At 43.3% G+C, this 235,908-nt stretch overlaps 2 protein-coding genes and 1 long non-coding RNA gene across 4 annotated transcripts in view; 2 read left to right on the top strand and 1 right to left on the bottom strand.

The window, feature by feature from the left end:
• The window catches only part of EPCAM (epithelial cell adhesion molecule), a 10,162-nt gene extending 3,714 nt beyond the window's left edge, over window positions 1-6,448 (top strand). For both annotated transcript variants that reach the window (XM_056563404.1, XM_056563405.1), the window contains exons 2-9: window positions 1,313-1,429; window positions 1,671-1,917; window positions 2,298-2,360; window positions 3,151-3,214; window positions 4,521-4,622; window positions 4,773-4,970; window positions 5,172-5,213; window positions 6,142-6,448. In XM_056563404.1, the coding sequence (XP_056419379.1) occupies window positions 1,313-1,429; window positions 1,671-1,917; window positions 2,298-2,360; window positions 3,151-3,214; window positions 4,521-4,622; window positions 4,773-4,970; window positions 5,172-5,213; window positions 6,142-6,183 (875 nt within the window). In that variant the 3' untranslated portion in view covers window positions 6,184-6,448. The remainder of the gene's footprint in view (window positions 1-1,312; window positions 1,430-1,670; window positions 1,918-2,297; window positions 2,361-3,150; window positions 3,215-4,520; window positions 4,623-4,772; window positions 4,971-5,171; window positions 5,214-6,141) is intronic.
• A 20,090-nt stretch (window positions 6,449-26,538) lies between these two features.
• Window positions 26,539-171,872, top strand: MSH2 (mutS homolog 2). Its single transcript, XM_056568081.1, has 16 exons — window positions 26,539-26,830; window positions 28,623-28,777; window positions 30,810-31,088; window positions 31,234-31,380; window positions 34,939-35,088; window positions 53,676-53,809; window positions 79,914-80,113; window positions 101,024-101,133; window positions 130,085-130,208; window positions 132,442-132,592; window positions 149,783-149,880; window positions 154,254-154,499; window positions 156,779-156,983; window positions 162,148-162,395; window positions 171,134-171,306; window positions 171,566-171,872. The coding sequence occupies exons 1-16, from the start codon at window positions 26,623-26,625 to the stop codon at window positions 171,734-171,736; spliced, it is 2,799 nt and encodes a 932-aa protein (XP_056424056.1). The 5' UTR covers window positions 26,539-26,622; the 3' UTR covers window positions 171,737-171,872.
• On the bottom strand, window positions 66,187-78,047 carry LOC130362922 (uncharacterized). The gene is made up of 3 exons (XR_008891631.1): window positions 77,966-78,047; window positions 73,821-73,964; window positions 66,187-66,363 (listed from the first exon to the last, which is right to left on the bottom strand). It is a non-coding gene; the product is annotated as an uncharacterized LOC130362922 (long non-coding RNA).
• Window positions 171,873-235,908: the final 64,036 nt, after the last annotated feature.

Below are 235,908 nucleotides of genomic sequence, written 5' to 3'. Positions count from 1 at the left end.
TATCCCCATTTCGGTTCCGTTCTGTAAGGCTGTAAACATGTTAAACTATTTTTAAAATCCCATTCAGGTCAGTGGGATTTTTAATCTTTTTATTTTTTTACTTATTTTTTTTACATCCGTCTGTACCCTTCGGCACTCAATTCCGTTTTTTTTTTTTTTATGGCAGAAAAAAACGGCACATGCAGTGTTTTTTATTTTATTTTTTTTCGTCAAAGGAAGAAAAGAGACAGTAAATTTAACATTGAAGTCTATGGAAAACAAATGAGCCTTTAATGTCTGTTTTTTGATCCCTCTCTACTAGAGATGAGCGAACTTGCAGTAAATTCGATTCGTCACGAACTTCTCGGCTCGGCTGTTGATGACTTTTCCTGCATGAATTAGTTCAGCTTTCAAGTGCTCCGGTGGGCTGGAAAAGGTGGATACAGTCCTAGGAAAGAGTCTCCTAGGACTGTATCCACCTTTTCCAGCCCACGGAAGCACCTGAAAGCTGAACTAATTCATGCAGGATAAGTCATCAACTGCCGAGCCGAGAAGTTTGTGACGAATCGAATTTACTTTAAGTTTGCTCATCTCTAGTCTCTACTTCTGAGCATGCTCAGAACAAAATTGTTTTGGTTTATTAACTGATCCAAATGGATAACATCCATTGTCATTTATTTATTTTTTTGGATGGGAGAAGAACGGAACTGGTCTAGACGGCCGTGTGAACGCAGCCTGAGATTATTGCTATAAATATGTTCTTAAAGAAAGTTCTTAACAGTGGTCTCAAACTGTGGCCCTCCAGAGGTTGCCAAACTTCAACTCCCAGCATGCCCGGACAGCCAACGGCTGTCCGGGCATGCTGGGAGTTGAAGTTTGGCAACCTCTGGAGGGCCACAGTTTGAGACCACTGTCTTAGAAGATGGTATGACATAGAAGTATATAGGAGAGGAAGGCTGGGTTCAACACTACTGAATCAGTCGGCACTAGGACCGCACAGGCACTGCATTCTCCAATAGACTGCAATGTGTTCCGCGAGTATTTCCGCATGAAGAATGAGTAACTCCATTATTCACGCGGATATTTTCAAGCAGAAATTCCGCATCACAAATTCCGCTGTGTGAATTTGTGAACAGAAACCCATTCACTACACTACGCATTTTAGTAAGCAGGATTTCTGCCAGCAATCTCAAAGCAGAATTGCAGGCGGAAATTCCGTAGTGTGAACCTAGCCTAAAAAAGCTGTTTTGACTGGATACATTGGCTTGATATATCTGCGTTGATTTATTTATTTTTTTTAAGTTAAAATAATACAATGTATTTCCTCCTACAGGCTGTGAATCATGCATGACATTCAAAGGTGCCCAATGTGAGGCTTCTGGTGGAGCTGGCTGTGCGTGCACTCTTTCTATGGGTACAGGATCTAAGCTGAATGTGAACTGTAGTAAATGTAAGTATTCTTCCTTTCATGTATAACCAAACCTCCTACAAGGGGCCCCATTCACATCTAGCTTTTGCTTACCCTTGTGTGTTTTGCCAAAATCCTACTTTCTGGCCCCAGATGATTTTGAGAAATTTCCACAGGAGTTTCTGTATGAAAACCAAAGCTATTGGTGTCGCAGCACTCACAGTCAGTGATGGTCAAAACAATGAAGCAAAATGCTGATTTGTGTCTAAAATATATTTTGCAGTGTTTCCAAAATGCTTCTTGATGAAGAAAGAAAGTTATCCTGGAAAAGGCGGGAGGAGGATTAAACCTGAAGGTGCCCTGGTTGACAACGATGGTCTCTACAATCCCGATTGTGAAAATGATGGTAACTTTAAAGCCAAGCAATGCAATGAAACGGAGATTTGCTGGTGTGTCAACTCGGCTGGTGTAAGAAGAACCGAAAAGGGAGACAAGCAAACCAAGACTTGTTCGGAGCTCGTTAGGACTTAGTAAGTGTTCGCCTGTCGACAAAATGTGTGTGGGTTATAACTGTGTGCTTGGCTTGGTGGCAGAGTTGCCAGTCTGTGAATCATATATATCCGTGGTCTCAAACTGTGGCCCTCCAGATGTTGCAAAACTTCAACTCCAAGCGTGCCCGGACAGCCGTTGGCTGTCCGGGCACGCTTGGAGTTGAAGTTTTGCAACATCTGGAGGGCCACAGTTTGAGACCACGGATATAAATAGAACACGTTTGATAAAGGGACATAAAAAAACTAAAGTTAGAATGGTCTGTAAGTGAATGCAAAAGGTTACCCTAAGTACTATTGATGGCCTAATAGCATATTTAAGTTAATTACCAAATGTATTTAAATTTTTTTTTTTCTTCCAGTTGGGTGATTGTTCAGATGAAGCGTGCCAACACAGACACTGTGTCCGATGAAGATTTAAAAGCGTAAGTTTATATATTTTTTCTCTCACAGTTTAAAGGGGTACTCCGCCCCTAGACATCTTATCCCCTATCCAAAGGATAGGGGATAAGATGTCAGATCGCCGGGGTCCCGCTGCTGGGGACCCCGGGGATCGCTGCTGCAGCACCCCGCTATCATTACTGCGCAGAGCAAGATCGCTCTGCACGTAATGACGGGGCAATACAGGGGCCGGAGCATCGTTACGTCACGGCTCCGCCCCTCGTGATGTCACGGCCCGCCCCCGTCAATACAAGTCTATGGGAGGGGGCGTGGCGGTCGTCAAGCCCCCTGCCGTAGACTTGCATTAAGGGGACGGGCCGTGATGTCATGAGGGGCGGAGCCATGACGTCACGCTGCTCCGGCCCCTGTATCGCCCGTCATTACGCACAGAGCGAACTCGCTCTGTGCAGTAATGATGGCGGGGTGCCCAGCAGCGGGACTGCGGCGATCTAACATCTTATCCCCTATCCTTTGGATAGGGGATAAGATGCCAGGGGCGGAGTACCCCTTTAAAAAATCTGGGCCAAAAAATTGAGTAGTTTTTTATTTATTTCCCCCCCCCCCAGCAACCAATCACAGCTCAGCTAACAAGCTCTGGTAAAAGTAAAACCTGAGCTGTGATTGGTTGCTGGGGGAAAATCACTTCATTTTTTTTCTCACAGTTTGATAAATCTGGGCCTATGTCTCGATTACAAATCAGTGGAGTTTTTTTTTTGTTCTTGCTTTTAAAAGCTCTAACAATAACAAATTTTTTTTTTTTTTCCATATACACAGAGCACTGACAAAGTTGATTACTGAAAGGTATCAGCTGCCGGCTGCATTCATTCAGAACATTGAGGTAAGGATTTCCCCTTTGGGTTTCAAACATGGCTCATTTGTTCCCAGGAGATATGAGTACCCCTTTTTTAAATTGGGTAATCCGGTGGATTTCTGTGTTTTTTATTTTTATTTTTTTTTTACATTAACTGGTGCCAGAAAGTTAAACAGATTTGTAAATTATATCTATTAAAAAAAAATCTTAATCATTCCAGTACTTATGAGCTGCTGTATACTACAGAGGAAATGATTTTCTTTTTGGATTTCTATTGTCTTGACCACAGTGCTCTCTGCTGACACCTCTGTCCATTTTAGGAACTGTCCAGAGCAGCATATGTTTGCTATGGGGATTTTCTCTGGCTCTGGACTGTTTCTAAAATGGACAGATGTCAGCAGAGAGCACTGTGGTCATGACAGAAGAGAAATAAAAAAAAATAATTTTTTTTCCTCTGTAGTATACAGCCGCTAATAAGTACTGGAAGATTTAAGGTTTTTTCATGGAAGTCACTTACAAATCTGTACAAAACTTTCTGGCACAAGTTGTCCTGTTCCGTGCAGGGAATCTCTGGTAATCTCCTGTTAACTTCAGCTCTGGCCTGGCTTGGGGCACAGGTGGAGCTTGGTGATTTTACCGCTGTTCTCCAGCAGCAGCAGCTTGGGGCATGGGCGGAGCTTAGTGACATCACCTCTGCTGGGTCCTGCTGCTAGAGAACAGCAGCAGTGACGTCACTAAGATCTGCCCGGGCCGGATCTGAAGTTAAAGGGGTTATCCAGGCAAAAACTTTTTTTTTTTTTTTATATCAACTGGCTCCGGAAAGTTAAACAGATTTGTAAATTACTTCTATTAAAAAATCTTAATCCTTCCAATAGTTATTAGCTTCTGAAGTTTTCTGTCTAACTGCTCAATGATGTCACGGGAGCTGTGCATGATGGGAGAATATCCCTTGCATGATGGGAAAATATCCCCATAGGAGCTGGACAGCTCCCGGGACGTGAGTCATCAAAAAGCAGTTAGACAGAAAACAGCAACTCAACTTCAGAAGCTAATAACTATTGGAAGGATTAAGATTTTTTTAATAGAAGTAATTTACAAATCTGTTTAACTCTCCGGAGCCAGTTGAGATGTGTATGTGTTTTTGCCTGGATAACCCCTTTAATTGAGATTACGGAGATCCCCCTGCATGGAATGGGACATGGTTGGTATTGTTGTCGTCAGGGTCACCTGCACTACCTGTCAGTACCGACATTAGTGCAGGTGACACTGGTTTCCTCTTAAGGTTATTAGGCTGACTATGTAAACCTGCATTAAAACTGTCTCTCTCCTACAGTTTGAAGGACCATATATCTACATTGACTTGAAGCAGAACTCCACACAGAAGGTACCAGGTGCCGTAGACATTGCAGATGTTGGTTACTACATGGAAAAAGATGTAAGTGCCTTGTTCTATATCAAATACAGTACTTAATTTTTTTTATTTTTAAGTAATGGTTCTGAATGCATATCCACTGTCGGGGCAATGTCCTATTTTATCCAGTTTGTGGCTTGAGATGCGCTAAACGTAGTCTACTACTTTCTGCAGATCAAGGGAGACTCGCTCATGAGTCCTGATAAGAAGTTTGAAATCCCAATCAATGGCAAGAACTTCTTGGTTCAGGAGCCTCTGATCATGTATATAGATGAGAAGCCTCACGAATTGTCCATGAAACGCCTGACTGCTGGTGTCATTGCTGTCATCGTGGTGGTCGTCGTTGCGATTGTTGCCGGAATTGTGGTCTTGGTGAGTGCTGCCTATTTACCAGTGGAAAAATTCTCCTTTTATTTTAGAACCATATGATCAACCTAAGGCTCCTATATTTCTAGCCTGCCTTAGTGAATTGACCTACACCTCTAGTACCATAGCTATAATGCGTCTGATTGGACAGGAAAACTGTTGCTGGTTTCTTCTTAAATAAAATGACCATCTATTTCTCTTTAACAGGTCATCACACGAAGAAAGAGGGGCAGATATGAAAAGGCTGAGGTAAGAATTCATGGACACCTCTATTCTCCATCCAGTTATTTTACAATAAATTATGGAAAAGGGGTAATACAAGAAGTCCTATATTTTTACCAGGGTGGGTGTTTGGGTTAGTCACTGCAGTGAGGTTAAATTGTATCAATTGTCTCTTAACCACATTCTACCATGTACTGTACATTTTTGTGAGCCAGCTGTCAGTATTATGGCACCTTTCATGTGGGTAAAGGGGTTTCTATTAAAGAGGTAATACCCTTCTCTAATAGCTGACATTATAGAGAACTGGCTTAAGATGGCCTCTTTTATATGGCTTAAATAGCTGCTGTGGCACCCGAATAGTTAATATTAGGGGTCTCACTTTGAAAGACCATAGACATCCCTTTTGGTGCGACCTGTTCTGGAGACATTAATCTGGAACTTGTCCCCTATCCTCTGAATAGGGGATACGCTAGTTTAACTCTTAAAGGGGTACTCCAGTGGAATTTTTTTTCTTTTTTTCTGACCACAGTGCTCTCTGCTGACATCTCTGTCCATGTCAGGAACTGTCCAGAGCAGGACAGGTTTGCTATGGGGATTTGTTCCTACTCTGGACAGTTCCTGACATGGACAGAGATGTCAGCAGAGAGCACTGTGGTCAGACCGAAAACTACACAACTTCCTCTAGAGCATACAGCAGCTAAGTACTGGAAGGATTAAGATTTTTTTTAATAGCAGTAATTAACAAATCTGTTTAACTTTCTGGAACAAATTGATTTGAGAGTTTTTTTTTTTTCCCCCACCAGAGTACTTCTTTTAATATCCCTTTTTAATGGGGTGAAAAACGCCATACAATCCTTTCTTGTGCTTTGGTTAGTCTATGAAGTCTAGATAAAAATGTCCTACTCTTAAGTTTGACTTCTAACTTTTTTTTTATTTATTGATTTTTTTTCTCCAGATGAAGGAGATGAATGAAATGCAGAAAGAACTGAACTCATAAACGTGATGCCAAGAAGTGGAGAAAGATGGCAGAGGCCCCAGTGGCTGCCAGTGTCAAATACTAATGTGCTCGATCCATCATGAAGTTGTCCCTTCCATATCACCGGAGTTATGTTCTGTGAATTATGCTGCGCAATGATATTCATCTTGGGGAATCCTACACAGAACATTGTACCTGACACTTACTTTTTTTGTGATCTTTGAGCCTTTGAGTTAGTGGATGTTTTGTTTTTAACTTTAGGTCTTTAAGTGCCCTTAGAATGGGGAGGGGGGAGGTGGGTGGGAGGGCATTTAAGATGGACTCAGGTTTTATTTTCAAGCCACTTGCTATGGATGCTCCGGCCCATGTTTTTGTAAATGGAAAGGGTGGGTTAGGGAGGGTTTTTGGCTTTGCCTAGAAATTTTTTTTTTTTTTTAATGTAAATATCCTATTTGAAGAGTGACCTTTTTTATGTAAACTGGATTAAATAAACAATGGAAAAGACTGGTTTACTTTATGGTTTGTCTGCGATCTTATGAGGACATGGACCAACATGCAAAACGAAACTACAATTCAGAACTTATATAAAGATAGATGCTCAGTATAGGCTGATCTGCTGTGGGGGGGATACAAAGTACATGTAATATACTAGTACACTGTACATTTTAATGTCCTTACATTTGAGGGGTAGTCTTCAGCAGATGCTGTAAAACGGATATGCTTTTTGAGTTAGGATCCCACTATGGTTTCTCCCATACGGAAGCGCATACAGCAGGGGAGAGCTAAAACCTTGCGCTCCTGTATGCCTTTCTATGCGCTCCCGTGTGTAATTCATTTATATGAGCCGACCACAATGAAACGTTCGGTCCAGTGGGCTCATTTTTGCGCCGTATGAGTTCTTACAACCGGACCTAAAACCGTGGTTGACCACGGTTTTAGGTGCAGGGAAAAAGCTCATACGGCGCAAAAAATGAGCTAACCGAATGTTTCACTGCGGTCGGCTCATTGAAATTAATTACATACGGGACAATCAGTTACAATTTTTCCATGATATGTTCACTCCCTGATTATGGGAGGTGACTCTAATTTGGCACTAGACCACGTTATGGATAAATCGTCTCTAGGGTCTCCTACCCTCAGGGCACCTTCTCCCCAGGGACTCCTTTTGGCCAAATTATTGTTTGCCCACAACCTTACCGGTGCATGGAGAAATATTAATCCTTCAGCAAGAGACTACACCTACTATTCTGCTCCACACTGCACTTATTCCCGTATTGACCATATTTTTCTTCCTGCCGTTGGTCACCTATGCGAAAATTCTCCTTGTTCTTGGTCGGATCACAATATCGTTTGCATAGGACTAAGCGATTGGTGGGCAAAACCGGAGTCATTCCGTTGGCACCTGAATGATTCCATACTGTCTGACCCAATTAGTGTTGAACTAACTGAGGAAATTAAATTATTTTTCTCTGTTAATAAGACGGAAGAGGTTCCCCAACCTATAGTCTGGGCGGCCCATAAGGCCACTATTAGAGGGAAATTAATCCAAAATGTGACTCGCCTGAAGGCTTATATGTCCGATCTGAAAGCCGAAGAAAGGGCTTATGCTGACCTTTTGGTGGAGCATAAGACTTTCCCTGAACGTGATCTCAGGACCAAAGTTGAGGATGCTCGAGCAGCTCTCAACATGGGTCTGACAGTGTGTGCGGAGAAAAGCTTACGTTGGTCTAGATATCATTTTTCTTTTTTTTTTTTTCTCTCCCCAAGGTAATAAACCAGGTACACTTTTGGTAAGAAAATTAGCTCAAAGGCGATCCTTGGGAGCAGTTCCCAGGCTTCACCTGCGAGGTGGTACGCTCTGAGTCCCAAATTAGTTCTAGGGGAATTTGCTAAATACTTCCAGACATTATATGGGCGCCCCCCCCCCCCCCATCTAAATAGTGAGAGCTTCGGCTAACCTACCCACCCTTTCCCCAGAACATAGAGAGATTATGGAGAAACCGATTACCACGGTCGTGGTCTCCTTGGCAATCAAGACTTCTAAGTTATCTAGGACCCCTGGTCCGGATGGCTTTGTTGCTCTTTATTATAAAAAAATTCTCCCCTGTCCTCCTTCCACATTTAACTGACCTATTTAACGCTATCCATCAGGGTGCTCCCTTAGGCCCTGAATACTCAATGGCGGTCATTAAAGCAATACCTAAACCAAACCACTAAGACCACTCTTTGTGATAACGATCGTCCCATTTCCTTAATTAATAATGACATGAAATTGCTAACTAAAATTATGGCCATGCGTTTAAATAAGTTTATTGCATCCTATGTCCATCTGGACCAGGTGGGCTTTATGCCGGGTAGACAGGCTCCAGATCAAACTCGCAGTTTTATAGACTTAATTTCTCTACTGCACTCACCTTGGGATGGTAGAACTAGCCCCCGCACAGGATTTTTGCATTCTATGGAATTACTGAAGCCCTTCGACTCATTACTAGAGATGAGCGAATTTACAGTAAATTTGATTCGTCGTGAACTTCTCGGCTCGGCAGTTGATGGCTTATCCTGCATGAATGAGTTCAGCTTTCAGGTGCTCCCGTGGGCTGGAAAAGGTGGATACAGTCCTAGGAGACTCCTTCCTAGGACTGTATCCACCTTTTCCAGCCCACCGGAGCACCTGAAAGCTGAACTAATTTATCCAGGATAAGTCCTCAACTGCCGAGCCGAGAAGTTCGTGACGAATCTAATTTACTGTAAATTCGCTCATCTCTACTCATTACATTGGGAGTACTTATTTTTAACTTTGGAACACTGGGGCTTTGGCCCAGAATTTCTTACCTTGTTGCGCACATTATATGCTGCCCCCTGGGCTTCAGTTAATGTTAGAGGTTATGCCTCGGAGGCCTTCCGGGTTGAGAGAGGTACTAGACGGGGCTTGTCCCCTCTCCCCCGCCCTATTTGCTTTTGCAATGGAACCCCTAGCGGCCGTTATTCGTAACTCTTCCTCAATCGGGCATCGGGGTGGGGATGGGGGAACATAAACTGGCGCTTTTTGCAGACTATCTTCTACTGACTCTCTTGTCCCTTAACTTTGCTCCCCAACTTATTTCAGGTCTTACAACATTTTTTCAGAGGTTTCAGGTTTAGAATTGAATTCATCCAAATCTGTAGCTTTGAACATTAATCTGCCAGATAGGGCTGCTTAAGTTTGATTTTCAATGGGCCACACATAGTTTGCCCTACTTGGGTATTCAATTGACCCCTTTGACCTCTGCCCTTTTTTCCGCTAATTACCACTCTTTTATTTTGCGAGATAAGGAACGATCTGCGTACCTGGTCTAGTTGCTTTGTTATGGTTAGGCAGGATTGCCTCCGTTAAAATGAATTTATTGCCTAGATTGCTTTAAGCTTTCCGTTCCCTCCCGATCTCTCTTCCCTCTTCAGCATTGGATCGTCTGCAATCAGATCTACTGCGCTTTATCTGGGGATCTAGGGGGTAGTAGAGTGGGACGTAAGACACTATGGGTCTCGGGGGGCCTAGGGGTACCTATTCTCAAAAAATATTACCAAGCGACTAGACTAGCTCAATTAGCTCAGATTCACGCTAGACATTCCTGCCCCCAATGGGTTACTATTGAACAATTAGCCACCCCCACTATCCCTCTTTCGCTCCTGCAATGGCTCTTAACCAAGGAGCGACCTCCGATCCTTTCCCCAATCATTAGCACTATGAGATGGCCTTCGCAATCGATTCCCTCTACAATCAACCCAATCCCCGGCAGCCCCACTATTACGCAATCCTAAATTTCCTCTGGGCATGGTCTCCTTGGCATTCACCTGGTGGTCTGAAAGGGGTCTATTTCGCATAGGTGACTTTATCGACCGGCTTGGCATTAAATCAGTGGCTTACCTTCATTCTCTATAAATTACCCGACTCAGAATTATTTCGCTATAATCAAATTGTCCATTTTTTGTCGGGTCTGAAAAAACAAGGGCTGGATATCACTTGTCACACCCCATACGAATCCTTGCGCTTTATGGCCGCAGATAGTAAAGGTTCAATGTCTGCTGTCTATAACACTCTATTAGGTTCCTCCATCAAACTCCTGTATATGTTGGTCTGGGAGGGGGACCTGGGGAGAACATTTGAGTTACAAGATTGGGCCCTTAGCGCTGCTACTACTTCCAAACTCTCGATCAATACGTCCTTGCAGGAAGCGGGCTGGAAAGTCCTCCTGAGATGGTACTTGGTTCAGTCTAGGATAGCGAAGATGTACCCCTCAGCTTCCCCCCTTTGTTTTCGCAACTGTCAACAGAGGGGCACTATGATTCACATTTGGTGGGACTGCCCTCGTGTTAAACGTTTATGGATACGGGTATACCACTTTATCCTTTCTGTAACGGGTGTTAATCTCCGGAAAACTAGAACAAGCTTTACTCAATGCCCCGATTCCTAGCATTTCCAAAGGCTCACGTAAACTGATTTATTATATTTTTTTGGTCGCTAAGATTGCTATTGCAACTAGTTGTAAATCGTCTTCTGTCCCTTTCCAGCTGATTCGTTCCAAGTTAAATTGGATTATGACTAATGACAAATTGACTAGCCTGCTGTGTGATTCTCAAAAGTCATTTGATGCTACCTGGCAACCGTGGGTGGAGTATTTGGATAATCCCTCTTGATTCTGTTAGGTCACGCAGATCACTCTCTCTTTCTTCTTTATCTTTTCCCCATTCCCTTTCCTCTTTTTCTCTCCCACTTTCTTTGTTCTCCTATTTTGTCTGGTTTGTCTTCCCTCGTGTGTCTGTCTTTGTAGTATGTATCCTCCGCCATCAGAACCTTTATTCACGTAACATGTAGTAGAAATATGGCTGTAGCGTGGATTCCTCCTCTTTGCTTATATATATATATATATATATATATATATATATATATATATATATATATATATATAGAATGTCTATTTGGAGTTACCCCCAATAGCAGCTTGGCGGACCGCTGCCGCAACTGGGTTGTGGCCTTGCTAAGGAAGTAAGCTGTTGATCTGATATATATTAAGCCTCGCTCAATGAACCCGTTGTAATTATGAGCATCCTGTATAACAATTGATCTGTATTTTCTTATGCTGTTATTTTTGATAATTCTATTGTTCATATTTTTCAAAATTTAATTAAGCCTTTTGAAAAGAAATTAATTACATACGGGAGCACGAGGTTTTAGCTCTCCCCCTGCTGTATGCGCTCCCGTATGGGAGAAATTCCAGGTCACCTGGAAAGTAAACTAATCGAATTTACTGTAAGTTCGCTCATCTCTAGTTTTGATAAATCTGGGCCTATATATCCTGGGACGTAGAGGTAGTGGAGCCCTGGGGAATATCCAGGCGGTATTATGACTGCACTGCTGTCCCCATAGACGGTAATGCATTTCTGAGCACCTCTTATCAAATCTTTTCAGAAATGTAGTGCTGTCTTTAAAGGGGTACTCCGGTGAAAACCTTTTTTTCTTTTAAATCAACTGGCGGCAGGAAGTTAAACATATTTGTAAATTACTTCTTTTAAAAAAAAAATCTTAATCCTTCCTGTAGTTATTAGCTGCTGAATACTACAGAGGAAATTCTTTTCTTTTTGGAATGGTCTCTGATGACATCACGAGCACAGTTCTCTCTGCTGACGTTATTATAATAATAATAACGCTTTATTTATTGTTGTCCTTAGTGGGATTTGAACCCAAGTCTCCAGCACTGCAGGGCAGCAGTGCTAACCACCAAGCCACCATGCTGCCCTTAGCATACATCTGCTATGCATGGTTGCTAAAATGGACAGAGATGTCAGCAGAGAGCACTGTGCTCATGATGTCATCAGTGTTCCAAAAAGAAAGGAATTTCCTCTGTAGCATTCAGCAGCTAATAAGTACTGGAAGGATTAAGATTTTTTAATAGAAGTAATTTACAAATATGTTTAACTTTCTGCCACCAGTTGATTTAAAAGAAAAAAGGTTTTCACTGGAGTACCCCTTTTAAACTCCGTGCAGTGAATTTCTTCCATTACAAGCTATTGGAAACTGACGTGAGTTACAAACTGCAATGCAACACAACTTGATTGCCTTCAACCTAGGGCAGTGTTTCCCCAACCAGGGTGCCTCCTGCTGTTGCAAAACTACAACTCCCAGCAGGCCCAGGCAGCCGATGGCTGTCTGGGCATGCTGGGAGTTGAGGTTTTGCAACAGCTGGAGGCAGACTGCCTGGAACACTCTTCCGCCTACCCACAATCCTGAGCCCCCCTCCCACTTTTCCCACAATGAAGACAGACACATCAAATTCTTTTACTGGGCTGGGTGGTGGTCACAGCTCAATTTATTTAAATAACAATAAGGCTGGGTTCACATCACGTTTTCTCCCATACAGGAGCGCATACGGCGGGGGGAGCTAAAACCTTGCGCTCCCGTATGTAATTCATTTCAATGAGCCGGCGTGAAACGTCCGGTCGGCTCATTTTTGCACCATATGCGCTTCTACAACCGGACCTAAAACCGTGGTTGACCAGTTTTAGGTCCGGGGGGGGGGGGAAAAAGCGCATACAGTGCAAAAATGAGCCGACCGAACGTTTCACTCCGGCTCATTGAAATGAATTACATACGGGAGCCTATAGAAAGGCATACGGGAGCACGAGGTTTTAGCTGCCGCCTGCGCTCCCATATGGGAGAAAACGTGATGTGAACCCAGCCTTAAGTTAACTTTCCAACCGCTGCATTGCAGAAACCTTAAACTCTACCAGCTTCAGCCGAAGCGGTTTGCCAGCCGCCGGTCTCCCGGCGGGCAACTGTGCCCTCGGCCCTTCCAATACACCTCTTCACTTACTAGGCCAGCTGTGACTTATGTATTACAAAAGTAAGCTCCAGACAAAAAGACAGCAAAAAACACCAGCAGAGATTACAGTGACAGGAAAACAAAATGAGAATTCAGTATAAATTATTTTATATATATTTTTTTTTTTACAAAAGGGGTAACAAAAAACTAGCAAACGCCACAATGAGGTTCGAGGCCAAATAACAGGAATACAAAGCAGTACAAAAAACCAGGGCGGGCAGGAGGGAAGCTACCTTCCTGGAGCACTGGGCAGTCCAAAAGGAAGCACCAGGGGAGGGAATGACCCTAATATATCCTGGGCGTATCCTCCTCCCTTTTTTCCCCTCCTACCACCCGGGAAAACAAGGAGGGGGGAACTATCTCAGGCTCTCTTAACCCCTGCCATTTCATACAGTCAGGGTTACCTATCCCTAAACAGGCAGGTAACATCAATCCTGGTTGGGGAAACAATGTCCTAAGGGCTTGCTCACACTACAGATGTTTTAAAGGGGTACTCCGCTGCTCAGCGTTTGGAACAAACTGTTCCGAACCCTGGCGCCGGGGGCTTGTGACGTCATAGCCCCACCCCCTCATGATGTGACTCCCCGCCCCCTCAATGCAAGTATATGGGGGCTATGATGACTTCACGAGCTACCGGCTCCAGTGTTCGGAACGGTTTGTTCCAAATGCTGAGCAGCAGAGTACCCCTTTAAGGCTAAATTTGTAAAATGTAATTGGAGTTCCACTTCACAGCACACAACTATTGACTACAGTAGGTTTTCACCTGCTGTGTACACAGAAGTGTAATGGAACTTCCAATGAGGATTTGAATTCTGGAAGGATTGTGTTAAATCTAAGTCAAAGGGACTTGGTGCTTTTTATTTTTGTAGCAAATTCACAGAAAATAAGCTCCAATCCGGCCTCACTTTTGCCAGAAAGCAGAAAGAGCAGTGGAATTTGCAGAGAACTACTCACTGAATTTATAGTGTGAACATGTCCTAAAACGACATGTGATTCCACCAATAAAGCGTGCTCACTGTGCAATGAAAAGCTGTAGGTCTGTGATCCTCGTGTGTCCAGGACAGATCTCCAGTCTTTGGAAGTAGAAAAGGAGTTCCCAGTTAGGACACATTTACACTAAGAAATTAAGCAGCAGCCTTCTTTTTGGGATATATCAAAATGTGTGCAGAAAAGTTGACCACTTGCCCATAGCAACAAATTAGTTTAAATCTAAAAAAAAAATAAAAAAAAAAAACAGATGGAATCTGGTTGCTATGGGCAAATGGTCAACGTTTCCTCTGCACAGGTCTTCATCTTCCCAGTTGTCTTTACAATGAGTCTGCTGCACTGTGCTCACTGCTGAATTTCTGCAGTGCAACTTCAAGTTTCAGATTCCACTCCTTGGCAGTAAAATGATCATCATAGTAGGGCTGGGCAGTATGGCCAAATATATGTATTGCGGTATTTTTTTGTAAATTACAGCAGTTCCACATTACATAATGGTATTCCCCCCCCCCCCCCCCCAAAAAAAAATTTTTTAATTAGCCCAGCGCTGTGCTGTCCCCATTGGGGTACTACTCGCGTCACCCGCAAGCGCTGCCCTCCTCGTCCTTTTGTTTGTTGCGGCCGCCGGTGCTGACATTCTATAGCTGTATCCCTATGCCCGGGGCTGCAAAAGATAAACAAAAATAAACTTTAACGCATGTTCCTACGTTGGCCTTACGCTCTTCCTGGGGACGTGAACATCGGACAGCCGTCAGCCTATCACCGGCCGCAGCGATGTTCGGCCTCGGCCGGTGATAGGCTGAGCCCACTATCATGTAAGAAGCCGGGAGTTGTAGTTTTGCAACATCTGGAGGTTGAAGACCACTAGTATAGAGTGTCAGCACCGGCAGCCACAACAAACAGGAGGACGAGGAGGGCAGCGCTTGCGGGTGACGTTCATTCCCGACGGGGAGGGGCCAAACCGGTATTGAGGTATGGGTTAAAATTCATATCGTGCAGCACAAAAATTTCGGTATTCGGTATGACCCGGTATACCGCCTAGCCCTACATCATAGGTAGTCTCATTCCTGTGGTTTAGAAAAACTTAATCTTTTACAAAAGTGGTGTCCTGTTTAGGGGTAAACCAAATCCAAGCCCCATATGAAATTACTTGCCTCTTTTAAGGAGTAGTCCAGTCCTGAAAAACGATCTCCTAGCCTAAGGTTAGGGGATAAGTTTCAGATAGAGGGGGCAGTGGCAGTGGCGTCTCCAGCATCCATATTTAGGGGGGGCACATGGGGGGCCAGTGACAAAAGTGGGGGGGCAATTTTAAAACGTGTGTGTATATATATATATATATATATATATATATACATACATACACACACACACACAATGTGCAGAACATGTTTAATTTAAAAAAATAAATCAGATTTTTGCAGACTCCCTCTGCAAACTGCACTCTCAGGTAGGTAAAGTAGCCGCACTGCTCGCTCCACTCATTCCCTCTGCAAACTGCTTTCTCGGGTAGATGATGTGTAGCCGTACTGTTCGCCCCACTGGCTCCCTCTGCAAATTGCAATTTCAGAATAGTGAGTACAGCTCTGGGGTATAATACAGGATATAACTCAGGATCAGTACAGGATAAGTAATGTAATGTATGTACACAGTGATTCCATCAGCAGAATAGTGAGTGCAGCTCTGGAGTATAATACAGGATATAACTCAGGATCAGTACAGGATAAGTAATGTAATGTATGTACACAGTGACCTCACCAGCAGAATAGTGAGTACAGCTCTGGAGTATTATAGGGTATAACTCAGTATCCTGTCAAGCTAAGAGTTAAACTTGGTGAATCAAACCTTACTGACAAGAAAAGTGCTGTCAGGAAAGGGATGAATTCACCTCATAGCCACAACTACTTAGAGATCCCCTCCATACAGAAAGAAAGATAAGAAACCTGACTGTGATACTTCCTCAGCGGTGGGCTCTGTGGCTTTTCAGTGCTGACAAGGGAGAAGATGAATGGCCTCTCTCCCTCACTCTGCGCGGCAGGCAACTTGCTAGCAACGGCAGCAGGTTCTTGAGTAATCAGGCAGGCAGAGGAGCTGCCCAGCCCCAAGGCCCCTTTATCAACACACAGCATCACAGACTGGGAAAGGCCCAGAGGAGACGCAGTAGCAGTGGTGAGGTGTTTTCTTCCCTCTCCTCTAGTGTGGGAGGGTAGAGGACGCAGGAGACGTGCCTGCGCGCAGTGAGTCCTGACAGCAGTGCCGGTGTGAGGTGAGATTTCCGAACCCATCTGAATGGGTTCGGAAATCTCACCTCACAGTGATGCGGCCAGCCCCTATGGCCGCATCACCCTACCATGCATAACTTTTACAAGTGAATGTCGGCAGCCCCCCGCATGCCATGAGTGGGGTACGAGTGCCCTGAGTTGCCGACCCCTGACTTAGTTTATGTTAAATTGGGGGGGCCTGATCAAGGTGGGGCCATGGCCCCCTCTGGGCCCCCTCCTAGTGATGCCACTGAGTGGGGGGTCCGACCGCAGGGATCCCCTGCAATCTCCCGTACAGGGCCCTGGCAGCCCGCAGGAAGGGGGCACGTCGACCACCGCACAAAGCAGGGCTGACACGCCCCTCAATACAACCCTATGATAGAGCAAGAGCGCTTCCTTTGGCAATCTCTGGCTCTGCCATATCACTAAATTGAGGGGGCGTGTCGACCGCCGCTTCGTGCGGTGGTCGACACACACTATTGGGCCGGAGAGCCGGGGCCCCGTACGAGAGATTGCAGGGGGTCCCAGCAGTCGGACCCCTGCGATCTGAAACTTATCCTCTATCTTTTATGATAGAGGATACGTTTTTCAGGACTGGACTACTCCTTTTAAACCTCTTAAAGTAGCAATGATTTAGTTTCCCTGTCTTCTAATAGCCATAATGCTTTCAATTTCCCAACCTACAGACCCATTTGAAGGCTTTTTTTTATTTTTGTGCCACCAATTGTACTTTGTAATCACATCACTCATTTTACCACGATGTATGGTAAAACAAACGTGGGGCAAAATGAATGACTCCAAATTTTGGGGGCTTCAGTTTCTGCATAGTGGACTTTTCAGTTAAAATTACATCTTTATACAGTAGGTTACAGGTTTTTATTCTTAGTACTTTAGTAAAATAAAACCTTTCCCTTTTTTAATGCTTTTATTTTTACATATACATTGCTGTATGGGACTTTTTGATCACTTTTTTTGTATATGAAGGGACTAAAAATCTGCATTTCTGGACTTCGTTTTTTTTTTTTTCCTGTATAGTCTATTGACCTCGTGGTTTGTTTTAATATTTCATGCACTTGCGCATGTGGCTATGTATGTTTTTATTTTATTTGAAAAAAGGGAAAAGGGGGTTTCATTACATTTCATTGCATACACTGAAACACTGATCGGCGACCCTGAACTACCTGCAAAAAAAAATGTTGGCACTTTTAGATGCCATGATCAACTTTGATCGTGGTATCTAAAGGGTTAATTCCAGGTAAGTGATGTCCAGCATTAACTGTTATCAGCTCCTGAGTGCACCACATTGGTATATTCACACCCTGCGTCCTCTAGGAGTTAATCCAGTCCCTGTTGCATGTGTCCACTGCAGAGAATTGGAAGACTTATTAGTCAGCTATAAAGCTGAGTTGGGGGTATTAACATCTTGAACCTATCAACCTGGCTATCTAGCTACTTACCTGATCACCTAGCTTTCTACCTACCTGGCTAGCTGGCCACCTTCCTACGTATATGGCTACATACCATCCAACGCATTTACCTATTGGGGGTGGTGGGGGGAATAGACTATACTTATCTAAGGATGTATATACCTACTGGGGAGCTACTAACCTGAAGACATACCTGCCTATTGGAGGGGGGGGGGGGGTACCTAATAAGGGTACTGTGGTACACACATACCTGATGGGGAAAAAATATCAGCCTACTGTGGGGAGATATACGTACTTAATGGGGGACCTGCTACTCTACCCACTTTTACTGTGCAGGACACCAAAGGCGGCATTAATACAGTTTGGGGCCTATGTATGGCCAGATTGTGGAGAGGAGGGAAGAGGACTGGAAAAATGCAGGGTCTAAGATCTTGGTTCTGCTTGAGTAGGTAAACAGGTCCCTTCAGGTAGATTCTTCCATTACGAAGAAGGTTCCCCCTAAGGCCCCTTTTCACACTACAGGTATCCAGCTTTTTTTTTTTTTTACTGCCGTTATTTTACAATAACTGATGAAAAAAAATCGGATGCAATGACTGATAACTGATGACCATCATCCGTTATTTTTAAAGGGTTTTATCTAATAAAATGATGTTGTTCATCCGTTATCACCAGGTACATCTGTTTCTTTTTAAATTAGGTTTTTAACCCTTTTTTTGTAAAGCTGTACTGAGCATGATCAGTTAAAAAAAAAACGGATGTACAATAACGGATGAACAATAACGGATGAACAATAACGGATGTTTGTTTTTGTTTTTTTAGCATCCGTTTTCCATAGACTTCAATGTTAAATTTTAACGGCTGTTTTTTTTTCTCTATTTTTGCCGGACCAAAAATTAGTGCATGCACCGTCTTTTGTGCCGGCAAAAATAATGGACAATACTAAGGACGGACATACCTGATGCAAAAGGATGGTCAAAAAATCCCTTGAGATGAATGGGGTTTTTTGACGGTCATTTTCAGGACTTTTTGCCGGGAGTAATGACGTAGGTTTTTACAGGATGACACCCAGGGCCGGATTAAGAACATCATGGGCTTGGTGCTGAGAATTTTGAGTTGCCTACAAGTGGCCACGACCCGACTGCTGGGTTGAGGATATTTCTCCTGGCACAACTATTTGGCTATTTTGGTTTTCCAGTTTATATCCAAAAGATTGAAGTCTCCCATGATGATAACTTCTCCTTTTATTGTCATTTTAGCTATTTCCTCAACTAGTAGATCATGTAGGCCAGGTGGTCTATATATCACACCTACACGAGTTACTGTCAGGTTACCAAACTGCATCGTAACCCAAACTGACTCTATGGTTGCCTCACTAACTTGTATTAGGTTAGATTTTATGCTATTTTTCACATACAGGGCCCCTCCTCCTCCTTTCTTGCCTTCTCTGTCTCTTCTGTATAAAGAGTATCCTGGTATGGATATGTCCCAGTCATTCCTTTCATTAAACCATGTCTCAGTAACAGCCACTAAATATACATTCTCAGATGCCATTATTGACCCAAGTTCATTGATTTTATTACCTAAAATTACTGAGCATTTGTAGACAGGACTCAGAGCTTGTCATTTCTTAACCTCTGGGCTACTGACATGTTCTGGCAGTGTTTCGGGGGGCAATACAAGGAGGAATATTATGACCATACATATCACCATCATAGTGTTACCGACCAAATCCTGTATACTGAGACCAATAATACCAGAATACAAGGAGGAATAATATCACCATACATAACACCATCATACTGTTAGTGACCAAATCCTAAATACCAGGGCCAATATTACTAATAATACCAGTATACATGAAACCAATTATACCACTACACAAAGACTGAATAATATCACAATACTGAGTAAAAACCCCTATACACAGACTAACAATACCAATAATAGCAGTAAACAAATAATACAAGGGTCAAATTATACTGGGGCATCAGGAACACAGTATACATCAGTGACTGACTAATGCACTGTACTGTTACCAAATAAAGCCACTGTACACAGACCAGTATTCCCCATGCCCATATAGAAGTAGATACCAACTGTACCCAGGATCTGTATACAATATAAATGATCATATACAGGACTATATAGAGGTATATACCAGCTGTACACAGATCTGTATACTATGTAAGTGATTAAAGTTGCATCCAGGGACTCACAGGAGACATCTTTTCTGATCAAACATGACAAACATTTCTGACAAACATGTTAGACTCTGTATTTTTACAGTACCCTCCTAATCTCTACACAATGGGGAAGATTTATCAAAACCTGTCCAGAGGAAAAGTTGCCCATAGCAACCAATCAGATCACTTCTTTCATTTTTCAGAGGCCTTTAAAAAAATGAAAGAAACAATCTGATTGGTTGCTATGGACAACTCAGCAACTTTTCCTCTGGACAGGTTTTGATAAATCTCCCCCAATATCCCCATCTATTGGTCAGGTAGGTAACTAGCAAGGTGGTAGCATTGGTCAGGTAGGTAACTAGCACTAGTAGGTAGTCATCCAGGTGGTTAGGTAGGTAAGGAGACAACTAGATAGGTATGTGGGTGGTTAGTTAGGCAGAAAGCCAGGAAGGTAGGAAGGTAGCTAGCTAGACAGGTAGCTAGTCAGGTACGTAGCTAGCTGGGTAAGTGAACAGCCAAGCAGGTAGGTACGTATAAAGAAAGGTGGGTAGGTAGGCAGATAGCCAGATGTGTGGGCAGTCAGATAGTTAGACAGCCAGGTGGGTCAGTGGACAGCTAGGTAGTTAGACAGTCAGTTGGGTGGGCCGGTAGGTAGTTAGGCAGGTAGTTAGACAGGCAGGTGGGTGAGCGGACAGGTAGTCTGACATCCAGGTGTGGTATCCCGGTACCATACCTTGTGTGCTAAGTCCCCAAAGTCAGAGTTCCTGCACACCGGTAGGATCCTCCTAGTGGGATAACCCCTTGTCACCTCTTCCATCTTTAATTTTATATGTTTGGTGTGTATAATTGTATATATTTATATATATATGTATAGTACTTCCAGGACCTTAGGTCACCTGACTACTAAGCCTGCTGTTAGGTTAAGCTTAAGGACCTTCCAGGTCACGTGAGTGGGTCACATGTGTACCACAATGCTTTGTGAAAGGACTGACAGTTGGTGGGAACCAATAAGCTATGAGCCTGCCCCTTTCCATACAAGGGCGCTGTTACCCAATCATCGCTCTCTTTCCCCCGGGATATGACAGTGAGTGGAGCTCTGCGCAAATCTAAAGACGAACTTACGCCTGAAGCCTGCTAACTTCAGCCGAATACAAAACCGTGAGTTCATCTAAACTCAATCCTAAATCTACGTGACTACTGAACCTAAACTAAACCCTAAATTCAGTGGAACAGCATAAAGCAAGCCTCAGAGCTAATTCCCTACAAGGTCCCAACCAACTGTGAGGAACCTAAAGTCCGGTCCTCTGTAAAGACTGTTACTACTGTTAACCTGCATAAAAGTTGCAGTAAAGTTATTTCCAGGTTACTAAAGCTCCGGTTGTGGACAATCCTTTATTCCTCCCTATCACCTATCATTCCTGGGACTGGTGGCAGTAGGATATATATATACAGACAGGGCCGGATTAAGAGCATCATGGGCCTGGTGCTGAGGATTTTGATGGGCCTACCAGTGTCCGTGACCCAACAGCTGGGTTGCGGCCATTTGTGGGTTGCAGTGCAACTCCATTAACTTACATTATGTGCGACACGTACGACAGACATATGACATAGGTAGGTAGCCAGGTAAGTAGCTTGTTAATTGGATTGTTGGCTAACTAGGTAGATAGCCAGATAGCTAAGTAGAAGCAAGGTACAGCAGCACATCCAAACAGCGTCAAGGTGATGTGGGTGCAAGCTGGCCCAATCACAGCCCTGGTCGCTGGCGGCAGTAATCGACACAAATAGAAAGCGTCCCACAGCCTCCAATATAAGGTGAAAAGCAGTGTAGTTTATTTTCTCATATGTGGCAAGCAAAGTTTCCACTGTCTGTACAGTCTTTATCAAGCATACAGAAGTGACCAGAGTACTAGTATTTATGTGTGAACACACACAAAATCAATTACAGGGTAATTGTAGCAAATCAAAGGTTTAAAAACAAAAAACAAAAAAAAAAAGCAATGATCCACTGCTAAAAAATCAAATACACATACAGTGATCCCTCAACTTACAATGGCCTCAACATACAATAGTCTTTTCTGGACCATTGTAACTTGAAACCAGACTCAACATACAATGTACAGACAGTCTAGATCTGTGAAACGTGTCTATAGCTGGAAGAACTGACCAATCAGAATGGGCATTTACTGGTAAAACCCCTGTATTACTGAAGTGCATGTACTGACTGGCTGTCTGGTAGCTCCCCCTACAGTACAGGAAGGTACTACATGTTCTGTACAACTCTTTACCTGTACCAGTCAAAGCTGTCTATAATAGCTGAACTATGATAAGCAAATATGGCATTCAGGAGTATGAAAAAGCTAGGTGAGAAATTGTCACCTAGCTTTTCTGTGCACCTGAATGGCAAGTCAGTTCATGCCTGGTGGACTAGTGATACCTTTGGGGGAACTCCTGGGGCAGAGGCAGAGTGTAATGTGCGCCGGCAACAGGACCTCAGGCAGGTGGCAGCTACAGCACACACAGTAGTTTTTTAAACTTGGCGGGTGCTGGCCGAACGGGGGGAGGAGTCACATACGCTACCCTGATGTCATGTGGGGCACACGTCAGCAGGTTACGCAGTCACATCACCAGGGCTGCCCCTTACACACTGTGGCACACGCTAGATTTTATAAACATAAAATAATATCGCCACTCCATATTATTTCTGCAGTGACTAAATAATACCACCATACTGTAAGGAAATAAAAGCCACTATATACAGACCAGTATCACTAATAACACCACAATACAAGGGACATATACAGTAATTCTGCCGCACCAAGACCACTATCATTACCACTAACACTGCTATATTGTTATTGAATAAAAACCAGTACAGTATACAAAAGATCAATAACCCTACACAGGAATAGATTTGAGCTGTACACAGGGGCTGCAGACCATATAAGTGATTATAGTTATATACTCCCAGGGGCATCTACTCTGTTCGGAGTCGTTCACTTTTCTCTTTCTTCTCCATCTGTCCTGGGTCATCATGAAGATTTCTCCCGATCACAACTCGTCTTCACCGAATCTGCCAGACAAACATTTTAGGCTTCTCGCTACAGCAAAGTCCTCAACTCTATACAAACTCCCTATATGTATTACACTGCCCCATATAGTAGTCCCTTCTGTGCCCTATATAGTATTAGGCCCCAACATTGTCCTCATACATTATAATGCCCCCTCTCATTGCCCCATATAATATAATGCCCCTGTACATTGCCCTCATATATAGTAGTGACCTCTCACATTGCCCCCATATATAGTAACGTCCCTGTACACATCCCCCATACATAATGCCCCCTTACATTGACCCCATATATATATATTAATGCCTCCTTACATTACCCCCATAGATTATAGTGTCCCCTCATATGGTCCCCATATAAGTAATGCCCCCTCACATGACCCCCCCATGTATAGTAATGCCCCCTCACATTGCCCCCATATAGAGTAATGCCCTCTCACATTGCCCCATATATAGTAATGCCCTCTCACACTGCCCCCATATATAGTAATGCCCCCTCACATTGACCCATATATAGTAATGCCCTCTCACATGCCCCCCACACATAATAATGCCCCCCTCACATGGCCCCCACATGTAATAATGCCCTTTCACATGCCCCCCACACATAATAATGCCCCGTCACATGGCCCCCACACAATAATGCCCCCCTCACATGTCCCCCATATATAATAATGCCCCCTCACATGGCCCCCTACACATATTAATGCCCCCTCACATGGCCCCCTCACATATTAATGCCCCTTCACATGGCCCCCACACATATTAATGCCTCCACACATATTAATGCCCCCTCACATGGCCCCCACACATATTAATGCCCCCTCACACGGCCCCCACACATATTAGTTAGGTAGTCTGACAGCCATGGGGGTGGGCGGGCGGACAGGTAGTCTGACAGCCAGGGGGGTGGGCAGGCAAGTAGCCTAAGAGCCAGGGTGGTGGGCGGGCGGTCAGGTAGTCTGACAGCCAGGGGGTGGGCAGGTAGTCTAACAGCCAGGGGTTGGGCGGGTATGCAGATAGTCTGAGAGCCAGGGGGGAGGGTGGGCAGGTAGTCTGACAGCCAGGGGGGAGGGGGGTGGCCGGGCAGGTAGTCTGACAGCCAGGGAGGGGGGGTGGGCAGGTAGGTAGGGGGTGGGCGGGAAGGCAGGTAGTCTGACAGCCAGGGGATTGGTGGCCGGTCAGGTAAATAAGTCTCCAAGTCACCCCCCTCTCCCACAGATACATTAAAAATAACAAAAAATATATACTCACTTAGTCCCGCAGTTCAGTCTGGTTGCATACTCCTGCCTCTGCAGGGCCGCGACCTCTGTACTCCACAGTTCAGGCACCGATGAGTGACGTCATCGGCACCTGCGTCAGGGCAGAGGTCACGGCAGGCTGTGACTCACAGGCATGTTCTAACTGTATGTGCACGGGTGCATACAGTTTAAAGCGGTGCTCTTCGCTTGGGGATCCGGGGCAAGTGTCCTGGATCCCAAAGCGTGGGCGACAAAAAATAAATACATTTTTTTTTCTACAGTTTTGCTGGGCCCATTTTAAGATAGGGGCCTGGAGCGGCTGCTCCATCCGGCCCTGATGACACCTGTAGTGTAAAAGGGGCCTAAGTAGGTAGGTCCCTCCCTGGAGATGGTAGACCCCTCATATAGCTGCCCTTGTAGGTAGACCCCCCAGATATCTGTCCCCCTGTAGGAAGAGCTCCTCTAGACAGCAACCCCCTGAAGTTAGACTAACCCCCAGATCGCTGCCCCCTGTAGGTAGACCCCCACTAGATATCTGCCCCCCATGGCTGCCATCAGGGGGGTACAGCCAGTACCGCTGTAAGGGGCCCGTACCCCCAGGGGGGCCCAGCCAGGCTGACACTTTTTTTTTAAACTTCTTGTCAGTCAGTGAGTGACAAGAAGTTAAGAAGAGCCGGAGCAGAGGAGCAGCCAGAAAGAAGCGTGACTAACTGGCTGACAGGCAAGGTAACTGCAGCAGGCTGCCTTCAATGCTCTGACCACTGCTCCTCGGGGGCTACTGTTCTGACCCATAGGCCCCGGACCAAAGGAGCAGTGATTGGAGCACAGATGTACTGCCTCCAGCCATATACTGTGTATGGCTGGAGGCAGTATGTCTGTGTGGGCACAGGGGGCCTATAACTACCTCTGGGGGCACAGGGAGTCTATAACTACCTCTGGGGGCACAGGGGGCATATAACTACTTCTGTAGGCACAAAGGGGGCCTATAACTACCTATGGGGGCGCGACACTGCGGGGGGGGGGGGGAGGACTGAGCTGTGTAAGGAGCCCCGGAATTTATGATGGCAGCCTTGTTCCCCCCTGTAGGTAGACCCCCCTAGATAGCTAGCCCATGCAGGTAGAACCCCTGAGATAGCTGCCACCCGTAGGTAGACCCCCACTAGATATCTGCCCCCTGTAGGTAGACCCCCCAGATAGCTAGCCCATGCAGGTAACATAGTCCATTAGGTTGAAAAAAGACCAGAGTCCATCAGGTTCAACCTATTACCCTAATGAGTCCCTACTGAGTTGATCCAGAGGAAGGCAAAAACCCCTCATACTAGGTAAAAATTCCTTCCTGACTCCATGCAGTCAGAATAAATCCCTGGATCAACTTTCTGTCCCTATAAATCTAGTATACATAACCAGCGATGTTATTACTCTCCAGAAATACATCCAAGCCCCTTTTGAATTATTTTACAGAGTTCACCATGTGTGATTTATCAAATCTTGTGTACGAGAACATCAGTGCAGTTGCCTGTATCAACCAATCAGACGTCAGCTTTCATTTCGCCAAAGCCTTTTTTTTAATGAAAGAAGCGATCTGATTGGTTGCTATGGTTGACTGCTCCTTTGCACAAGGTTGGATAAATCATTTCTCTTAGGCCCCTTTCACACAACAAAATTACTGCATTTTAAAGATCGGTACGAAGTTCTGTCTGAAAACCGGCCGTAAACGTCAGTTACAAAATCCTATACGGCCCTTAGAAAATCTCATTATAGTTTATGGGACTTTTCTAACAGCCATTTTAACCCATTATAGACTATTATTAACGGACGTTATTTTGTGACGGAAGATAGTAACGGGAAAAATAGTTCATGCACTATTTCTTCCGTTCATTCGCCCGTCACAAAATAACGGCCATTATTAATAATAGGCTATAATGGGTTAAAACGGCTATTAGAAAAGTCCCATAGACTATAATGAGATTTTCTAATGGCCGTATAGGATTTTGTAACTGACGATTTCAGCTGATTTTCAGACGGAACTTTAAAACGGAGTAATTTTGTAAGCAAAAGGTAAAGCCATCATAACCTGTCCAGAAGAAAAGTTGCTGAGTGGCCCATAGCAACCAATCAGATCGTTTCTTTCATTTTTCAGAGGCCTTTTCATAAATGAAAGCAGCGATCTGATTGGTTGCTATGGGAAACTTAGCAACTTTTCCTCTGTACGGGTTTTGATAAATCTCCCCCCATTGTATCTGTCTGATTGACACTTATTTCCTCTTATGTAGAAATTTTACTTCTTACGCCTCAACCAAGATGGCGCTCGGAGCTGTACCATGTGACGTCCTGTGAGCCGTAGGTCACCTGATCACGTAATGACGCCGTTGCTGGGCGACGCGGCTCTTCCTGCCTGTCATTTTGTGTTGCTGTTGTGCAGAGTTTGGCGGGAGATTCCAGCATGGCCGTGCAGCCGAAGGATAAGCTATGTATGGACAGCGAGGCGGAGAGCGGCTTCATCAGCTTCTACCGCTCCATGCCGGACAAGCCGGACACCACGGTGCGAGTGTTCGACCGGAGCGATTACTACACGGTGCACGGCAGCGATGCCTTGTTTGCCGCCAAGGAAGTGTTCAAGACCAACGGGGTCATCAAGTACCTGGGATCAGGTGCAGAGTATTGTTCTCTCCACACACACAGGGGGGGGCGCTCTACAGACCTTTATAATAACCGCATCTCTCTGTAATCATCCCTGGGTGCGGTTAGTGTATCTATCCCTATATATATAGATCAGTCCTATCCAAACTGGACCCCTGGCTGTTGCAAAAACTACAACTCCCAGCATGCCCGGACAGCCAACGGCTGTCCGGGCATGCTGTGAGTTGTAGTTTTTTGCAACAGCTGGATGCCCATGGCTATCCAGGCATGCTGGGAGTTGTAGTTTTTTGCAACAGCTGGATGCCCATGGCTGTCCAGGAATGCTGGGAGTTGTAGTTTTTGTAACAGCCGGATGCCCATGGCTATCCAGGCATGCTGGGAGTTGTAGTTTTTTGCAACAGCTGGATGCCCATGGCTATCCAGGCATGCTGGGAGTTGTAGTTTTTTTTGCAACAGAGTTGTAGTATTTACAACAGCCAGATGCCCATGGCTGTCCAGGCATGCTGGGAGTTGTAGTTTTTTGCAACAGCTGGATGCCCATGGCTGTCCAGGAATGCTGGGAGTTGTACTTTTTGTAACAGCTGGATGCCCATGGCTATCCAGGCATGCTGGGAGTTGTAGTATTTACAACAGCCAGATGCCCATGGCTGTCCAGGCATGCTGGGAGTTGTAGTTTTTGCAACAGCTGGATGCCATGGCTATCCAGGCATGCTGGAAGTTGTAGTTTTTGTAACAGCCGGATGCCCATGGCTATCCAGGCATGCTGGGAGTTGTAGTATTTACAACAGCCAGATGCCCATGGCTATCCAGGCATGCTGGGAGTTGTAGTATTTACAACAGCTGGATGCCTGTGGCTATCCAGGCATGCTGGGAGTAGTAGTATTTACAACAGCATGATGCCCATGGCTATCCAGGCATGCTGGGAGTTGTAGTATTTACAACAGCTGGATGCCTGTGGCTATCCAGGCATGCTGGGAGTTGTAGTATTTACAACAGCTGGATGCCTGTGGCTATCCAGGCATGCTGGGAGTTGTAGTTTTTGCAATAGCCGGATTCCCATGGCTATCCAGGCATGCTGGGAGTTGTAGTTTTTGCTGTCCGGGCATGCTGTGGATTTTCTGTGGACCCGGTGAAGTCGTTGGTAGCAAAATCTGCAGCAAATATGCTTGGATGGACGTACCTTTAGGGGAGGGTCGCACGTGTCATATTTTGCTGCGTATTTTCTGCATCTGAATTTTCTACCCATCGACTTCAACTGGAGCCCAGTGCCGCTGTGCAGCAATTCCTGGTGTCAGTATAGAGCAGTGGTCTTCAACCTGCGGACCTCCAGATGTTCCAAAACTACAACTCCCAGCATGCCCGGACAGCCATCGGCTGTCCGGGCATGCTGGGAGTTGTAGTTTTGAAACATCTGGAGGTCCGCAGGTTGAAGACCACTGGTATAGAGCAATAGATGCTCAGCCAGTGTCCCGCCTTAACCAATGTTTGAGTGGACAGTTCCCTCTGCCAACACCAGAAATACTGCACAATGGGACCAGAGCAGAATTCTGCATAACTAATACTTCCTGTAATATCTCTTTAAAAAGTCCTTCTTTATTAAAAATTCTATTCTACAAAAAAAATGGTATAGTATGGATCCATAGTTACATGTCGAGCTGCACATAGAGATCTTGTACATAGCATTACGTTTTTAAAAAACTGTTGAAACAAAGACAAATTTTTGCTCTGTTTGCTGCTGCCTGAAGTAGATATTTATTACAATATTTATTAAAAAACTATGTTACGATTTTTTTCAAATTTTAGGCAGCAAGAAGTTGGAGAGCGTGGTCCTCAGTAAGATGAACTTTGAGTCGGTGGTGCGGGATCTTCTTCTTGTTCGTCAGTATCGAGTTGAAGTTTATAAGAACAAGTCTGGAAGCAAATCCTCCAAGGACAAAGACTGGCATCTGGCATTTAAGGTACCAACTAGAGATGAGCGAACTTACAGTAAATTCGATTTGTCACAAACTTCTCGGCTCGGCAGTTGATGACTTTTCCTGCATAAATTAGTTCAGCTTTCAGGTGCTCCCGTGGGCTGGAAAAGGTGGATACAGTCCTAGGAGACTCTTTCCTAGGACTGTATCCACCTTTTCCAGGCCACCTGAGCACCTGAAGGCTGAACTAATTTACGCAGGATAAGTCATCAACTGCCGAGCCGAGAAGTTTGTGACGAATCGAATTTACTGTAAGTTCGCTCATCTCTAGTACCAACTTCAGGTTTTAACATGAGTGGGGTCTGTGTAGGTTACCGGATAATTCTTCTTACACTAGAGCAGTTATGTAACTAATGTATCGGTGCTCGTTGATAGTATTTAAAGGAGTAGTCCAGTCCTGAAAAACGTATCCCCTATCATAAGTTTCAGATCGCGGGAGTCCGACCGCTGGGACCCCCCCCCCCGCAATCTCCCATATGGGGCCCTGGCAGTCTGCAAAAAGGGGGTGTGTCAACCACCGCACGAAGCGGCGGCTGACATGCCCCCTCAATACAACTCTATGGCAAAGCCGGAGCGCTGCCTTTGGCAATCTCCGGCTCTTCCATGGCGCTGTATTGAGGAGGCGTGTTGGCCGCCGCTTCCTGGCGTGGTCAACACGCGCTCTCTGGCCAGTGGGCCTGGGCCCCATACAGGAAATCGCGGAGGGCCCCAGCGGTCGGACCCACCTCTATCTGAAACTTATCCCCTATCCTTAGGATAGGGGTTAAGTTTTTCAGGACTGGACTACTCCTTTAAAGGAGAACTCCGGAATATAAAAATTGTCCCTCATACTGCCGGCAGTAAAAAAATAAAGATGTACATACCTTCCTCCGCTCCCCCGAGGCCTTCGGTAACAGGCTTCGGTCTCCGCCGCGATCCTCTTCCTGGTTGCCGGTGGTCGGATGAATCATACTGCGCTCAGCCAATCACCAGCCGCAGCGAAGTCAGACTCGGCCGCGATAGGCTGAGCAGCAGTGTGATGACGCTTCAGGACACAAAATGCTGGCGAAAACGTCACTTCCGCTCAGCCTATCGCCGGCCGAGTCTGACTTCGCTGCGGCTGGTGATTGGCTGAGCGCAGTATGATTCATCCGACCGCCGGCAACCAGGAAGTGGATCGCGGCGGAGACCGGAGACGGTTACCGGAGGCCCCAGGGGAGCGGAGGAAGGTATGTACATCTTTATTTTTTTTACTGCCGGCACTATGGGGGACAATTTTTATGTTCTGGAGTTCTCCTTTAAGGGGTACTCAGCCCCTCAGTCCAAAGGATAGGGGATAAGATGTCTGATCGCTGGTGTCCCGCCGCTGGGCCTCCTTGCGATCTCCGTGCAGCACCCAACATTCTAAACAGTTTGTTGGGAACACTGGGTTTGGACGTGCGGAGATGTGACGTTACGCCACGCCCACTCCATTCATGTGTATGGGAGGGGGCAAGACGGACGTCACGTCTCCAGCCACCCAAACCCAGCATTCTAAACATACTATTTGGAATGTCGTGTACTGCACAGAGATGGCGAGGGGTCCCAGCACTGGGACATCTTATCCCCTATCCTCTGGTCCTTTAAAGGGAAGCTGTCACCACTTTCATTCTGCCTAAACCACTAGTTATTGGGGTGGTCCTGGTGGCTTTTTCCTGCCCCACCTGCCTTGATTGATATATTTCTCACTATTGCAATGTAGGGGGAGATCTAACAAACAAGACCAGTGGTGAAACCACCCAAAAGTCCCTTCCATAGAGTTAATTGGGCTGTTTCTGCAGCATGTGCTGGATTTCTGAAACTACATACAGGGAAATGATACAATCGCAGAAATGTCAGCAATGCAAAGGTGGGGGGGGGGGGGGTTGGGTATATATGGTGACCTTCTATCTGACACTTTTAGGTTAGGTTGCCACACAGGTTTTTTCTGGCATTTTTTGGGGGAAAACAGTGAAAGTGGTGAAATTTTATAAATGTATATTCTATCTTTTTTTCTTAGGCCTCCCCAGGAAACCTGACCCAGTTTGAGGAGATTTTATTTGGTAACAACAATATGTCTTCTGCTGTGGGAGTCGTCGGCGTCCGGTTGGTCAGCTCCGAAGGACAGAGATTGGTCGGTGTCGGTTTTGTAGATTCCACATCCAGGAGACTCGGAGTGTGTGAATTTCCAGATAATGATCAGTTCTCAAATCTAGAAGCTTTACTGGTTCAGATTGGACCAAAGGAGTGTGTGATGCCTGGAGGAGATACTGCTGGAGACATGGGGAAAGTAAGACAGGTATGTGCGTGAGCAGCAAGGACCTGCTGACTAGTCTTCTGATAGGCTGCTATTTACACTGTAGTAGAGTTTGATTACTGGCAGAAGTTTTTAGGTTCACATGGTTTTTGGTTCTGATCTTTGTATCTGTTATTGTTGTTCACAGATTGTTCAGCGAGGCGGGATCCTCATCACTGATAGGAAAAAGTCAGAATTTACTACGAAGGATTGTGTTCAAGACCTTAACCGTCTGCTTAAAGCAAAGAAAGGGGAGCAAATCACTAGTGCGGCATTGCCAGAGATGGAGAAGCAGGTATGCCTACACCTTAAAGGTGTACTCTGGTGGAAATTTTATTTTCAAATCAATTAGTGCCAGAAAGTTAAACAGACTTGTAAATTACTTCCATATAAAAATATTAATCCTTCCAGTACTTATCGGCTGTATACTCGCTGAATACTCCACAAGAAGTTGTGTAGGGAAATATTGTCTTTTAGAGCAGTGTTTCCCCACCAGTGTGACTCCAGCTGTTGCAAAACTACAACTCCCAGCATGCCCGGACAGGCAACGGCTGTCCGGGCATGCTGAGAGTTGTATTTGTGCAACAGATGGAGGCACACTAGTTGTTGGGAAACACTTTTCTAGAGGGTTACAGAACATGAAATGACATGTGAATTGGGCCTAAAAGAAGCGAATGAATAAAGATTATATTGGCGCACAGGTGTCATTAGAGGGGTACTCCAGTGGAAAACTTTTTTTTTTCTAATCAACTGGTGCCAGAAAGTAAAAAAAAAAAAATCCTAATCCTTCCAGTAGCTGCTGTATGCTCAACAGGAAGTTGAGTTGTTCTTTCCAATCTGACCACAGTGCTCTCTGCTGACACTTCTGTCCATATCAGGAACTGTCCAGAGCAGGATAGGTTTGCTATGGGGATTTGCTCCTACTCTGGACAGTTCCTGACATGGACAGAGGTGTCAGCAGAGAGCACTGTGATCAGACAGAAAAGAACAACTCAACTTCCTGTGGAACATACAGCAGCTGATAAGTACTGGAAGATTTTTTAATAGAAGTAATTTACAAATCTGTTTAACTTTCTGGAGCCACTTTATATGAAAAAAAATAGTTTTCCCACCAGAGAACCCCTTTAATGCCCCGTAGATATGGCAGAGCCCTGTGGAGGAGGCTTTGTCAACACAAGGAGTCCCTTTTTAGTTCTTTACAATGTAGCTGGAGGGACTTCATGTACAGATGTGGGCAAAATTGTTGGGACTCTTCTATTAAAGACAGAAAAAACAATACTCAATAAAATAACTTGAAACTAATAATAAATAAAAATATACTAAAAATTATCTGATGAACATCAGATGTTGTGGTTTAATAGAATCATGCAAAATAATAGAACTGACCTAGACAAAAAATGATGGTCCCCAAACTTAATACTTTGTTTACTACCTTTTTGAAGTGGTCACTGCTTTCTAGTGATTTCTGTAACTCTGAGTCATCTGCACTTGTCTCCAGTTATCTTGGCCCACTCCTCATAAGAACCTGCTCCAGCTGTCTCAGGTGTCTTCTCCAGACTGCAGGTATCTTGGCCCACTCCTCATAAGATCCTGCTCCAGCTGTCTCAGGTGTAAAGGTGCCTTCCCCAGACTGCAGGTATCTTGGCCCACTCTTCATAAAATACTGCTCCAGCTGTCTCAGGTGTAAAGATGTCTTCTCCAGACTGCAGGTATCTTGGTCCACTCCTCATAGGATCCTGCTCCAGCTGTCCCAGGTGTGAAGGTGTCTTCTCCAGACTGCAGGTATCTTGGCCCACTCCTCATAAGATCCTGCTCCAGCTGTCTAAGGTGTGAAGGTGTCTTCTCCAGACTCCAGGTATCTTGGCCCACTCCTCATAAGATCCTGCTCCAGCTGTCTCAGGTGTGAAGGTGTCTTCTCCAGGCTGCATGTATCTTGGCCCACTCCTCATAAGATCCTGCTCCAGCTGTCTCAGGTGTAAAGGTGTCTTCTCCAGACTGCAGGTATCTTGGCCCACTCCTCATAAGATCCTGCTCCAGCTGTCCCAGGTGTGAAGGTGTCTTCTCCAGACTGCAGGTATCTTGGCCCACTCCTCATAGGATCCTGCTCCAGCTGTCTCAGGTGTAAAGGTGTCTTCTCCAGACTGCAGGTATCTTGGCCCACTCCTCATAAGATCCTGCTCCAGCTGTCCCAGGTGTGAAGGTGTCTTCTCCAGACTGCAGGTATCTTGGCCCACTCCTCATAGGATCCTGCTCCAGCTGTCCCAGGTGTGAAGGTGTCTTCTCCAGACTCCAGGTATCTTGGCCCACTCCTCATAAGATCCTGCTCCAGCTGTCTCAGGTGTGAAGGTGTCTTCCCCAGACTGCAGGTATCTTGTCCCACTCCTCATAAGATCCTGCTCCAGATGTCTCAGGTGTGAAGGTGTCTTCTCCAGACTGCAGGTTTCAGCTCCCTCCACAGATTTTCAATAGGATTCAGATCACGGCTCATAAAGCCACTTCACAAAAGTCCAATGTTTTGCTCTTACCCATTCTTGGGTGTTTTTGAATGTCTGTTTGGATTTATTTTGTTGGAGAACCTGTGACTGAGACCAAGCTTCCTGACACTTAGCAGCACATTTCACTCCAAAATACCTTCAATAGTCTTGAGATTTCATTTTGCCCTGTACAGATTCAAGACACCCTGTGGGAGATGGGTGAAGTCCACCCCAAAACATAACTGAGCCTCCTCCAGACTTCACATTAGGTGCAGTGTTCTTTTCTTTAGTAGCTTCAGTTTTGCATTTGTGAACATAGAACTGATGTGAGTTGCCAAAAAGATCCAGTTTTTCAAAATAATTCTGTTGAACCACAATTCAAAAGCAATGTCTGATTTTCATTGGTTAATTTTGAGTACATTTGTGTTAATTACTTCTGTCAATTTCAAGGTTCAGTATATCAAGGAGCATTGGGGGTTTATCTGTCTTTAGCGGAAGGGTACCATAATTTGTCCATGTCTATAGATACTGTACTGTCTGAATAGGCTTTTTCTATTAAGTGACCCCTTCTGCCAGCAGTCACCCCTAGTGTGAAGTGCACTAATACTAAAAGAAGCTTCTAATATTCACAAGAGGCAGATTTGTATTACGTAATGTGAAAGAGCATAGCTCCTTGTCCATTATGGCAGTTAGCGCGGAGTGACTATTTACTTTTAGCATTTTAGGATACGTTTTTTGTATCCAATGATGTTTGGTACCGTTACTTTGTTCAGTTTTTTTTTAGCAGGTATTAAACCTCGATCTAACAACTAATTCAAAGTCCCACGATCTGTAGTGTCTGGAGAGCTGCTATATTTCTTTTCTGTCTTCTATAGACTGAACACCAGAGCTTTCTCTTAAAGAGGTACTCCGGCCCTAAGACATCTTATCCCCTATCCAAAGGATAGTGGATAAGATGTATGATCGCGCTGCTGGGGACCCCCAAAATCTCTCATGCAGCACCCACCTGTCTCAGCTGCACAAAGCGATGATCGCTCCTTGTCTGAAGACTCACAACCACAGGGCCGGAGTATCTTTACTTCAAGACTCCGCCCCCTTGGGACGTCACACCCTGCCCCCTCAATGCAAGCCTATGGGAAGGGGGTGTGACATCACAAGGGGGTGGAGTCGTGACGTCAACATACTCTGGCCCTGTGGTTGTGAAGCTTCAGACACGGAGTGATCATCGCTTCGTGCAACTGAGACAGGTGGGTGCTGCATGAGAGATTTTGGATAGGGGATAAGATGTCTTAGGGCCAGAGTACCCCTTCAATTTACTAGTCGGCCACCGTATTTTCCTTTCTCCATGTAATACGTTTTTCGTAATAACTGTCTCCTAGGTTGCAATGTCGTCTCTGTCTGCAGTCATGAAGTATCTGGAACTATTATCCGATGAGTCTAATTTCGGGCAGTTTGCGTTGACCAGCTTTGACCTGAATCAATACATGAGATTAGATAACGCTGCAGTTGGTGCATTGAATCTCTTCCCCGTAAGTGTCACCCAAGAGGAGTAAACTATTTTGGAATGTGACTTATTGTAAGGTTCTGTTCACATCTTATTTTTATTTTTTTTCTTTATGTTGGAAGGGTTTTCTGTGTACTTGTGTACTCTGACATATCCATAGGCCCCCATGCAACCAGCAAATATCAAAAGTGCGTGGGGTAGGCTGAGATCAAATGTAGTAATTTGGTAAGGAGCCTTATTGGTCCTAGGCAGAGTTAGACCTTATAAATTGAATTGTCACTGTTTGTGCCACCAGATTGGGCTCCATACACATTAGAAAACGTGTGCCGAACCTGCAGATTTTAGTGGGACTGGCCAACAGTGTAATGTGTATGGGGTCCTCCTGACTCCTCCCTAATAAATTATACATGCGAAAACAGCTGGTGCTGAAAAAACCTAGCAAGGTTTCCACAGTACTCGGGCAAAAAAGTCTGATTTTAGCTAAGAGGCGCACTCCCGAGGATAGTGAACAATTGCGGTCTTTGAGTCATAAAACAGGTAGTTCAGGTAGGACAACGCGTTTCAAAGGTACATACTTCATCAGGTTCATCAGCTATACGGCCGGTACAAAATCACTAACGGCTATTAGAAAAATCCCATAGACTATAATGGGATTTTCTAATAGCCGGTTTAACCCATTATCGCCCGTTATTAATAACGGCCGTTATTTTGTGATGGGCGAAAGAACGGGAGAAATAGTGCATGCACTAATTCTCCCGTTACTATCACCTGTCACAAAATAACGGCCATGTGAACAGAAGCCATTATTCAAATTATATGGAATGGTAGCAATGGCTATTTATACATTAAAGGGGTATTCTGGCTTTATACATCTTATCCTCTATCCAAAGCTTAGGGGATAAGATGTATGATCGCGGGGGGTCCCCAGCGGTGGCATTCTGTGCCGGGCGCTGCCTCCGAGATGGGGACATGATATCACACCATGCCAAGGGCTGCACCGAGATCGCAGGGGTCCCGTGCGGTGGGACCCCTGCAATCATACATCTTATCCCCTTTCCTTTTGGATAGGGGATAAGATGTATAAAGTTGGAATACCCCTTTTAAGTGTGCATTCACACCACATTTTTGCAATACAGTTCCCGTATAGGTTTTCATTTTGAAAACCGTACGGAACCGCATTGAAAACCATATGCATTGACTCCATTGAAAGCCATATGCCAAACGATGCATACGTTTTGCATCTTGTACGGTTTTGTCCATTTTTTTTTTCCACCCCCGTGCACAAAACCGTAGCCTACCACGTTTTTTTTGTCCGGGTGAAAAACCGTATTGAAACCATGTATGTTTTTTTTTTAACCCCTTAAGGATGCCGGACTGAGGGCATATGGGTACGCCCATATTGCGGCTATTCCGGGTCAATCGGGTCTCTGGTGACCCGGAAAAAAATGGTGAATGGGGCTATCACAGCCCCATTAACTCTTACCCAGCAGGAGTGAGGTGGCACGGGTGCCGCATCATGATCACGTGATTGATCGGTCGGAACGATCAACAAATCACGACCCTGCTGGGCGGAAATCGGGACGGCGGCGATCAGCGCCGGCGGGGGTCTCCTACCTTGCCCTGGACCGGTGGGGGTCCCCTCGGGATCGGTGACGGCGACAGGAGCAACAGGATCGGCAGCGGTCCCGGTGGCAGGATACAGCAGGAGGTGAGGACTGTTCACCTCCTGATGTTGTTTAGCAGCATGCACAGCCAAAGGGCATGCTGGGAGTTGTAGTTTTGCAACAGCTGGAGTTCCAACTAGAACTCCCAGCATGCTCTTTGATAGTCTGTGCATGCTGGAGGTTGTAGTTATGCAACAGCTGGAGGCACATTTTTTCTATGAAAAAGTGTGCATACAGCTGTTGCATAACTACAACTCCCAGCATTCACAGACTACCACAGGGCATGCTGGGAGTTGTAGCAGTGTGCCTCCAGCTGTTGCAAAACTACAACTCCCAGCATGCCCTTCGACTGTCAATACATGCTGATTGTTGCAGTTTTGCAACAGCTGGAGACACATTGGTTGTGAAACAGTTTGTTACCTGTTTTGCAACCAGTGTGCCTCCAGCTGTTGCAAAAAATAAAACTCCCAGCATGCACTGAGAGACTGTACATGCTGAGAGTTCTAGTTTTGCAACAGCTGGAGGCACACTGGTTGCGAAACACTGAGTTAAGTAACACTATGTGTTTCGCAACCAATGTGCCTCCAGCTGTTGCATAACTACAACTCCCAGCATGTATGCTCTGTCAGTGCATGCTGGGAGTTGTAGTTTTGCAATAGCTGGTGGTTTGCCCCCCCCCCCCCATATGAATGTACAGGGTTCACTCACACATGCGGGTTTACAGCGAGTTCTGCTGCAAGTTTGAGATGCAGCAACATTTCTGCCACAGCTCAAACTCCCAGCGAGAAACTCATTGTAAACCTCCGCCCGTGTTAATGTACCCGCAAAACACTACACTACACAAAATAAAAAGTAAAACACTACATATACACCAGTACACAGCCCCTCTCCCCCTAAAAAAATAAATAAAATAAAAATTATTGTATGGCAGTGTTTCCAAAACGGAGCCTCCAGCTGTTGAAAAGCAACAACTCACAGTATTTCCGAACAGCCACTGACTCAAGGCATGCTGGGAGTTATGCAATAGCTGGAGACACCCTGTTTGGGAAACACTGCCGTAGGGTATTTTTGTGGCAGATTCAAATCCCCAATTTAGGCCTCAAATGCGCATGGTGCTCTCTCACTTCGGAGCCCTGTCATATTTCAAGGAAACAGTTTAGGGCCACATATGGGGTATCTCCGTACTCGGGAGAAATTGTTATAAATTTTGGGGGCTTTTTCTCCTTTTACCCCTTATGAAAAGGAAAAGTTGGGGTCTACACCAGCATGTTAGTGTAAAAAAAAAATATATTTTTACCCTAACATGCTGGTGTTGCCCCATACTTTTAATTTTCACATGCGGTAAAAGGAAAAAAAAAAAGACCCCCAAAATTTGTAACGCAATTTCTCCTGAGTACAGAAATACCCCATATATGGGCGTAAAGTGCCCTGCGGGCACACAACATGGCTCAGAAGTGAGAGCGTGCCATGTACATTTGAGGTCTAAATTGGTGATTTGCACAGGGGTGGCGGATTTGACAGGGGTTCTGGCATAACCGCAAAACAATAAATACCCAGATGTGACCCCATTTTGGAAACTACACCCCTCACGGAATGTAACAAGTTGTAAAGAGAGCCTTAACACCCCACAGGTGTTTGACAAATTTCCGATAAAGTTGGATGTGAAAATGAAGAAGACATTTTTTTTTTCACTAAAATGCTGGTGTTACCCTACATTTTTCATTTTCACAAGGGAGAATAGGAAAAAGCCCCCCAAAATGTGTAGCTCCATTTCCTCTGAGTAAGAACACACCCCATATGTGTATGTAAAGTGCTCTGCAGGCGAACTACAATGCTCAGAAGAGAAGGAGCACCATTGAGCTTCTGGAGAGAGAATGTGTCTGAAATTGAAGGCCACGTGTGTTTACAAAGCCCCCATAGTGCCAGAACAGTGGACTCCCAAAATCTCCCCCCCCCTCCCCCACATGTGACCCCATTTTGGAGACTACACCCTTCACGTATTGTAATAAGGGGTGCAGTGAGCATTTACGCCCACAGGTGTCTTGACAGATTTTTGGAAGAGTGGTCCGTGAAAATGAAAAATGTAAAGATCTGTCAAACGCCAGTGGGGTATAAATGTTCATTGCACCCCTTATTAAATTCTGTGAGGGGTGTAGTTTCCAAAATATGGTCACATGTGGAGGGGTCCACTGTTCTGGCACCACGGGGGGCTTTGTAAACGCACATGGCCTCCAACTTCTATTCCAACCAAATTCTCTTACCAAAAGCTCAATGGCGCTCCTTCTCTTCTGAGCATTGTAGTTCGTCCGCAGAGCACTTTACATCCACATATGGGGTATTTTCATACTCGGAAGAGAAGGGGTTACAAATTTTGGAGGGCATTTTCTCCTATAAAACCCTTGTAAAAAATGTAAAATTTGGGGGAAAACCAGCATTTTTGTGAAAAAAATATAAATTCATTTACACATCCAACTTTAATGAAGTCGTCAAACACCTGTGGGGTGTTAAGGCTCAGCGGACCCCTTGTTACGTTCCTTGAGGGGTGTGGTTTCCAAAACGGTATGCCATGTTTTTTTTTTGTTTTTTTTTGCTTTTCTGGCACCATAGAGGCTTCCTAAATGTGACATGCCCCCCAAAAAGCCATTTCAGAAAAACTCACTCTCCAAAATCCCATTGTCGCTCCTTCTCTTCTGAGGCCCCTAGTGCACCCACAGAGTGCTTGACATCCACATATGAGGTATTTCCTTACTCGAGAGAAATTGGGTTACAAATTTTGTGGGGCTTTTCCTCCTTTTACCCATTGTAAAAGTTCAAAAACTGGGTCTACAAGAACATGCGAGTGTAAAAAAAAATGAAGATTTTGAATTTTTTCCTTTTACCTTGCTGGTATTCCTGTGAAACACCTAAAGGGTTAACACACTTTCTGAATGTCCTTTTGAATACTTGGGGGTGCAGTTTTTATATTGGAGTCATTTATGGACTATTTCTAATGTCAAGACCCCTCAAATCCACTTCAAAACTTAACTGGTCCCTGAAAAATTCTGATTTTGAAAATTTTGTGAAAAATTGTAAAATTGCTGCTGAACTTTGAAGCCCTCTGGTGTCTTCCAAAAGTAAACACATGTCAACTTTATGATGGAAACACAAAGTAGACATATTGTATATGTGAATCAATATATAATTTATTTGGAATATCCATTTTCCTTTCAAACAGAGAGTTTTCAAAGTTAGAAAAATTTTCATGAAATTTTGGGATTTTTCACCAAGAAAGGATGCAAGTAACAACGAACATTTACCACTGTGTTAAAGTAGAAAATGTCACGAAAAAAACAATCTCTGAATCGGAATAATCGGTAAAAGCATCCCAGAGTTATTAATGCATAAAGTGATAGTGTTCAGAATTGCAAAAAAGGGCTCAGTCCTTAAAGGGGTATTCCAGGCAAAACCTTTTTTTTTATATATATCAACTGGCTCCGTAAAGTTAAACAGATTTGTAAATTACTTCTATTAAAAAAATCTTAATCCTTCCAATAGTTATTAGCTTCTGAAGTTTTCTGTCTAACTGCTCAATGATGATGTCACGTCCAGGGAGCTGTGCATGATGGGAAAATATCCCCATAGGAGCTGCACAGCTCCCGGGATGCGAGTCATCAGAAAGCAGTTAGACAGAAAACAACAACTCAACTTCAGAAGCTAATAACTATTGGAAGGATTAAGATTTTTTTAATAGAAGTAATTTACAAATCTGTTTAACTTTACGGAGCCAGTTGATATATAAAAAAAAAAAAAGTTTTGGGCTGGAATACCCCTTTAAGGTGAAAAAGGCTCAGTCCTTAAGGGGTTAAACATGGGAGTCAGTGAGAACTGTATGGGCGTACAGTTCCATTCGGTTTGCACCATTTTTGACAGTGGTTTTTTATTTCTTGGCATTACAATCAACCAAGTGAAACTTTTATTCATAATGAAGTAAAAAGTTAAAAACGTATACGTTTTTTTCCTTTCTTCTAAAAAAAGACGTATGCAATCGGACATTATTTTTTCAAACCGTATACGGGTTAAAATTTGTACACACGTTAGTCCGCTTTTGAGGAATCCGTTTTTTCGTCAAAAAGCGGATACGGAAACTGTATTGCAAAAACGTGGTGTGAATGCAGCCTAAGATGGTTGTATCCCGCAGACACTGTGTGGGCGTAGGACTCCTGAGCTCTTTCTATAGAGCAGCATCTAGATAAAAAAATGCTTTGATCCTTGCACAAGTTCTAGCAGGCCGCTCCAGTATGTGGGCGGTAGTGAGGCACAGGTAGATTGTTACGTTCAGGAATGCTTCTCACTTCCTTTTATACTTTACAAGAAGCTTTTGTTTTGTCTTGTTTGTATGGTAATGTTGAGGAATACGTGTGTTTTCTTTAGGATAGTTGCTATTGCATCAAGTAAAAAGTGTGCACCGGAAGTAACCATAAATAAATGTTGGAGCCCCACCTTTGTTTGTCAGGTCGAGTATGATATTGTGCGCTTTACTGTGGTGACACAAGTTGGAATCGCGTCAAAACAGGGAATTTAGGGTTCTCCCAAGCATCGGGTGTTGGGGATTGGCTATTACGCAGTTCTGCCACTTCCCCAGTTCTGCAAATTCCCCTTTATAATGGGGGAGATTTATCAAAACCTGTGCCGAGGAAAAGTTGCCCAGTTGCCCATAGCAACCAATCAGCTCGCTTCTTTCATTTTTTTTAAAAAGGCCTCTGCAAAATGAAAGAAGAAATCTGTTTGGTTGCTATGGGCAACTGGGCAACTTTTACTTTGCACAGGTTTTGATAAATCTCCCCCAATATCTGTATCTGTGGTAAATTTTGCTGTACTTGCTAAACCCAATGGGGGAGGTTTATCAATACCTGTCCTGAGGAAAAGTTGCTGAGTTGCCCCTAGCAACCAATCAGATCGCTTCTTTCATTTTTGAAAAGGCCTCTGAAAAATGAAAGCAGCGATCTGATTGGTTGCTATGGGCAACTCAGCAACTTTTCCTCTGGACAGGTTTTGATAAATCTCCCCCAAATATGTCTATGGGGTAGATAGGCAACGGCCAGACTCCTCAAATTGTTTCTGGAGGTCGTCCAGAACTTCTCTTAGTTTTATTTGCTGGAGAAAAGGGACCAGGGAGATAATTTTTCCTGTCGAAAAGCAGAGGGGAAATATTATTATTACTGTCATATCAGATGTGAGTTTGATGCATCTACGTAGATGCGTTTCCCAAACAAGGTGCCTCCAGCTGTTGCAAAACTACAAATCCCAGCATGCCCAGACAGCCAAAGGCTGTCTGGGCATGCTGGGATTTGTAGTTTTGCAACAGCTGGAGGCAGCCTGGTTGGGAAACACTGACGTATAGTCATGCATTTGGGATTTGCAGATGCCAAGGACAGTTTCTATCCACATTTGATAGGGAGATTTTGTGTTTTTTGTTGCTTTCTTTGCTTGTTCCTTATTTCTCTAGTTGCAGACTTGTCCAGACAGGGTTTGAGTTTCCTCCAGGTGAATGGATTTCCTAAGCGATGAGAGAAGGGGAGGGATAATGGTATATAAAAAGTATAACTTATTTTTTTTTTTGTAATTTAACCCATTAAGGACGCAGCCCATTTTCACCTCCAGGACGAAGCCCTTTTTTTGCACATCTGACCACTGTCACTTTAAACATTAATAACTCTGGAATGCTTTTACTTATTCTGATTCTGAGATTTTTTTCGTGACATATTCTACTTTAACATAGTGGTAAATTTTTGTGGTAACTTGCATCCTTTCTTGGTGAAAAATCCCCAAATTTAATGAAAAAATGTAAAATTTTACTTTTTCTAACTTTGAAGCTCTCTGCTTGTAAGGATAATGGATATTCCAAATATATATTTTTTGGATTCACATATACAATATGTCCACTTTATGTTTGCATCATAAAATTGACGTGTTTTTACTTTTGGAAGACATCAGAGGGCTTCAAAGTTCAGCAGCAATTTTCCAATTTTTCACAAAATTTTCAAACTCACTATTTTTCAGGGACCAGTTCAGGTTTGAAGTGGATTTGAAGGGTCTTCATATTGGAAATACCCCACAAATGACCCCATTATTAAAACTGCACCCCCCAAAGTAGACAAAATGACATTCAGTAAGTGTTTTAATTTGAACCCTTTAGGTGTTTCACAGGAATAGCAGCAAAGTGAAGGAGAAAATTCAAAATCTTCATTTTTTACACTCGCATGTTCTTGTAGACCCAATTTTTGAATTTTTACAAGGGGTAAAAGGAGAAAATATATATTTGTATGTGTAACCCAATTTCTCTCGAGTAAGCACATACCTCATATGTCTATGTAAATTGTTCGGCAGGCGCAGTAGAGGGCTCAGAAGCGAAGGAGCGACAAGGGGATTTGGGAGAGTGCATTTTTCTGAAATGGTTTTTGGGGGGCATGTCGCATTTAGGAAGCCCCTATGGTGCCAGGACAGCAAAAAAAATAAAAACCACATGGCATACCATTTTGGAAACTAGACCCCTTGAGGAACGTAACAAGGGATAAAGCCTTAATACCCCACAGGTGTTTCACGATTTTTGCATATGTAAAAAAATAAATTATTTTTTTCACTAAAATGTGGGTTTCCCCCCAAATTTCACATTTTTGCAAGGGTTAATAGCAGAAAAGACCCCCCAAAATTTGCCCCATAAGTGGACCTGAAGTGCACTGCGGGCAAACTTCAATGCTCAGAAGAGAAGGCGTCATATTTGGCTTTTTGAGAGCAAATTTTGCTTGAGGGGCATGTCGCATTTAGGAAGCCCCTATGGTGCCAGAACAGCAAAAAAAAAAAACCCACATGGCATACCATTTTGGAAACTGCACCCCTCACAGAATGTAATGAGGGGTACAGTGAGCATTTACCCCCCCACTGGTGTCTGACAGATCTTTGGAACAATGGGCTGTGCAAAATTTTTCATTTTCACGGACCACTGTTCCAAAGATCCGTCAGACACCTGTGGGGTGTAAACTCTCACTGCACCCCTTATTACATTCCGTGAGGGGTATAGTTTCCAAAATGGGGTCACATGTGGGTGTGTTGTGTTTTTTTTATTTTATTTTTTGAGTTTGTCAGAACCGCTGTAACAATCAGCCACCCCTGTGCAAATCACCTCAAATGTACATGGCGCACTCTCCCTTCTGGGCCTTGTTGTGCGCCCCCAGAGCACTTTGTGCCCACATATGGGGTATCTCCGTACTCGGGAGAAATTGTTACAAATTTTGGGGGGCGTTTTTCCCTTTTACCTCTTGTGAAAATGAAAAGTATAGGGCAACACCAGCATGTTAGTGTAAAAATGTTTATTTTTTTTACACTAACATGCTGTTGTAGACCCCAACTGTTCCTTTTCATAAGGGGTAAAAGGAGAAAAAGCCCCCCAAAATTTGCTAGGCAATTTCTCCCGAGTACGGAGATACCCCATATGTGACCCTATACTGTTGCCTTGAAATACGACAGGGCTCCAAAGTGAGAGCGCCATGTGCATTTGAGGCCTGAATTAGGGACTTGCATAGGGGTGGACATAGGGGTATTCTATGCCAGTGATTCCCAAACAGGGTGCCTCCAGCTGTTGTAAAACTCCCAGCATGCTTGGACAGTCAATTGCTGTCCAGAAATGCTGAGAGTTTTTGTTTTGCAACAGCTGGAGGCTCCATCTTAGAAACACTGCCGTACAATACGTTTTTCATTTTTATTGGGGAAGGGGGGTGGTAGGGGGGGCAGTGTACGTGTGTATATGTAGTGTTTTACTCTTTATTTTATGTTAGTGTAGTGTAGTGTTTTGAGGTTACATTCACACTGACGGCGGATTACACTGAGTCTCCCTGTAGGAGTTTGAGCTGCGGCGAAAAATTTGCCGCAGCTCAAACTTGAAGCGGGGAACTCGCTGTAATCTGCCGCCAGTGTAAATGTAGCCTGTATATTCACATGGGAGGGGGGTCAAAACTACAATTCCCAGCATGCACTGACAGACCATGCTTGCTGGGAGTTGTAGTTTTGCAACAGCTGGAGGCACACTGGTTGGAAAACCTTGAATTAGGTTCTATGACCTAACTCAGTATTTTCCAACCAGTGTGCCTCCAACTGTTGCAAAACTAAATCTCCCAGCATGTACTGATTGCTTAAGGGCATGCAGGGAGATGTAGTTATGCAACGGCTGGAGGCACGCAAGTACAACTCCCAGCATGCGAAGACAGCCTTATGCTGTTCCTGAATGCTGGGAGTTGTAGTTTTGCAAGATTTAGAGGGGTTCAGGTTGTAAATCACTGTCCAGTGGTCTCTAAACTGTGGCCCTCCAGATGTTGCAAAACTACAACTCGCAGCATGCCCAGACAGCAAACTGCTGTCTGGGCATGCTGAGAGTTGTAGTTTTGCAACATCTGGAGGGCTACAGTTTGAGACCATGGCATAGTGATTTACAACCTGAACCCCTCTAAGTATTGCAAAACTACAAGTCCCAGCATGCCCACACAGCAAACAGCTGTCTGGGCATGCTGGGAGTTGTAGTTTTGCAGCATCTGGAGGGCCATGGTTTAGAGACCACTGTAAACTGTGGCCCTCCGGATGTTGCTAGGCAACAACTCACCTGGCAGGACCCGGATGAATTGCTGCCGCCGCTGCACGTGGGGGATCCCCGTATGGAGTATCGCGCTCTGGGATCCAGGTAAGGGACCTTCGGTGCCGATCCCTGGACAGTTCCCCCATTTTGCCCGGACACAGATAGGTGGGCAAAGCGGGGGAACCGAACAGGGATAGGAGGGGTCTTGGACACCCCCGATCCCTCTTATTTTCCAGGTCACCAGTGACCCGTATGACCCGGAATCGCGCAGATCGCAGGTCTGAATTGACCTGCGATTTGCTCCCATCGCGGTCATGGGCGGGGGGGGGGGGGGTGGGGGTCCTCAGGACCCCCCTCGGCGATGTGCCGGGATGCCTGCTGTTAGATAACAGCAGTCATCCCGGCCCGACCACCGCTACCGATGACGCAGTGCTCCCGGAACCCCGCGATGTACATGTACGTCGCCGCGCGCCAAGTGACACTTCGCAGCGCCGTACATGTACGTCACTCGTCGTGAAGAGGTTAATTAATTTTTTTTTTTTTATATTCTGGCATTCAATCTCATCCTTGACGTTGAGCTTTTTGAGAGGAATGACTTCTGTAGGTGTAAACCAAACCCGGCATGTGATGAGATGTTGGCTGCCTGGACCAGTGTTTGCCAACCAGGTTGCCTCCAGCTGTTGCAAAACTACAACTCCCAGCATGCCCAGACAGCCTTCGGCTGTCTGGGCATGCTGGGAGTTGTAGTTTTGCAACAGCTAGAGGCAACCTGGTTGGCAAACACTGGCCTGGACCATGGCTAAAATTTAATGCAGCAGTAAAGTTAAAGGGGTACTCCGGTGGAAATGTTTTTTTTTTTTTTTTTTTTTTTTTTTTTTAAATCAACTGGTGCCAGAAAGTTAGACAGATTTGTAAATTACTTCAATTAAAAAATCCCAATCCTTCCAGTACTACTTAGTGGCTGTTTACACACAGGAAGTTCTTTTCTTTTTGGATTTCTTTTTTCACGACAGTGTTCTCTGCTGACACCCCTGTCCATGTCAGGAACTGTCCAGAGCAGGAGCAAATCCCCATAGCAAACCTATCCTGCTCTGGACAGTTCCTGAAATGGACAGAGGTGTCAGCAGAGAGCACTGGGGTCAGACAGAAAAGAAATCCAAAAAGAAAAGAATTTCCTCTGTAGTATACAGCCACTAATAAGTACTGGAAGGATTAACAATTTTTCATAGAAGTAATTTACAAATCTGTTTAACTTTCTGGCACCAGTTGATTTACAAAAAGAAAAAAAAAGTTTTACACCTGCGTACCCCTTTAAGTTTTTGCTTATAGCAGCCAATCTCCTCCTAGCTGACATTTCGCAAAGGAAAATTTTAAAGTGTGAGTACAGGGTCTCCTGTCCATTATGCAAAGGTTGGTGGGGAGAGAAACAGTTACCGCTGGGCAGGACTTTTTTAAAGGGGTAGTCCAGTGGTGAAAAACTTATCCCCTATCCTAAGGATAGGGGATAAGTTTGAGATCGCGGGGGGTCCGACCGCTGGGGCCCCCTGCAATCTCTCTGTACGGGCGCCAGGCTCTCCGGCCAGATAGCGGGTGTCGACCCCCGCACGAAGCGGTGGCCGACACGCCCCCTCAATACATCTCTATGGCAGAGCCGGAGATTGCCGAAGGCAGCGCTTTGGCTCTGCCATAGAGTTGTATTGAGGGGGCGTGTCGGCCGCCGCTTCGTGCAGAGGTCGACACGCCCCCTTAATACAACTCTATGGCCCCAGCGGTCGGACCCCCCTGCGATCTCAAACTTATCCCCTATCCTTAGGATAGGGGATAAGTTTTCACCATTGGACTACCCCTTTAATGAACAGGACTAGTGCACAGAACTTGCTGGGCATCATGCGGTTGCCCCAGCAGCTGTACCACCCAGCGTGAGCTGCGACTCCCTGCACCGATCTTAGCAGAATGGGCGGAGGCCAACCCTGGACTTACACTATAAGCAGCCTGGTTTGTAGCTATAAGTAAATGGGCACTGTAATAAAAAATAAAAAAAACTTTTTACATAATGTAGATAATATTATATTTATATTTGTAATATAAATCGGTTAAATTATGTGTATATTTTTGGGTGAAAAAATGCTGTCTTATGCCTGCAGCTATTGCCGTGTGTCTCAGCTGACACAAAATACAGTGTGGTTGGGACAATCAGGGCTCTGTGCAGGCTTCTGGCTTGTCAATCAGCCTGCTCTGTGAGCCGGGGGCGTGTCACAGGGCCCTGCTTGTCCTTTTGACCAAAGTATATTACTAATAGAGATGAGCGAAGTTACAGTGATTCGATTCGTCACAAACTTCTCGGCTCAGCGGTTGCTGACTTTAGCCTGCATAAATTAGTTCAGCTTTCAGGTGTCCACCTTTTACAGCCCACCGGAGCACCTGAAAGCTGAACTAATTTATGCAGGATAAAGTCAGCAACCGCTGAGCCGAGAAGTTTGTGACGAATCGAATCACTGTAACTTCGCTCATCTCTAATTAAAAATATACATATAGGGGGGGGATTCATCAATACCTGTGCAGAGGAAAAGTTGCCCATAGCAACCAATCAGATCGCTTGTTTCATTTTGCAGAGGCCTTGTTAAAAATGAAAGAAGTGATCTGATTGGTTGCTATGGACAACTGTGCAACTTTTCCTCTGCACAGGTTTTGATAAATCTCCCCCATAATGTTATTATCTACCTTTTTTATTTAAAGTTTTTGCAAATGACCGTGCCCATTTAAAGTGTAGCTGTCGCTTAAGAAAAACTTTTGACATATTCTGGAGAGGAAAACCGCTGAGCCCTTCTCTCCTTGCTGTCTGTGCACACGACCAAGAAGAACCCCATAGGCTTGCCTTGTACATTGGTCTTGGTCACGTGACACAGCGCTATGTGAATGCGCCATAATGAATGCGCTTAGTGTGGACTTCTGATCGGCGGGGACAGGGGTCTTAACACACACAACGCACACAACTTTTGACATGTTTTTAGGACATGACAAAAGTTCTTCAAAATGACAGTGCCCAATAGTTCTTCAAAATGACAGTGCCCAATAGTTCTTCAAAATGACAGTGCCCAATAGTTCTTCCAAATGACAGTGCCCAATAGTTCTTCCAAATGACAGTGCCCAATAGTTCTTCCAAATGACAGTGCCCAATAGTTCTTCCAAATGACAGTGCCCAATAGTTCTTCCAAATGACAGTGCCCAATAGTTCTTCCAAATGACAGTGCCCAATAGTTCTTCCAAATGACAGTGCCCAATAGTTCTTCCAAATGACAGTGCCCAATAGTTGAAAGGAAAACTGTCCTGAGCGCTTTAGCCGCTGCAGGGAGCTTGTGACGTTACTCCCTGCCCCCTCATGACGTTACTCCCTGCCCCCTCAATGCAAGTCTATGGGAGGGGGCGTCACGCCCCCTCCCATAGACTTGCATTGAGGGGACAGGGCGTGACGTCATGAGGGGGCGGGGCTATTATGTGACAAGTTCCCGACTCCAGCATTCGAAAGTATGTTCCAAACGCTGAGCTAGGAAGTATTTGTTTAAGGGAAGGGTCACCCGAAACGGATCCGCAGGGTATTTTACTCTGTGGATTTGTTCCGTGTGACCATTCCCTTAAGATAGAGTGTGCATGTATGTTGGGTGGGGGATCAGGAGGAATAGCGATCAGCTGAACATTTCTCTGACCGCTATCAAGTCGCTGCCACAAATTCCACATGGATAAGCTGGGACTATCTCCGTTTATTTACAGTTCAGTTTGGCTATGCTATAGGAGACAGTGGAGTTTCTTGTTATGATTTCTGCAGTTTCACAATGGGTCTGTGAGGGGGGGGGGGGGGGTGAACATGGCTTTTTTGCCAGCTTCCTACATTCAAGGAATTAATAGTTGAAAGGAAAAACCTTCTTTAAAATACTTGTATGCGCTCAGTCCCATGTTTGTTCTGGTTTACATAAACGCTTCATAAAGTATTCATGCCCCATGTCTGTTGTACAAGCTCCCGGCACTCACATGACTGCCTCATCCTCCTCTTCTGTTTAATTCTCTTTTTGGATCATTGAGATCCAATACATTGGCCCTCATTTACTATTGCAAACCCGACATGACAGATTCTGTCGCATTACACCAGAAATTCTGTCTGCGCCAGAATTTGCGTCAGAATTGCAAAAACCCCTACTAACCATTTTGCTAAGAAAACACGAAAAAATGACGTGACTGCCAGTAAAAGGGAGCGTGGTCTCCGAAAAGGGGCGTGTTCCCGACATTTTCACAAAAACCCAACATATTTACTAGGGTTTCCACATTAAATGTGATGGATTTGAACTAAAAAATAAATAAATAAATAAAAAAATTTCAATAAATTAAATAAAAAATAGCAAAATGTAGGGAAAGTGGAAAATGTAGGGAAACCTTAGTAAATGCCGCGGAAAATAAATTGTAGGGAATTAAAACCCACAAAGAAAACTACACAACACTCTGTCTGTACTAGACTATAGCAGTTGTACAATTGTGAAACCACCAATATCCCGGTTATTCTTACTGTTTAGACTAGTGGGAAAAGAACGTACTCTGCCTCGGACTTCTCTGCTCACAGTGATGTGCAGGCTCGAGAGCTTGAAAGGATCTTACACAACAAAATTGTTACCAGTGATGGGTATACAGTATGTATATCTGTGTACACATCTAGTAGTTTGAAAGCGTACCTGTCATAGTGCAAAAAAGAGAAATAATAGTGATATGTTACTCAGGACCCAATCCTGATCATGTGCATATAATTTTTATGTGTCTCTGACCTATATATCCAGAGATATAAGCATTTATCCGCTGGTGAGTTACTTTTTCATTGTGCAGGCTGGAGGGGGCGTGTCAGTCTGTCTCCCTCACAGGAGCAAGCCTGGGCAGTCAGCCAATCAGTACTCTCTACTCTGTAACCCTTTCCTCTCTGGTTTTATGCTGTGTCATGTGTCAGAGGAAGATACTTGGAGCTTGCCTGCAGTAATCAGAAGACATTATGGTGAATTCATAACAGGATAAAATGTATAAATATAAGAATAGATCTTTATAAAATTAGTGCAAGGATTTTTTAGATAAAAGTACAGCATTTTTATGAATACATGTTCTATCTGTTTTATCTTCTCCTAGTAAAGCTGGATGCTAATCAGCATAGCTGTCACTATGTGTGTCATTCATCTTTCACAGACTCCTGAATGTCTGATCAACTTCTTTGTCATTCAGGAGTCTGAGAAAGCTTTGACTATTTCAGCATGCTGGGAGTTGTAGTTTAGTAACAACTGAAGCTGCAATGTTTGTAAATAACTGTGTTAGAGCAGTGTTGCCTCCAGCTGTTTTAAAACTACAGCTCCCAGCATGTCCACACATCCTTTATCTGTAGTTTTACATACACTCAATAGAAATCTCTTATACTGGATACCGGTATGCTTTACGGCCAGTATGCTGTAAAATCTAGACTAGTCTGTCTGGCTAAAAGACAGGCGACCCCTAGTGGTGGCTATTTTGAGCTTGAATTTATTTTTTTTTTTAACAGGTGTATATTGTGAAATGTCAGATTAGGAGTCCTGCAATATATGAAAAGTTTTTAACAATGACAGTGCCTCTTTAATTAAAGGGGTTATTCAGGCTTAAAGCGGTACTCCGATGAAAAAAAAAAATGTTTTCAATTCAAGTAAACTACCGTATTTATCGGCGTATAACACGCACTTTTTATGATAACATTTTTAGCCTAAAGTCTATGTGCGTGTTATACGCCGATACCGCCCCAGGAAAGGCAGGGGGAGAGAGGCCGTTGCTGCCCGCTTCTCTCCCCCTGCCTTCCCTGGGGTCTATAGCCCTGCTGCCGGCCCTTGTCACCCCCTGGCTATCGGCGCCGCTGCCCGTTCTGTCCCCCTGACTATCGGTACCGGCGCCGATAGCCAGGGGGAGAGAAGGGGCAGCGGCACCCATCCCCGGTGGCATAATTACCTGGGTCGGGTCCGCGCTGCTGTAGGCCTCCGGCGTGCGTCCCCTTCGTCGTTGCTATGCGCTGCACGGCGCGGCGCATGACGTCAGTGCGCCGCGCCGTGCATAGCAACGACGCAGGGGACGCACGCCGGAGGCCTGGAGCAGCGCGGACCCGACCCAGGTAATTATGCCACCGGGGATGGGGGGAGGCAACGGGGCAGCGGCGCCGGCAATGGGTGCCGCTGCCCCTTCTCTCCCCCTGTCTGTTATAGGCCGGTGCGTGGTATACCCCGATAAATACGGTACTTCTTGAAATTTTTTTTTCTTTAGCCTTCTAGTACTTTCCAGCTGCTGTATGTTCCAGAGAAAGTTGTGTAGTTCTTTCCATTCTGACCACAGTGCTCTCTGTGCCACTTCTGTCCGGAGTAGAAACAAATCCCCATAGCAAACCTCTACCGCTCTGGACAGGTCCTGACATTGACAGAGGGCACTGTGGTAAGACTGGAGAAAACTACACAACTTCCTCTGGAGAATACAGCAGCTGATAAGTACTGGAAGGATTAAGGTTTTTTACTTAGAAGTAATTTGAAAGCACATTTGAAAACATTTGGTTTTTCACCAGAGTACCCCTATAAGTACCCCCTGTGTGTGGTATTGCAGCTCAGTTTCATTGAAGTGACTGGAGCCAAGTTTTATTATCACACACAGTTTGAAGACAGACGTGGTGCTATTTTTGGAAGAAACTAGCTCTGTTTTTCTGTTCCTGTATGTGGACCTGGGTGTGCTTGAATATCAAAATATTTCTTTATATTACCTACTTACTTCACATCACGATTTTGTGATACGGTTTTGAATTAATCAGGTTATTTTTTTTTTGCCAAATAGCGGACACTTATGGGGAATAAAAGTGTCCGCTATTGAGAGATGTCCCCTATTGGGGAAAATGGGCTCAAATATCTTTCTAAATGACCGAATACTGTCCTGTACTCTCTCCACGGTGTAATCTGAATATATAAAACTCAGTGTATGTGTGTGTGTGTGTGTGTGTGTGTGTGTGTGTGTATATGTATGTGTGTATGTTCCAGCATCACGTCCAAACGGCTAAAGATATTAGCAGAAAACTTGGCACATGTTATTTATTTGTCAACAACAAACCTAGGATAGGTAATTTAACCCTTACTCACCCCCATTTGCCAGGGTCAGGGTTTTTGGTTAAAGTCCCAAAGTTGAATGCCGCGTCTAAAGTGAAAGTAAAACCATGCCGGTTAGCTCAGTGGGCTGTTCGGGATAGCTGCGGCGAAATTGCGGCATCCTGAACAGCTTACAGGACAGCCGGAGGATCCCTACCTGCCTCCTCACTGTCCGATCGCCGAATGACTGCTCAGTGTCTGAGATCCAGGCATGAGCAGTCAAGCGGCAGAATCATCGATCAGTGGTTTCCTATGAGAAACCAGTGATCAATTATAAAGATCAGTGTGTGCAGTGTTATAGGTCCCTATGGGAGCTATAACACTGCAAAAAAAAGTGAATAAAGATCATTTAACACCTCCCCTAATAAGTTTGAATCACCCCCCTTTTCCCGTAAAAAAGCAAAACATGTTAATAAAAATAAACATACGTGGTGCGGAAATGTCCGAATTATAAAAATGTATCGTTAGTTAAACCGCACGGTCAATGGCGTACGCGCAATAAAATTCCAAAGTCCAAAATAGTGTATTTTTGGTCACTTTTTATATCATGAAAAAATGAATAAAAAGATCAGTAAGTCCTATCAATGTCAAAAATTGTACCGCTAAAAACTTATAGGGGTCAGAAGATGACTTTTTATTTTTTTATTTTAAATCAACTGGTACCAGAAAGTTAAACAGATTTGTAAATGACTTATATTAAAAAATCTTAATCCTTCTAGTACCAGTACTCATTAGCTGCTGAATACTACAGAGGAAATTCTTTTCTTTTTGGAACCCAGTGCTTCTCTGCTGACATCACGAGCACAGTGCTCTCTGCTGACATCTCTGTCCATTTTAGGATCTGACCAGAGCTGCATATGTTTGCTATGGGGATTTTCTCCTACTCTGGACAGTTCTTAAAATGGACAGAGATGTCAGCAGAGAGCACTGTGGTCATGATGTCAGCAGAGAAGCACTGTGCTCCAAAAAGAAAAGAATTTCATCTGTGGCATTTAGCATCTAATAAGTACTGGAAGGATTAAGATTTTTAAATAGAAGTAATTTACAAATCTGTTTAACTTTCTGGCACCAGTTGATTTAAAAAAAAGTTTTCCGCTGGAGTACCCCTTTAATACTGTGTAACTTTTATTAATGATAATGGTTATAGAGCCTCAGTATTCACATTTTCTTCCTTTTCTCTCAGGGCTCAGCTGAGGACACTAGCGGAACACAGTCACTGGCCGGATTGTTAAACAAGTGTAAAACCCCTCAGGGGCAGAGGTTGGTCAACCAGTGGGTGAAACAGCCCCTGATGGACAAGAACAGGATAGAGGAGAGGTAAATAAGGTCTAATACATGTGTTCTGTTCTTAGTATCGCCCACTTGTATATATTATATACACCATAGTATTAGTGCTGGGCGGTATACCGGTTCATACCGAATAGTGACATTTTTTTCCTGTACGACATGAATTTTTCCCATACCGCAATACCGGTTGGGCCCCCCCCCCCCCTCGAATGAATGAATTATGAGCCGCAGCGTGCTGTCCCCACATCGAGGAACTAAGCATATGTGACCCATGGGCGCTGCTCCCCCCCCCCCCCCCCCCCCCAAAAAGAAAATAAACGAAATAAACTTTCACTCACCTTCCTACGTTCCCCCGTTGCTCCGGTGCCAGCCTTGCAGTCCTCTTGCTGCTTCCTGGGGATGGGAACGTCACAGAGCCGTCAGCGTATCACCCCCGCAGCAATGTCCCGTCTCGGCCGATGATAGGCTGAGCGCACTGTCCTGTGAGGAGCCAGCTGGCTTCTTACATGAGTTGGCTCAGCCTATCACCGGCCAAGACGGGACATTGCTGCGGGGGTGATACGCTGACGGCTCTGTGATGTTCCCATCCCCAGGAAGCAGCAAGAGGACCGCGAGGCCGGTAACGGGGAAACGTAGGAAGGTGAGTGAAAGTTTATTTTTGCAGCCTGGGCACATGATAGTACAGCGCAGCCGCTGATAATTTTTTTGAGGGGGGGGGGTGGAGAAGCAGCGCTCGCGGGTCACATATGAAATTAGGAACATCCTGTAATATTGGAAATATCTTAGGATAGAGCAGTGTTTTCCAAATAGTGTGTCTCCAGCTTTTGCAAAACTTTACCTCCCAGCATGCCAAAGGCTGTCTGGGCATGCTGGGAGTTGTAGTTTTGCATCAACTGAAGGCAGCCTGGTTGGGAAACACTGAGGTATAGTCATGCAGTTGGGATTTGCAGATGTCAAGAACAGTTTCTATCCACATTTGATGGGGAGATTTTGTGTTTTTTGTTGCTTTCTTTGCTTGTTCCTTATTTCTCTAGTTGCAGACTTGGCCAGACAGGGTTGAGTTTCCTCCAGGTGAATGGATTTCCTAAGCGATGAGAGCAGGGGAGGGATAATGGTATATAAAAAGTTTTTATTTATTTTTTTTTTTTTCTATTCTGGCTTTCAATCTCATCCTTGACGTTGAGCTTTTTGTTGCAAAACTACAACTCCCAGGATGCCCGGACAGCCGAAGGCTGTCCGGGCATCCTGGGAGTTGTAGTTTTGCAACAGCTGGAGGCACACTGTTTGCTATGTATATTCCCTCTATCCCAGTGTTTCCCAAACAGTGCATCTCCAGCTGTTGCAAAACTACAACTTCAAGCATCCTGTAATATTGGAAACATGTTGAGATATAGTGGCTGCTGAGTGGTCCTTGTTGTTTTGTATTTGGACGCCCAAATAAAGCCGGGGTGGCTTGCACATCAAGCTGGACTTATCTTTTTTTTTTTCCATTGAAGGCCCAAGATTACGGAGAGTCTGACTGCTGCGATAGGAGATAATTGTTGATGGGGTCTTAGACCACCCATTCCCCATGTGATGCCTATGGAAGGAAGTAGTATTGGTAGTCTACATGTTACAGCAGCATATGTCATTAGGATTATGGTAGCATACAGCCGTGACCTAGGCAAATAAGGATGCCTCGGCCATTAAAATCCATTCATCTTCCACGTCCTGTCTAACCCTACAGTCACCCCGCACTGCATGAGATCGGTTGTATATTTAATGGGAAGGTTAAAGTCCAGGGAGGAGCGGACTTGTTTTGTTTGTGGATTTCTTTGCGCTTGGCATCACACCCAGTTACACGCCGCAGGTTTATGTAGCATTGAGGTTTGCTGAAATTACCTAAAAGTCCTTTTGAGGAAAATATGAAAGCGCTGTGACGCTTCATGGAGCTTTGAAGTCATTGGTTTCCATAATGTTCAGAGAGAGTGTTCACAAGCCCATTATAAAACTTGCTTTGTCAGCACACATTTTGCCTTGCAAATATAATCCTCGTGTAAGGATCACGAGTTGCCGGACAAGTTGTTGTGAATGAGATTTCTCTAGCCGCGTAAAGGGACTTTCGTGTTCTAAATTTAGAATGGGATAATCCTTTCAATCATTTCTACCATTTAGTTGTATTCAGTTACTCATCCTTCAGTCCTACAAAATTCGGAAAAAGGGTTTCTTGGGTTCTGCAGAGCATTGTTTCTTAAAGGGGTACTCCACTGCTCAGCGTTTGGAACAAACTGTTTCAAAAACTGGAGCCGGCGCCGGGAGCTTGTGACGTCATAGCCCCACCCCTCATGATGCCCCGCCCCCTCAATGCCAGTTTATAAGAGGGGGTGTGATAGCTGCCACACCCCCTCCCATAGACTTGCATTGAGGGGGCGGAGCATGACTTCATGAGGGTGCGGGGCTATGACATCACAAGCTCCCTGCTCCAGCGTTCGGAACATTTTGTTCCAAACGCTGAGCAGCGGAGTACCCCATTAAATCTACAACTCCCAGTATGTCCATCCCTATTTACATCAGAGCACAGACAGGACCAGTTAGATCCAGACCCATCAGTAACACTGAAAAAATGTCCAGCTTCATGTGCCAGTGGGGGTAGCTTTATTTAAGCGTTCAAATACAAAACATGGGGACTCTCAGCAGGCGCTATATCCTCTAACCTGTTTCCTAAACAGGACGTCCTTAGTTGTGGGGGGGGGGGGGGGGGGGGGGATTATGAAAATCCTGTAGTATTGGAAACATGTTGGGATATATTGGCGGCTGAGTGGTCCTTGTTGTTTTGTATTTTGATGCCCAAATTAAGCCACCTCCGCTTGCACATTAAGCTGGACTTTTCTTCTTTTCCATTTAACACTTAAAGGGGTACTCCTGTGGAAAACTTTTTATTTTTTATTTTTTTATTTTATTTTTTTTAAATCAACTGATGCCAGAACGTTAAACAGATTTGTAAATCACTTCTATTAAAAAATCTTAATCCTTCCAGTACTTTTTAGGGGCTGTATACTAAAGAGAAATCCAAAAAAAGAAATGCATTTCCTCTGATGTCATGACCACAGTGCTCTCTGCTGACCTCTGCTGTCCATTTTAGGAACTTTCCAGAGCAGCATATGTTTGCTATGGACAGTTCCTAAAATGGACAGCAGAGAGCAAATCATTTCTTTTTTTGGATTTCTCTTTAGTATACAGCCCCTAAAAAGTACTGGAAGGATTAAGATTTTTTAATAGAAGTGATTTACAAATCTGTTTAACGTTCTGGCACCAGTTGATTTAAAAAAATAAATAAAAATAAAATAAAAAAAGTTTTCCGTGAGAGTACCCTTTTAAGATTACTAAGGGCCTGACTGCTACCATAGGAAATAATTGTTGTTGATGGGACAGCCCATGTAAGTCTATCAGCCTCTCGGGCTATATTAAAGGGGTACTCCGGTGTAAAACTTTTTTTTTTTTTTTTTTTTTAATCAACTGGTGCCAGAAAGTTAAACAGATTTGTAAATTATGTGAAAAAGAAATATATTGCCCGGACCTTCCAAGGTAGTGTATTTTAATTATATGAATGATAGAAAACTGGGTCGTACTCCAATAATAATTCAATGGTTATTTATTAAAAATGTATAGTGCATTATTCCTCACAGGCCCTTGTGAGAAAAAGGAAAAAAAGAAAACACTTATAATAGGTATACAAAATTACATATATAAAATTAAAATATAGAAATACTATAAAAATGTGTCACTGGCATATAGAATAGCTCTATGCTGATGGATTCATATATCGTCTTTAGAGTATTGTAAAGGTATAAATGTCCTTTTATATGGTAATTAAAGTGGATACTCTGTTACCGGTCCTGGGTGATGTGGCTGTGTCAGCTCCCGTGTCCGGATGGCGGTCAACGGTCCTAGATAGTGCTGTGGCTTTGTCTTTCAAGATCCAGGTGTTTATGCGGTGTTGGTCGTCCCAGGTTAGTGGCACTGGCGGGTGCCGATGGTGATTCGCCGGGAGGCCGTGCGCTGGCAGGCGCTGTTGGAAATTTGTCAGGAGACCAAGCGCTGGCAGGCGCTGATGGTATCAATCTCCTCACCGCTGGACTTGGAAGCCGGAGACTACACGCTGGGTAGATGGAGCTTGCCTCGTGTAGATGGCGTGTTGACGTCAGCTTGAGCCGGAGCTGACCAGGTGAAATCAGGACCGGACACTAGTCTAGGTCGACTAATGCGTGAGGAATCCACAATGTGATGGATTTGCTCCGTAAACTAGAGCTTGAATTCATAAAGAGCATAAATGCCAGTGTACAAAGTCAATGCATAAGACTAGACGCGTTTCAGGGTTCTCAGATACGACCCTTTCCTCAGTAGTCATAATGGTTAAAAGCAATATTTGTCTATTTATAGGAGTACGAATCCCATAATTCAACAGTGTTCTAAGTGATAACAGAAACATGAAATGGATGATCAAAATAAGGAATTACCTAGAGAGCAAAAGTGAATGTGAATACCGTCAAAGGACGGAAAATAGATAATATGTATGAGTGAAACTAACTGAACTTAGTATCTGATTACAATTTAGTATCTTTCCCACAATAACGATGAAGATAATAATGATGGAATTAAAATGTATATAAAAATAAAGATAAAAATAAGAATAAGAATAAAACAAAGATGAGGGTGTAGTTCCAGATGGAAATAAAAACAAAAATATAATTAAAATCTAATGAAAAAGGTAAAAATGAAAAATGAAAAAATAAAATAAAGAAATATTTTTATTTTTATTTTTATTTTCATTTTCATTTACATTTTTACATTTTTATTTTCATTCTTATTTTGATTTTTATTTATTTTGATTTTTATTTATTTTTATTTTATTTTCCACCACTTTATTCAATTATATATTATTTCCATTTTTACTCTTTTCCTTTTCATGACTATTATTATTATCATTATCTTTATTTTTATTCCACTTTTAATTTTTAATTATTTTATTCATTTCTTTTCATTCACACTTATATTTCTTTCTATTCTTATTTTATTTTTATTTTTATTTACTTTTATTTTTATTTCTATTTTCGTATATCTCTTTTTCCTTTACATTTTGTATCCATTCTACCATTATCGATCTATTTATGCAATCTATCCAATCCCCTTTTTTTATTTACTTATTATCTATTATTCTTTATTTTATTTTTTCATTTTTCATTTTTACCTTTTTCATTAGATTTTAATTATATTTTTGTTTTTATTTTCCATCTGGAACTACACCCTCATCTTTGTTTTATTCTTATTCTTATTTTTATCTTTATTTTTATATACATTTTAATTCCATCATTATTATCTTCATCGTTATTGTGGGAAAGATACTAAATTGTAATCCAGATACTAAGTTCAGTTAGTTTCACTCATACATATTATCTATTTTCCGTCCTTTGACGGTATTCACATTCACTTTTGCTCTCTAGGTAATTCCTTATTTTGATCATCCATTTCATGTTTCTGTTATCACTTAGAACACTGTTGAATTATGGGATTTCGTACTCCTATAAATAGACAAATATTGCTTTTAACCATTATGACTACTGAGGAAAGGGTCGTATCTGAGAACCCTGAAACGCGTCTAGTCTTATGCATTGACTTTGTACACTGGCATTTATGCTCTTTATGAATTCAAGCTCTAGTTTACGGAGCAAATCCATCACATTGTGGGATTCCTCACGCATTAGTCGACCTAGACTAGTGTCCGGTCCTGATTTCACCTGGTCAGCTCCGGCTCAAGCTGACGTCACACGCCATCTACACGAGGCAAGCTCCATCTACCCAGCGTGTAGTCTCCGGCTTCCAAGTCCAGCGGTGAGGAGATCGATACCATCAGCGCCTGCCAGCGCTTGGTCTCCTGACAAATTTCCAACAGCGCCTGCCAGCGCACGGCCTCCCGGCGAATCACCATCGGCACCCGCCAGTGCCGACTAACCTGGGACGACCAACACCGCATAAACACCTGGATCTTGAAAGACAAAGCCACAGCACTATCTAGGACCGTTGACCGCCATCCGGACACGGGAGCTGACACAGCCACATCACCCAGGACCGGTAACAGAGTATCCACTTTAATTACCATATAAAAGGACATTTATACCTTTACAATACTCTAAAGACGATATATGAATCCATCAGCATAGAGCTATTCTATATGCCAGTGACACATTTTTATAGTATTTCTATATTTAATTTTATATATGTAATTTTGTATACCTATTATAAGTGTTTCTTCTCACAAGGGCCCTGTGAGGAATAATGCACTATACATTTTTAATAAATAACCATTGAATTATTATTGGAGTACGACCCAGTTTTCTATCATTCATATAATTAAAATACACTACCTTGGAAGGTCCGGGCAATATATTTCTTTTTCACATATTTTATTATTTTTGCAACTGTGGTATAGTTGCATGCCCTGTTGACCTCAGGTAGTATTTATACACCAATTGTGAGCTGCACTTGCACCCCCCCTTTTTTTCTTTCTTCAGATTTGTAAATTACTTCTATTTAAAAATCTTAATCCTTCCAGTACTTATTAGCTTCTGCATAATATTTTTTTTTTTTTTGTCTGACCACAGTGCTCTCTGCTGACACATCTGTCCATGTCAGGAACTGTCCAGAGCAGGAACAATTCCCTCTAGCAAACCTCTCCTGCTCTGGACATTTCCATAACATGGACAGAGGTGTCAGTAGAGAGCACTGTGGTCAGACTGGGGAGAGAAAAAAAAAAATAATACAGAAGCTGGAAGGATTAAGATTTATATATAGAAGTAATTTACAATCGATATATATAGCTGCTGAAGAAAGGACTGAGACAGTCCTGAAATGCATCCAGCGTCCCCCTGTGACTACTGAGACCACTTTCATATGGAATAAATATAGTTCCATTCTATTTCTAAGCAACCAGACAGTAGCGGAGATACCTGTCAATCAGTTTATCGTCTCTACGCGCGCCTCGCTGCCACGAGGACGCTACCAGCACTGCCACTTACCTGCTGGTGGAAGTGCTGCGGATTCACCATCTGGCAACCACCGCCACCTATTACTATCCTGGCGTAGGAGCTGCAGGACTGCTATCTTGACTCCACTTGCAGGCGCTGCAGGTCCGCGATCCGGCATCCACCGCCACTGATACCACTACTGTGCTGGCACCATAGGATCGCCACCGCAGCAGTAACGTTCTTATCCATGAGATCACCACCATCAAACACCACCACTGCGGGAGACTGCCGAGTCTCCGGTGGTGTTCCCCCACATTGTGAGAGATAGCTGGGGGCCAACTTACTGCGAGGACTGCATCACAGAAGAGATCGCAGAGGTGATCGCAACCGAACATACCCGGGAGTGGTGAGATACAAAATTACCTGTCATAACTGCCAGTATCTCTTGCATAGTTGATAACCATCAAAGATCCTATTGTTACAGTATAAATCTGTTCAACTTGTTACAAAGTGACTGCGCTAGAGACTTGAACTCAAATTATTTGTTGAAACAAAGTACCGTATTTATCGGGGTATACCACGCACCGGCCTATAACACGCACCCTCATTTTACCAAGGATATTTGGGTAAAAAAAGTTTTTTACCCAAATATCCATGAAAAAATGAGGGTGCGTGTGTGCGCGTGTATACCCCGATATACCCCCAGGAAAGGCAGGGGGAGAGAGGCCGTCGCTGCCCGCTTCTCTCCCCCTGCCTTTCCTGGGGTCTAGAGCGCTGCTGTCGGCCCTTTTCACCCCCTGGTTATCGGCGCCGCTGCCCGTTCTGTCCCCCTAACTATCGGTGCCATCGTGCGTCCCCAGCGTCGTTGCTATGCACGGCGCGGCGCTCTGACGTCATGCGCCGCGCCGTTCAGCGCATAGCAATGACGCCGGGGACGCACGACGGAGGCCTGGAGCAGCGGAGCAGCGCGGACCGGACTCAGGTAATTATGCCACCGGGGATGGGGGGAGGCAACGGGGCAGCGGCGCCGGCAATGGGTGCCGCTGCCCCTTCTCTCCCCCTGGCTATCGGTGCCGGCACAGATAGTCAGGGGAACAGAACGGGCAGCGGCGCCGATAGCCAGGGGGTGAGAAGGGCCGACAGCAGCGCTCTAGACCCCAGGGAAGGCAGGGGGAGAGAAGCGGGCAGCGACGGCCTCTCTCCCCCTGCCTTTCCTGGGGGTGTATCGGCGTATAACACGCACACAGACTTTAGGCTAAAAATTTTAGCCTAAAAAGTGCGTGTTATACGCCGATAAATACGGTATTTATGCTGGCCAGCTTTTCTCTATATTTATCATTGATTGAGGACTGAGAATTTATTAGGATTTACTGCTGCCGGCTGACTTTTTCATATATGGTGGCTACTGGTTACTGCTATTGAGTTGCTATTTGTACATATTGCGCCATTCGGAAAGAAAAAACGAGCGCATCAATTAGATGAACTTATCTACCTTTCTATAGTGGTCACATTTTTAATATTTTATTATTTGTATATACCATTTTATTGTTATACTTGTTGGAGTGGTGTCCTCACAAGGGCCCTGTGGGACACCTATCTCCACTAGTTTTTATTTATATATATATATATATATATATATATATAACAGTTATTTTTATATAAATCTATATCCTATGGCCATTTGTTCAAGACCTTGAGCCCCAATTTACTTCTTATTTACATTTTAACTATTTCCATCACCTTGGGTATAGGTGATATAATTGGGTAGCCCAGGTCGTATGGTTATTTGATTGACAAGAGCCTCTCCAAACCCACATTGTAATTTACAAATCTGTTTAACTTTCTGGCACCAGTTGAATTGAAAACATATTTGTTTTCCACTGGAGTACCCCTTCAACCTTGGAGATTTATTGAAGAGTAATGAGTTGTCGATGGTGGTCAACTAGTTTCTTTATAGTCACCCAAACTGAACTACATTATTATACAGTTGATATCTCTGTCTCTCTTGAATGAAATCCAATACTTCGGGGCTATATTAGACTTTCTTTTTGTATTGTCAGTTGTCTGTCTCCCTCTAGTGGTTATTTTTAGTGCAGTGTCCCTCTAGAGGTATTTGAGAGCCGAATCGCAGTGCCTTATCGCAGAGGGTCTGACCTAGTGACGCCCCCTTTTTAAGGAAAAAGTTGCTTTGAGAAAAAAAAATGTAAAAATAAAATTAAAATAATCCTAGTAAAACATGGAAGACTAGCGTAAAAAAAAATAAAAAATAAAAAATACCCTGATCCATCTAGTCTGCCTTTTATTATTTGATTTGTATTTTTATCTTAGAATAGATCAGTGTTTTCGGCTGTCCGGGCATGCTGGGAGTTGTAGTTTTGCAACAGCTGGAGACACACTGTTTGGAAAACACTGATCTATCCTAAGATAAAAATACCAATTGGGAGTTTAGTTTTGCAGCAGATTCAATGCTTGGAGGGAATATGTGAACATACCTCTACTGTCATCATCTTCACTTCCACTGCTATCCTTTTACCATCTCCACTACCGTATATACTCGAATATTAGCCGACCCGAATTTAAGCCAAGGTCCCTACTTTCACCCCCAAAACCTGGGAAAACTTATTGACTGGGGGGAAAATACCTCCCCTGTCATCATCCAGACCTCCCCCTTCCCCCTGTCATCATCCAGACCCCCCCCTCCTGTTATCATCCAGACCTCCCCCTTCTTGTCTACGCACCTCCCCAGTTCTCTCGGTCCTGTTGCTTAGTAGCTGCAGGGACTGTCCGCATTCCGGTGGGGAGAGTGAGCCGGTAAGGGCCGTCCATCTTCACCGGGAGGCCCTCTTCTCCGCTCTGGGCCGGCCCCAGACTAGTGACTCTGCATTGACGCCGCCGCGCTGGGATGTCCGTGCGCAGGGACGCCCCTGACGTTGTGGACGTCCCTGTGCGGCGGTGTCAATGCAGCATCAATAATCGGATGGTCCCTGCAGCGAAGATGGATGGCCCGGCCAACTCCCCTCACCCCCATCCCCCCCCCCCCCCCCCAACGGTATTTTTTCTCTCTCTCGAGTATAAGCCGGTAAACCTTAAAGGAAAACTGTCAGCTTGCTCCCCCCGCACTAACCAGTGGTACTGGCTGGTAGTGCGGGGGACGCTGATCAGTTTGATGCTTACTGTGCCCGGATACGCCCGGCTGTTCTGCCTTTATCTTTGTTTTCCCTATATGCTAATGAAGTGCTAACTGGCATAGGTGGGGTAACTGGCGCTTTGATGTCACCGCCGCCAGCCGCAGCACCGCCCAGCTCATCAATATTCCTCCCCTCCCTCCACCTCTCCCAATTCTCCCCGCTCTGTAATGAAGAGCGAGGGAAGGAATATTAATACAGAGCGGGGAGAATTGGGAGAGGTGGAGGGAGGGGAGGAATATTGATGAGCTGGGCGGTGCTGCGGCTGGCGGTGACGACATCAAAGCTCCAGTTACCCCACCTATGCCAGTTAGCACTTCATTAGCATATAGGGAAAACAAAGATAAAGGCAGAACAGCCGGGCGTATCCGGGCACAGTAAGCATCAAACTGATCAGCGCCCCCCAGTACCACTGGTTAGTGCGGGGGGAGCAAGCTGACAGTTTTCCTTTAGGGTGCGTTCACACGCTATTACCAGCAGCGGGTTTCACGCTGTGAGTTACACTACCATTGATTTGAATGGGTCCACAGACGGTCCGCAATAGTGTCAGATTTGCGGACTGTCCACGGACCCATATAAATCAATGGTAGCTAACTCGCAGCGGGTGGGAAACTCGCTCCTAGCGTGTGAAAAAACGTTCCCTTAAACTGTATATTAATCAATTAAATAATATTTGGTGACTGTAATGTCTATGGTGACCGGGTGCAGCGCTCTTCTGCAGGGAAGTATAAGCGATAACCCCCATCATCTGCCATATGTTATTTTCCAGGTCACTGGTGTCCAGATCCGATGTCATTGTTCCCTCCGGTTAGTTTCTGCTCTCTGGTTTCACCCCTCGCAGTGAATGACATGGGTGCGGCAGTTTCACTGTTCATGTCTCTGGGTAATAAACTTATATTACAGGTGAAGGGGAAACAAATAGCAAATATAAAGCTGTGACTGGAAACGTGCAAGGATCCCACTGCTTATCAGCAGGAGACGGCCGCACTGTTATTATAGGCGCCCCCTGCTTTACCAAGTATCTGCAGTGGGTTTAACCCCTTAAGGACTCAGCCCATTTTGGCCTTAAGGACTCAGACAATTTAATTTTTACGTTTTCATTTTTTCCTCCTCGCCTTCTAAAAATCATAACTCTTTTATATTTTCATCCACAGACTAGTATGAGGACTTGTTTTTTGCGCGACCAGTTGTCCTTTGTAATGACATCACTCATTATATCATAAAATGTATGGCGCAACCAAAAAACACTATTTTTGTGGGGAAATTAAAAAGAAAAACGTAATTTTGCTAATTTTGGAAGGTTTCCTTTTCACGCCGTACAATTTATGGTAAAAATGACGTGTATCCTTTATTCTGAGGGTCAATACGATTAAAATGATACCCATTATTATATACTTTTATATTATTGTTGTGCTTAAAAAAAAAAATCACAAACTTTTTAACCAAATTAGTACGTTTATAATCCCTTTATTTTGATGACCTCTAACTTTTTTATTTTTCCATATAAGCGGCAGTATGAGGGCTCATTTTTTGCGCCATGATCTGTACTTTTTTTGATACCACATTTGCATATAAAAAACTTTTAATACATTTTTTATAATTTTTTTTAAATAAAATGTATTTAAAAAGTAGCAATTTTGGACTTTTTTTTTTTACGTTCACGCCGTTCACCGTACGGGATCATTAACATTTTATTTTAATAGTTCGGACATTTACGCACGCGGCGATACCAAATATGTCTATAAAATTTATTTTTTACGCTTTTTGGGGGTAAAATAGGAAAAAAATGATTTACTTTTTTATTGGGGGAGGGTATTTTTCACTTTTTTTTTTACTTTTACATTTTTTTTTTACACTTGAATAGTCCCCATAGGGGACTATTCATAGCAATACCATGATTGCTAACACTGATCTGTTCTATGTATGCGGTTTCCCGACCGCAGTCAAAAACATGGTCGACCGTGTTTTTGTCTGCGGTCGGGAAACCGCATACGGCCGAAAAAGCAACCGACCGGAGACTGCGGTTCACTCCGGTCGGCTCATAGACATGCATTAAATACGGTTCCCGAATACGGCTGAGTGCGGGTGCCACGATTAAGGCCCCCCTCCTCCCAGCCGTATACGGGAACCGTAGTTTACAAATCGTAGTGTGAACCCAGCCTTACTTCTATATATAAGGATTTGTTTTATCTCTATTTGTTATCTACTTATTTTTCTTTAATCCTCACGTTTTCCTATTTTTGCATGACATTTTGGGGCTTCAGAACCAATTACCAGGTTTCCATAGAGTTAGGGTCTCGGCATACAATGGTTTCAACATACAATGGTTTCAACATACAATGGTCGTCCTGGAACAGATTAATATACTGTATACCGGTGGTCTTCAACCTGTGGAAAGCTGTAAACATAAGGAAAAAAAAAAAGGTTGAAATCCATTGCTATAAACCCTATAATTCCCGCTTCTGTCCTGTACCTCCCGATTACATTTTTTACAGTCTGGAGCCTCATCTCCCGTGTTCAAAATGTCAGCAGTCAGGCTCAGTATTGTTAGCCTCCACCTCTTTGTGCCTGCCAATATCTCTCCTTTAGCCATGGTTAGTTCTTCTGGGACTTCCCTGCCATCTCTTCAAGTTGGGGGCACAGTCATGGGTGCATTGAGTGTGACAACATGTTGCACGTTTGATTGGCAGGACACACGCACATAGGTAGACTCAGTGCTGGGGGGTTGACTAAGTAACGAGAAAGGAGGCAGGGAAGTTATCAAATTAGGTATCCTGGACATTTGCACCAGTACAAGTACTCGTACAATAGTGCAGTATCTGTATCGTCCCTAAAATATTATTTATTTTTCCCTACATTTTACCCCAGAGGACAAGGTTTACACAAAAATCACACATGGTTTGCAGAAAATAGCAGCCCCAGCTAGGGCACCGTACAATTGGCGCTCTCCTTAGGTATCTTACAGACGCCCATGTTTATAGTGCCACTTACTCCCATTAAATAGGGTGCATGAAATAAGAAAAACATGGCCTAAAGGACAGCAACACTTGTTTATTGTCTGTGCATTTCACTGCTCAGCCACAGTCTGCTATATGCTGCAGTAACAGACACAGCCTGTGAACAGGGGTGGTGCTGTTTTTGGAAGAGAGCAGCTGTCTTTCTAAACTCTTCTCAGTATTCCTTGACATATTATCTGGGTAAGCAAGAATAAAGAGGTGGTGCTGAGCTATATACAAGAGGACTAGATTCAATGGTGCGGGATAAGCTGCATTGTGTATTGGTAGATGGTGCAGCAGACTGTAGGGGGCAGCGTCCTCTGTTTTTGTCATTTATGTAACTCCTAAGCAATCAAAAAGTCAAAATAAGATCTGATATCCACACCGCTGAGCTCAGAGGTGACATTTAATATGGTCTTGTTTTCTCACGGGATACTCTATACCGTGTACTATATGACTCCCATCATCTCTGCGGGCATTACATTCATGCTCTGCAGGCTGTCAGGGCATGCTGGCAGTTGTAGTTTTGCCAGAGCTGGTGAACAAGTTGAAAATCTAATACAGCAATAATGATCTACAAAACAAAGATACACAAGAAACCCCTCATACCAAGCACTGCAATGTCAACGTATAAAAGAGTGCGTCCAAGGGCTCTCAGAAGTGATACAAAACTTCACTGAATGAGCTGAGCTGCAATACCAGGTACATCCATTACAACGTATGTGGCAGTGTGTCAGGTAGGAAGTGAGGTGGCAGTAAGCTTGAGTGCATCCTCTACAATCAGCCCATTGGCTGGAAGTCGGACCCTTACCAATTGGATATTAATGGCCCACCTAAATGGGCACTGTCACATTCAAAAACTTTTTATATGTTGTTACTGATGAAAATTAAAGATCTTTTGGATTATGTTTAAAAAATAAATAAAAATAAAAGAATAATTAACTCCTGAAAATCCTACCACTAGGGGTCCCCATACCTACTGGGACACTAACCAGTCCTGCAGCTGCATGAGGCTTGTCCATGTGTTATGGACAAGGCAGCATGAGCAGACACACCAATCACTTCCCACACGCTCCCTTCCCCCGAGAGGCTAGGGGATAACAAGCTGAGATGTAGAAGTTTGTTGGTAGTTCTGTGCCAGAATCTCTCTATTGCACAGAGCTCTGGCACAAGGACTTTGTAGCTCCCTATGTCTGGGTTATGACTCCTACACTACAGCGATCAGTGGGAGGGGGTTTCAGCACCCCTGACCAATCACAACTATTGCCATGTCTGTGTGACAGGTCAGAAGTGTTCTGTTTTCATTTTTTTTTTTTTTTTTTATATAGTAACACTTTTAGTCCTTCTTAAATGCCTCCCATTAAAGTCTACAGGACTTTCAGCAAATCCACCTCCAGATCACGATAATCTCAGGGCAGGTCTTGGACTGGGACCTTTTTAGTATCCTAGGGTGCTGTTTGGAATAAATAGGGTATTTGTGTGGCACATGGATGCCAGTGATCTCCAGATCAGTTTTTTTGTATTCCCATGGATAAGAGTCCCTTAAAGGGGTACTCAGGTGGAAAACAATTTTTTATCCTTTCCTTTCCGTACTTATCAGCTGCTGTATGCTCCACAGAAAGTTTTTTTTTCTTTTTGAATTTATTTCCAGTCTGACCACAGTGCTCTCGGCTGACACCTCTGTACATGTCAGGAACTGTCCAGAGTAGGAGCAAATCCCCATAGCAAACCTATCCTGCTCTGGACAGTTCCTGACATGGACAGATGTGTCAGCAGAGAGCACTGGTCAGACAGGAAAGAACTACACAACTTCCTGTGGAGCATACAGCAGCTAAGTACTGGAAGGATTAAGATTTTTAAATTAGAAGTAATTTACAAATCTGTTGAACTTTATGGCACCAGTTGATTAAAAATAAATAAAAATAGTTTTCCACCGGAGTGCCCCTTTCCTGACATATAGTAAGTAGTAGCTAGTATAGGACTTCTTTTGCAGCTATGTTGGTGTGTGACCACTAGATGTCACTGTAGCATAGAACTTGTAGCGGGAGTCATTCTGTCCAGGTTACAATCAATAGTGAGGCAGATCGTGACCGGGCCTGTCATTTTCTTATGTCGGAGATTTATTTAGTGGTTATTCTTCAGCAACATCAAGCTGATTATAATAATCCATTTGTTCAATATAGACTAAAACATTGTCAGCCGGATAAATGTTTCCCCTTATCTGTGAGTTGCATGGTGACACAGCCTGCAGTCCAGAGTTTGTATCCTAACCAGGCATTTACGTGGAGCTTCTTCACATCTTTAGACATTTGGTACTTGCACCAATGTGAAGAAATGGCATACTGCACCCGCTGTCAGTATAAGGCTGTGTTCACATTGTGCTTATTCTGTATTCAGCAGTGGAATATGTTGGGAGTGTTCCCAGACATATACCCTTGATGTACAGTCAGGTCCATAAATATTGGGACATTGACACAATTCTAACATTTATGGCTCTATACACCACCACAATGGATTTGAAAGGAAACAAACAAGACGTGCTTTACCTGCAGATTATTAGCTTTAATTTGAGGGTATTTACATGCAAATCAGGTGAACGGTGTAGGAATTACAACAGTTTGCTTATGTGCCTCCCACTTGTTAAGGGACCAAAAGTAATGGGACAGAATAATAATCATAAATCAAACTTTCATATTTTAACACTTGGTTGCAAATCCCTTGCAGACAATTAGAGCCTGAAGTCTGGAACGCATAGACATCAGCAGACATTGCTGGGTTTCATCCCTGGTGATGCTCTGCCGCCTCTACTGCAACGGTCTTCAGTTCCTGCTTGTCCTTGGGGCATTTTCCCTTCAGTTTTGTCTTCATCAAGTGAAATGCTGCTCAATCGGATTCAGGTCAGGTGATTGACTTGGCCATTTCATAACATCCCACTTCTTTTCCTTAATAAACTCTTTGGTTGCTTTTGCAGTTTGCTTTGGGTCATTGTCCATCTGCACTGTGAAGCGCCATCCAATGAGTTCTGAAGCATTTTTCTGAATATGAGCAGATAATACTGCCCGAAACACTTCAGAATTCATCCTGCTGCTTTGTCACATCATCAATAAATACAATAGAAGCAGTTCCATTGGCACCATACATGCCCACTATGCCATGACACTACCACCACCATGTTCACTGATGAGGTGTATGCTTAGGATCATGTTCCTTTCCTTCTCCAGACTCTTCTCTTCCCATCACTCTGGTACAAGTTGATCTTGGTCTCATCAGTCCATAGAATGTTGTTCCAGAACTGTGAAGGCTTTTTTAGATGTCGTTTGGAAAACTCTAATCTGGCCTTCCTGTTTTTGAGGCTCCCCAATGGTTTCCATCTTGTGGTGAACCCTCTGTATTCACTCTGGTGAAGTCTTCTCTTGACGACACACATACACCTACCTCCTGGAGAGTGTTCTTCATCTGGCCAATAGTTGTGAAGGGGTTTTCTTCACCAGGGAAAGAATTCTTCGCTCATCCTCCACAGTTATTTTCCTTGGTCTTCTGGGTCTTTTGGTGTTGCTGAGCTCACCGGTGCGTTCCTTCTTTTTAAGAATGTCCCAAACAGTGGTTTTGGCCACGCCTAACATTTTTGCTATCTCTCTGATGGGTTTTTGTTTTTTCAGCCTAATGATGGCTTGCTTCACTGATGGTGACAGCTCTTTGGATCTCATCTTGAGAGTTGACAGAAACAGATTCCAAATGCAAATAGCACACTTGAAATGAACTCTGGACCTTTTATCTGCTCATTGTAATTGGGATAATGAGGGAATAACACACCTGGCCATGGAACAGCTGAGAAGCCAATTGTCCCATTACTTTTGGTCCCTTAACAAGTGGGAGGCACATATGCAAACTGTTGTAGTTCCTACACCATTCACCAGATTTGGATGTAAATACCCTCAAATTAAAGCCGTTAATTTAATTTCAAATCCATTGTGGTGGTGTATAGAGCCAAAAATGTTAGAATTGTATTGAAGTCCCAATATTTATAGACCTGACTGTATCATGCACATGTTGGGCATTGGTTACATTGAATAAAAAATGTGTTTTTATAATAAATATATATATATATATGTGTGTGTGTGTGTGTGTGTGTGTGTGTGTGTGTGTGTGTGTATATATATATATATATATATATATATATATATATATATATATATATAATAATATGTGGAAGGTTGGAACATACCTGAGTTTATGGGAGGAGACTGGAACCTCCGCTATTTAGGGTGGGAGGGGTGGGATAACTGACACGTTGGGCACCCGGGTTTTTCCCACCTACACCACCCTCTTTTTCAAATATTCTATTTGTTTGCTAATACACAGGGGTATGCCCTCTTTTAGGCACACCCCCGACGGCGGCTCGGGCACACCACTAGCCGCAGTTAGGTCAGGTTGGTTACTCTGGTCAGGGGTTAGGTACATGTTCTATTTCAGGTGGAAGGCTCTGACCATAAATATATATACATACATACATCTCAAAATATATAAAAAAAAAAATATACATACATACAAAATTATATATATATATATATATATATATATATATGATATTCACTCCCTACAGATACAGAGCTCCGCTATTTTTAGAAGTCTATAGAGAGTGACTGAAGCAACAGGTGAGCATCACACTTCGCTCCGATCACTCATGGCTAAAATCACCCCCGCTCTCATTAGGTGAGGGTCCCAGTGGAGATATCTGGAAATAACACTTTTTTTTAATAGTTGTCACCTATGGATGGCTCTACTGAGACAGCATTTTGGAAGAGAAAACAGTTGGACCAGTTTTCCCTGTAGTGCATTCTTTCCCAACCACGATGCCTCACGCTGTTGCAAAACTACAACTCCCAGCATGCCCGGACAGCCTTCGGCTGTCCGGGCATGCCGGGAGTTGTAGTTTTGCAGCAGCTGGGGGCACACTGTTTGAGAAACACTGCCGTAGTATATTCACACATGTGCAATCCCAGCAGAAAATAGATTTTTACCTGAGTCCTATGTCCTATCCCTGTTCAGCTTGCTTCTCGAACAGACTGTCAAAGGATTTAGTAACCTCTGCCTTTCAGGACCATTTATAGGGAAATTAGATCCCAAAACTCCTTACGCTGTATAAGCTGAGTCACTACTGTAGGAAGGAAGACATCTTTCCTCATCACTTGTGACTCATCTCTGCAGGATTTTCAGAATGGAGAAAAGATGTACGAGCTACTAAAGCTATAGGAAACCCTGGCGTGTGAACGCTCATGTAGTTTATATACAGTCTGCAATAAGTAATAGATGTACAATGATCCCTCAACTTACAATGGCCTCAACATACTATAGATTCAGCATACAATAGCCTTTCCTTACCATTGTAACTTGAAACCAGACTCAACATACAATACTACAGACAGTCCAGATCTGTGAAACGTGTCAATGGCCGGAAGAACCGACCAATCAGGATGGACATTTTACTGGTAAAACCCCTGTATTACTGAAGCGTATGCACTGACTGGTGTCTGGTAGCGCCCCCTACAGTACAGGGAGGTATTACATGTTCTGTACTACTCTTTTCCTGTGCCAGGGTTAGCTGCTCCTTTGGACACCAGGTGAGGGCGGGGTCCATTTTACTTTTTTAGGACACTGTGTACTGTACAGGACCCTGAAGAAGCTCCTGTCCCCTACACAGACAGTGATTACAGCTCCCAGCAGATCTTTATTACTTTTATATATAAGGATTTGCTTTATCTATATTAGTTTTCTACGTATTTTTCTTTAATTCTCACTTTTTCCTATTTTTGAATGACATTCTGGTGGCTTCAGAGCCAGTAACCAGGTTTCCATAGAGTCATGGTCTCAACATACAATGGTCGTCCTGGAACCAATAAATATTGTACCTTGAGGGGCCACTGTATATACCAATTCACAAGGGATATTGTTATGACTAGTAGAGGCGACTACCGTATTTTTCGCCCTATAGGACGCACCGGCATATAAGACGCACCCAATTTTAAAGGTGCAAAATCTAGAAGAAAAAGATTCTGCACCCAACAGTGATCTTCAACCTGCGGACCTCCAGCTGTTGCAAAACTACAACTCCCAGCATGCACGGACAGCCAACGGCTGTCCGGGCATGCTGGGAGTTGTAGTTTTGCAACATCTTGGAGGTCCGCAGGTTGAAGACCACTGGATAGGAGGTAATACTCACGTGTCCCTGCCACTCCAGACCAATCACCGCTGCCCTGGATGTCGCTCCATCGCTGTCGCCGCGTCCCTGTGGTGTCCCCCGACGCTCCGGACGTCTTCCCCGGGATCCACGCTCTCCGTCGCCGTCATCACGTCGCTACGCACGCCGCTCCTATTGGATGACGGGACGGCGTGCGACGACATGATGATGACGACGGAGAGCGCTGGCCATGCAGGGGATCCCGGCACAGAGCAGACACCGAGGAGGCAGGTAAGGTCCCTCCCGGTGTCCTGTAAGCTGTTTGGAACGCCGCGATTTCACCGCGGCGGTCCCGAACAGCCCGACTGAGCCGCCGGGTTAGTGTTATTTTCGCTTCAGACGCGGCGGTCAGCTTTGATCGCCGCATCTGAAGAGTTAATACAGGGCATCACCGCGATTGGTGATGTCCTGTATTAGCCGCGGGTCCCGTACATTGATGGCCACAGGTATTCGCCTTATAAGACGCACCAACTTTCCCCCCTCCAGTTTTGGGGAAGAAAAAGTGCGTCTTATACAGCGAAAAATACGGTACATTTGTTTACCACAACAAGATAAGATTACTAAAATCTCAGGTATCCTTAAATCCCTTCATATTAGGACAAGATCGTCAGATTTACTCACTGTTTGCTTGTTGGCTTTGATGTGCACCCCTCGTTGTTCACTTCCGACACTATGTGACGATTGTCGCTGAATCGCGCACGTGACGTCATATAAGTCGTGACTTTTTATTTCCCACGTGGGTATTCTGAGCAACTTTCTCAGACTCTGTGGGGAAAAAAGAAACCCCCAATGTTAACATATGATCCATCTTTCTGGAAAATTTAGAAAACGCAAAAGAAAAAAAAAAATAACCAAAAAACCCTACAAAATGTCTGCTTTCTGTTTAGTAAATTTGGGCCATTGTATCCCTTTTTGAGTGTCTTTATTTTTGCAGGAGACTAGGTTTACTCATATCTCTAGTGAGGCCTCAAAGCTCTTTGACTTACAGGGTAGATATCGATAGGTGGCACTAGTTAGACATTTTTCTTCCTTCTGCCTAGGTCTAGAATTCTAAAAAGGAATTTGTCAGCAGTTCTGAGCTCTTCTATATAGAGGACACAGAGGGAAGTAAAAAAGACCCTAAAGTTTCCAGTCATGTATGTTGCATGACCATAAAAAATAATAATTTTGTGGTGTCTTGGACATTGCTGTTGCAGGTGCACATGGGGCAAATCCTTAAATGGTACTCCGCCCCTAGACATCTAATCCCCTAGCCAAAGTATAGGGGATAAGATGTCTGATCGCGGGGGTCCCCTGTGATCTCTGCTGCGGCACCCCAGACATCCGATGCACGGAGCAAACTTCGCTCAGTGCCGGATGACTGGCAATGTGAGGTGGAGGCGCCCACGCCCCACTTGTGATGTCACGGCCACGCCCCCTCAATGCAAGTCTATGGGAGGGGGCGTGACGGCAGTCACGCCCCCTCCCATAGACTTGCATTGAGGGGGTGTGGCAGTGACGTCACGACCAGGGTGCGGTCGTGACATCACAAACCCCGGCGCTGAACCTCTGACGCTCTAAACAAACACCGGATGCAGAATGGAGAGGTGTCCCGCTGCTTTGGATAGGGGCGGTGGACCCTTTTAAAGGGGTACTCCGGTGAAAAAGTATTTTTTTTCTAAATCAACCGGTGCCAGAAAGTTAAACAGATTTGTAAATTATTTCTATTCAAAAATCTTAATCCTTCCTGTACTTATTAGCTGCTAAATACTACAGCGGAAATTCTTTTCCGTTTGAAACACAGAGCTGTCTGCTGACATCATGAGCACAGTGCTCTCTGCTGACATCTCTGTCCATTTTAGGAACTGTCCAGAACAGCATATGTTTGCTATGGGGATTTCCTTTTACCCTGGACAGTTCATAAAATGGACAGAGATGTCAGCAGAGAGCACTGTGCACATGATGTCAGCAGACAGCTCTGTGTTTCAAACGGAAAAGAATTTCCGCTGTAGTATTTAGCAGCTAATAAGTACAGGAAGGATTAAGATTTTTGAATAGAAATAATTTACAAATCTGTTTAACTTTCTGGCACCAGTTGATTTAAAAAAAAAAGTTTTTCACCGGAGTACCCCTTTAATAATAGGTGCCCAGAGCTTTCTGGCGCCTCTTCTCACCTCTAGTGATCTCCTGTTTGGCTGTTGTCACTGGATAGGCTTTCACTATAGCCCCAGCACTATGTAACTTTTGGTATTTTATACTTATTACAGCTTATCTAACTCTCACCATAGCACCCATTAAATAGTCCTTTCTCCACCTTCTGCAGAGAGAGGGTGAAGCACAAGATTCCTTATATAGCACAGATGGCACCAAGCTCTTTATATTACATCACCATAGGGTAACCTGCTTGCATTACCCCTGCCCTCTGTTTGTCTCTTTTAGGAAATGCAGAGTAAAGTAGTTTTATAAATGTAAAATCAGTTTAGTGCCGGATTTTGGTTTCACCATTTTACTAAGAGAAGAAAAAAATAAAAACCAATTCACTAGTCGGCCAGACATAAGGCGAACATTAGAACATTATCAGTGATGGGGGGGGGGGGGGGGTGTGTGTGTAACATTACCGTATTTATCGGCGTATAACACGCACTGGCATTTTAACAGGGAAATTTAAGTAAAATAAATAAAATGTAACATAAATGACTTGGACTAAATGCCACATCATCCCCCCAACTTCGTTTTCTTCTGCACCTCAGTTGGGTTCCGTCCCCTCCAGTCACATCATTCCTTCCCTTTTATCAGTCCCTGTGCCACATTTACCCCTCTCATCGCCACCCCCCATGTCTCATCATTTCCCCCTGTCATAGACCCCCACTAGCCATACAGACATTAAGTATTTAGTGCCTCCCCCCCATCATTCCCCCTGTCTCATCATCCACCCCATCATTCCCCCTGTCTCATCATGCCCCCCATCGTTCCCCCATCATCATTTCCCCTGTCTCATCATGTCCCCCATCGTTCCCCCCCTCATCATTTCCCCTGTCTCATCATCACCCCCACCTCATCATTTCCCCTGTCTCATCATCCCCCCCCATCATTCCCCCCCTCATCATTTCCCCCTGTCTCATCATGCCCCCCATCATTCCCCCCCTCATCATTTCCCCTGTCTCATCATCCCCCCATCATTCCCCCCCTCATCATTTCCCCTGTCTCATCATCCCCCCCATCATTCCCCCCCTCATCATTTCCCCTGTCTCATCATCCCCCCCATCATTTCCCCCTGTCTCATCTTCCCCCCAATCATTCCCCCCTCATCATTTCCCCTGTCTCATCATCCCCCCCCCATCATTCCCCCCCTCATCATTTCCCCTGTCTCATCATCCCCCCCCATCATTTCCCCGTCTCATCATCCCCCCCATCATCCCCCCCCATCATTCCCCCCCATCATTTCCCCCCCTGTCTCCTCATTTCCCCCCCTGTCTCCTCATTTCCCCCTGTCTCCTCATTTCCCCCATCATGTTCCTCCTATGCCAGTGGTCTTCAACCTGCGGACCTCCAGATGTTGCAAAACTACAACTCCCAGCATGCCCGGACAGCCAACGGCTGTCCGGGCATGCTGGGAGTTGTAGTTTTGCAACATCTGGAGGTCCGCAGATTGAAGACCACTCTTCCCCTTTCCTTACCTGATTCCCCTTTCCTCACTGATTTAAAGTGGCTGCGGCCGTGCTGCCTATACTTAACAAGTAGACGCTGCTGCGGCCGCTTTAAATCAGTGACCAGAAGATTTATCGGTGTATAACACGCAGGCAGGCTTTTTGCCTTAAAGTTTTAAAAGTGCGTGTTATACGCCGATAGATACGGTAGTTATGATCGGGAAAGAACATTATGCGTGATGGAGGAAAGAACATTAACAGGAATCAGATAAATGCCCAAATAAAGGCCGATCTTAGAGGAAACTATCAACTACTGTAACACCAACAAGATGGAGCCCAGCTGTAAGCAAACTAACTAAACACTTTGTCCATGCAGCGCCCCCTAAAGACAGAAATGCATATTAAAAATTGCATTCTAAGTGGTTGAATTGTATTTCAGGATTTGCTTGTCTATGGGTGAGACTGGAGAACTTAAAGGGGTTATCCAGGAAAAAACTTTTTTTTTATATATATATGAACTGGCTCCAGAAAGTTAAACAGATTTGTAAATTACTTCTATTAAAAAATCTTAATCCTTTCAGTACTTATGAGCTTCTGAAGTTTAGGTTGTTCTTTTCTGTCTAAGTGCTCTCTGATGACATGCGTTTCGGGAAACGCCCAGTTTAGAAGAGGTTTGCTATGGGGATTTGCTTCTAAACTGGGCGTTTCCCGAGACGCGTGTCATCAGAGAGCACTTAGACAGAAAAGAACAACCTTAACTTCAGAAGCTCATAAATACTGAAAGGATTAAGATTTTTTAATAGAAGTAATTTACAAATCTGTTTAACTTTCTGGAACCAGTTGATGTATAAAAAAAAGTTTTTTCCTGGAATACCCCTTTTAAAGGGGTATTCCGGGTTAATACATCTTATCCCCTATCCAAAGGATACGGGATAAGATTTATGACTGCAGGCGTCCCACCGGACTGATGAGGGTTAATATAAAGCACATAGAGTGCAGGGGAGTATATAAGTCCTATAGGAAATCTACAGCATTGCTATAAGGTTCACCGTGACGGTTATACATGGTCATCTGATTATTAGGGAATTATTCGGGAAGCGTCCGTTCTGTGTGATCTGCAGGATTATACGCGGAGTGAACCTGTGCAGTGTGCGAGACGTGCGGCTCCCATTGGAATCCATTCTGTGTTGTGACTGCAGTCTCTGCTCTTCCTCGGTCTCTGCATTGCAGTGTGTTTCTCATGTAGGAAGAAAGGATTGGATCAGGGCTGTTTACAGGCTTTATTCTCTTAGTGAGAGGCTCGCCCCCCCCCCCCCCCATGTCGTCTTATGACTTGGATCCGCTCTACTGGCCAAACGAAACCCATGTTCTTTCTTGTGGACTTTAAAAGGCTGTGTTATTTTGTAGCTCAGTCTATAGCTTTAGATGAGACTGGAACTTGTTGTTACAGTCTCTGCTATAAATCCAGCACTGTTTAGGTTAAAAGCAGCTGCCTTGTGCTACAGAACCACAAGGATCAGCAAACCATGATCCTTATGGAGGCCTGAATACTCTAAGGGGGCATTTTTTTTTATCATTGTAGGTGTAAGTGAAGCTTTTTTCTAACCAGACTTATTAAATGGTCACAGGTCACATTTTCTGGAATTTTTACTTTTCACATACACCATAAAGCTAAGCTAAGTCCGGGCTGGTGTAGTTTAGAGACTTTTCAGTGGCTTTGCGTCTTTTTTTGTGCCTTTTCACAAAAAGGTGCAGTTCATAAAACCCTTCCATATCATGTGGATTGCCAAAATCAGTGGATTTCAACTCAAAATCAGCAGAAATGTGTAAACCAAAAGGTGCAAAAAAGGGGCAAATAAACCCTGCTTGCGCCTTTTTTGCGCCTTTTATAGACACAAAAAACAGTCTGAAGACAATGTAAAAGCAAAGGTTTCCTCCAACATATCGACGGGATTCAGAGGCGCTGGACACACAAACCGAAAGCATCCCTTCAGCTTGTGTGTCCAGCGCCTCTGAATCCCGTCGATATGTTGGAGGAAACCTTTGCTTTTACATTGTCTTCAGACTGTTTTTTGTGTCTATAAAAGGTGCAAAAAAGGGGCAAATAAACCCTGCTTGCGCCTTTTTTGCGCCTTTTATAGACACAAAAAACAGTCTGAAGACAATGTAAAAGCAAAGGTTTCCTCCAACATATCGACGGGATTCAGAGGCGCTGGACACACAAACCGAAAGCATCCCTTCAGCTTGTGTGTCCAGCGCCTCTGAATCCCGTCGATACGTTGGAGGAAACCTTTGCTTTTACATTGAAGTTGGACGTGGAGTGGCTGCAGGCACCTAAAAACCTTTGCTCTTTTTTTCCCATAGTTACGCTTGGTGGAGTGTAACTTGATGTGGTAAGCATCACTTTTACTACATCTATTCCTGTTCCCCTGTTAATTGACCTCTACACAGGTCACAGAGCATGCTTACAAACCTGTTTCATACAAAGAAGTAGGGTCTGCAGATCATTTTGTCTATGTCCATGGGGTTTGCTGTAAATATCGCTAAATGCTCTTAAAAAAACCCTCAGGTAAGATGGTAGCACCTATAATAATGTACTAAAAATTTTTATATAAAAATTACAATTAAAAAAAAAAAGTTGTTTCAGTATCTGGCTGTAATTAAAAAAAAAAGTTGTTTCAGTATCTGGCTGTAATTAAAAAAAAAAGTTGTTTCAGTATCTGGCTGTAATTAAAAAAAAAAATCCTGGCAAAAGGAATTGATCGCCAATTTTCTTGATAGGCCACAAGTAGCTGTTTGGCAACCCAGAGCTGCAGTGCTCGGATGTCCACATAGGAGCCAGAAGCCATTGCACAATGTATGGAGCTAAGGCTTCTGGCTTTAGTCACTGTATACATCCAAGTGCTGCAGCTCTACAGAACAGTGGGTTGTTTAGGGTGCCGGGTGTTGGCTTCCTGCCAATCAGCTATAGGTGACTTTTGCCTGGAAAACCCTATAATTTTAGTGTAGGTTTTGGGACAGTAATACAGAGAATCTCACACAACACTGATGAATTCACTCACTCATTTAAATATTCATTAATTCTCAGGTTAAACTTGGTGGAAGCTTTTGTGACTGATACAGAACTCAGACAGAGCCTGCAGGAAGATTTACTTCGTCGCTTCCCAGATTTTAACCGCTTGGCCAAAAAGTTCCAAAGACAGAACGCGAACCTGCAAGATTGTTACAGACTCTACCAGGCTGTGAACCACCTGCCCAGTGTCATCCAGGCATTGGAGAAATACGAAGGTAGGTGCCAAAGGGGTTAACTGGCTAAAATATTTAATCTAAAGTGTAAACTAAAGGACACCCCCCAATCTGTGGATAAATGCACACTACAGAATTCCCCAATGGGGGAATTGTAGACCACTGCTGTACGCTGTTTACTTATGCCCGGGCTGCAAAAGATAAAGAAAATGAACTGTAACTCACCTATGTCGACCACACGCTGGGGACGGGGAACGTCGGACAGCTGTCAGCCTATCACCGGCCAGAGCAATGTCCAGCCCCGGCCAGTGATAGGCTGAGCCCACTGTCATGTAAGAAGCTCTGGCCGGCTTCTTACATGACAGTGGGCTCAGCCTATCACTGGCCGGGGCGGGACATCGCTTCGGCCGGTCATAGGCTGATGGCTGTCCGACGTTCCCTGTCCCCAGCGTGTGGTCGACATAGGTGAGTTACAGTTTATTTTCTTTATCTTTTGCAGCCCGGGCATAGGGATACAGCGTAGAGCAGTGGTCTCCAACCTGCGGACCTCCAGCTGTTGCAAAACTACAACTCCCAGCATGCCCGGACAGCTATTGGCTGTCCGGGCATGCTGGGAGTTGTAGTTTTGCAACAACTGGAGGTCCGCAGGTTGGAGACCACTGGCGTACAGTGAGATCCATCGCCGGCTGCCCCCAACAAAGAGGAGAATGGCAGTGCTTGAAGTTGACATGTGAGTAGTACCCCTCTGGGCTGATCATTAATTGGGGGTCGCCGAACACCGCGCGCGGGTTACATGATTGGGGTGGGGTGTGTGTGTGTGAAAATACCGTTATATACCGTGGAACCGCCGTAAGTTAAAAAAAATACCGTGATACACATATTTGGGCATACCGCCCAGCCCTATTACATGGTGGCCATTAAGATGCCAGATTGTTTAGTGGCCATTGAGAAGTCAGTGTTGATGATTTTGATCTTTAAATGTAAATCTTTTATTCATGCTTATTTCCACTGTGTCCTTTATGGAGTGAGGAATTCCAGCCAAAATTAACTTATCCCTTATCCACAGAATAGTTGATAAGCCGCTGATCGCAGGAGGTCCGACTGCTGGGACCCACCTCCTAGCCAAAAACCCCCCTGAAATCTCTGGAACAGGACCCAGCTGTCAGTAAGGAGCACGTGTGTTAGGCGGCACATGCTCCGGGAGTGCTAGAGATGCCTGAGTTACTGTACATGGGTCTCTTCGGAAAGGAGTGCATGCCGTCTACTGCACACGCTCCCCGCTGAGAGCCAGGACCCGTTCCAGAGATTGCAGGGGGTCACAGGTCCTGTTGATAGAGCATTTTGGCTGGAGTTGTACTTTAACCACATTATGACCAAACTGCTTAGGAAAATGACAAGTGTTTTATATAGCTCATCCTATTGTGGGTTTTTAACCTCTTAAGGACCCAGGACGTACGGGGACGTCCCCGCACCCTGGTCTTTAAGGACCCAGGACGTCCCCGTACGTCCTGGCGTTTTCCGGTCTCTGCCGCACGCCGGGCAGAGATCGGAACCGGATGCCTGCTGAAATGCTTCAGCAGGCATCCAGGGCAAACGCCGAGGGGGGCCGTTGACTGTCCAGGCATGCTGGGAGTTTTGCAACAGCTGGAGGCACCCTGTTTGGGAATCACTGGCGTAGAATACCCCTATGTCCACCCCTATGCAAATCCCTAATTCAGGCCTCAAATGCACATGGCGCTTTCACTTTGGAGCCCTGTCGTATTTCAAGGCAACAGTTTAGGGTCACATATTGGGTATCGCCGTACTCTGGAGAAATTGCCTAACAAATCTTGGGGGTCTTTTTCTCCTTTCACCCCTTATGAAAAGGTGAAGTTGGGGTCTACACCAGCATGTTAGTGTAAAAAAATAGACTTTTTACACTAACATGCTGGTGTTGCCCTATACTTTTCATTTTGACAAGAGGTAAAAGGGAAAAAAGCCCCCCAAAATTTGTAATGCAATTTCTCCCGAGTACGGAGATACCCCATATGTGGGCGCAAAGTGCTCTGGGGGCGCACCATAAGGCCCAGAAGGGAGAGTGCGCCATGTACATTTGAGGTGATTTGCACAGGGGTGGCTGATTGTTACAGCGGTTTTGACAAACGCAAAAAAAACAAAACCCCACATGTGACCCCATTTTGGAATCTACACCCCTCACGGAATGTAATGAGGGGTGCAGTGAGAATTTACACCCCACTGGTGTCTGACAGATCTTTGGAAGAGTGGGCTGTGCAAATTAAAAATGTTGTACAGCCCACTGTTCCAAAGATATGACAGACACCAGTGGGGGGTAAATGCTCACTTTACACCTTGTTACATTCCGCAAGGGGTCTAGTTTCCAAAATAGTATGCCATGTGGGGGTTATTTTGCTGTCCTGGCACCATAGGGGCTTCCTAAATGCGACATGCCCCCCGAGCAAAATTTGCTCTCAAAAAGCCAAATATGACTCCTTCTCTTCTGAGCATTGTAGTTCGCCCGTAGTGCACTTCAGGTCAACTTATGGGGTACCTCCATACTCAGAAGAGATGGGGTTACAAATTTTGGGGGGAATTTTCTGCTATTCACCCTTGCAAAAATGGGAAATTTGGGGGGGAAACACACCTTTTAGTGATTTTTTTTTTTTTTTTTTACGTATGCAAAAGTCGTGAAACCCCTGTGGGGTATTAAGGCTCACTTTATTTCTTGTTACGTTCCACAAGGGGTCTAGTTTCCAAAATGGTATGCAATGTGTTTTTTTTTTTTTGCTGTCCTGGCACCATAGGGGCTTCCTAAATGCGACATGCCCCCACGAGCAAAATTTGCTCTCAAAAAGCCAAATATGACTCCTTCTCTTCTGAGCATTGTAGTTCACCCATAGTACACCTCAGGTCAACTTATGGGGTACCTTCATACTCAGAAGAGATGGGGTTACAATGTTTGGGGGGTATTTTCTGCTATTAACCCTTGCAAAAATGTGAAATTTGGGGGGGAACACACATTTTAGTGAAATTTTATTTTTATTTTTTTACATATGCAAAAGTCGTGAAACCCCTGTGGGGTATTAAGGCTCACTTTATTCCTTGTTACGTACCTCAAGGGGTCTAGTTTCCAAAATGGAATGCCATGTGGGGGATTTTTGCTGTTCTGGCACCATAGGGGCTTCCTAAATGCAACATGCCCCCCAAAAACCATTTAAAAAAAACGTACTCTCCAAAATCCCATTGTCACTCCTTCGCTTCTGAGCCCTCTACTGCGTCCGCCGAACACTTTACATAGACATGAGGTATGTGCTTACTCAAGATAAATTAGGCTACAAATTGAAGTATACATTTTCTCCTTTTACCCCTTGTAAGAATTCAAAAATTGGGTCTACAAGAACATGCGAGTGTAAAAAATGGAGATTGTGAATTTTCTCCTTCACTTTGCTGTTATTCCTGTGAAACACCTAAAGGGTTAAAACGCTGACTGAATGTCATTTTGAATACTTTGGGGGGTGCAGTTTTTATAATGGGGTCATTTGTGGGGTATTTCTAATATGAAGACCCTTCAAATCCACTTCAAACCTGAACTGGTCCCTGAAAAATTGTGAGTTTGGAAATTTTGTGAAAAATTTGAAAATTGCTGCTGAACTTTGAAGCCCTCTGGTGTCTTCCAAAAGTAAAAACACGTAAATTTTATGATGCAAACATAAAGTAGACATATTGTATATGTGAATTAAAAAAAAATTATTTGGAATATCCATTTTCTTACAAGCAGAGAGCTTCAAAGTTAGAAAAATGCAAAATTTTCAAATTTTTCATCAAATTTGGGGATTTTTCACCAAGAAAGGATGCAAGATACCACAAAATTTTACCACTATGTTAAAGTAGAATATGTCACGAAAAAACAATCTCGGAATCAGAATGATAACTAAAAGCATTCCAGAGTTATTAATGTTTAAAGTGACAGTGGTCAGATGTGCAAAAAATGGCCGGGTCCTGAGGTGTAAAATGGCTGGGTCCTTAAGGGGTTAAAGTACCCCATTTTTTTTTCTTTATTTTATTTATTACTGTCATGTGATCACCTTCAGAAGATCCATTTTTAATGTGTCCAAGAAAGTGGTCAGCTGACTTCATGTTACCTGCAGGATGATCAAGCTCTTTTGGCTGCTCACAGGCCTCTATGTGCCCAGCTGATCTTATAGAGACAACAGCTGTTCACATGTTGCATTTTTGCTCTGATTGTTCCAAAATTGCAGGAAAATAGCACTATTGTACTGCGATTGCATAAATCAATGTGAAAGTGCATAATTTTTACAGCGATTTTGGGAAAAGCACGGCCAAATTGCAAATGTGAACAAAGGCTGAGGACTTCACGTCTTCATAAAACACTTTGGTTGTGACTATATGTAAAATCCCTCAATCCATAAAGATAATGTTCCAACAGACAGACGTTTAACAGTTTGGGATAGACCAGGAGTCCAGCATGACTATGCTCCAGCGCACAAAGCGAGGTGAAGGCATGGTTGATGATTGTGTAGCCGCAGAGCCCTGACCTCAAACCCATCCAACACCTTTAGGACACAAATTGTGAGCCAGGACTATCATCCAACATCAGTGTCTACCCTCTCAAATGCTTTCATGGCTTAATATGGGAAATTGCTGTAGACACACTCCAAAATCTTGTAGATCCCCTTCTTTGACCATGACACATCATTATTCCTGCCACTAAGGTCAAAACCTTCTTTTAGTTAAAGGGGAACTCTGCCCCTAGACATCTTATCCACCATCCAAAGATTAGGGGATAAGATGTCTGATTGCGGGGGTCCCGCCGCTGGGGACCACCGCTATATCTGCTGCGGCATCCCAGACATCTGATTCACGGAACGAACTGTGCTCCATGCCGGATGACTGGCGATGTTGGGCGGAGGATTGTGATGTCATGGCCATGACCCCTCAATACAAGTCTATAGGAGGGGGCGTGACTCACGAGCCTTCGCTCTAAACGAACGCCGGGTCCGGCAGGGATATCGTGGGGGTCCCCAGCAGCGGGACCTCCGCGATCAGACATCTTATCCCCTATTCTTTGTATAGGGGATAAGATGTCTAGGGGCAGAGTACCCCTTTAAGGGTGGACTTAATCCTCTTTCATTGCTGATAGATGTTGGTGAATTTCCAAGACAATGTTCTTTTGTTTCATATTCTTTACAAGACCGTGAACGCTTTTAGACATCTTGTTAGCAGATCTTACACTTCCATTGATTTAAATGAAAGTTAATGCTCCAGCAGCGATCGCTATGACTGGCATTTTGACAGCTGGCTTGTTTCTCCATTTAGCAGATCATAACAGAATAAGAATGCTAAAGCATTAAAACAGGTCATAAATATTTATGTATTAAGCATCATTTAAGAGAATGCGATATTCCAAAAAAATGTAAATGTTTAATACACTTTGTTTAAAACACACAGTAGTTTTATGGGAAGGAACTAGCAATTAAATTCACTATATAGTATGTAAATGTGTAAGGAGTTTATCGACGATGACTAGAACAAAGCAATTTCAGAACAAATGTTTCTTCTGCTGAGCGGACCGGTTTTACATAAATAAAGCTTTATTGCTGAATATTGGCACATTTTTTTTGGCTATAATATAATCTGTATTTCATTTCTTCACCATTTATAACGGACAACGGATGTGGACCTAATGTGCTACTGAGTTTGGCTTTGGCCCACTCCCAGGAAAGGAGCCTACTTACCATGTAGATTTTAACCCTTCATCTGATCCAGGTTGTGGCATTTGAACTATTGCTGCTAAAGGGTACCAAATCATTCCCTAGTGTGTTTCTGGTGTAGGTAGCAAGCTGGCCCAGTGGACTAGATGTTATCAGAGCCTGGCACCAGGAGCAAACTACCATAGTTGGCAGTCCGGGACCAGCACTGGAGAGTCAGCACTGTACACAGGGGTCAGACACAGGCAGTGTCAGTAGAAGGCAAGAAGGTCGAAGCAGATGGTACAGGTTCATGGTCAGCAACAGAAGACAAAGGGAGAGGTATATGAGGGATCAAGTGGAGAAAGAAACCGGATTGACACTGTTTAATATACATAAAAGCAGGATACGATATCGTACACCTTTGCAAATGGACACTATGAATCATAGCAACGCTCAGGCAAGGCAGAGGAAGAAATTACATCCTTAAATAGCTAAACATTAAAGATGACTGGCTGGGGAAGATTTGTAGAACACTTGTTGGCTCTTTAAAAGTATGGCACCATGCACACCGGCAGAGCAGAAGAAAGAGCGGACAACCTGCGTCAGGGGTCGGAGCACAAAACAGGTTCCTGGCCATGGTTGGAGCTAAACAGAAAACCTCTCCATATCTCTCTCTCTCTGTTACAATGAAGATAAGTCTTGGAGCAGGACCTGGGAGCATTGGTGTCCCCTTTCCACCTGTGATTGGCTGATTGGGCAGGTCCTGCTTCACTAGCTTGTCTCAGAAGCTGGAAGAAGTTGGAACCAGGGATCTTGAAGGAGCTGAACAGGAGCTGGGGGTGGGGGGTGGGGGCTGGTTGGCCATGACCAGGTATGTGTTTTCTTTTTTTTTTTTTTTTTTTCCTCCTATTCCCCAGCAGCATAAGAGAGACTGGGATATCCCTTTGAAGGGAACGAAGCACAACATTTTTACCATATATATACACTTGGCAATGCGTTATATATGGTATAATCTTTATCCTCACCATCCAGGGGGGTTGGTGAGGATATGAAGTAGTTATAAAGTCTCCCCCACCGCTTTGTAATTAGTCCCCTGGGCGGGGAGCTATGCTTACTTGGTCCCGTAGCTCCAGCTGTAGTGACGCCCCATGTCATCGCTCTGCTGCCTAAACAGACGGCAGTCCACTCTGAGGGGACGTCATTATGGCCAGAGCGACGGGACTAGGTAAGTATAGCTTTGTGTACAGGGGACTACTTTATAACTTCATATCCTCACCATCCCTGGGGGCAAAAACGTCCCCCAGGGATGGTAAAGATAAAGATTTTACCATAAATATCATGTTGCCAAGCGTTACATATGGTAAAATCTAGTGCTTGGTTCCTTCATCTGGTTTGTGGCTGTGTTCTGACTCCCCTCTAGCAAAGCAGTTTTTTTTTTTTTTTTTCAAAGCAATGTGTTTGATGCGGACCTTTAATCTTCACCCCTTTCCTTGTTTACCAGTTATGCTTCCTTGGATCACTTTTGGTAGGTTCTATCCTCTACATACCAGAAAGACCCAAAAGACCTGCTTTTGTGGAGCTATTCTTATCCAGTCATCGAGCCATCACAATTTGGCCCTTGTCACATTCTTGGAGATACTTGTGCATTTTTCGTGCGTTCAACCCATCTACTTCAAGAACAGACTATTCACTTGATGTCTACTATATCTCATGGCTTGGCAGAAGCCATTGTCAAGAAATATTCAATGTTATTCATTAGTTTTAATGTTATGACTGACCAGTCTACATATGCGTATTTATACCATAGCTCATAAAGATTACTATAAATAAACCTTCCTGAGGCCAAGAAGCTTTCTTCTTGTCTCTCCTTTGATTATTTGTGAATGTTCTCTGCGGGTCCATTAGTCAGCGAGATGCATTATGTCACCCATTAAGAAGAGTTACAGTCATTGTAAGTGAGAGTGCTGGCCATTTATCAGAATGACGTGGATTGGTCGGGTGTGCCGTCCTCTGAGCCATTGCTAATAAATTGACTTGTTGTACTGGGCAAACATCCAACTAAAATGTGTTTTTTCTGGTTCCGTCCTTGACCTATCAAAGTCTTCCAAAAATATTTTTTTTAAATAATTTTCCACTTGCCATGATTTATATAACCTTGAGGTGCATTTCACTTACACAAATATATGAAAGGATTGCATGAGCAGGCAAGTGGTAAAATTAGCATTCTTTTATAGATTTCATGGCTGATTTCCTACATTCAGGTTTTAATTTATTTCCACTAACCTTTTCAGTCTAACACACTAATATTAGCAATAGTGGTGACTCCCGAATCCCAGAGGTTTACAGGACTTCCTTCTTTCAATTCATTTTTATTTTCTAATTAAGTAAGGCTAAAGGAAAAAGAAAATAGTCGAGATTTCCAACCAAGAAGCTTATCCAGAGATCAGACGTTTAAAAAAGGATAGAACTGAACATCGTTTAATGGACAGGATTAGATGGTAGAAGGCACATACATACATAGTCATGGCCGTAAATGTTGGCAATTTTTTCAAGAAAGTGCAGTATTTCTCACAGAAAAGGATTGCACATGTTTATTCCCTTTGTGTATATTGGAACTAAACCAAAAAAAGAAGGAAAAAAAAGCAAATTGGACATAATATCACACCAAACTCCAAAAATGGGCTGGGCAAAATTATTGGCACCCTTAACTTAATATTTGGTTGCACACCCTTTGAGAAAAATAACTGAAATCACTCGCTTCCTATAACCATCAATAAGCTTCTTACACCTCTCAGCCGGAATGTTGGACCACTCTTCCTTTGCAAACTGCTCCAGATCTCTCTTATTAGAAGAAACCTCTTCCCAACAGAAATTTTAAGATCTCTCCACAGATGTTCAATGGGATTTAGATCTGGACTCATTGCTGCCACTTCAGAATGCTCCACCGCTTTGTTGCCATCCATTTCTGGGTGCTTTTTGACGTATGTTTGGGGTGATTGTCCTGCTGGAAGACCCAAGATCTTGGACACAAACCCAGCTTTCTGACACTGGGCTGTACAGTGCGACACAAAATCCGTTGGTAATCCTCAGATTTCATGATGCCTTGTACACATTCAAGGCACCCAGTGCCAGAGGCAGCAAAACAACCCAAAAACATAATTGAACCTCCACCATATTTCACTGTAGGTACTGTGTTCTTTTCTTTGTAGGCCTCATTCTGTTTTCGGTAAACAGTAGAATGATGTGCTTTACCAAAAAGCTCTATCTTGGTCTCATCTGTCCGCAAGACTTTTTCCCAGAAGGATTTTGGCTTACTCAAGTTAATTTTGGCAAAATGTAGTCTTGCTTTTTTATGTCTCTGTGTCGACAGTTTGCACTGACACTGATGCTCCCTGAGCCTGCAGGACAACTTGAATATATTTGGAACTTTGTTTGGGGCTGCTTATCCACCATCCAAACTATTCTGCGTTGACACCTTTCATCAATTTTTCTCCTCCATCCACCCCCAGGGAGATTAGCTACAGTGCCATGGGTTGCAAATATTTTGATAAAATTGCGCACTGTAAACGAAGGCAAATCTAGATCTATGGAGATGGACTTGTTACCTTGAGATTGTTAATATTTTTCCACAATTTTGGTTCTCAAGTCGTCAGACACTTCTCTTCTCTTTCTGTTGTCCATGCTTAGTGTGGCACACACAGACACACAATGCAAATACTAAGTGAACTTCTCTCCTTTTTGTCTGCTTTCAGGTGTGATTTTTATATTGCCCACACCTGTTACTTGCCCCAGGTGAGTTTAAAGGAGCATCAAATGCTTGAAACAATCTTATTTATCCACAATTTTGAAAGGGTGCCAATTATTTTGTCCAGCCCATTTTTGGAGTTTGGTGTGAGATTATGTCCAATTTGCTTTTTTTCCTCCCTTTTTTTGGTTTAGTTCCAATACACACAAAGGGAATAAACGTGTATAGCAAAACGTGTAACTGCAATCCTTTTCTGTGAGAAATACTTCATTTTCTTGAAAAATTCCAGGGGTGTCAACATTTACGGCCATGACTGTATATGTATGTGTGTATAATACACACACAATGTATAATCTCCAAAATGCTTCCCTGCATGAAAATGATACCAGTGACCCCAGTGCACTACTATAAGGTCAAGTGAGAAAGTCTTTTGGATCAATTTGAGTGAATCTCCATTGGAATGGAAAAACCTACTGATCTGAGGCCCTCAATTGCAGCATGAAAATTGGTGCTGAACTAACTGGGACAGTTTTTCAAAAACTGACAACCTCTTGAACTTTTCTCCTGCAATGGTGCACAGTGTACGGAGAATAGTGTGATCAATCCTGTCTAACAGCAGCCTAGGTGAGTGCTTTATCTAAGGGAAATACAATGGCAAGAGAGCACAAATATTGACCCACTGAGAAGTGTCAAAACCTTGCCTGGTGAGATGAATCCAGATTTCTGTTGCATCATGCCGATGAGAGGGTCAGAATTTGGCGTAAGCACAATGACTCACTAAACCCTTCCTGTTAGGTGTCAGCAGTTTAGACTGATGGAGTTGGTGTAATGGTGTGATACCTGCAGATAGATGGGTGGACAGTAGGGCCTATCAAAGCATTGCAGGCTGTTAAGTTCATTCTTCACCATGTCACTAGCGTTATGTAGTCATGGATTGGCTCCAGAAACCAATTTTCCTCAGTTTCCTGGCATTCTCAGTCCCCAGGTCCCATAGAGCATTTCTGGTCTACAAAACAAAACAACTCAAAAAGCGGTGGCAGAACAGTTACACGTAAGAGACCAAAATACACCATATATAATGTAGGAAATGAATACAATCAAACCAAAGGAATGGACAGCTTACAACAAATTGTACGAGGTTAACTGGGTACCTCAGCCAAAAAAGGATGTACAATATATAGTTGGAAAATATATGTTTTAATATATCATATACATAAAATAACATTTCTTACAGGGCCCATGTGATATACCATAAACATGTACAAAATAGTAAATGACCAATCTGTATAAAAATTATACTTATACTTATATTTAATTTTTTATTTCATTTTATTTATATATTTTTATATTTATTTTTATTTGGGTTTTAAACCGCATAAACGGTAAATTGCATCTTTGTATGTGAATTGTGACTTTTGTTAATTTAATTTTTATATTCAATAAATGTTCTGTTCACTTTATGATTTTATTATTCTTGATACAGCGTGATGATCTTTTCTCTTATGATTCCATCTCGTGGTGATCCATACCATGTTTTGAATGATCAACTATATCCCCCAACTCCCAGCTGAATAATCAGTTTTATATATAAATAACCTGTTATCTGATCAGTTTTATATATAAATAACCTGTTATCTGAGTATATCATTCTTAAGCCACTGAGGAAGAGGTTAGCACACACTTGTCAATACCCCGAAACGCGTTTGGCCTGTTTGTTCTGTCTGAACTAGGTGCTAAGGAAGGACTTTGTATTATGAAGTACTTTTTCCCTGGATTGATATATCCTATATTTGTTCGACCGCTATTGGATTGAACATCTTGCCACTCTGAACACACTGCCGTTCCAGTCATTTTGCCACTCCAGTCATCTCTATCTGTGTAACCTGCCAGGTACTATTTCACAGACCACTGTGTACCACCAGCGCTTCAAAATACCAGTGCCTCGCGGCTGCTCACCACAGCTGAAATAGCTAACTGGGTGATGTCAGACGCTGCTTTTGCTTACCATCTACATGTGCCCATACTGAAACATTGTGGCCGGACACTGTTCCTGCGGAGACGCATTAATACCTACTGTAAACCAGCAGCCTTGTCATTCATAGCGGAGCTTCTGGACGGCGAACTTATAAGGAGTGGTGAGCGGTACTTGGTACCACCAGCTATTTTAGATACAGGATTGTTCAATATAAACTGCTATTGAATGTGAATTGCGGTCATTCATTATTATTGCGGTTCACACCTATTCAGGAATATCCTTCCATGCTTATTGGACCTTTTTTTTTTTACATTTTTTTTTATTACCACCACATATTACAAAAAAAAATACAATATTTTAAACAAAATTTGTTTTTTAAATAGATATGGGAAAATTACAGGGCGGGGAATCCCACTCCATCCTGTCTTTAGATGCCACTAAGGCTTTCGACAGGGTGGAGTGGGAGTTCTTGTGGGCAGTATTAGAAAAATGCGGCTTTGGGAAAACATGTATAGACTTGATCCGACTGTTATACTCCGAACCTAAGGCAAGAGTGTCGATCAATGGGAAATTATCAGAGCAATTTTTGCTCTCAAGAGGCACCAGACAGGGATGCCCTCTCTCCCCCTTGCTGTTTGCTATGAGCATGGAACCTTTGGCTGTTAAGATCAGAGAGGAGAAGGAGATTGGCGGGTTTGGTGCAAGGGGGAGAGAGGACAAAATATCCTTATATGCAGACGATATCCTGCTTTTTTTGGAAAAACAGTCGGATCTGACTGGAGTGATGGAGATTATCAAGGAATATGGGAGTTTCTCAGGGTTAGAAATAAACTGGTCCAAATCAGTACTCCTTCCATTGGGGGAGAATAATATTCATAGAAAACGAAATAAAAATATTTAAAAAAGACGAGCACTTTAAATACTTAGGTATACAAATCTCAGGTAAATTAGAAGATCATTATAAATTAAACCTAGAACCCTTAATAAAGAACATGGAAAAGAAAATTTAAATATGGAGCAACTTCAAAATTTCTAAAGCAGACAGAATGATATTAATTAAAACTATTATGTTGCCGAAAATATTATACGTATTTAGTGCTTCACCCATTTGGTGTGATGACATTTTTTTTTTTTTTTTTTAAAGAATGCTGTCAATCTTCAATGCTTTGATATGGGACCGAAGAAGGGTGAGGATTAAGATAGAATATTTGTTTACCCAGAAGAGAAGGGGGAATGGCGTTTCCGGATGTGAAAAAGTATTTTTTAGCCGCCCAATTATACTTTATTAGGGACTGGAGGAGATCTCATATGATTGAGTATTTGATGGAACGATGTAGAGGATCATATGATGATATTTACCAGTTACTGGATGGAAAAACTGTATAACAATAGCTGCCTTGAAAAGAACGTGGAAAATAATAAAAAGGGAGGTGGGGATAACTGGGATATTGGATATAGCCCTCATTTGGAATAATAAAAACACAGTAGAGGAAATAGATTAGAATTTCGAACACTTGCACAATGGGGGGGGGGGGGTGAATAAAATAGGGGATATATATAAGGAAGGGAAGATTAAAACATGGGAAGAGTTAATAAAGGGTAGAGAAGTTGGGGTTGGGACATGGTTTGAATATATGAGATTAAGAGGTATAGTAAAAGATACGGTAGATAAGGGGAAGAAAGTAGAAATAGTAAAAGGTAGTTTTTTTGATGGTGAATACAGAGATGGGGGAAAAAAAGAGTTGTCAAAGATATATATAGAGCACTTAATAAATTATTGTATATTAAAGAGAAATCATCACAGTAGAAAAATATGGCAAAAAGAATTGGGTGAGATAGAAGAAGCACAGTGGGGAAAAATACACAAAAGAATTAATGTTATTCCATTAAATGCGAATCATAGGGTGATACAGTTTAATATAGTTTATAGGCTGTACTATACACCTCTTTTTTTGCATAAAATAGGTAAAAAGAACTCGAGTGCCTGCTCAAAATGTGGGCAAGAAGAGGCAGGACTGTTGCATATGCTTTGGACATGTCCAGAAATAAAGACATTTTGGGGAGAAGTTATACAATTAGTTGAGAAAAGTTGGAAGATTAGAATAACATTAACACTAATAAATGCGATCCTGGGAGGTGATATTGGGACAGAAATAAAAAGGGATTGGGGAAAAAAAAATTCAAAGGTCACTTTTTTTTATGCCAGATTAATTATAGTAAAACAGTGGATATCTTTAACAGGCCCGAGTGTATCAATGGAGGGAGGGTCTGAGGAGGGGATATAGAATTGAGATATAGAGAACTAAAAAGCTGAGCCGCGGGTCCGATAAGACATTTCTGCTTATTGGACATTAGATTTTTCATATACTATTTTGAAAATGTTTATGGTATATCACATGGGCCCTGTGAGAAATTCTATTTTATGTATAGGATATATTAACACATATATATTTTCCAACTATCCATTGTACATCCTTTTTTGGCTGAGGTAGTTGAGGACTGGAACTTTATTATTTTAGCTTTTATTTTACACCATTGTGAAACAAAGCACCAGCTTCACATCACATTTCAAAATCTTGAAGCGTTTCGAGCATGTGCACGTAACACCTCTAGGTTTCAAATGTGATATGAAGCTGGGGAATCGTTGATTTACGATGGTGTAAAATAAAGCTGTATCAATTGCACGTGCTGCTTTGATTGCATTTATTCTCTACTGGTAAAAACGCACAGAGTGGATCCATGCACAGGAACTTTTGGCAGGTGAGCTGGAGGTTCAAGCTCTCAAGACAAAGCCCCCTCCCATAGCAACAGTTGGCAATTATAATGCCATGTCAAAGTATCCTGCACTCACTGCTGGGAAAGTGACTCGACGTTCCTAAATGGAGGATTCCAGGGGACCAGGACAGCAGACTGGCGTGGGCGCTCAGAGACGACTGCCGGCGGTTTCGCGTAAACTACGCTTCTTCCAGCCTCAAGTGAGTCACATTCCCAACGGTGAGTGCAGGATACTTTTGTATTGGGCGTACATATTACTAAAGTCTATCCTATGGTATTGTCCTAGCACCGCCGGGAGACTCATTTTGTCAGTTGAACTGCTGCCATGCCACCTATCCTAACCCTTAAGATTGATGCATATGTGAGACCTGGTGGTGCAGTCCCATTCTATTTGACACGTACCGTATATAATGCCATGTCAGTTGTTCATATCGTAAAAAAACACACATATGCAAAGAACAAGTAGAGGACTAGCAAAGTAACCAAAACACTATGGGGGAGATTTATCAAAACCTGTGCAAAGGAAAAGTTGCCCAGTTGCCCATAGCAACCAATCAGAGCGCTTTCATTTTTCAGAGGCCTTGTTAAAAATGAAAGAAGCGATTTGATTGGTTGCTATGGGCAACTGGGCAATTTTCCTCTGGACAGGTTTTGATAAATCTCCCCCATAGTTGATTAAGTTTTGCCCTAGTGTAACCCAAAAAGTAATGGAGATAACATTCCATGGAAACCCTGCACCTGACTTTACATTATGTTTCAGTGTTAAATGCTGATATACGTTCCTTTAAGTTGACATTACTGCACAGTTTTAGATTCCATCACAAGACCCCTTCAAGTGTGTCCAGCTTAAATATGCCCTGAAAGGGGTTTTCTGGTCCCAGGTGGAAAAAAAAAATTTTTTTTTTTTACTTCCTGCCCCATCCCTTGCCGTTGTAGTTAGTCCCGATGGTGCCCAGTCCCTGCTGATCAGAAATTCCTGTTTTTGTTTGGACTTGGACATGCAGAAGATGCTTTCTCAGCCAGCCCCTGGGTAAGGTGGTATCTGCTAAGGCCAGTGATTGTACTGGGATTTTTTTTTGCCAGCTGGAGATCATAAAAAAAATAAAAATAAAATAAAAATAAAAAAGTTTGTCTCCAACCTCCTATATAGATTATTTTACAGTTTCCTCACCTTTTTATTGGTATTCTTTGTTCACAAGGACCCTGGCAGATTCATCTACGTCACTCATTATTGTCTGTTTAATAATTCATATATGGAACTTGGAGAGTTTTCGGCCGTATGCGGTTTGCCGACCGTAGGCAAAAACGCGGTCGACCACGTTTTTGCCTGCGGTCGGGAAACCGCATATGGCCGAAAACGAAGCCGACCGGAGGCGGGAGTGCGGGCGCCGCGATTAAGCCCCTCCCCCTCCTCCCAGCCGTATACGGGAACCGTATTTAACAAAACGTGGTGTGAACCCAGCCTTAGATTTCCTGTGCCAGTGCCTTCTGACCTCATGACAACCATGGACTTTGTGAAAACATCCACAAGTGCAATGACTGTGCTCCTGTTAGGGGTGCAAAGGCGATAGCGAAAGATGGTGTCAAAATGTATTATTATTATTTTTTTTAAATAAAAACTTCAACTTTCTATGTCTCTTGGCCTGGATAGGCTCATAATGTATGTCTATGGATTGCTTATGAAAATCTATGTCCCTTGTTCGAATGAGTAGTGTGACAAGTACATGTCCAATCACTGCTCTGTTGACTTGCTATCAGACTGCTGAAGATACCAAGCAAGGTGCTCCGCTATCTTTTTTGCAGTCCCTAAATGAGTGAATGCAGCCCTGGTCAAGCTTGTGTGCCACCTCATTCAATCATGAAGAAAGGGACTTGTTCTGCTTTAGTGATCAGTGAATGATTTAACTGCACCAATCAGATCCTTTCCCCTATCATGTGGTTAGGGGGTATCATATACCTCCTTTTAGAGGAGATCTCGGGGATCGAAGAACGTATTCCCTATCCTGATGGAGGGGGCATGTTGGCCATCACTTTTTGTGGTGGTTGACACCCTCTATTTAGAAGGAGATCTGGAGCCCTGTAGAGGAGATCATGGGGGGTCCCAGCGGTCCAACCCCCCTCCCTCGCCCCCCCACAATCTGATACTTATCCCCTATCCTAAGGATAGTGGATAGGTTTTTCTGTCCCACAGTTCTTCTTTAACTTTTTAAATCTTTAAAGGGGTACTCCACTGGCCAGCATTCGGAACTTTTAGTCCTGAATGCTTTGCGCGCGCTGTGGGGATGGCCCCTTTATCAAGCCCTGCCTCCTCAATGCAAGTCTATGTGAGGGAGCGTGGCGACAGCCACGCCCTCTCCCATAGACGTACATTGAGGGGGCAGGACATCATGAGGGGGCAGGGCAAACCCCCCCTCAGCACACGCACAACATTCCGAACTAAATGTTACAATCGCTGGCCAGTGGAGTCCTACTTTAAAGTGAATTCACTGCACTGTATCAAAAAGAGATCTCAGTTATACCCCCAGTTTCTAATTTTCAGAGGTCTGATCAATGTCCCTTTTTATTCTAGTAATTCATTGGAATTCCTTTGGGGATAGAAGAGCATTGTGCCACGCAATCTCCTGTCGGGTACACTATCCTTACCAGGCACTTTGTACTAGTGATCAGTGGTGGTCACATTGGTCAGACATGCTGGTTGGACATTGGAAGCATTTCCTAGCGATGCATCACGTCCATCCTGAGCCAACCCTTCAATGATATGGTAGCTACAATAATGAAGGATTTTCCAGGAGAATTACAGTGGTGTTTGCAGAGTCTATTCATGTGGCTTCTCCAGGATTACAGTGGAGGTTACCTGTCAATAATGAGCAACAAGCTACAATTAGATGTTGTGGTAACATCAGTTAAGTGGTTTTGTTGGGCAATAACCACCATTGTCTGCTTAAGGCAGAAACAATTGCTGGATCACGCGTCGTCTCCGCTGTATAATTTTCTTCTTTTGCTGTCTGCCAACTCCCATCTTCGCAGTGCGGTCGCCGTGTATATTTCTTGCTTCCTGGCTGATGTGTCTCTCACAGGTATCTGTAAGACACGTCTAAAGCCCTTTACTCTCGACATTACAGAAATGCTTTCTATAGCTAAATGAGCTTCTGAGTAAGTAATAGTTTATAAAGCATTTTATCTGGTAAATGGCATCCCCCACAGTGCAGACTGATGGATGCAGGTTATGGTTGCAGCAGATTAAAGATAAGTAAGCCTGATTGGGTCAGCCCCTCCCGTACCCTTTTGTTGGCTGCAAAAAGCTACCCCGTGGTGTGATTTCCCCTGAGCGGGTATAATCCACCTTATTTGCATACACTACCTTTCTGTTGCTCACTCATTCACCTAACTACCATAATGATATATATCATTGGGCCGCAGTTGTTGTTGAATTGCCAGATAACCTTGCTGCAGTTTTTAGATATAAGTTGTAGGGGAAATGCGATGGATCTTTTATCTTCGCATTTTATGGATGGTTGTGTAGGTATCATGTATATTTCATACCTCTATAATTGATGCAAAGCAATTCTGCTATAATACAGTATATGGTTATTAAATATTGATATTTTGTCTTTCGTTAGGCTTATCCAAAATTTACATCCCACTTTTTTTTTTTTTTTTGTGTAATATTCTTGCTTCATTCAGTCACTGTAGGTGCATTGTCAATCTTATATAGATGGCCTTCATAAGGGATAGGCCATACATTTTGTACGGCTGAATTACCATTCTTAGGTTTGTAATATGCAAATTAGGTTTTCGACAGGATAAAGTCTCTTTGCAGCTCAAATTAGGGCCTGACCCTTATTAGTGCCTTAAATATGACTAAGTATATTAGCCAAACCAGAAGATGCTGTTTTTTGGGGGGTTTTCTGGGCTTTATTACCCTACTGCAAAAAAATAAAGTTCACAAGGATGCACCACCACAAACCTTTACTTCCCCTTTGGGCAAAAGGCCTCCACCTGCAAGGGTCCCAGAGCTCAGGCAGGGCCAACAATGTGCAGCTCCCCTGCTTCACAGTGAATTTGGCACTAGCCACTCATAAGCACAGATACAGTACTATAGTGATCCTTAGACAGCTGTGTAAAGCACACGTGCACATTACAGAATATCCCTCTGGAGAAATCCTGTGTTGTGCCCTTAGGAGGGTCCTTGCCACCTGTCGGTACAGAGCGGGGTACTGGTTGGCTGCATAAGATGCCTTTTGATGCAGCTCTGGCACGTACTGGTTATCATTGAGTGATCCAGCTGTGTATGGAGCCTTTCTAGGCAGTGCTCCATGGGAAAACAAAAGATGGAAAGTAACTCTCCTCCATATAAATGGCAATTTCATCTGTCTTGTTGAGGATTGAAAGGTAAACAACACATCTTATTTCTATATCTCTGTGTAGGTATTGTCGTCTTTGCGACAGTCGTCTTTGTCTTACAGTTTTCTCTTGTTGTCGGCCTGCCAAGGAGTCTCCTTGAGTGGAGTGAAATTAGATTTTTTCAGTGCCAGTCTGACTCGGTGTACACACAAGCCTCTTGTCAGGCTTCTAGTCTATCCTTTCATACTCTTAACACCCTTCTCAACTCTCTTTGTTTCTTCTTGAGAGCATCTTGTTGCTGATGGTTTCATTCACACTTCCTTTTTGCTTTCCTTGCCAGTCTTCACCGTTTCACAGAGGCTGAATGTGCTGCCTATTTATAAATATTTAATAGTCATTTTCTTGGATCGTGCCTGTAAAACTAAAGGCGACTCACAGCCAGAATCTGCGCAATTCTTACTTGAATGGGCACTTCATTATAATGCTACGTGAATGCAGGAAAACATCTGTCTGGCAGACACAAGCCAACCCCATGTTTAGTGGTTTCTCCCATTAGCTTGGCGGGTTCATTGTCTATGGGTACAGAACATTTACAGTCATTAATAAAAGACTTCTCTGAAAGTGACAGTCTTGATCTAAGAAATGACAAAACCAAAAAATGGCTCCAAGGTTGGCTCTGGCAGGAAGTTCCACAACTCCAAATGTTTCTTCAAGGACGATTTATTGCGGTAAAAATCCTTTATTCCAAGCAATAATATGTTTTAAGGTGATATCCCTCTACCTCAGATTGCAGCACCAATCTTGGGGCCGTTTGTTTTGTTTTATTCATTCTGATGGGTTCTGCTTTTGACTCCCGGACCGGCCACCACACAACTAGAAGCTAGTCTTCCGAATTACCTTCATACCCTTTTGCGGGTGACATTCTTACCTACAAAGATAGTACCAGGGGAAAATCCACCACTTATTGGGACATGGACACATGGACCTGTAATCCTAAGAGTTACATGGGGTGCTTTTCATTTTCTGCTCTACGTTCCCGTTCTAAGGTACACAGTCCTGTGCTGGTAGAAAGCTAAACACAGAATGGACATGGACCAACTGCAGGAAATTTGGAGACTTATACGAAGAATCCTTTCTTCCTCTGGCGCTGGCGATCTCTTTTGGATGCCAGACATGAACAATATTAGTTTATGTTCTTAGCCGCAAATCCAGAGTAAAGAAACTGCAGATTATGAACATAATTAGGCACATTTACCAATACTCTTCTACCTCTAAACTGTATGCTAGTATGTTGTTAAAGAAATTCTCCGCTTTGGATAATTTGTACTTGTTGGGGCCCTAGACCATAATCAGATCAGTCTCCTCTTGCTGGCACCCACAGAAATTATGTGTAACCTATGGGGAAACTTGACAGTAAGTGTTCAGTAACCCTTTAGTGGCCATGTTCTGACATTCTCATCACAGCTCTTCATGCATTCTGTCTGATTTCAGCCTTGTCATATGCTCCATTGTGTAGATAATATTAAGAAAATGTATTCATGCAGGAATTTACCAGAATGAAGTTGTTAGTTGACCAAGTTCTGGCCATTAAAGTGTCCCTGTCATTAAAAAAAAAAAAAAAAAAAAAAAATTGACATGCCATGAAGGCATGTCAAAAGTTTTAGACTGTAGAGGTCTCAGTGCAGTGCCCAGCGATCTCCTGACAGCCATATAAGAAGTCTATGGAGCCTCTCTAGTGAAGCTAGATAGAGAAGCCAGGAAGTGAAACACATGCTTCTGCACTCCTGTTCAACTGATCGGTGGGGGCACTGTACTGAGACCCAACTGATCAAAACTTTTGACATTTCGTAAGTTTTTGTTTAACTGACAGGGACACTATAAAAAGTGAATCGGGCTGCTGTCCGTACGCCATGATATGCAGCGACATCTCTTTTTGACCAAATCCTTACATATTAGGTGCATTAACTGCATTAAGAGTGAAAATCTGCAATACTAAATGACTGGTCAATTTCTGTGCACAAAATTTCCAAAACCTTTAGATTTTACCTGCACAAATCTGTGGGTGAGACTGAAGAAACATTGGTTACATAAGGAGGGATGATGAAGCTTTGTGTCTGCAAAGACCTGAGATTTTACCATGGTTTTACGTATTTTCTATTGAAAAAAAGACCCATGGTATAACTAGTCATGTTAACCAGAGTCCTTTATGTTCCATTTTATAGTATTCATTTGTTTGGTTGATAAACTATACAATCTAGATGCCTACCCTTCATAGCTTGTGTGTCGTATTAAACCTAATGTCTTCTTTTGGCATTTCTTTGCCCAGCTGGATGATATTTTGGTCCAGATCCAGCTCAAGATGTAATAAAATCTAGAGTAAAGGACGTGTTGCTTTGTCTTTCCAGGGACTCACCAGATGCTGCTGTTAGCCGTCTTTGTCACTCCCATCACAGATCTGTCTTCAGACTTCTCTAAATTCCAAGAAATGATTGAAACCACCATGGACATGGAGCAGGTATGTTCTGACCTTTGCAAGGTATAACCAATAAAATATCTAACAGAAGTCATGGTCCCGGATGGAATAAATACTGCACAGTCCTTCTAGTAGTAATTATGTAGCTTCAATGTATTTAACAGCACTTTACAATACAGATGGTAAATGTACTGATAAAATCAGAAATTACATAGTAACAAACTACTCAACAAATCAAACAAGGTTATTGAGGAACCTGCTTACAAGAGCTTACAATTTATTTGGAATAGGTGGGGGACAAGGGTACTAAGAGGGTATTTCAAACAGGCCTGTACATGTGATTTCTTCAGCATGGAGACCTTGCGGGCCCTGCAGGATTTCAGTCCTTTGTGGTGTAATATGTTACCAATTGTTTTCTTGGGGACTATGGTCTCAGCCGCCTTGAGATCATTGACCAGATCTTCCTGTGTAGTTCTGGGCTGATTCCTCACCGTTCACATGATCATTGATTCTCTCTACGAGTTGAGGTCTTATATGGAGGCCCTGACCAAGCGAGATTGACAATTATTTTTTTTTTTCCAACTTCTCATCAAGCTGCTTGGCGATGGTCTAGCCTTGTTTAGGTCTACAGTCTAGTCCCTGACATCCTTGGACAGCTCTTTGGTCTTGGCCACGGTGGAGAGTTTGGCGGATTTGCTTCTGTAGAAAAGAGGTACTCTGCCCCTAGACATCTTATCCCCTATCCAAAGTATAGGGGATAAGATATCTGATCCTGGGGCTCCCGCTGCTGGGATTCCCTGCGATCTCTCCTGCAGCACCCCGCTAAAGTAAGCTCCATGACTGGTGATGCAAGGGCCGGAGGCTCATGACTTCACCGCCACGCCCTCTCCCATAGACTTGCATTGAGGGGCAGGGCGGTGACGTCATGAGCCTCCAGCCCTTACATCGCCAGTCATCAGGCTCGGAGCGAAGTTCGCTTTGCGCACCAGACGAATGGGGTGCTGCAGGAGAGATCGCAGGGGTTGGCGGGACCCCCTCGTTCAGACATCTTTCATATAAGATGTCTGGGGACAGAGTACCCCTTTTAAGAGTGCTCCTAATCTCAACTCGTTACCTGTATAAAAGACATCTGGGAGGCAGAAATCTTGCTAATTGATATAGGGTCACTGAGTAAAATAAAAATCAATTTATAACTTATTTGAAATGCGTTTTCTGGAATTTTTTTTGTTTTCTCTCACTGTTAAAATAAACAGCCATCAAAATTATAGACTGATCATTTTAGCGGGATCAAATACTTTTTTCCTTCACTGTATATAACAACCCTTTTAATTTTAAAGGAAAGCACTCACAAAAGTTTAACTGGATGTTGTGAGATAACCATAATTCCGTGGCTAGATTTTTGTGAACTGGTATATCCTGTTTGTTTTCTTCTTTTGCCTACAAATCCCATAATTCCATTTTCCTCCCTCCCACACATCAGCAACCCCAACCATTGAAACATAAATGAGCCGCATACATTCAAAAGACCTGTGGTTTTCAGTCAGGGGGCCTACAGCTGTTGCATTAGTTGCAGATTGATCTCTCTCCCACCAAGCGATCGCTCCACCCATTGAAGCAGACAGGCTCCCTGTCATCAGATGACTAATGAGTCAGTTTTGTATGCTGGTAAAAATAAATATTGGGGTGAAAATCACATAAGATTTATGAGAAACCCCAGAGGTGTGGAAATTTAATTTAAAAAAAAAACTACTAAAACGGAGCAAAATATCATGACGATCCACTTGTCCTGGCAAATTTTCGCTTTTACACTCTCATTTTTTCCTCCTCGCCCTATACTAGCCATAACTACCTACTATAATGATACCTTTTTAATTTTTCAAGAATATTCTCCGAACCAAAAATATACTTTAGGTCACCTGATTACAGCAATGCCAGATTTGTATAGTGGTTTGGGGGGGGGAGGCATGGGGTCAATCCACCCCACTAGCCCACCAGGGAGCATTCACATGTCCCTTTAGACGCCGCTGTCAGCTTTGACAGCGGCGATCTAAAGGGTAATAGCTAGCCACGGCAATCGCCGCATGCTGGCTATTAGCGGCGGCCCCCTGCTACTGAGAACAGCCGGGGGCTGCAGAGTACGGAGCGGGCAAGTCCGGCCCTGCTTGCTTACTCATCTTGTCAGGTCCGGCCCTGCTTGCTCGAAGCTGGGCTAAGGGTCGGAAAAATTCACCATTCTCGAACCTGTCACAGACAGGTACAGACACTATATTATGAACTACACTAACTTTACAGCCCCTGTAGCATAGTCAAATAAAAAAAAATCCTGGAATACCCCTTTAAAGCACCTTGTAATATGTTGCCACTATAGAACGATTATTATTATATAAAGAACATAGAACCATTTTATCTTGTACTTCTTTTTTTTAAGTATCGTTCTAATCTGGACAATGAATATCATTACCTGGTGATGCTGCGGCTTAGTAAAGCGCATCTTCATTACCTTAGGCCAGACTATTTGATAGCAATGTGGAAATCTAAATGATATCTTTTGATTTATTGTGATGAAATTCTGCGGCAGTAATTCTTCTTCTTTTTTTTTTTTTTTTTTACAATATTCAATTAGTTCTGGTGATTGCCTTTATCAGTGGTGAAAGTTTCTGATCAAACACCCAAAGTGACATTCCCTACACACTGACCATATTTCACCACTGAGAATCAGTGTACACGCACATCTACTTAATGGAAATATGTCACCAGAAATCAATTAATGAAGTATATCCAACAAAGAAAAGACAATAGCACTCACTGTTCCTGAAGAATTTAACCAAATGTGCATGTACAAAACTTGTGGCGGGGGTTACAAACTTGATTGCAGGGCGTTCCAGGACAGCTGTTTCGTGCTTGGGCATTAAGGGTCTATTCACACGGCAGAATTTCCACTTGCGGAATCCCCCCTCAAATTAAAGCCCATAGACTTCTATGGTATTCCGCACTCCCATTCACACTTCTGAATTTCCGCTTGCAGAATTCTGCAAGTGGAAATTCTGAAGTGTGAATGGGAGTGCGGAATCCCATAGAAGTTTATGGGCTTCAATTTGAGGCGGAAATTCTGCCGTCTGAATAGACCCTAAGGGTAGGGTCACACTGAATGGATCTGCAGCGTATTTTACGCTGCAGATCTGCGGTTGATGGACCCTACAGTGTGCCTCCAGCTGTGCCTGTTTGTAACGGCAATCCGCTGCTACGAGCAGACACACGGAGATCTGCGAATCACAGCAAGAATGTGCAGTGTACTCATACACATCGCAGCCCTCCTCTGGCTCCCTGAGGCTGAGAGCAGTTGCGATGTGTGCGAGTACCCTGCGCATGGCAACTTGCAGAACACTGTGTATCTACTCGTAGTGGCGGATTGCCGCTATGAGCAGGCACAGCTAGAGGCAAACTGTAGGTTCCATCATCGGTGGATCCGCAGCATAAAATACGCTGCAGATCCATTCTGTGTGATCCTACCCTAAGTGCGCAAGCACGAAACAAATGTCCCGGAACACCCCTGCAATCAAGATCAGGGTTTTCCTCTCCCGGTCTATTTAGTGCAATAAGTCACTATAGAGGTTGTGCCGGATCTATTCTCACTGTGGATAAATCAATGTATTGTCTAAATGAAGTTTTTATGTTAAAGGGGTAGTCCAGTGGTGAAAAAACGTATCCCCTATACTAAGGATAGGGGATAAGTTTCAGATCGCAGGGGGTCCGACCGCGATCTCCTGTACGGGGCCCCGGCTCGCTCGCAATAAAACTCTATGCCAGAGCCCCCTTCCCGCGTGCTGTCGGCGCCCCGTACAGGAGATCACAGGGGCCCCAGCGGTTGGACCCCCTGCGATCTGAAAGTTATCCCCTATCCTTAGGGGATACATTTTTTCACCACTGGATATCTCCTTTAACCCCTACCTGACTCATGATGTACATAGTCTATTTTTACATGGCTGGTGTCGGCTGCTGTTAGCAGCTGACACGCATTGTTAATGAGATCAGTCTGATACTGGTTATTTAACTCTCTAGATGTCGCGCCTGTTAAGGTTCTGATCACGTGCACTCACAGTAAAGAATGCACAATCAATGTGGCACTGAAAAATTGGATAAAGGGGGTGGTCTTTTAGAGAGGTTTCACTGTATGTCTGTAAAATACACACACACACACTCACGCACGCACGCACGCACGCACGCACGCACACACACACACATATATATATATATGAAGTGGTGTCCTCTCCCTGAGGAAAATACTGACCCCGTTTAACTAGTCACAGGCCTCTCACCGCAGGCAAGCCAGATAACCCTGCTCTGTACTGGCGAGGGGCAAGCACCCCGAAACAGCTGTCTGCAGATAGGTCCTCTTTCCTTCTGGAGAGAGAGTTCTGGCTTGGCATAAATCCCAATCAATTCTGAGACTTCTTAAGTGGAGCCTGAGCTGTTTTGCAGGACGCACTACCTGTGAAGGTGGTGAGCTAATTTGCATATTTTTGTACCCAGAAGCCTGCGGAGTGCTAAATGGCCTACTTGAATTCCCTTTTTTACACCAGAAGTGGTCTCCTCTCCCTGAGGAAGATACTGACCCGTATATATATATATATATATATATATATATATATATATATATATATATTCACTTTGTTTGACTCTTGGATGCATATAGACATATATTGATTTTCGCTTTAAAGTGGGTAACCTCAATAAAGCGGATTATAGTTGTCCGGATGTTTTTAATTCATCTTGTAGCTGCTGTAATACATAGGGGTCCGTCTAGTCCTATTTGTAGGTTTTCTTCATTATGTGATGATGCTGTCCTGTGACTGATACCTGTATGATATATGTCTGGTTCCCGCCGCCCGCCTGTTTTTCTGGTGCAGTCCGTTTCAGGAGCTAATTGGTCCCTGACCAGAGTCGGGGCCCCATGGTGACTGCTTGTAATTGGAGAAAGATTTTGATTAATATCACTGTCGGTTCTATTTCCATCTTTGCTCAATTCTATGGGGGGGGGGGGGGGGGGGGGGCAGAATATTTATTTTAGGTTTAATCTGTGAAAATATTGACTCATCTGCCTATTGCGTTGAGGGTTGTTTTATTCTTTTTCGCCTTGATTCTTAAATTGCATGAACGAGGGTCAATTGATGATAAAAAGAAATTACTCAGCATTTTTGTCGAATGGCTCCTAAAATTCTGTCTGTCATTTTGAGAGACCCTAGGACAAGTCCACTTGCAGAATTCAGGTAGTAATATTCTCTAGCCTGTAGGGCGCCTACAACACAGTATTTATTTATATATATATATATATATATATATTATTATTATTATTTTTTTCATTATATTGGAATTTGTCCTATAGTTGCAGGCTTTAGCATTTTGTTCTTTATCGGCTTTAACGCGTTGCTCTTTAGAAGGTCCGACCTCAATCACCTGCAGCAGGTAAATGTTCACTGACCTGAAGAATGGATCTTACTCTGCTTTTATTTTATCACTTGGAAATTGAAAATCTGGACAGGAAAAGCTGCGTTCTGAAACATCAGGCTTATTATTGGACATTGCTCTGTGCATGCATCAAATTGAGGAAAAGACATCTCATTTAATGAGATTTTTGTGCAGTCAGCTATTAAGATTTGGTCATTTTTAGAGAGACTTTACCTGTCGGATATGCGTGATCACAGATGAATAGTAGAGGTGGTTCGGTTAATTCAAATTAATTTTTCTTTTATTAGTCACAAATCTTATTACTGTAATTAAGACTGTGTTTGTCATGGCTTGCTGAACATATGCAACCAAAGCCATAAGGCCACATTTACGTAAATGACGGCAAAAGCGTCATTTAGGCTTTCTACAATATTCTTTTTTTAACCAAAAGTAGTCCTTTTCTGCAATCTCTTATACAGACACATCCGACATGAAAACATATACAACCAAATTTTTATATATATATATATGTGTATATATATATATATATATATATATATATATATATATATATATATATATATATATACATATATATATATGTGTGTATATGTGTATATATAATTTTTTTTTTTTTTTTTTTTTTCATCAAAGGCTTTGGGTGACATCCCACCCTTTACAGTCGGATATGTTAGAAGTGTTTGGGAAACGTATATCTGTGACTATTGAAGTTAGATCAAAGAGCTAGATCAAAGAACAACTAACAAAAAGTTGGTTGGCCAATCCCTTCAACTCTGAGAAAAATTGTACCTTGATGGCACCTTTTATTATACCATTTTTTATGTGAAACAAAAAAAAATTGAAATAAAAAAATTGGCCAACCTGGAGACACCCTGTTTGTGAATCACTGGCGTAGAATACCCCTATGCAAATCCCTAATTCAGTCCTCAAATGCGTTTGGCGCTCTCACTTCGGAGCCCTGTCTTATTTCACGGCAACCGTTTAGGGCCACATATGGGGTATTTCCGTACTCGGGAGAAATTGCCTCACAAATTTTGGGGGGCTTTTTCTCCTTTTACCCCTTATGAAAAGGTAAAGTTGGGGCCTACTCCAGCATGTTATTGTAAAAAAATAATTTTTTTTACACTAACTTGCTTGTGTTACCCCATACTTTTTTTTTTCACAAGAGGTAAAAGGGGAAAAAAAGACCCCCAAAATTAGTAACTCGATTTCTCCTGAGAACGGAAATACCCCATATGTGGACGTAAAATGCTCTGCGGACACACAACATGGCTCAGGAGTGAGAGCGCACCATGTACATTTGAGGTGATATGCACAGGGGTGGCTGATCATTACAGCGGTTCTGACATAAACACAGAAAATAAACACCCACATGTGACCCCATTTTGGAATCTACACCCCTTAAGGAACATGACAAGGGGTATAGTGAAGAATTTTTGTTGAAAATGAGAAGGAAGACGAGGAGCGCCATTGGGCTTTTGAAGAGAGAATTCGGCTGTAATTGAAGGCCATGTGCGTTTAGAAAGCCCCCATGGTGCCAGAACGGTGGACCCCCCCCCCACATGTGACCCCATTTTGGAACTACACCCCTCACGGAATGTAATAAGGGGTGCAGTGAGCATTTACGCCCTACAGGTGCCTGACGGATATTTGGAAAAGTGGTTTGTGAAAATGAAAAATAAAATTTTTCATTTGCACAGCCCACTGTTCCAAAAGTCTGTCAAACACCGGTGGGGTGTAAATGCTCACTGTACCCCTTATTACATTCCGTAAGGGGTGTAGTTTCCAAAATGGGGTCACGGAGAGGGGGGGGGGGGGGGGGTTCCACTGTTCTGGTAGCATGGGAGCTTTGTAAATGCACATGGCTCCCAGACTTCGATTCCAAACAAATTCTCTCTCCAAAAGCTCCTTCTCTTCTGAGCATTGTAGTTCTCCCGCAGAGCACTTAACATCCACACATGGGGTATTTCCATACTCGGTGGAGATGGGGTTACAATTTTTGGGGGGCGTTTTCTCCTATAATCTCCCGTCAAAATGGTAAATTTGGGGGAAAAAATGCATTTTAGTGAAATTTTCATTTACACATCTGAATTTAACGAAAAGTCATCAAACACCTGTGGGGTGAAGTTTCCCTAATAGTGTGCCATGTGTTTTTTTTTCTCTTGCTGTTCTGGAACCATAGGGGCTTCCTAAATGCGACATGACACAAACCAGCCCCCCCCCCCCCCCCAAACCATTTTAGCAACATTTTCTTTCAAAAAGCCAAATGTGACTCCTTCTCTTGTGAGCATTGTAGTGCGCCAGCAGAGCACTTGATGTCCACACATGGGGTATTTCCATACTCAAGCGGAATGGGGTTAAAAATTTTGGGGGGCATTTTCTCCTATTACCTCTTGTAAAAATGGTAAATTTGTGGAAAAAAACTGCATTTTAGTGAAAAAAAATAATTTTCATGTACAACTCCGAATTTAACAAAAAGTCGTCAAACACCTGTGGGGTGTCAAGGCTCATTGTACCCATTATGTGCCTTGAGGGGTGTAGTTTCCAAAATAGTATGCCATGTGTGTTTTTTTTTATTTGCTGTTCTGGCACCATAGGGGCTTACTAAATGTGACATGCCCCTAAAAACCATTTCAGCAAAATTCACTCTCCAAAATCCCATTGTCACTCCTTCGCTTCTGAGCCCTCTAGTGCACACACAGATCACTTTACGTTCACATATGAGGTATTTCCTTACTCGAGGGAAATTGGGTTACACATTTTGGGGGTCTTTGTATCCTTTTACCCCTTGTAAAAATTCAAAAACTGGGCCTACAAGAACATGTTGGTGTAAAAAATTTAAATTTTTAATTTTCTCCTTCACTTTGCTGCTATTCCTGTGAAACATCTAAAGGGTTAACAAACATTCTGAATATCATTTTTTATACTTTGAGGGGTGCAATTTTTATAATGGGTCCATTTATGGGGTATTTCTAATATGAAGACCCCTCAAATCCACTTCAAAACTGAACTGGTTCCGATTTTGAATTTTTTTTTAAAAAATTTGAAAATTGCTGCTGAACTTTGAAGCCCTCTGATGTCTTCCAAAAGTAAAAAAATTTTTTTAACATTATGATGCAATCATAAAGTAGACATATTGTATATGTGAATCAATATATCATTTATTTGGGATGTCTATTTTCCTCACAAGCGGAGAGCTTCAAAGTTAGAAAAATGCAAAAAAAAAAATGTAAAATGTAAAAAATTTTCACCAAGAAACGATGCAAGTATCGACAAAAATTTACCACTATGATAAAGTAGAATATGTCACGAAAAAACGACCTCTGTATCAAATTCATAAGTAAAAGTATTCCAGAGTTAATAATGCTTAAAGTAACAGTGTTCAGATGTGCAAAAAATGCTCTGGTCCTTAAGGCCAAAATGACCTTGGTCCTTAAAGGGTTAACCACATTGGACTTTTCCTATTTCTAACATGTTTGTTTCCATAGGGTAGATGTCGTTAACAAGATCTATTTAGGATGCACTTAAAAATGTCCCAATTAGCCTGTGCACTTTTATTACTGAGGGCACGGTCTTAATCTATGTCACTGAGGTCTTCCCTTAGTTGGTGACAATTGGCCTTCCTAAAGCTTAATGTTTTTGTAGCCCCACTAGTATACAAAATGTATTATTCTGTGTACTACATCTGGCCTATAGGTTAGTATAAGGTCCAGAAGTGACCCCCGTTTGTTGGGTCCTACACTAGTTGGGAAAGGTAATTGTACTTTATTATTGCCAAAACATGTTTCCCTTCCTGTAGGTGTCAGCTTTCCAGTCTATATTAGAGTAGTTTAAGTCCCCAATAATAATGAGTTCCCCCTTCTTTGCTGCCCCATCTATTTGTCTTATTAGTAGGTTTTCTGCTGCTTCCATTATACTTGGCGACTTATACAAACCCCTATCTGTAATTTCTTGTTCTTACCCCCTCCACAGAGACTCCACATGATCATTCTTCTCACCAATGTCCTTGTGCAGAATGGGCCCAAGACAGGATTTTATGTATAAGCAAACCCCTTCCCTTTTATACCTGTACGGTCATTTCTGAACAGACTGTAACCCTGTACATTAACCGCCTATTCATAACTTGCATCCGCCATGTCTCACTTATCCCCACGATATCACAGTCTTCCTCCAACATTAATAGTTCCTGTTCCTCCATATTATTATTGAGGTTTCTGGCATTACTATACATGCACTTAATGTTTTTCTTTCCTGCTTCCTTTCCTCTTATCACTTATGACTGTTGGGTGAAATAAAATAAGCAATTGATGGATGTCTTGTTCTCTGTGCAGAGAAATTGATATATTTTGTGCCTTATAACTTGTTTATTTCATCTGTGGAGCTGTTCCTGCTCCATGTCCACACTGAAGACCAAATGAGACTCCATTATAGGGACCCATCTATACTTTGAGTGGTCTGGACTTCCCTGAAGGTAATAGATAATCTTTCACTCAGAACAAGAATACTAAAAACCTTTGGTGCTATTCAGCACCAATATTACAGGGACGGGGTATAAGTTACTCTTAATAACACACCCAATTATTGCTAAACCGTAGAGAAGAATGCTACAAAAGATTTAAAAAAAACATACAAAGCCTATTACTTTACATTTGTGTCTGGGATTCTGGATAGTCCCTTAATAACACCTGTAGTCCAGCCTTTTGTTGCAGGGGGTGTTGGGACCAGAAACTGTAGATCCAACTTGTCTCCTTCCGCAAGATCTGAATGTCAGTCAATAATTCCCCCTCTTCCCCTTTGGTGATTATCTGATGACCTCGATGACAGAAAATCGTAAATCGTAGGGACTCCCTGCATGTACACCATTATGCTAATGGTGTACATGCAGGGAGTCACTACGATTTACGATTTTGGTGTGACACAATTAAGGTGTGATATAGGCGTCTCTCTTAGGTGTTGTATATCATTTATAAGCCCAAGAATATATCTCCTCAATTCTTGTTTGGTTTTACCTATGTAGTTGATTGGGCATGTACAACTATACAGTATTACCACACCCTTGGTTCTACATATGGTGACTGTCTTGTTTGTCATTGCACTTGTAACCGTTTTGGTGGTGGACACTAAAAGGTATGACCTACATCTACTACATTTGAACATCCCACAAGGTTTACGATCAAGCTATGTTGACCTTGGGGGTGGTCGCTTGTAAAGTCTGTCTCTGAGGGACCTGCCCTTACGGTAGGTTACAATCGGGTAGTCCAACAAAACATCTGTGATGTCGGTATCTCCTCTCAGGAGAGGCCAGTATTTACGTAAAATGTTAATGATTTTATGGGACTGGTTTTCATAATTCCCGATTAGTCTTTCCTGCTTTTTCGAGATGTGCTTTTCTCTGAGGACTAACTTTCTGACCTACCTGGGAGGTGGCAAACTTAAAAGCCTCAAGAGTGTATTATACTTATTATTGTTCTGTTCTGTTTTTGATAAATTTCAAAATATAAACTTTTTGAAATAAGAGTGCTCTCAGAATATTCGCAGGCCCAAAACAGTTTCTCTACAGGACAGTTCTGACAATGATACGTGTAGTCTGATGAGCAGTTGCCTCTCATCCTAAGGTATTGTCCCTTAGGTGTTCCTCTCTTAAGGGCTGGATCGTGCTGACTATCCCAGTGTAACAGACAGACAGTAGAGGTGGGCTTACTTTAAATTTAGTGGTTATCTTACTTTTTCTTGGAGAGTACATGGTCCAAAAAATGCTATCTGCTTAAAGGGGTACTCCGCTGCTCAGCCTTTGGAACAAACTGTTCCGAATGCTGGAGCCGGTGCCGGGAGCTCGTGACATCATAGCCCCACCCCCTCAGTGCAAGTCTGTGGGAGGGGGCGTGGTGGCTGTCACGCCCCGTCCCATAGACTTGCATTGAGGGGACGGGGCTATGATGTCACGAGCTCCTGGTGCCGGCTCCAGCATTCGGAACAGTTTGATCTTGTGTGCAAAGGAGAGGCCAAGAGTGTTCTTAAGTGTCCTCAACAATGTAGCATGTTCTTCTTTGGTACTAATCCATAGAACTAGAACGTAGTCTGTGTATTGGGTCCAAAGTAAAATCTTCTCAACCCACCAAACTCATTTCATTGGGAACACCATGGTGTCCTTCCACCAGCCCAGGAGTTTTGTATCATCGGAGTTTCCCTGAGCTTTTGGTACAGTTTGGTGTTAACTAAGAAGAGATGAACAGATCTACAGTAGGATTTACCAAATGTAATAAATCGGTCTTTGTTTTTTTCAGCCTTGTAAAATTTGTTCTGCTTTCCAAGTGTTCCAACTCCTCAGAGAAGTAAGGTATGAGACTCTGAGGTATCCTAGGACCATCATACCAGATTTCTCCAGAAAAGGGAAACCACTTTTTCAAGACTAAACAAATCAACCCCTAATCCATTATATTTGGTGTATTTTACGGATTTCCTCATCTCAAGCCATTTGAAGCTACAGGGGGTGTTATAGGGATTTATATGGAGGTAAGCTGTCTGCCTCAACAAATGCAAAATCTGCTACTGCCGCGCGCTTCTCTGTGTTTTATCTGTGGTAGCAATCTTTTCTGGCAGTGAAGCGTTGAATATATAACAGGAGATTACACTCTGAAATATGGCATCTTTTTATATTCCAATTTTTCCATTTTATGATTGCTTATATAATAATGAAGTAGAAAAATAACTTTGATTTTTCCACTCTACATTAAGTTTGTTTATGAAAAAAAATAATAAATTCCCTTTCTAAGGGTGTAAAGTGTTAAGGGCTTTGGATGTGAATTAAAAAGCCACCGCTCCACTGAGAACATTAAGTGCCTGAGATACTGAATTCTGTTTCTGTTCCTCTTCTGAATATTCTAATATTCCTCTTTATTAGCACTTACTGCATAGGTTAAGTACATAGTATTGCATGCGAAGGAGAGATAAGAGATTTTGTTATATATATGTAATTCACAGAAATGTAAAGCAGATATGTGATTTCATATACAATCCATAACTCGTTACTCATAAATATGCTGCGTATGCCTGTTCTGTCTAGAAATGCTCATGAATGTTGAATTGAATTATAGCATTATACGTGTGTGTGTGTGTGTGTGTGTGTGTGTGTATGTGTATGTGTGTATATATATATATATATATATATATATATTATAAAATTTATTATCATTTCTTTTAACCAGTGGTGTAGATCCTTTGTATTACATGCCTATTATATGAATTCCTATCTGTATTCACAAGCAGTCCAGAAAGGAGAGGGTTAACTGGTTCTTCATTAAGCGCCTATGGATTTATGGATTGTCCAGCTGAGACAGTGCCTTGGTCATATACAACACTACTGAGATCTGACTGTTCCAGGTTATCTATCTATTGTAGCTTGTGTAACACTTGGGTCAAGCCTCATTGATCTGAGATACTTCAGTACCAACAATGTTGACCCAGATCCGCAAACTCACCGTATTATATAAGCTGTTATGGACACATACTGGAAGAGTGGATTGTGTTTGAAATTGGTGTGAAAACCAAGTGACTTCCGAGTTTTACCCTTAAAGGGGTACTCCAGTGAAAAGCAGTTTTTTTTTTTTTTAATAAACTGGTGCCAGAAAGTTATACAGATTTGTAAATTACTTCTATCTAAAAATCTTAATCCTTCTAGTACTTATCACCTGCTGTATGCTCCAAAGGAAGTTGTGTAGTTCTTTACAATCTGACCACAGTGCTCTCTGTTGACACTTCTGCAGCAAATCCCCATAGCAGACCTATTCTGCTCTTGACAGTTCATGACATGAACAGAAGTGTCAGCAGAGAGCACTGTGGTCAGACATAAAAGAAATTCAAAAAGAAAAGAACTTCCTCCGGAGCATACAGCAACAGCTGATAAATACTGGAAGGATTAAGATTTTTAAATAGAAGTAATTTATACATCTAAGAAACAAATGATATTCCAGTCCTCTAGGTTATATATATATATATATATATATATATATATATATATATATATATATATATTTAATTAAATAATCCTGTAAATTATAAAAAGTGATGGATAAAAAATATTTTAGGTACCAAATCACAATTAAAGACTTAAAATAATTTATTAAGTAAAATAATAGTAGTAGACAATCAATAACACATTATTTGAGTGTGTCATAGGGCCCTTGTGACACCCCTATCTTAGTAAAATAGATAAATATAAAAATAATAACGTGGATATATATATATATATATATATATATATATATATATATATATATATATATATATATATATATATATATATATGTGTGTGTGTGTGTATATATATAATATATATATATATATGTATATATGTCTAGGACCGCTATGAAAGTGTTGATATTATTTATGTAATACCAGACAAAATAAAACAGATCTTGCTATAAGAATGGTAAAAAAAAAAAAAAAGTAGGGCATGCTGGGACTAATTCTATTACTGTCATTGGGAGAGTGGTCAGAATAGGACAGTGAATAAGATAAGAGCATAGTTCGGGAGGAATCCAAATTTTAAAACCTGTAGTAGAACTGCAACTACCATGCAGACAATCCAAGGAACAAAGACAAGGATAGGATAACACTGTAGACAATAGCAACAAACAGGAACAAGAAAGCCAGGATGGGATGGCCTTCAAACCAAGCAAAGCATTAGTAGGGAGACAGTTATGTTCAGGTGCTGGTTGGGGTGAAGGAGACAAGGCCTTTTCTTCCTCAATGACACATTACCTCTTAAAGGCCAACCATTTTGTAAGGGGTTTTCCGTGATTAAACATTATCTTCTATACACTGGATAAGTTATCACTAGTTGATCACAATCTGGGACCCCCTATGATCACAAAAGCTGAGTCTCCTTTTCTCCCAAGTGAATGGAGCTGCAGTGAGCATGCTTTGCCACCGCTCCCTTTTAGTCTTTGCTGCACTTCTGAACAAAGCAGAGCGTTGTGGTGGTTGAGCATGTGAACTGAATCGATTCACTTGGGGGTTAAGGGGCTTTGGTTCGCACGATAGATGGGGTTGCACTATATTGTAAGAATAAAGACCAATGCATGCAGTGCCTCACGTAACCGCAAAACGAACACGTTAAGTGACTGTGAAGAAGCATGCTTATATTCCTCGTCCACCATGACAGCCACCAGAGATGATCCCCTTGGACCTAATAGTAACAGGAATAGAGAGTTTAAAAGCCCCTCCCCTCCCACCATTCCTCAGTGTTTTCCTGTTCCTATTAGGTCCAGGACAGAGCTCCGGGTCTGTTGTGGACTTCGGATTTTTTTCTTTTACTTTTATTTTTATCTTTTTCCCTGGGGAGGGTTGTGGTCTCCTCTGGAGCCCCTAACCAATTTCTCCCCCTTAGTCGCTGGGAACTTGTCCCGGCCTCTGGGCGCGTGTGCGACTGCGCTCCAGGGGAACTAAATGTCCCCACGCTAAGGATACTGCGGTATCCTCCGCCCATGTGCCCCACGCTCGCGCGGGCTACATGTACCTTCGTGCTGGTTCCTTCGGCGGTACACCAGAGGACTTTCGGCGGGGGCTCTGTGAGCTGTCGGCAGTCTCCTGGGGTCTGCGGCGGTGTATGGACTGCTGCTGCCCGGCTTCCTGGCTTCCCCGTGGGACGCTGCGTAAGTGTGCAGCGCTTAATTCTGTCCGAGGGAAGCCGGGCGCTTTGAGTGTGGATCGGAAGTTCCGAGCTGTACGGAAGTGCCGGCGGGGCGGATGTGAAGTCACAAGGCGCCAAAATTTGAATTTCCTGTTTGATAAAGGTAGGAAAATCAGTGTTATCTTTGTCTATGATTGTCCTGTGGCTACCATGGACTCACAGGCTTCCTCCAAGGCTGATGCTATGGAGCAGCTTGTTTCTCCAGCTGTATTTTCCTGCATATTTTCTGCTGCAAATACTTCTTTGTTTAGCTTCTGATTTGTGGTTCCTTCTTTCTTAGGGAGATAAGGAACCTTCACAAAAACCTAAAGCGAAAATTCGCAAATGTGTTTTGTTATGCTAAACTTCCGGAGACATATAAAAAACAATTATGCAAAAATTGTATATCTAAAGTAGTTCAAGAAGAGAAACCGTGTATTTCTGAAGATAAGCGATCACTTATTCGCCAAGAAATACAGTCATCTCTGGCCGGACTTAATTTAATTCTGTCTTCTAGCAGTCAGTCGTCCATGAATGTTCCGTCTGCTGTTAATGTATATCCGACTTTCACCAGTGCTGAGCCAGCTAATGTTTCTTCTGTTGCTACTGGTTACCTACCTAGTAACCCTCTTCAGTATTCATCTGGTTATATGGCTTATTTACAACCTGATATTCCTTGCGGCAGTGGGAGTCTGGTTAAAGTCGGAGATATTCAGCCTCCAGCTAAAAGACCCAAAGTGGTTCCGGATTCTGATTCTGGGGAGGAGGATCTTGTATCTAGATCCGACATAGAGGGTATGGAAGAAGGAGAAATTTCTCCAGGATCCTCTAAGCCAGTAAATACTAAATATTTTTTCGCATCTGAAGATACTGAGACTCTCCTTATAGCAGTTAGGGACGTCATGGGTATTCAGGATGAAGAACATCCTATGACTATTCAGGATGACATGTTCGGTGGGTTGAGGCCCAGGAAAAGAATGGTCTTTCCCATTCATGAGAATATTAAAAGTATTATTGTTGAGGAATGGCAGGAGCCGGAGAAGAGACTGGTACTACCTAAAGAGTTCAGATCTCGGTTTCCTTTTGATGATAAAGATGTGGACCTATGGGCTGATATACCTAAAATAGACGTTCAGGTTACTAAAGTTGTAAAGAAGATGTCTTTGCCCTTTGAAGATGCCTCTCAGCTGAGAGACCCATTGGATAGGAAAATGGAGGGGCTCTTATGTAAAACGTGGGATTCTGCTTCAGCAATGTTAAATCCAAACATCGCCGCCACTAGTGTGGCTAGAGCACTGTATGTGTGGCTTTCTCAATTAGAAGATCATATTGAAAATAAAACGCCTAGAGAGGATCTTCTATCATCTATTCCCATGTTAAAGTTAGCAAGTTTTCTTGCAGTCGCCTCAGTGGAGACGGTCAGAATGGCCGCTAGATCGTCCGCTCTCTCAAATACTGCAAGGTGGGCTTTATGGCTTAAAAACTGGACGGGTGATAACACTTCTAAAGCTAGATTATGTGGTGTTCCCTGTCTAGGTAAAGGAATGTTTGGCCAACCATTGGACGACATCCTTGAGAAGGCGGCAGATAGGAAAAAGAAATTTCCTGAAGCGAAATCTAGCAAACCGCAGAAAACTTTTCGTCCCCAAACAAGAAACAAGTTCTCAGACTTTAGCGGTAAGGGGAGCTACCAAAAGGGGGGTAAAGGAAAAGACTTTATCCTTAACCCTTCCCAACCTCCCAAAAAACAATGACCTTATACCTGTAGGAGGGAGACTGAGGTTTTTTCTTCATCAGTGGTCAACAATAACCTCAAACTCCTGGATCCTGAATCTGATAAAATCAGGATACAGGATAGAATTCTAGTCTCTCCCTCCTCCCAGGTTTTTAGTCTCAAACCAATCTTCTCCTACTCTTCAGTCCAGGATGATAGAGGGCGTCCAAAATCTGCTTCATCTGGGTGTCATTTCCCGCGTTCCTGTCTTGGAACAGGGCAGGGGTCACTATTCTTCCCTGTTTCTAGTACAGAAACCAAATGGCTCATTTCGTACAATCATAAACTTGAAGTTCCTCAACAGGTTCATTGTGTACAAAAAATTCTAAATGGAATGTTTGAAAACAGCAATCCTAATGATTGCCCCAGGGGCTTTAATGATAACTATGGATCTAAAAGATGCATATTACCATGTACTGATTCATGCAGATTTTCAGAAATATCTCAGATTTGCAGTGTGTCTCAACGAGGAGATTCTTCATTTCCAGTTTGTAGCCCTCCCGTTCAGGATCGCATCAGCCCCCAGACTTATCACAAAGTTAATGGTGGAGGTAGTTGCCTCTTTAAGACTAAAAAATATTGTCATCATCCCATATCTGGACGATCTTCTTATATCAGCAAAAATATCGGGAAAAAATTACCTCTCTTCAAGAGAAAATCTCAAATTTTCAGAGGAAAAAAGTTGGTTTCAGTGAGAGAAGCCATGTCCATACTGGGCTCCATGACTTCTACTATCCCGGCCGTCCAGTGGTCTCTGTTCCACTCACGTATGCTGCAAGCCCTGACTCTGTCAGTATGGGACAAAACCCAACTTTCCCTAGAAAATAAATTTCATCTATCCCCCAGGGTATCAAGGTCTCTGAATTGGTGGCTGAAAGAAGCAAACCTTCAGAGGGGGGTTTGTTGGTTCCCGGACCAAACAATAACTACAGATGCAAGCGCCTGGGGCTGGGGAGCCCACATAAACCAACAATACTTCCAAGGTCAGTGGCCTCCTCATCTGGAAAAGTTCTCATCAAACTACAAGGAGTTGAGAGCGATATGGGAATCTCTACAAGCAGCCAAGCATCTGGTAGTAAATCGGAACTTAAAGGTGTATTCTAGGGATCGACCGATATCATTTTTTTAGGGCCGATACCGATAATCGGTGCAGGTTGGGTCCGATAGCCGATAACTTATACCGATATTCCGGTATAAGTTATCGGCTATTTAACCCCCTGCGACACCGCTGCAGATCATTGATTTAAAGCGGGCGCTTTAAATCAATGATCTGCCGTGGCTTTTGCGGGGCCATAGACCGCCACCACCCGTTCCACCCGGAACGCCCCCGGACACTACAGGAAGGAAGCATGGCCCGGACCACCCCCATTATGGGTAAGTTTAATTTTTTTTATTGACTCGGAGGGTGGGGGAGGGGCCCGACCGGTATAGCGGTATGGGCAAAAATCCATACCGGTATACCGCCCAGCATCACGGTGGGGGGTGCGACGCGGTGTGGTGGGTCGGGGGTGCGGTGCGACGGGGCATTATCGGCTTATCGGCAAGATAATTGCCGATGCCGATAATGCCCAAAATCGTGATTATCGGCCGAAAATATCGGCCATACCGATAATCGGTCGATCCCTAGTGTATTCAGACAACTCTACAGCAGTACATCAAACACCAAGGTGGCAGAAAACACAGAGCGCTGCAAGAATTTTTGTTTGGTCAGAAACAAATGTAGCCTCAATCACAGCAGCACATTTAAAGGGTTCCTACAATCTAGTGGCGGATTTCCTGAGTCGGAAGACTTTAGACCCAGGGGAATGGTCCCTAAATCCTCTGATTTTCCAGTCTCCAGTAAACAAATGGGGAAACCCATGTATAGATCTGTTTGCATCTCGGACAAATGCGAAAGGGGAGAGATTTTTTTTGCTGAATCCAAGGGACAATCCAGAAGAGGTGGATGCTCTATCCCAAGCTTGGAACTTTCCTCTGGCCCTCCAATTCCTTTAATTGCCAGGTCACTAGCGAAAATTCGAGACAGCAGGCTGATAGTAATATTTGTGGCTCCCTTTTGGCCAAAAAGGGGCTGGTTCTGCCTTCTGAAAAGTTTGGCTTTAGACCACCCTTATCCTTTACCTCTGATGGACAATCTTCTCCTCCAGGGACCAGTTTCGCATCAAGGAATTCAAAATCTACAACTCACGGCTTGGATTTTGAGGAGTCGATTTTAAAACAAAAAGGTCTGTCTAAAAAAGTAATTGCTACACTTCTAAAAAGTAGAAAACCTTCTACATCTAAAATTTATATGAAGACCTGGAACAAATTTGTGGACTGGATGTCTCCTAAAAAATTTTAATCTTTCCAAACCTGATATCCCCAGTATCTTAGACTTCTTACAAGACTGGTTTGAAAAGGGAATATCAATAAGTACCCTTAAAGTCCAGGTGGCGGCTTTAGGGGCAGTATTTGATCAGCAGATAGCTGATCATCGCTGGATAAAACGGTTCTTTAGGGCCTTAGTCAGAATTAAACCTAGGATTCCAGTTCGGACTCCTTCCTGGAATCTGAATTGGGTCCTTTCAGGACTGACAGTTACTCCCTACGAACCTTTGGAAGAAATCTCCCTAAGATTTTTTACTTTAAAAACCGCCTTCTTAATTGCTATAACAACTGCTCGGAGAGTGGGGGAGATCCAAGCCCTGTCAATTAGAGAACCTTACATGACTATTTCAAACTACAGAGTGACTCTGAGGTTGGATCCGGCCTTTTTACCAAAAGTTGCTTCTAATTTCCACAATCACAGGAGATTGTGCTCCCTTCTTTCTGTGACAATCCTAGGAATGAGCAAGAAAAAGCTTTTAACACTCTAGATGTCAGGAGATGTCTAAGATATCTAGAAGTAACTAATCCTTGGAGAAAAGACAACAACTTACTTTTACAATTTCAGGGGCCTAACAAAGGCAAAAAAGCCTCAAAAAGACTCTATTGCGAGGTGGCTAAAAACGGTCATCCCTGAAGTTTATGTATCTTAAGGGGAACCAGTCCCGAAAGGACTTAAAGCTCACTCTACTAGGGCCATGTCTACTTCATGGGCTGAAAAATCTGCTGCTTCTATAGATCAAATCTGCAAAGCTGCCACCTGGTCTAGTTCCCATACTTTCTTTAAGCATTATAGGCTTGATCTTTCAGATAGTCAGGCTCTTTCCTTTGGTAGGAAAGTTCTACATGCTATTGTCCCACGCTAAATAATTTATTTGGTATTTCTCTGGTGGCTGTCATGGTGGACGAGGAATAAAAGTCGGAATTATGACTTACCGATAATTCGGTTTCTTTGAGTCCACCATGACAGCCCCTTCATACCCCCCCTCGTTATATTATTTTTATTATATTTGTGTTACCTATTCATCTTATCCTGTCCCTAAAGGGTAATTTGTAAAACACTGAGGATTGGTGGGAGGGGAGGGGCTTTTAAACTCTCTGTTCCTGTTCCTATTAGGTCCAAGGGGATCATCTCTGGTGGCTGTCATGGTGGACTCAAAGAAACCGAATTATCGGTAAGTCATAATTCCGACTTTTTCATGTGCTTCACCTAGTGGGCCACCACTTATCACGTGAATTAAGTCCGTTCTAAATTCCTGTATTTTGGGAGTACAGTGGTCCCTCAACATACGATGGTAATTGGTTCCAGGCGGACCATTGTATGTTGAAACCATTGTATGTTGAGGGAACACTGATACTATACGACCGGTCAGTTGGCCACTCCTCTGCTGCCGTATCACTGTTGCCGCTTGCCTTGCGCCATTGCTCTGTCGTTGTCATCACGCCGCCCCTATTGAGCGGCATCAGTGGCGACGTGATGACTGCGATGGAGAGCAATGGCGTAGGGCAAGCGGCAGCAGAGGAGGGGCGAACTGACGGACCGGAGCGACGGGGACATGTAAGTATCATTCAGCGGGGCACATTAAACGGCTATCCGATGGCAGCTGAAGTAGTCAGTGCTGCCGTTCTTGCGATGGTCCCGACACACAGAAGCATCGTATGTTGATGCTGCCTTCAACTTATGATGGCCACTGAGAGGCCATCATATGTTGAAACCATCGTATGTCGGGGGACCACTGTATTTAAGACTTTTTTTTTTTTTTTTACTTATTACTACCCCCTATATCTCCAGCCAGTTGTCTATTCTGCATACTCCCAAGCACTGCGCGCAGTTCACCCTGTAAATAATATAAAGGCCGCTAGTTTTAACAACTTGATCTATTCCAGTAACGGCAAAGTCCCACAATTTCTCAAAACTACAGACAGTAAAAATGAATGTTAATGCGGTGTTCGTAAACTGTATGTTAATGCATTTTTTACCTCAGGAGAAATGTAAATTCTCTGTGCAGCCAAAGTAGGCAGAAGTCTATGCAAACTAATACAACTCTTCACGTTATTTGTTTCCAGATGATAATTTAGATTCCGATGAACCTACTTCAGGAGAATAAAGGGAATATAGATGCTGCATATTTTTACATAATCTATGCCTGTAATATTAACTTTTTTTTGTTTTTTTTTGTTTACTCCTTCTAAAAAGATTTTCAAAAAAAAAACAAAAAAGACGAAAAAAAAAACAGAAAAATCTAGGACACAAATTATGCATATTAGTCCTTTACTAATGGTAATTTTCGTAACAAGTCAGTTTTGGTGTTTTCCCAATTTTAAAAGTTATAGGGGGTAACTACCTGATTGGTGGGGCACCAACCACTGGCACCCTCACCAATGCACAAGAACGGAGGTCAGTTGTTAGCGGGGTTAATGGGGCAGTAGCACGCATTCCATCTTTCTGGAGCTTCCAAATGTTAGCAAGCACCAAACTAAATTACACTCTAGCTCTGGCAGATTTTTTACATGTCTTTGTGTCTCATTTCTGTATTTGACTCACAAATCCCTCTGTTCTGCTGCTCACTCATTCTGACATCCACTGCTCAGGAAGGGGCATGTCCAAGTCAAGCACGGAGCCCACCCTCACTCACCATGCATTCACTTCCTCCCCGAGTCTGCAGTGCTTTGCTGGGTCTCTTTATCCTATCACTGTGGGCTGCTCTGTTATCCCCTCCTCTGTTTTCAGACAAAAGCCTGATAGACAGGACAGGAGTGAGCACAGAAGAGCGCTAGTCCCATCCTCAGTTATTGGAATCTGTTCCAGCCTGTGCTTCAGTTGGGACAAAGATGATGCTGTAGCTGGACAGGATGTTCTGGATGGAATGGGGACCCCCCCCCCCCCCCTTTTTTTTTTCTCTCCATAAGCCATTATATTAAAAGGAGATAACTTTTGAAGTGGAATGGAAGTGTGGTCTCGCATGCACAAGAATGGTCTCCTAAGGACCTGAATGCTGACTGACCTCTTTAACCCCTTAAGGACGCAGGACGTAAATGTACGTCCTGGTGAGGTGGTACTTAACGCACCAGGACGTACATTTACGTCCTAAGCATAACCGCGGGCATCGGAGCGATGCCCGTGTCATGCGCGGCTGATCCCGGCTGCTGATCGCAGCCAGGGACCCGCCGGCAATGGCCGATGCCCGCGATCTCGCGGGCGTCCGCCATTAACCCCTCAGGTGCCGGGATCAATACAGATCCCGGCATCTGCGGCAGTTCGCGATTAAAATGAACGATCGGATCGCCCGCAGCGCTGCTGCGGGGATCCGATCATTCATAACGCCGCACGGAGGTCCCCTCACCTGCCTCCGTGCATCTCCCGGCGTCTCCTGCTCTGGTCTGTGATCGAGCAGACCAGAGCAGGAGATGACCGATAATACTGATCTGTTCTATGTCCTATACATAGAACAGATCAGTATTAGCAATCATGGTATTGCTATGAATAGTCCCCTATGGGGACTATTCAAGTGTAAAAAAGAATGTAAAAAAATGTAAAAGTAAAAGTAAAAAAAACGTGAAAAATCCCCTCCCCCAATAAAAAAGTAAAACGTCCGTTTTTTCCTATTTTACCCCCAAAAAGTGTAAAAAACATTTTTTATAGACATATTTGGTATCGCCGCGTGCGTAAATGTCCGAACTATTAAAATAAAATGTTAATTATCCCGTACGGTGAACGGCGTGAACGAAAAAAAATTAAAAAAGTCCAAAATTCCTACTTTTTTAATACATTTTATTAAAAAAAAAATTATAAAAAATGTATTAAAAGTTTTTTATATACAAATGTGGTATCAAAAAAAAGTACAGATCATGGCGCAAAAAATGAGCCCCCATACCGCCGCTTATACGGAAAAATAAAAAAGTTATAGGTCATCAAAATAAAGGGATTATAAACGTACTAATTTGGTTAAAAAGTTTGTGATTTTTTTTAAGCGCAACAATAATATAAAAGTATATAATAATGGGTATCATTTTAATCGTATTGACCCTCAGAATAAAGAACACATGTCATTTTTACCAGAAATTGTACGGCGTGAAAACAAAACCTTCCAAAATTAGCAAAATTGCGTTTTTCGTTTTAATTTCCCCACAAAAAGTGTTTTTTGGTTGCGCCATACATTTTATGATATAATGAGTGATGTCATTACAAAGGACAACTGGTCGCGCAAAAAACAAGCCCTCATACTAGTCTGTGGATGAAAATATAAAAGAGTTATGATTTTTAGAAGGCGAGGAGGAAAAAATGAAAACGTAAAAATTAAATTGTCTGAGTCCTTAAGGCCAAAATGGGCTGAGTCCTTAAGGGGTTAAAGGGGTACTCCGCTGCTCAACGTTTGAAACGAACTGTTCCGAACGCTGGAGCCGGTGCCGGGAGCACATGATGTTAGCCCATTTTGGCCTTAAGGACTCAGACTCTTTTATATTTTCATCCACAGACTAGTATGAGGGCTTGTTTTTTGCACGACCAGTTGTCCGTTGTAATGCTATCACTCACTTTACCATAAAATGTATGGCGCAACCAAAAAATACTATTTGTGTGGGGAAATGAAAAAGAAAACCGCAATTTTGCTAATTTTGGAAGGTTTTGTTTTCACGCCATACAATTTACGATAAAATTGTGTTCTTTATTCTTTGGGTCAATACTATTAAAATGATACCCATGATTATATGCTTTTCTGTTACTGTTGCGCTTACTAAAAAAAAAAATCGCAATCTTTTTAACCAAATTAGTATGTTTAAAATCCTTTTATTTTGACCTAAAACTTTTTAATTTTTCCGTATAAGCGGCGGTATGAGGGCTAATTTTTTTGCACCATGATCTGTACTTTTTATTGATACCATATTTGCATATATAAAACTTTTAATCCATTTTTTAATTTTTTGGGGGAATAAAATGTTATAAAAAAGCAGCAATTTTGGCCTTTTTATTTTTTTTTTTTATTTATTTTTTTTAACGTTCAAGCCGTTCACCTTATGTTATCATTATCATTATATTTTAATAGTTTGGATATTTGCGCACGCGTCAATACCAAATATGTTTATAAATAATTTTTATTTTATTGGGGGAGGGGATTTAAAAAAAAAAAAAATATATATATATTTTTTTACTTTTAATTTTACACTGTAATAGTCCCCATATGGCTAATACTGTTCAGTGCTATGCATAGGGCATCCGTGTTATCGGTCATCTTCTGCTCTGGTCTGCTCAATCTCAGACCAGAGCAGAAGACCCGTGGAAGGCAGCGGAAGGGACCTCAGTCTGCCGTTCTGGATGATCGGATCTCCGCGGCAGCGCTGCGGGCGAACCGATCATCCATTCTAGTGACCGCAGCGCGCGATGCCGTGATCTGTATTGATCGCAGCATCTGAGGGGTTAATGGCGGACATCCGCCAGCAGCCGGAACCTGCCGCGCATGACCCGAGCATCGCTCCAATGCTCGCGGTCATGTATTGGACGTAAATGTACGTCCTGGTGCGTTAAATACCACCGCACCAGGATGTACATTTACGTCCTGCGTCAAGGGGTTAACTAGAGGTGACCCTTTTTTCTGAACACCCAAGAATATTCAGCATTTTTTTTAACCCCATGAAACCTGATAGATTTTTTTTTTATATTCCCTTATAGTGACTTCCCATAGGCTTTTATATTTTTTATGTATTTTAGCCAGTGTCCGCAAGATGACTGCTAGAACTTTTGTAACGGAGTTCCAGCGCCGCAGGCTCAGTAACACAGGGGCCGAGTCCAGTTTTATTATCAATAATTCAGAAAGTGTCAGCAGAACTCTGTGGTAGTTTCTTTCAAATGGCACCGCGGGGCTTTGTACTAAATCAGCAGCTGCTCAGCAGATACCACACCTGCCAAGGTGACCTCTCCCCGACACCAGCTTTTATCATAAAGGTGAATGAGGATTAGAGCGGAAATAGAGGCGTAGGGTTATAGAGTTCTACAGAAACACTACAAGATACATTATTATAATTTAAAATACAATGCATTTGGAAAGTTTTCAGACCATTTCACCTTTGCAAATTTTTTTTATGTTGAGGCCTTGTACTAAAAAAAAATAATAATAATAATAAATAAATAAATAAATAAATTCTCCCATCTGAAAACAGAATTTTAGAATTGAATGCAAAAAATATTCGTAAGATCAGTCATCACTGCAACACTCCATTCATCTGGGCTTTATGACAGTGTTACCAATTGTATACAGCAAGTATGGTCCTGTACACAACATATATAATATAGATAGATATATATAATATTATATCCTCTTAGCATAAATACAATATGAATCACCAGCTGACCAACACCAGTGAAAGAGGTGCCTAAAATATAACTTTTATTCCTGTATTTAAAATTTTTAAGCAACAAATATGTGTATAAAGTGCTTGTATTCTGGTTTGAAGTACCAAGAAAAAGAGCTGTTAAGATATAATAAATCCAATTCGAAGTGCTATGTTCACACAAGAGCACATCCCAGATAACTTTGAGCATTATAGTCTAATCAAAATTAATCACTCCCTTAGTCATCCATCTCTGGTGACTAGTTCACCCAACGCGTTTCTGTCGCCTTCTTTAGCGATGTTATCAGGGGAGTATTCAGAACATAGGGGGTTAATAAGAAATTCACAGGGTACAATAACCCTTCTATAGTACATTCATCAGACAGTCACAGATTGCCATTTAGTACATGTAGTGCTGTCAAATGCGCTCTTAATCACAGATAATGTTAAAATGAAAAATAGACCATATGGGTATATCCCTTTTACATGAAGTCCTCAGCCAGCGGGGGTCTGCCCTGTAAAAAATAGAAATAAAAAGAAAAGCAAGTAGTGCAACAATTAAGAATATGTGCCCCCTTCCGGGTTGTTTGTATTTATCCTCAGCACGACGTTGTTCACTCACTTATAAACCCTCCAGCTGGTGTCCCTGCAAAATAAAACTGGTGCAAAGATACTGATATTGTTCATGGGCAAAACAATGTTTTCATCCTATAGATCCACTTACACTCCTTTTGGAGTAGCAAACAGTCCAGATCTCCCCCTCAGGGATCGTTGTATACTTTCAATAACTCTAAATCGAATATTGTTCAATTGCTCTCTATGGAATTCCAACATGTGTCTCGCCACCGGTGTCTCTCTCTGGTTCCGAATATCCCCTACATGCTCGAGAATTCTTTTACGTAACTCCCATATGGTCTTACCCACATAGAAACGGGGGCATGGGTTGATTGTTTAATTTTCAGATTACCACCTCGTGCATCATCTGTGACTTTAGAGGACTTGTCCATATACTCACACGCCTTACAATGGCCGCATTTATAGCAGCCCGAAGGCTGTATATATAGTTACTCAACCAGGTTCGATTCACCATCCTTTCTGGAGTCAGATGACTTCTAACCACTGTGTCACCTATAGACTGCCCTTTACGGTAGGTGACTAATGGCCTGTCACCCACCACATCCACAAGATCTTTATCTAGACTGAGAACATTCCAATGTTTAGTCAGAGATTTTCTAATTTCATCTGCCGCATTATCGAAGGTCCCTATAATGCATAGATAGTTGTCACTGTTTTCCTTTGCACTAGGTCTTAAAAGTGTGTCTCGTGAGTTCTCCAAGGCATGCCTGTATGCCCGTCTCAGTACATAGTCTGGATATCCCCTGCTTCTAAATCTAATCCTTAGATCCTTAGCCTCCTCTTTGAAGACTTGCAGGCTCGAACAGTTCCTTCTCAATCAAAGGTACTGTCCCTTCTGGTTTCCCCCATTTGAGGGACGCAGCATGGCAGCTTCGCCAACCCAGCAAGCTGTTATTGCTGTTTGCTTTCTATATATCGTGGTCTGCAAATCTATGTTTATGACAGAATGGCCAGAAAGAAGCCTCTCCTCATTTATACCATCCCTGAATGTCCTTGACTGGCCCAACCTGAGGGCTTCCCTATGGTCCTCATCCAATGTGAGGATCTGCAGAGAAAAATGGTAGAAAACCCCCAAATCCAGGTGTGCAAACCCTTGTAGCTTCATCCCCAAGTAGTCAGAAAGCTGTAATCACTGCCAAAGGTTCTGTGCAACTAAAAGGGCTATAAAAGTCTACACACCCTTTAAACATGGCAGGTTCTTGTGATGTTTAAAAATTAGACAAAGATAAATGATGCCAGAACTTTTTTCAGCTTTTAATGTGACCGATAACAGGATCAAGTCAATTTCCAAACAAACTGAAATCTTTGGGGGAAAAAAAAACCTGGTTGCATAAGTGTGCACACACTCTTATAACTGAATGTGGCTGTGTTTGGAATTCACCAATTACATTCAAACTTGTGTTGAAGAGGAATATGGAGAAAATTTAGCACAACAAGCCTGGATGTCCCTCCAAAATTGATAAAAAGACCAGAAGAAAACAGGTTGGGGAGGCTTCCGAGAGGCGAACTGTAGGAATTTCTAGCAAGTACTAGCTGTGTGCTACATGTTACAACAATCTCCTGTATTCTTTAAATGAGTGGGCTATGGGGTAGGGTGGCAAGTCTGAAGCCTTTTGGCTCAAAAACATTACTGCCCATCACCCAAAGAACACATACCCACCGTGAAGCATGGTGATGGCAGCATCGTACTTTAGGGCTGTTTTTCTTTAGCTGGAACCCTTAGAGTGGAGGAAATTATGAACCGTTACAAATTTCAGGCTGTTGTGGCAGAAAACCTTCAAACATCCATTAGGAAGCTAAAGATGAAGTTCACCTTTCAGCATGACAGTGACCCAAAGAACAGATCAAAAATTACAAAAACATGTCTTCACCGAAGATGGTTAATGTTTTGGAATGGCCCAGCCAGAGCCCAGATCTTTATCCAACTGGACACCTGTGGGATGATCTGAAGAGGGCCATGCCGTCACACCCCCTCCCATAGACTTGCATTGAGGGGGCGGGGTGTGACATCATGAGGAGGCGGAGCTATGTCACGAGCTCCTGGCTCCAGTTTGTTCCAAATGCTGAGCAGCGGAGTACCCCTTTTAAATGCAAAATGATGGGTGGAAAACTTTTTTATTTTAGCAAACCTAAAACAATTTAAAGGGGTTATCCAGGGAAAACTTTTTTTTTATATATCAACTGGCTCCAGAAAGTTACAGATTTGTAAATTAATTCTATTAAAAAAATCTTAATCCTTTCAGTACATATGAGCTGCTGAAGTTGAGTTGTTCTTTTCTGTCTAAGTGCTCTCTGATGACACGTGTCTTGGGAACTGTCCAGAGTAGAAGCAAATCCCCATAGCAAACCTATTCTACTCTGTGCAGTTCCCGAAACAAGCAGAGATGTCAGCAGAGAGCACTGTTGCCAGACAGAAAATAACAACTCAACTTCAGCAGCTGATATTTATTGGAAGGATTAAGATTTTTAAATAGAAGTAATTTACAAATCTTTTTAACTTTCTGGAGCCAGTTGTTTTTACAAATGGAATATATATATACAACTGCAAGGAGTATATTGCATCTCCTTCTCCTGACTGTGTAATACCAGTAGTTTATGTTAAGTATTATCACATGAAGGGCTGGTGCATTAGGTTTAGAAGTAATAAAGATGGACGCCAAGGCTGCACTTAAATCTAAAATAAACCAATTTCTTCTTTGTTTTGAGTGCTGTTTTATGTAGACTTATTTCTGCTTATTTTCTGGATATTTCTTTCCTAGGTAGAAAATCACGAATTTCTAGTGAAAGCTTCTTTTGATCCCAACTTGACAGAACTGAGAGAGAAGATGGATGAGCTTGAGAAAAACATGCAGTCTGCTCTGAACAGTGCAGCCAGAGAGCTTGGTGAGTGCTATCTGCAAGGAGTCACCCATTACCTCATATCCAGGATCAAAAGAATTTGCTCTTTTTTTTCCCCCCTAGGAGCAAGGCCACTTTTTGCACATGATTGCTAGGATTGCAGCTCCTTTTCCTGCTTATAGGAGAAAAAAAAGTGGACGGAGCAATGCTTGTCCTCGGTGGACGGAGCAATGCTTGTCCTCGGTGGACGGAGCAATGCTTGTCCTCGGTGGACGGAGCAAGGCTTGTCCTCGGTGGACGGAGCAAGGCTTGTCCTCGGTGGACGGAGCAAGGCTTGTCCTCGGTGGACGGAGCAAGGCTTGTCCTCGGTGGACGGAGCAAGGCTTGTCCTCGGTGGACGGAGCAAGGCTTGTCCTCGGTGGACGGAGCAAGGCTTGTCCTCGGTGGACGGAGCAAGGCTTGTCCTCGGTGGATGGAGCCCCGCTTGTCCTCGGTGGATGGAGCCCCGCTTGTCCTCGGTGGACGGAGCCCCGCCTTGTCCTCGGTGGACGGAGCCCCGCCTTGTCCCACCCACACTTCTTGTATTTTATCTCAGCACAGTGACACATAGGCATTTGATGCAGGGACAGACACCTCCGTGTACCGTGTATCATATGGGGACCCTTGTGCCGCCTTAATGCAGTTTTGTAGTTGGCACTACTGCACGACATTTTAGTGTTGCTGATGGCAGTGTTTAAAGTTATAATGACAGCATCAGTGACCAAGCGGATTAGATTAAAGGGTCCATTTTTTAAAGGAGAACTGTAGTGGAATATAACTTATCCCCTATCCGAAGGATGGGGGATAAGTTATAGATAGGGGGGGACCGACCGCTGGGACCGCCGCGATCTCCTGTACGATACCCGTGGCAGTCCGCAGGTAGGGGGCTTCCATCCTTGCATGATGCGGCAGCCGACACGCCCCCTCCAGGTATCCCATAGAGATACATGGAGGGGGCGTGTCTGCCGCGGCTTCCTGCTGGGGATGACACAGCACTTCCTGCGGCCCCGTATAGGAGATCCCGGGGGTCCAAGCTGCCCCCCCCTGCAAGTTGTATTCCACTACTGTACTCCTTTAAATAACATATTTGGCATGACATTTTGCCTTCTGGTGGACAGCACCCTCAATAGATGATTTGTAATAGAAGGCTGGATTCACATCATGTTTTTGCAATACAGGTTTCTATCAGGTTTTTTGTTAAAAACTGTCTCAAAACTGGACCAAAACGTTTACAACTGTGTCCAAAAATTAAACCGTATACGGTTTGAAAACGGATGTACGGTTGCATAGGGTTTTACGTTTTTAACAAAATAAAGTATACGGTTTTAATTTTGTCTTCCCATTTTAATAAAGTTCCCTACGGTTCCCATAGACCTCCATTTAAAAAAAAAAAAAAAAAAAAAACATATACGGCTTCAATACGTTTTTTCACCTGGACAAAAAAACATGGTATACTACGGTTTTGGGTACGGGAAAAAAAAGACAAAACTGTAAAGGATTCAAAACGGACACAACCGGATGCTGCGTTTGACATACGGTTTGCAATGAAAAGTCAATGCATGCGTTTTTTCATACGGTTCCATACGGTTTTTAAATTGAAACCGTATAGGGGAACTGTATTGCAAAAACGTGATGTGAATGCAGCCGAAGAATGTGGCGGGCCATCACCCAACACAACCCCTCCTGCTTGTTACCCTTTAATTAGTGTAAATCTCCCAGCTCGCACGTTGACTTCCCCATCAAGCTTTTTTCACTGCCAGCTGCTCGGTATCTATTCAGCATTCACCACCTATTCAGCTTTAATTACGGATATCAAAGTCAACCGAGTAATGGCAGCTAATAGGATGAATACGTGCACATGCACACCCGCCCGTTCCTGTCAGCTCAGGCATTAACATCGCTTTCTAGACCCTAAAATAACATTCCTCCTTATTGCACTGAGCAAAAATCACGTGTGGCTGTCAATATGAATTCTCAATGAACACTTTATATACTGTCTACCGAGTATTCCTGGGAGACCTGTTATACTGTGCACCGCTCCTGTCACATGATGTTTAATTGGCTGCGTGTACGGGCAACGGAAATGGTTGCTGAACACCTAAAAGTGACATGACAAAAGTATTGGTTATCATTGTGATAATAAGTCTTCATTAACTGGTGATAACAAGCCAGGCCTACTCTGACAGCCGCAAGAACTTTACTAGAGTTTCTTCTTTCCTTTTGTGTTGCCAACGTTTAGGTCTGGATTCTGGAAAAAGCATAAAGTTGGAATCCAACGCGCAGCTCGGTCACTATTTCCGTGTGACCTGCAAGGAGGAAAAGGCTTTGCGGAACAACAAGAAGTTTACTACAATTGATATTCAGAAGAACGGTGTTAGGTTCACAAACAGGTATTGTCTCTAGTGTATATTTTGATGCAGCAATTAATTCGGAGACTTTTAGTGGTAATTCTCGTAACACCTTTCAACACACCTAAATAGTGCTTAAAGTGTACCTGTCGTCAACAAAAACTTTTCATATAATGTAGATATATATATTTGTAATATACATTAAACAGAAGAGAACGTCCAGCACTCGATGTCCGTAGCAATAGTGTTTATTGGCATAAAAACAGATACGTGAACAGGACAGAGCGTAAGCCTACGCGTTTCAGGTAACAAGACCCTTAGTCATGGCATCAATTTGTAATATACATTGGTTAAAAAAAAGTGTATATTTTTGTCCCTGCAGCTATTGCCTGTGTGTCTCTATGAGGAGTCCAAATACAGGAAGTGAGGGTGGACAAGTAGGGCTCTGTGCACTAAGACTCTATAACATGCTCCTGGCTCATACAGCAGGATGATTGACAAGCCAGGAGTCTGCACAGATCCCTGCTTGTCCTACCCTCACTTCCTGTATTTGGACTCCTCATAGAGAGACACAGACAATAGCTGCAGGGACAGCATTTTTTCACCCAAAAATATATACAATTTTTAACCAATGTATATTACAAATATACATATAATGGTATTATCTACATTATATAAAAAGTTTTTGTTGATGACAGGTACACTTTAAATCAGTGGTCTCAAACTGTGGCCCTCCAGGTGTTGCAAAACTTCAGCTCCCATCATGAATGGAGTTTGGGTTGTGTATTCACAGTGATTGACAGCCTTCCCAATATCCATGTGTTTGTACAGCAGTGGTTCAAACTGTGGCCCTCCAGATGTTTCAAAACTTAAATTCCCAGCATGCCCGGACAGCTGGGAGTTGATGTTTTGCAACATCTGGAGGGCCACTGTTTGAGACCATTGGCTTGAATGAAGCATTGGTTTTGTTGCACATTTCACTGTTTGGGTCCACAGTTTGTGCATACGGTTTAGAAATATTTGAAACTGTATGGAACTGTGTACACACATAGTTTAATGCGATTCCCATGAAATAAAATACTAAAAAAAACAAAAAAAAGAAAACCTAGTGAATGTATGCATTTAAAGGAAAACGGTCATCTGTTCACCCACACTAAACCCAATACACTAGGTTATAGTGTGGGTGAACAGGAGACCGATGAGGGGTTAATGGGTTAAATACATACCTGCACTCCGGAGATCTGTCCTTCCATAGAGCGGCATCCATCTTTAGTGAATTGCACGCTGGAGGCAGGCCCACCGGCTCAATTTGAATAGCCATTGCCGCGGGTCATGTTAGCATTGCGCCGACTGAGCGCTCACGTGACCTGTGACAGTGAATATTCAAATTGAGCAAGTGGGCCCGCCTCCGGCACGCAATTCACTAAAGATGGATGCTGATCTTTGGAGAGACAGATCTCCAGAGTGCAGGTATGTATTTAACCCATTAACCCCTCATCGGTCTCCTGTTCACCCACGCTATAACCCAGTGTATTGGGTTTCGTGTGGGTAAACAGATGAGTTTTCCTTTAAAATAGTAGACAAAACCGTGGAAGGACAAGGCTTTTTTTATCTGGCAAAAAAAGACTAAACGGCAACAGTGCCAAGCTGTACAGAACCAGATTCACTTACTTTTTATTTAGTTTTTTTCGGTTTCTCAATGCTGGTCTTTGGATCCTGTTAAAAATGTGGTTTTATACAGGTATAAAAATGTAAATGGTCGCCGTGTACATGAACAAGGCACTGCGACTTATTACCACAACTGAAACCCCTAGCAATATTCTGTCTTCACTGTTGGATAACTGTGACTAGCCAAACATTTCTCTTCATCTACCTAGCTGCTAACCTGCTGTAGTACTAAAAGGGTATTCCAGTTTTTTTTTTTTTTATTGGACTATGCTACAGGGGCTGTAAAGTTAGTGTAGTTCATAACCTAGTGTCTGTACCTGTATTTCATGATGGTCTCGCAATTCTTCTTTGATTTTTGCCCCAATTTATTTTTAGCAGCATACAAAATGACTGTCTCAGATTTTCCAGGTTGCAGTGCGGCCCGAGACATTGCATCACTAATCAGGTGTTCAGAGGGAGTCTGTCTTTGCTTCAATGGGTGGCGCAACAACTGGGTAAAAGGGAGATCATTCTGCAAGAATTGTAGTTTTGTATCAGCTGGAGGCACCCTGGTAATAAAACACTGGTCTGTAGCGTTGAAGGGATTACATGTTTGTTTAAATGAGTGGAGTGGCTCATGTGTGGGAGGGAAAAAAGTGACCTCATACTTACAAACAAGGAATCATGGGATTTGTAGTTTAAGGAAACGAACTCCAACAGGAAATAACCAGTTCACAAAAAGATCGCCTCAGCTTTATGGTAATCTTACAACATAGCCATTTAGCCCTAAGACAAGTGCGGATCCTTCCTAAGCATGTCCATTACTGTCTGCCAGGTAAGTACTAAAATCACCTTATGGTGGATAACCCCTTTAATGTAAGATAGAGACTATGCAATGTATGGTCACTCTGAATCCTCCAGAGATGTAACTAGATGTAGTTTCCAGGAGGGAGGACTAACCACCTCTAAAGACCATATATAATTTCTACAAATCTGATAGCTCTCACTGCCCTTCCCTCTTCCTCGAATTCTGTTGCTCCTTTCCCACACATTATTTGAATATGTGTTGAGGCTGCTCTAATCAGAGTTTTACCTCTGTCTCTCTGACCTGACATTAGCGGGGAGGAAGGACAGTTCTACAGTAATTCATTTACTTCTACTGTGCTGTATTGAAATGAAAGAAGTTGTCAGCCTGCAAGTAAATTATGCCAATAAACAGTATATTTGTGACTATGAACATGTATTTACACACGGAGCTCCACATTGAAGGGGGTAACCTAAGGGATCTCTGGAGGAACACCTAAAATGGCTGAATATCTTCGTAGGCTTTTTTTTTTTATATCCAAGGAAAAACTGCATCTCCATATACAATAGTAGACTGTTGTCCAGTATTAATAGGGTGGTTGTCAGGAACCGGACCGGTATGCGAAATGGATACGGGTAGTGGATCCCCCGTGTCAGTGAGGCGATGATGTGGGCCGCACCAGGGGAACGGAATCTAAGAGGTTACTGGTTTTCACCAGAGCCCGCTGCAAAGCGGGATGGACTTGCTGCGGCAGGTAACCCCCAGGTCGTTCCACCCGATAGCGACTCAACCTCACTGACAGCTGAGACAGGCGCGGTACACAAGGACTAGGCAAGGCGAGGTCAGACGTAGCAGAAGGTCAAGGCAGGCGGCAAGGTTCGTAGTCAGGGGCAACGGCAAGGGGGTTTGGATACACAGGCTTGGGAAACACACAGAAACGCTTTCACAGGGCACAGGGCAACAAGATCCGGCCAGGACAGGAAGGGGGAGTGGGTTTATATACGTTTAAAACTGATTGGGCCAGGCACCAATTAATGGTGCACTGGCCCTTTAAATTTAAGAGAGCCGGTGCGCGCGTGCCCTAGAGAACGGGGCCGTGCGCGCTGGGAGGACACAGCAGACAGGGAGAGGTGAGTGGAACGGGATGCGACCCGCGGGCGGACTTGTGCCTCCATGCGGATCGCATCCCCGCCGGCAGCACTGAAGCAGCGCTCCCGGTCAGAGGGACACGCCGTGAGCGCTCCGGGATGGATGCGGGAACCGGAGCGCTCGACGTTACAGTGGTTTATTTATTTGAGCCATTCATTTGTCACCTGACATCCTCCTCACATTAGATCTCTGCTATCCAACAACTGATATAAAAGGTACCAATAAAATAATCGGAACAGAAGCTGTGAAAATAACCATAATAAAAAAATGCATATCAAAGAGATTTTCAGCATCTTGTGTTCATAGCGTTTTCTCCTCACAGAGTCTCTCGTATCTGAAGTTACACGTTTCAAGTTTTGACAAGTTTCGCATTTTGACAAGTTTCCAGTGTTGATGCACATTTAGATTTCACAAATATCTTAAGAAGTGTCCGTTCTGTACAAAAAGATTCTAAGCCTCACTGAAGGCTTCGCCTCTCAGATGTTAGCACTACTGCATTGGTTGCTTTGTTAGACTTTGTTCTTTTTTGGAAGAGTTATCTAAAATGAGTCATTGTATGAAATTGGAAGCACAAATCAAAAAAGGAAGGCATTTCAGGGTAATACGGCATTTATTCTGCTTTACAAATCCTAACTGGGCTGTTTCCTGCTTCTGATTCATCGGCAGGTCATTTGGTGAGTCACGCCATCAAGCTGACCTGATATTTTGCGCACACATCTCCGAAGGATCACATTTACTGAACAGGTTGTCAAAACTATTTGCTTGGTAGTGGAACAGGAATAGTTCATATATAGCTTCCCAAAGCTATATAGGCTCTAGGAAGTGAAGAGCAATGGCTGGTATTAAGAAATGTGAGTTTGATATCAGAATGTCACATATAGCAGAATGCCTGGAATGTTTCCTCTCTATATAAGAACACACAGATACATTTTGGGAAGTTCTTAATAGGAGTCCTTTATTTGCAACTATGTCAAATAGCTTGGGAGGAGAGCAACTGCAAAGAGCTCTAGAGCAACCAGCTTGTCCATGCATTACTAGGGAAGCCTATGATTTTAATCAGGACATTGCAATGCTTAATTATATCTGAGGAGGCGCTCTTGGTGAATTTTACACCTTCTACCAGGGTCTACGTATTGTAGTTGGTTGAACATGGGCCCCAGCTGCAGGGCTGTGGAGTCTGAGTCGGACGAAATTTTGGGTACCTGGAGTCGGAGTCTGCAAACACTGCACCGACTCAGACTCCTACTAAATTTAGATTGGAATAAAAAAAAAAAAAAGCAAGTTTAAATGTCCGAATTCACAAAAAGTTATAATTAATGAATTCTCTACTTTAAGAATAAAGACCAATGCATGCAATGCCTCACGTAACTGCAAAACAAACACGTTAAGTGACCGTGAAGAAGCATGCTTTTCATATGCTTTACTATATGGTACACAACGCACAATTAGGAGCGTCAATACTTATACTTTCCATAGTGTTGTGTTCTGCTGTTACCGGGAACCCATGGGTAACCTAGCCTCTCACTGATAAGGGATTAAGTAAATATGTTTTTTGCAGGACTAGAGACACTTGTATAAGTGAAGGGAATGGAGGGTCAATAGTTCAAGACTGAAGCTGTAAACCATTGGAAAAAACTGCTGCCATTCAGCTAAGGCTATAAAAACTTGTAAACTCGATTGTTAGCTTAAAGGGGTACTCCGCACCTAGACATCTTTTGGATAGGGGATAAGATGTCAGATCACCAGGATCCTGCTGCTGGGGACCCCCGGGATTGCCGCTGCGGCACCGTACTATCATTACTGCACAGAGCGAGTTCGCTCTGTGCGTAATGATGGGCGATACAGGGGCTGGAGCATTGTTACGTCATGGCTCTGCCCCTCGTGATGTCACGGCCAGCCCCCTCAATACAAGTCTATGGGAGGAGGCGTGGCGGTCGTCACGCCCCCTGCCATAGACTTGCATTAAGGGGGTGGGCCATGATGTCACGAGGGGCGGATCCTTGACGCCACGCTGCTCCGTCCTCTGTACCGTTCTGTATCCGTCCCCCGAACTCGCTCTGTGTAGTAATGAAAGCGCGGTGCCGCTGCGGCGATCCCGGGGGTCCCCAGCAGCGGGACCCCGGCGATCTGACATCTTATCCCCTATCCTTTGGATAGGGGATAAGATGTCTAGGGGAGGAGTACCCCTTTAAAATTTAAACATGACTATTAGAGATGAGCGAACTTACAGTATATTCGATTCCTCACGAACTTCTCAGCTCGGCGGTTGCTGACTTTTCCTGCATAAATTAGTTCAGCTTTCCGGTGCTCTGGTGGGCTGGAAAAGGTGGATACAGTCCTAGGAAAGAGTCTCCTTGGACTGTATCCACCTTTTCCAGCCCACGGGAGCACCGGAAAGCTGAACTAATTTATGCAGGAAAAGTCAGCAACCGCCGAGCCAAGAAGTTCGTGACAAATCGAATTTACTGTAAGTTCGCTCATCTCTAATGACTATGGGATTCTACTAGGGAAATCATGTTTTATAATAAATGCCCCTTCCTTGATCCTCCCACTGCCCTATCTTCAGCAGCAGATCAGCACACAAACTGTTCAATACAGTAGACTGTTGGCTTCCCAGCCAGTAGTCCGGTGGTAATGTCAGGTATGTTGCCTTTCTTTCCTTCAAGCAATGTATAAAATACATTTGCATATTAATACAGAGGAGTCTGAGTCGGAAGTACAGAAAACTCCGGAGTCGGAACATTTATCTACCGACTCCACAGCCCTGCCCAGCAGTGCTAATTGCACAGCTTAAGACTGCTCTATAATTTCCTTCATGCTGCTGGCTAGGTTCCACCCACTAGCTCAGGCTCAACAGAAATTACAGATCTTACAGAGGAGGAAAACTAATTATAAATGTAAGATGCAAGTCATAGAATAGCCAGAAATATTGTTGTTTCTTATGTGTACACATGACCGCTTACCTTGAAAAATTAGGCGGCAGTGCATTTCAGAGCGGACTCCTCAGAAAGCATGAACATGTTCATTCTTTTGGCGGAGTCTGGGATCTGGAATTACCGCACTGAAATTCTGTTGTGGGACTGGTTCAGCAAAATCCCATTGAAAACATATTTTCTTTTAACATTATGTGTAGTGTGAATAGGCTCTTATGCTTTAATAATATTAAAGTCTCTCTTTTACAGGACTGAAAAAAGTAATACTTCCCAGGCTTGTGTTTGGTTTTGAGTTTGTGTCTATGATTTCTGTGTCTATATTTGCCCATCTTGAATAATTCTTAATTTTGATCTGTTATGGACAGAAATGTTGGTCTCTGTCTAAGATCCATTTGTTGGAAGATTTTGCTCTCTATACCATACATTTAACCATCTTTTTTTCAAAATCCTTTATCCTTGCATGTTGTTTGTTCTCTTGAGTCCTTGTTCTACATTTTTTCGCCATCGATTCATAGGAATTTGGGTAATTTAAAATAAAATATTAAAAACAGTACTTACCCCAGTGTGAAAATTGTTGTCTTTCCATGTAACCCTTAATGTTTTCATAATTCAACATGGTCCTGATGTTGTCTATTGACCCTGGACTTTTTTGGTCTTTGATTTCTAGACGTAGTAAACTCCATACTCTGTATGCATATAAAGCTCCTGCAGATTTAGTTATTACTTGTAGATTACAAGGGTTTATAACTATATAAGGATAACTTATATGTTCTATGAGGATTTCATAGGTAAGTTTGTCCAAGTGGGATCTGTTGGGGTTTAATTTCTGGTACTCAACTAGGCAACTTGGACGCTCCTCATTTGAGTGCAGGTGTCTATTACCACCTTCTGTGCCTACCCTGCAGCTTAACTTCTGCCCATTCATTCCTCACAAACCAGCTCCTGATATCAAGATGGGTGGTGGTATTTTAATAGGTATTCAACTTCAGAACACCTTGAATTTTCCTATTGATACTCCATTGATTTTTATTTTTTTTTTTGTTCCCGATTCTGACTACAGCTTTGTTCATGACGTCACCATGACTTGTCCATTGGAAACTACACTTGGTACTGTGGTACTTACTACTTCTGGTCCTGACTTCTACAAAGGATGACTATGCAGCTGCTCCTTTGGCTTGCACTACTTACCTGCTATCCTAGTGATGACTTCTGCTTCTTTTCCTGATCAATGCTTTCTCCACATACCATACATTATTCTAGGGGTCTTCCTGCAGCCAAGTTCACACCTTTTTGCAGGGGTTAAAGGTGAAAACCAGTAGATTCTTAGACCCCTCACTAGCCTTTAGCCATCTACTAGCCATACATGTTGTTTTTTCCATGCAAAAAAAATGTCCCTTCTTTCTCTCTTTTTCCAGTTTGAGTTAAATATGTTATGGAATATCAGTAGAAAGGCAAATTCAGTCAAAGCGTAGTAATACATAGAAGTGTTGTGTGTCTTAAAACATATATATAATATATACATATAATATTCACATCCATTAAGCCCTTCTTATTGGATTCATTGACACAGTTCATATTTTGCCATAGAGAAGTCATTCAATTGGATTTAGCTTATAGCGCCTCTGTCTGGTGATGCCGAATATCAATTTGTAAACTCAATCTTATTGTGGCAATAACTGCTGAGCTTTGGATCTTAAAGGGGTATTCCGCCCCTAGACATCTTATCCCCCATCTAACGGTTAGGGGGTAAGATGTCTGATCATGGGGTCCCGCCGCTGGAGACCTCTCGATCTCCCTGCTGCACCCGGCATTTTAGAGCGTCGGGTGTAGCACCGGAGGCTTGTGATGTCACAGCCACGCCCCCTCAATGCAAGTCTATGGGAGGGGGCATGACGGCTATCACGCTTCCTCCCATAGACTTGCATTGAGGAGGTGTGGCCGTGACGTCATGAACCTCTGCCCCCTATCGCCAGTCTTCAGACACGGAGCAAAGTTCGCTCTGTGCATCGGATGTTTGGGGTGCCGCAGCAGAGATCGCAGGGGTCCCCAGTGGCGGGAACCCCACGATCAGACATCTTTTCCCATATCCTTTGGATAGGGGATAAGATGTCTAGGGGCGGAGTACCCCTTTAAGGAATATTCATTAACTTAGACACTACATTTATGAAAGCCTAGAAGTGACTAGTCCATAAATACACCTAGGTAACCCATCAATGCTAAAGCTACTATTAAACTGTATTTAATTTTGGAGGGTTCAGAGGATTCGGATCCTGAACACATTCCTAAAAGCTTTATTTGCTCATCAATGGCAATGAATTGTCTCCAGACAGCTGGCTGTTCCTTCTCATTGCTTGCAACAATTTCCGAGCGAGTCCATTATAATAGTAGGGATTAGCTATGGAGTGGAGGATGGTGAACAGATAAGGCTATATAATGTATACGTTTATTTGACACTTCTGGTTACACATAAAACAAGGCAGATAGTTATAAATGGTGTAAATGGTTGATTAATGTATCTCTTCAGAAGGTTATTTCACTCCAAATGAGCGTGAATGGAGGATGGTCTTATTATTCCCAAGCGTAGCGCAACCACCTGCTCAGACCATGCTTGCTTTGTTCAGATGCCAGGTGCTCTGTGTATTACCAAGCCCTTCTTGTGTTATCTCAATAGTTATTTACACAATATGTTCACAAGGCAGAAATGAGATGGTGTTATGGTAACGCAACAATAGAACAGAGCGATGACAGCAATAGCTGAATTATTAAAATTAAACAAATGCACAATTAGCCTCGGGAAAATCTGACTGCATTGGTTCCACCTGCCGCTGCGTTCGATGAGGACTTCAGTTGTCACACCAAGGTCTGGGGGGTGGAGGGTAGTGAAAGGGATTATAACATATGTTTGCTACTTTTATGATCAAAATGTAAATGATCTGATGACTTTATCTGTTTAGCCCCCCAGTGAAAAACACTGAGAATATAGGCATGAGATGTGTCTTTAAAAAGATGAACCCAATTTGAAATCACTCTATCTCTGCAACCACAAAACACCCATGAATGAAACTCGTGTCACTTAAAAAAATGCAGGTACAGAGTTTCAAATGATTGTACCCTAGGGGGAAGTGTCTAGCAGTAAATAGCCCTTAGCATCAGTCACTCACAAGATGGCAACCCAGCAGCAGTTCTGCAATTCAGCAATACTCAACCCATAATTGCATTGCAGTGCTTTCAACTGTGACATGGATCTGCCATTGCTAAAGAGCATCAGTCATTGTTACAGACAACCTTTTCCACCTTGGGGCACCCCTTAAAAGGTTAAAAAGAAGCAATGTACAATACCTCAATATCTGTTTTGCTACATTGATGATAGTGCTGTTCTATACAGTGACGTCTTCTCTGATCAGAGTCCTTCACTTTCCTTGTTTTTTCCTGCCTTGGTCCGGCCCGCCATGACTATTTCTTCAAGCCCCCAACTTACCTCTGTAGAACCTCCTATACAAACCTCTTAGGCTTCCTACTTTTCCTTCACCTTACTTCCCTTTTCTCCACCTATACATAATAATTCTGCTCTTTGGTGTCATCCACAGTAAAGGGTGGGTGGAGAGGGGCAAGTGATTTGAGGAAGAATAGGTAGGTCCCTTATTAGGTATATTGGTTGTTCTATCAGTTTCCTATTAGGTAGGTGCACCCTGTAGAAGTAGTTTTCTCTTGTAGGTCCTTTGCCCTCCCATTTCCCCCCCCCCCCCCCCCCCCCCACTCGCCTGTATGTAGTTCACCCCCCTGTGGGTAAAAACCCCTGTATGCATTAGGGGTGTGGAAATTTTATAAAAAACTACTTGTCCACGGGACTAAAATGGAGCAAAATCTACTTGTCCCTCATGATGATCCACTTTTCCGGCCGCTTTTACGCTCTAATTTTTTCATCCTCGCCCTATAATAGCCATAAATACCTACTATAATGATACCTTTTAATTTTTCAATAACATTCTCTGAACCAAAATATATATATAGATTTGGGGAAGTGAAATTGAAATAGTAAAAGATAATTTAGCAGATTTGGTGTTTTTCTTTTCTGCGCCATTTACCTTGTGGTTGAGGTAACATGTTAGTTTTATACTTTAGGCGCCTGGTTACAGCAATACCAGATTTGTATCGTTTACGTCATGTTTTACTAATTCTGAACGTTTTCTAATTTTTTTAATTGCCATTTTTTAACCCCTGTAGCTTTATTTTTTTCCCGCATACCAGGCTGTATGAGGGCTCATGTTTTGCGCCATAATCTGTTTTTTGTGTCGGCACCATTTTGGCATTGATCTGACTTTTTAATCCCTTTTTAACTTTTTTTTTTCTGGTATATTATAAAAATTGCAAATCTGTGGTTTGGTATTTTTTTTACGTTTACCGTACGGGATACATAATGTTATATTTTAATAGGTCGTACAATTACGCACAAAGCGATACCAAATATGTTTATTTTTTATTATGTTTGCATGTTTTTATATAGGAAAAGGGGGTGACTTGAACTTTTAACATGGAAGGGGTTAGTGCAGCGGTCTTCAAACTGTGGCCCTCCAGATGTTGCAAAACAACAACTCCCAGCATGCCCGGACAGCCAACGGCTGTCCTGGCATGCTGGGAATTGTAGTTTTGTAACATCTGGAGGGGCACAGTTTGAAGACCACTGGGTTAATGTGTCTTTCAAACTTTTTTTAAAACTTTTTTTTTTTTTTTTTTTTTTTACACTTTATTAGACTTATGAGGAATCATTAGATTCCTCAGACAGAGGAATAGATTCTATTGAACTCTATTAATCTGTGTGCTCTGTGATCCATTGATAGAGCCTGGTCCAGCCAGGATCTATCAATGACAGAACGGGACAGGAGGAAGCAGAGCTAAGTCCTCCGGCTACCTCTATAGTGGATCGCCCCCCTGCGATCGGGGGGGGGGGGGGGGGCGATCCACCCCACTAGCCCACCAGGGAGCATTCACATCTCCCTTTAGACGCCGCTGTCAGCTTTGACAGCGGCGATCTAAAGCGTTAATAGCCAGCCGCATGCTGGCTATTAGTGGCGGCCCCCGGCTACTGAGAACAGCTGGGGGCTGCAGAGTATGGAGCGGGCAGGAATCCCGGCCCCGCTCCATACTCCCCTGTGAGCGCCGTATGCAGTCTCCCCGTGCAGACTCGCCTCCTCCCCTCAGCTCTCCGAAGCTGCAGCTGGGGTAGTGAAGGCAGAGGACGCAGGTCTGCACGGGGAGCAAGAAGTCACGCCCCCTCATCTCCCCCCGCACGTCTGCAGAGCAGGGGAGAGAAGACACATACACAGCTTCTCATCTCCCCTGCTCTGCTTCCGAGGATACAGTTTTTTTTTTATTGTCGGCAGAGTATGGAGCGGGCAGGAGTCGGCAGCCCGCTCCATACAGACTGCAGATCGCCACCGCGCTTGTCAGGACCGGCCCTGCTTGCCCGAAGCCGGGCTAAGGGCCGGACAAATTCACCTGCCCGGCGCCCAAAACTGCTAGTCCTGTGCGTCGGGCAATAGGAATTCCACATCCCTGATGTAGTCTTCCCCTGTAGATAGGGCTCCCTATATGGGATAACTTTTTTTTTCCTTCTTCAAATGCTGGAGTACCCTTTTAAGAGTTCAAGGACTCTCCTATACATGAGCAGACTACAGATACCTTGTATAGTTCTCATGGACTGCTCTAGGCACACACCGTATCCCATATGTTTCCAAATTTATAAAAAAAATTTTTAATTATTAATCGGATCACATATAAGGGTACGTTCACATGATCAGACCCACAGCGTATTTTATGCTGTAGATCTGCCACTGAAGGATCGCTGCATGGTGGCTTTACATGTGCCTGCTCGGAGTGGCAATACGCCACTACGAGCAGACACACTATGTGTGAGTTACCGCGCATGTGCGGTGTACTCGCACACATCGCGGCCACTCCCCCTGCTCCATGAGTTAGGCCGAGAGCTGCCACGATGTGTTAGGACTCGCACATAGCAGTGTGTCTGCTCCTAGCGGCGTATTGCCGCTCCGAGCAGGCACATGTAAAGCCACAATGCAGGGGTCCTTCAGCAGCAGATGTGCAGTGTAAAATACAATGTGGGTCCGCTCTTGTGAACGTACTTTAATAGTGTGTTTTTCCTCTTGATTTATTGCTTCCAAGAGAGTTTACAGCATCTCAAACGCTCAGAGGGCCACTGGAGGTAGAGGCTGGGCTGCATGCGCCCCTCACATATAATGCCCTCACATATAATGCCCCCAGATAGATATGACCCCCCCCTCCCCCCCCATCAGGTAGGGCTTCCCAGAAGTTACACAGGCCCCCATATAGATATGACCCCCATCAGGTAGGGCTCCTCAGTAGGTACATCGGCCCCCATCTGGTAGGGCTCCCCAGTAGGTACATAGGCCCCCATCTGGTAGGGCTCCCAAGTAGGTATAGAGGCCCCAGATAGATATGATCCCTAACACTGATGGGGTAATATCTATCTGGGGGCCTGTCTACCTACTGGGGAGCCTTACCAGATGATAAGGTAGGGGTTCCCAATAGGTGTACAGGCCCCCAGATAGATGTTACCCCCGGCAGGTAGGGCTCCTATTTAAACAATTATGCCCCCTAAGAAGATAGCTTAGCCCCTGGTCATAAGCAGGTCCTCCCTTATTAGGCAAGTAATTAGGCAAGTTAAGTTTCACAGCTACAGTACTTACATTTCCCTACTGCAGCCTAAAATGAGCCCTCCTTGTGGGGATGCACGCGGTAAGTGATGTCATCACATGTGCCACGCAGGACGTCAGCGTTCCGGCGTCCTGTGCTGCGGATGCGATGACATCACCAATCGCGTTCATGCCTCCAGGAAGGCTCTTTATAAGCTGCAGCAGGGAGATAAAGGTACCAGTAGCAGTGTGTGCTGACGTGAGTGAAGTCTTCAGGCATTTAGCGCCGCTTGCCCGAAGCAGGGCTAAATGCCTGAAGAAATCACGTGCCCGGGCCGCAAAATTTCTTTCCGCTGGTCGGGAGTTTGAGACCCCTGGTATACAGTGTCTGAACGTAAAAAAAAAACAAAGCTCCATGCGCCGTTATAGTCGGTCTTTTCATGTAACCATGTAAAATATTTAATAACTTGAATTTTCATAGCGTTGACTCAATGCTGATGCTTTAATAAGAGTCTCCGTACATCTATCCTTTTACCCAACTACTTCCTAAGCTCCTATTAACTTTTTTCACTAATTCTCGAGGCTGAATTATTTTCTACAGCCGGCCGAGCTGCCACACTTGACAAAATGCTCTTAATGCCAATATCATTTAATTATCTCTGTGTGACACAACAAGGAATAAATAACGTCCATTTGAGCAATTTAGTTCTAGGCGTAGAATTCTCTCTCCTTTGTGATTTTCTTCTTAATATTATTGGACTGTACACTTCTAGGATAAATATAACTATAATCTACAAAACGGGTGCAAGTCATATGCTTATATGTAAGGGGAAAGGGTTATTTTATGGCCAATATCAGAAGTGCTGAATTAGGTTTTCAATGTTAAAGATCATCCATTATAAAGTTCTAAAAAGTGAGAAATGCTCCTTGTACCTGTCTCCATTCTATGTCCCATTCATTACAAAGCAAAAAACAAAAAAGGCAATCAGCGTATCTATACAATGAAATAAATACCAGTGCATGGTGGAGGGGCTGAAATACTAAGGCACACATAGTAAAATCACAGCAGCAAACACCCAAAATATATAGGTGATTTCGTATTGCTTTACAAATAAAATTGAAACTGTTTTATATGTATAGTAAATGAATCAGTAAAGCAGTTAAAAATAATCCACATATTTAGTGTTTGTGTGTCCTTGCACTAGCGAGGGCTGCTGTGATTTTATTGTGTATGTATGGCATTCATTGCAGGGTACCTATGATGGAATCCACTTCAAGGAGTATCCAGCCCTTAAAAACAGTGGAAAGGCGATGTATCTGATCATGGGGTATCCAACCACTGGGGTCCCCAGAACGAGGCCCCACCTCTCCGTGCCGCATAGAGCGGTGGGGACAGTATGCATTGTTTATGTGAGCTCTGATGTTATGACCAGCGCTATACCTATACATATTTTCAGGCACTGGAATACCACTTTATGGCAAAGCAATCAGCGTCTGTGGATACATTTAATGCATTTACCACTGCATACATTTTACCTGCTCTGCTGATGGAGTATAAAATCCACCAATGCTATAGCAATTGATTAAGGGAAAAAGTTTTTTTTTTTTTTTGTTTCCCACTTACTACACTGTATCCTAAAGGTAGGCTCATAAAACAGTAGACATTCCTGTGACTAATAAATTCATTCTGTGCATCTGAATAGGCTTGTTTCTGCAGCATGAGCATAGATAGGAGTTTTACAAACTTAGTTCGAGTAAGTATAGTGTTTTGTTTTTTTTCACAATAAAGGCCCATTCACATTATGTATCTTCCAAGCGGAAAATGTGGAGAAGCAGCCTTCTGTTCTCAGTGGGATGCACTCTACGGAATTTCTGCTCTGAAATGCATTGCCGTCTATTGAGACAGCACATTTCCGAGCAGTCCTAGCACTGGCTTGTTTGGACAGCGCCTGCTCCAGATGGTAGTAACAGAGAGCCCTAAATCTTCTGTATGTGAATGTACCCTTATGTCCCCTTCCTGGGCTGCTGTGAGTATCCTAGTTTGCAGTATAATGCTTAAAGAGGCACTCCACCCCTAGACATATTATCCCCCATCCAAAGGATAGGGAATAAGATGTGTTTGTGGGGGTCCCCCTGCTGGAGACCCCCACGATCTCCCTGCTGCACCCAGCGGTCATTTAGAGCGTCGGGTGCAGCGCCGAAGGTTCGGGACTCCACGGCCACGCCCCCTCGATACAAGTCTATGGAAGAGGGCGTGACGCCCCCTCCAATAGACGTGCATTGAGGGGGCGTGGCTGTGACATCACGAGCGGGGCGTGAGCGTGATGTCACGAGCCTTCGCCCTGCATCGCCAGTCATCCGGCATGGAGTGAAGTTCACTCTGTGCAACGGATGTCTGGGGTGCCGCAGCCGAGATCGCGGGGGTCCCGATCAGAAATCTTATCCCCTATCCTGTTCCTCTTCAGTTTCTACTAGAGATGTGTGAATAAATTGACAACTGGGTGTTACTAACCAGGAGCTTATCCCTATACACTGACATTGTCCAATCAAAGCTGACCGTGCCACACTATATAGCGACACACTTGTGAATGATTAATACATTTCCCAGAGGAATAACAGAGGAACAACACCATGAGAAAAAAATGCTGCCATGTTTTCATTTCTTGGGAAATACATGTATTGACTAAAACAGGGAAAAAAACAGGATAATCGGCTTCCAATGAAAAAATTGTTAAAATCCAGCTTTATTGAAAAATCATATAAAAATAGAAAAAGGTGGAAAAATAATGATAAAGGTGAAGATAAAAACACAAACAAAACGCCAACGCATTTCGACTTATCTATGTCTTAGTCATGACTAAGACTTATAGATAAGTCGAAACGCGTTGGAGTTTCGCTTGTGTTTTTTATCTTCACCTTTATCATAATTTTCCCACCTTTTTTCTATTTTTCAGGAACAAACGAACGTCCAGCGCAGGTAAGTGGCAACGGGATGCTTTATTACGCTACTTCAGCACATAGATTACAGCGATACAGGTGACACGTTTCAGCCCTAAGGTTAGCCTTAGTCATACTAGTATGATTAAGGCCCAACCTTAGAGCTGAAACGCGTCACCTGTATCGCTGTCATCTATGTGCTGAAGTACCGTAATAAAGCAATCCCGTTGCCACTTACCTGCGCTGGACAGTCGTTTGTTCCTGATTCTTGCACACAGGGCGCTGCCCACGCCAGTCCGGGCGCTGCGGGCTAGGGGTGAGAGCTGAACTTTTTCTGTGTTTTTCTATTTTTATATGATTTTTCAATAAAGCTGGATTTAAAAAAAATATTTCACGGGGAGCCGGATATCCTGTTTTTTCCCTGGTATTGCTACACCTGCAGACTCGGCTCTAGTGATTTCCTCCGAGCTCCCAAGCCGAATACCACGCTGATGCTACCTTGTACGCCATTCATATAGGAAGGGTGAGCTGGTCTTTAATATACTTTGCACCTGTCTATTGACTGAAACAGACAGGTCAGCAGAGATGACAGATCTTCTTGACAATTTTTAGGACCATTTTCTTGTTGCTGCTGCAGGGCCTTGATATGGTACGGAGATTAACCCCATGAGGTTACCATTACTGTAGTGAGTATCTGATTTACAGACTGTCATAAAGAGTAAGCTGCCTTTTGTTGACAGGACGGGGACACTATATTTCCCAACCAGGGTGCCTTCAGCTGTTGCAAAACTACAACTCTCAGCATGCCCGGACAGCCAAAGGCTGTCCGGGCATGCTGGGAGTTGTAGTTTTGTAACAGCTGGAGGCACCCTGGTTGGGAAACACTGCCTTTGAGCTATTATGTAGAAACCATTGGTTCCCACATTTCCTATATTAATCTATAAGAAGCTTCAGATTCCTTATAGCAGAGTCCCACATCCCTTTGTTCTTATAATGTAATATGGTTTTTACAGCTTTTGCACATTAGGAAAATACATTTCTAAAAATCATAATCTGATATTTTTTATTTATATTGTGCCTTTTTTCAAAGTAAATTGAGCTCTTTCAATGAGGAATATATTAGACACAGGGAAGAGTATGAAGAAGCTCAGAATGCTATTGTGAAAGAAATCATTAATATCTCCTCCGGTGAGTACACTTCTATTGTGGTATGAGATCAGTTGCCATTTTGAATTTTTAAATTTTTTTTATTGCTAGATTGTTTTCTAGAGAAGTTTTTTTTTTTTTTTTCTATTTAATTATGCTCCGAGTGTGTCCATGCGGTCCCTATATACCAAGCATTTTCCCGATGAGCGCATGTCTGGCAAACACTAGACTGGTATGAGACAGCATTCCCATTTTATTCCACTCTACAGGAAAGTGTATTTGTCGCTGCTTTACTATGCAATGAAAGGATATGTAGAGCAGCTCACACCACCTTTTCAGGTAGCTTTCCCTTAAAGGGGTAGACCAGGGAACTGAACTTTTTAGACACTTTTCCCCTATCCATGCATAGGAGATACGTGTCTGATTGCAAGGGGTCCAACCGCTAAGGTTCCCTGCCATCTCCTGTATGGTGCCTGTCCTACTTACCTGTCCTCACAGCAGAGCGGCTTCCACCTTCCTGGATGAACGCAAGTGATGACCCGCTCGGCCAATACCCAACCACAGCGATGTTCCATCTCAGCCGGTGAGTGGGACGTCACTTGAGTTCACCTTTGGAAGGACGGGCCACAACAGGAGATCACGGTGGGCCCCTGTAGTCGGGGATAAGATGTTAGATCGCGGGGATCCCGCCGCTGGGGAACCCCCATTTTTCAGCTGCAGAGAACGAGGATCGCTCTGTGGCTGATGACGGGCGTTGCAGGGGGATGGAGTATCGTGATGTCACGGCTCCGCCCCCTCTTGACGTCCCGTCCCCTCAATGCAATTCTATGTGTGGGGTCGTGGCGGGTGTCACGCCCCCTCCCATAGACTTGCATTGAGGTGACAGAGCGTGACGTCAGGAGGGGGTGGAGCCGTTACATAAGGAAACGTCCCCTGCACCGCCCGTCATCAGCCACAGAGCGATCCTCGTTCTCTGCAGCTGAAAAACGGGGGTGCTGAAGGAGAGATCGCGGGGGGTCCCCAGCAGTGGTGTCCCCCTGATCCAACCTCTTATCCCCTATCCTTTTGATAGGGGATAAGATGTTTAGCGCCGGAGTACCCCTTTAAAGGCATTATCCAGGAATAGAAAAACACAGATAATTTCTTTCAAAAACAGCTCCGTCTGTCTGTCTTCAGGTTGGGTGTTGTTTTACAACTCTGCTCCATTCACTTCAATGGAACTGAGCTGCAGAACCACACCCATCCTTGAGACAGACAGGGAGCTGTTTTTGAAAGAAAATAGCTTTGTTTTCTTTTCCTACATAACCCCTTAAGGATGCAGGGTTTTTCCACTTGCGTTTTTTCCTCATCACCTTCTAAAAATCACAACGCTTTAAATTTTGCACATGCAGACCCATATGAGTTATTTTTTTCTTTTTTCTTTTTTTTGCACCACCAATTCTATTTTATAATGTCATCAATAATTTCACCACAAAATTTACGGCGAAACCAGAAAAAAAAATATTTGTGGGACAAGATTGGAAAAAAAAAAAAAAACACCATTATGTAACTTTTGGGGGCTTCCGAGTCTATGCAGTACACTTTTCGGAAAAAATGACACCTTCTCTTTAATCTGTAGGTCCATACGTTTACAAGAATACCTAATTTATATAGGTTTTATTTTATTTTGCTACTTTAAAAAAATTCTAACGACATTCACCAAAATAAGTGTGTAAAATTGTCATCTTCTGACCCATATAACTTTTATTTTTCCATATATGGGGATGTGAGGGCTTATTTTTTGCGCTGTGACCTGAAGTTTTTATCGGTACCCTTTTTGTTTTGATGGGACTTTTTGATCGTTTTTTTATAAAAAAAAATGAAAGGTATACAAAGTGACCAAAAATACGCAATTTTGGACTTTGGAATTTTACATGTACACCATTGACCATGCGGTTTAATTAACATAATATTTTTATAGTTTGGACATTTACGCACGCGGCGATACCACAAATGTTTATTTTTATTATGTTCACATATTTTTTGTATGAAGTTTGGGAAAAGGGGGGTGATACAAATTTTTTATGTGGAAGAGGTTTTTTTTTTTTTTTTTTAAACTTTTTATTAAACTTTTTTTTTACACTTTTAGTCCCCTTAGGAGACTTAGGAGGAATCAGTAGATTCCTTATACAGATGAATGTGGTTCCATAGAATTACATTGATCTGTGTGCTCTGCGCCTGATTGATAAAGCCTGGTCCTGCCAGGCTCTATCAATCACAGAGCCGGACAGCCGTCGGCGGAATGGTAAGCCCTCCGGCTACCTCCACAGTGGATTGCCCCCCAGCGATCGCCCTGCGGGAGGGGGGGCAAATCACCCCACTGGACCACCAGGGATTGCTGGTTTAAATGTCCCTTTAGACACTGCTGTCAACTTTGACAGCACCGATCTAAAGGGTTAATAGCCGGCTGTGGCGATCACCGCATGTCTGCTATTAACGGCGGCCCCCAGCTGATAAAATCAGCTGGGGGCTGGCCGGTATGGCGCGGGCTCGAGTCAGGAACCCGCGTCATACACTGCTTGGCGTTTCAGGACGAGACGGCTCTTCCTTAGACTGCAACCGGTAAAGGTCCCTATACTCATTAAATGTTTATACATTATATATACATCCCATCCCTACGATAACAGCAGGTGTTGGTGGAGAGAAGGAACAAGTCTAAGCCACTAACATCAGTCTGACCGCTGCTTTCCCTATTTCATTCACAACACATGAATGGTCCATTAAAGTGTATGGGGATCAGGAGAGAATGAACAGCTATGGCAGTGTTTCCCAACTAGGGTGCCTCCAGCTTTTGCAAAACTACAACCTCCAGCATTCCCGGACAGCCAAAGGCTTTCCCGGCATGCTGGGAGTTGCAGTTTTACAACAGCTGAAGGCACCCGGGTTGGGAAACACTGAGCTATGGTATGTTTATGGCCGGCTTCCACCCCCTTCCCTTGCAGCATCTGGGTTCTTTTACATTAATCCTTTGCTGTTGTTGGTTTAGCTTTTCCCATTGGCGCTTTAAGAAAACAATCAGTGAATCATTTTCAAATCCACTTTCTAATTAGAAATAAAAAAAATTCTTCTTAGAAGTTGAATAATAAAACTGAAAGCAGCAGGTATTAAATGAGGTTAAATCAGCATTAGTATTGCGCCATCGATGGCTTTATCCGCACTGTAAACTGCTGTCAAGTTGTTTGTGTTCTCTCTGCTGGAGACGCGCAGAATGATTGAGATGTGGGAGCTGTCTCGCTAATGATCTCATTCCAGCTGTGTCTTAAGATGTCAGCAAAGTCCTGGGGGCTCCGACTCATGAGGTTAATATTTTTTTTAAATTTTACCGCATGCAGTAGAACAAATATACATTGGGGGTTATAGCTGGAGAATCACACGGCCCTTTTAATCTGAGGATTTTTGGCTGGTTCTTGGGAGGAGGCGGCCCATGTTGAAGATAGAGGAAATTTTACTTTATCTTAAACACTCAGATCCCTGGTGAAAGAACATTTGACATGTCAAGATTTTACCAGTCTTGTCTGCACAGATCTTTTATGGCAGCACCTGTAGCCACTATATAGTGCTTCTGGGAGCGAAGTGTCAAGGAGGTGGAGTCCAGTTGCTCAAGTGCTACCGCTTGGCAAACTCCTCGCTCCCTTTCATCTTCCAGCATCTTCTTGACTTATCTGCAGGTGTACGCTCACCTGCACTCTAGTCAATCAGGGGCTGGAAGATGAAAGGGAGTGAGGAGGCTGCCAAGCGGTAGCACTTGAGCAACTGGACTCCACCTCCTTGACACTTGGCTCACAGACACATTTTATAGTAGCTAAAGGTGCTGCCATACAGGAGTAAAGGAGGAGCAGAAAGATAAAAATGAGTGATGAGGCTGCCAGGCTTTGGCACTGAGCAGCTCGGACCCGCCTCCTTGACACTTGGCTAAGAAATTTAAAGTCGATTTTATAATTTTGGCAACCACCATCAGCTCCAGGAATGGTTCAGCTTCCTTTTATGCCCTAACAACTATCCAAAAGTGTCTGCAGCTCTTAGCAGAAACTACAGATAACAAAAACATATTTATAACAACTTCTGTCCCAAGTGATGTATTTATACACATAAGTATAAAGAGGAAATAGTTGTTATCTAATTTTTGCACATTTATTCAACACACTGGGGGAGATTTATCAAAACCTGTGCAGAGGAAGAGTGGTGCAGTTGCCCATAGCAACCAATCAGATTGCTTCTTTCATTTTCCACAGGCCTCTTTAGAGGCCTGTGGAAAATGAAAGAAGCAATCTGATTGGTTGCTATGGGCAACTGCACCACTCTTCCTCTGCACAGGTTTTGATAAATCTCCCCCACTAAGTTTACTAAGTTTTTTTTATGGCCTTATCTTCTTGTAGGATACGTGGATCCAATGCAGACGCTGAACGATGTTGTTGCCCAGTTGGATGCGGTTGTCAGCTTTGCTCACGTTTCCAATGGAGCACCAGTGCCATATGTTCGCCCAGTCATCTTGGAGAAGGGACAGGGAAGAATTGTGCTGAAATCTGCCAGACACCCATGTATTGAAATGCAGGATGATGTGGCGTTTATCCCCAATGACATAACGTTCGAGAAGGAGAAGCAGATGTTCCATATTATCACTGGTAATTTGTCAGCGTCTTCAGATTTTGATTCAATAATTGTCTAATTAGCGGTGAACAAGATTTAATATGACCTGATCCAACAAGACGTCCTCAATGTTTATTCTCTTAACTTGTGTCTTCCTTTCTTCACTGTGTAATGTATTTGTTATGCTGCTGCTGCTGAAACTTATATGTGGGCTGTGCTGTAGCTTTTTCTTTTAGTCTGTCTGTAGACCAGCATTAGAAATTTATGGTATCCTTTATAGTATTTGTGAAAAATGTAATTTAATTATTTCGATTTTGTTTACACTTTTTTTTTTCTTTGTTTTTCTTATTTTCTTTTTTGTTTCTAATTTTTCCTCATTGCGACATCCTTTCTGTGTGTGTGCACGAGCAACCTACAGGGGTATTCCTGTTTAGGAAAATCCATCCCGTATGCAAAGGATAAGTGTCTGATCGCAGAGGGTCCGATACAATGTACTTTAATGCATGTGGGGCCTTTTTTATTTTTATTTTTTTCTAAAAGTTTAACGACCCCTTTAAAGTCAGTGTTTCACTCCAACTCTGAGTCTTAGAAAATGACTGGGAATGTATGCCAAACCAGCAATCTCTCCAGGGTTAGTGAGAAACTTATCATCGTGGGACCAAAGCAGAGCGTTTCAGGCAGTAAATAATTTTATTTTTTTCAGTTGGAATCAATAGGCAGTGTGTGCCACTGTAGGCCCATTTGTTTGTTTTTTTTCTAAATTTTTCTCATTGGGTGGCCCACTTACATCCTTTCTGTGTGTGTGCACGTACAACCTAAAGGGGTGTTCCCATTTAGGAAAATCTATTCCGTATGCAAAAGCTAGGGGATAAGGGTCTGATCGCAGAGGGTCTGATCTCCTCTACAACCCTCGTGCTCTTCTCTTGCATGAAGCGATGGTTGACACATCCCCTCTATTTATCTCTATGGAAAAGCCAGAGATACACAAGCACACCTTTGGATAGTGGATAGATTTTCCTTGACGGGACTACCCCCCTTTAATGGCAGCTGCAGTGAATGATAGTAAATAGTCTAATACAGCGGCCCCTCAAGATACAGTATTAATCAATTACAGGACGGCCATTGTATGTTGAAACCATTGTATGTTGAGACCAGAACTCTATGGAAACCTGGTAATTGGTTCTGAAGCCCCAAAATGTCATCCAAAAATAGGAAAAAGTGAGGATTAAAGAAAAATAAGTAGATAACTAATACAGATAAAGAAAGTCCTTACATATAAAAGTAAGAAAGATCTGCTGGGAGCTGTAAATCACTGTCTATGTAGAGGAGAGGAGCTTCTTCAGGGTCCTGTACAGTACAGTGTCCTAAAAAAGTAACATGTAGCCGCCCTCACCTGGAGCAGCGAACCCTGGCACAGGTAAAGAGTAGTACAGAATATGTATTTCCCTGTACTGTAGGGGGCGCTACCAGACAGCCAGTTATTGAATGCAATTCAGGAATAAAGGGGTTTTAATAATGAAATGCCCGTTCCGATTTGTCGGCTCTTCTGGCCATTGACACGTTTTGCAGATCTAGACTGTCCGTAGCATTGTATGTTGAGTCTGGTTTCAAGTTGAAATGGCCCAGAAAAGGACATTGTAAGTTGAGGAATCATTGTAAGTTGAGTCTTCAGGAAGTAATAAGTACAGCCCCTTCCCCATAGATCGGAGAATGGCAGGAAGATGTATACAGAGCCTCATCTGTGCATATTGTTGCCAGGGCTGATGTTAGACTATTTTGCACCCTAGGCAAGACCAGCTACTTCTGCCAATTAATACCCATGTTCTCTAATCAAAATGAGATGCCTCTGCTGACCCTGTCTCTGTCTATACAGCTAAGCTGAAATGAATGCTGCAGAAGATGGGAAATGTCAACTGATTGTGTCTGCTCCAATGGCCTGTGTGAATAGTTGTAGATGTGTAGCCAAAAAAAGTCAAATTTGTTTTTAAATTTAAATATAATTAAAATGTAAAAAAAATAAATAAAATTAATATGCAATTTTTTTATGATACATTTTATATATTTGTAGGGTACTTATAAACTAAGACCATGTTTCCCAAACAGTGTACCTCCAGCTGTTGCAAAACTACAACTCCCAGCTTGCCCGGACAGCCTTTGGCTGTCCGGGCATGCTGGGAGTTGTAGTTTTGCAACAGCTGGAGACACACTGGTTGGGCAACACGTTCTTCTGGTATAGACTCTCCTGCATATATTTGATATACTGGTTATAGACCTAAGAAGATCGTGCCAAAGTAATTGTTTATTTTCCTGCCAGGTCCCAACATGGGCGGAAAGTCCACGTATATTCGCCAGACTGGAGTGATTGTTCTCATGGCTCAGATTGGCTGTTTTGTTCCATGTGACTCGGCAGAAATCAGCATAGTGGACTGCATCCTTGCCCGGGTCGGAGCTGGAGACAGCCAACTTAAAGGAGTCTCCACATTTATGGCTGAGATGCTGGAAACTGCATCTATCCTCCGGTATTATGCTTTATTTATATACTGTCAAATTGTCTGCTTTGTGTTAGTGAACTGCAAAAGTTGCAGTCCTAAAGTTAGAAAAAAAATAATAAATATATATATATAGACATAGATATATATATATATATATATATATATATATATATATATATATATATACCCTACAAAAAAAAAAATATATATATATATATATAGAGAGAGAGAGCGATATAGACAGGTGTGTGTGTGTGTGTGTATGTATATATATATTATATATAATATATATATATAGAGAGAGAGAGAGATGTAGAGAGATATATACATAAAAAAAATATATATATATATCTTTAAAATACATAAAAAGCTTGAAACTATTACAAAAGTTAATTATTAGTAATTAGGGATCGACCGATATCGTTTTTTTAGGGCCGATACCGATAATCGGTGGAGGTTAGGGCCGATAACTTATACCGATATTCCGGTATAAGTTATCGGCTATTTATCCCCCCTCGACAGCGCTGCAGGTCATTGATTTAAAGTGGGCGCTTTAAATCAATGCACTCCAGTGGCTTTTGCGGTGCCATAGACCGCCGCCGCCACCCGTTTCTCTTCCCCTACCTGTCAGGGTGGTCCGGGCCATCCTTCCTTCCTGTAGTGTCCGGCGGCATTCCGGGTGGAGGGTGAACCGGTCCGGGCTGTCCTTCTTCTCCAGGGGTGCTTTTCTCCACTCCGGGCAGGCTCCGGCCTAGTAACGCAGCATAGACGCCGCTGCGCAGTGACGCCCGTGCGCATTGATGCACCTGACGTCACGGCGTAGCGGCGTTTATGCAGCGTACTAGGCCGGAGCCTGCCCGGAGTGTAGAAGATGACCCCCGGAGAAGCACAGCCTGGACCGGTTCACCCTCCACCCGGAATGCCGCCGGACACTACAGGAAGGAAGGATGGATGGCCCGGACCACCCCCATTACGGGTAAGTTTATTTATTTTTTATTGACTCGGAGGGTGGGGGAGGGGCTCGACCGGTATAGCGGTATGGGCAAAAATCCATACCGGTATACCGCCCAGCACTACGGTGGAGGGGTGCGACGCGGTGCGGTGGGTCGGGGTAGGGGGGCGGTCGCGGTGCGGCGGGTCGGGGGGGGTGGGGCGATGGGGCATTATCTGCTTATCGGCAAGGTAATTGCGATACCGATAATGCCCAAAATCGTGATAATCGATAATCAGTCGATCCCTAATCATCATTACATCTACACATGTATCTGATAATGATGATTACTAATTAACTTTTGTAATAGTTTCAAGCCTTTTTTAATGTATTTTAAAGATGAGTAGCACTTTACACATGTGCACATTGGATTTATGCACAGGCACTTTATGTAACATTATGATGTATTTTGTATTTTGAAGGGAGATTGATATGTTAATTACTTGATTGCACTTTATTGTAACACATGGGTATATAACCCTCCTATTGTGTGTATACCACTATGCTTGAAAATGGCTTCAGGAGAAGCTGAAATGTTGTATTGATGTTCACATGAGTCTCTCTCTCTCTCTCTCTTTTTCTCTTTCTCTTTTTCTCTCTCCGAAAAATATAAAAAGCTGTAGTATTTATAAAGAATTATAGTAGAGCTTGTTAGAACCTAATACAGAATTGATGAAAAACTCAATTAAAACATAAATGATATGGTATAAACATATATTAAACCACTCATGGTATAGGTGTATTTTTTTCCTGCTCACTGACAACAATCTTACAAAACAGTAAAGAAGTTGTAGAGTATATTAAGCCTTTTATATGGGAACAACAATATTAGAACTGATGACTTGCCGAATTAGTCACACAATGAAACCCTGCTGAATGATATTGGGGTCTGTTTGTTTTTATCTCAGTGTCCATCATTTATCAAAATGAACTTGCGCTTGTTTCTTTTAGCTATCTGGGTATGATAGGAGTTGTAGTTCTGCAACAGCTGGAGGCTCGGCAGCTCCAAGTCTATAGGGGCTGTCCAGTGACTAAGATTGCTGCAAGCTGGGAAATGAAGCGCATCACCTTGTGCTTTTCCACCCTGGTTCTAAGGATTAAGTCTCCGATCTGTCTTTCTGATCTTTTCAATTGACAGGTACACTATAAAGGAGGTTAAGTTATCACTTATTCACAGGGTATAACTAGCTAATCTGTGGAGGTCTGACTGCCTGGATCCCCACTGGTTATAAGAATAGAGGCCCCTTGCACATATGATCGGCCTCTGCTCCATTCACTTTCTAGGGGACTTCCAAACAAAGCAGATGTCAGCGCTCGGGAATGTTTGGAAGCCTCAGAGAATAAATGGAGTGGTGGTTGAAAGTACATTCTACCACTCCATTTATTTAGAGGACCAGGGGCTTTTATTCTTGTGATGAGGGGGGATCCCAGCAATTGGATGCCCACCAATCGACTACTCTTAGTCTTGGGATGACCCCTTTAAAAAAAAAAAAAAATAATAATAAAAAAAAAAATCCCACGACGCTTCTAATAATAAAACCACAGGTTGAGAGCCGTTATACTTGAGGCTAGAAAATGTCATCAACCTGCAGATTGCTGCAGCTAAATTCTCCATTGTACTTGCTGCTCGGATGCTTCGAACATAACATTTGTTTTACTGTTCTTACTTTACATTACTGCACCTATTGTAATTAAATGAGACGTGACTCACTGTTAATAAGCGGCTGAAGCAGATGTTTCTCCCTTATGGCCGATACTTGTATCAATTATGGATGATTGATGTCATAATACCGACAGACAGCTATGCGTGATGGGAGAGCGGACGGTTACATAACAGAGACGACCGTACAGCACATTCTGTCTATGCAGAATATACAGTCACGGCCGTAAATGTTGGCACCCCTGAAATTTTTCTCGAAAATGAAGTATTTCTCACAGAAAAGGATTGCAGTAACACATGTTTAGCTATACACATGTTTATTCCCTTTGTGTATTGGAACTAAACCAAAAAAGGAGGAAAAAAAGCTAATTGGACATAATGTCACCAAACTACAAAAATCGTCTGTACAAAATTATTGGCACCCTTTCAAAATTGTGGAAAAAGAAGATTGTTTCAAGCATGTGATGCTCCTTTAAACTCACCTGGGGCAAGTAAGGCTGGGTTCACATCACGTTTTGTCCCATACAGGACTCCATACGGCAGGGGGCAGCTGAAAACTTGCGCTCCCGTATGCCTACGATTTTAGGTCCGGTGGAAAACCACATACGGGGCAAAAATGAGCCGACCGGAGTCAGCGTTTCCCTGCTCCCCCTGCCGTATGCGGTCCCGTATGGGACAAAACGTTATGTGAACCCAGCCTAACAGGTGTGGGCAATTATAAAAAATCACACCTGAAAGCAGATAAAAAGGAGGGAAGTTCACTTAGTATTTGCATTGTGTGTCTGTGTGTGCCACACTAAGCATGGACAACAGAAAGAGGAGAACTGTCTGAGGACTTGAGAACCAAAATTGTGGAAAAATATCAACAATCTCAAGGTTACAAGTCCATCTCCAGAGATCTAGATTTGCCTTTGTTCACAGTGTGCAACATTATCAAGAAGTTTCCAACCCATGGCACTGTAGCTAATCTCCCTAGGCATGGACGAAAGAGAAAAATTGATGAAAGGTGTCAACGCAGGATAGTCTGGATGGAGGATAAGCAGCCCCAAACAAGTTCCAAAGATATTCAAGCTGTTCTGCAGGCTCAGGGAGCATCAGTGTCAGCGCGAACTATCCGTCAACATTTAAATGAAATAAAACGCTATGGCAGGAGACCCATAGGTGACGTCACAGCGATCTGACATCTTATTCCCTATCCTTTGGATAGGGGATAAGATGTCTAGGGGCGGAGTACTCCTTTAAGGAGTTAAAGAAGCTCTTGGGACCCAGATAAATAGTCACTGGTGCAGTCCCCACGGCTGCTCTTCACCCCTCCAGCCCTGACTGATAAGTCTCTTTCTATGCACAGATAGGGTGAGATGCCTCATTTGGGGCCAGTGGGGCAAAGACCAGTTGCGGGGCTGCCCCCCAATTTATCAATCGAGTGATATGTATTACAGGATTGTAAAAAAGTTGGGGGGAAAGGTGTATTACTGGTGATGGCAGATGTGGCAGGAAGAGTTCCACTTTATGCAAAAACGTTGTTTACTACTGACAGAGAAAAGGAGATTTTATTAGGGCCAAAATGTTACAGATGACATCAATATACAGAAAAAGATGATATTCTCTAACACAGTAGTGTTGTAATCTGCGACTAACTTTTTAGGTCCGGTTTGGGTCAATGAATAATAATAATAACAATATAGGAATATCTATTCATAATAATAATGTAATATTTATTCATAATATTATTATTATTATATTCATAACTAGCGGAGTATCCGGCATGCCCGGTTTTTCGTTCCTCATCCTTGTTGAGGAGGAAAATCAACAGAGGAGGAAGATTTTGAGTTCATATCCCATCCCCATATATTGTTGTCATATCCCAACCCCATATCCCGTCCTCCCATCCCGTCCTCCCATCCCGTCCTCCCATCCCGACCCGTAATACGTGTACCAGGTATTGAAATATCTCCAGCCGTACGGAAGTATGTATGGGACTTTAAACAAAAACCCCGACCCTCACAAATAGGGGTAGTTAAGGGTTAAATTAACTATCCTATATTTTAAGTGGACATATAAGTAACATGTGACAAAGTATTATTGAAATATCTCCAGCCGTTTGGAAGTTATGCAGTAACATATATTTCCTATTGACTTGTATGGGACTTTAAAAACATAAACCCCGCCCCTGACAAATGGGGGTGAGTAAGGGTTAAATCACCTATCCTATGTTTGTTGTTGACATATAAGTAACATGTGGCCAAGTTTCATGTTAATATCTTTAGCCGTTTGGAAGTTTTTGTGGAACATACACACATACATACATACATACACACATACACACGTTGAGTTTTATATATATATATATATATATATATATATATATAGATACATTATTATTATTAATAATTATACTATAAAATATTAATATTAGTAATATTAATTAATAATTAATGTAAATAATTATACTACTAAATATTACAAATAATTGATATATTTTTATTATTATTATTCTTGTTAATAATAAATTATTGTTATTCCAATGTGCTTTATTGCAGATCAGCCACAGAGAACTCCCTGATCATCATCGATGAACTGGGGAGAGGGACCTCCACCTATGATGGCTTTGGACTGGCATGGGCCATCTCTGACTACATCTCTACCAAAATCCAGGCGTTTTGTATGTTTGCCACCCACTTCCATGAACTGACCGCTCTGGCCGACCAAGTGTCTACAGTGAACAACCTACATGTTATGGCTCTAACCACAGATGAAACGCTCACCATGCTGTACAGGATCAAGACAGGTTAGAGACAGACACACTGCTTCCCCCCGCATGTTATACGCTCTAATGCAGTTTTTCCCAACTGCTACGCCTCCAGCTGTTGCAAAACTACAACTCCCAGCATGCCCGGACAGCCGAAGGCTGTCCGGGCATGCTGGGAGTTGTAGTTTTGCAACAGCTGGAGGCACACTGATTGGAAAACACTACTCTACAGAATAGTCCTGTTTCAGAAGAGCCAGAACTGAGAGCTCTGACTTCCTTCAGTAAAATCAGCAATAGCAATATTAGGAAACCTTTCCAATATAAAAGTAATATTGAGTAAATGTAAGACCTAGAGTGTCCCCTCCCGTCAGTTTTATTCAGCTATTTCTTCCGAGAAACCTCAGCAATAACTCGTATGTTCACCATAGATCCCACAGGTCCTGCTTTCCTGAACTGCAGATCTGCAATGAAACTTCACCGTCCCCATATATTCTTCTGGATACAGATCTCTGTGGAAGGATTTTTTAGCTGAGCATATTGTCTGCCACCCAGCTTATAAAGAATTGTGCTCTGTTCAGAGGGGGGATAGTCCTGCTTTGTAACCAGTTGTGTGTTCCAGTACACCTAAAAAAAAAACAACAACTTTGAGAATGGTTTAAGAGCGTAGTCACACGTACGGTATCCTGCGCATATTTAATGCGAAGGATTTCAATCTGCAGAATTTAATATAAACAAAATGTCTCAACAGCTTTAAATTCTGCGCATCAAATATGCACATGATACTGTACGTGTTAATACACCCATAACGGGGTATTCCAGGTTTTTATTTTTTATTTTATTTGACTGTGCTACAGGGGCTGTAAAGTGTAGATCATAATATAGTGTTTGTACCTGTGTTTCCTGGTGATCTCACAATTCTTCTGTGATTTTTGCCCCAATGTTTATTTTTAACAGCATACAAAAGTGTTAGCTCAGGTTTTCCCAGGTTGCGGTGCGGCCCAAGGACCACCTGGAAAGCTTTAATCCGCAACTGTCTTGAGCATTGATCCCCTAAAATTAAGCCCAGTATGTGAAAGCTGATGAGAAGTGTAATGCAGCCATACCTTTGGCTGCTTTATAAAAAATTATGATTATCTTTAAAAACGCCTTTTTCATGGAGTCACCAACAGTCGGATAGGCGTGGCCTGGGGGGTTTGCAGTGCCCTGGGCCGCCAAGCCTCTCTTTTATGTTAACAAATTATTGACACACAGGTCCTCAGCGTATGTGCCCTCCATCTACACTGACCCCCCCCCCCCCCCGACCTACGATGGCCCCGACATATGATCATTTCAACATACGATGACCTCTCAGAGTCCATCGCATATTGAAGGCAGCATCAACATACGATGCTTTTGTATGTCGGGGCCATCGCATAAACGGCTATCCGGCAGCGCAGACTGCTTCAGCTGCCGCCGGATAGCCATTTACGGTGCCCTGTGTGGTCCGCTGACGATCACTTACCTGTCCTCGGGGCTCCGGACAGTCCTCTTCGGAATCCCCTGCATTGTCGTCACTCTCCATCGTCATCATCACGTCATTCAATAGGAGCGGCGTGCGTAGCGACGTAATAGCGGCGACGGAGAGCGAAGATGCCGGGGAAGCAGAGGCCTTGCCGGAGCGTCGGCGTCACCCCGGGGACGCGGCAACAGCGATGGAAGGTGACATCCAGGGAAGCGGTGATGGTCCGGAGCAGCGGGGACACGTGAGTACAACCTCCAATACCAGTGGTCTTCAACCTGCGGACCTCCAGATGTTGCAAAACTACAACTCCCAGCATGCCCGGACAGCCGTTGGCTGTCCGGGCATGCTGGGTGTTGTAGTTTTGCAACATCTGGAGGTCCGCAGGTTGTAGACCACTGTCCTATACTTTACATTGCACGGATCCCTCAACATACGATGGTTTCAACAAACGATGGTTCATTTGGAACTGATTACCATCGTATGTTGAGGGATCACTGTATTCTCCATGAGTTCTCTGAGCCAGCGTTCGCTTCCGATGCCCCCCGGCTCAGCGCACCTGCATCATGCAAGAGGCAGAATAGATGGAGGGCTCGTGCACTGAGGACCCATGTGTCAATCACACAGCGGTCCCAACGATGATGCTGAAGAGATAGGCGTGGAGGCCCCCGGGGAGTTGTGAAGCCCCTAGCTACACTTATCTGACTGTTAGTGACTGTACTAAAAGCAGCCAAAGGTATGGCCTTATTATGCTTCTCATCACCTTTCACATACTGGGTTTAGTTTGTGGGGGTCAATACTCATGACAGCTGCGCGTTATTTGGTATGACCTTTTTTTTTTTTTTTTCTCCACTATTTTTTGATTTCTAAACCTCGGCAAGATAGAAGATGTTGCATGACTTCAATATCAGACCACACTGGGGTTATTTGTTGTCTGTTACTATGAAAATGCTGAATCACACACCATACGTATGTAAGATTGGGTTTATGTTCTGCATCAGACAGTCCAGTATAAATTGTTCTAACACCTTACTTATATTACTGTACACCTAACGCAGTGAAATGCATTTTAAAGGGGTACTTTGGCCCAAACATCTTATCCCCTATCAAAAGGATAGGGGATAAGATGCCTGATCGCGGGGGTCCCACTGCTGGGAACCCCACAATCTCTGTGCAGCACCCAGCGTTCTTTTAGAACGATGACTGCTGGCGACGGGAGGGTTGTGATGTCACGACCACGCCCCCTCAATGCAAGTCTATGGGAGGGGGCTGATAGCAGAGAAGGAGGCACTAAAGTCTAGCAGGAGTTAAATAGGTTTTCCCATTATTTAAAGTCATTTGAATAAACTTTTGGAATGTTGTCCAGAAATGTCAAAAGTTTAGATTGCAAACCTACCCTGCTCTGGACAGTTCCTGACATGGACAGAGGTGTCAGAAGAGAGCACTGTGGTCGGACAGAAAAGAAATTCAAAAAGAAAAGAACTTCCTGTTGAGCATACAGCAGCTGATAAGTACTGGAAGGATTAAGATTTTTAAATAGAAGTAATTTACAAATCTGTTTAACTTTCTGGCACCAGTTGATAAAAAAAAAAAAAAAAAAAAAAAAAAAAAAAGGTTTTAACTCTTCCCCTACAGATGATGGGGAAGATTATCGGGCATTACATTTTAACTGCCCAATCCTTTTTTTCAGAAGTGTCTGGCAGCGGCTTTCTCTCTTGTCTCCATGTATTTATGTATATGTGGGATATTAGAACAGAGAGCTCTTGACTGAACAAGCATTTGGCCAGCAGCTATCATGTTTATGCCTACATTAGTGGTTACCTAGTATTTTAGATATGATAAGGGGGCAGTAAAGTGATCTTTACTGCTGCTTTCTAGTGGTTGCCAAACTGCAACTCCCAGCATGCCCAGACAGCCTAAGGCTGTCTGGGCATGCTGGGAGTTGTAGTTTTGCAACATCTGGAGGGTCACAGTTTGGAGACCACTATTACAGTGGTGCCCAAACGGTAGCCCTCCAGATGTTGCCAAACTACAACTCTCAGCATGCCTAGACTGCCCAGGCATGCTGGGAGTTGTAGTTCTGTAACATCTGTCACTTCTGATTTTGCAATTTTCATGAAAATCTTGAAAATTGCTGCTCTACTTTTTATGCCCTCTAATCTTTTCATAAAGTAAAAATATGTCCATTTTATAATGCCAACATAAAGTAGACATATTGTATTTGTGAATCAATATAAAATTTATTTTGAATATCCATTTTCCTTACAAGCAGAGAGCTTCAAAGTTAGAAAAATGCTAAATTTTAAAAATTTTCATGAAATTTGGGGATTTTTCACCAAAAAAGGATGCAAGTAACGACGAAATTTTACCACTAAAATAAAGTAGAATATGTCACGAAAAAAACTCTCAGAATCCGAATAATCGGTAAAAGCATCTTAGAGTTATTAATGCTTAAAGTGACAGTGGTCAGAATTGCGAAAAAGGGCTGCGTCCTTAAGGTGAAAATGAGCTGCATCATTAAGTGGTTAGATAAAACTAATTTAACAAAAGTCTAGCTCATGGATTTGTAGAAATAAAAACGTCTTTAAAATGGCGCTGTCAGACTGAGCATACCCCCGGGGCGGTACTACACCGATCACATGCGTGATCATGCATCAGGATACATAAATATGTCATACACTTTCCATCTTGGCCAAATTTTCATATGAAATCGGCGGGAGGCTCTGCGCTCGTGTTTACAGTATTGTCCTCTGTGGAATCTGGATTCTTTAGTTCTTTGTCTGTTATCCATTATTCTAAAGCTTGTCCTACCAACCCTCAGCCTTCATTTATTCTCAGCAGGACTGTACTGTGATACCGAAACGTCGCAACGACGTTCTTCAAAAATATCAATAGGATTGAAGGGTTTGCTTTGTTAGAAAGTATATTACGTCCTGACTGCTCAGTTTTATTTTTACCGGTGTTTAGGGGGTTTTGATGACATTAAAATAGAGGCGTGCTGGTGCGGCGGTCATTGATCTGTTTGCTGGGAGAATTGCTGGTAATTGAGTTTTCTCAGCACTGCGGCAGTTTGTTAACCAGTACGAGGCATAGACGTATATCAGGCAGGCATACACAGGCTTCAATAGAAATCCTGTATCACCAAGGATCGCGAGGGGCCTGGATATGATCAGTTCATAATTAAAATCCATTTATCAAACCTCAATCGCCTTGTGGCACTACGTTACTAATAGTGGAGATTAGATTGCACTTACTCGAACTGATACCAGTAATTATCGTAATGGGAAATGGGGCTTGGAAAACACACTACAGTCTAGTATTTAATGCACAGATTTCAGGTAGACTGGCATATCGTCCACTTGGCAATTTATAAAATTATGTTTGTCTAGACTAGTGTTTCTCAATCAGGTTGCGTCCAGCTGTTGCAAAACTACAACTCTCAACATGCCCGGACAGCCGACAGACTTTTCAGAGAAGGTCAATTTCTTGGTAGAAGCTGAAGTAGACTCTCCATTTATTGGCTTATTATTGTGCAGGTTAATCCGCTGCTGCTGCTTCTACCTAGAATTACCCGAATAAAATGCTACCAATGGATTTGCTGGCTTTCCTAGAATTTGCCCTAGGGACGTATTTGGGACACACAAGTGGCTGAGCCGCAGGCAAGGTAAATGCAAACAAGACCTAAAGCCTCAGAGAGCAGAATAAGTGAGATCAGGATAGGCTCCAGTGGGAAAGATTAATTTTATTACAAGTCTCAGGTCTCGTCTGATTCCAGGGATGATATTGATGATTTATTACTGTAGCTGTACTTGGCCGGCGATCTAATGAAATGTCACAAGGTTACAGCACATCCGTGGTAGCACATGTCCTCAAATATGGAGTATAGACTACTTTACTGATGACTGACCAAAGAGAGAAAAGCAAGCAATGCACAGTTAAGAGATGTTAAAGGGGTTTTCCAACATAACGTGACTTTACTAATTACCTGTCAGCAAGTAATGGACATGCTTGCCAAGGATCTGTGCTTACGTTGGTGGTAAATGGCCGTGTCGCTTGTTTGTGTGAATTGACTATTTCCTGTTTCTGTGTCCTCTCTTTGACTACAATCCCCAGGATCCTTAGTTTCTAGGTGGGAGGTGACTTATTTCCCTCCCACACAATGGCCACCCCAAGAATTGCAGCACATCAAGGCTCCCTTCCATGAGTGCAGTCCTTGAAACTACAATTCCCTGCCGCCCTGTGAAGAATGATCTACCTCCAACCAGCGAAGCACAGACAGGCTCACTTTTAACACCTGACTAATGATGTAATGTCTCAGGCTACACTGCAACCTGGGAAAGGCTAAAAATAATCATCCAGGGCAAAGATTACATTAAAATTGCGAGACCACCCATCAAATCAGGTACTTTCCACTCTACTACTTTCTGTGAAGATAAGGAGAAGGCTGCTGGAGAGTGATCTGTTCAGAACAAAAAGTCTCTGCATCATATTAAAGGGGTATTCCATGAAAATAATTTTTTTTTCATATAAACTGGCTCCAGAAAGTTAAATAGATGTGTAAATTACTTCTATTAAAAAATCTTAATCCTACCAATACTTATCAGCTGCTGAAGTAGAGTTGTTCTTTTCTGTCTGACAACAGTACTCTCTGCTGACACCCTCTGTTATCTCAGGAACTGTCCAGGGTAGCAGCAAATCCCTATAGCAAACCTCGTGCTCTGGACAGTTTCTGAGACAGACAGAGTCAGGTGTCAGCAGAGAGCACTGTTGTCAGACAGAAAAGAACAACTCAACTTCAGCAACTGATAAGTACTGGTAGGATTAAGATTTTTAATAGAAATAATTTACAAATCTGTTTAACTTTCTGGAGCCAGTTGTAAAATGCTCAGGTTCACCTGACTCTCTAAAGCAAAGTTCACATGGTGGAATTCGGCGAAAATATTGCACACGGAAATTTGGCTGTAGCAGAGTCCCATTGATTTCAATGAGATTCTGCTGCACTGTTCATACAGCAGAATTTCCTATTTATTTTTTCTGCGGGTTCCTCTTAGAAATGTAAAACACTGCATTACACGGTGCTCATTCATATCAATTGGTTTACTGTCCAATGCCGAACAAGACAGGTCCTCCAGAAAGAGGGACATTCTATGCAACTGCTCATCCCTGGCCCAGAGATCAGAATCCTGAACGGAAGGCCCCTTTATTTTACCTCATTAGTCCTTAGTTGGGTACATGGAATCCCTTTAACTATAGGACTGTGTAATTGTAAGGTTTTTGTTTTATGTCAATATCCACTTCCGTAGAGCCGTTACGCAGCCCAATAGTGGGGTAACACATCGTAACATTTATCAAGGGCTTTGTGGTTCAGACAGATGATGTGTAGGAACAAAGTTCAAAATCAATATGAGGGACGAGGTCAAGGAAAGGAGTAAGCACCTATTAGATATGTCTGGTGGAGGCTGTGCTGGATTACCGGTTGTGAGACTCTATGCCCCAGGTTATATTCCTGTCTGAAGAAATACTGTATTTATCGGCGTATAACACGCACTTTTAAAACTTAAATTTAAGGCACAAAGCCTGCCTGCGTGTTATACGCCGATACATCTTCTGGTCACTGATTTAAAGTGCCCGCAGCAGCGGCTGCTTGTTAAGTATTAGCAGCACGGCCGCGGCCACTTTAAATCAGTCACCAGCGGCGTCTCCTCCTCGCTCTGGAAAACTGTCACTTGTTTTCTCCCGCACTATCCACAGGTACTGGTGTGGTGGATAGTGCGGGAGACGCTGATTAAAATGAGCCCTACCTTTTAATCAGCGTCTCCCGCACTATCCACCAGTACCTGTGTATAGTGCCGGAGAAAACAAGTGACAGTTTTATTTTTCATTTTCCCTACCTCCCCCCTGCGGTCAGTGAAGCAGATGAGTGACGTCCTCTCCCGACTCCTCTGCGCAGCATCAGGGATGTCACTTTTCAGCAGCGACTACTGGAAATGAAAAGTGACGCGCAGAGAAGCCGGGAGAGGACGTCACTCATCTGCTTCACTGACCGCAGCCCGCAAGACCCTCCGCCTGACCTGCCGTAGTACAGCCAGGTAAGAAAAATAAAAAAAACTAGGAAAAGCAGGGAAAAGGGGGAATGATGAGGCAGGGGAAGAATAGCATACAGTGGTCTTCAACCTGCGGACCTCCAGATGTTGCAAAGCTACAACTCCCAGCATGCCCGGACAGCCGATGGCTGTCCGGGCATGCTGGGAGTTGTAGTTTTGCAACATCTGGAGGTCCGCAGGTTGAAGACCACTGGAGGAGGAACATGATGGGGGGATGATGAATACTGGGGGAAATGATGAGGGGGGAGGGGAATGATGGGGGGCATGATGAGACAGGTTGGGGGTGATGATGAGACAGGGTGGGGGGATGATGAGACAGGGGGGGGGGATGATGAGGGGGGAATGATGGGGGGCATGATGAGACAGGGTGGGGGGATGATGAGACAGGGTGGGGGGATGATGAGGGGGGAATGATGGTGAGCATGATGAGACAGGGTGGGGGGGATGATGAGACAGGGTGGGGGATGATGAGACGGGGAAATGATGGTGGGGGAGGCACTAAATGCTTAATGTCTGTATGGCTAATGGGGGTCTATGACAGGGGGAAATGATGAGACATGGGGGGATGATGAGACATGGGGGGTGGCGATGAGAGGGGTAAATGTGGCACAGGGACTGATAAAAGGGAAGGAATGATGTGGCACTGGAGGGGACGGGACCAAACTGAGGTGCAGAAGAAAACAAAGTTGGGGGGATGATGTGGCATTTAGTCCAAGTCATTTACTTTACATTTTTTTTAACTTAAATTTCCCTGTTAAAATGGGTGTGTGTGTTATACGCCAATAAATACGGTAAGATTTCAGTGAACGGTTGGTGAACGAGCTCCAGACAATAGGGCCTCATCGGTTACTCACTTGGTATGTCATCCTGTGGTTTGGAATGGGCATATCCTCACTCTGCAGTCCCGCACTCACTTCCTGGACCCCCCCCCCAAAAAAAAAATATATATATTTTAGCCCTTTATCTTCTTGTGTTATCTTTTAAATAGTTTTTTAAGAAAGTCCAGCACCGTTTTTTTTTTTTTTAAATATAGTATTGGAAGTATAATGTCCTTCCTAAATTAGGTGTCAAACACTTTTCCTTTATTGTATGTAGGAGAATGTGAAAGGAGAAGAGTATAATTTTATTAGAGAATTAAGTAATTTAATTAGTAATTTCTCTTTTTTTTTATTTAGGAGTTTGTGACCAGAGTTTTGGGATACATGTAGCAGAGCTGGCTAACTTTCCTAAGCACGTAATTGAAAACGCCAAAGCAAAGGCCCTGGAGCTGGAAGAATTCCAGTTTGTTGGAACCGGTGAGGACTGCGAGGACGAGCCAGCCTGTAAGAAACGCTACAAAGAGAAGGAGGTTTGTGGCATTTATAGCAGGATAACTTCTTTGGCGATTTCAGCTCTGAAGCCCACAATGTTGTGAATGCAGCTCTAGACTATAATGAGTTATATGTAATGCAGTAGTAGATTGTCTCCATCCTCTGCACAGTGCTGTGATGAGTCTCTGTTTTTATGGCTTTTAGTGCTTGGTGTTGTAGTTTTGTCTGTAGATCCACAGGTTTGACGCCAATGCTATGAATAATCAGCTAATAAATGGATTATGTCTCTATTGACAGGAAGGGGAGAAGATCATCCAAAATTTTCTTTCCAAAGTGAAAACTCTACCACTTACAGAAATGTCTGAGGAAGAGCTAAAGCGCAACCTGAACAAACTCAAGGCGGATGTTCTAGCGAAGAATAACAGTTTTGTTAATGAAGTTATTTCCCGTGTAAAGACCGCATCCTGAACGTCATCTGGAAAGGGTCTGGGAAAGTTGTGTGTTTCAGGCTGCTGTTTCAGCTTTTTGTAATACTGTAGATTATAGAACAAATGCTATGTGCAGCCCTACTGTTGTAAAAAAATAAAATAAAAATGTTTTTGTACTTTTATGATTTATTTTCTAAACTGTGCAAGAGAATTAGCACTGTAGAACCAGTCGAATAGCGGCAAATTAGCATTCAGAGACAGCGCTTTCCCTGCCTTTTATTTTGCAATAAGAAAACAAATACAGCCTTTACACTCATAAATCCTGCTTGCTTAGCCCTAACTATACAGATCTTTCCCCTGTCTATAGAGGTCGCCAACTACCAGTCACCCAACACAACATTCCACAAATGTGTTACACATGTAAGAGATGTACCCTTTTGAGGCCAAAAACTTAAATCAGTGGTGCAGATTCTTCAGTCTTACTTGCAGACTTACTCACACCTAGGTTTTAAGCCCAGTGACGAGCAGTCTTTAACACCTGTGCTGATCTGGGCTTGAAGGTGATAAATAGCCCCACTACCAACCCTGCATTTTATGTAATAAAAATCCAGGCCTGATAACAGGGCTTGGCTTACTAGGGACTTTGGTAAATCATCCCAGGGATTTTAACTCATTTCTGGATTTCTCATATCTCACTCAGCTTTCTCTGGATGAGCGATGTGCTTTCCGAAACCTGGTATTCACATACTACAGGTACCCTAGGAAAAAAGAGCAATACATAATAACCATTCCTGTCACTGTTTAACAACTGCTACAAATGATTGCCTTGTGTTATCCAAATGCAGTGTGAAAGCTTGTGTTATTAGGGTTATCCATCCTTTGGAAAATAAGTAAAAAAGTATGTCATTTTCTTCTGAAGTAGGGGAAAATAAAATACACTTTCCTAGCCCTGGTCCCCTGCATTTACTGTTCACATGTAACTGGTCCCTCAATCTCTTCTTTTTTTTTTTTTTTTTCCCTGCTTCTGAGATGAGCTCTTGGAGCAGCTTAGCGCAGTCCTATCTTGGCCAGCGACCGGTCCTGCATCCAGCAGTCGTCTTGGAAGCAGGAAGGAGAGAAAGAGAGCTGCAGTTGACTGGGGCTTGTTAAGTAGGTTTTAAATTTTACTATTTTACATAGCAGCAAACATATATTTGAAGCTGCTGGTGCCTCTGGAGTCCCATGGACATCAAGGTGTAGAGTACTCAAGAGTCTTGCAACTGTGCATAAACCTTCTATTCGGCCACCATTAACCAATGCTTACAAGCAGAAACTGTTGCATTGGGCAGAAAAATACATGAAGACTAATTTCAAAAAGTCCTGTTCACTGATGAGTGCCGTGCCACCCTGGATGGAGTAGTGGATAGTTGGTGGACTGTTGCCCTGTTCCAACAAGGCTGCGACGTCAGCAAGGTAGTGGGGGAGTCATGTTTTTGGCCAGAATCATAGGAAAAGAGCTGGTCATCCCCTTTAGGGTCCCCGAAAGTGTTAAAAGTGACCTCTGCAAAGTATGTGGAGTTTCTGACTGACCACTTTCTTCCCTGGTACAGAAGGAAGAACTATGCTTTCCGTAATAAAATCCTCTTCATGCATGACAATGCACCATCTCATGCTGCAAAGAATACCTCTGCATCAATGGCTGCTATTGGGATAAAAGGAGAGAAAGTCATGGTGTGGCCTCTGTCCTCCCATGACCTCAATCCTTTTGAGAACCTTTGGAGCATCTTCAAACAAAAGATCTATGAAGGTAGGAGGCAGTTTACATCCAAACAGCAGCTCTGGGAGGCTATTCTGACATCTTGCAAAGGCATTCAAGCAGAAACTGTCCAAAAACTCACAAGTTCAATGGATGCAAGACTTGTGAAGCTGCTATCAAATAAGGGGTCCTATGTTAAAATGTAACGTGACCTGTTAAAATGTTTAAAAAGTTAAAATGTTGTTAAAAGTTTAATTGAAATAGCTTCTGATTTCAGTAAATATGCTGCAAACACAAGAAATGACAATTTTCAGTTCTTTACAACCTATAAAGTGTATTGAAACTTACTGTGTAATAATTTGGAATAGTGCTTTGTACGTTTTTTTTATTCTGTAATCATTAGGAGGTTAGTTCAATAACATTTGAATTGTGCTCTTAATAGTTGATAACATGAGAATTATGCTGACTTTTATTTTACATCAATTATTTAGGTAAATGAGAAAAATATCATTTGCATAATAATTTGGAACAGGGTGTATAGGAGCTTGTGCCACAAAGATCTTAATGCTAGAAATGAACTGTGAGTTTGAGGAAAGGAACAAGGAATTACGATGGGGTAGTCACAATGTGCCCATGCAGTAAAGAATTCCCCAAAGGTTTGCATGTTGGGTGTAGCTGTGCCTTTCAGGAACACCTGACTATGCAGAAGTTGTGTTGAGCTGTGGGCTGACCTACTCAAACCGGGAAAATCATCAATACCGCGTTCGGGTGCGTTCACACTACGTAATTCTTGCAGAATTCCACGCGGTGAACTATGACATAAGTGTGAATGGGTCTTCTGCGAGACCTGTTCACACTGAGCAATTTCAGTGGGGGGACAATTCCGCCGCTGAAATTGTTCCGCGCAAAGAAAGTGAGCTTTGTATAGCAGTCAATGGCGAGGACGCAGTGCTGCGTGGTCTTACCGCCGAAGAATGCCAAACTGAATCTCCACTTGCTGGATTCAGCGAGATTTACTCAGTATGAATGCGCACCCTAAATTAAATGTTTGACCTAATTTTTTAATTGATAATTTTGTACAGCCCGAGAATGATCACATAAACATCCTAATGGCCCTTGTCAGGAAAAAGGTTCCCCACCCCTGCATTAGTGTCACAGCCGCCCAACATCAGCCAGCGTTGCTAACCTTCCCATACTTGGCCACCAGCTTCTGCTTTATACAGAGAGATGAACAGGTCCACGCAACCTACCTAACTTGGAGGTGTGTAAACTCCATATGTTAATGCGCCTTGAACATTTTCCAGGCAGCATTAGGGTTGCACCTGAGGCCATGCACCTATATCAGCCAACTTGGGTGGGGCTTGTAGCCTCTCTCCCTCCTTCCATTGTATGTGTGCTTAGTCACGCTGGAGGGAACTGGGAGCAGACTGCATGTCGACCTAGTGCTGCTGTAATTGCCCACTGGCCCCTGGTTTTTGCTTATCACGCACAGGTAGGTTAGCGTTAGGTCCCGTGCCATCTGAGAAACCTTGGCATTGGTGTGCGGGCTCTGGTGTGTCCTTCATATAAGGATACACTGGCGAATGTCTCTATTTTAACATCAGTGTTGAGGGATAGCCAATGTCATTGTATACATCTACCACAGTAGTGCACCCATATTCCTGTATTGTATTATTCTAATTGTTACACATCCACACCGTCTATCTGGTGTAGGATTCTATTGTGACACTTGTAGTCCACTGCAGGCATCCTCCATTGTATGCATTTTTATACTCGGGGGTCCCCCCTAGCAACAGACTACAAGGGCAGGATCTGCTCCCCCAGTATAAATGCACTACTGCATTTGGGGTTGAGCACCTCCAGCCATTTGAGACCACATTTTTTGTTGTTGCCACTCAACCTACCCACAGCATGAATGTGGAGGCTCAAAATCTAAAATTGCAAAACTACAACTCTCAGCATGCTCGGACATCCAAAGGCAAGATCAGTAATGTGTAAGATAGATATAGTACTGTCCTATCTGCACTGAAGAGGATGTCGGCTGTAACTTCTACACTTGCATTGGATGTTTTGCATAAAAAAAGGGGGGGGGGAATAAAGAAGATTAGCATATGCCAGCTGTAGGCAAAGCTGGAATAAATCAGCTATTTCAAAGGTGTTTTTTATGCTCTTCTTCCTGTGTTTTTCCAAGTTGTGCTGCTAAAAACTTTTAAACTGTGCACCCTGGAGGCATTCCCCAGCTGACTTCATAGAGTCCCATGATTCCATGCTGTCTGCAATCTACTGTGACTGTAGATCTGCCAAAGGAGACGTACAGTGCAAATGAAAACGTACATCATCCTGGAGAAACTTCACTCATTACATTCAGAGATTTTTCCATAAAGACTTAGAGGATCTCAGCTGTTCACTACATGGTGTTTAAATGGGCACTGTCACCAACTTTATTTTTTGATATGTTGTAGTACTTATGTACTACAACATATCTGTAATATATGTTCATTATTTTTTCATTTTATGGGTGAATTTTACATTTGAAAACTGGCCACTAGGGGTCTCCCTCCTAGTGGCCGGCTGCAGCACGGCATGACGTCACGCCTGAATTCGGACTGATTGCGGACGATCAATTGGTCCTAATTCATTTACACTGCGCTCGCTAACTGCCTGTCAATCAGACAGGTGGGAGCGATCGCATTGGCTTTCCAGCCACTGGCTGGGAGGCCACTTCTCCCGCACATGTCGTCGCCGCTGCTGCCAATGCACGCCCGCTGCCGGACTTTGCAGTATCAGTAAATAGCAGAACGGAGGGAATGGGGTATGCGGGGCGGGGGGTTTGTGACTGAGGGAACGGGGTATGCTGGGGGGGGGGGGGTGACGGAGGGAACAGGGTAGCACCGTAGCGCCGCATGGCACTAACATAGTTTATCTACACAGGGTGTCTCCAGCTGTTTCACTACTACAACTCCCAGCATGCCCTGACAGCTAATAGATGTCAGGGCAAGCTGGGAGTTGTAGTGGTGAAACAGCTGGAGGCACCCTGTGTAGATGAACTAAGGGCGGAAGTGTCTGCCCTGGCAGGCATCAGTGACGTGGTGAGCACACTACCAGGCAGACAAAAAGTTATTTTTAATATAGTAAAATGAAAAATTAAAAGCAGGGAGGGTATTAGGGATAGATGGGTACTAGGCCAGGACAGAAAAAAAAAACATGATGGTGGGAGCTACTCTTTAAGGAGCCACTTCCCTCCATCATGCATGTTTATTTCATTTACTTGCCATTTTTTCAGGTCATACGAGCATGTCCTAGAAGGCGTTAAAGGGGTACTCTGGCACTAAACATCTTATCCCCTATCAAATGGATAGGGGATGAGATGTTAGATTGCGAATATCACGCCGTTTGGGACCCCTGCGATCTCTCCTGCAGCACCCCCGTTTTTCAGCTGCATTGAGCGAGGATCGCTCTTTGGCTGATGACGGGCAGTGCAGGGGACGGAGTATTGTGATGTCACAGCTCCGCCCCCAGTGACATCACACCCCGTCCCCTCAATGCAAGTCTATGGGAGGGGATGTGATGGCCACCACGCCCCCTCCCATAGACTTGCATTGAGGGGGAGAGGTGTGAAATCACGAGGGGCGGAGCCGTGGCATCACAATACTCCGTCCCCTCACTCTGTGCAGCTGAAAAGCAGGGATGCTGCAGGAGAGATCATGGGGGTCCCCAGCGACGGGATCCCCGCGAGCTAACATCTTATCCCCTATCCTTTTGTTTAGCGCCATAGTACCCCTTTAGCTGAACTGTGCCAGATTTGTAAATGATTTCTATATTAAAATCTTAATCCTTCCAGCACTTATCAGCTGCTGTATGCTCCAGAGGAAGTGGTGTAGTTCTTTCTAGTCTGACCACAGTGCGCTCTGCTGACACCTCTGTCTGTGTCAGGAATTGTCCAGAGTAAGAGCAAATCCCCATAGAAAACCTCTCCTGCTCTGGACAGTTCCTGACACGGACAGAGGTGTCAGCAGAGAGCACAGTGGTCAGACTGGAAAGAACTACAAAACTTCCTGTGGCACATACAGCAGCTGATTAGCACTGGATGAATTAAGATTTTTATATAGAAGTAATTGACAAATCTGTTGAACTTTCTGGTACCAGTTGATTCTAAAACATTTGTTTTCCTCTGGACTAACCCTTTAAGGAACAATGTAATGATGCATGCCTTAACCCCTTCCCGCAGAATGTCATATATAAACGCCGGATTGTGCAGTGCGTTCGCGCATCCCGGCGTTTATAAATGACACTCAGTTAACCCGGCGATGCGCAGCATCGCAAGGGTTAACTGGCAGAAGTCCCGCTGTTTCCAGCAGGGGACAACTTCTGCTTCACCCCCAGGACCATCAATTGATGGTCCTGGTCAGCGATCACTGTGATTGGTCCCTGTGGACCAATCACAGTGATCTGGGGTGAAAGTTCAGATCCCCCGCACTGCCCGCCCCTGGAAGTCGGGCAGAACGGGGGACGAAGGCTGCAGGGGCTCGCGGGGACCTGCGGCACACGGGGGGAACACGTGGGGACCGGCGGACTTACCTGGAGCAGCGGCAGGACCGAGGATCAGCGGCGGGACCGAGGAGCAGCGGCAGGATCGGCCACGTGGACGAGCAGCGACGGGACCAGCAGGTAAGTATGTAGTCCTCAGAGGCAGCAGTGAAGATCTTCACTGCTGCTTCTAGGAGTCTGAAAACTACAACTCCCAGCATGCCTAGACAGCCTTTGGCTGTCTGGGCATGCTGGGAGTTGTAGTTTTGCAACATCTGGAGGGCCCCAGTTTGGAAACCATTGTATAATGGTCTCCAATCTGTGCTCTTCCAGCTGTTGCAAAACTACAACTCCCAGCATGCACTGACTGTCCAGGCATGCTGGGAGTTTTAGTTAAGCAACATCTGGCCCTTCAGATGTTGCCGAACTACAACTCCCAGCATGCCCTTCAGCTGTCTGGGCATGCTGGGAGTTGTAGTTTTGCAACAGCTGGAGACACACTGGTTGGGAAACATTGTTTCTAACTCAGTGTTTCCTAACCTGTGTGCCTCCAGCTGTTGCAAAACTATAACTCCCAGCATGCACTAAAAGACCATGCATGCTGGGAGTTGTAGTTTTGCAACATTTGGAGGGCCCCAGTTTGGAGACCGTTGTATAATGGTCTCCAATCTGTGCTCTTCCAGCTGTTGCAAAACTACAACTCCCAGTATGCACTGACTGTCCAGGCATGCTGGGAGTTTTAGTTCAGCAACATCTGGCCCTTCAGATGTTGCCGAACTACAACTCCCAGCATGCCCTTCAGCTGTCTGGGCATGCTGGGAGTTGTAGTTTTGCAACAAATGGAGACACACTGAGTTAGAAACAGACAATGTTTCCCAACCAGTGTTTCCTAACCTGTGTGCCTCCAGCTGTTGCAAAACTATGACTCCCAGCATGCACTAACAGACCATGCATGCTGGGAGTTGTGGTTTTGCAACAGCTGATGCAAGCCCCCCCCCCCCCGCCCCGCCACCCCCGTGAATGTACAGGGTACATTCACATGGGCGAGGCTTTTACAGTGGGTTTCTCGCATCTTGAGATGCAGCTAATTTTGCGCTGGGAAACTCGCTGTAATCCCCCGCCCATGTGACTGTACCCTAAAAACACTACACTACACTAACACAAAATAAAACAAAAAGTTAAAAACACTACATATACACATACCCTTACACAGCCCCCCTCCCCCAATAAGAACGTCCGGTACACCACTGTTTCCAAAACGGAGCCTCCAGCTGTTGAAAAACAACAACTCCCAGTATTGTCGGACAGCCGTTGACTGTCCAGGCATGCTGGGAGTTTTGCAACAGCTGGAGGCACCCTGTTTGGGAATCACTGGCGTAGAATACCCCTATGCAAATCCCTAATTTAGGCCTCAAATGCACATGGCGCTCTCACTTTGGAGCCCTGTCGTATTTCAGGGCAACAGTTTAGGGCGACATATGTGGTATCGCCGTACTCGGGAGAAATTGCGTTACAAGGTTTGGGGGGCTTTTTCTTCTTTAACCCTTCGTGAAAAGGAAATGTTGGAGTCTACACCAGAATGTTAGTGTAAACATTTTTTATTTTTTACACTAACATGCTGATGTTGCCCTATACTTTACATTTTCACAAGAGGTAAAAGGGAAAAAAGCCCCCAAAATTTATAACGCAATTTCTCCCGACTACAGAGATACCCCATATGTGAGCGCAAAGTGCTCTGGGGGCGCACAACAAGGCCCAGAAGGGAGAGCGCACCATGTACATTTGAGGTGATTTGCACAGGGGTGGCTGATCGTTACAGCGGTTTTGACAAACGCAAAAAAAACAAAACCCCACATGTGACCCCATTTCGGAAACTACACCCCTCACGGAATGTAATGAGGGGTGCAGTGAGAATTTACCCCCCACAGGTGTCTGACGGATCTTTGGAACAGTGGTCCATGAAAATGAAAACTTGTACAGCCCACTGTTCCAAAGATCTGTCAGACACCAGTGGGGGGCAAATGCTCACTGTACCCCTTGTTACGTTCCTCAAGGGGTCTAGTTTCCAAAATGGTATGCCATGTGTGTTTTTTTTTTTGCTGTTCTGGCACCATAGGGGCTTCCTAAATGCGACATGCTCCCCGAGCAAAATTTGCTCTCAAAAAGCCAAATATGACTCCTTCTCTTCTGAGCATTGTAGTTCGCCCATAGTGCACTTCAGGTCAACTTATGGGGTACCTGCATACTCAGAAGAGATGGGGTTACAAATTTTGGGGGGTATTTTCTGCTATTAACCCTTGCAAAAAGGTGAAATTAGGGGGGAAACACACATTTTAGTGGAATTTTTTTTTTTTTTTTTTACATATGCAAAAGTCGTGAAACACCTGTGGGGTATTAAGGCTCACTTTATTCCTTGTTACGTACCTCAAGGGGTCTAGTTTCCAAAATGGTATGCCATGTGGATATTTTTTGCTGTTCTGGCACCATAGGGGCTTCCTAAATGCGACATGCCCCCCGAGCAAAATTTGCTCTCAAAAAGCCAAATATGACTCCTTCTCTTCTGAGCATTGTAGTTCGCCCATAGTGCACTTCAGGTCAACTTATGGGGTACCTCCATACTCAGAAGAGAAGGGGTTACAAATATTGGGGGTATTTCCTGCTATTAACCCTTGCAAAAAGGTGAAATTAGGGGGGAAACACACATTTTAGTGGAATTTTTTTTTTTTTTTTTTTTACATATGCAAAAGTCGTGAAACACCTGTGGGGTATTAAGGCTCACTTTATTCCTTGTTACGTACCTCAAGGGGTCTAGTTTCCAAAATGGTATGCCATGTGAGGGTTTTTTGCTGTTCTGGCACCATAAGGGCTTCCTAAATGCAACATGCCCCCCAAAAACCATTTCAGAAAAACGTACTCTCGTAAATCCCCTTATCGCTCTTTCCCTTCTGAGCCCTCTACTGCGCCCGCCGAACACTTTACATAGACATATGAGGTATGTGCTTACTCGAGAGAAATCAGGCTACAAATATAAGTATACATTTTCTCCTTTTACCCCTTGTAAAAATTAAAAAATTGGGTCTACAAGAACATGCGAGTGTAAAAAATGAAGATTGTGAATTTTCTCCTTCACTTTGCTTCTATTCCTGTGAAACACCTAAAGGGTTAAAATGATGACTGAATGTCATTTTGAATACTTTGGGGGGTGCAGTTTTTATAATGGGGTCTTTTGTGGGGTATTTCTAATAAGAAGACCCTTCAAATCCACTTCAAACCTGAACTGGTCCCTGAAAAATAGTGAGTTTGAAAATTTTGTGAAAAATTGGAAAATTGCTGCTGAACTTTGAAGCCCTCTGGTGTCTTCCAAAAGTAAAAACTCGCCACTTTTATGATGCAGACATAAAGTAGACATATTGTATATGTGAATAAAAATTTTTTTTATTTGTAATATACATTTTCCTTACAAGCAGAGAGCTTCAAAGTTAGAAAAATGCTAAATTTTCAAATTTTTCATCAAATTTTAGGATTTTTCACAAGGAAAGGATGCAAGTTACCACAAAAATTTACCACCATGTTAAAGTAGAATATGTCACGAAAAAACAATCTCGGAATCAGAATGATAACTAAAAGCATTCCAGAGTTATTAATGTTTAAAGTGACAGTGGTCAGATGTGCAAAAAACGCTCTGGTCCTTAAGGCCAAAATGGGCTTGGTCCTGAAGGGGTTAAACTAGGTAAATTAATGGAGGTATTGTGTTTTTTTTTTTTTTTTTTTCATGTCCCAAATATGGTTACTAAAGAACAACTACATGGAAAATCTGCACCATATACAACAAAACTAACCTACTACTGTGCTGTGGTCCATAGCTGTGGAGGTGCACACACAACTATATAATCCTATTTGTAGATCCATTTCATGCATCTGATAAGCTTTTGCCCTTTATGCATGGTGTAATATAGCAATGGAAATCTGACGGAGCAGAACCTACCTCTAGCAAACTGATGACTCAAGAATGGAAACAATTAGGCTGGTTTCACAAGGGTGTATTAGAGGCGCATATTGCAGCTGTAGTACACCTGTTTAAAACTGGCCTTAAAATGGGACTCGGTTGGAAACTTTTTTTTTTTTCAATCAAATTATGCCAGAAAGTTAAACAGATTTGTATATTATTTCTATAAAAAAAAAAATCTTAATCCTTCTAGTACTTATAAGTTTCTGAATGCTCCACAGGAAGTTCTTTTCTTTTTGAATTTCCTTTGTCTGACCACAGTGCTCTCTGACACCTCTGTCCATTTTAGAAACTGTCCAGAGTAGGACCAAATCCTCATAGCAAACCTATCCTGCTCTGGACAGTTCCTAAAATGGACAGAGGTGTCAGCAGAGAGCACTGTGGTCAGACAAAGGACATTCAAAAAGAAAAGAACTTCCTGGAGAGCATACCACAGCTGATAAGTACTGGAAGGATTAAGATTTTGATTTAGAAAAGCATGTTTTTCAGTGGAGTACCCGTTTAAATGAAAACATCACAGAGCTGTTAGATCCTCGTACAGTATTTTTGGAGAGCCTTCCCTTCTAAGCTTTAAAAGTTTTTATACTGCAGCCCCCTCTTTTGTCATTCATTACCTGGAATTTACTATTTTCTGCCATTTTCCTATACAGTGGAGCTATAGTCCAGTTATACATGCCTGCTTGTTCGTATTCTTTTTGCCATTCCTCTGGTTAGTACAGTCCTTTGCTTACACCCCTCTAACACTTCAGAGACTGCTTCTTTAATACAGTGCAGAGGCTGCTGTAATCTCAGTACTTGTGTATCTGTAAAGGTAACATGTTAGTCAATAAACAGCCTATCGTTTCTGGCTTTGGAAGGTTTTCAAAGTAGATATAAATCGGTCCTTCCCTATCATATCATGCAGTTAACATCAGCAGGGAGGAGGTAAAGAGCTGCAGGATAGGTTGGATAAACTGCACCAGACACTTTTTTTTATTATTTTTTTTTTATTCTACTTCTTCTTTTGTGTCTATACTGCCCTGCCTTGCCCCATAATGTAACCATGCTGTATTGAGAGAATAAAATACTCCCTTTGAATTAAGCTTTGTCAGCGTACAACCCATCTTCTTGATGATATTTACTTAAACAAGTTGTAAAAATAAAAACATATATAGATATATATACTCACCATCTAGGACATTTATCATTGCCTTTACACCACTTTAATGTTGTAAATGTCGCTGCAAATTTTTCAAAATTCTTTCAAAATGATCTACTGTTTGGTGCACCATACACCACTTTTTGCAGAGAAGTGTTTATTTTTGCGCAAGTCAGCTTTTTTTTGCTGCAAATCTATAATGGCAAGCAGGACACGTCGAAAAGTGTCCTAAGGTAGATCCTTACCGAGACAGCTGGGGGATGCAGGAGCCATCCCTCAGCACTGCTAAACTACAACTACTCCTATCATGGGACAGAGTCTGTCCCATGATGGGAGTAGTTGTAGTACCGCAGCGCTGAGGGACTCTTTTTGATCTGTCCATGATGGGAGTATTTGTAGTACCGCAGCGCTGAGGGACTCTTTTTGATCTGTCCATGATGGGAGTAGTTGCAGTACCGCAGTGCTGAGGGACGACTCTTGCACATCCTCCAGCTGCAGGGACTCTTTTTGATCTGCCCATTATGAGACTGAGCTCCTCTGCGCACCCCATTGTCTCCAGGTGGGGAATATACAGCTGAGTTCTGCAGTGTCACAATTCCTAATCCTCACCACCGGGAGAAGGGAGCTCTGATTGCTGAATAGCCACTGACCAATCAGCAGTGGGGATTATGAATTGTGCAGAATTCAGCTGTATATTCCCCGCCTGGAGAAGGCAGGTAGTGCAGTGGAGAAGCATGTGCCGCCCGCATGTCGTTAATAAATGTGGATCGCAGCGGGTCTCAGGAGAATGACTTGCTGCAATTTTTCCCTCAGCTCCTGGACTACAACTCACATCATGGACAATATTGCACACAAGGAGTTAACCCAGCACTGCTCAGCAGCAGTGTGGGTTAGATTTCCTTGTTGGCCTCCTGTATAGTATATATGGGTACACTATGCACCCCTGTATACTATACAGCCGGCGGAGGTAAGTAGTGATGCTATACACCCTGTATATGTATATGCTATACATACCGTATATACTCGAGTATAGGCCGAGTTTTTCAGCACGATTTTTCGTGCTGAAAACACCCCCCTCGGCTTATACTCGAGTGAACTCCCCCACCCGCAGTGGTCTTCAACCTGCGGACCTCCAGAGGTTTCAAAACTACAACTCCCAGCAAGCCCGGGCAGCCATCGGCTGTCCGGGCTTGCTGGGAGTTGTAGTTTTGAAACCTCCGGAGGTCCGCAGGTTGAAGACCACTGCGGCCTTCAACATCATCCAGCCCCCTCTCACCCCCTTTAGTTCTGAGTACTCACCTCCGCTCGGCGCTGGTCCGGTCCTGCAGGACTGTCCGGTGAGGAGGTGGTCCGGTGGGATACTGGTTCCGGGCTGCTATCTTCACCGGGGAGGCCTCTTCTAAGCGCTTCGGGCCCGGCCTCAGAATAGTCACGTTGCCGTGACAACGACGCAGAGGTGCGTTCATTGCCAACGTGCTTCTGCGTCATTGTCAAGGCAACGCCTCTATTCCGGGCCGGAAGCGCGGAGAAGAGGCGCCCCCGGTGAAGATAGCAGCCCAGAACCACTATCCCACCGGACCACCTCCTCTCCGGACAGCCCTGCAGGACCGGACCAGCGCCGAGCGGAGGTGAGTACTCAGAACTAAAGGGGGTGAGAGGGGGCTGGATGATGTTGAAGGCCGCAGTGGTCTTCAACCTGCGGACCTCCGGAGGTTTCAAAACTACAACTCCCAGCAAGCCCGGACAGCCGATGGCTGCCCGGGCTTGCTGGGAGTTGTAGTTTTGAAACCTCTGGAGGTCCGCAGGTTGAAGACCACTGAGGGCGAATGATGAGAAGAGGATGATGAAGGGGGGGTGTGGGGATGATGAAGGGGGGTGGGGATGATAAGGGGATGATGAAGGGGGGATGTGTGGGATGATAAGGGGATGATGAAGGGGGGATGTGTGGGATGATGACAAGGGGATGATGAAGGGGGGGATGTGTGGGATGATGACAAGGGGATGATGAAGGGGGGATGTGTGGGATGATAAGGGGATGATAAGGGGATGATGAAGGGGGGATGTGTGGGATGATAAGGGGATGATAAGGGGATGATGAAGGGGGGATGTGTGGGATGATAAGGGGATGATAAGGGGATGATGAAGGGGGGATGTGTGGGATGATAAGGGGATGATGAAGGGGGGATGTGTGGGATGATAAGGGGATGATGAAGGGGGGATGTGTGGGATGATAAGGGGATGATGAAGGGGGGATGTGTGGGATGATAAGGGGATGATGAAGGGGGGATGTGTGGGATGATAAGGGGATGATGAAGGGGGGATGTGTGGGATGATAAGGGGATGATGAAGGGGGGATGTGTGGGATGATGACAAGGGGATGATGAAGGGGGGATGTGTGGGATGATGACAAGGGGATGATGAAGGGGGGATGTGTGGGATGATGACAAGGGGATGATGAAGGGGGGATGTGTGGGATGATGACAAGGGGATGATGAAGGGGGGATGTGTGGGATGATGACAAGGGGATGATGAAGGGGGGATGTGTGGGATGATGACAAGGGGATGATGAAGGGGGGATGTGTGGGATGATGACAAGGGGATGATGAAGGGGGGATGTGTGGGATGATGACAAGGGGATGATGATGAGGATGTTAATGACGGGTCTGGATGATGACAGGGGGGGGATGAGGTATTTCCCACCCTAGGCTTATACTCGAGTCAATAACTTTTCCTGGGATTTTGGGTTGAAATTAGGGGTCTCGGCTTATACTCGGGTCGGCTTATACTCGAGTATATACGGTAACTCCTCACTTCCTTACATTCCCACATGATAAACGTTGCATCAAATTTATCATGTGACTTGCACAAGTATGGCAAGTTTAGACCAACCAAAACAATCAACAAAAAACATCTACCTACGCCAACATTGATCTATGACCCCACAAGGCATCCCAGCTGATGTTGTTGTTCCTGAATGAGATGGGGGAGGAGCTGCCTTCAGAGAGCTTAGCATGTCATATGGTTAGAGAAGTAGTGAATATAGATGAGGGAGTGTGGGCTGCCTCAGCCAATGAGAGACAATCACACACTGAAGCACTCATGGCGGAAAAGCTGAAGAGAAACAGAGTTTGTGCTCAGCCAAGATTACACAGTTATATAACTTTAACATGTGCAGCTATATAAGGGTCATTTGATTTGGCTGGAGTTTTCCTTTAACATCAGATACTTGATTTTTGATGCCACACTGGTGAGATCAGAAGGTTAGGAGAGAGTATATTATGCTAATTCTAAACAAAATGCCCCGGCATAGCTGTATTGGACTGAATATGTTCCAAGGTTTGTCCAAAGTGTGCAGAAACCACATTGGAGGGCACATCTATCTCAGTATGCCCATTGCTGGCAGTCTCATTAAAAAACATATACAATGAAGAGATATCTATATTTAAAGGGGTACTCCACTCCTCAGCATTTCGAACAAACTTCCGAACGCTGGAGTCAGTGCCGGCAGCTCGTGATGTCATAGCCCCGCCCCCTCAATGCCAGTCTCTGGGAGGGGGCGTGACATCCGTCACGCCCCCTCCCATAGACTGGCATTGAGGGGGACGGGGCTATGACGTCACAAGCTCCTGGCGCCCGACCCAGCATTCGGAACAGTTAAGCAGTGGAGTACCCCTTTAAGTCTTCGAGTGGGCCAGAATAAAGATGGGATGTTTCCCATATCAGATCATGTTAGTTTTGTGTAAATTCTCATTTTACCAAGAATAAGCTTTATTTTCTGAAGCCCTAATACCTTTTTAAATAAATGTTCTCAATTTGTAATTGACTTGGCACATTTCGCCTCGTGCTGCTGATCTGATTGATGTTCATTCACAGAAAGGCGCTGAGACGCTGACTCCTAATAGGAATATAAGCTGACTCCACATCATTGTCCTCAGCCCCTTCATATATTTACTTGTTATATGAGTGTGCCACTATTTGCCCCAGAAGCATTTTCTTTTACTTTAGGCCTGGGTGAGATCCTCACTGGCAATGTAAAATTGATTTAGAAATATGGATTGCTGGCACTTTGTGTGATGTATTGGGTGTATAAGCGGCTTTGATTGTGTCACGCTTTTTATTTGCTTTAATTACTTATAATCTAAAAGATTTAGTCTGTTACTTAGTGTCCATTTCTAAATGGAGTTCCTCAGGGGCGTACACAAAACCTTCCAAGCAGAGATGGGGGTTCAAATAAATAAATAAAATTAGTGATGCTACACAATGAACACTTTTTACTACCACATAGTGTTTGGGTAATGGCACCAAATCATGACCAAACATTTTACCATACTGTTACTACATAAAATACACAAACCAATATTACCCATATAGGGGCAGATACCAGTTATACACAGGCGTTCTTCTGAAGGGATTACATTAAAAAATACCTGTAAGGCTGGGTTCACATAACGTTTTTCCCTATACGGGACCGCATACGGCTGGGGGGAGCAAAAAACTTGCGCTCCCGTATCCCTGCCGTATGCGGTCCCGTATGTAATTAATTTCAATGAGCCGACCGGAGTGAACTGGTCGGCTCATTTTTCCCCGTATGCGGTTTTCTACTGGACCTAAAACCGTTGTTTCATTGAAATGAATTACATACGGGACCGCATACGGCAGGGATACAGGAGCGCAAGTTTTTAGCTCCCCCCAGCCGTATATGGTCCCGTATAGGGAAAAACGTGATGTGAACCCAGCCTTACATGTTCCTCAGTACCTAATCCGGATCATGTACATGTAATATATGCACTTATTTTTCTCTCACAAATACCTTCCTAATGTTGCTCACTTGGTTTTTCATGCTGTGCTTTGGAGGTGGCATGTCCTTCTCTTGCCCTCACTCACCATGCATTCACTTCCTCCCTGTGCTGGGTTTCTTCATCAATCACTGCAGGCTGCTCTGTAACCCCCTCCTCTCTGTTTTCAGACCAGAGACTAAAAGACAAGACAGGAGTGAGCACAGAGGAGTGCTAGTCCCACCCTCACTTTTTGGACATGGTCTATGCCTGTGCTACAGCTGGGACAAAGATGATGTTTGGAGTTGTAGTTTTGCAACAGCTGAAGGCACCCTGATTGTGAAACAATGCTTTAGAGTTTTAGCAGAAATCGATGTGCAGGGTCATATGGCCTCAATGTTTTGCTATATAGACTCCATCAGAGGGCGTATGGATGAGGCAATTGTCCCCCAGTAACAATGTCTGACAGAACTTAAAGGGGTTATCCAACATTTAATAATTGTCATACAGTAATAGACATGCTTACCAAGGATCTGTGCTTGTGTTGGTGGTAAATGGCCATGTTCTGTGTCTCCCATCACGCTGCTGGCTTGTCTTGAGAACTGGCTACTTTTGGTTTACGTGGCCTCCATCAGACTACAATCCCTAGGATTCTTTGTTTCAAGGTTGGAGGGGACTTTTTTTTTTCTCTCTTAAACATCGGTCGTCCCACCTATTGCAGCACAGCACAACCTGACACACAAGCTGTGGATCTGTGTGATAATGAATGCTAGCACATGTGGACCGGTAACATCGGGGGTCTGGCTTCACACATAACAGACAAAGCAGCCAAGCCCCCTTTTAGCACCTGACTTGTGATGTATTGTTTTGGGCCGCACAGCAAGCTGGGACTGGTGCAGAATACACTGGTCTACCTGCCATGTCAGGTGGATGTCACTTTAACGTGTCTGCACCAGGCCCACTGCTCAGGTCTATATGTATTGTGTTTTATCATTTATTGCACTGTGATATCTATTGTTAAATGCCTTTTTGTCTCTTCAAGAATTAATCTTGTCTGGGTAGAAGGATGCCTAAGGGATCACATGACTGCTTCAGCCAATCAGAGCTCCTGCCCTGCTCCCCCAGGTCTGTCTAAATAGGGAGGAGCTAGTCTGTTGTGAGGAGTGTTGTAGAGTGAGTTCAGGAGAGTGCGAGTCAACTCCGGACCTCTGCTATGGACCAACACCTCATCACATGAAGACAGGCCTAAGATACCCAGTTGCTGCATAAATCTGTTCCTGAGTGACATCACCCTTCACAGGATCCTGCCAACCAGGCTATCCATCAAGTCTCTCCTTTTAAGTTCAGACTCAAGTCCACAGTGTGCACTAGAGCCAGTGAGCCAACAGGCCCCATTCGCAAAAGAAGAGGATAACGAAAATGAAAGCCTCAGGCAACTCTGGTCCATATATGTCCACCCTGGCGGTAAGACCTAACACAGGATTCCACAAGCGAAGTGCAGATACAGTGATTGTCAGTTCCAAAGTCTAATTCAAGTGCACTAAATTCAAGTCCCAGTTATTCAGTCAGTCTATCCAGTTCAAGTTCAGACCCATATACACTCGATTTAAGTCAAGCTAGAAGTTCAGTTGAGGAGGACTATAAGTCTCATATTAGTAACTAGACTAACTTTGCTACCCTTTTCTTACATTAAAAGAACCAACAATCCTGGAATACTACTTTTTAAAAGGAAAACGGTCACCCATTCACCCGCACTATAACCCGATACACCTGATTATAGTGCGGGTGAACACGAGACCAATGCTGGGTCTCGGACTGCTATACCTACCTGCAGTCCGGAACCCCGATCCTCCGAAGGTCCCCCTCTTTCAGCGCTGACTTGTGCTCTGAGGTGGGCCCACCTGCTGGATTTAAATATTCATAAGCATTGGTCACATGAGTGCTCAGTAGGCATGAGCGTTCACATGAGTGCTCAGTAGGCATGAGCGTTCACATGAGTGCTCAGTAGGCATGAGCGTTCACATGACCAGCGCTTAGGAATATTTAAATCCAGCAGGCGGGTCCTCCTCCAGAGCGCAAGTCAGCACTGAAAGAGGGGGACCTTCGGAGGATCGTTGTTCCGGACTGCAGGTAGGTTTAGCAGTCCTAGACCCCGCATAGGTCTCCTGTTCACCTGCACTATAACCCGGTGTATAGTGCGGGTGAACGGGTAACTGTTTTCCTTTAACAGAAAGACCTCTGCATGCTTCTATACAGAATCAGAGGTGTAGGAAGGTACTGGAAAGAGCCCAGTGAGCCCTGGTTAGAATCTTTAGCAGATGTAGCTGTAATAGTGTGGTGATACAATACCATATGCAACTCAAAAAAAGTTCTCTTCAACTTCTTTCCCATCAAAAGTGATAACAGAGAAGATGTTCTGTCTTATGGGGACGCGGTGCGTATTGTTGTCAGATGATGGTAACTCATTTCTCCCCTTTATGCTGCACAGCTGTTATGTGTTTCCGATCTGTCAAGAGGAATTACCGCTAGTTTAATATGCAAACGTCTGTATGAAAAGTGAGACAAGAAACGCTGCCTTACTTCTTGAGTTTTATAGGAAATAATAGGTCCTGAATGTGAGGGCTTATAGATTGTAAGGCCTTGTGGGCAAGGTCCTCTCTCCCTCTCTTCCAGTCTCTCACTTTAGTTAACCCCTTAAAAGGGTACTCTGCCCTAAACATCTTATCCCCTATCCAAAGGACTGCCACGCTCCCTCCATGCCATGCCCCTCCAGCATACCAAGTGTGCAGGGCACGGTGGTGTCACGCTGTTCTTCACATGGTTTTCGTTGGCGAACAGAGTCACACAGGGGAGGAACTGCTAAAAGTCATTCATCAAGAAATCGAATAATGGCTTACGAAATCTGGAAATGGGAACCATGGTGACTGACAATGGAGAACATCTTGTCTGCGCTGTATCAGGGAAGCATGAGCCATGAGCCCTGCATGGCACACGTGTTCAATCTGGTTGTAAAGCGGTTCCTGAAGTGTTCCCCCATCTGCAAGACATCCTAACAACGGGAAGGAAACTTTGCATGCACTTCAGCCACTCTTACACTGCAAAGCACACCCTCCTTGAGCTGCAGCGTCAGAATGGCATCCCCCAACATAGTTTTATTTGCGACATTTCCACACATTGGAATTCCACTCTCCATATGTTATACGAACAGAGAAATGTCATCACCGATTTCTCGATGATACGAGCGGATAGGGGGACTCCCCTGTTTACTCAGGCCCTTTGAGGAAGCCACATTATTAGTCAGTCGCCAGAATTACAGGATGAACAACGTCATTCCACTGCTTCATCTACTACAAAACCTGTTGTAAACGATGGCTGGTCAGGCTGGTCATTCTGCCACCATATGTTCTCCTCGTGCTGATGCCACCTCTATGCTTTCTTCATTCTGCCTCCATATGGTCTCCTCATGCTTATGCCACCTCCAGGCTGTCTCATTCTGCCACCATAAGTTCTCCTCATGCTGATGTCAGCTCTGGGCTGTCTCATTCTGCCACCATAAGTTCTCCTCATGCTGATGTCAGCTCCAGGCTGTCTCATTCTGCCACCATATGTTCTCCTCCTGCTGCTGCAACCTCCACGCTGTTTCATTCAGCCACCATATGTTCTCCTCATGCTGCCGACACCTCCACACTGGTTCATTCAGCCACTATATGGTCTCCTTATGCTGCCGCCAACTCCAGGCTGTGTCATCCAGCCACTATATGATCTCCTCACGCTGCCGCCACCTCCACGCTGTGTATTTCAGGCACTATATGGTCTCCTCATACTGATGCCACCTCCAAGCTCTGTCATTGTGCCGCTCCGAGACAGTGATTCTAATAGTGATGCCTTTGATCTGCATGTCATACTGAGTAACAGTATTATTTCACTAACCCAGCACACCCTATGCATGTTACAGCAAGGCAAAGTGTTCTACACCCTTATTGAGGCTTTCTGTAGGCCAGAAATAGACGTTTTTAATAGCGATTTGACGCAAATAAATTCGGAGCGAAACAAATTTTTTGGGAAAATCTGGCGAATCGCCCCAATCGAATTTTTCTAAAATTCGCTAATCTCTAGTGACAGTAGTAGTTGGGAAAACATTGTTAAAAACATACACTTAATTCACCGGTAAACACTATTATAGAATTTGACCCAATATTTCAACATGTAAACTCCATAACCACAGGCAGGCTCGGCACCCAAAACATATTACAGTAATGCACGCTAAGTATGAGCTATGTTTAGCCACTTTTTGAGGGCATCTCAAGGGAAATCTGCTTAGAAGGAATTGTCCTCTATAGAGAAGTAACCATGGAGCCAACAAGAGCGAGAAAAAAAGAATGGGGAGTCAGGATTAATGGGGGTTATTTTTCAATAATGGTCTTGGCTAGATAATTTTTGTTGTTTGTCTAGATGTGTTTTTTTTGGCGGTGCTGCTCCAAATTCATCATATTGCCGCAGTGAACATGATAAATTTCACGCAGATCTGCACCCAGATCATTTTCTACCGCCGCTTTCAGATCACGTCTACCCTGCTTCTGAGGAGCTTGTTTGTCTGTGTGTTTGGCTTTATTTGTTATAATTTAAAATTTTAAGGCAAATTAATGTCTAAAAGAAGGTCTGCAAAGAGAGTCTCACATTTGAATAGTGGTTTACCTTCTGCAGGCAAAAAAATCATTGTTCGAGAGACGGAGGTTTAGTTGAACAGATTATATATAATTTTTTTTTTTTTTACCTTTCACTTTTTGTTTTTTGTTATCATCACTTTGTCGGATATTTTTTTAAACTTGGGCACACGAAATTGTTAGATTTTGGCCATTGCTAACAATCTTATTGTTTCTTACGCCTTTACCATTCCTTTTTTTGTACCTTAAAAAATATATCTGATTGTTTCATATGGACAACTGCTTTACTTTTCATTTGCATTTTTATTTTTTACTTTTTATCTCTTTCTCTCTCTTTTTCTTTTTCTCTCTCTCTCTCTCTCTCCCACTCTCTCTCTCTCTCCCACTCTCTCTCTCTCTCTCTCTCTCTCCCTCTCTCTCTCCCTCTCTCTCTCTCTCTCTCTCTCACTCTGGCTGATGATTTTCTATTTATTTTTTGCAAACAGACAGGAGTAGTAATCTTTTTTAGACCTGGTAAGGAGGTGGTCGAGATTTTTTTATTTTTTTTTTGCACCAGCTGCGGCAGAAATTGCCCAAAAAAATCTAAAACACACAGATAATAAATTCGTGACCACTGCATCCGTCACTATAAAAAATAGTCTAGCAACACCAAAATGTCAAAATGACGGATTTTAGAAGTTAGAAAAGAAAAACGCAAAAAAAAAACACAATTAGCCTGAGATTAAACAAAATTTGCAGATGTAGACCAAAAAAAGCAATCGAACACAATGATAAATAACCCCCAATGTGTTGCACTTTAGAACATTTTGCGCCTCTTAGACTGTCTGTGTCTTCATTACAAAGAAGCAATCACTGGCTCTTCTCAATGGTAATTTTCACGGTTTTGTTCACATGCAAATATTTTCAAGTAGTAGATATATGAGTATTAATACGGCTGCCCCATCTGTATTTACTGCTTGGTGCATTTATTGAGAAAAGACAGGAATGATGCAGTCGGGAAATAAAAAATTCCTATCCAAATAAAAAAAAATGGAATTCTCGCTCTCATCCTCTAGAATCCTTGTCATGGACTTTAAAAAAAAACAACCAATTATTTGCTGTATTGGGTACAAGAACCCTTTCATTCGTTTTCAATACTCAATTATAAGCTTGATGGGGATTTACCTAGACCGGTGTTATGGCGGTCCAGACCTCTCCTGCTCTGGACAGTTCCTGACATGGACAGAGGTGTCAGCAGAGAGCACTGTGGTCAGACAGAAAAGAAGTAAAAAAAATAAATAAAGAGAACTTCCTGTGGAGTATACAGCAGCTGATTAGCACTGGAAGGATTAAGATTTTTAAATAGAAGTCATTTACAAATCTGTTTAACGTTCTGGCACCAGTTGATTTAAAAAAATAAAATAAATAAAGGTTTTCCAGCAGAGTACCCCTTTAATTGTGCAGGCCAGACGGGGATCAGTTCTATCATCCGTTTACCTCCAGTGCTTTTTCTACAGTGGCCGAGGGAAACGCCGCTGGATATGTTTGAAGGGGGCCTAAACCTCACCAGTGCAGGAAAGCATTGGATTTCTAGAGCAGTGTTTCCATACCAGGGTGCCTCCAGTTGTTGCAAAACTACAACTCCCAGCATGCCCGGACAGCCGTAGGCTAGTTTTGCAACAGCTGGAGGCACCCTGGTTGGGAAACACTGCTCTAGAGGTACAGCCAGGGCTCAAATCCTGCAGGAACTCATGGGAATGGAGTTCCTGCACTTTTACCACAGCAGGAACGCAGTTCCCATTAGCAGGAGTCCTGCAGGACCAGCCCTTAAAGGGGTACTCCGCCCCTAGACATCTTATCCCCTATCCAAAGTATAAGGGATAAGATGTCTGATCGCAGTGGTCCTGCTGCTGGGGGCCCAGTGATCTCGTCTGCGGCATCCCAGACATCCAGTGCATGGAGCGAGCTTCGCTCTGTGCCATATGATTGTTGATGCGGGACAGAGGCTCGTGATGTCACAGTAATGCCCCCTCAATATCACGCCGTCACGCCCCCTCCCATAGACTTGCATTGAGGGGCTGTGACGTCACGAGCCTCCGGCGCTGCACCCAATACTCAAAACGAAGACCGTGGGGGTCCCTAGCAGCGGGACCCCAGGGATCAGACCCCTGGGATCAGACATCTTATCCCCTATCCTTTGATAGGGTATAAGATGTCTAGTACCCCTTTAAGTGGAAATCTTGGGTGAGTTCCCACACTTTTTTTCCCCCCAGGACTTGTACAGCCTTTTGGTTAATCTAGGTGCATGTGAGCTCTGAGCTGGTGTAGATTTCCATTGCAATGTATGCCTGCTAGCAAATTTGTAGTAAATTTGACTTGAAGGGACGACAATGCCCCCTTCATATGAAACAATGCCCCTCCACCACAAGACCTGCCCTCTCTGCAAAATTGGTGGAGATTGCTAAAAGTTGCTAAATCTTTGCACAAAGAGGGTGCACAATCTTTTTTTTTTTTTGGCTCTGAGAGCCACATTATCAGGCTGTGCCCCTACCAAGGACCACAACAAAAGTTAAAGTGTATCTATAAATTCACAAAACTTCAGATATGTCAAAAGTTGTGATGAGTGGGGGGTCCGGCTACTGAGACCCTGACTATCACTAAAGCAAAGGGACAAAAGCCATTGCCTGAGAACTGCGTCCCTTCATTACTGCTCGGCTATCCTTGGAAACCTGAGCGCACAGGGTAAGGACTCAGTGAAAGGCTATATAGGGGGAGATTCATCAAAACCTGTGCAAAGGAAACAATGCCCATAGCAACCAATCAGCTCGCTTCTTTCATTTTCATGATGGCCTGTGAAAAATGAAAGAAGTGATCTGATTGGTTGCTATGGGCAACTGGACAACTTTTCCTTTGCACAGGTCATCTCCCCCATTATGTTCACACAGCTGAATGTCTGCTCAAAAAATTTCTGGGCAGGCGCCGGCAAAACATGCGAGTGCTGTGATCCAGCAGAAGATATAGACAAATCTATTCTTTCTGTGGACCCCAAAATCAGGATTTCCATGGCAGAAACATCTGCACAATGCAGCAGAATCCCATTGAAATAAATAGGACTCTGCCACAGCGGAGTGTCCGTGCAGAATTTCTTTTTTGCAGTATTCAGTGTGAACATGGCTTAAAAGGGTACTCCACTGGAAAAAAAAAAAATTTTTTAAATTAACTGGTGCCAGAAAGTTAAACAGAATTGTAAATGACTTCTATAAAAAAAAGCTTAATCCTTCCAGTACTTATCAGTTGCTGTTATGATCCACAGGAAGTTCTTTTCTTTTAGAATTTCCTTTCTGTCTGACCACAGCATTCTCTGCTGACACCTCTGTCCATTTTAGGAACTGTCCAGAGTAGGAGCAAATCCCCATAGAAAACCTATCCTGCTCTGGATAGTTCCTAAAATGGACAGAGTTGGCAGCAGAGAGCACTGTGGTCAGTCAGAAAGGAAATTCAAAAAGAAAATCTTGCGGATCATAACAGCAGCTGATAAGTACTGGAAGGATTAAGATTTTTTGATAGAAGGAATTTACAAATCTGTTTAACTTTCTGTCACCAGTTGATTGTCACCAGTTGAAAATTGTGTTTTCCAGTGGAGTACTCCTTTAAGTCTCCCAAAGAATGTTTCTTTCAACAATAAATGTCTAATAGGTGCTTGTTCCACTTTTAGAAATCCCAACTATTGGGTGAATAGGTAGTCCCTTGCACAAGAAGGACATGGCCAGTGCATATCTGCGGAGTGGTGAGCGGCACGTAGTGCCATAACTAATCAATCGTCTCCACTATTATATTACCACCTGTGCGCCCGGTCGCATATACATCTATACGACCCCAAGCACAAATCCACCTATGCTGTAAGACTGTTTTTTAATTGCCACCAAGCGATATCACATGCGCGATGGTGTGGGCTCCCTTACGCTGTGCGCGTGCGCCCTTCTGGGCGCATGCGCACGGCTAATAGAACGGCCATTTTTGCGGAGCCATGCACACACTGGCGGGCACCATATGTGTGTTGCCCGTTTTGACTGGATGACGCTTCGTGCGTCACCTTGGGATGCCGGAAGTGTAGGTGCCGTCATTCTCTAGCGCCGGATCTCCGGCTCATGAGGAGGGAGGCTCCTTTTCCGGCCTACAGGTAATCGGGCGTTTTTTATTTGCCCTATCCGGTCTGACCTTTGTGGATCGGTTGGGTCTTATTGGCTTTGATGATTGTCCATCATCATGATCTGCGGATGTTGATTGGGCATGCTAGCCCTTATATACTTGCCTCTTTTGGGAATTAGGACACGCCCCCTGACGAAGCCCATACGCGAAACGTGCGTTGGGGTGTTGGTGCTTGGTGTTCCTGGCCTTTGGGTATATGACAGGTAGTCTCTTTAGGTATCACTCATCTTGGGTCCCTATTCATGTTTGTTATACCGCACTGCTGCTCCCTATGTTATACTGATGTATGTTAGATATTATATCTATATTATACTATATTATAAGTTTGCAGCCGTGCCAGCCTTATATTATGTATGCTCTTGACTGAATACCTACATCGCCCATACCAGATCCACTGGCACTTGTTGTCTCCTGCTTAAGGTCATCCTCTGCCTTTTAATTATTTTTAATTGTCTGTTTTATATTCTTTAATAAAGATTGTTATACTTTTTGAAATAATATTAGTATTGTGGGTCTCTTTGTTTTTGGCTATATATCGGTACCCCTGGGACCTACATACGGCGCTTAATGTTTGCCGTATTGTTGTTTGGCTAAATTAAAACTACAACTACCAGCATGCCCGGACAGCCGTTGGCTGTCCGGGCATGCTGGGAGTTGTAGTTTTGCAACATCTGGAGGTCCGCAGATTGAAAACCACTGCATAGGATGTAATACTCACGTGTCCCCGCCGCTCCGGACCCGTCACCGCTGCCCTGGATGTCGCTCTATCGCTGTTGCCGTGTCCCCGTCGCTCTGGAACGTCTCTGCTGCCGGCCGGGTATCCTCGCTCTCCGTCGCCGCCATCACGTCGTTACGCACGCCGTCTTATACGGCGAAAAATACGGTATTTATGATCGGCCGCCATATTGATTGGACTTTCTGAATTTAGGTTTATAACTTTATGTGAACGTGTGCAATAAGATATTGGGATTTCCTTAGTCAGCAATATTCTATCTACATTGTTCTATATACCCATCCATATCTGTGCAGAATTTACGTCTAATATTCGGGGTTCATAACTGATATATTTTTATGCTAACTCATTTTAATACTAGAGTATTTTATGTATGTTGTATGTAATATTGCGAATTGTTCTGTTTAATTAAACTCCTTTTGTACCATTGGCCTATTACTCTTATATATGTTTTTCCACTGTGCATGAGATATATAGATCTGATGATAGACTGAGGACTGTGAACCCCCTTTTTTTTCTAATACAGTGACCCCCCCAACCTACGATGGCCCCGACATACGATCATTTCAACATACGATGGCCTCTCAGAGTCCATCGCATGTTGAAGGCAGCATCAACATACGATGGTTTTGTATATCGGGGCCATCGCATAAACGACTATCCGACAGCGCTGACTGCTTCAGCTGACACCGGATAGCCGTTTACCGTGCCCCGTGTGGTCCGCTGACGATCACTTACCTGTCCTCGGGGCTCCGGCGCGTCCTCTTCGGGATCCCTGCATCGTCGGCGCTCTCCATCGTCGTCATCACGTCGCTGCGCACGCCGTCCCGTCATCCAATAGGAGCGGCGTGCGTGGCGACGTGATGGCGGCGACGGAGAGCGAGGATGATGGGGAAGCAGAGGCCTTGCCGGAGCTTTGGGGACAACCCGGGGAAGCCGCGACAGCGATGGAAGGCGACATCCAGGGCAGAGGTGACGAGCGGTGATGGTCCGGAGCGGCAGGGACACGTAAAGATGTCAACTTGCATAAGCTGTAACGCTACATACACGGCCGACTGCCTTTCAGATATTGAGACATTTATTGTGATCCTGTGGCGTTGTCATAGATGTCTCAGTAAATTGGTTTTACCTTGATATCTTCTGAATTGGTCCTTTGCTTAATAAAACAGAACTCATCCCTCCTTCCTACCATAAGGCTGGGTTCACACTGTGGAATTTCTGGGCAGAATTTCTGCCAGAGATCGAGCCGGCAGCGCTAGGACCGAGCGGACTGCATTGCCGTCCCCATAGATGTCAATGCATTTCTGAGCAGATCTCCCAAAAGATCCACCCAGAAATGCATTGCCGTTTATGGGGACGGCAATGCAGTCTGTGCGGTCCTAGTGCTGCTGGTTAAATCTCCAGCAGAAATTCTGCCTAGAGATTCCGTAATGTGAACCCAGCCTAAGGGTCTATTCACACGGCAGAATTTCGGCTTACACAATTCCAACTCAAATTAAAGACCATAGACTTTTAGGCTGGGTTCACACTGCAGAATTTCTGCCGGAAATCGAGCTGGCGGCGCTAGGACCGAGCGGACTGCACTGCTTCCCCCATAGACTGCAATGCATTTTTGGGTGGATCTTTTGGGAGATCTGCTCAGAAATGCATTGCCATCTATGGGGACGGCAATGTAGTCCACACGGTCCTAGTGCTGCCGGTTCGATCTCCGGCAGAAATTCCACAGTGGGAACCCAGTCTTATGGGATACCGCACTCCCATTCACACTTCTGAATTTCCTCTTGCGGAATTCAGCAAGAGGAAATTCAGAAGTGTGAATGGGATTGCGGAGTCCCATAGAAGTCTATGGTCTTTAATTTGAGGCAGAATTCCGCAAGCGGAAATTCTACCATGTGAATAAACCCTAAGGCTAGGTTCACACTGCGGAATCTCCGGGCAGAACATTTCCACCCAGAGATTTCGAGTGTGGCCACTGAATCAGTCGGCTCTAGGACCGTGCAGACACTGCAATCTCAGATGTACTACCATGTGTTCCGCGAGTATTTTCGCCTGGGCAACGCCATTCTTCAGGAAGAAATTTTCAAGCGTATTTTCCATTCACAAATTCCGCTTCACAAATTCCGAAGAGTGAATTTGTGAACAGAAACCCATTCACTACACTATACATTTTAGTAAGCAGAATTTCTGCCTGCAATTTCAAAGCGGAATTGCAGGCGGAAATTCCGTAGTGTGAACCTAGGCTAACAGTGCCAGGCATTTTCCACCATTATTTGATGCATGCCCCTGCTTCTCTGTGCCCCTTCTGATTTGGAAGCTACCCCGGCTCCAGTCCTGTAGGAACACATGGAAACAGAGTTCCTGCACTTTTTCAACAGCAGGAACTCTGTTCCAATTAGCAGAAGTCCTGCAGGACCAGCCCTTGAGTGGAAATCTTGGGTGAGTTCCCACACTTTTCTCCCAGAACTTGACCCCTTTAAAGGGGTACTCCTGTGGAAAACATTTTGCCAGAAAGTTAAACACATTTGTAAATCACTTCTATTAAAAAATCTTAATCCTTCCAGTACTTTTTAGGGCCGAAAACACAGCCGACCGGACGCTGCGGTTCACTCCGATCAGCTCATAGACATGCATTAAATATGGTTCCCGAATATGGCTGTGTGCGGGCGCCGCGATTAAGCCCCGCCCCCTCCTCCCAGCTATATACGGGAACCATAGTTACAAATCGTAGTGTGAACCCAGCCAAACATTGGTGAGGTCAACTTCTATGGGCAAATTCTACATTTTTGTCTAGATTTGCCATGAGTTTTTGCTCTACAATACATTCCAGACCTGCCTCACTATATGAATTGTCCGCCAACAATTCATGATCCCGTAGTGCTGTCTACTCAGTATATAAAGTGACATCTAAAGATGTCATTGGGAATGGGTGACTCTTACTTCACGATGATGTCATTTACATATAAAAAGCTCTTAACTATATGTATGAGGAATGATTCCGGTAGCAGCGAAGACATGATTTGAAAATCAATGCGGTCTATGATAATATTGTGTAAACTCAAGAGGCAGCTCATCCTACTCAATAACCGTATAATGGCCGCACCGCAGTTATCAAACAGAATTAAATTTACCACATAAGATGCTTTTTGCGTTCTTGAAAATATGGTCACTGCCTCCAAAATTATTACAATAAGACATTCCGTATTTCCCATAAGTGAGTCCACCCCTCACATTATATATAGTATCTCCCATAAGTGACTCCACCCCTCACATTATATATACAGTATCTCCCATAAGTGAGTCTACCCCTCACATTATATACAGTATCTCCCATAAGTGACTCCACCCCTCACATTATATATACAGTATCTCCCGTAAGTGACTCCACCCCTCACATTATATATACAGTATCTCCCATAAGTGAGTCTACCCCTCACATTATATACAGTATCTCCCATAAGTGACTCCACCCCTCACATTATATATAGTATCTCCCATAAGTGAGTCCACCCCTCACATTATATATACAGTATATCCCATAAGTGAGTCCACCCCTCACATTATATACAGTATCTCCCATAAGTGACTCCACCCCTCACATTATATATACAGTATCTCCCGTAAGTGACTCCACCCCTCACATTATATACAGTATCTCCCATAAGTGAGTCCACCCCTCACATTATATACAGTATCTCCCATAAGTGAGTCCACCCCTCACATTATATACAGTATCTCCCATAAGTGAGTCCACCCCTCACATTATATACACAGTATCTACCATAAGTGAGTCCACCCCTCACATTATATACAGTATATCCCATAAGTGAGTCCACCCCTCACATTATATACACAGTATCTCCCATAAGTGAGTCCACCCCTCACATTATATATACAGTATCTCCCATAAGTGACTCCACCCCTCACATTATATACAGTATCTCCCATAAGTGAGTCCACCCCTCACATTATATACAGTATCTCCCATAAGTGAGTCCACCCCTCACATTATATATACAGTATCTCCCATAAGTGATTCCACCCCTCACATTATATATACAGTATCTCCCATAAGTGAGTCCACCCCTCACATTATATATACAGTATGTCCCATAAGTGAGTCCACCCCTCACATTATATATACAGTATCTCCCATAAGTGATTCCACCCCTCACATTATATATACAGTATCTCCCATAAGTGAGTCCACCCCTCACATTATATATACAGTATGTCCCATAAGTGAGTCCACCCCTCACATTATATATACAGTATATCCCATAAGTGAGTCCACCCCTCACATTATATACAGTATCTCCCATAAGTGAGTCCACCCCTCACATTATATATACAGTATCTCCCATAAGTGAGTCCATCCCTCACATTATATATACAGTATCTCCCATAAGTGAGTCCACCCCTCACATTATATATACAGTATATCCCATAAGTGAGTCCACCCCTCACATTATATATACAGTATATCCCATAAGTGAGTCCACCCCTCACATTATATATACAGTATATCCCATAAGTGAGTCCACCCCTCACATTATATATACAGTATATCCCATAAGTGAGTCCACCCCTCACATTATATATACAGTATATCCCATAAGTGAGTCCACCCCTCACATTATATATAGTATCTCCCATAAGTGAGTCTACCCCTCACATTATATACAGTATCTCCCATAAGTGAGTCCACCCCTCACATTATATACAGTATCTCCCATAAGTGAGTCCACCCCTCACATTATATATACAGTATCTCCCATAAGTGACTCCACCCCTCACATTATATATACAGTATCTCCCATAAGTGACTCCACCCCTCACATTATATACAGTATCTCCCATAAGTGAGTCCACCCCTCACATTATATATACAGTATCTCCCATAAGTGATTCCACCCCTCACATTATATACAGTATCTCCCATAAGTGAGTCCATCCCTCACATTATATATACAGTATCTCCCATAAGTGAGTCCACCCCTCACATTATATATACAGTATATCCCATAAGTGAGTCCACCCCTCACATTATATATACAGTATATCCCATAAGTGAGTCCACCCCTCACATTATATATACAGTATATCCCATAAGTGAGTCCACCCCTCACATTATATATACAGTATATCCCATAAGTGAGTCCACCCCTCACATTATATATACAGTATATCCCATAAGTGAGTCCACCCCTCACATTATATATAGTATCTCCCATAAGTGAGTCTACCCCTCACATTATATACAGTATCTCCCATAAGTGAGTCCACCCCTCACATTATATATACAGTATATCCCATAAGTGACTCCACCCCTCACATTATATATACAGTATCTCCCATAAGTGACTCCACCCCTCACATTATATATACAGTATATCCCATAAGTGACTCCACCCCTCACATTATATATACAGTATCTCCCATAAGTGACTCCACCCCTCACATTATATATACAGTATCTCCCATAAGTGAGTCCACCCCTCACATTATATATACAGTATCTCCCATAAGTGACTCCACCCCTCACATTATATATACAGTATCTCCCATAAGTGACTCCACCCCTCACATTATATACAGTATCTCCCATAAGTGAGTCCACCCCTCACATTATATATACAGTATCTCCCATAAGTGATTCCACCCCTCACATTATATACAGTATCTCCCATAAGTGAGTCCATCCCTCACATTATATATACAGTATCTCCCATAAGTGAGTCCACCCCTCACATTATATATACAGTATATCCCATAAGTGAGTCCACCCCTCACATTATATATACAGTATATCCCATAAGTGAGTCCACCCCTCACATTATATATACAGTATATCCCATAAGTGAGTCCACCCCTCACATTATATATACAGTATATCCCATAAGTGAGTCCACCCCTCACATTATATATACAGTATATCCCATAAGTGAGTCCACCCCTCACATTATATATACAGTATCTCCCATAAGTGATTCCACCCCTCACATTATATACAGTATCTCCCATAAGTGAGTCCACCCCTCACATTATATATACAGTATCTCCCATAAGTGAGTCCACCCCTCACATTATATACAGTATCTCCCATAAGTGAGTCCACCCCTCACATTATATATACAGTATCTCCCACAAGTGAGTCTACCCCTCACATTATATACAGTATCTCCCATAAGTGAGTCCACCCCTCACATTATATACAGTATCTCCCATAAGTGAGTCCACCCCTCACATTATATACAGTATCTCCCATAAGTGAGTCCACCCCTCACATTATATACAGTATCTCCCATAAGTGAGTCCATCCCTCACATTATATATACAGTATCTCCCATAAGTGAGTCCACCCCTCACATTATATATACAGTATATCCCATAAGTGAGTCCACCCCTCACATTATATATACAGTATATCCCATAAGTGAGTCCACCCCTCACATTATATATACAGTATATCCCATAAGTGAGTCCACCCCTCACATTATATATACAGTATATCCCATAAGTGAGTCCACCCCTCACATTATATATACAGTATATCCCATAAGTGAGTCCACCCCTCACATTATATATACAGTATCTCCCATAAGTGATTCCACCCCTCACATTATATACAGTATCTCCCATAAGTGAGTCCACCCCTCACATTATATATACAGTATCTCCCATAAGTGAGTCCACCCCTCACATTATATACAGTATCTCCCATAAGTGAGTCCACCCCTCACATTATATATACAGTATCTCCCACAAGTGAGTCTACCCCTCACATTATATACAGTATCTCCCATAAGTGAGTCCACCCCTCACATTATATACAGTATCTCCCATAAGTGAGTCCACCCCTCACATTATATACAGTATCTCCCATAAGTGAGTCCACCCCTCACATTATATACAGTATCTCCCATAAGTGAGTCCACCCCTCACATTATATATACAGTATCTCCCATAAGTGAGTCCACCCCTCACATTATATATACAGTATCTCCCATAAGTGAGTCTACCCCTCACATTATATACAGTATCTCCCATAAGTGAGTCCACCCCTCACATTATATATATACAGTATCTCCCATAAGTGAGTCCACCCCTCACATTATATATACAGTATATCCCATAAGTGAGTCCACCCCTCACATTATATATAGTATCTCCCATAAGTGAGTCCACCCCTCACATTATATACAGTATATCCCATAAGTGAGTCCACCCCTCACATTATATACACAGTATCTCCCATAAGTGAGTCCACCCCTCACATTATATATACAGTATCTCCCATAAGTGACTCCACCCCTCACATTATATACAGTATCTCCCATAAGTGAGTCCACCCCTCACATTATATACAGTATCTCCCATAAGTGAGTCCACCCCTCACATTATATATACAGTATCTCCCATAAGTGAGTCCACCCCTCACATTATATATAGTATCTCCCATAAGTGAGTCCACCCCTCACATTATATACAGTATATCCCATAAGTGAGTCCACCCCTCACATTATATATACAGTATATACCATGAGTGAGTCCACCCCTCACAATATATACAGTATCTCCCATAAGTGACTCCACCCCTCACATTATATACAGTATCTCCCATAAGTGAGTCCACCCCTCACATTATATATACAGTATCTCCCATAAGTGAGTCCACCCCTCACATTATATACAGTATCTCCCATAAGTGAGTCCACCCCTCACATTATATACAGTATATCCCATAAGTGAGTCCACCCCTCACATTATATATACAGTATCTCCCACAAGTGAGTCTACCCCTCACATTATATACAGTATCTCCCATAAGTGAGTCCACCCCTCACATTATATACACAGTATCTCCCATAAGTGAGTCCACCCCTCACATTATATATACAGTATCTCCCATAAGTGAGTCCACCCCTCACATTATATATAATGTATCTCCCATAAGTGAGTCCACCCCTCACATTATATATACAGTATCTCCCATAAGTGAGTCCACCCCTCACATTATATATAGTATCTCCCATAAGTGAGTCCACCCCTCACATTATATACAGTATATCCCATAAGTGAGTCCACCCCTCACATTATATATACAGTATATACCATGAGTGAGTCCACCCCTCACAATATATACAGTATCTCCCATAAGTGACTCCACCCCTCACATTATATATACAGTATCTCCCATAAGTGAGTCCACCCCTCACAATATATACAGTATCTCCCATAAGTGAGTCCACCCCTCACATTATATACAGTATATCCCATAAGTGAGTCCACCCCTCACATTATATATACAGTATCTCCCATAAGTGAGTCCACCCCTCACATTATATATACAGTATCTCCCATAAGTGAGTCCACCCCTCACATTATATACAGTATCTCCCATAAGTGAGTCCATCCCTCACATTATATATACAGTATCTCCCATAAGTGAGTCCACCCCTCACATTATATATACAGTATATCCCATAAGTGAGTCCACCCCTCACATTATATATACAGTATATCCCATAAGTGAGTCCACCCCTCACATTATATATACAGTATCTCCCATAAGTGAGTCCACCCCTCACATTATATATAGTATCTCCCATAAGTGAGTCCACCCCTCACATTATATACAGTATCTCCCATAAGTGAGTCCACCCCTCACATTATATATACAGTATCTCCCATAAGTGAGTCCACCCCTCACATTATATATAGTATCTCCCATAAGTGAGTCCACCCCTCACATTATATACAGTATATCCCATAAGTGAGTCCACCCCTCACATTATATACAGTATATCCCATAAGTGAGTCCACCCCTCACATTATATACACAGTATCTCCCATAAGTGAGTCCACCCCTCACATTATATACAGTATATCCCATAAGTGAGTCCACCCCTCACATTATATATACAGTATCTCCCATAAGTGAGTCCACCCCTCACATTATATACAGTATCTCCCATAAGTGAGTCCACCCCTCACATTATATATACAGTATCTCCCATAAGTGAGTCCACCCCTCACATTATATATAATGTATCTCCCATAAGTGAGTCCACCCCTCACATTATATATACAGTATCTCCCATAAGTGAGTCCACCCCTCACATTATATATAGTATCTCCCATAAGTGAGTCCACCCCTCACATTATATACAGTATATCCCATAAGTGAGTCCACCCCTCACATTATATATACAGTATCTCCCATAAGTGAGTCCACCCCTCACATTATATATACAGTATATCCCATAAGTGAGTCCACCCCTCACATTATATATACAGTATTTGCCATAAGTGAGTCCACCCCTCACATTATATATACAGTATCTCCCATAAGTGAGTCCACCCCTCACATTATATACAGTATATCCCATAAGTGAGTCCACCCCTCACATTATATACAGTATCTCCCATAAGTGACTCCACCTCTCACATTATATATACAGTATCTCCCATAAGTGAGTCCATCCCTCACATTATATATACAGTATCTCCCATAAGTGAGTCCACCCCTCACATTATATATACAGTATCTCCCATAAGTGAGTCCACCCCTCACATTATATATACAGTATCTCCCATAAGTGAGTCCACCCCTCACAATATATACAGTATCTCCCATAAGTGACTCCACCCCTCACATTATATATACAGTATCTCCCATAAGTGAGTCCACCCCTCACATTATATATACAGCATCTCCCATAAGTGAGTCCACCCCTCACATTATATACAGTGGTCCCTCAACAGACGATGGTAATTCATTCCAAACGACCCATCGTTTGTCGAAGCCATCGTATGTTGAGGGATCCGTTCAATGTAAAGTGTAGGAAGTTATACTCACCTGTACCCGCCGCTCCGGACCAGGTCCTCACCGCTCCTGATGCTGTCCCGCTGCTCCGGTGTCTTCTTCAGGATCCTCTGGCATCTTCTGCAGAGTCCGGGCCTCGCTTTCTGGTGACGTTATTACGCTGCTGCGCCGGCGCGTTGTGCGTAGTGACGTAATAACGACGCCGGAAAGCTAGGCCCGGACCCTGGAGAAGATACAGAAGACGCCGGAGGATCGCGAAGTGGACCCGGAGCAGCGGGGATAGGTAAGCGAACCTGTCCGGGATGCTTAAACTGCTATCCGACAGCAGCTTAAGCATTTTGCGCTGTCAGACAGCAGTTAATGCGATGGCTCCAACATATAAAAGCATCGTATGTCGATGCTGACATCGACATGCGATGGCCTCTGAAAGGCCATTGCATGTCGATTTGATCATATGTCGGGGCCATCGCATGTCGGGGGGTTACTGTACAGTATCTCCCATAAGTGAGTCCACCCCTCACATTATATACAGTATCTCCCATAAGTGAGTCCACCCCTCACATTATATACAGTATCTCCCATAAGTGAGTCCACCCCTCACATTATATATACAGTATCTCCCATAAGTGAGTCCACCCCTCACATTATATATACAGTATCTCCCATAAGTGAGTCCACCCCTCACATTATATATACAGTATCTCCCATAAGTGAGTCCACCCCTCACATTATATACAGTATCTCCCATAAGTGAGTCCACCCCTCACATTATATATACAGTATCTCCCATAAGTGAGTCCACTCCTCACATTATATATACAGTATGTCCCATAAGTGAGTCCACCCCTCACATTATATACAGTATCTCCCATAAGTGAGTCCACCCCTCACATTATATACAGTATCTCCCATAAGTTAGTCCACCCCTCACATTATATATACAGTATCTCATATAAGTGAGTCCACCCCTCACATTATATATACAGTATCTCCCATAAGTGAGTCCACCCCTCACATTATATACAGTATCTCCCATAAGTGACTCCACCCCTCACATTATATATACAGTATCTCCCATAAGTGAGTCCACCCCTCACATTATATACAGTATCTCCCATAAGTGAGTCCACCCCTCACATTATATATACAGTATACCCCATAAGTGAGTCCACCCCTCACATTATATACAGTATATCCCATAAGTTAGTCCACCCCTCACATTATATATACAGTATATCCCATAAGTGAGTCCACCCCTCACATTATATATACAGTATCTCCCATAAGTGAGTCCACCCCTCACATTATATACAGTGTCTCCCATAAGTAAGTCCACTCCTCACATTATATACAGTATCTCCCATAAGTGAGTCCACCCCTCACATTATATATACAGTATATCCCATAAGTGAGTCCACCCCTCACATTATATATACAGTATCTCCCATAAGTGACTCCACCCCTCACATTATATATACAGTATATCCCATAAGTGAGTCCACCCCTCACATTATATATACAGTATCTCCCATAAGTGAGTCCACCCCTCACATTATATATACAGTATCTCCCATAAGTGAGTCCACTCCTCACATTATATATACAGTATCTCCCATAAGTAAGTCCACCTCTCACATTATATACAGTATCTCCCATAAGTGAGTCCACCCCTCACATTATATATACAGTATATCCCATAAATAAGTCCACCCCTCACATTATATACAGTATCTCCCATAAGTGAGTCCACTCCTCACATTATATATACAGTATCTCCCATAAGTAAGTCCACCCCTCACAATGTATATACAGTATCTCCCATAAGTGAGTCCACCCCTCACATTATATACAGTATCTCCCATAAGTGAGTCCACCCCTCACATTATAAACAGTATCTCCCATAAGTGAGTCCACCCCTCACATTATATACAGTATCTCCCATAAGTGAGTCCACCCCTCACAATGTATATACAGTATCTCCCATAAGTAAGTCCACCCCTCACAATGTATATACAGTATCTCCCATAAGTGAGTCCACCCCTCACATTATATACAGTATCTCCCATAAGTAAGTCCACTCCACCCCTCTCATCTTTGTAAATATTTTCTTCTATCTTTTCATGTGACAACAATGAAGAAATTATCCTCTGCTACAATGTAAAGTAGTGAATGCACAGTCTGTATAACAGTGTTTAATGTTGTGTCCCCTCAAAATAACTCAACACGCAGCCATTAATATCTGAACCTTGGCAACAAAAATGAGTACACCCCTTAGTGGTAAAGTCCATATTGGGCTCTAAGTGTAAATTTTTTGTGTGGTCACCATTATTACCCAGCACTGTCTTAAGCCTCTTGAGCCTGGAGTTCACCAGAGCTTTACAGGCTACCATTGGAGTCCTTTTCCATTCCTCCATGACGTCATCACAGAGCTGTTGGATGTTATAGACCTTGTGCTCCCCATCTTCCGTTTGAGAAAGCCTCACAGATGCTCGATAGGGTTTATATCTAGAGACATGCTTGGCCAGTCCATCACCTTTACCCTCAGCTGTCTATCAAGGCAGTGGTCATCTTGGAGGTGTTTGGTGTCATTATCATGTGTGAACACTGCCCTGCGGTCGAGTCTCTGAAGGGAGGGGATCATTCTTGATTCAGTATGTCATAGTACTTGTAGGCATTCATGGTTCCCTCAATGAACTGAACTGTGGTTCCCCAGTGCCAGCATCTCACTAATGCAGCCCCAGACCATGATACTCCCACCACCATGCTTGACTGTAGGCAAGACACACTTGTCTTTGTACTCCTCATCTGTTGCCGACACTTACGCTTTACACCATGTAAACCAAATAAGTTTATCTTGGTGTCATCAGACCACAGGACCTAGTTCCAGTAACCCATGTCCTTAGTCTGCTTGTCTTAAGCATACTGTTCCTGGGCGTTCTTGTGCATCATCTTTAGAAGAGGATTCCTTCTGGAACGACAGCCATGTAGATCAATTTAATGCAGTGTGTGGCGTATGGTCTGAGTAATGACAGGCTAACCCCTTTGGCTGTTCGCGCATGCTTTGAGGCACACTGGTTGGAAAACACAGCCATAGACAAATACAGCCTTCAAAAAGAGTGTACCGCCTTATCCTCATATCTACCTAGACATGTTAGGGGAACTGTTTATGGAGCCTTATATATGTGAGTGTTGCTATACTGCCTTATCTAGGCCCAAAAAAACCATAACAATAATCATTCTGCATGTTCTCTAATGAGAATGAAATTGCTCCGTTGCCTCTGCTCCAGTCTACTCAGCAAAGTTGACAAGTGAGTTGCTGAAAAGAAGAATTGTTAGTCTGTTCATATTGATGTATCTGATGTCTAGTATGAAAACTGAAATATGTTCGAGGATTTTTTTTACATGGAAAGACGAATAAAAAAATATATATATTTCACACAATAAAAAATATTTTTATAATAAAACCCTGATGTAAATTCTCTGTTCTTTTCTGATGATTCATTCCCTTAACATGTGAAAGGAAATACTAGGAGATATTTGGATATGAATAACTGCAAGCTTTGCAAGAATGTCGATTTCTGCCAGTGTCGAGTGCTGCCAGGTTTGTGCTACTTTTTAAACGCGTCCTTGTACACCGGAGGGGGCCACGCAAAACAGGTGTAGCCCTTGTATTTAAGTCATGCGGACAGATGGTTAACATGGAGCTTCTAGTGCTTAATCTCAGGCTATTTTAAGATACTATGTGCTTCAGAAATGATAATGTGCAGTGTGAGTATTTATTCTTAGGTACCGAGATCCTGATCCGGCATTCAGTTGTGTCCTGAAGGTAAAGAGATGTTCCGATAAACCTAATGGCCCTATATATTTATTTCCATATAAAAATTTTACCAAGTTCGTAATAATGTAAAAATATAAGTCCATGCTAAGACATAGGTGTATCCTACATCTTAAATACATGATGTGTCCCAAATAATTACATTTTCATTGTTATGCTGTTGTTCATCACGTGGGTGAGTCTGTATAATTCACCCTTCTCCATTTCTTGCCTGGGTCATACCTTGCTGGGTTCATGCTCAGAACAAATATTTTCTTCTTGTCTTCTTACTGTACAGCCCAAAGACTTTTATGGGCTTTAAAGGGACTCTCATCAGTGTCACCTGCACTAACCTGTTGGTACAGGCTTATAGTGCATGTGACACAGAATAATATGCTACGTTCCACGAGCCGATCCGTTCCTCCATTCGCCCATTATCCTTTTTCTGTTTATGCAATTCAGCAGCTTTGTGCACAGGCGGCTCTCACAAGCCTCTACGAGCCTACAAGATAGCTGCGGCTGGGAAGCAGCACCACACAACGCTTCTCGGTGTACCCAGCATGCAGCTCATGCGCAGATGTAAGCAGGACGGAGCGAGCAGGCAGAGGGAGGTTTGTGCATATTTATTAGCTGGGCATAGTGAGGAACCAGCAGCCATGACATCAGCGTACTTGTGGAGGCTTGTGGGCGCCTTCACCAAGCTGCTGATTCGCATAAACGGAAAAAGAAGGATAACGAGTGAGTGGAGGAATGGATTGGCTTGTGGTATCATTTTAATCAGTGTAACCAGCACTACAAGCCTGTACCAACAGGTTAGTGTTTGTGGCACTGATGACAGACTCCCCTTTATTGAAAGCATTGTGTGGTGAGGGTGTGATGAGGGCAGATGGAGTTACCCTAGGGGCAGATGGCATTAACCTCTATGTGTTCGTGACGCCAGGGTGTGGTTTATCCTCTACACCACCCAAAGGTATGCCGCTGGATCCTGCGCTATGCACAGGGGCAAATAATGACTCCGACGCCAAGTTACGGAACAACGGCAGCTTTACTGAGTCAGACAGGTTTAACAGTCTATACAGCTCAGCCAGGCCCACGGAGGTTCTGTAGTGTGTATGGGAGGTAGGAATCCCGGCAGGGGTCTCCTATTCTTCCCGTGGGTAACAATTTCCGCGCTGCAGCTCTATACCGGCGGAGTGAAATTAGCAGTTGGAGATGGTTCAGAAGATGGTGATCACTTTTTATTATACAGTCATAAAAAGGATCAGTTTTGGATGGACAACGCGTTTCGGAGGGGCTCCCTCCTTCGTTGCACAGACATCCCCATTTTTAATTTACCAGGAAATGTTGGGGACATTGAAGGTGTGCAAAATATTCCAAAAACATTCACCAATGTGTATTGTATGTATAGTAGCTGTGATCCCAGCACTAACCTATGTTAGTGGTAAAACCCCTTTAATGTTGTCTATATTGATGATCTATACAGTATTTTTGCTGGTTTTCTGGAACTACTACAAATATTTCCTCATTACAATGGTGAAATTGCACAGGTTAAAGGGACTTTCCAGCAAAAAAACTATTGATGGCCTATCCACAAGGTTTAAACCTGGAGTTTTTCTTTAAGCACAATTCGGCTGTGTATGTGTAAAGTTATTCTGCATAAAAAGTTAAGTAACTTTGGGAAGTACAATACCTTCCTTGTAAATCTTAACGCATGATGTGACCCCGGAAGATAAGACTATATAGGCACTTCCAGTTTGTGCCCTACAGTTCGTGCTATAGAAATATCTGCGTAGGATTCTGCACATTCAGCTTCATGCATCACTAATCAGATTGCCGGATAATCTTATTACTCTACGTAACCAATATCTGCTTCTCATTACCATCTCACAAACTCAGTTACTTAAATATATAAGCGTGGAAGTAGCGGACCAGGAAACCATAATTAATTTGTGGAAGGAAAGCTACTGAATATAAATGGTTGTATTAAGAAGAAATTGACGCTGCTTAATTTTAATTTCTTATTGCTATGTTAATGAAAGGAGGTCGTTAACTAAGAGAAGAAAACGGCACAAATGTAGAACCCTTAAAGGACTTTGATATGGATGGTTTGTCCTTATGATATACTATCAATATCAGATCCAACTCCTCTATTAATCCACTGGTTAAAGGGGTACTCCACTGCTCCAGCGTTGGGAACATTTTGTTCCGAACGCTGAGTTCTGGCTGTGGGGGTCGTGATGTCATGGCCACACCCCTCATGACGACACACCACGTCCCCTCAATGCATGATGGCCAGCCACGCCCCCTCCCATAGACTTGCATTGAGGGGGCGTGACATGACACCACGATGGGAGTGACTGTGACATCACGACCCCCACAGCCCGCACCTAGCGTTTCAAGCCAAATGTTCTGAACGCTGGGGCAGTGGAATACCCCTTTAAAGTAACCATGGTGTTCAACTATTTTTCTGCTTCTCTTCAGTCAATAAGACTGAGCTGCAATACCAGGCACATCCACTATGCGGTGACCTGTTGGTGTGCCAGTTGTTGAACCCCTACCAATCTAATATTGACAGTTTACCCAAAGGATTGGTCATCAATATCAAAGTCTTTCTACCTGAAAGGGAATTTAAAAGAGGTTCAAAGCCATATAAATGTTTATGTTCCGTGCATAAATGTAAATTGGTGTGAAGATTTTAGCAGTGCCATTTTCTCATTACCGAACGGCACTTGCACCTGAAAAACAAAAACAAGGACCTTTTTCTTCCTACTACCTTTGATAGATGTGATCCCTTTAACTTAACGTTTTTATATGTTATATATTACTTTACCTTTTACTTCAATTTTATTTTTTTTTAAACAAAAAAGTTACAAAAAGCAGTAGATACTAAGGTGCATGTGAGGACTACGGTACTTTTTTTTTCTGTCTGAACTGTTTCCACTATTGTTTATATATGGAAACTGTTGGTTGGAAGGTCAAAAGGGGTTGTAAAGGATAATCAAAAAAAGACATTGGCCCTCATTTACTAAGAGTGGAGAGTAGGTTTCTACATTTTCCACTTTCCCTACACTTTGCTTTTTTTTTTTTACACATGTTCTGATCTGTCTGGTTTTCCTCAGCTCAAATCCACCACATTTTATGTGGAAACCTTAGTAAATATGTTGGGTTTTTGTGAAAATGTCGGGAACACGCCCCTTTCCAGAGACCATCCCCCCTTTTCCCGAGTGGCCACGCCCCTTTTCAGTGTTTTCCTAGCAAAATGGAGAGTTAATCGGGGTTTCTTTCAATTCTGGCGCAAATTCTGGGGCGCCCAATCTGGCGCAGACAGAATTTCTGGCTCATTTGCAATAGTAAATGAGGGCCATTGTGCTTCCAAAAATAGGGACACCTCTGCCTATAGATTGTGTCTGGCTTTGCAGCACAACTTTATAAAATAAAATAAAAAATTGGTGCCTGAGATGCAATGCTGTACACAATCAGAGTACACTCTTTTTGGAAGAACAACCCCTATACAACCCCTTTAAAATGGTATGTGTCATTTAGATGTTTTTCTTACTGGCTAGAGACAGATACTGAAGCATGTAAAGCAATGTATTCACGCTCACTCCTGCATGTGCGCCCAGACTGGATTTGGACACATCCACATAGTATGCAAAAGGAAGAGAATGTCCAGCGTTGACTTGTGAAAAAGGAACTTCTTTATTAGAACAATAGTTGCCATAGGAAACAGCAAGGATACAAATAACGTGTCGCGTTTCGGCCCGTAGGGCCGAAACGCGTCATGTTATTTGTATCCCTGCTGTTTCCTATTGCAACTATTATGTTCTAATAAAGAAGTTCCTTTTTCACGAGTCCACGCTGGACATTCTCTTCCTTTTACATACAGAAGCATGTTATTTTTTAATTTGTCTCTATTTTCTGATTGTAATTGTTTATTTCCTTTTTGTACATTATTTCGAAGTCAGCAATCTTGTCTGAGTTTCTACCTCAGCAATAGTCTGGGGGGGACTTCTATGTTATAGATTCCTAGGCACGCTCTTTGACTTTTGCAGTGGTCATTGTGCAGGGAGGATGAGGAGGAAAGCTGTGACTATGCCATGTTGGGAATTGTCTGATCCTTTGCTATCTACCGTATATATAGGTGTTCGCTTTCACTGTTATCCTGCCTGTGATAAAGAAGAGACTGCTGAAATGTACAGATTGGAAGTCTACAGAACAGGAAGTGTCTGCTTATTATTGGGCTTAGTGGCCAGAGTAAAAACGGCAAGGTTTTTGGGTTATTTTAATATAATGTACATGTACAAAATGGAAAATTAGGAATGAGTCACTAAAAACTCTTAAAAAATATGTTTAACCCAAAAAGTTGATTTAAAATAACAGGTCATTTTCACACGTTCCCTTTACATAACACGTGTAGATGGCAACAAATATATTTGATCAATTGAGGATTTAAGAAGTTGCTGTGTTATTTTCTCACATTAAAGGGGTACTCCGGTGGAAATTTATATATATATATATTTTTTTTAAATCAACTGGTGACAGAAAGTTAAACAGATTTGTAAATGACTTCTATTAAAAATCTTAATCCTTCCAGTACTTATTAGCTGCTGAATACTACAGAGGAAATTATTTCCTTTTTGGAACACAGAGCTCTCTGCTGACATCATGACCACAGTGCTCACTGCTGACACCTCTGTCCATTTTAAGAACTGTCCAGAGTAGGAGAAAATCCCCATAGCAAACATATGCTGCTCTGGACAGTTCCTAAAATGGACAGAGATGTCAGCAGAGAGCACTGTGCTCGTGATGTCAACAGAGAGCACTGTGTTCCAAAAAGAAAAGAATTTCCTCTGTAATATTCAGAAGCTAATAAGTACTGGAAGGATTAAAAAATGTAATAGAAGTAATTTACAAATCTTTCTGGCACCAGTTGATTAAAAAAAAAAAAAATGTTTCCACCAGAGTACCCCTTTAAAGTTAAAGGTGTACTCTAGCCCTAAGACATTTTACCCCCTATCCAAAGGATAGGGGATAAGATGTCTGATTGTGGGGGTCCTGCTGCTGGGGACCCCCGCAATCTCTCATGCTGCACCCACCTCTCTCAGCTGCATGCAGCTCTGGAGGCTCCGTGTCTGAAGCCTCACGACCACAGGGCTGGAGTATTGTGACGTCACGACCCCGTCCCCTTGTGATGTCATGCCCCACCCCCTCAATGCAAGCCTATGGGAGTAGGCGTGATGAGATTGTGGGGGTCCCCAGCGGTGGGACCCCCGTGATCAGAGATCGTATCCCCTATCCTTTGGATAGGGGATAAGATGTCTTAGGGCTGGAGTACCCCTTTAAGGGGTGGGTGGCAATAAAGACAAGACAGGGAACAGAAGTGTCAGATAGGGGCCAAACAGAACATTAAAAGCCATTTTAAGTGTCAGCAGTGACTGGTTCAAGAGGACATAAAAAAATTTGTGCAAAAATGTTGTAAAAATAGTCTCAAAAGCAACAGCACCTAAAAAAAAAAGCAAGAAATGTCCTTTTCTGCAGACATCATCTCCTCCATTCCCAAAGTATGAGCCAATTGGGCCCTGGGAGGATCCCCAGAGAATACTAAATGTTTGGCCATTACATGTTTAACCAATAGATACAAAACATTCCATCCTATGATCTTTTATGCATTTATATAAAAGCAAATCTAAAAGCCCTAATAGTTTCATGTATCATTCTCCAGCGCAATTCCCTCCATGCTTCTAATTTTATTCATTTTCTTACCATCTTCAAACCCTTTTTGATCTTTTTTTTCTATTTCATATATTCTTAACTCTAAGCGTAGATCTTTCTTCCATTGCTGATTAATTTAGGGAACTTCTTAATAGTATCTGAATATAATGAATCAAAGGAATGAAACAAAAGCCTCCCGGAGGGTACGGATGGTTGTATGTGACCACGAAATTAGAATTGGAATATATCAGCGTTATTGAGGCATTTTAGTGGGAGCTTTGCGCATTGTATTATTATTATTGAGCTCAGAGTATAAATGTACAGTATATAGTACAGTCCTGCTAATGGCAGCTGCAGGTTACCAGCAAATTATCATTTATCCATATGTCTATGTAAGAAATTTGTATCTCTATATCAGGAATTAAACATTGTTCTGACCCCCATGAAGTTATGGGATAGTCTCGTTTGGCCTGGTTAAGACCGTCTAAGGTGGTCGGGGAGCTGAGCAGGCGGTTTTATGAAGGTGCATAACTTTGATTGATGGTAATGGGAGTAGTGTAAGCAGAGTAGCAAGCAAGTAGGCCAGAGGGGCCGAGGGGCATCTTATAGATGTCATAGATGTCTCAGATGGAAATACTTCTTTAAAGGCGTACTTCGGTGGAAAACTTTTTTTTTTAATCTACTGGTGCCAGAAAGTTAAACAGATTTGTAAATTAAAATGGGTAAAAAAACTGGGAATGTGCAGCTCACAATTAACTAGCCGAGGTAAGAGGGCTGTACACCTACACCTGGTGTTTTAAATAGGAAAGGCAAATCTAAGAAGGTAGCCAACCCCTCTAGGCTAGCATCAGTTGCCTGATACAATGATGTGGTGGTAATAATAATGACTGGATTGTGCTTCAATTATAATATGAAAAGTGCAAATTTATTACACAATATAAAATACATAAAAAATAATTTGTAAACCGTAAACCCTCCAAGCACAGGGCCCTTGTGCCGAGGGAATAAAGATATAAAACTCAAAAAAAATAACAATAGCAACAACCACCGATAGCTATCGCTAAAGAATTTTTAACAATGCAATGTTACTTTTAGTAATCCGGCCTCCGATAATCCAAAAATGAGTTCAAGTCCCATAGATGGTATAGATTCCAAATGTTATGCGTATAATAGATATATTATAGTTACCAGCCTGCAATAGGTCCCGATAGAAAGTCACCTTGAGTTGTGATGTAGGCTCCGCACAGTTAAGGTGGTACCAGACGCTGGCATGCGTCTTAGAGGCGGTCTGCCTGCCACAGACCAGTTGGAAAGGTGGCCGCTTGCTGATGTTTCGCTGCAGATGGTAACCACACAAAGAAGCAGGTGCGGGCCTCTAGGTAACTCGATGGTGGATGACGTCACAGGCGCTGGGCAATGCTGCCTGGAAGATGGTCTCAAGAGCGTTATGCTGCTTTGCAGGATAGTCAGGTAGCGGTGATGTAAAATTCTCTTGTACCTAGACGCGTTTCAGGGCTCTCATATGCTTTGCACGGCCCTTTCCTCAATAGGCTTGCATTTTTGGATTATCGGAGGCCGGATTACTAAAAGTAACATTGCATTGTTAAAAATTCTTTAGCGATAGCTATCGGTGGTTGTTGTTATTGTTATTTGTTTAGAGTTTTATATCTTTATTCCCTCGGCACAAGGGCCCTGTGCTTGGAGGGTTTACTGTTTACAAATTATTTTTTATGTATTTTATATTGTGTAATAAACTTGCACTTTTCATATTATAATTGAAGCACAATCCAGTCATTATTATTACCACCACATCATTGTATCAGGCAACTGATGCTAGCCTAGAGGGGTTGGCTACCTTCTTAGATTTGTAAATTACTTCTATTTAAAAACCTTATCCTTCCAGGTCTGTTTCCTCCAGAGGAAATTGTGTAGTTTTTTCCAGTCTGACCACAGTGCTCTTTGCTGCCACCTCTGTCCATGTCAGGAACTGTCCAGAGAAGGACATGTTTGCTATAGGGATTTTTTCCTGCTCTGGACAGTTCCTGACATAGACAGAGGTGTCGGCAGAGAGCACAATGGTCAGATTCTGCAGTATACAGCAGCTGATAAGTACTGGAAGGATTAAGAATTTTAGATAGAAGAAATTTACAAATCTGTTTAACCAGTTGATTTAAAAAAAAAAATGTTTTTCACCAGAGTACCCCTTTATGGCTGAATATTGGTCAAATCTTCCAGTGTTTCACATGAGCTATGGATTTGGACTGTCCACAGCATTGTATGTTTAGTATGGTTTAAAGTTTTAGTGGTCCAGAAAAGACCCAAAATATTGTAACCCTAGGCCATGGTAAGTTGAGAGATTGCTGTAAAAGCAATAAATCCATCAAGAAAAATTAAAAATAATTTGTAAAATATTCAATAAGTAACTCCGGCTTTTGTAAAAAATTTATTTTAAGTTATAGATAGAAAGATTTTAATTGGTTTGCCTGTATATAATATCCGTGCACTACTCACTCAGCCAACCAGTGGCCATAGTGGTTTTTGTCTCAGCTGCTCATTGACAATGGACAGGGAAGCGTTGTACACCAGGACCAGCTACAGTAGAACGATAGTGGCAAAGGGAGCGAGGTAGGTAAGTATATATGTTTTTTATGTTTTCCTGCAGTCTGATAACATAAAAAAAAAGTGAATAAATAAATAAAACGTGGAATACCCCTTTAACATAGCATTGTTTATGCCCGTTTTCTTTAACCTTTTCTTCCCTAGGACTTATAGGTATGTCCCTGCAGTGGGTACATTCTCGCAACAAGCGGTATCCATATGTCCTGCCTATTCCAGACTCTAGATTACACTAAAGACAATAGCGTACTGAGGACAGTAAATTATGAAAAAGTACTTTATTAACATAAATGCAAAAATTCACAAACATTTAAAAACATTTAAAAGACACAAATATTGCATGTCAGAAAGGTCCAACAAATGCTGAGAGAACCAGAGGGCAGGGCACTGAAGTGTCAAAGCACTGAGATACCAAAGGTATATAGAGAATACTGTAATGCCAATTCACTATACTAATGAATAAATGTAGTGCCTATATATTAAATAGTATACAAATATAATATAAATTCCCATACAGAGGCCAAGAGTGTAAACAAGGCACACAAAAAGTAAGTAATAAGAGGCAGTAAGTGAAAAATATGGCTTGAGTAAAAACCAAAAACAATGCTGAGACATGTACAAAGCAAAATATACTAACCAAGTGGAGAAGAAATAAAGTGCCTGCCGCCCGCCACCCAACGTTTCACCAATGAAGGCTTCTTCCGGGGTGTAGTCAGAGGAGTGTGGGGTGAATATTTATAAGAGGACTAAGCCAATAGGAGCGCCCAAGGTAAAACATGTGAGGGTGTATCACATCTATGCGATATCCGCAATCAGGGATGGCCAAGCCTCGCTCCCAAAGCGAGGTCTGGACATCTCCGTTCACTCGCACCGCGAGATTCAGCCCAATAGTATATCCAGGCAAAGTACCAAGCCTCAGTTTCACAACGAGGCTTGGGTACGAGCCCGTCACATAGTGTGAAGCACCGCATCACTGGGGCGTATCACTGAGGCATATCGCTGTTTCATTGTGAGACCAAGCCGCGTTCTCAAAACGAGGCCTGGAAGACAAATAAACCCACATATGTATATGAAGATCGAGGATATCGCGAGATCTCGCTGTGGGTCCCTTGATGGCTATGTTACAAGTAAAGTAGATTAACAAATTAAATTAAACTGGGAACAATCAATTTTAACAGGTAAGTACTATATAAACAAATAATAAAGGACAAAGGAGGAGGATCATTCACATGATTAAGTGAAAAACCAAATACATAAATGATAAATAACACATTCGGGTGCTATACAAAAATAGCACAATTGGGTGAAAGTATAACACTACAATATCAATATTAACAAACAATGGTATAAAAAAGTAAAAGATTAATGTCCTATCGCCGCACTGCACATAGGCAGTACAGGAATAAGAAATAAATCAGGTGTGACTGGCATACATAGAAAAAAACAAGACAAAGTGACACAAAACACACGTGCAAAAGTGCAAAAAAGGTGCAATTAGTGACATGCAGTGAAAAAAGTGTACAAAAATAAGAAAAAATAAATAGAATAGTAAATGAAATAAATTAAAAATAACAATGAATTAAAAAGAAAAAAGGAAAACAAGAAAGGTAAAAGGGAGGGGGGAAAAGAAAAAAAAAAGGGGGGGAGGAAATGGGGAAGAGGGACAAAAGGGAAAGGGGAAGAAAAAGGAGAAGGGGAAAGGAAGAGAAAAAAGGAAAATAATAAAGAGAGAGAAAAGAAAAAAGGGGAAGGATAGAAGAAAAAAGGAAGAAAAAACTGGAAAGAAAAAGGTTCACATTGGGGGGTTATGAGAAACTCCACCCAATGGGAGATTGTTGAATAAATGAATAAGGGGTATAATCTAATACCCATGTTTAAGGTGCAATGTAAAAGAAACCTCCCCAAAAAATGTATTATAATAAAAGATATATATAAAAATGAATGATGCAAGGCGTGAAAAAACCATTATAAGGTGCTAATATGCAAAACATATGTGTATATATATATATATATATATATATATATATATATATATATAACATATAATATATATATGTAAACAAAGTGTTTATATGATCAGAAGACCTCATGATCATGAGATCAATAATAAGAGTGAATAATGAAATAAAGTGCTGATGCAATATATTAAAAATAAATAAATATATTTCATCCTATATTAATGTCCCGGAAAGATGTTCTGAGTATAACACAAGCCATCGAGTCATCAAGAGCGCTCCATATGGTAAGTCACACAATCTAAAAAACAACAGGATAAAAGATGATTAAAGGGTGAATTAAAAACAATTTAGACTGATAAAACCACTGTGATTAAAAATCCTAAAAATAACACACACCAAAGTCCGAGCTCAAAAGTCCACCAATACTCCTCATAAGAAAGGGGAGTAACTATTTACCTCATTGAGGCCTTGAGGTAAGAGTGTGTCCAATTTGAAAATCCAACGTGTCTGTTTCTGTGCCACGAATTTCTTCCATTGGCGACCTCTTATGCCAACTGGAACATGGTCAATGCCTACAAATTTAAGGAGGGTAGCATCACTGTTGTGTTTAATTTTAAAGTGACGTGGCAATGTTTTCAATTGCTGAATGTTTGTTTCAGCAATTGAAGCGCCAATGTCCAAGACATGTTCCCCTGGTTCTCTCAGCATTTGTTGGACCTTTCTGACATGCAATATTTGTGTCTTTTAAATGTTTTTAAATGTTTGTGAATTTTTGCATTTATGTTAATAAAGTACTTTTTCATAATTTACTGTCCTCAGTACGCTATTGTCTTTGGTGTAATCTATATTTGTATGCGTAGGACGTACATTGTAGGAGCTTTTTGGGTATCTTACTATTCCAGACTCTGCATGATGACTGAAGGAGATCAGTTCCCATCACAACTGCGGAGACATAGATGAGCTGGTTCTGGCAGTTTTAACCCTGTAGGTGCCATTATCAGTACTGACTACTGCACTATAGCATTGACAGGGGGAAGGGGCTCCTCCTATTGTGACCCTGCAATGCGATTGTGGGTTCCAGATTGTTGCCATCGCAGCTGGAAGCCAGATAATGGCCTCCCGTCTGCCAAGTACAGAAGCCTATGAGGTCCAGCCATAGGTTCTGTCTCACAGGCGAACTGTCAGTGTATACGAAGAGTTATCCTATACGGCAGTAAAGATAACTGCATAGTACAGTGGGGCAAAAAAGTATTTAGTCAGCCACCAATTGTGCAAGTACTCCCACTTAAAAAGATGAGAGAGGACTGTAATTTTCATCATAGGTATACCTCAACTATGAGAGACAGAATGAGAAAAAAATCCATTAAATCACATTGTCTGATTTTTTAAGAATTTATTTGTAAATTATGGTAGAAAATAAGTATTTGGTCAATAACAAAAGTTCATCTCAATCCTTTGTTATATACCCTTTGTTGGCAATGACAGAGGTAAAATGTTTTCTGTAGGTCTTCACAAGGTTTTCACACACTGTTGCTGGTATTTTGGCCCATTCCTCCATGCAGATCTCTTCATGTTTTGGGGCTGTTGCTGGGCAACACAGAGTTTTAGCTCCCTCCAAAGATTTTCTATGGGGTTGAGATCTGGAGACTGGCTAGGCCACTCCAGGACCTTGCAATGCTTCTTACAAAGCCACTCCTTCGTTGCCCGGGCGGTGTGTTTGGGATCATTGCCATGCTGAAAGACCCAGCCACGTTTCATCTTCAATGCCCTTGTTGATGGAAGGTTTTTTTTCTCAAAATCTCAGAATACATGGCCCCATTCATTCTTTCCTTTACACGGATCAGTCGTCCTGGTCCCTTAGCAGAAAAACAGCCCCAAAGCATGATGTTTCCACCCCCATGCTTCACAGTAGGTATGGTGTTCTTTGGATTCAACTCAGCATTCTTTCTCCTCCAAACACGACGAGGTGAGTTTATACCAAAAAGTTATACTTTAGTTTAATCTGACCATATGACATTCTCCCAATACTCTTCTGGATCATCCAAATGCTCTCTAGCAAACTTCAGATGGGCCCGGACATGTACTGTCCTAAGCAGGGGGATGTGTCTGGCACTGCATGATTTAAATCCCTGGTGGCATAGTGTGTTACTGATGGTAGCCTTTGTTACTTTGGTCCCAGCTCTCTGCAGGTCATTCATTAGGTCCCCCCCATGTGGTTCTGGGATTTTTGCTCACTGTTCTTGTGAACTTTTTGACACCACGGGGTGAGATCTTGCGTGGAGCCCCAGATCGAGGGATATTATCAGTGGTCTTGTATGTCTTCCATTTTCTAATAATTGCTCCCAGGTCTACAATTTTGTTTCTGGTGTCCTTCGACAGCTCTTTGGTCTTGGCCATAGTGGAGTTTGGAGTGTGACTGTTTGAGTTTGTGGACAGGTGTCTTTTATACTGATAACAAGTTCAAACAGGGGCCATTAATACAGGTAATAAGTGGAGGACAGTGGAGACTCTTAAAGAAGAAGTAACAGGTCTGTGAGAGCCAGAAATCTTGCTTGTTATTGACCAAATACTTATTTTCCACCATCATTTGCAAATAAATTCTTTAAAAATCAGACAATGTGATTTGTATAGATTTTTTTTCTCATTATGTATCTCATAGTTGAGGTATACCTATGATGAAAATTACAGGACTCTCATCTTTTCAATTGGAAGAACTTGCACAATTGGTGGCTGACTAAATACTTCTTTGCCCCACTGTATAACAGCAATCAAATGTAAAAATATACAAACTAAAATGTCTTTCAATAAATAAAGTGCAATAAATAAATGCTACTTTCCAAATATGGCCCTGTATTATCATAAAAAACTTTATACATAATAAGTATCATCGCGCTCGGAATGACTTGTACTATGAAACGATAAGGTTATTTGTGGTAAACACCATAAAAACAACAACAGTAACAACAACAAAAAAGAATTACTAATTTTGATCACCTTCCTCCAAAGAAAATGGAATTAAAATGATCAAAAGATAGCAGGTATCACGAAAATGGTACCAATGAAAAGTTCAGCTCTTTGTGCAAAAAATAAGTCCTCACTCAATGCGGTCAGACCAAAAATAAAAGTTATGGCTTTTAGAACATGGCAACAAAAAAAAGAGAAAAAAATGATTTTGTTGTGAAAAGGGGGAAAAAAAACAAAAAAAACAAAAAAAATAAAAAAAGCTATATAAATTGGGTATCGCCATAATCATACTGACCCACAGAATAAAGATAACTTTTACCACACAGTGAACGCCATTAACACCATGTAGAGAATTTCATATCTAGCAAAATGCAGTTGTAACCAAATTTTCACAATATTTTAGCATATTTTTTTTACAAAAAAATACATAAATGTATCAGCCAAAATTTTAAGTATAATATTTCAAGGAAAAACAATCTCAGAATCATGTTGCTCAGTAAAAGCATTCCGAAGTCATTAGGGGTAAACCAGAAGCATTCTCCGCTGTAAACAGCCTCCTCGATGTTTATCCATCCTCTGTTTTCCCTCCCTTTTGAGTTGAGATCAGTGATGCTGCTTAGAAAATGAGATCAGGAAATTGGTAGCATTAATCTGGAATTATTCGTGTGCGCTCTGCGCTCTTTTTTCCGTGTACACACTGGGCAGTCCTGTGTCAGGGTCTCCTGTCTATACCAAGTAACAGACCATGGTAGGGCTCCCTGCTAAAGGTTGAGGTCATTGCGCTGTGACAGGTTATACGCCCCCCATGGAGCACGGCTGGCGTCCTGCACAGAACCCGCTCCCCCTCCCTTGTTTCGCTCGCTTATACTGTTAATTGGCTCTGATGGCTGGAGAGGATCTTCTTATGACATACGGCCGATGGATGCGTTCGCTTCTGCATGTAGGATCATTACCGCATATCAATGGCTTATTTATTTTGACTTCTCAACCTTTCTTCTGTAGAAACGCTGCCAATGAAATTTGCTCTTGTTATGGAGCTTTATCTATTACTATTATTATCTGTTGTAATGTTTTCCAGGGCAGGGAACTGAAGTAATAAGGGCTATTATCTTGGCCCGCTGAAAGGTTTTCCTATGTATCCATTATAATGCCTGCAATCAGCGATACACCTGTTACTTTTTTGACAATATATAATATATTATATTTAAAGGGGTATTCCGGGCAAAATCTGAATCTCTGTCACAGTTGTGAGTTTTTTTTGCCTGCAGGGCTAATTGTGTCACCCTAGTGCAAATCACATTTGGTGTGACACTTGTGCAAATTTAACCCCAAAAAATGACAGGCAGAGGCAGGCCACCCCGCAGGGGCCGTCGTGGTGCTGGGATTCCCTTTGGCCCTAGAATAATGGCCAGTGTTCAGAGGCCACATACCCTGAACACCCAAAGTTCTGAGGACATAGTTGACTGGCTATCACAAGATACCCAATCTTCTACAGCTTCTGCTCGGAACCTTGACGCACCATCCTTCTCCTCTAGCTTAGCTTCGGGCACCTCTCCTGCTACCACTTGCCTGCCTGCCACCACCACCAACACCAGCACCACAGCAGCTTTACTTGATACGTCAGAGGAGTTATTTACACATCAGTTTGAAGACATCAGTGATGCGCAACCATTATTGCCAGAGGATGTACTTAACAGGGATATGTCTCAGTCAGGCAGCATTACACACATGGACGTACGGTGTGATGATGATGTTGTACCCGCTGCTGCTTCCTTTCTTGAGGTGTCAGATAGCGGTGAAGGTGTTGATGATGACGATGTGTCCGTGGATGCCACGTGGGTGCCCGCTAGAAGAAAAGAAGAACAGGGGGAAAGTTCAGATGGGGAGACAGAGAGGAGGAGAAGACGAGTTGGAAGCAGGGGGAGGTCATCGCAAGGAGCTAGTGGCACAGTCAGACAGCATGCATCGGCACCCGGGGTCAGCCAGACGGGACTCCAATCAACGCTTGCAGTTGCCACCAACCAGAATGCAGTAATCTCAGAGCTCAGCAGTGTGGCATTTTTTTTTTGTGTGTCTGTCTCTGACAACAGTGAGGCCATTTGCAACCTGTGCCAGAAGAAACTGAGTCGTGGGAAGTCCAACACCCACCTAGGTACAACTGCTTTGCGAAGGCACATGATGTCACATCACAAACGCCTATGGGATCAACACATCAGTAAAAGCAGCACACAAAGTCAAAGCCGCCATCCTCCTCCTGGTCCAGCATCTTCAGCCAGGTCAACCACTGCTGCCCTCCTTGCCCCCTCTCAACCATCCGCCTCTCCGTCTCTCGCCTTGAGCAGTTCCTTCTCATCTGCCCACAGTTAGGTGTCTGTCAAGGAGATGTTTGAGCGCAAGAAGCCAATGTCTCAAAGTCACCCCTTAGCCCGGCGTCTGACAGCTGGCTTTTCCCGCCAGCTAGCCCGCCAGCTTTTACCATACAAGCTGGTGGAGTCTGAGGCCTTTAAAAAATTTGTAGCCATTGGGACACCGCAGTGGAAGGTACCCGGATGAAATTTTTTTGCACAAAAGGCAATCCCTAACCTTTACCCCATTGTGCAAAAGGAAATTATGGCATGTCTGGCACACAGTGTAGGGGCAAGGGTCCATCTGACCACTGATTCCTGGTCTGCAAAGCATGGTCAGGGCAGGTAAATCACCTACACTGCACATTGGGTAAACCTGGTGACGACTGCCAAGCATGGAATGCGAGGCTCTGCAGAGGAGTTGGTGACACCGCCATGACTTGCAGGCAGGCCTGCTGCCACCTCCTCTACTCCTCCTACTCCATCCTCTTCCATAACCTCCTCAGCCGAGTCCTCTTCCACATCACTGGCACCCCCCCAGCTCCCCAGGGGCTATTCCACATCCCGGATACGGCAGTGTCACGTCATCTTGGGGTTGACTTGCCTCAAAGCGGAGCGTCACACCGCACCAGCGCTCCTGTCGGCCCTGAACGCACAGGTGGATCAGTGGCTGACTCCACACCAACTGGAGATCGGCAAGGTGGTTTGTGACAACGGAACAAATTTGTTGGCGGCATTGAGGTTGGGCAAGTTGACACATGTGCCATGCATGGCACATGTGTGTAATCTGATTGTACAACGCTTTGTGCATAAGTACACAGGCTTACAGGATGTCCTGAAGCAGTCCAGGAAAGTGTGTGGCCATTTTAGGAGTTCCTACATGGCCATGGCGCACTTGTCAGATATCCAGCGGCGAAACAACATGCCAGTGAGGCGCTTGATTTGCAACAGCCCGACACGTTGGAATTCAACACTCCTAATTTTCGACCGCCTGCTCCATCAAGAAAAAGCCGTCAATGAATATTCGTATGACTGGGGTGCTAGGACATCATCTGCGGAGCTGGGAATTTTTTTGCCACGTTACTGGATGCTCATGCGCAATGCCTGTAGGCTCATGCGTCCTTTTGAGGAGGTGACAAACCTGGTCAGTCGCACCGAAGGCACCATCAGCGACATCATACCGTTTGTTTTCTTCCAGGAGCGTGCCCTGCAAAGAGTGCTGGATCAGGCAGTAGATGAGCGTGAAGAGGAAGAGTTGTGGTCACCATCACCACCTGAAACAGCCTTATCAGCATCGCTTGCTGGACCTGCGGCAACGCTGGAAGAGGATTGTGAGGAAGAGGAGTCAGAGGAGGAATGTGGCTTTGAAGAGGAGGAGGAAGACCAACCACAGCAGGCATCCCAGGGTGCTCCTTGTCACCTATCTGGTTTCCGTGGTGTTGTACGTGGCTGGGGGAAAGAAGATGATACCTTTCCTGACATCACTGAGGACGAGGAATGGGACATGAGTAGCTCGGCATCCAACCTTGTACAAATGGGGTCTTTCATGCTGTCGTGCCTGTTGAGGGACCCTCATATAAAAAGACTGAAGGAGAATTACCTGTACTGGGTGTCCACGCTACTAGACCCCTGGTATAAACATAAAGTGCCTGACATGTTACCGCATTACAGCAAGGCGGAAAGGATTCAGCAGGTCCAAAATAAATTAAGAAGCATGCTGTACACAGTGTATAAGGGTCATGTCACAGCACAACAGGGATCTAACAGGGGAAGAGGTGAAAGTAATCCCCCTCCTCCCACGAACACGCCGGCAAGGACAGGATGCTTTACAGACAAGACATGCTGTTGATGGAGGACATGCGGAGCTTTTTAAGTCCTACGCATCGCCACAGCCCTTCAGGGTCCAACATCAGAGAACGACTTGACCGACAGGTAGCAGACTACCTGGCCTTAACCGCAGATATCGACACTCTGAGGAGCGTTGAACCCCTTGACTACTGGGTGTGCCGGCTAGACCTGTGGCCTGAGCTATCCCAATTTGCGCTCTAACTTCTGGCCTGTCCCGCTTCAAGTGTCCTGTCAGAAAGGAGCTTCAGTGCAGCAGGAGGTATTGTCACTGAGAAGAGAAGGTAAAAAAAAGTCTAGATTACCTCACCTTTCTTAAGATGAATGAGGGATGGATCCCGAAGGGACTGACACTGGGCGATACATTTGATTGAACAAGGCCTGATCAGATGAGCTGCCTTGGGCTAAAAATGGTCCACACGCTGCTGTATTTTACCTCTGAATGCCGGATGACTTGCGGGACTTATCTGCCACCAAATAGGGTTCAAGCCGCAATGTTTTAGGGCACTTTCTGCCTGGCGAAACAAACAGAAATTTTTCTGGCTGCTGCTACAACACAAAATTTTTCAGGCATGTGTACATGCCTAATTTTTCTGGCCTCTGGTACTGCACTTTTTCTGCTGCTGCAATTTTTCTGGCCGCTGCTTTCATCTTGATTTGATGAACAATTTTATTTTGAAAAGGATTTCTCTGTGATTTTCACCGTCCTGCATCATAGAGTCTTCTGGACTTTCTGATAATTTAAACTTGAATTTTCCAGAGTACTAACTATTACACCAAGGAACGCTTGTTGCGTGTGATTTTTTAACTTAAATTTTCAAAAATAAAATACAGAGAGGGATGAACTCTGTTTCCTTATTTGATGAAAAATTTTATTTAGAAAATAATTTCTTTGTCTGTTTCTCCGTCCTGCATTATAGAGTCTTCTGGACTCTTGGATATGCACTTGTTCTTATTTTTCAGCCATGTGTGCATGCCTAATTTTTCTGGTACTCTCTGCTGACATCTCTGTCCATTTTAGCAACCGTGCATATTAGATGTATGGTAAGAGTAGCATGGTGGCTCAGAGGTTAGCACTGCTGACTTGCAGTGCTGGGGCCTTGGGTTCAAATCCCACTATGTGCTCCCTAAAGGGGAGCTCTAACTATGTGCTGCCTAACATGGGGGAATCTATGTGATGCCTAAAGGGGGCTAAAGCACGTTATTCCAAAGAATTTAGGAATAAGAGGTGATTTATGCCTTTATGGATTAAAACCAGACTCTTCATCGACTATGTAATTTGGGAGTTTTGCCCTGGATCCCCCTCCAGCACGCCACAGTCCAGATATTAGTCCCCTTGAAACAACTTTTAAATCCCTATTGTGGCCAGAAAGAGTCCCTGTGGGTCTTAAAATTCGCCTGCCCATTGAAGTCAATGGCAGTTCGCCCGGTTCGCGAACATTTGCGAAAGTTCGCGTTCGTCATTCACGAACCGAAAATTTTATGTTCGCGACATCACTATTTGTATACTATATAATGATATTATTCATGCAATGTATGGTGGTCTCATATATACAATATGCACTGTATAGTAGTATTATTTATATGTTATATGGTGTTATTATTATTGTAATGTATGGTGGTCTTATTTATGCGGGGTATGTTGGTCATATTTCTGCTATTACTTTAATGTTATTTATTGTACTATATGTTTAGTCAGTATACTAATGTATAGACAGTATAAAGTACCATTACAATTCACTCTCTTCTTTTTGCTCTCTTAGGGTACGTTCCCACACGGAGTATTTTGCTGCGTATTTGCTGCGTATTTGGTGCTGCGTATTTTCCTACCCATTGACTTCAACAGAGAAAATAAAATACGCAGCAGCAAATACGCAGCAAATACGCCGTGTGGGAATGTACCCTTACACCAGACCTTTGCTGAGGAACAGTGGAGACCAGATGTCTCAGTGCTAGTGTCCAGCTATCTGGAAGGCCTCAAATCTACAGTCACTCCCAGTAAGTCAAGTCTATGTCTGCTGTCACTGCCTACAGTCCAGTCAAGCCTAAAATCAATTATCTAAAGTCTATTACAAGTATAATTGGTCCCAGCAAGCTGCGAGGACCTTCTGTGTTCCTGGCCACCTCTCTGGGATTCTGGCCTAGCTGTGAAGATAATAACACCTATCTGACCTCAGTAAAGCCTCCCTTAAACCATAACCTGGTCGTGAACTCTCATTTCACTGCCTAGTCATTGGGATAGCAGAGATATCGTTTGGGTGGTTCCCGATACCCAAAAAGGACTCTGGCATCACAAACATTAGGGGTTAATTACACCTTGCTCCTGGGGCTAAAGGGGTATTCCAGGAATTTTCTTTTATTTGACTATGCTACAGGGGCTGTAAAGTTAGTGTAGTTCATAATATAGTGCCTGTACCTGTGTGTGACGGTTTACTCACAATTGTTCTGTGATTTTCACTCCAATATTTAATTTTACCAGCATACAAAATGACTGTTGTCTCAGATTTTTCCCAAGTTGCAATGCGGCCGAGACCTGACTCACTAGTCAGCTGATGACAGGGAGCCTGTCTGCTTCAATGGGTGGAGCGATCGCTTGGTGGGAGAGAGATCAATCTGCAACTAATGCAACAGCTGTAGGCACCCTGATTGAAAACCACAGGTCTTTGAATGGATGCAGCTCATTTATGTTTCAATGGGTGAGGTGGCTAATGTGTGGGAGGGAGGAAAATGGAATTGTGGGATTTGTTGTCAAAAAAAGAAAATTCAAATTACCACAGTGTTGTGGTAATCTCACAACATAGCCATTTAGCCCCAAGACAAGCGCAGATCCTTCCTAAGCATGTCCATTACTGTCTGCCAGGTACGTACTAAAATCACCTTATGGTGGATAACCCCTTTAACCCCTTTAAGGACCCAGCCAATTTTCACTGTAGGACCCGGCCATATTTTGCACATCTGACCACTGTCACTTTAAGCATTAATAACTCTGGAATGCTTTTACCTTTCATTCTGATTCCGAGAATGTTTTTTCGTGGCATATTCTACTTTATGTCAGTGATAAAATTTTGTTGATACTTGCATCGTTTCTTGGTGAAAAGTTCCAAAATTTGATGAAAAAATTGAAAATTTTGCATTTTTTTTAAACTTTGAAGCTCTTTGCTTATAAGGAAAATGAATATTCCAAATAAATTATATATTGATTCACATATACAACATGTCTAATTTATGATTGCATCATAACGTTGACATGTTTTTACTTTTGGAAGAGATTAGAGGGCTTCAAAGTTCAGCAGCAATTTTCACATTTTTCACAAAATTTTCAAAATCAAACTTTTTCAGGGACCAGTTCTGTTTTGAAGTGGATTTGAAGGGCTTTCAGATTAGAAATGCCCCACAAATGACCCCATTATAAAAACTGCACCCCCAAAGTATTCAAAATGACATTCAAAAGGTTTGTTAACCCTTTAGGTTTTTCACAGGAATAGCAGCAAATTGAAGGAGAAAATTCAAAATCTTCATTTTTTACAATGGAATGTTCTTGTAGACCCAGTTTTTGAATTTTTACAAGGGGTAAAAGGAGAGAAATCTTCCTAAAATGTGTAGCCCAATTTCTCTTGAGTAAGGAAGTACCTCATATGTGTATGTCAAGTGTACAGCGGGCGCAGTAGAGGGCTCAGAAGGGAAGGAGCAACAACGGGATTTTGGAGAGTGAGTTTTTCTGAAATGGTTTTTGTGGAGCATGTCGCATTTAGGAAGCCCCTATGGTGCCAGAACAGCAAAAAAAAAAACCACATGGCATACTATTTTGGAAACTCCACCCCTCAAGGCATGTAACAAGGGGTCCAGTGAGCCTTAACACCCCACAGATGCTTAAGGACTTTTTGTTAAAGTTGGATGTGTAAATGATTTATCTATTTTTTTCCACTAAAATGCTAGTTTTCCCCAAAAGTTTAAATTTTTACAAGGGATAATAGGACAAAATGCCCCCCAAAATTTGTAACCCCATCTCTTCTGAGTATGGAAATACCCCAAGTGTGGACGTCAAGTGCTCTGCTGGCACACTACAATGCTCAGAAGAGAAGGAGTCACATTTAGCTTTTGAAAAGCGAATTTTGCTGAAATGGTTTTTGGAGGGCATGTCGCATTTAGGAAGCCTCTATGGTGCCAGAACAGCAAAAAAAAAACACATGGCAAACTATTTTAGAAACTACACCCCTCAAGGAACACAACAAGGGGTACAGTGAGCCTTAAAACCTCACAGGTGTTTGACGACTTTTTGCTAAAGTCGGATGTGTAAATGAAAAAAAAAAAATTCACTAAAATGCTGGTTTTCCCCCACATTGTATATTTTTACAAGGGGTAATAGGAGAAAATGACCCCCAAAATTTGTAACCCCATTTCTTCTAAGTATGGAAATACCCAATGTGTGGATGTCAAGTGCTCTGCTGGCGCACTACATTGCTCAGAAGAGAAGGAGCGCCATTGAGCTTTTGAAGACAGAATTTGGTTGGAATAGAAGTCGGGGGGCCATGTGTGTTTACAAAGCCCCCCGTGGTGCCAGGACAGTGGACCCCCCCACGTGACCCCATTTTGGAAACTACAGCCCTCACAGAATTTAATAAGGGGTGCAGTGAGTATTTACACCCCACTGGCGTTTGACAGATCTTTGGAACAGTGGGCTGTGCAAATGAAAAATTTAATTTTTCATTTTCACGGACCACTGTTCCAAAAATCTGTCAGACACCTGTGGGGCGTAAATGCTCACTGCACCCCTTATTACATTACGTGAGGGGTGTAGTTTCCAAAATTGGGTCATATGTGGGGGGGTCCATTGTTCTGGCTCTATGGGGGCTTTGTAAACACACGTAGCCTTCAATTCCGGACAAATTTTATCTTCAAAATCCCAATGGCGCTCCTTCTATTCTGAGCATTATAGTGCGCCAGCAGAGCACTTTACATCCACATATGGGGTATTTTCTTACTCAGAAAAAATGGGGTTACAAATTTTGGGGGGCTTTTTTCCTATTTTTCCTTGTGAAAATGAAAATTTTTGGGTAACACCAGCATTTTTGTGAATTTTTTTCCATCCAACTTTAATGAAAATTCGTCAAACACCTGTGGGGTGTTAAGGCTCACTATACCCCTTGTTACTTTCCATGAGGGGTGCAGTTTCCAAAATGGGGTCACATGTGGGTATTTATTTTTTTGCGTTTATGTCAGAACCGCTGTAAAATCAGCCACCCCTGTGCAAATCACCAATTTAGGCCTCAAATGTACATAGTGCGCTCTCACTCTTGAGCCTTGTTATGCGCCCGCAGAGTATTTTACGCCCACATATGGGGTATTTCCATACTCAGGAGAAATTGCGTTAATAATTTTGGGGGTCTTTTTTTCCTTTTAACACTTGTGAAAATAAAAAGTAAAGGACAACACCAGCATGTTAGTGTAAAATTTTAAATTTGTTTACACTGACAGGCTGGTGTAGCCCCCAACTTTTCCTTTCCATAAGGGGTGAAAGGAGAAAAAGCCCCCCAAAATTTGTAACGCAATTTCTCCCGAGTACAGAGATACCCCATATGTGGCCCTAAACTGTTTCCTTGAAATACGACAGGGCTCTGAAGTGAGAGAGCGCCATATGCATTTGAGGACTAAATTAGGGATTGCATAGGGGTGGACATAGGGGTATTCTACGCCAGTGATTCTCAAACAGGGTGTCTCCAGCTGTTGCTAAACTCCCAACATGCCTGGACAGTCAGTGGCTGTCCGGAAATGCTGGGAGTTGTTGTTTTGCAACAGCTGGAGGCTCCGTTTTGGAAACACTGCTCTACAATACGTTTTTCATTGTTATTGGGGGGGGGGACAGTGTAAGGGGGTGTATATGTAGTGTTTTACCCTTTATTATGTGTTAGTGTAGTTGTAGTGTAGTGTTTTTAGGGTACATTCACACGGGCGCAGGTTTACAGTGAGCTTCCAGCTAAAAATTTGCGCTACTGTGAAAAATTTGCCGCAGCTCATACTTTAAGCAGGAAACTTACTGTAAACCTGTCCGTGTGAATGTACCCTGTACGATCACATGGGAGGGGGGGGGACAAACCTCCAGCTGTTTCAAAACTACAACTCCCAGCATGTACTGACAGACCGTGCATGCTGGGAGTTGTAGTTTTGAAACAGCTGGAGGCACACTGGTTGGAAAACCTTCAGTTAGGTTCTGTTACCTAACTCAGTATTTTCCAACCAGTGTGCCTATAGCTGTTGCAAAACTACAACTCCCAGCATGTACTGATCGCCGAAGGGCATGCTGGGAGAACTAGTTGTTCAACAGCTAGAGGTACGCAACTACTTTTCCCAGCATGCCGAGACAGCTGTTTCGGCATGCTGGGATTTGCAGTTTTGCAACATCTGGAGGGCTACACACAGAGACCACTGCACTGTGATTTCCAAACTGTGGACCTCCAGATGTTGCAAAACTACAAATCCCAGCATGCACAGACAGCAAACAGCTATGTAGGCATGCAAGGAGTTGTAGTTTTGCAAGATCTAGAGTGCTACAGTATAGAGATCACTGTGCAGGGGTCTCTAAACTGTAGACCTCCAGCTGTTGCAAAACTGCAAATCCCAGCATGCCCAGCAGCTGTCTGGACATGCTGGGAGTTGTAGTTTTGCAACATCAGGAGGGCTACAGTCTCAGACTGTAGCCCTCTAGATGTTGCTAGGTAACTTGCCGGCTTCCGTCGGATCCAGGGAGCCGTCCTCTTCTGCCGCACGACATCGCCGCCCGCGCCGATCACCGCCGCCGATCCTGTCCCGCAGCTTCCACCGACGGGTAAGTGGATCTTCGGCGTTCGGTCCCCGTCTTTTCCCCGTTATGCCCCGCCTATTGTGGGTGGGCAGAACGGGGAAAACGAAAGTAAACCCCCCCGCCCGTGATCTGCTATTGGTGGTCGCGTCTAGACCACCAATAGCAGAGATAGGAGGGGTGGCACCTCTGCCACCTCACTCCTATAGCTACAGGGGGATCGTGGGTGTCTTAGACAACCGCGATCCCCCTTATATTCTGGGTCACCGGGTCACCAGAGACCCGTATGACCCGGAATCGGCGCAAATCGCAAGTGTGAATTCACTTGCGATTTGCGCCGATCGCCGACATGGGGGGGTCTGATGACCCCCCTGGGCATTTGCACTGGGTGCCTGCTGATCGATATCAGCAGTCACCCCGTACAGGTACGCCCTGGGTCCTTAAGACCCAGGTACAGAAGGTGTATCCATACGCCCTAGGTCCTGTACGGGTTAATACCATCTGCCCCATCCACCTACACCGCTACACCCCGTGGTCCTGCCATCCATCGTGACTCACCACAGTAGTCTT

Source organism: Hyla sarda, chromosome 3 (assembly GCF_029499605.1).
Source record: "Hyla sarda isolate aHylSar1 chromosome 3, aHylSar1.hap1, whole genome shotgun sequence".
NCBI classification, from domain to species: Eukaryota; Metazoa; Chordata; class Amphibia; order Anura; family Hylidae; genus Hyla; species Hyla sarda.
The sequence above is the reverse complement of the archived record's forward strand: the minus strand, read 5'-3'. Positions and strand labels throughout refer to the sequence as shown.

Excerpts from the sequence above, each read along its gene's own strand:
- MSH2 (XM_056568081.1), top strand. The coding sequence starts at position 26,623 with ATGGCCGTGCAGCCGAAGGATAAGCTATGTATGGACAGCGAGGCGGAG. Across the intron at positions 28,778-30,809 it reads ACTGGCATCTGGCATTTAAG|GCCTCCCCAGGAAACCTGAC; the intron begins GTACCAACTAGA and ends TTTTTTTCTTAG. Across the intron at positions 53,810-79,913 it reads AAGAACAGGATAGAGGAGAG|GTTAAACTTGGTGGAAGCTT; the intron begins GTAAATAAGGTC and ends ATTAATTCTCAG.